A 240,640-nucleotide genomic window follows, 5' to 3' on the forward strand; every position below is an offset into this window, starting at 1 on the left:
GCATCTTACTTGGGAAACCCAAGAGGAATCAGTGGAGGGGAATGGACTTTTGGGGGCAGATTTTCAACTGGTGTATATTGTCAGAGCTTCACTGGCTCCAGTGGAGCGATGACAATTTACACCAACTGAGAATGTGCCCCATGGATCACAAGAGAATTTTTTCCCTGGGTTTCCTGACTCCAAAACATTAAAAATCTAATGCAGCTTTATTCTCCATCCTCCTTTAAGTCTTAAATGTCTGTCTTTGGGGCATGGTCTGTAATAGACTAGGGCTTTAGAACCAGTTTTTCTGAGAAGCTGGCAGTGTTCAAGAAGGGCCCTTGACACCGTTCTGACTTAATGCTAGGCACATCTGCAGCTACTTGGACAAAATTGACATTGTCTAGAGAGCAAAGCAATCACCTACTGTAGCATTACAGAGCATTTACACTTGAGCCGTGTTACCAGACAGTAAATCTTGACCTTTAGGAGTTCAGAGATTAGATTTCTTTGCCGCAGGCATTCAAGATATTGTTAGGAATTTGTTGCTATTCAAAGCAGATTTCAGGGGTTACCTCTGGGTTTAATTCATCGCATCAATCATTTTTGGAAGGCTTTTTTAAAGCCGAGATAGCTTCAAATAAAAACTAGGATTACTTTTACATTTATTGTTAGCAGTTGGTGAAAAAGCGAAAGCAAAAAAGTGTTTAACGACACTGCTATAAGTTTCATTATTTATTCCTAAATATCCGCTATTCTACAGCAGGCAGATGGAAATTGCTGCTTTTCTACTCCATGAACTAACTAATTTTATTCCAATGGGGATTTAAGCTAAAAAACAATATTTAGGATTTGAGTCACAATCAGGCATGGTTTAACCCAAACTCAGTATAAAACTCTTTCCAATTATTCTAGACATTAATTCATATATTGATGCAATACTAATAACCTGTTAATTACACTGACTTTATACATCCTAAAATGTTGCTTGGCACCTAATTCTTTCAGATAGTGCTTGACTTCTATATAAATCAAGCATAGATCTACCAAGTTGGGTGGAGATATCAGCTGGGTGCCATCAGGTTCATACTTCCTACCTCCCTGTTAAAGATGTATATTTATATATTAAATGTATACATGCACATGCGCGCACACACACGTCTGCTCTCTCCCAGAGGGAGAAGGACTAGCAGCATTAGATCGATTTAACCCTGCAACCTTCCACACAACAAAGCCATTTTTGTCAACTTAAAGGGCTCTAAAAATTGATTTCTGTATTCCTCCCCGACGAGGGGATTAGCACTGAAATAGACAGTGGCAGGTTGAATTTGAGGTAGTGTGGATGCAATTTGATGGTATTGGCCTCCGGGAGCTATCCCAGAGTGCTCCATTGTGACTGCTCTGGACAGCACTTTCAACTCAGATGCACTAGTAGACAGGAAAAGCCCCGGGAACTTTTTAATTTCATTTCCTGTTTGGCCAGCATGGCAAGCTGATCAGCACAGGTGACTATGCAGTTCCAGAATCGCAAAAGAGCGATTTAGCATGGACCAAACGGGAGGTACTGGATCTGATTGCTGTATGGGGAGACAAATCTGTGCTATCAGAACTCCATTCCAAAAGATGAAATGCCAAAATATTTGAAAAAATCTCCAAGGGCACGATGGACAGAGGCTATAACAGGGCCCCACAGCAGTGCTGCATGAAAATTAAGGAGCTCAGGCAAGCCTACCAAAAAATCAGAGAGGCAAATGGCCACTCCGGGTCAGAGTCCCAGACATGCCTCTTCTATGATGAGCTGCATGCAATTCTAGGGGGTGCCCCTACCACTACCCCACCCCTGTCCATGGACACCTGCAACGGGGAGGGGGGTCTCACGCAACAGGGATGTGGATTTTGGGGAGGAGGAAGATGAGGAGGAGGATAGTGCACAACAGGCAAGCGGAGAAACCATTCTCTCTGACAGCCAAGAACTGTTTATCACCCTGGAGCCAATACCCTCCCAAGGCGGGCTGCCGGACCATGAAGCCGGAGAAGGCACCTCTGGTGAGTGTACCTTAGTAAATATAATACATGTTTTAAAAGCAAGTGTTTTTAATGATTGATTTGCCCTGAAGACTTGAGATGCATTCGCGGCCAGTACGGCTACTGGAAAAGTCCGTTAACGTGTCTGGGGATGGAGCGGAAATCCTACAGGAACATTATTAAGGGGACACTCACAGGTGGCCATTCCTGCTAGGCTGTTTGCCTGTGGCTGAAAAGAAATCATCCCCACTTTTAGACATGCGGGGTGGGGAGGGGGGCGTTCACGCTGAACTGTTCGGGTTTGGCTGGCAGGGATCTTCCCTGATACTAGTCACGTGGTAGGAAGAGGGGTGAAGCAATCATCCCAGACAATTGGGTGCGGGGGCGGGTTAGTTAAACCACAGCCCCTCCTTTTAAATGGCCAACCCAACAGGTGCTTGGTATGGGAAAGGAGGGCACTGCTGTTTGAAACCATTCCCACTTGTTATGAAAGTTGAAGAAGCCAAAAGACTGTGGCTTACCATGGCTGCCTGCAAGCTGAATTCTGTTGCCCAGCCCTGCGTGTGTGATCTCTCACACCAAACCGGCAGGTCCTCAATATAAGAGGCAAAATGTGACCTTGTACCGAAAGAACATGTGCTATATAATGTTAACCGCTTGTTTCATCGTGAAAGAGTCTACCCATTATTCTCTAAAATGTATCTTTTGAAATACTACTCTCCCTTTTTTCCTCCCACAGTTGCAAATGTTTCAACGCTCCCCCTATCATCTCCATCCCAGAGGCTAGCGCAGATAAGAAGGCAAAAAAACCGCACTTGCGATGAAAAGTTCTCTGAGCTCATGCAGTCCTCCCACTCTGAAAGAGCTCAGCAGAATGCGTGGAGACAAACAATGGCAGAGTCTAGGAAAGCAGAAAATGAACGCAAGGACAGGAGGGATGAGCAAGATGAGTGTGCGGGAACAAGAGGAGAGGTGGTGGCAGTGTGATAAGAGGAGGCAGGATCCAATGCTGAGGCTACTGGGGGTTCAAACTGATATGCTCCGGCGTCTGATGGAGCTGCAGGAAAGGCAGCAGGAGTACCCCAGAGGTACCTTTACTCCAGAGGACTGTCCAAGCAACAGAAGGCTGGCATTCAATAAGTTTTGAAGTGCAGTGTGGCCTTGTCCTCCCCTCCTCTACCACCCCGCTCGTTGCTTCCCTCCTCCCCCACCCCTCCCGGGCTCTTGACAGTTATCCCCCTATTTGTGTGATGAATTAATAAAGAATGCATGAATTTGAAACAACAATGACTTTATTGCTTCTGCAAGCGGTGATTGAAAGCGAGAGGGGAGGGCGGTTGGTTTACAGGGAAGTAGAGTGAACCAAGGAGCGGGTTTTCATCAAGGAGAAACAAACAGAACTGTCACACCGTAGCCTGGCCAGTCATGAAACTGGTTTTCAAAGCTTCTCTGATGCGCAGCGCACCCTGCTGTGCTCTTCTCATTGCCCTGGTGTCTGGCTATGCGTAATCAGTGGCCAGGCAATTTGCCTCAACCCCCCACCCCGCCATAAACGTCTCCCCCTTACTCTCTCGGATATTGTGGAGCACACGGCAAGCAGCAATAACAAGGGGGATATTGGTTTCGCTGAGGTCTAACTGAGTCAGTAAACTGCACCAGGGTGCTTTTAAACGTCCAAAAGCCTGCCCCATTGCCACCAGGATGGCCAAATTGCCGGGGCCCGTGCTTTGAAAGAAGTCTGTGTTCATGTCCTCATCACTCTCCTCACCGAGCTGCCGTCGCATCCTCGTCTGCTTTTGCAGGTTCTGATTCTGCACATACTGCAGGATAATGCACTAGGTGTTTACAATGCTCATAACTGCTGCAGTGATCTGAGTGGGCTGCATGCTTGCAATGGTATGGCATCTGCAGGAGAGCAGAGTTGCAGCGGAAGCAGTGGCTGACGATGGATGCCATGAGAATAGATATTTATTGAGAACGATGAGAGGACCTGCAAGGTGGATTCATGAGAGCAGAGTTGCAGCAGAAGTGGTGGAGGACGACAATTAGCACTGTGCTTGTTTCCTGAGGAAGAACACACGTACCTGGGAGCCCATGACAGACAACATGGAGAAATTCACTACTGAGAAAATAGCTGCAGAGCAGAGTTGCAGCGGAAGCAGTGGATGATGACAGTTAGCAGTCCTACTGCACTGTCTGCTGAAAGCAGTATGGCGTCCGCATGAAAAAAAGGTGCGAAACGATTGTCTGCTGTTGCTTTCATGGAGGGAGGGGCGACTGACAACGTACCCAAAACCATCCGCGACAATATTTTTGCCCTATCAGGTATTGGGAGCTTAACCCAGAATTCCAATGGGTGGCGGAGACTGTGGGAACTGTGGGATAGCTACCCACAGTGCATCGTTCCGTAAGTCGATGCTAGCCACGGTAGTGAGGACACACTCCACTGACTTAATGAGCTTAGTGTGGACATATGCAATAGACTGTATAAAATCGATTTCTAAAAATCAACTTCTATAATATTGACCTAATTTTTTTAGTGTAGACATACTCTTACAGATGGTTACCTTGTATTTCCCTTTCCTCCAAGCAGTTGTATAGGTCCAGATGTTGGAGCAGACTTCTTTCTACCCGTCCCAAAGGTCAGTCTAGATTTCACATGGTGAGCATTCACAGTACTAAGGGGCTTTCATGAACCCTATAGCCATGAAACATACCCAAGATTTGGTCCAGTGTTAACCAAGATAAGTGTAAAAATAATCCAGTTAGGAAGTTTGAAATGAAAAATATAAATACAAAATGGAAAACCAGTGGTTGGTCAGTAGTTAAACAGAAAGGATCTGTGCATAGTTGTTTATGAAGGCTTATTCAGTATGGTGCTGTTGTTAAAATGGCAATTGCAGTCTTGGAATGTACACAGAAGAGTATCAAATATAACAACCAGGAGACAATTCTTGCTCTTTACACAGCACTGGTCAGATCACAGCTGGTGCATATGAAAATGACTCCATAGCTGGGCACTGTACTAGAGACCTCATAGAGAGACGTTTACTGATGGGATGGAGGAAAGATTAACGTGATTAAGTACTACAAAATTGAGTAATTTTCATATGCCTAAGTCTCCCAGCTTCTAGGGTTCGACTTCCCTTTTGTTTTAATCCTGTAAAATAAACAATAATGGTGCACTTCTCTGAAGAAGAAAGGGGGCTAGTGGGAAAAACAGGAGGTGATCTTAGCGGAGCAAAATCTCTTGCTTTTCGTTTGCCTGTAATAGTTAGATTTGATCAGGATCTCTTCCTATTCCAGGTCCTCATTAATAAGATATTGGCACTGTCTGGTTTTAAGAGCACTCTCTTCTCAAATACCCGGTCAGGTTCCCCATTCACTTAGTGCCCAAACCTGCTCCCTTTGCAGTCCTGTTGTCAATACAAGTTTTGCAATACAAGTGGGAGCAGATTTCTGCCCAATGAAATCAATGGCAAAACTCGCATTGAGTTCAGTGGAGGTAGGAAGGGGGCCTTTGGCTGCTTTAATGGTGGTGACTGACATACTTGAGGGCAATAGATGTATTTTACTATTAGCCCATTTCTGTTTACATTTTTCATTTTACTGGAGGCGTAAGGCCTGATTTGGAACTCTGACGGTTTTATATCAGCCTAACCCCATGTGTATGACAGTTAAAACAATCAATAATAAAGAAACTACAGTCCTTCATGTTATGGTGTGTTAGAAGATTTCTGAAAATATCATGGGGGGACCACACTGCCAAAGAAAAAGGATTGGAGATTATTGGAACTCTGCAAATGCTAGACAGAGATCTGATGAAAAGACAGGCGAAGGGCACACTCTAAGGCAGGGATGGGCAAACTTTTTGGCCCGAGGACCACATCAGAGTGGGGAAATTGCATGCAGGGCCATGAATATAGGGCTGGGGAAGGGGGTTGGGGTGCAGGAGGGAGTGTGGGGTGTTGGAGGGGGTGTGGTGTGCAGGAAGGGGCTCGGCAAGGGGTTGTGACACAGGAGGGGTGCAGAGTGTGGGAGGGGGCTCAGGGCAAGGGGTTGTGGCACAGGGAGAGGTATGGGAGAGGGCTCAGGGCAGGGGGTTGGGGGCTGAGGGCAGGGAGTTGAGGTGCAAGAGGGATGTGAGGTGCAGCTTAGGGGGCTCAGGGCAGAGGGTTGGGGTGCCGTATGCAGCAGGGGGCTCAAGGCAGGGGTGGAGGGTGTAGGAGGGGTTCAGGGTGTGGGCTCCAACCCGACGCCACTTACCTTGAGTGGCTCCAGGGTGGCAGCAGGGCTAAGGCAGGCTCCCTGCCTGCCTTGGCCCCATGCCGTTCCCGGAAGCAGCCGGCACCATGTCCCTGCAGCCCCTTGGGGAGGGGAGAGCAGAGAGCCTGCAGGTACCTTCCCTGAAGCTCTCATTAGTTGCAGTTCCCAGCCAATGGGAGCTACAGGGGCTGTAGTTTGCCCACCCCTGCTCTAAGACATAGGCACTGAGTTTCTAATCTGCTGGGGGGTGCTGCCCTCCGGCTCTGCCTAGGCCCTTCCCCCACTCCAATCCTTCCCCCAAAGCTCTGCAGATCAGCGCCTCTCTCTCCCTCCCTCTGCCTCCTGATGCTCTGAAACAGCTGATCTGCAGCTGGCGGTAGGTGCTGCGGGGTGGGGGGGATGGACGCTAATCTGTGGGGCCCGCTGACGGGCAGGAGTTGTTGGGGGGAGGGGGAGGTTCTGGTAGGCGGGCTGCCAGTGGGTGATTCAGCCCCGGAGCACTTAGAGTTGGCACCTATGCTCTAAGGGCTCAGTGGGAGATGCATGTTTACAGGCACTGGAAGGGAAAATTGATGGCAGAAGAATACAAAAGGCTTAAAAAGAAGGTCTTGGATGGGATGATGTGGTGTCCTAGGTGGATCCAAAGGGCTATATAGCCACAGAAAAATTAGCGGAGGATTGTACAGAATGGGCTGCCATGGTTGCTACTCTCCAGTAATGGAGATGATGCATAAGGAAAAGAAATTCCATTAACTTCAATGAAGTTACTTCTGATTTTCTGTCTATATCCTAGGTACTTTTGGCTCCTATTACTGTAGTATTGGAGCACCTCACAATCTCTAATGTATTTATCGTTACAATACCCTCGTGAGGTGGGGAAGTGCTATTATCTGCATTCTACAGATGTGAAACTGAGGCACAGGGAGGCTAAATAACTTCTCCAAGTTCACACACACAGTCTGTGGCAGAGTAGGGAATTGGTCCTGGGTTCCTCAAGTCACAAGCTAGCACCTTGATCACTGGAACATCCTCTCTCTCGGAGGAGATCAGAAGCAGGTCCTTTGATCTTTAAAGGACATATTTTCAGTAGACATACTGGTACTGGTGGAGGGACCTGTGATCTGTTTGATACTAACCTTCCTCTTCACATTGCTTTGTACCTACACTTTATGAAATGCCCAGTTCATCTTCAGAAACAATACACAGAGTGTGTAAAAAAAAGTTATTTTTGATGTAAACAAAAGAAAACTCAGGAGAATATATTTTAATTTTAACTGAACATGCCACATTAAATGTTTATAATAGGAGTTTGCATTTAGTTTGGTGCTGTTTTCCCTCCGGAAAGTGCATTGTGGTTCACAGTAGCATGGTTTGCAATGGTTACTATGGTAATTATTTCTTATAATGAATAAGTGTTATAAATGGCCAGAACTTAATGAAGAATTCCCGCAGGAATATCTCTTTATCAACTCAGATTGCTCTTTCCTGGCTTTGCACCCCCTTTGAGATGTGGTGGGGTATTATACATTCATACAATGCAGCCGGCATAGAACAGCTGTGGCATTTCATCACTTCGGGTATTTCCTACACTTTTTGCAAGTTAATTCTGCAGAAAACCCAAGTAAATGATGCAGAACTTTCTAATGAATCAGACCTTAAATTTGCATGTTTCTATTTTCTTGTACTTTGGAGCTGCTATTCACCGAAAGCTTTTATGCAAAATGGGATAAAAATCCATATCATAGCAATATAGTTTTAAGGGTTATGTAAAAAAAAAAAGTTTGAATCATTCTTTTCAAAGAATTGAGAGATACGAGCTTCTTTTTAAAGCTGCATTATAAAGTTTCTTACTGTATACAATATACAGCCAAATTAATGTGAAACAGGCAATCTACCTATTAAATGTATTAAATCTGGTCAATATTAAAAAAAAATGGTGGAAATGTCATTGGAAAACCCCCCAAAGATTTTACAGTTTTTTCCTGTTCTATCTACCAACCCTGATAAATATTGTTTTATTTATAGAATTAAGTTGCTTGTGGAACTGATAACAATACTCTTTTTTTTTTTTTTCCCCCCCCTAAACAATCTATATTGTGGAACATTTTGTAAAGGCTGTTAAGACAGGAGAATGATAAAAATGGACTAAAATCCAATGATCATGTTGGCCATTGTATGGCTGACTGACATGTTTGATTGGCTTCAATAGGATCACTTGTGTGAATAAAGGTTATTAGAAGGATTGGTGGCTTTATTGAGTGGCTCCATACATCTGGCTCCATACATCTGCATGGATAGAATTATGTGATAGAACTAAAAGTGGTTTGTGTGCAGCATGCAGGACCGGCTCTAGGCACCAGTAAAGCAAGCACGTGCTTGGGGAGGTACAATTCCAGGGGCGGCATTCCAGCCATCCCTTTTTTTTTTTTTTTTTTGGCTTGGGCGGCATTTTTGCCTAGGCAGTTGTGCTCTTGGAGCAGCAAATTTTTTGCTTGGGGCAGCAAAAAACCTAGACCGGCCCTGGCAGCATGGCTTCCAGACCCCGTACTATTGGCATGGTCAACAGCACATAAAATCTAGTCGGGTTGGAGGAAGCAGCACTTAGCCATAGAATACGGGGCATACAGCATTATAGGGGAGAACTGGTAACTATCCCACACCTTCAGTTTGTTTTTCTGTTTTGAAAGCCCTTGAGCAAAGCTGTGAAATTGCACAGCTCACAAATAGTCATATGTGAGTGGAAAAAAAACCAGTTCTTTAAAAAATATTTTTTAGGATGAACATCCCTTTGTGTAGGATGAAAACACACAGGTTAGAAATTTGACATGTTTTTTAAAGTGAAAAATTGGCAACTGGTAGAAATGAGATGAAAAACCTGGTTCTGCTTTGCAAAATAACTACTTTGAGTAAAATTTCACAGATGTAGGTTTTATAAGGCTTTCACAGAATGTGCTTCATTCAAGTTTCCCAAGATTTGTCACCTCTTCATTTTTAAAACTTTTTTGCCCACTCTCCTGAATTAAAAGATCCAAATTTTCTGCACATTTCCACCCACCAATATACATACTTTTACTCTGATACTTTTGCGTCTGTTCATCTTTAGCTGATGTGCAGCTTGACACTGAGCAAGGATAGAAGTGAATAGTTTGAGTTATCAGTGTAAAGAATGTAAAGCCCTGAAAGAGTGGAGAGCTGTATTACAGTGCACCTTCATTTAGCCAAATGATATGTGCACACAAACAGTTTGGATAAACTGGGTAATCCAGGGGATTGTTTCTATAAGCTTTCTACCTACAAATTGAGCTTGTGTCCCCCAATGGGTATTAAAGGATAAACAGAATTTTCCTGCGAGATAGTGTTGATATCCTGATCAAACCATTCATAAAATTACAAAGTAGATAAGCTATGTTCTCTTAAAGTTTTGGAGCAGAGCACTTGTCAACTCTCCATTTTAGTCTAGTTTAGTAGTAGTTTTAGGGTCTTTCCGGCAGACATGGCATATGGGAATTACATACATCTTTTCCCCCCGAAAGTATTATGCAAGGAGCAGACTCTGCTAAGCATATGCTTTCCTCACACCTTATAAATGCACCTTATAAGTAGAGGTTGGTTCAAACCAAAACCGTGGATCCAACAGTCAATACCTTCCTGCTTCCTGCACACATGCCAAACTTTGGGTATTTGGTCAGGATTTCAACTCTGTGGCTGGGCCCTGTTTGTATAAAGCATTGAATCAAAATCTCAGATCACCTTTGAACTAGGCAGGAGTTGTGTTCTGGACTTTGCAGCTTTGGGCCCATGTTCAATACTAGTGAGAGATGCTGTTGTGTCTTGTATGATGATACAAAATGGTGAAAAATCTGGGCACAGGTTTCAAAACTGAGCCCAAGGGCTTAAATGTGAATATTCTGTGGAAGAAAACAATAACATGAGATGCTCAATGTGGTGTTTGTTAATTTTACATTAAATAAAAAGCCTGGTTATAATTAATACATTTGTGGCTAATATTGCAATTCTGGATGTCAGATTTACTACTTGAGCTGAATAATTAGACAAGGTTTTTTTTTTCCCCAGGCTTGCCAAACCTTTTCAGAAGTGATCTATTTTATAGAAAGTTTTAAAACTGACTTGTCTTGACAGACAGATTTACATTTCAAGTATTTCAAAGCAACTCCATCAGAATTGCTTGAATTCTTCATCCATCTATCATTCAGCTAATCTCTTTGCTTTTCCCCTTTTACTGAATGTACTTAGTGTTCTTTTGTTGAGAGCATTGTTTTTCAGACTGTGCTAACGCATCTTTAATCATACCTCACCTCTTTCTTATGCATTTGCCTTATAGTTCTAGGTGGAATTGCCTCTTCAGATTTTTTCCTCTTTCAGTGGCACATTCAGACTCAAATTGTTGTGCTCAGTAGTGCCATTGTCACATTATAACAGGGAAAATGCTTCATCATGTGTTGCTGAACGAGATGAAATCTTCACTAAGGAGCTGAGGGCTCATGTTTGAGGAAAACATTCATTTTTATGCACCAAGTTATTACAGTGGGAAAGGAGACATTAAGGGTGTCATCGTATTTTCAACCTCTTAATACTAGTGGAGTTTGTTGAAAGATTGTGGTTCCTGAGATTTTAGTATTTAATGTATTTGGCTGCAGGATGTTGAAAGAGCTGTTGAAATGGCCACTTTGTATCCAGCATGTTGTTTATCCCTCATCGAATATACTGGCCAACAATCATTGTCTTTAAAACGTTAATAAATTGGATAATGTACTTTTGTATATGCTGATTAACAAAGACAATCCAACTACAGAGGATAATTTTTAAAAATTGCTACTAATTTAAGTATGATCTGGAGCAGGCTGAGTGTTCGGATAATTGCATAAGATGTAGCTAAGATGTGTATGTACTGTCGGCTTGTTAATCAGCAGCCCAATATTTTATTTATATGCCGACTGGAAAAAGAAAAGGGGGTTTAACTGAAAGATGCACTTCACAGCAGGGCAAGGAGACTATATAGGGATATGTGGAGAAAAAAAAATCTAACTTCAAATAAAAAATGAATTAGGAAGGGTTTTACAATTTACCTTGTCAAGATATCTTTTAACAGCCTTTACAAAATGCTCTTTATCATATTTTTCGCTTTCGAAAGCTGTTTACGTTGAAGATTTGCTCCTTCACAGCCCATCTGTGTCTTCATGTGGAACAAAAGCTGAATTTGTGATACCACAATCGTTTGTATGATGTCATGAGCATGTGACTGATGACTTCATTATGGGATCAATAAGATGATGAAGGTCAGAGGTAGAAAATGCCTGTTAAGGGCCTTATATGGTGGTGGAGGGGTTGGTTTGCCCTCTTGCAGAAAGTGGCATGGAGGTTCAGCACCCAAACCAAAGGCTTTGAGAATCTATTAGAGGGAAGGGCCATCTGCTCAGAAACACTGTGATTCCATCTGATCTGACCTTCTATCTCTTACACATACTCTGCAGTCCAAAGGAGCTGTGCTTCTGGGGGCTCCCCAGCTAGCTACTGCCTACAGAGCCCTCCTCTACCAGGGGCTGGCTTACAGCACACAGTGGCATCCTGTGCAAAACAAAGCTCAGAACAGTAACAGCATTGCCTTGTTTCACTGTAATGGGCTGGCAGGAAGAGAGGAAACAGTGATGCTATGGAAGGAGGCCATCCGTCTTCCTGTCCTCCCTCCTCCCAGCCAGATATCTGGATCATCACAGGGGTGCATTTTCAAATGTCGGGCATGGGGTGGGCCTGCCATAGAACCATCTGCCCCATTCTGTGCCCTGCTAAGACATTATCCACTGACTGCTCCCCTCCATCCACAGAAGTGAAAAGGAATGTTTGATCCTGACATACAATTGGATTCGATAAATACAAAGGGGAACACACAATAAGACTGGACAAGTGAATGTCGTTTGGTATAAATCTCCTTCCTGTTTCTCCAAAAGTTATCTCCAGTAGATAAGCCCCCTTTAAAGAAGACATTTCTGTAAGGGATATTCATAATCTAAAAAAGAAGTAGTAGCAAATCTATTGATGTAGAGAATACATCTGTGAACCGATGGCGTGTTACTAAAAAACACAAAACAAAATCAAATCTGGAAATTCATCACCGAGTAAATCAGTGGACCTAAAGCTCCATCGTTCCTGCACAGCTAATAAGACATGAATTACCTTTCAGGTTATCTGCCAGTTTAACCATAATAAAGTAATAATGAAATATATTCTGATTATGGGCAAGATTTGAAGAGCCTTTTATAAGTCTTTTATTTGGAAATTCATTTAATTTGGAGAATGCTTTTCTCCATTTTAGGACGCACAGCACTGGTTAGATTTTATTTGCCTGGTCGACTGGCGGGGCATTTTAACAGGAGTCTAAACCTTTTATGTAGATCTTGCAAAAGAAATATTCAGCTTGAGTTCATCTGTTCTGTACTCCTCCCTTTGGTGTATAGGGCAGCAAATTTTACAAAGTCTCTGTACAGCTTCTAAAATCCTTTTGAATTTCTGGAGACTGAGATTCTCTGTTTAGCTGCAGAACGGGTATCAGACATGGAATGGAATGTTGATAGGTGAGAAAGAAAGTTTTGCAGATGATGTAAGCAAAGAAGCAAGATGTCTAACCAAGACCTATCATGTAAGACTCCTGTGGATACTCTCTCCCTTCTTCCATTAGACCATTTTGAATCTGTACAATGTACAATAGCTTATACTTTAGACCTGCTTTTCCTGTTTGGTTTTCATGGCTTTGGTATGGAGGCAACAGAGGAGAGGAGAATTCATCTGCTAAGTTTTAAACTTGAGGTCATTTCCAATACTTGCTGTATATTTCTGATCTGTTGAAGGTGAGTCAGAAAAGACAATGGTTTGTAAGATGACACGTCCCTTTTTGAATTGTGGCAGAAGTAGAAAGCAAGAGCACAGAAAGGACTAAACCAAACTGAGTCAGTACTATAGACACCTGCTGGGCACAGAAGGCTCTAGCTCAGTGGTGAGCAACCTGTGGCCCATCAGGGTAAGCTGACTGCGGGCCATGAGACATTTTGCAGATATTGACCATCCACAGGCACAACCCCCTGCTGCTCCCAGTGGTTTGCTGTTCCCGGCCAATGGGAGCTCCCGCAGCTCCCATTGGCTGGGAACAGCGAACCACTGACATTGGGAGCTGCGGCGGGCCGTACCTGCAGACGGTAAATGTCCACAAAATGTCTCGCAACCTGCAATCAACTTGCCAACCACTGCTCTAGCTTCATGCCTTGATAAAATACAGTAGAACCTCAGCTACGAACATCTCGGGAATGGAGGTTGTTCATAACTCTGAACAAAAGGTTATGGTTGTTCTTTCAAAAGTTTACAGTTGAACATTGACTTATTACACCTTTACTATGCAGAAGAAAAATGCTACTTTCCTTTAATATTTTTAACACAGGACTTGTACTGTATTTGCTTATTTATTTATTTTTTTGTCATCTCTGCTGCTGCCTGATTGTGTACCTCCAGTTCCAAACGAGGTATGTGGTTGACTGGTCAGTTCATAACTCTGGAGTTCATAACTCTGAGGTTCTATTGTACCTTGATAAAAATTCACTGGTTCATTCCTGCCTCATTAATACTTACTGGCATGCTCAACTGCAGCTGGCAATAAATATGTAACATTGGCAAAAGGGTCAGTTGGGATTTTAATGACTGATCATAGGCAGCAACTCTAGCCATCTGGAACTGTGTGATTCAATAGGAGACAAGTCCTGTGCACATGGATGAAAATTGCTTTATCATCAAATCATTGTACACCAGATTGACTTCACCTGCCCTCTCTCACCCCATGAATTGGTATTGAAATGGGCAGAGCCTACTAAAGGAAAAGATGTACCAGGGATCAAGTGTGGGAAAGCAAAAGTGAAATATCCTTGAACAGCTGGCTAAGTGCTTGGCCCTGAAAGGTGTAGTCAATGGGAATTAAAGGGTACTCCACACCTCCCAAAATCAGGCCCTTCGTGACCTGAGGTTAAAGAATGGAGAGTGCATGTTTTCTCTTTTAAATCCTTAAGCAATATGCATGCAGTGTCTTAGTCATCTCCAAATTAACTCATTGCAGATGTCATCTGCAAAGATTACAGTTTAATGTTATGTCCATTTGGTCCATGTAATTACAAGATACGAAAGTCTAGATTTTTGTTCTTGGCAAAACATATTTTCCCAATGGTGAAAGCAAATGTCCAAAGCTGTGGAAATTTTCCATAATAGTTTCAACTCAAGTTCTTTTCTGCTGTTGAAATACTTTGGAGGGTGGTAAAACAATTCCATGATTGCTCCCTAAATTACAAGTTGGAAACTAAAGCCTTCAGCTGAGATCTCAACTAGTGATCTGGCATAGGTATAGATATTTTTATTTTTGGTAAAATCCAAAAATAAAGTTCACACACTTATTTATAGATTCATAGATACTAAGGTCAGAAGGGACCATTCTGATCATCTAGTCTGACCTCCTGCACAGTGCAGGCCACAGAATCTCACCCACCCACTCCTATGAAAAACCTCACCCATGTCTGAGCTACTGAAGTCCTTAAATCATGGTTTAAAGACTTCAAGGAGCAGAGAAGCCTCCCTCAAGTCAACCATGCCCCATGCTACAGAGGAAGGCGAAAAACCTCCAGGGCCTCTCCAATCTGCCCTGGAGGAAAATTCCTTCCCGACCCCAAATATGGCAATCAGCTAAACCCTGAGCATATGGGCAAGATTCACCAGCCACATACTACAGAAAATTCTTTCCTGGGTAACTCAGATCCCATCCATCTAATATCCCATCTCAGGGGATTTGGCCTATTTACCCTGAATATTTAAAGATCAATTACTTACCAAAATCCCATTATCCCATCATACCATCTCCTCCATAAACTTATCAAGTAGAATCTTAAAATCAGATCTTTTGCCCCCACTGCTTCCCTTGGAAGGCTATTCCAAAACTTCACTCCTCTGATGGTTAAAAACCTTCGTCTGATTTCAAGTCTAAACTTCCTGGTGGCCAGTTTATACCCATTTGTTCTTGTGTCCACATTGGTGCTGAGCTTAAATAATTCCTCTCCCTCTCCTGTATTTATCCCTCTGATATATTTATAGAGAGCAATCATATCTCCCCTCAACCTTCTTTTAGTTAGGCTAAACAAGCCAAGCTCCTTAAGTCTCCTTTCATAAGACAAATTTTCCATTCCTCGGATCATCCTAGTAGCCCTTCTCTGTACCTGCTCCAGTTTGAATTCATCCTTTTTAAACATGGGAGACCAGAACTGCACACAGTATTCTAGGTGAGGTCTCACCAGTGCCCTACGGGCTCCTATGTCACTTGGGCCTAGATTCCAATGGGAGTTAGGCACCTAAAATCATTTGAGGATCTGGGACTTAGGCACTTATGAAAATTTTACCCTGTGGCTCTTTCATTTAGCAAAAAAACTTAAATAAAAATAAAAATGAAGCAAATCACAAAACTGAGAATTTCTCCCATTCTGTTTCTCATCTTAGGAATGGAAAACTTGGAAAGGAAGTACTCACTCTGGACTCTTACTTACTCTGATCTTTTTTTTATATCACACAAATCCAGTCTTTATGTCATGCTCTTCAGTAAAGGTCCCAAACTATTGTTGTTCAGAAATGGAGGAATTTTTGAAGGGCCCTTTGCTCCTTCCATCTGTTTGTTTTAGTCACCTGTTGTCTTATACTTAGATTGCATGCTCTTTGGTGCATCGACCATCTCTTTGCTATGTGTGTGTACAGGGCCTAGTAACTGATGCTGGGGTTTCTAGAAGCTACAATGATACAAATAACTAATAAAAAGATAGCAGAAATAAAATTTAGCTAATATCAAACTCATCTGTTTTCATTAATATTTTGAAAGAGTGAAGATTTCATCTGTGTATTTTGTCTTTATGGCAAATAATTAATATCTGAGTGATGGGCTGTTTAATCCACTCCAACTTTGAAAGGGATAAAGTGGCTCAAAAGGGCCAATTAACCTGATAGGTTGCACCTGGGGGAGACTCAGGCTAGATTGACAAACCCTAGTTGCAGATGAAGCCCAGAAGGGAAGGAGCTGGGAGAGGATTATAAAGAGAAGAAGTTGGTAGGAGAAGGAGGCTGCATGGAGGGAGTCTGTAGTCACTCCGTGGGTACAGAGTTGGGTAGGTAGAAACTTAGTGGGGAGCAAAAGGCCTGAGATCTTCCTGATGGAAGAGATTACCCAGAGACGTTATGGGGAAGAAAGCCTGTGGAAAAGTAGAGGAAGAAGAAGCCCAGGGAAAGAGCAGTGAGAGTTGAGACTGTGTAGGCCAGTGGTTCTCAAACTGGGGGTCAGGACCACTCAAGGGCTCACAAGGCTATTACATGGGGGGGGCGTGAGCTGTCAGCCTCTACCCCAAACCCCGCTTTGCCTCCAGCATTTATAATGGTGTTAAATATATAAAAATGTGTTTTTAATTTATAAGGGAGGGGGCGCACTCAGAAGCTTTCTATATGAAAGGGGTTACCGGTAAAAAAGTTTGAGAACCACTGGTGTAGACCTTGGCTGCTGATTATGGTCTCTGGGCTGGAACCTAGAGCAGTAGGTGGGTGGGCCCGGATTTCTCTACTAGCCACTAGGCAGTGGTGCAGGACTGGTGAGGACTGCATCCAGAAGGTTGGTCTGGTGAGACAGTGATACTCCAGAAGGGGAGGGCTATATAATCTATGCAGTTCTTCATCCTCAGCCGGTGTAAATTGTAATAGTTCTGCGGAAGTTGATGCAATTGAGCCTATGTTTACCAAATAAGGACCTGTCTCTCTCTGACTTTTGCAAGTAATCTTTTTTTTAAATTTCCCTTTCTAGAAAATAATCTAATCTGAGGCATACAGCACACTTAAGTAGCCCCCAGTAATAAACCAGTATTTATAAGCAAGTGAGATGGTGAGGAGAGGAGTTGAAATTCTGTCAGGAAACAGATTTCAGTTCACTCTTGCAATAGTTTATAATGCAAACAACTGTGAGGAAAAAATGATTTAAAAAAAACCTCAACCAATTCCGAAACATACCCTGAGAATGTCATTTTTATCTTAAGAAAAGCAACAAAGTTGATGTAACAATTTGCATGTGCTCATCATAACAATAGATTCATAGATACTAAGGTCAGAAGGGACCATTCTGATCATCTAGTCCGACCTCCTGCACAGCGCAGGCCACAGAATCTCACCCACCCACTCCTATGAAAAACCTCACCTATGTCTGAGCTATTGAAGTCCTTAAATCATGGTTCAAAGACTTCAAGGAGCAGAGAAGCCTCCCTCAAGTCAACCATGCCCTATGCTACAGAGGAAGGCGAAAAACCTCCAGGGCCTCTCCAATCTGCCCTGGAGGAAAATTCCTTCCCGACCCCAAATATGGCAATCAGCTAAACCCTGAGCATATGGGCAAGATTCACCAGTCAGATACCCAGGAAAGAATTTTCTATAGTAACTCAGATCCCATCCATCTACTATCCCATCTCAGGGGATTTGGCCTATTTACCCTGAATATTTAAAGATCAATTACTTACCCAAATCCCATTATCCCATCATACCATCTCCTCCATAAACTTATCCATAAACTTATCGAGTAGAATCTTAAAGCCAGATAGATCTTTTGCCCCCACTGCTTCCCTTGGAAGGCTATTCCAAAACTTCACTCCTCTGATGGTTAAAAACCTTAAAAAATTTAACAAGCTAGATGAAATCCATTTGGGTATACATGTACTCTCCTTATTAATGGATACTCAGACAGCTCCAGATGACACAGATTCAGCTGTTCATATCTGCCCTGCCAGATGTTGGTACTTTGCTTGACATGTTCCCATGTGATGTATTGGGAGCGGTGACTGAGCAATTGCAGAACTGATGTAATAAGGGGCAGAGTCAGCATATGTAATTAGCAACTGATGAACACCCATTTGAAAATTGGGGTATTTCCAGCTGAAGTAGAATGCCTAATGGCTTTTTCCTTCCAAAAGGCTTGGGAGCCAACTGTATATCTAGAAGACTTAGTCAATAGTCTCATTCTTTTCTTTCTTTGGCACATCCCATGGGGCAGTATTGGACATTGCTCTTCTCTTGTGTGGGGTTTTATGGAATTCAGTCTAGTTGATTGCTTAGTAAGGAGAAAAGGAGTACTTGTGGCACCTTAGAGACTAACAAATTTATTAGAGCATAAGCTTTCGTGAGCTACAGCTCACTTCATCGGATGCATCCGATGAAGTGAGCTGTAGCTCACGAAAGCTTATGCTCTAATAAATTTTAGTCTCTAAGGTGCCACAAGTACTCCTTTTCTTTTTACGAATACAGACTAACACGGCTGCTACTCTGAAACCTGCTTAGTAAGGGTTAGTAAGGGTTAGTGGGAAGATATGGGCTGTGATGTCTTCAATGTACAGGTGACCCCTTGCTTTAGATCTTCCTCTCATTCAACCTGCCCATTGCAGCATAATGACTTCTCTGGTGCCTAATAAAGATGGATACGGGGTCCAGATAAGATGGAGGTCGTGTTAGACGGATGGCCCATGCAAAAGAATAATGAAGACATGGAATGGAATGTTGACAGGTGAGAGAGAGAGAGAGAGAGAGATATTTTGCAGATGATGTAAGCAAAGAAGCAAGATATCTAACCAAGACTCTCAGCAAAGAGTGGAAAAAAGGAAGGGGAAGGAGAAGTTTAGCTGGGATTTAAAACCCAAGAGCAGCACATGGGGATGGCAGATGAGGGAGGAGATGAGGGAAGAGAAGTCGAGTTGCTTGTCCAGGAACTAGGGTTACCAGTTAGCAAGTGTGAAAAATCGTGACAGGAGGTGTGTGTGTGGGGGGGGGTAATAGGTGTCTCTATCAGACAAAGCCCAGAATACTGGGACTGTCCCTATAAAATTGGGACATCTGGTCACCCTACTGGGAACAAATAGAAGAGTTGACATGGAAGGATGAATGTACAGAGGAGGAAGTTGGAATAGCCATGGGACTTCATCCCGGGGCAATGAGTGGAGCGAGAGCAGTAACAGAGTGGAAGGAAGGGGTGATAGGGCAGTTAAGCTGCAGAGTGAAGAGTTAGTGAGCAGCACAGATATTGGAAGGAGCATGGGGAATAGTGATAGCATTGTCAGGGTGTTGCAATGAGAGCCTGAGCCAGAGGCTGCAGGAGACTGAAGACTCTTTTGGGAGAGCAGGTTCATATATAAGTCCCCTCCAGAAGAGAGCTGCAGGTGCCAGCGACCAGGCTGGTGAGTTTGATGTCCCAGGGTGGCTCTTTAGTGGTGGGAAGGGGAATGGATTAGGGCAGAGCAGGCACTCCAAGCGCACTCCAATGCTGCCTGGTTAGTTAGCTGGAGACCGAAGGCTGTTCTAGGCAGGGTCTCTTTGCATCTGCACCTGAAAGAACTGCAGCATGGAGCCGCATGGGCCGTGAGGGAGGAGGATGCTGAAACGCACCGTATCCAGAGTGATTCTTGGGAGAGGGGGACAGAGGAGGGAATGCAAGGAGGCCTAGCTTACCCACTTAATGCCCTGTGTAGAGGAGACTGGAATGCTATGCCCAGTGGCCATTTTGGGATGAGTTCACTTTGCGTGATTGAAGCTCCCCTGCTCTTTCAGCTGGGTAAGGCACCCTTTAGCTTGTTTGGGAATCAGGATTAGAATATACAGGCTATTAGCCACTTATTTCTAACTCAGACAGTACCACATCAGCATGTCTTCTCCTCTCAGAAGGCATCAATCAGTAAGCAGAAAGCCCTGCTTGATAGCAAACTAGGCCATAAATAATGCCCTCTACCAAAGCACAGAAAGCCCTCAAACTGATGAGAACAAAACAATACAAAACTATTAATTGCCTCTTTAAGAATATAAAACCAGTCTGCTGCTCGGAGCAATGTTAACTATTTAGGATCTTTCATTGCTAATGACCACTGGATTCTGAGGGGCTGGAGTTGCCTTCCCAATTATTTAAGAACCTGAAGCAGTCTCTGAGTGGTGATTATTAAAAAGAAAATCAAAGCAATGCGCTATATTGTACATTAAAATGATTGTTTTATGGCACTGTGTTTTTATGTAATTTAACATTTAGGAAACTAAAGACAAATTAGAAAAATTCTATTTCCCCGCCTATTTCCAAGGTTATCTTCCTAAATCAAAAATATGTTGGTTACCATTTTGTGCAGATCTTGAAGGAGATTTTCCCCAGGGGAAAAAAGGGAATGTAATTTTCCCTTATTCCTCTTTAGGGGCCATATTAAAATTTTAAGTAGAGTTTGGCCTACCACAAAGCCTACCTAATGCTGAGGAACCCGTACAGGTGGACAAATAAACAAAACACTTGCTGAGGAGCACAACTACTAGTGCTATTTAGCTGGTTGAATATCAACCAAGGAATACCTGGCTGTTGAATATTCACCTATCCCTAGTTCCTGGCAGTTGCTGCCCCACTTAGATAGGTTCATCTCACTACTGGAGACCTCGAGCTCCTCGCATCACTTCCCTAGAGCTACCTCCTGCAGAAGGGAGGTAGACAGTGGCCTTGAGCCCACTCTTTCCCTTTAAAGGTGGGAGCTAGCTAGCCCTCTCATTCCCATTTTTTTTCTCTATAGGACAGTGTGATGGTTCTCAGGGGTACCCAGAGTTGTGAGGCATCTCACTACCACCTGTGATTAGTATGAGGAGGCCTCGCCTATGCCTGCCATGGGTCAGCTCCCAAACACCACGTGCAACACAAGTACTCCCTTCTCTGCCTCGTGGGCCCTGCGGTCTCTCTAGAGGTTAGCAATTGGCACACTCCAACCCTCAAGCTCTCCGAGCAACCCCCTGGAGTGACCAGTCTAGATCCACTGAACACTCTCAGATCCACAGATTCACTGCTTCCAAAGATGCAGAACATGCCAGCTTACTAGTTCCACCTCAGACCACCGCTCCACTTAACTCTCAGTACCTAGATATGTCTCAAGTGAAATTACATACAAGTTTATTTAATATGCTTAGAGATTCAAGTAATGGCAAGTAGAAGTACTGGAAACAAATGGTTACCTATAAAATCCTAACACATGTTCTAGAGCTGAGGCTTAATTAACAAGATACTCTCATGCCTAACCAAATATTGCTTACCCAAAATCTTTGCAGCACTTTACAGCCAGATTGGCAGTGACCTCCTTTCATGAGACAAACTCCCAGGTTGCCTTGTATGTGAAGGACTCCATATGTTTCCTTGCACCCTGAGATATATCATAATAGTCGTTTGTCTTTATTCATAAACAAAACCTCTGCTCTTTGCTTCATCCTGTAGGTTTAATCTTGTAGATTCCTTAGCGTCTTATTTCACTTGTGGTTCAGTATGCAAATAGGCCTACACTGTGAGGCATACAGTACACACATGGCTGGGTAGGGAGATAGGCAGGGGTGAAAGTAAGTTGAGTGACTTACCGGTATGCTGGGGCCAGCCCTGGCCCCCAGAAGGGGCAGGGCTGAGGGGGTCGGAGCCAGCCCCAGCCCATCCTGTAAGTTAAGTACCCCTCGCCACTGGGTAGCAGCAGCAGCCCGGGGCTCCCCTGCTTCTACCGCCCCGGTCCTTTAATTAGCCCCCGGAGGCCTGGAGTAGCGGCTGTGGGGCTCCGGCGGCTATTTAAAGGGCCGGGGCTGTAGAAGTAGGGGAGCCCCGGGCCCTTTACATTGCCCCCTGGGGAAGCCGGGCTGCCCCAGTATAGTACACCAGCTTTTGCTTACTTTCATATCTGGAGATAGGTGTCTGTTACCTCCTGCCTAAAAGGAACATTTTGGAGGTATGGCACCTCCAGGTGACCTGCCTTAACTCCAATATCTTAAGAACCCTATTTTCTGTATAGATACATAACTCCTTAAATATTATCCTTACTTACATTTCACAATGATTATAATGACTCTACTGGCTCTTGGTAAAAACATCACCCTTCAGTGAACTATTGTGCATATATCTGACTCAGGGATCCCTGCTCCCCGCCCATGCCCTCTGCCACTTGGCATTAGGGGTCCCTGAGTCACAGAGGGGCAACAAGAAAGGCCTGCACACCTTCTCATCCATAGAAAGGTCTTGAGAAGAATGGCTGCCTGCCTTCTCCCTGATTTTTCATAGCTGCAAGTTTGGAGGAAGGTGACTCCGTTGTATTAATTTAGATGGAATATATGGGCCCAAAGAGTCAAAGGTGTTAGCGTGACCCTAACTGTCCAACATTTAAACAATTTTAAGAAAGGTTTGTAGTTTAATATACAGAGACCTCAACCTGCTCAGTACCATGGCAAAGACATTACGAACTTCCTGCCAAAGGGTTGAAATCTATTGACTGAACACACAAAAGGAAAAGCCTCAAAATCTGGCAAAGAGAATTGAAACTGAAATGGAGTGATTATCCAAAACAAATTTAATCAAAACCTATCAAAATCATTTTCTAGAGACAGTGAATATTTCTTAAACTCTCTGATTTAGCCAAACAGGCTTCCTGAGTGTGGAAGAAAGCGTTAGTTCTGTTGTCAATTCTGAGTTGGAAAGACTGTCACTTTCCTGCTTCAGACAGAAGGGAGAGAGGATAGGATAGTAAAGATGGGAGTAATACGGCTTTTGTTGATGCTCTCAGGATAGAGGGCAACTGGTCAGTCAGACAGGCAATTTGGTCTGGCAGATCAGCCACGACAGCTGTTGCTTACTACCTGGGTGAGGAACATCATCTGGTTGGTCTGGTTAGGTTCCTCTCCATCACTGGTCCTTCTCAGGTGGGACAGAGCTGAACAGGCCATCTCATCTCACCATGCTGGTGCTCTGCAGTGCAGTTCATTTCAGGATCAAGTAAAAAGCTGAAAGAGAGAGAGAGATAGGACAGGAGGAAGATGTGGGGCAGAAAGGAGTATCAGAGGGAGAAGACAAAGCAGGCTCTCCGATGTATTAGGCTGGGGTCCTTGTTGGTGCAGCAATCATGGTCAAGTGTCTCTACTGGAGTACGAAGGTCTTGTATCACAGCAACAATCCTTCCCATAGTGATGGTAAACATTTTTTTATTTTTCCTCCCCTACTGTCTTTTTTTAAGGACTTCAAAAAAGGGGTGGAATGGTCCATCTTCTGATTATTTTGCCCACCAGTTAGGACTAACTTTGGTCCATTAATTTCTGGTCCTCTACCCCTTTTGTTTATCAGTCATGCTCTTGAGACAGTCCTTGAGTGGTATCAGTAAATCTTTCTTTTTTGTTTAAATTAACTTGGTCTTTCTGTCTTCTTCATACAACTTTATTTTTACAATTTTATGTAACAGATCATTGTGACAATTCATAAACTTTTATCCATGTTTCACAGGTTAGGCTGACAATTAAAGCGGGCCTGCTAGGCCCCAGTTATTACAAGAGCTCTTGTTCCCACCGTAGCTGTCACTGTACTGAACCTGGAGCCTGAGAGACTGCAGATGAACTGAGTGTTATGACATCTGGGGAAACTATTACCCTACTTATGATGTGTATTCAGACACTTAACTGGGGTCTTATTTCACCCATATGATGTCGGTCAGGTCTGATGTCATAGCTGGAAGATCTGGCTACTTGTATCTAAAAACCATTCTCCCCAATTCATTTCCAAAAAATGATTTTCTCTAGCGTGTATTTGTCAGTTTCTGCTGTGAGGGCCTGATCCTGAAATCAGTGGAATAACTCAGCCTGATCCTACAAATATTTAAGCACATGAGCAGGGGACATTGGCTTCAGTGGGATAACTCAAACAAAGCTATTCACTGGTGTAAGAGTTTTCAGGATCAGGCCCTTAGTAATTAGAGTTTGGCACACAGACAATAGACACAGTTGGTAAATGAACAGGGAAGTATTAATCTTTATATTTTAATTCATGCTTTCAACCTTTTATTTGACATTGAAAGATAGTGTCCTTTATTCTAATCTCCACGGTGGAGTCCCTACACAGCATTAAACAATGACAAGCTTCAGTCCTTAAGTCTGCTAGGAAACACAGGCTGACTGGATGTGGAACTGGATTTTTCTGAATTTATCATCAGACACCCCGTCATCACTGCAACAGAGCAGAAAAATCCATCATCACCGTAACAGAGCAGAAATGTCCAGTGAGCACACTGAGCATCTGATGAAAAACTTTTTGTTTAAAAAAAAAAATCAAAAGATTCTTGTATGAGAATAAAAGTGGGACACATCTCTGAGATTGCTGGGGCAGCCTCTTGGCTGGTGTGAAAGTTTTATAGTTACAGCACCACTTCCACAGTTCTCCAGTTTGTTTCAGGTTTCATGTACATTGGGGCGGGGGGCGGGGAGGAAGGAGGAGAAAGCCCAGAGTCGTTACTCCATACTACTCTCTTGTGGACACTCTTACTCCACATGGACAGTACCTTTCTGTGCTTTAGTTTAATACGCTGCGAAAGCACCCAAAGGCACTCTTTGTGTGGAATAAGAGCATCCACAGGGATGTTGGTGGGGAGTGCACTTGAAATCCAAGCTTACAGTGCACTAACTTCTCTGTGCAGATTAACCCTTAGAGATCTTAGTTCTGAATCTACTGAAATCTGGCTGTTTAGTTCCTGTAGATTCCATCCTCTTGTAGTAATGGACTTTCTAGATGCAGGGGTTCTCAACCTGCCTTTTCCAAATAGGTATCAGAGGTGCAACCACCAATGTTTTGAACAGGTGGGACCTGAGTGCAAAAAGTCCAGTGTTTAATTAAAATGTAGTTAAACATCTGGTTGGTTAGTATATAATGTTATATAGGAAGGTGATCTTGGCTTGAGAGGAGTCTTCCCTGGGGTAGTTGGGGGATGGAAAATAATGAGAACAATTGGTCTGGATAAACATTTGCAACTGAAAGATATTGCTTTAACTAAGGCTGTGCAAAGTGAGCTGTGTGGGACTTTAAAACTAGGTACCAAAACTTTAACTGTAACCACTTAGCCAGGCTGCTTCATTGCAGTGTGGATCATAAGCTGCATGAGTTCATCTCTACAAAGATGGGGAGTGGATAGAACAGCAACTTTCCTGCTCTGTTTGTGAAGCATCAGCTAGAATAAAAGTGGCTGGCATTGCACCTGAAGGAGCACTGGTAATCATCCCACATCCAAATGAATAATTAGCTGGAATAATTACCAGCCTGAAGATGAATTCACACACTGTTTTGCCCGTGATGGTATCAAGGATAACAGGTGTTGAGAGTGCCTTGCAGGGACAAAGATTAAAGATTATTTCATTATCTGGATTCCTTTAGGCAGAAAAGTCTTGTGTTTTATCCTGTCATGCACAGAAAGGTCTAGGCAGCGGTTCGTTCTCCTCGTGCTCTGGCAGTTTTGAAGCTGAGTTTCTGACAGAGAGTGAATATTGTTTAATCTGGCAGAATGGTCTGTCCTTGAGAATTCAGCAATGCTCTCTCTCTGTCTGTGCACAGCCTGATGCCTTTCCAGAGGCCCATGTAAAAGTGCATTTAGGGACACCACAAGAGATAGTCTGCAACAAGTCTTCCTTTTATTGAGGTTTAGATTAATTAGGAAGGAGGTATTTGAACAGTTACTTCACTTAGAGACCTGCTGATGGAATACTGAGCATGTTTCAGACTCATTATTTCAATATTTGCAAAGAAATATTGTAATGAATTTTAATGGGAGTACTTCATATTCTACTGTTTCCTGGTGGCTGCTATTATACTTTTTGTTTTGTATAACAGTAATGCCATGAGGCCAGGGCCGCCTCATGCTAGGCACCTATACAAACATATAATAGAGAGACAGTCCCTGCCCTGAGTAGCTTAGAATTATTTCCTTGTGCATATACTGTAGTACAGAGGGCTGTTTCAGAGACACTGAACCCTATGCACAGACTTTGGGATATAACCCATTCTCAGCTGGAACTACTGCTGGCCCAAATATCATGGAACCATTTTAATCATTATCTAACTAATTGCCATCTCCAAACCAGGGAGCTGTGGACACAAAACCTCCCAGGGCTCCTGCTGGACTTGAGTGTATGCACGTTGCTGGTCACAGTACAGGTCAGTGTCTGTATAAGCTACAGTTGATCCTATAACTAAGATTAGGTGAACTTTTTGAAGCTTGGGGAAACCTCTGAAACTATTCTTTGGGGTTTGTGATTTGTGTGCTTGAACCTTTTCCCTATTCAGCTTTTCCGACCACTCCCATCAAAGGATGTTCAGACTTAGCTAGAGAAATGGTTTTCTTTTTAAGTGAAAACTTGTGCTGTATATTAATGACGGAAGAGCCTTCTTCCTCCCTTGAAAACCTAGATTAGTCCAAGTGGATGTTCTCCATTCAATACCTATATAATTTCCCTCCCCACCCCCTGGTCCTTCATATTTGTTTTTCACTCTATCCATTCTGCTCTATTTTTCAATTGATTAGTTTCTTTTCCCCGTTTTCTTTCAGGATCTTCTTAGCCACTTGCAAACGTAAGAAAACTTCTGAATTCACAACATTCAAGTGGGTTTGAAATTGGGCAGTTCACCCCTCCATAATTCTTAAGTATGGTAGTAAATTAGCTGGTATTGAATTATTCTTCTCAATCACAGACCTCCTAACATCCCCAGATTCAAAGCTATCTTTATTTTTCTAGGTGTTTATGCCTCTAATACTGTTAAACAAACAAAACCCACAGCGTAATATTATGTGAGGCACAATGTACACTGGAAAGATTGTGGTTGGTGCTGATGGTATGACTGAATGGTGGTCATACATATGGTGTTTTTGTTTCCAGTACTATATACTACACATTCTGAACCCAGCCAATACATGTTTTAGGAGTGTTGCTAGAATAGGCAAACATTGAGAAGAGGTCCTTGCTAATACTAAAATTTGTAGTTCCACCTGGCCACGATTAGCAAACCTTGAAGCAGAGATTGGAAATTTGCATTGCACCTACCTGTAATGCAAAGGCCTTGTGGATATTTCACTTTCCTGTACTATCAATCATTCTGCATTTTGTATCAATGCTTCCATACAGATAGTAAGACATGGTGCTCTTCAATTCCCATTGGCAAGGCATCAGTTTTCTGAAGCTGTCTAAGCCTCTTCTCTTTACCTTCCAGCAACACCCCTATAGCTTTTATCATAATTTTTTATACTAATATAGGGCCAAAATCTGCCACTGGATATTCACATGCCACTCCCATTGACATCAGAAAGAGTCATGCACATGTGTCCAAAGGCAGAATCTGTCCTGCAAACAAAGGAGGATACTCAGAGCCTCTTAGAAGTACAAAATTGGGCTTAAATATCTCTCAACAAAACACTTGCGTAGGGTCTAATTGATTGCCAGATATGGGGTAGGGAAGAAATTTCCCCCCAGCTCAGATTGGCAGCAAGCTTAGGAACTTTGCCTTCCTCTGCAGTGTGTGGGTGTGAGTCAATTGCCAGAATTATCTGAGTGTATCTCATTTAATCAGTTCCCTGTCATTGTGGGGGCCTTGAGCACTGGTGCACCTTGGTCCCTTGTTTCTCTCCTGTGAGTTGTAATACTTTGGTCTCATTTTGGTTGCTGAGTTTAGTATGCAGGTGCTGAGTGCTGTAGGTGGTCTGTGATATATAGGAGGTCAGACTAGATAATCTAGTGGTCTCTTCTGGCCATAGACTCCATAATTATGACTTTCTGATGAGACTTCCAGTATTTCTTCTCATCCAAGCTGAAACTAGAAAAGGAACTGAACTAGAAAAGGCCATAGACTCCATAATTATGACTTTCTGATGAGACTTCCAGTATTTCTTCTCATCCAAGCTGAAACTAGAAAAGGAACTGAACTAGAAAAGGAAGACAACGGTGACAAGTCAAGATTAGTTGGACACTTCCAAACACCAGAAATGGTCTGGCTGAGGTTTAATTTGAGCATTGTGAAGAAGTTCATATTGGCTTTTATTTTCTAGTCAAACCAATTTTCCCTAATTATGTTCCCTTTTGTATTTCGTGTCGTACGGCTGTTCTGCTTCTGACGATGCCTATTTTTTTCCAGTGATTACTTTAAAAACCTGACATACTTCATACAGGCTATACATATTCAGCATGCCATTTATCTTTGAAGTATGGATATGCAATACATTTGCAAAGAAAAGATAGACTAGAAAAGGGGGACTAGAACTGAATTTGAGAATTAAAATAAATATCAAGGTGAATCTAGAATCAAGTGTCAAGTATTTCCAGGCAAGTGCTGTACTCTGCCAAGCAGTGACTTAAATGAATGTGGAAAAGACTGCTTACATTCTATTACCTACCATTCGTTGTATGGTCTTCTGCTGGCCACTTGCTAACTGCATTTTAGATGTAGACAATGACTAATAATGTCTTATAAATTAGCACAGGTGGTTCAAATGGCACAAAACTCCAATCCAGGAGATACAGATGGGCAGTGGGATACTATTTGAGCTCAAAATCTTGAATAGCAACCACATCAGAGTTTGCTGCAGTCCCATGTCTGCCAGGTTGCCAATTTTAGTTGGACGTATTCCTGGAGGTTTCACTACGTGACATAATCTTTAATTAAAGATTAATCTTTAATTCCTGGAGGCTCCAGGATAATCCTGGAGGGTTGGTAACCATAGTCTTCCCAGAGGTAGGGTGGGGCTGTAGAATATTATCCTTTCCCTTCCACCAGCACCACCTGGAATTCCCCATACATAACAAGACTGTTTGGGTTTTATGTCAGGATGTGGGTGAATTTCCCCCCAAGAATAACAAGTCCAAAATCAACAAACCATTGAAATGTGTGTCTATCTTCATACTAGAAGGTAATAGTGGATCAGAGCCTCAAAACTGCCCCTTATTGTCTTTGACACATCCCCCCTCCCCCCCCGGTTGCAGCAGCCAAGTGGCAATTTAGATGTGGAAAGGCCATTGGTTGGCACAGCATAACCTTCAGGCCAAATGAAAAAAATCCAGTAAGAATTATTGCTAAACTTCCAGAGCCACCTGCTTCCTTTGCTGACCCCAGCCCTTGTTTCCCTTTCCCCAGATAGTCTGACCCAAAGGCAATCTGGAAGTTCCACTGGATGCGGAACATTACAGAGACACAATTCTTGCCCCTTGGTGGTTCCATATGCATGCACACAACATACAAGATAGAGAAACTCCTATGCCTTAGATTCTCCTATGTACTGCTGGTATAAGCCTCTGGGGAAAAAAAGTCATTTTACCGAGAGACATATTTGGTATCCAATTATATTTAAAGCCTGATATTTGAGCCGAAAAATGAGTACTTTTGCCTCATCCCAGCAACAAGAAAAAAGTTAAAATTTCACATTTCAACATAACCTCCCTATACACTAGTCTGTGAGAGTGACAAGTAAATAGAATTATGTTAATTATGATATACTGTAGTTGTCTTCATTCTACTGTCAATTATGCATAAGGAAGAGAAATTCAAGAATTTCAACTTATTAAGAGACGGTTATAAACAGTTCTGTGTATAAAGAATTAAATGGATTGCTAGAGCTGCCATCAGGCTGGTGGGTGTTTGTGCAGTTTTTACCAGTCAATGCCAACCTGATGAGTAAAGTGTTTGTTCCTAGTCCTGGTTATTTAAGATCTTTGGTGATCTGCAAAAAATGTAAAAGGTATATTTACAGGCATTATTTATATTTGTATATTGATGCATACCTGATGGTAGAATAAAGTAAATGACTGAATGCTATCAGATTTCAGAGTAGCAGCCGTGTTAGTCTGTATTCGCAAAAAGAAAAGGAGTACTTGTGGCACCTTAGAGACTAACACATTTATTTGAGCATAAGCTTTCGTGAGCTACAGCTCACTTCATCGGATGCATCAAATGCATCCGATGCTTCTCCTTTTCTTTTTGTGAATGCTATCAGTTATAGAATTCTACTCTTGTTAGTTTCACAGAGTAGTAATGAAGAAGAGTTCCCCCCTCTTTATTTTTTTTGGTCTCTCCTCACTCCCCTGCCCCCCCCCCCCCCGCAATTAGGACAGAGTTACTACTATCATGAGTTACACGATACATAACAATATTGGTTATGTATTTTCTTTTTGATGGGGAAAAATAACCTTGTCTACTTTATTTTAATGTTTTCAGTATCTGTGTATTGATTTACCCAGGGCCAGTGATGGATTCAATGACTTTTAGATGTCTTTCTGGGAGATATGCTCTAGTCAAACCCACATGATTGGGCTTGATATAGGTGTAACTGGATAAAATTCTCTAGCCTGTGTTATACAGACTAGGTGATCTAATGGTCCCTTCTAGTCTTAAAATCTATAAATCTGTTAATGGTTTAGCTACAGTTCATTAGGTGAACTAGATGTACCACACATAAACTTGGACCATAGTCCCTTCTGAGAGGATTTACCCAAAATGGTTCTCTGCTGGGCAGTACTGACTCTTTGGTGGCAGAAAGGAGCCCTCAAGGTGACAGGTCTCTCGTGTCCCAAGTTTCCTTGGGAAAGTTGGCCCAAGTAGGGGGAAGCCTAAGTCTCATATGCATCACTCCCTCAGATGTGCAAGGTATAGGAGGCTGGAGCAGCTGGACACAGTTACTAGGAGCAGTTACAAAGAGGCAAAATCAGCAGAAGGAAGTTGCTGCTCTAAAGAGAAGCAGTGCTGTCCTCCTTGACTATGAGGGTTTTCTAACTGCACGTGTTTTCTATTGAGTCTTATGTTTTAGGTAAGCAAGAGTATTGACAACCGCAAACATCCATAAATGATGAGTCAGGCCCCAAAAAATCATGAGATTAAAAAAAATTATTTTACGTATCTCTGAGGTGCTTCTTCTTTGTCTTCTGGTTTTTGAGCCTTTCAGAGATCCCATTTTGGAGGTTTTTTTCTGCCACCAGCAAGGCTAGAAATGTATTTGAAGGAAAGCCGAAATTCTCAGTAGTTATAATGTTCCAGGAGAAGCACCAAAGATATTGAGACTCATGGTAAAAATCCTGAGAGCTGTCAACATTTGAGCCCAAAGGGTTGAAGGACATGGCTGAATAAATGTTAATGTGTGCAGGCTCTCCGAGTATAAACAGGCTTATTTTTCTCAGAGCGGGTTTCCTCCCCGCAAATGGACTGTTCCCTGGTGGTTGCGATGGTACTTCTGAGACTTTGCCTTACACAGTATGTCTTCAATCTGAATGTTTCAAATACTGTGATTTCATTAGTGAGATGAGGATTTGCCCTCTGTAATGGAAAACTCAAATGGACTGGTTACAATGAAATACAAAAACTCATGGCTTGTTTTAATCAGACTGATTCCAGTTCCATTTTACTTTGCCTTTACTATGTATGCCAAAGTTACCATTGAGATGTGTGCATGCCTGGAAAAACAGCCAAGATGTTGTAATGATCATCTGATAAATTAATTCTCTACCAGTTTGGGTGACCCTTGGTTTACAGGTCATTTCGCTGTATAGTTATTATATTATTGCCGGTTTTCATGACTCTGATACAAGATTTGAGGATTATCTGTTGGCAACTAATTTGACAATAGATTGATTTTCTGAATCCTTCTGAATGAGTATTACACAATTAGTGTGTAATTAGATGGAATGACGTACTAAATAAACATGGGTTAAAACACTTCAGGAATACCTTGCAGCACAGACATGGGCTATGAGGCTGTTACAAAGTCTAGTGATGGCCGGGTTCAGATGGCGTCAAAGAAAAAGTCTGAAGTCAGGTCAATGTTATTCCTCTTGTAATAGAGGTGGGAAGTGGAGAGCTGTCTGGGGATCAGGAAGGTGAAATCTTCCCGAACCCTCAGCCTCAGTGGTGGAGGTCTACTCATAAGCCATGTGCTTGAACTATGCTTAGGGACCAGGATGTGGCCTTATGACAGTAATCTGACTGAACGCAGAATCCAGCACAGGAGTTCACAAGATTTGGTTTCATAACAAGTCTGTAGCTATTTAGGGTATAAAACCCAAAAGACCTACCTCCCATTCTTAGATATTTTTTTAAGGCCAGAAGGGACCATTATGATCATCTACTGTGACCTCCTATATAAGGCTTGCTAAAGAACCGCACCAAGAAATCTCTTCCTCAAGCCTATGACATCTCTCCATTAATCACCAGGCTATCCTTGGGGAAAAAAAGGAGTGTAAAAAATATCTGAAACAGCTGAACCTCCTTTCCCTCCTATTACTTAGAAATGACTGAACTGATCTCCATTAAAAATAATTATTATTCCTGGATTAACTCCTTGAGGGATCTTGATTGAATGAGCTTTGGATCAAGCCCTAACTAGCCATACAAATTTCTCAGCTACCTTGCAACTAGTCCCACAGGCCAGATTTTTAACAGTACCGGCAAATGTTGAAAGGTCTAGATTTGTTCAATTTAGGAGTTACTTTGTATCTGATATTATGTATAATAACAAAATACCTCGCAAAACAATCCTGGGTTATTTATTTAATGCAATTTTATTTATTTAGCACAATACACACTCCATTTCCAAACTTGCTTCCACATGGTTTTGTAAGTGCTGTTTAAGAAATGAAACTTTTATGTACCTGTGATTTATGTGTTTGCCTTTAAAAGTGTGCGGAGAATTTTTGTTATGGTAAACATCACCAGTATTTTTCATCCTGATCACTAATAAGAGATTTACGCTTCTAGTAACAGAATATGACATGGTTAATAATTTAGACTTGTTGACAGCTCTTCAAGGAAGAAAGCATTTTCTTTGGTTAACAGCCCTATTTGGATGTTAATAAGTTTACTTAATGTCCCTTATCTTTTTATATATGAATATGTCACGTAAAGAATATGTGTTGACTTCCACGCTTTCGAAAATGCAACATACAAAGAGAAAGTATTCTGTTTAATTCTACATGCATACAATTAATATGAAAAATTAGCATGCTGATGGAGGATAGTACATCATAAAGTATTTATACATAATTTATTAGTTCATTAGAAGATGTACCTCTACCTGCTTTTTTAAAGCTTGCAGAAGATACTGTAGAGTTCTTTGGATGTCCCGTAACAATGATATTATACCAAATATGGTGCTAGCCCCCAGATCAATTCAACTTTACATGGAAAGATATAAAATCCAGATAGAGTTGGCAGAAGTAAGAATGAATCTTTTAGAATTAAATAGGTTTTTAAAAAATCTACCTCTTGAATAAACTATATAGTATAAACAGAGCTCTGCTGCTGACAAAGCCATGTCCACACTGTCCCTTATGTCGGCAAAACTTTTTCTTTCGTGGGGGGCTTTTTTAAGTACCCGTGAAAGACAAAAGTTTTGTTAATAACTTCGCAATATAGACAAGCCCTCAGGCTCAGCCAAATTCAGCTTAGATTTAGGCTATGTCTATACCAACACTTTTGTCGGTAAGACTTTTGTCAGAAAGGGGTGTGAAAAAAACCACATCCCTGACATAAATTCCACCGACAAGAGCACCAATGTAGACTGAGCTATGTCTGTGGGAGATGCTCTTTCCCATCTGCATAGAGTAGCTACACTGGAGACCTTATAGCAGCGCAGCTGCAGCGGTACAGCTGTGCCATGGTAAGCTCTGTGGTGTAGACATAGACTTACTTTGTGTCAGCATTTTGGCAATCTGAGTGTTACACTGATCAACAGCTCATCATAGCTCCTGCACAGATGTGCAAATAAAACAAAATAAAAACCTTCAGCTCCTAGCTATCACCCTTTTACCTAGGTTCTTGCAGGATAACACAATAACAAAAGGTAGTATCTATGGAAATAGAATTTAAGTGAGAGTGGATTGGCATTTCAAGTGCTGGAACACAATTTCCAAAAGTGCCTTCAGGAGACAGGTTCCCAAGAATTAGCACTACAGATTAGGAAGGCAAATGGCATTTCCCAGGCAGGTAGTGACAGCAGTCACATTAGTAGCAGAGGAGCTGAACAGATCTCCCTGATATTTAGAGGTGACCTTTCAAGAGCAACTCATGAATACTCTTCTCTGAATACCCTAACTTCATATCAAAATGTTTATCCTCATGAAGCATGAAACTTTTCATCCCAAGCCAGCTGCTGAAATATATGGAGTTGATGCAAAGGAAAATAACCTGAGTGTTTTGTGCTCTTTTGGTTCTTTCTGATGTATAAAGGAGGGTAGAGGGTTTAAGAGTATTAAAGGGAGTGATAGCTCAGTAGTTTGAGCATTAGCCTGCTAAACCCAGAGTTGTGAGTTCCATCCTTGAGGGGGCCATTTAGGGATCTGGGCCAAAAATTGGGGATTGGCCATGCTTTGAGCAGGGGGTTGGACTAGATGACCTCCTGAGGTCCCTTCCAACCCTGATATTCTATTCTATGACCTGCTGCTGTTTCTTCTTTTTCTTTTTTCCATTAGCAAAAATCAGGAAGTGAAATCTAGGTCTGATCTGACATAGCCATAACATTTTTCAGTGGGTATGAATTATGTAGCTCCATCAAAGTAAATGGAGCTATGATGATTTACATCAGCTGAGGATTTGACTTGGGGCATTTCCAGAGGGGATGATGAAGCTAGGGGTAAACTCCCCAGGAACATTTTTCTCCCAAGCTTTTTGACAGGCATTTTGAGTTAACTAGATGTTACCAAATGAGCTTTAATAGTGGCTAAAAAGCCCTCCCTCCTCAACTGTTCAAGTTTCTATCCCTTACAAGGTCCTAATCCCACTAGTTCTCCAGTCCTCCAAAGCACCCTCTAGCAAAAATGGAGCTATCGATCCCTGGCACTGCTAATGTATGAAACAAGCAGCAAAAGTCCCCTAACCCCTCTTTGTAATCCTCGGAAAGCAACCAACAAAGAAGTTGGGGGAGAAACTCCAATTTTTCTCCTTTGCAGTTGATCTTTGGAAAGTAGGAGTAAGGCTCAGATGTGGGTTTATAAAGTTATCTCCACTATTGAAAACTAGGACTGGTCAAAACTGGAATCTCTGTCCCTCAGGTAATACTTGTGTTTCAAAACGATTTTCTCCCCAAACTGGGACAAAAAGCCAAAATATCAAAAAATTTCATATGAATGGAAAGCCCTGAAAAATGTTGATTTGTAATGTGGAAATGGCATTTTCAGTCAACCCACCCACTCCCCCAAACATTTTAATGTAAAACTCCCAACTGGCTCTACTTAAAACCTGTTACATCAGAAACTGTTGCGGTGTCTTTTTAAAAGCCTATCCCTAATCTATAGGAATGTCCCTGATTCATCTGAAAGCAGTAGCAGTAGTGCTGATTGAGTTCTCTCTTTTTGTTCCTTTCCATTATCTTCCCCCTCCCCTCTTTTGCCCTCTGTATCCCTCAAGTTGTGCTCTACACACAAACCACTTGCTATTTCTCATTTAAATAGGTAAGAAGAGTTGGATCTAAACTGCTGCTCATGTAACAATCTTGTGGACAGACTGCGGCAAGACTCAGCTGAAGCAGAGGTCTGATTAGAACTGGTTGAAAAATTTTAACTAACCCCAAAATTGAGTTTAATTAAAAATGAAAATGTAATTTTCAACTGCACTTTTTAAATTTTCTTCCAAGGGAAATTTTGAAAAGAAACAACAAAAATTAATTTTGAACTCAAATTTTATTTTGGCTGTCAAAACCTGTTTTTATTTTGGCATTGTGATGCCTGCAGATCAGGTGCCAGCTCATGCCAGGGTGCCAATGGAACGCTGACAAATACATAGCTGGAATCAGTCTGGCTCACTTGTGTGTTAGTAATGTTAAAATAGGTGTTAGAATTATAAGAATGTGTTTAATGCATGCAGTGACTCACCAGCATTCATTACATTCTCATCTCACTTTTACTATCTGTATCCCATATTGTAAGGTAATATTTGAGTATCATAGACTGTACGGTTAGAAGGGACCATTATGATCGTCTAGTCTGACCTCCTGCACAATGCAGGCCACAGAATCTCACCCACTCCTGAAACTAACCCCTAACCAATGTCTGAGCTATGAAGTCCTCAAATTGTGGTTTTAAGACTTTGAGGTGCAGAGAATCCTGCAACAAGTGACCCACGCTGCAGAGGAAGGAGAGAAACCCCAGGGCCTCTGCCAATCTGCCCTGGAGGAAAATTCCTTCCTGACCCCATATATGGCAATCAGCTACACCCTGAGCATGTGGCCAAGACTCACCAGCCAGACACCCAGGAAAGAATTCTCTGTAGTAACTCAGATCCCACTGCATCTAACATCCCATCACAGGCCATTGGGCATATCTACTGCTAATAGTTGAAAATCAATTAATTGTCAAAATTAGGCTATCCCATGTCATCCCTTCCGTAAACTTATCAAGCTTAGTCTTGAAGCCAGATATGTCTTCCCCCCGCCCCCCCCCCGCTTCCCTTGGAAGGCTGTTCCAGAACTTCATTCCTCTGATGGTTAGAAACTTTCGTCTAATTTCAAGTCTAAACTTCCTGATGGCTAGTTTAGATTCATTTGTTCTTGTGTCCACATTGGTACTGAGCTTAAATAATTCTTCTCCCTCTGTGATATTTATCCTTCTGATATATTTATAGAGAGCAATCATATCTCCTCTCATCCTTCTTTTGGTTAGGCTAAATAAGCCAAGCTCTTTGAGTCTCTTTTCATAAGACAGGTTTTTCATTCCTTGGATCATCCTAGTATCCCTTCTCTGTACCTGTTCCAGTTTGAATTCATCCTTCTTAAACATAGGAGACCAGAACTGCACACAATATTCCAGATGAGGTCTCACTAGTGCCTTGTATAATACTAATACTTCCTTATCTCTATTGGAAATACCTCGCCTGATGCATCCCAAGACCTCATTAGCTTTATTCATGGCCATATCACATTGGCAGCTTGTAGGCATCCTGTGATCAACCAATACTCCTAGGTCCTTCTCTTCCTCTGTTACTTCCAAGTGATGTGTCCCCAGTTTATAACAAAAATTCTTGTTATTAATCCCTAAATGCATGACCGTACACTTTTCACTATTAAATTTCATCCTGTTACTGTTACTCCAGTTTACAAGGTCATCCAGATCTTCCTGTATGATATCCCGGTACTTCTCTGTATTGGCAATACCTCCCAGCTTTGTGTCCTCTGCAAACTTTATTAGCACATTCCCAATTTTTGTGCCAAGGTCAGTAATAAAAAGATTAAATAAGATTGGTCCCAAAACCAATCCCTGAAGAACTTCACTAGTAACCTCCTCCCAGCCTGACAGTTCACCTTTCAGTGTGACCCGCTGTAGTCTCCCCTTTAACCAGTTCCTTATCCACCTTTCAATTTTCGTATTGATCCGCATCTTTTCCAATTTAGCTAATAATTCCCCATGTGGAACCGTATCAAATGCCTTACTGAAATCCAAGGTAAATTAGATCCACTATGTTTTAGTCTAAAAAATCTGTTACCTTCTCAAAGAAGGAGATCAGGTTGGTTTGACACGATCTACCTTTTGTAAAACCATGTTGTATTTTATGCCAATTACCATTGACCTCAATGTCCTTAACTACTTTCTCCTTCAAAATTTTTTCGAAGACCTTGCATACTACAGATGTCAAACTAACAGGTCTGTCATTATCTGGATCATTTCCCCCCCCCTTTAAAAGTAGTAGTAGTTGTATTGTGAGCGTCTCTGTATAAATCACCAGACAGAAGAAAGGTATCAGCTAATATGAAGTGCTGATCTCCAACAGAAAGGTTTATGTCCTGCCCAAAAGAAGGGCCCATCTAAACCAGATGGACTATTGTGGGCTGTTAAAGAGGACAAAACACATTTGTTGTTCTCCCTCTCCATGAAGATGAGTCATGCAAGTGGGTTCCTCTCATCTGCTGAGCTTCCAGCTCAAAGCACAAGGGAGAAGGGGAATAAATCTCTCTAATAAGAAGGAACTGGATCGCTGTGCTGTTTGGACTCTTGGGGGCAAGGTTTGCTAGGCATAAACGAGATCCCCAGTGCTTAGCCTGGGTTAGTCCTAAATGACATGTAGAGCTTGTTTATTATGAGAATTTCTATTACTTTGAAACTTAATATTATAACTCATTTGTGTATATATGTTTACCTGCTTTAGGTAATAACTCTCATTTCCTTTTCCTACTTAATAAATCATATGTAGTTTATTATAGGAGAGGCTACAAGCTTTGTCTCTAGTATTAAATCTAAGGTGCAACTAACCTAGAGTAAGTGATTGGTCCTTTGGGACTGGAAGTAACCTGAATATTGCTGTGATTGTTGATGTAAGGGACCATCTATCACAAAAATGCACTCACCTGGGTGACAAGATGTACTGGAGTATCCCAGGGGACTGTCTGTGACTCTATGTTTAGGCTGTTATAGTGCCTGAGGAGTTTCCACTTGATACTTGGTTGGTGAAATCTACAATAGAACTCAAAGCCAATTTGGGGTTTGTGGCCTACTTCCTAACAGTCTGCACTGGGGGTGGTACTCATGCTTTTGAATCACTGCATTCAGCTTCACAGACGTTTCAGATTTTTTATTTTTTTTCCTTTCTCTTTTTTGCCACCTGGGGAATAATGTCTATTCAAACTTTTCAAAACTTTGTCAATTTAGGAAAAGTTATAGTGACAAAAGGGAAAAAGGATAAAGGTGGGTAGAGAGGGGAAATTCTGGACATTAGTTCATTTTATTACAATTAAGAGCAAGAAGATGAGAATGGGAGGAAATACAGGCTTTTTACTTATTTATTAGAGATGGACCCAAGTAATAAAGTTGCATTGTGGATCCAAAATTAACTGTGTAGAAGTCTAGAGAGAGACCATGGTCAGCTGCGGAATATGGAGCAGAATGCTCTCAAAGTCTGAGAGGTGGCATTTGAATCTGTGTGAATGTGTAGTGTTTTGCTTTGGTTTTTTCCCTTTTTTCATATGGTATATTAAGATATGGAAAGTGGTTCAAAAGGCTTTGAAAGAGGTATGTATTGTTCACTCCACCTCTTGAGCCAATCATGTAGGGCATGATGGCTCCATCGATTTGGGCCAGTGATCTAGGGATGCCTACATCTGTAATTGACAGGTAAATCCCACTCATCACTTTGTTTCTCGTAATTCATCCTTTTTTTGATTCTCACAGTAAAGTACCTTGGCTTCCCTTAAAAAGGGTCCATGGAAACACCAAATAGTTGGCAAAAATATTTTTGTAATAAAAAATTAAAGTTATTTTGTGCAATGCATCCATACATGGACATTTTAGTGAGGTCTGATTGTTTTGATGAAAGGAAATGTGGTAGGAAATTCTGATTAATAGTTAATCTATTGAAACAGGAACCAGAAATATTAATATTTGTTACCACGGTGAGAAGAGATATATAAAACCGTTTTGTATTTGGTTGGTTAGTTGGTTAGAACACAGCTTCAAACAGTCCACAAAAAGAAATGAGTACTCCTTTATCTCAAATATAATTAGCCATTTAAGTGTCGTGGGTCAATTTATTAACACTTTATTCATCGGGGTATAACTTTTATTAGGCTTTATTACTATCAGAAATTATATCCTACACAAATACAATAGAGATTCAAATGTTCTGTAGAATGAGCTGATGCTTCCTGACTTTATTGCACAGTATTGTAATGAACCTTGACCGGTTGTAGATTTGATAACTGTAAAATATTACTGCTGGCTGCTAATTTTGTTCCTTTTTAATGACTGATAATCCATGTCGATTTAGTGTGATAGTCACAACCCAATACTGTTTTTTCTGTTGCAAATGTGATTGTAACAGGAGCTATTAAGTGTGTCTGCCTAATAAAATTAGTCAGGGAAGCTATGTATATTGTTTCAAGGTCTTTGGATTTTCATTATAGTAGTGGAACTTGTTAGACTGTAAAGCCTGATGGTTGCTAGCTAAGATGACCTCTTTGCTACTTCACTGACAGCAAAGGGGTAATGATGCTGCACTTAAAATTCTGTTCTTACTGTTCTGGAAAATTCATCATACATAAATATTGTGTGTGATTTTTCTTTTAGGTGGGGTGTGCTGCAGGGCTTGGGCCAAAAACTGTGGTCACTGATTTGTGTAACGTAGCATTACAATGCTTTAAAGTTTAATACAGAAACTACTTTTCGATTTCAGATTTGAATGGGGAAAAGTAGCTTCTTTTGCTTGTAATGATGCAGCAATACTGAGAATGATGACTTCCAAAATCTGATATTGCTTATGTTTCTAAACATATTGAACATCATGTTCAGAACTATTTTCACAAAGAGTTTGTATGTGCAGATATTATGCATTAGGGAATGAAATTAGCATGTCTGAATGCTGAAAAGAGCTATATACTTTATAATAGCACACTTTGCTCAAGAAGCTCCATTCAGTTCTTCTTGGCTTGAATGCTGCTGACCTTTGATATTCAGGGCCTTGAAAGTTGAAGAGGTGTTGATCTGGATGCGGTGTAATTTTGCTGGAGATCTTTCACATATGGTTGTTTTGTGGTCTTTATTGATAATTTGGTTCAAAGATAGACATGGAAGGCTTTAATTCTGTGTCCAGTGGTAGGGTGGTTCACTGAGAGTGTGTCACAATAAATCAAGTACACTGATGCCTGGACTCCAGTCATTTTACATTTTTACTTTATAGAAACAGGGGTCATTTTAACCACGCATGATCTATCTGATCAGACCAGTCTGGCACATGCTGGGAGAATTTGTTGTGACAAACTTATAAACAAACTTGGAAATCACATGCTGAATAACATTTTGGGGATTTGAGTTTGGTTTGGCTCTGAGAAACTAAAATCCCTGAACTGCTGCAATTTCCAAAAAGTGCTATGCTATGGTAGACCTAGAAATCCCTTGGCATGGAAAGGCCAGTTGATTCCATTGGAATCCCAGCAGATCTGTTGCTGATTTCTATTGACCTCCTACATGGTGAAATCCTGACTCCATTGAAGTCAATGGGAGTTTTCCCATGGTGATTTCAGCTGAGGAACCAATATTCCCAGTACCCAGTAAATTTGTTATGCTGTTCTACGTGTTCCATGCTAGTTGTTAAATGGACCAGTTTGAAAACTTTCAGCTGTAAAGTCGTTTTGAGTAGGACAAGAATTACTTTCACACAAGAATCTTTATTCTTCGCTGAGCACAGGCTTCCATTTAGTTAGAAATGCCTGGTTCTTTAACTTTACTCTGAAAAATAATAGTTCAAAGTATTCGATTCCAAGCAGCGCTAAGCCTAAGGATTCACAACCCTCTCTGTTAGTTATTTCCAAGATTTTCTCCACCACTGTAAAGTTTTTTTTCAAGACAGCAGAAAACAAGGTTGATAAATCTGGGCAGAGATCACTACTTTAGCCTAAGGATTGATGCAGCACCTTTGCATTTGGGTGGCACTATGAAAACTATAAAAATTGTTGAGCTTCTATTACTTTCAATTTATGCTGAAGGGGATGTTTAAATGTTATAACCCAGCCTCTAAATTATTGATTACAGCTATATTTGAACTATACTAGTGAGCATACAAATGTTCTCCCTGAATCCATGCAACTCTTATTAATGCTTTTAATTCTTGGTACGGGGGAACAAAACACTACCAGTGAGGAAATTATAGGACTGGTCTTTCTCCAGGAGGCACTGTTCATGCCGTCATCATGCTAGCACCATAGGATGAAATTCACTCAAGTGCGGAGGCCCTCCATGAGTGGCCCCAGGGGTCAAGTGGCCTCTGCCCGCTGGACAGCACAGCACCTGCAGGCACCAAGCTTCCAAAGGGTCGACTGGGCTACCTCTGCAGTGCAGGGGGGAAAGCTATATGTTAATCAAGTTTCTCAGTGTGATTTTTCAGGTGTACTGAGCATTCACAGCTCCCACTTACTTCAGCTAGAGGCCTGGGTGCTCAGGGCCTCTGAAAATTAGCCCATCGTCTGCAGCAACAGCCGCTCTGACCACATTTCCTGTTGGCTTTGGAGGAGAATCCACGGAGGCCCAGTTGACACCCCTCCAGCTCCATGGAGGAGCCTCCTGCAGGGCTGTGTTGGGGGAAGAGGGTCATGGTGCAATGGCAGAACTCCTCCCTTCTCTGGGCACTGGCTCCCCTCTCCCTACGTATGCAAAAGCAAAGATGGGACCCCACATCCTTAATTGATTATCTGTAATCCAAGTTATTGGCCTAAATTCCATCTTCTCTTCTTGATGCTTTGCCAAACCAATATGTCCAGTATCTCTTTGGTCTTTTGCTCCAACTCCGTGAGAGTACGAATACCAAAGGCACTCCTTACAAATAAACACTGTGCAGTTACAAAGAAATTTTGTGCAAAGCCAAGACATGCAAGCAGCTTCAGAAAGAGCAGATCCACAGATGTACTGACTGAAGTTGAAGAGGCAGCTTAACAGATGTACAAAGCCGCAGATCAGAGAGGATATAAAACAGTTAAACTTGCTTAAAGGCACAATGTGTCACTATCTAACAATTACATGCATTCTAAGCCCAACAGAAGAAGGAACATACGCTCAGCTATGTGCTCTGTGCTGCAGGCATGCCAGGAAGATTATAAAAATGCCATGCTGTGATATGTTGCCCTCCTGCCTGAAAGGCTACCATTAAGCTGCTTATTTACTGCACCTACTCAGGCAGCAGTGCAGTTCAGAGTGCTACCTGTCTTCTTCTTGGATAAATTAGTTGTGGGTATCACAGGATTATTGCTGCCTATTGTTCTGTCTGCTGAAGGTGGGAAGAAATGTAAGCCACTGATCTGACCTTGCAATGTTTTGTGTAAAATGTGAGATGCTTTTTCTTCATAGTTAGTGTCAAAATGGCTCTTGGTAGTATTGATTGCGTCAGTTAGTTTGGGGCCAAATTAAAAAGGGTTATACTAATGAAGGCAAAAAATCATTTCACATGAAGATGAAAGATATAAAAGAAACTGGGGAAAAAAGCATATGGCACTAGAGGTTTGTTCGCGCTCTCTCCTGCTTTGTAAATCAGCACTGTATTTTGAACTGAAATTTTCAAGAGCCCATGTAGAAAGGCTTTGCCATCTCTTCAACTCAAAATATTTTTTATATAAATTGTTTTGCCCTCATATTTTTCTGATATATGGAGCTGTGAACTTTAAATTAGTGATAACAGAAATTGACAAGTACAGCATTAAAAAATAAACCATGCAGCCCTACAGGCTTAATTATGAAGTGAGCAGGGAGATAGACACAAAAATCCTGTTTCGAAATTTTACCTCACACAATATAAATAAAAGATTATATCTTCCACTGGTAGCCTATAGATCAAAAGGATAATATAAAAATGACTACACTGGTATTTATAATTATTTATTTTGCCTTTACACTCTGTGTGTGTGTGTGTGTGTGCACACAGTGTAAAGGCAAAATAAATAATTATAATACTTATAGTTACACATCTATATGTAGATATATGTATATATTTATTCAGCTACATTGGGTTTTTTTTGTTAGGGAAAATGTATGTGTAATAAATCTACTTTTTAAAAAGAGTCCCAATAAAGGAAGACATGACTAAATAAGAACACTATGCAGAAGCAACAATAGTAATTGTTCACTAGCACTTTAATAAAGAAAAATAGGTATTTTGGGAAATGAAACAACTTTATTTTAAGTATCCAAGACACTAGAATGCTATCCTATGCCTTTGTCTTCAGCATAGTTGTGTCTCCATGTTTAGACACACACAACATCAGTACAATTTCAAAGAATAAAATGAACAAATATTTTTCCATCAGCACATCTTAGGATGAGCTGAATTTATTATTTTGGTTGCTTCTTCAGAATATTTCTATTTCTTAAACTGGAATAAACCACCACAAAGCATTTAATCCTTCACCCTGAATCTTTGGTCACCTCATGCAACTGTATGGGGCTCAGGTGCGGTAAATCCATTGGCAAATGTTGACTCTTTAATAGCAACCATTGTACATAGTTTTGGGGATGGTTAAATAAAAATACATGCTTAAACCGCATAAGGTTAATCAGAGCTAAGATGGAACACTGAAAATTACTGGATGTATTTTTACCACTGGCAAAGAGAGCAGAAGGAAAGAGGCTGAAAGAAACAGGTGCAGTTCACTCTTTTCTTCCTCGGGCCCCGTGTTTGATCTTTGGAATGCCAGTATAAATACTGCGAGAGTGATAATCAATATTCAGCCAATAAAATACTGTCACTTTAAAAGAAGCTGTCTTGTCACAAGGAATCAAGGCTAACAGGAAGGATCAAGAAATACTAGCACCTTTTAATAAGGGCTTGCTAAAAATAAACCTCAGTATTTTTCCCTGTTACATCTTGGAGTGTACGGTGCCCTCAATAACGGGATCATCAAAAAAATGTCAAGATGTAATATAGATGAGTGCTCCGCTGAAGTAATTCGGTTTCCATACTTGTTCAATACTGATTTAGGGCTCTATCCTGCAAAACACTCACTCCCAGCAGTAGTTCCATTAACATCAATGAGAATAATGACTAAAGTAAAGCTCTACTGATGTCATGGCTTGCAGCATCCAACCCTCTTAGTGTAAATATTTTGACTGGCAATGATTGTTTTTGATTATAATCAGATGGAAACTGATCTGACCTCTTAATGTTTGGGCACTTTATAGCAGCTTTAGTGCATGATTTCCCCTTTCCGTGTTCTCTTGTTATTGGATTTACGTTAAAGTTCCAGATACAGTTTTACTGGGTTCTCTGCTAAGATTATGTTTCCTGCAAGGGTAAAAGAAGCACTGTTAGGGAGCGAACCCACCCAAATTGGATTTGATGTAGATGATTTTACAAATTCTAATAATAGATTTTTAAGAACTTAAAACACTGGTTTGGATTTAATCCTCTTTCAACATTGTCTGCCAGCCAAACTTGGCTTCGTTGTGCTAATACATGAGAGTCAGAAACTGCAATGGACTAAATCTGGCTGTGCTTTGGTGTAGTACAGAACCAATTTTAGAAGAGCAGTGCAGATGCCAGTCTACGCTCCCGACTCCCCTCCAGATCATGACAATGGTTTGCCCTCTGTGGTATCTCTTACCTTGCCTCTCCTCTCCATAACTGGTAGAGGGTGGTGATGGGGAAGAGACACCCTTGAATGGCACATTACTAGGAGATCCAGATATATATCTGCCCCTCATGAGAATTTGAATCCACAGCTAAGCAACAACTAAAACAACCAAATTCTAAAAATTGTGGATTCCTCATGTGGGCTGATATAACCATGCCTTGATTAGATTATGAGACTCTATATAAGGCTTCACTGAAAAATAAGTATAGACTAAACACATTACAGATGATGTACCTCTGAAAATCTGTATCATGCCAGTAAAGCAGTCCGTAAGAAAATCTTTCTCTATGAACTGTTCTGATAAACAGAAAGAAAAGGAGTACTTGTGGCACCTTAGAGACTAACAAATTTATTTGAGTATAAGCTTTCGTGAGCTACAGCTCATTTCATTGGATGCATCCGATGAAGTGAGCTGTAGCTCACGAAAGTTTATGCTCAAATAAATTTGTTAGTCTCTAAATGTGCCACAAGTACTCCTTTTCTTTTTGCGAATACAGACTAACACGGCTGCTACTCTGAAACCTCTTATTAACAGAGTTGACTATCTTAAACAGTTCTTGTCACTCTCTTGTATAGCTGCTTCAAGTGGAAGGCACCTAAGAAATATAGAATATTTATAATAAAGTGTAGGAGATTTTAAAAAAATTTATTTACTCTGTAGCAAGATATCAGACTCTAATGCAGCAAATCAGCAAGCTGTTTAACTGTATTACCAATTCCAGCTATATGTAAACCAGGCCCCCAAACTTCATAAGAATGGCTTAAAAAAGCATGAGAGGTTAAAAATAATAAATGTTGGATTTTTAAAAAATTGCTGTCTGCATTGTGGGCCTTTATGGTTCATGTGTTCAAGCTTTTTTCTGAAACTGTGTGAGTTAAGAAACAGAAAGGTCTCATGCATTCACATGATTGCAGGAGCAGGATTCCAAATATTCTGAGACTTGCAATAAAATCATAAGAGATGGCAATGCTAGTTTATGTACCTAATTTTAAGTATGTGAGTGGTCCTTTTGAAGCTAATGGAACTATTCACATGTTTAAAGCTAGGTATGTGTTAAGGTACCTCACTGGTGCCTCATGGGAATGCATGACTCTTCTATTGAGTCACCCTAGGCTCAGGAGAGTCATGCTCACAGGTTGCTTTAATGAGTTTCAACTCTGATATGAAGACTGGGTAGGAGTGTGCCCCTGGGCCTCAGGGAACCATGGGTACGTCTACACAGCAAACAGGATCCTGTGGTAGCGAGTCTCAGAGCCTGAGTTTACAGACTTTGGCTCAAGCTATAGTGCTAACGCTAGCTGCATAGATGTTTGGGCTCAGGCTCTGAAGCCTACGCAGGGAAGTGGGCTTCAGAGCCCAAGCTCCAGCCCAAGCACCAATATCTGTGCAATTATTTTTAGCTTCATGGCGTGAGCTCAAGTCGGTGGATGAGGGCTTTGAAACTTACTGCCAAGGGATCCTGCTTGCTGTGTAGATGTACCCAAAAGGGTTAGTGAAGAGTGAATCCTCTAGGCAAATCCTAGGAGCAACCAAGCCTATGGAGCAAGGTCAGGCTGTTGTGCCATTGTTTTCTGAGTTACCAAGAAAGCCAAATTCCAGGAAGGGAGAAAATTGTGACATTAACTCAAGCTCCAGGAGTTCAGCCTAGGATGAGGAAGAGTCTCTGCTCATACATTTATCAAACGCACATGGCATGGAATGGCCTTGTTTAAAAATATTGGGGGGATGGGTGGAAACTCACTAGGTTGTTTAAAAAAGGAGAACGGGTTGGAAAGGAGACTTCAAATATTGTACTCCTGTATTGGGTTTAAGTAAACTTCTGTTATTTTCAGTTGCTGAAATGTTAGCCAATTGCACATGCCAAAAATGGGATAATCCCAGAACTGTATGGAATGGGGAGAATTTAGAATTTAACATTGTGACAAATTCAGGTTGACAGGCAGCTGAGAAGCATTTAGTTATAAAAAAGAAAATGGTCTGGAAATTGGCACAGTATTCATATTAGCAACTCTTTGCAACAAAGTTTTTTTTATTGTTACTGCTGCTTTAATTTAAACCTGATGATAATTTGAAAGAGCATAGAAATTAGCATTGTTCACTCGTTACTGTATGAAAGAAATGTTTTCAGGAAGAAGAATAGACTAATTGCTAAGAACTAGTGGGGTGGTGGGAAATAATGTTTGTCAGAAAATTAATACCTGATTAAAAATTGGAGTTCTGTGTAGTTTTGATATGTGATAATCCTACAACATTCTGTGCCTAATTCTGCTAACACTATCATGGCTAATTAAAACATAAGGGTATTGTTTTGTTAATGTATGTGACACTTAGCCTCAGGAATATTTCTGTAGTTAATTATACACTTTAATAAACTTGATTTTCTGTATAAATTTACAAATAAAATTCCCATACTTTTTGTGATATAAACATACAAATTTATGTTGATCTTCAGTTAAATTAGTTATCACTATTTGATACTTCAAAAAGCATTATCATTAAAGTTCTCTGAATGATTACTAATTCTGATACAGTGCAAAAAAAAAAGAAAAGAAAAAAAGAAAAAGAAAAACTCCTCAGCCAGGGGTAATGTAATGTACATTTTTAAAGGTTCTGTGATGGGGCATGCATGCCCCACACTGGGACTGCAGGGGTTAATTCCATTCTTTGGGCCAAGGAGGCCACATCCCCTTGACCCTGCTGGGCATGCTCTGGCTGGAGGCCAGGTATAAAAGGGAGCAGCCCAGTTCATTTGGGGGCTGACTGCCAGAGAGGAAGGAGGTGTGCTGCAGGCTCCTGCTGATAGACGGCCAACACTCCATGATGCAGAGGCCAGCCAGACAGCAGCGACCAACAGACCCCAGGCTCCGGACACCACAGAGGGAGAGGAGACCGGGGGAACCACGAGACCACAAGCTGCAGAGAAGCAGGTAGGGAGTAACCTACGGAGGCTTTTCAAGGAGGTGTTTGGAGACCCAGAGACTAGCTTGGCATGTTTTGGTCAGATCCCGGCTGAGCTGGTGGTGCGCAACCCCACCACTGACAGGGTCTTGGGTTAGGGCCTGGTGGAAAGGGAGGGCCCGGGTCCCCCTACCCTGGCCACTGCCCACCCTACCAGCCCTACTGCCTTTGGCTGGTAGGCTGTACAGCCCTGATTGTGAGGGCTGCTCTACTGACTCTGGCCACTAGGCTGTGCAGCCCTGATAGAAAGGGCAGGTAGATTGACTTTGGCTGTTAGGCCACATTACTTTGAGACCCAGAAGGGTCACGCAGACTTGCCTGTGGACCTATAATGACCAGTGTCCCATCCCAAAAAGGACACAGGGGCGTGCATGACCAACAGTGTCCAAGAAAAGCTAAGATGCTGAACCAAAGAATATTTATAGATTAGGCTTCCTCTAAAGGGGAATTATTAGGCTATGGCACACACTCTTTCTGCTAATTTTAGTACAAGTTTTCCACATGTTGAGAAGGATAGGACCTAACTTTTAGTTATGTCAGAGTTGGCAGCAACAAGTGCTGGGTTCAGTATCTAGGGGTTCCTTTTCAACAATACAACACAAAAACTGGCTTGAGCCCCCACTCAGTGACCTGGGACAATTACACACCACCCCTTGGGTGCCTAAGAGGCAATACTTCCCCTGTTGTAAGCACAGAGTCGGAGTGTAGCAAAAAACTTTTAATAAAAGGAGGGAAATAATGCAGCATTAATTTGGGGAAACAGCGTTGAGCAAAAGTCCCATTGCCAAGAAAATTGGGTAGTGTCCTTTTCCCCTCAGGTTCTTAAGTCCAGCAACCCAAAAGTCCCTTTAATGTACCCATCCCTTCTTTGCACCCCACTCACAGTTGCAGTCCTTGGACAGTGCAGACCCAGAGTTCAGAGATGCATCTGCAGAGTTCACCTCCCATCCTAGGTGGAGGGGCAGGGTAAGGAGGCACCTTACTCATGCCACTGCTTGGGCACTCACTCACCTCCCCCTTTGAGGGGTTCTGCTCTGGCACTCTTCACCTGCTGCCCTGCTGGCCGCTCCTCTCCACCAGCCACCCTGCTGTCTGCACCTCTCTGCCTGCTGCCCACTCGCCAACCCTCTCCACTAGCCACCCTGCTGGCTGCTCACCACACCTCTCCACCAGCCGCCCTGCTGGCAGTGCCAAGTTGTGTTCAGCCCCCCCCCCCCACACACACACACACCCACTTAACACAGCTCTGTGATTTCAGCTGTTACGGGTGGAGCCTCACTGCTAGTGCACACGGGGCAGCCTCTTGCATCAGAGACACTGTCCCAAAGCAGGTCTAATACTTAGACCTAGGTATCAGTGATTTCAGCTCTTCAGCCTGTAACAAGACTAATTGAGTCTAAAGTAGCTCTGTTATTACACAGTGCAGAGAGGAAGAATCAAATGTGTCTGAGACCCTTAGGCAAGGCCCACACCACCAGGATACAAGTACCTGTCCCTATACTCCCTCAACTCACTGGCCTTTGGAACCCAGGTCCCCTGCCAAGTGAGTGCTGTTTAGTTGAGGGTGAGTCCCTCAATCAGGAAATGCCAAGTACAGTTCTGCTGCCCTTGATTCACACAACAAGGATAACAAATGTTTATTACTCCTGCCCCAATAACAAGGAGACTGGGGATCCCAAAAGTGACCATTTGGGCAAGCAATCCCATCATGCTGAGCACCCAGGCAGGGGGTGTGTGCCCATGCAAATGAGATCAGCTCCTGAAGTCCTTTTCCACAGCTCACCACTACACATCAGGGGAGAGTTCATTCAGATTCTGCTTACAGTTATCGTTTCTTTTATTTGCGAATAGCTGCAGATATGGTCCATAGAGTCCATAAAAGACATTCAAAATATTGGGATTCTCATTTCTCCTAGGTTCTGTAACATGAGTAGACAAGTGTGTAACAGAAAAAATAGATGAGTTAGAACAGTGGCAGTTATTTACAGTAGGCCCTGCTTTATACTTTAAATGTATGAAATATTAAAATCCAATATTTAAAAAGTTACTCTCCTTTTTTCATCATTAATTGGTAATTCAATGAGCTGGTCTAGTCTGTTATTGAATGTAGTACAGTTTTAATACAACCCAGTGTAGGGCATAACCTTACTAATATTTACTTGGGTAACACCTCCATGGAGTTCATTGAGAGATTTGCCTATGAGTGTCGATTTAGTGGGTCTAGTGAAGACCCACTAAACTGACAGCAGAGTGCTCTCCAGTCGACTCTGGTACTCCAGCTCTGCAAGAAGAGTAAGGTAAAGTCAACCAGAGAGCATCTCTCATCGCTGCAACGCAGTGAAGACACCGGGGTAAGTCAACCTAAGCTATGTCAACCTCTTCTATGATTATTCACGTAGCTGGAGTAGTGTAACTTAGGTCAACTTACCCCAGTAGTGAAGACAAGCCCAATGTGGGGATGTAGGATCAGACTCTTAGACATATCATCTACATTTTATGCAGTTGTTCAGGCTAAATGGAGGGGCTTTCTCAAGGCTGTGATGTTGACACTGCAGAAAGAAAAACGATGACATGAGGTCATTTTGGCACCAGCCCAGTGATGTTTTTCCATATTGTATTGGCAATCCAGTTATGGTGAGTAATAAGGACCTCATTTTAGCTGTTAAGAGTTGGCAAATAAACTGTGTATTATGCTGCTTATCAGTCAGTATACAGCATAAACTCAGGAGCGGGCTGGCTGATGAAATTTCTCACAGAATCCCCAAACATCTCTGTTTAATATTTTACGTTTGATTGATATGAAATTAGCAGTAAATTAAGGCATTTTAATGTGAAATAATTTAGTGGAACATTAAGATGTTTTAAAAGCACCCATTGTTTTAATTATCATGGCAATTAAAAAGATGAATACACAGAAAAGTATTGACATAGGAAAGTCACAGTAAACAATTCTGAATTTAGCTTGAAGTGGAAATTGCTGATACAAACTAACACGACTTCTTTGAGAGAGGATTTATCAGTGTTAAGATCCAATAATAACAGAACCTTTTTAATGAATTTTCCTTTTTTCTGTTTGCAGAATATCTGCAAACCAAATGTGACTTTTTTTTGAGAGTTTTCCACAGATTTCACTTGCTCTTTCCTGTTTGAAATCCAGAATTTGAGCTGTGTTGCCAAGTTGCAAATTGTTGTGCAACTCACGTGGTATTGTTTCAATTCCTTGATGAAAAAACTCCTTTCAAATAAGGTTTCTAACATGAATGCTCATGGCAAGTGAATCTAGCATTCATGCTGGTTAAAACTTAATTCCATGAACATTTACAAAAATTAATACAAAAAGTGTGCATACAGCCAAAGTATATTGTTTTTAAAAAAGAATTACAGTACCTACTATAGCTGAATATATAGAGCAATGCACAGAGTAAATTGCTAACCAAGTACCTGGAATAAACTAGTAACATTTTCTTAATGTTCTCTGTGAATGATTTGAAGTCTGAATACGTGCCTTAAAGTGGGAGACTATAGACTAAAGAAGTTCAATCTATTTAATCTAACCAAGAAAAGGTTAAGAGATGACTTATTCATGGTCTACAAGTACCTACAGGATGAAGAGACTGCTGATAGTAGAGGGCTCTTTAATGTAGCAGAAAAGGCATAACAAGATCCAATAGTTGCAAGATGAAGCTAGATAAATTCAGATTAGAAATAAGGTGCAGATTTTGAACAATGAGGGTAATGTACCATTCAAACAACTTTCCTAGAGATATGATAGATTCTCTATCAGTTGGAGTCTTTAAATCAAGACCATCTAAAACACTGGTTTTCAACCTTTCCAGACTATTGTACCCCTTTCAGGAGTCTGATTTGTCTTGCACACCCCCTAAGTTTCACCTCTCTTAAAACTACTTACAAAAAACAAAAATACAAGTGTCCCAGCTCACTATTACTGAAAAATTGCTTACTTTCTCTTTTATTTATTTATATATAATTATATATAATTGAAATAGAAATATCATACTTACATTTCAGTGTATAGAGCAGTAGAAACAAGTCATGAAATTTTAGTTTGTACTGACTTTGCTGGTGCTTTTTATGTAGCCTGTTGTAAAACTAGGCAAATACCTAAATAAGTTGATGTATCCCTTGGAAAGCCTCTGCATACCCCTGTGGGTACATGAACCCCTGGTTGAGAACCACTGGTCTAAAAGATAAGCTAATAAGCTATAGCTTAAACGGAAGTTATGGGCTTGATGCAGAAATTGTTGGGTGATGTTTCATGCCCTAGGTTATGTAGGTGGTTAGACTAAAATCATAATGGTCCTAGTGGCCTTAACATTTATGGAAAGCCTTCCACTGACTTAAATGAGCTTTGGATCAGGATCATTGTATGTACATTTGTTGATCAGAACATAAGCCCCAATTAATGCATGTTTTGTCCATTAACTTGTTCAGATCTGGCCCTTACAACATATTAGATGCCTGTGTATTTATGGTGTTTCACTGACATTGGTCTGACATCACTTTCACCTGACACAGAAGTTGCCTTTGATGACAGTTCCTAAAGTCACTACATAAAAATAACTGAAAATACAGATGTATGAAAAGTCTCCATTTTTTTCCTATGTGTTTAACTAACATTTTCTTCCCTGCCCCCCCCTTTTTTGGGTTAATTGGTTTTGGGGTTTTTTTGGTTGCAACTCCAAGAAGGAAAGATCTAAATTAAAAAGGATGAACTAGTGCTGGTCCTTCCTCCCTCCCTCCCCCGCCCCCCCCAAGATAAAACTAAACTTGCTTTCTTTGGAGCCAGGATTTCACCTATTAAGTTTTTAGTGCTAGAGGGGAAGCACTGAAATACCTCACAAAAATGGCAGTCCTTGACTGGAAAACATGCCTAATGTAGTAGAGGGTGGGACTAGGAATCAGAAATAGAGATGGTCAAAAAGACAACATTTTAATGATTTTTTTAACCGAAATTTTTATCCCACTTTTCTGTCAAAATTTCAATGAGATTGAGAATTTTACCAATTCACAAACAGCTCTATTCAGAACCCCTGGGGTCTATTCTTGACTCTGCACTGGTTTGCCTGGCAGCTGTGGGTAAACCACTTAATCTCTCTCCCGCCACCCCTGATTTCCTTATAATTTCACACCTTTTCCAAACTGTTTTGAAACCCGGGATAAAAGTTACTATGTACAATAAGTGCAGCATATTTGTTTTCTTCCTGAATGAATCAATTCAGTTAAGTTTCATGCCAGGTACACTTTGAGATCTATTTCAGAGTAGCAGCCATGTTAGTCTGTATTCGCAAAAAGAAAAGGAGTACTTGTGGCACCTTATAGACTAACATTTATTAGAGCATAAGCTTTCGTGAGCTACAGCTCACTTCATCGGATGCATTTGGTGGAAAAAACAGAGGAGATTGATAAACCCATTGTTTCATGTTCTCTGTGTGTGTGTGTGTGTGTGTGTGTGTGTGTGTGTGTGTGTGTGTGTGTATATATATATATATATATATATATATATATATATATATATATATATATATATATATATATATCATACACACTGTAAGGAGAAGTGATCACTTAAGATGAGCCATCACCAGCAGCAGGGGGGGGGAAAGGAGGAAAACCTTTCATGGTGACAAGCAAGGTAGGCTAATTCCAGCAGTTAACAAGAATATCTGAGGAACAGTGGGGGGTGGGGAGGGAGAAATACCATGGGGAAATAGTTTTACTTTGTGTAATGACTCATTCATTCCCAGTCTCTCTTCAAGCCTAAGTTAATTGTATCCAGTTTGCAAATTAATTCCAATTCAGCAGTCTCTCGTTGGAGTCTGTTTTTGAAGCTTTTTTGTTGAAGTATAGCCACTCTTAGGTCTGTGATCGAGTGACCAGAGAGATTGAAGTGTTCTCCAACTGGTTTTTGAATGTTATAATTCTTGACGTCTGATTTGTGTCCATTCATTCTTTTACGTAGAGACTGTCCAGTTTGGCCAATGTACATGGCAGAGGGGCATTGCTGGCACATGATGGCATCTATCACATTGGTAGATGCGCAGGTGAACAAGCCTCTGATAGTGTGGCTGATGTGATTAGGCCCTATGATGGTATCCCCTGAATAGATATGTGGACAGAGTTGGCAACGGGCTTTGTTGCAAGGATAGGTTCCTGGGTTAGTGGTTCTGTTGTGTGGTGTGTGGTTGCTGGTGAGTATTTGCTTCAGATTGGGGGGCTGTCTGTAAGCAAGGACTGGCCTGTCTCTCAAGATCTGTGAGAGTGATGGGTCGTCCTTCAGGATAGGTTGTAGATCCTTGATGATGCGTTGGAGAGGTTTTAGTTGGGGGGATGAAGGTGATGGCTAGTGGCGTTCTTTTCTTTTCTTTGTTGGGCCTGTCCTGTAGTAGGTGACTTCTGGGTACTCTTCTGGCTCTGTCAATCTGTTTCTTCACTTCAGCAGGTGGGTATTGTAGTTGTAGGAATGCATGATAGAGATCTTGTAGGTGTTTGTCTCTGTCTGAGGGGTTGGAGCAAATGCGGTTATATCGTAGAGCTTGGCTGTAGACAATGGATCGAGTGGTATGATCTGGATGAAAGTTAGAGGCATGTAGGTAGGAATAGTGGTCAGTAGGTTTCCAATATAGGGTGGTGTTTGTGACCATTGCTTATTAGCACCGTAGTGTCCAGGAAGTGGATCTCTTGTGTGGACTGGTCCAGGCTGAGGTTGATGGTGGGATGGAAATTGGTGAAATCTCTACACCAACATTCCACACAAAGATGGACTACAAGCCGTCAGGAACCGTATCCCCGATACTGTCACGGCTAACCTGGTGGCTGAATTTTGTGACTGTCCTCACCCATAACTATTTCACATTTGGGGACAATGTATACCTTCAAATCAGCGGCACAGCGATGGGTACCCACATGGCCCCACAGTATGCCAACATTTTTTATGGCTGACTTAGAACAACGCTTCCTCAGCTCTCGTCCCCTAATGCCCCTACTCTACTTGCGCTACATTGATGACATCTTCATCATCTGGACCCATGGAAAAGAAGCCCTTGAGGAATTCCACCATGATTTCAACCATTTCCATCCCACCATCAACCTCAGCCTGGACCAGTCCACACAAGAGATCCACTTCCTGGACACTACGGTGCTAATAAGCGATGGTCACATAAACACCACCTTATATCGGAAACCTACTGACCGCTATTCCTACCTACATGCCTCTAACTTTCATCCAGATCATACCACTCGATCCATTGTCTACAGCCAAGCTCTACGATATAACCGCATTTGCTCCAACCCCTCAGACAGAGACAAACACCTACAAGATCTCTATCATGCATTCCTACAACCACAATACCCACCTGCTGAAGTGAAGAAACAGATGGACAGAGCCAGAAGAGTACCCAGAAGTCACCTGCTACAGGACAGGCCCAACAAAGAAAACAGAACGCCACTAGCCATCACCTTCAGCCCCCAACTAAAACCTCTCCAACGCATCATCAAGGATCTACAACTTATCCTGAAGGACGACCCATCACTCACAGATCTTGGGAGACAGGCCAGTCCTTGCTTACAGACAGCCCCCCAATCTGAAGCAAATACTCACCAGCAACCACACACCACACAACAGAACCACTAACCCAGGAACCTATCCTTGCAACAAAGCCCGTTGCCAACTCTGTCCACATACCTATTCAGGGGATACCATCATAGGGCCTAATCACATCAGCCACACTATCAGAGGCTCGTTCACCTGCACATCTACCAATGTGATATATGCCATCATGTGCCAGCAATGCCCCTCTGCCATGTACATTGGCCAAACTGGACAGTCTCTACGTAAAAGAATCCAATGGACACAAATCAGACGTCAAGAATTATAACATTCAAAAACCAGTTGGAGAACACTTCAATCTCTCCGGTCACTCGATTACAGACCTGAGCGTGGCTATCCTTCAACAAAAAAGCTTCAAAAACAGACTCCAACGAGAGACTGCTGAATTGGAATTAATTTGCAAACTGGATACAATTAACTTAGGCTTGAATAGAGACTGGGAATGAATGAGTCATTACACAAAGTAAAACTATTTCCCCATGGTATTTCTCCCTCCTCACCCCCCACTGTTCCTCAGATATTCTTGTTAACTGCTGGAATTAGCCTACCTTGCTTGTCACCATGAAAGGTTTTCCTCCTTTTTCCCCCCCCTGCTGCTGGTGATGGCTTATCTTAAGTGATCACTCTCCTTACAGTGTGTATGATAAACCCATTGTTTCATGTTCTCTGTGTGTGTATATCAATCTCCCCTCTGTTTTTTCCACCAAATGCATCTGATGAAGGGAGCTGTAGCTCACGAAAGCTTATACTCTAATAAATTTGTTAGTCTCTAAGGTGCCACAAGTACTCTTTCTTTTTGAGATTTATGAGTCTATCTGAAAAATGGACCCCTCTTCCTTAGTCTTTATTTAACAGACCTGCATATTTAAGAGGTCAGTCAAATAAATCTGCATCTCTGTGGAATCATCTGCTTTTCTCCATGATTTTATAATGAAATCACCATTAATGCAGTTTGACTTAATTACTAAAAATAGAAATTTCTATTGTTTTGTGCATTATCTTTATACTGAGCGTATATCAACAACGTCAATATATTGGAATGGGTGGCCAAGTAGCACAGGTTATTAAAATAGGCAGGTCAGGAAAACCTAGCAATTGAACATTTATCTCCAGAATGACTCCCTGTGGTGGCTCCAACTTCTATGCTGCCAATATTCACAACTGTAGCATGCAGAGAGGGGGAAGCAGGGCAAACCCCAAGCAAACCAGCTATGTGGGGTTGGAGTAGCAGTGAGAAGTGGGGCAGGGGAAGAGTCATAGTGCTCAAGATTTAGGAATCTAAGATTTGCAACAGTGCATGTGGGCAAGAGCTATACAAACCCTTCCTGTGTGCTGCTACTTCAGTGCCAATTCAAAAGTGTTCTTCAAACTACTTCACTTGGAAATGGGCATGAAAGATACCTTGTGTGGCGTGGCAAGTGCTTCTATGCTCTAAAGATATCCATACTTCTCTGAACACGTCCCTAATTGGTATTCAATCTTAAAAAATGTCTTTCATTAAAAATATAATTTGAAGAACTGGGTAATTGACTCACATTTGATTAAGGCAGATTCTATTGGATTAACATGATTAATAGATATTATAACCAAACAGAAAGCAGTACAAAAGGTGACTTAAGTCGTGGATCATATTAAGATACTAAATTCATAAAAAGATTGATACTCTAGGAATATTCATTTCACAGTAGGAATCACACTGTTCTGTTGCAGCTGGTGATGTAATTCCAATGAAGTTTGTAGTCAGGAGCAAGGACCTGATCTAAAGCCTGCTGGTGTCAGTCTTTCCAATGATTTCAATGAACTTTGGACCAGGCCTGGGAGTACTTGGGTGGTGGCTTGGCACAGCCCTAGGAAAACCTCAGTTGTCCTGGTTTTGATAGCACCAAATGATTTTAGTACAACCAGGAATATTGATTTCCTAAATCAATAAACAAAATGTGCCACAACAGAAGGAGATTGTCCTCAGACTAAAAAGTAATTTGCCATTTACATAAACCTCCACAGAATAGCAGTCTGCTGCAAAATCTTGGTGTAATACGTGTTCTAATACAATATCTTGTTTCAAATTCTTTCCAAAATTGCTAAGGCAAGATGAAACTGCACAAGAGATGTGACATCGTACAGTCTTACAATGACTTGCTCAACATAATCTTATGTACCTAAAAATGCCAATGTTTTAAATGACGTATTAAAGAATAGGAGAAGTCCAGGGTCAATAGCCTTATTTTAAAATAGCTACAATGATGGCTGTGAGTCATAAAAGCCAAGATATTCCAGAAGTGGGTGTTCCCCAGCTTTGTCTTATATTCCTGGTTAATGCTTCACTTTGAAATGAAGAAGTCAATGAATGTGAAAGCTACTTTTTTGGGGGGTGGGGGGGGTCATCTCTGAGAATGGTTTCCCCCTCAGTGTGACAAGCCAACGGTGTGGTCAGGTCCCTGTATGATCAGCATCAGTGATCATCAGGCCTTCATAAAGTGTCATTGGAAGCCATTCTATAGGCAACCAATCATTCCTCCTGTTTTAGATTTTAGGTATAGAGTATTTGCAGCTTCCACTGACTTTAACAAGAATCACAAATGCAAAGCACCTCTCAGGATGGTCCTTAATTTTCAGACTAGACTATAGGTACTATCCAACTGTGATTTTATGGTTTCTAGTGATGTGACTGTTACCACCTCTTTCAAAAGCTGGTTCCATTCTCTTTACGATCTTACTAATTATATGCTGTGCTGATATTTAATTCAATGTCTCTTGTTTCAAACTAAATCTATTATTTGAATGCTTATTATTAATCAGTGAATACCTCTTATTAGCATCTTTTAGTGGCATGATGATGTCAGACCTCTCTCTACAAATTCACTATCTACAAACTATCAATATCTTCACTAACTCTCTTAAAACAGTAACTCCAGGGAGGGACTCACTTGGACCAACCAACAATATGATAGGAACCCAACTGTCTTATCATTTTCAATATCCGCATGGGCCTCAGAAGTCTGTCTCATTCTCTGGCTACTTTTCTCTCATGGCCTTCTGTCAAGGTTCCTTCCCCACCCTGAACTCTAGGGTACAGATGTGGGGACCTGCATGAAAGTCTCCCTAAGCTTATTCTTGCCAGCTTAGGTTAAAAACTGCCCCAAGTACAAACTTTGCCTTGTCCTTGAACTGTATGCTGCCACCACCAAGCGTTTTTTAAACAAAACAGGGAAAGAGACCACTTGGAGACATCTTCCCCCAAAATATCCCCCCAAGCCCTACACCCCCTTTCCTGGGGAAGGCTTGATAAGAATCCTCACCAATTGGTACAGATGAGCACAGACCCAAACCCCTGGATCTTAAGAACAATGAAAAAGCAATCAGGTTCTTAAAAGAAGAATTTTAATTAAAGAAAGGGTAAAAGAATCACCTCTGTAGCAATCAGGATGGTAAATACCTTACAGGGTAATCTGATTCAAAACAGAGACAAACATAGGCAAAACCTTAAGTTACAAAAAGATTCAAAAACAGGAATATACACTCCCTCCCAGCACAGTTTATTTTACCAGCCATTAAACAAAAGAAAATCTAACACATTTTCTAGCTAGCTTACTTACTAACTTAACAGGAGTTGGAAGGCTTGCATTTCTGATCTGTTCTCGGCAAAAGCATCACATAGACAGACAGAACCCTTTGTCTATGTGATGTTCGACTCCTCCTGTGTCTGACCGGGAGTTGGGAGGATTTGGGGGGAATCCAGGACCGCCCTCTACTCCGGGTTCCAGCCCAGGGCCCTGTGGAATGCAGTTGTCTAGAGTGCCTTCTGGAACAGCTGTGCGACAGCTGCAACTCGCTGGGCTACTTCCCCATGGCCTCCTCCCAACACCTTCTTTATCCTCACCATAGGACCTTCCTCCTGGTGTCTGCTAATGCTTGTACACCTCAGTCCTCCAACAGTCTGCGTTCTCACTCTCAGCTCCTAGTGCCTCTTGCTCCCAGCTCCTCACACGCACACCACAAACTGAAGTGAGCTCCTTTTTAAAACCCAGGTACCCTGATTAGCCTGCCTTAATTGATTCTAGCAGCTTCTTGATTGGCTGCAGGTGTTCTAATCAGCCTGTCTTAATTGTCTCTAGAAGGTTCCTGATTGTTCTGGAACCTTCCCTGTTATCTTACCCAGGGAAAAGGGACCTACTTAGCCTGAGGCTAGTATATCTGCCTTCTATTACTCTCCTATAGCCATCTGGCCCAACCCTGTCACAAGACATTGTTTAAATGCCATTGCCTAGGGCACCTTCATAATAATGAAAGAATAGTGATGAGACTGAACAAACACCAGTTGAAACTAAATGAGCCCGGTTAGAACATGGTTGTGTCAGACGTACTATTCATTGCACACTTACCAGGAGCCAAAGCAGTAGGGAAGATGCAAATAACCTACCAACTGTTCATTAATAAAAACTAAATGCAGCAGCTGATAGAGCAAACTTGTGAGAATGCAAAAAAGTCTGAGTCGTTAAAAGGATGTTAAGCAGAATAGCCAGAGCTAGAGATAAGTCCAATCCCTTGCTTATCATTACTGCTGTGCAAATGGTGAATTAATGGTGCCAAACAGCATAAGGAAAGAAAATACTATCCCATTCATGAAGTTCAACTGGGTATGGAAATATGCCCCCCTCCCCCCCAAAAAGCAGCTAGAAAAATTACTATGTAGCCTCATATGTGTCAAACTGTCCTGCAGTGGCTCAAGAGAGACTACCAACCTCAGGGCAGACTATAAAGAAGCTGGGCACAAACTCCAAATTGGCTGGGAGTTCTCTATTCAGATTTCACCAACCAAGTGTAAACTCTTCAGGCACTATAACAGCCTAAGCATGGAGTCCCAGGCAGTCCCCTTGGGTACTCCAGTAAACCTTGTCATCCAGGTGAGCATATTTTTGTGATAGATGGTCCCTTACACCCAAAAATCACAATAATATTCAGGTTACTCCCAGTCCCAAAGGACCAGTCACTTGCCCCAGGTCAATTGCACCTTAGATCTCATACCAAAGACAACCGCTCATAGCCAATCCTATAATAAACTACCTAAAGATTTATTAACTAGGAAAAAATGGGAGTTATTTACAAGGTTAAAGCAGGTAAACATACATACACAAATTAGTCTTAAATTTAAAAAGGTAATAGAAGTTTGTATAATAAGCATGCTCTGTATGTCCCTTAGGGCTAACCTAGGCTAATCACCTGGGGATCCCTTGCTTATGTCTAGAAATCTTGCCTTCAAGAGTCCAAGCAGCACAGAGAGACAGTTTCTTCCTGTCAGGGATTTTTATTCCATTTCCCCCTTCTCTGATCTGCTAGCTCAGCTGATGGGAGGAATTCACTTGCAGTTTCCTTTTCATGGGGAGGAGGAGGAGGAGAAAAATGCAATCAAAGTTTTTCTCCTTTTTGATGTTCCACAATAGTTTCTGGTGTTGATGGGCCTTCTCTGTGGGCAGGACATAACACCTTTTTGTTTTAGGTCAGCATTTCACGCAAATTAATGTTTCTCCTCTGTCTGGTGATTTACACAGCTACAGAGACTTACAAAGCAAACGCTCAAATATTACCTTACAATATGGTATACAGATGCTCCCCAGGTTATGCAAGACATGACTTACGCAAATCTGCAGTTACAGAAAGTTCTGTAAGCTAGAAATAGGAGGGTTTTTGTTTTTTGCGTAATGGTCGAGTATACATTTCCGACTTAAGCAAAATTCGAGTTATGCAAGGCGTTCTGGAATGGAACAATTGCGTAAATTGGGGAGCGTCTGTACAGAGGTACTGATATTAATTAATGCAGTGAGATTAATGCAGGCAGCGACTTACAAGCATTCAATGATGCCTAAACACTAAGCACATTTGTATAACTCTAATACCTGTTGTAACAATACTAGCAGACAGGTGAACCAGACTAATTCTAGCTATGCATTTGTCAATATTTAGTTGAGATGTGGGCTTTTGTATGAGCTGGCACTAGGTTTGCTAGCATCGCAGTATGAACACAAGGATTGCTGATATAGTTCTGAAATGTTCAATGTGTCCACAGCATTCATCAGTACCAGAAGGCCCCTGATAAAGTATATTCAATTACCTCTCTGGCTTGGAAAGCAAAGACCATTGACAGGTTTGAAGTTTAATTTGCAAACCAAGCTGCTTTGAGTTGAAGCTTCTATGAGATAAGAAGAACTGAATGAAACAAAGGCTTTATATGAAAAATTTGTCTGCACAAGACACAGAAGTCCTGCTCAAGATGTTTTAGATAATGGTTCACAATACATTAAAACAAAATGGAAAGTTCTTGCAAAGCATAGGGTTTAAGCACAGTTACAGAGGACAATTGGGCTAGGTAGGACAAACTGTCAAGTAGACTCAAACCAAACAAATGAGGATAATTGGAATCCTTATTAGATTATACTTACATGCACCCTCAGAAGCCAATCTGGAATTCCATGCCCAGTTACTAATGGATTGATATTTTAAGAACTAGTTGACTTTAACCAGTCACCACAATTTTTAAGAACTCCTAAACAATGCAGAGAAACTATTACCATAGGAGAGCAAAGATGATTCCCCTCTTTGAAAATTGGCAACCGTATGAAAGCGTGATTAGGAGACAAATGGGAATCTGCTGAAATGTTGCCCACAGAAAATGTTCCCGTGCTCTACATAGTACAACTACCTAATATATATGAGTTCAAAAGGACTTCAAAAGACCTCTTGAAGGTTCCAGTAGACCTTGAAAGATGTATAACTGATATATCTCTGTTCACAATACTCTCACTACTACTCCACAAGGAAAAAGAGGCCGTATATGAGGTGACATGATATGTCAGACACTCTGCAGGAGACCAGATAGGCTGTTGTATCTGTCCATAGAGATCAACCAGAAGAATCCAGGTCTGTCGAGAAGGTCAAGAAAGCACCCCATTCAGGACAAAACTTAAGAATGGGTTTTAAGTGCTGTCCTGAATAGAGATGGCCTTAAAACACTTGCTTAATTACTTTTCAGAACCAAGACCATAGTAGTTAATGAAATAAATGGCTGCTACTTTCAAAGGGGGAGAAGTTATCGAAAACAATGCTCTGGTACTTCAGTATTAAGTGTCCCTCTAGTGGCAACAGTGTTGCTTTAAGTGCTTCCAGATCTCGAGTTGAAAAGTGCTACAGAAAAGGTAGGAATGGTTACTCATGTAATGAACAAGGGTGAATAATAAAGAATAACCCAGAATAGTTTACTCTTGAATATAATGAGCCAGTTGCACTTACTCCTAATTAGTTCACTAAATCACTGCAAGTACCTTGGTATATAGATACTTGTGTTTTTGGTGTGCCAAAGATAATGGATTTTCTTCCTGTTATTGCATACATGTGGCTGGCTGGTAGCAAGGGTGGAGTTGGGGGCTATTTCTGCACTGCAGACACCAAGTGTTAGAACTGAAGAAAGGAGTATATAAAAAAATCAGGAAATATGAATATTTGGAGGCAAATGCATGATTCTTTTGTGGAGAATGTGCATTTCAGGCTTACCACTGCAAACTGTTCTTCAGCAGTTAAGGATTGTATGTGTAAAGCAAGCTCTACATTGTGGAAGAGACAGTATGTGTGAGAGAGTTAGAGCGCACAAGGTATAGTGAGGAAATCTATACTTCATAAAATAGCTCAGGTTTTATGGTTTTACAGTTGTTGTCTTGCTATTGCTTGATTAACTTACTGCAGACAGTGTTGTGTATCACTGACTCCAGCAGCGCTTGTGAAAAGATTTCTATTTTTTTTAATTTTGAGAATAAAGTCAAATGTAGATGGATGGGCATCTTTAGAACACTGTTGCTTCGTCTTTATCTCTAATTGAGACACTACCAAGGATTGTAAGGCTCTAGAGTATAATGACTTGTCAGCACAGGACACAGAGTGGACCAATTTAATACTTGCTTGGGGGTTTAGATTTTCAACAGCGTTTGATCAAATGTTTTTTAGGTCAGTAACATTTAGAGGTGTAAAAAAAAAAATCAAGTAATTGGAGAGAAACCAGATGGTTTGTGGCTAAGTGGAAAAGCGCAGATTATATTGTTGTTCAGTATCTTATTCTTTAAATAAAAGTCTTATGATTTTATAGGAGGTAGATTAATATTGATATCCTGTTATGATTCACACTGTTTAGTGTGCAAACATCAGCCATCTTTATATTTTTTCTGCACATGCTCAATATAACCACATCATTAGAACCATAAGATCAGCAATTACTGCTGAGAGCCAGCAGATGACAGCATTACATATAAACTCCTATTTTAAAATCTCTTGTGAAAAATAGTTTTGGATTATTCATTAAAATCTGAATTAGAATATTACAAAAGTAATCAAGTTTAAGTTATCAAAATATCATCTGAGTAAAGCATCATAAACCTCAGGAGACCTAGCCCAGATAATGCATTCCCTATTGTCATTCAGACCTCCTTATTTTGTGTCCCCCTGCTCCCGTTTACACCTAATATACCTAAACACACACCCACTGATTTTCAAGGTTCTTCCTCTTATACTTTGGGTGCATATAGTCACTTACTGTGTTGTTAGCTGGTCGCTAGACAAGGTGACTGAACTGTAAGTGATTAAGATGAAATATTGTAGCTCTAACTGCATAAATATTTTTTAATTATTGCATTGACTCAAAGGTGTAGCCAATTGTTGGACTGCACTTCCGGTTCATTCTTTAAAATGTTCAAGAGATCAAAATAACTGAACTTAGCCAAATGTATTGTTTTGTCTTTGGACAATACAACATGAAAAGGAGACGTATGTACCCTCCTTCTGGCTATAACATGTTCACCTTACACAGAAGGTGTGCTTCAAAAATATGCAGTTCATCTAGTAGAATTTATAGAATGATTTTACAAGTTGCAGAACGCATTACATCCAACACACCAGTTTGTCCTCAGCTCCTTTAGTAGTTGTTGTTCTGTACCTTCCTTACCTTTGTTTTGGGTCCTAGCATTCCAGGTACCTTCCTATACTTTCCCATTTCTTGTTTTGAATATTACATTCCAACTACTGATGAACCATGAAAGTACTCCCTAATTGTACTTGGTACAAGGTATTCATGCATCTCTACTTTGGAAAGTTTCCTATTTTGCTAATGTCAAAGCTGACTTCAGCTTTGCAAAGTTTTGAGAGGTGCATAGGTGAACAGAATTGTGGGAAGAGTACAATACATTCAGTTAACATAACTTCCCAACACTTCATATATATTGTATTAATAACATGCACATAATACCCATTCATGTGGTATCTACTTACTACAGTAGTGTCTAGAGCAGGGGCGGGCAAACTTTTTTTAGCCTGAGGGCCACATCTGGATATGGAAATTGTATGGTGGACCATGAATGCTCACCAAATTAATTCATGTTCAAACAGGGACAACACTAATTTGTTTCAAAATCAACACTATTAAAATTCTGCTGAACAATATGTTAGAAAATTACATGACTGAGCTGTTTGTTGATTTGATCACACAATAATCATCCAGGCCCACCCCATCACTTGCCCCACTCCACCACCAGTTGCTCCAGCTGGGGAGCAGGGTCAGGGGCATTTTCCCTTTCCCCCTGCCAGCCTGGTGCTCCTGCTGGGGCTCGGGATCAAGGCGCAGGGGCTTGCAAGCCCCCAACTCCATTCTCTGGTGGGAGTGCTGGAGCGGGACAAGCCCCTGACCCTGCTCCCTGGCTGGCACCCCAGGTGGGCAGAGTGGGGCAAGCCTCTGACCCCACTCCCTGGCCAGAGTGCCAGAGCGGAGCAATGGAGCTCAAGGGCCAGATTAAAAGCGGTCTGCAGTTTGCCCACCCTTGGTCTAAAGGCTCCAATTGAGATTGCAGCCCCATTTTGCTCGATGTTGCATAGACAGTTCTTGCCCCAAATAGACAAGACTGAAAAATGGCAAGAGGGGAAACAGAGGCACAGAGCAATGAAGTGATTTGCCCACGGTCACCCAGCAGGCCAGTGTCAGAGCTGGGAATGGAAACCAGGCCACTCTGACTAGAGCCAAGTGCACTAACCATTATATCTCCCTGTCCCCCAATAGGAATATGCTACATTTTTCTCCCCCTTTTTTATGACTATCTGACTTCAGGATCTCATTCACAAATTGCCATTTCACTAATGCAGTGCAATCTATAGTTTTTACCAGCTAAATACTAGTGGGAGTTAAATCAGTCTATTTAACATAATTTTCCAAGTTTAAATTAACCGCCTATCATAGCAAGAAAGTGGTACTGCTCTACACCTTTTCCAGCACCCCCTCACTTGGTGATGTTGAATATTAGAGCATCTCCTTTTCAATAGGATTTTGGGAAATTGTCTTCTGAATGACAGAAGTGTTTGGATATAACCTCCAGGAACCAAATGCCATTGGGCTGAATTGTCAGCGCCGAAGGGGCTCCTTGAATGAAAGAACCATAGAAAGGGACCACTGACAAATAGGCAACGTTTTTCAGAGAGACTCTCAGAAGAAGATTGACTTGTTAAATTAATACACATCTGTAAAATAACAGTTTAAAAGACTCCCCACTGTTTCACTCTAAGCATCTTCTAGTTTTCACATCTCCAGTGCAGTATCTGCAGTAGGAGACTATTAATATGGTTTCCATTCCAGAAAAATATCAGTGCCCAGTATTTGCCAAGGACAGGGAGGTATTTCATGGATAATTAGTTTCCTTTTGATTGGGATGGTTATGCTGCAGGCAAGTCCCACAGCTGGATATGGTATCAGATATGAGTTGATGCACCTATGCCTAACCAAACAATAACATCATAAGCTTTTCTTCTGCTCTATTTTATTCCCCAGTGTACCCCAAAATAATTTGACAGCATAGTATGCCTTCATATGATTGCATAAACATGTAAGTGATGCCTTATGGATATCATGCTATTGTCAAGGCCATTGTCACTGATTTTCTTTCAATACACCATGTATCTTTGCAGACTTCATCTGCCAGTCTGAAGTTTAATAGTAATATTACTGCCAGTGTTTAATGATTATCTTGGTTTGCATTGATATGATACTGCCCACTGTTGCAGCATCTGTAACAAAAGCCAGAAATTCTGCCCCACACAGAGCAAATGACAGGGTGGGGCAGGCAGGATTACATAACTACAATTACCCTAATAGTCTGCCAAGGGTGGTGTTTGCTATCAAGGAGCCAGTGATTCTGTCTCTGATATTGGGGCCAGTTTTATGTCCGCCTCAGTGAAGTTCAGAGCAGGCTGAGGGATGCTTTAAAGTCATCCAGCTGATAACAGCTCCCAAGAGACTGGCAACCAACCGGTAATAAGAATGCACTCCATCCACACTCCCTCCCATCCCAATCCATCTTTCACTAGTTACACCTGCTCCACACTTGCCGGTGATTCCCCCAGCACAGGAAGGTGAGAATGGGCAGTTTTCACCCCCTTTGCACTGTGAGAGCAGTGTAAAGGGAGCAGAATAATGGCCAAGATCTGGCATGAGAAGTTTGTCAGTAGACAACTTGAGATTCTAAGCATAGAAGAAGTAGGTGACTTGTCTACATTATCAAGTGTTGCCAGGTTGGAACAAAGTTGTTGGAGTTGGCTGATACATTACATATTATTTGAGGGTAGCCATGATAAATCTTGACCATCATTGTGTGGCTCACTCAATTATTCACAATCATATCAAAATAAGGAGTTTGTTTTAAAAGTGTACTATAGGCAATGCTAGAGAGATGGATCATCTAATTTAAGACACTTGGTTTCTGTCCTCCTCAAAAAAGACCTTTGCTAAAATGCAACCAAGGTTGCTACAGTAACATAACCCATATACATAATGCACTACTGTAATAAACATGGTAATTAATGCATGTACAAAGAATTCAGGAGGTGTTTTGAGCACCAGGTCCTCATCTCACCATCATTACCTTCTGTACAAGTTGAAACAATTTGCTTTTCTGAATCAAGTGATGAAGTTAACTAAAATATTGATCTTAGTAGAAGAGATCCTCTTAAAATACATCTCATTCTAATGCTGATTACCTGAGGCTTGATCCTCATTACTTATTTGCATAAGTAATCCTTACTCATGTGAGTAGTCTTATTGATTTCAGTGGAGCTAGTTGTGTGAACAGAGACTATTTGGAGGATCAGGCTCCATTCAGTATACTTCCCTAAACCACCATATCACCAGGATGCACTAGTTGATGGGGAGGGCTAACAGGAGGAATGCCTCTTTAAATATGAGATTTCAAAAACAATTATAATTCAAAATGCTTTTTTGTCTGATGTTCCTTAGGAAAGACATATATATAGCCTTGAGCTAGAAGTCCAACTTTGCTTTTAAATGCAAATATTTTAACAAGTATAACACACAGAAGCGTGAACTATCAATTATTCCTACTAGGCATTTGTAAAACATCTTGTTTACCACAAAGAAACCAAATTAGACTAAAATGTAAAATGAAAATTTGTAATTGAAATGTTGCATTTTCTTCTTGAAACCTACTCATTGTACCTTATCCTAAGTAGCTTTCTCTCAGCATCTCTCAATAGATCTGACTGGGTCTTTCAACAAGAAAAGATGGGGAATTGCCAGTATGTGCCCATTACATGGCAGCTTGTGGCAACTGTACAAAACCTTGCATTAAGTACGTAGTTAGAACAGTGAGTTAATCACAAACAGCCTGTCAAGTGGGAATATGAACACTACAGTTACTTCCTTCATTCATATATTTTAAAGTTGTTACCTAACAATACAGATTTATATGAGGAAAATAACTTAGATCACTAAGCACAGTGGATGACTGCAGTATTTAAGGGTCCAATCAGAAGTCAATGGGAATCCTGAAGTCATTGACTTCAATAGGCTTTTGATTGTGCCCCATATTCTTTAATTAAGCCATCTTTATGCTGTGAAAGTATTTTTTTCACAGCAGCATTACATATCTGGAAATTATAACCCACTGACCTGACAATGGAACACTGAAAAATGACCTTCTGACAACTTGTCATATTTGGTTTTTTAATTACATTTTTAAAAACCATTTTGATTCAGCTTGAAGGAGAGTAATCTGTATGGTTTGTTTTCCTTCCCCTCCGCCAGCCTTAGAAAATTGAATAAATTGTTTTGAGACAATAACTTCATATTGGTTTTTTCCAAGCCCCAAGTAGCTCTAAGAACTTTGAACTCTGAGGTTTCTCTGGGGAGGTCTACCACATTAGCTAGCTTCTGCCAGACTGAGGTGAAATCAGTAGGTGAGTTTTTTCAGATTTTGTACCTTTTTACATTGTGCTTCCTTCCCTGTTGCAGAACAATTTGCGTTGCTCTTAGTCTGGACTCCAGCTCTATGATGGATTTGTCTTTCTATGAACATGGTGGCCATTTTACTCACAATTTCCCTTTCTCCAGAGGAAGGTGGCAGTTTGAGTAGTACATTATGGCCTTCATCAAGTCAAGTTCCTTATATGTATATGCCTAGAGGATTAGCTCCTAATATTAACCATGCATTAAGTATGGCACAATCCTACAACTCCTATATGCTCTAAAACTGTGCCCTGGTGATATAATTAATCGGTACTCATTAATTGTAGTACAGTATACTCCCAATTATCTGAATAGCCTGGGAGACATGGATTTGTTGGGATAATCAAGAAGCAGGAGCCATTCAATAGCAAGGTAGCTTTCCCCGCTGAAAGGAGTGGGGAGAGACCCTTATGGCCCTTCTAACTGGGAATGCTTGTCCAGCTAGGGTGAGCACCGCAAGTGCCAAAAAGTTGTTATTTACACTCTGATTGTATGTGTAACGGTATCCCCTCACCATTCTGCTGCCTCCTGCCAGCTGTCATGGGAATTAGCTCTGCATGTTAGTGCACCCTCTTCGGGTGCTGCCTTGCCACCATCACTCCTGCTCTAGGATCCACGTCTCTCCAAGGACCACAGCATCCTCTTCAGTGACAGTCCTCCAGCCATGCCAGACACTGTGCTCCCCCCTTTCCAGGGGACTTGAAGTCTGCTGTTAAGACACTTCCCTTAGTGGCTACTGCAGTGAATTGTCTGGCCACTTCCTTGTGACCCTAGCATCCTCTTTGCCCTTACCTCAGGGCCTCAGCCTGCAAACCCCAGCAGCCAGCCAGGAGCTGTCTCACTCCCCTGGTCACTGCTAACAGTACTGCTCTGTCCAGGGTACAGGCAGTTCTCTCAGCCCTCCAGAGACTGACTGACTGAGTCAGTCCGTCCGTCCGTCCTGGGCTCCCAGCAAAGAACTGCCTTCCTCTGTCCTGAAGATCTCTTTTTATATGAGCCTGCTTGGCCCTGTTTGGCTGCTCCCTTCAGCCTTCTCTAATTGGCTGCCTCCTGCTCAGTCTCCCTGGGCCTCTATTAACCCCTTAGAGCCCAGGGTAGGGCAGGCACCTTCTCACAGAATGTAACTTAATAATGTAGCTGCCCAGGTGTGTATTAAATAGTACATAACAAAAATGCTGCTCTTGTAGTAACTGCTTCTTATTTCTGGTCATTTAAGTGGCCTTATCTTTAGGAGATATGTCTTGGAAGAGGCTACATTATATTCTCCAAGATGCCTGAGCCTTCCAAGCATGAAACCAACTTCTCTCAGCAGACAGCATATTTCTTGTGGTGTTTCCTGGCCAAATTCAGTTTCTGGGACAGTCAATAAGGTCTAGCAATGTGGCTCAAATCAACGCTAGTGGGTCACCTAGACTTTAAAAGGAAGTGAATCAGCTTATCAGTCTTTGCCTCCCTGATTGAATTCCTGCTTGCACTTGTGTTTGTAGTTCCTTGCATTGGCACAGCAGGACAGTAGTTGGGCTAATCAGCTGGTTCTTAGCATTTTACTGTCTGATTTTTAATAAGTTTGGCCACTAAATCTTGCCGTTGGCTACTAAAAACAGCTGAGTTTTGTATCAAATGTGGCAGGTAAAGGGGAACAAAACCAGTTCCTTGCTGCCTTCTCTAGTGGCTGGAGTTTAAAAGCTGCTGTCACACAGTACCACGGTGGAATTATTGTTTGCAAATAAAGCAAATTAAAATAAACACCTTTTAGCACAAGAAAGTAATTAGAGTTGATTCGTAGCTTCATTTGGTTTTTCTTTCCTGACCTTGACTGTATTGTGATGGTTTTGTGCTTCCTTGGACAGTTTCTACTTGCATCTGCATCGATTAAACCTTGATCTCATTTATTATCTCAGGAAATGGTCTCAAGGTCACAGGGCTGGAAATTTAATTATGGTGGCAGTATATTAAGTGGCACATTTAAAGATGCTGAATCGTAGTAATTAATTTTTTGGATGGTGGTCTCTAGGGAACAGGTTTTCTCCACGCTGGGTGTTTAGACATCCATCATGGCCATTCAGCTTGGCAGCTGTCTTTTAGCTTTAAACTGCATCATTATTCATCTTTTATGACTGCCTTTAAAAACACTAGACAACCATATCCTTTTCTATTGTAATATATATCTGCTGCTTGTATTGAGCTATACTTCACCTTTGCTATAAAACATTAACTTAGGTTGCTAGTAGCTACCTGGGCTGGCCTCTAAATTGAGACAACAATTACCCTTCGCTGACATCTAGTGTCAAGACATGAGATATAGCTGGAGTGCTGAATCCACTGGCCTGGAAATCCTGCACTTCCCCAGCGATTCAGCTTGTCTCACCCAAGAAGCTGCAGCAGTGGCCATAATTAGTGAGCACGAGGGATTAGCTTTGCACTCACTGTTGACTTTGTAGCGGCACTAGGTTATTGAATGAAATGCGGCACTGCCAAGGTCTTAAAAAGCTTGTAATGTTTAATGAAGGAATGGCCATTAAACTTGCTGGTTCAAATATTAGGCAAGATGGGACTGGGAAGTATTTAATAAAGAGGTATGAAAATATGAACTAAATTACATATATTCATTTAAAAAGCTGGCGGAAGTCCAGCCTAGCTGGAAACTGGCCATTGCTCTTGCTTTAGTGAGTCTATATTATGTGGGGGTAGTAGAATTTTAAGCAGCTTTCAGGTTTTAGCCATCTGTAGAACATCTCAGAAAGTTTTAAATGTTCAGGATAAGAAAAATAACTCCACAATGGGGAAAAAGTTCATAAGAAATCACTGGGACCGCAACAAAATGTTTTCTAAGTAGTACAGGCTGCTGTACCTCCTGTGGTATAAAAAATAAATACAGATCTTGAAAAGGGGAAACTTGCCCATCCTTTATTTGGCTGAATCTTCCAGGATCAAAATCAAAGTACTTATCACTCAGTGTTTTCAAAGCTTTGATCCTCCTATTAGCTGCTCAGGTAGTAAGTATTAATATCATTTTTACAGCTGGGAGAACTGAGATCAAGAGAAGTGAAATGATTTGCCCAAGGCCACATAGGAACTAAGTCAGGAAAAAGAACTCTGGAGCTCTAAGTTCTGGGCACAGTCCACTGAATCTTGCTTCTCTTGAGATTTTCCAGACAGGGTCCTTAGCCATGGGACTTTCTCACCAGAGTTCCTCTTTCAGCTTCCAGTATCTGATCTTCCTTAAAACTGTGCCCACAGTTCTGTCTGGTTCCAGATCTTCCTATAAGGGAAATAAACCCTCCTAGAAGGAGATAAGGTAGGCCTCTCTTATACCAAGAGCTGTATACCAGTCGTTCTCCAACTTATATACTGGTGACCCCTTTCACATAGGAAGCCTCTGTGTGTGATGACCCTTTTAAATTAAAAACATATCTTTACATATTTTACACCATTATAAATGCTGGAGGCAAAGTGGGGTTTTGGGTGGAGGCTGACAGTTCGCAACCCCCCCACATAATAACCTTGTGACCCCCTGAAGGGGCCCAACCCCCAGTTTGAGAACCCCTGCTGTACACTTAGAACCAGCTGAAGGGGACATTTAACAATGGGGCATTGCGCTAGTCCTCCATCTAACACAGTTACCAACTTGAGCTGTTTAGCTTACTCAGTAGCAGATCTTGAAAGCTCTTACTAAGTTTATATAAATACCTCAGTTAATATCAAAGTATTAGAAATATTAATCATTCTAATCCTCCAAATATACCTTTCCATGGTTTTAGAAAGGAAAACAGCAAAACACACCAGCAAGCATGTTGTAGCTGGCTTTGGGTCTTTAAAATCAAATGAACATTCCATGCCCACTCTTGGCTTATATGGGTGCATCTGGATCCTTATAACTGTTTAAGTCTAGCCTGTAGAGTCTGAATGCATTTGTGTAGTATTTCTGTGGCCTGTAAGGTAGGTGTGTGTGTGTGTGGATAAGAGAGCCCTATTTATCTCACTTCAACCTGTAGGGGTTGTGTGGTAGGAAAGGGGAGTTAACCAGTATGGTGGGTGTGTCTGGGGAAAAGGAATACAGTTTTATCTAGCTCTAGTTAGATGTTTTGTATTTGTAGATATGATCTAGCATCTCTCTGGCTGGTTTTAACCTACAAGGGAGCTCTTAAGATTTTTATTTCCAATTATAGCATTTCCATTTGCTTATGAATTAACTTTCTCTTGCTTTCATCTATTATCTTAACATAAAGATGTGAAGAAAATGCCCTGACCACTGTGGCTGGTTGTGGTCATCATCTTCCAACCAGCACATACCCTTTTGAATTAGGTAGATTGACCACCGAGCCATTCAATTTATATCAATATAGCCTTTGGGAAATGTCAGAGTGTTGGCCCCTCACTGTGGAACAACCTTCCAATTACTGCACACATAGCATTCACCAATACAGGAGAATGGCAAAAGTAGTCAAAATGCTTGACTCTTCCCATAAACCTCTGAAGAACACAGTTTTGTTTGGTCTGAAACCTATTAAAGAACAAATTCATAAAATTATGTAGGAGAAATAACTGAGGGGTCATGATTAGAGCTGAGTTAAAAAAAACTCTTTTAAAGTGTTCATGGATATCCATGCAATAAAATCTGATGATTTGCTTCATCTGTACTTGCAATCCATTTAATTTACCTAGTCATGGACATTTGGATGGGTGAGTTCTTATTCTCGATGATATTAATGGAACCAAAAGTACCATGAATGCTCACATAAATATGACAAGCAAATACTCCCATCAGAATGTATGTACTTGGGGTAGCAGACATACTGAAAGTTCTTATTAAGTTTGGGGACCATACAATCAGGGATCAGAGAAAATATCATGTTGCTTAGTTGATCACAGCCTAAATAGCAAATTGCCTGCTGTGAATATTTGCAGTGACTGGCTGACAAATAATCCATAGGGCAAAATTTGTTTATGCAAATGCTTTGTGGAACAATTGTGCACAGTGAATGAATGAATAAAATTGCTATCTAATAATTTGCCAGCAGAAAGAGGCTCTGTTTGCCAAATGAATTATTGATCGTGAATTGTTTGCCCAGATGTAGTCATGATACATGTTCTCGTTTGTGATTTCTGTTGCCGTCAGAATAATTAATCTGAAGCATTTTTGACTAAACAAATATGGTAAATGTTACCTTAATGATTAAACTCGTCAATGACAAAATAGTGACAAAAAGAAAAGGAGTACTTGTGGCACCTTAGAGACTAACAAATTTATTAGAGCATAAGCTTTCGTGAGCTACAGCTCACTAGCTCACGAAAGCTTATGCTCTAATTAATTTGTTAGTCTCTAAGGTGCCACAAGTACTCCTTTTCTTTTTGTGAATACAGACTATGAAAATAGTGACAGGCCTCTTTCCTCTTCTGACTTTTTGTACCATGACTCTGTCCTTGATTCACTCCTCACAACAAACCGCAACCCAAACCACGGCTGGTTCAGATCTGGAGGCTAGTTTGTCCAAATTACTAGTAAAGGAGTGGGCGTTGGATAAAATGTTCATGGTTTGTCCCATCTCTGTAATAGGCAGACTAATGTGTATTTGGTCCTTCAGAACTTCCTCCATTAAATTTTGGGCTTACAGAACGAAGCCAGGGGAGGTCTAGATCCATGTTTGTTCTGGGCCACGGTGCTCGAAGCACCACAGGTCTGGCAGGAGTACTCTGAGAAAAACAAGGCTTACACACAGCTGTGAGTTATTGGCTTTACTGAAGATTAGTGACCCACCCGCAACGGGGACTCGAAGCGTTGCAGTCACGAAGGCGGAGAACCCAGCACACTGGAGCTCTGCCTGGGACGGAGTCCGATGGAGGGGCAGACAGTCAGCGTTAATAAGCACTACACAAAAACAGCTAATGGATATAAAGTTAGGTGCTTCTTGAAGGGGGGCTTTCTACTACCTGGCGAAGGGCCATGCAAAGCAGCTGTGTCCTTCAAAAACTAACTCTATCCCAAAATAATGAAGCAGCTATCTATGTCCCACAGTAACCTCTCGGCTCGAGAAAGCGGAAGTTCCCTGGCTAGGCCGTAACAAAGTCTTCTGCAGTCCCTTACGCTCCTCCCCTCGCTTTCTCGAGCGACGCTAAGGACCATGAGGATGCAGTGCGGAGGAAAATCCGCACACAGCACTGGGAGACTAGGCCATGACCACAAAGGCAGCAAAAAATACAAGCCAAGAAGATAGAACGAATACATAGACGTGTCTACATTGTATTGGGCGGGACCCAAAGCATACAAATCCGTATATGTAATAGTCTTATCAATTGTCTTCAGTAAGGAATAGTGCTGGATGAGGGTCAGGTCTGTGCAGACACCGATGAAACAGGTCTCCATCACAGCACCCATGGCATACGTACGCGGTAATCAAAATGACGTCGCATTAACAGCACTTTGGGCTAACACCAACCAGGTATTCACGGAGGAGGTGGTAGCTCCTGCAGCTGTGATTCTCATAAGAGCACTGCAACAAACAAGAGAGCGAGACCATGCGGGGATAGTCTTTCCCCCTCCGGGAGTATGTATGCCTATCCTTCCCCAGTGGTAAGGACTACGGCGGCTTGCAATTCCCGCTGCGGTACCATCCACCACATGTTAGTCAATACTGCCACTTGATCTCGCTCAGGTTGCTGGTTTCTAGACCTACGGGAGGTAAAGGGAACAGATTACACAGGGCCTCCCCTCGCTCCCATTGCATCGGCCTCTGCATTCCAGTGGGCCTCGGAGGTTTTAGCCTTTGTGTGGGCGTCTACATGTCGCACGGCCAGAGGGGCTCGTCGGGCATAGTGCAGGAGTTGCTGCCAGAGTACCACTCCCCACAGGGGCTGGCCTGCGAGTTCCCAACCCTTCGCCTCCCACACAGTTAGCCAGGTCCGGAGGCCCTTGTATAATACCCAGCGGGCTAGATCTATCAACGCCAACACATGTTGGACTCCTTCCCTCAGCCAGCGAATCGCTAGGGGTACATAGGGGCGTCTGTCCCCACGCCTCCCTCCCGTGTGTGGCCGCTGCGACACACGGAATGGAGGATCTGCCACGCCCTCAATATGGGCGCAGCAGTTTCCACTCGGCTGGCAGAGCAGAGGGCTCCGCTGGCTTGGTTCGCTTCACACTCTCTTCTCCCCTTTTCCTCCGGCACTACATTTGGTAGGGGGCAGCTGCATCCATCGCTTATATAAGTCCACCGTTGGCTTTCCATTGATTTCCTCGCGAGAGACACCAGCCTGTAAGAGATCTAGCCTCAAGGTCTTCCGGGGCACCCGCAACTCCCCTTTGTCCTGTCCCCCACCTTGCTGTCCCTTCGCAGCCCATATGGCTCCTGGCCTCGCACCCGCCAAGGCAACCTCCAATTGCATAAGGGTGGCTGCCAAGTCTCCCACACGCCCATTCTCTGCCATGACGATGGCGAGGAGGGAAGATTTTAACTCATCGGGGCCAGGCGTAACACTGTGGCTTTAATCGATTTTGTCACCGATACATCGTCCAGCCCCATCTCCCTGCCCGTGAAGACAGCCCAGGCCATTCCCAATTGATGGAGGGCTTGCACCCTTCCGGAACGGTCTTCCAGGGGCGCGCCTATGCCTCAACTCCCCCACCGAGGGGTAGGCCACCTCCACTGCAACAGCCAGACAGCAGTACAACGAGGGGCTTTCAATTTCTTGCCCCATGGCCTGCAGCCATGGCGGGTTTGCCAATTGTGCACGTACCTGAGAGTCTTGCGATAGGACCCCCAACCGTTGAAATTCATAAGAAAAACAAAACCGTGTTACCTGTATTGTCCCAGACCCTCACGAGCCACTGCAGGACGCTCTCCCCAGGCTCCTGTCGGAACGTCTTCACAATTTCCTGCAACTCACTCGTTTTAAACGTGCAGACAACTTCTGGTTGTAGGGCGCCTCCTTGCACCTGCAACTCCTGGACTGGGTGCGCCAGAGCCATGGCAGGGGACTCCTCCTCCCCCTCGTCCGAGGATGAGGAGTTCCAAATGTTCTCATCCCAAGTCTCGGGGTCCCAGGAGGGGGCAGCGGTCACTGCACGCACCTGGGCGGTGTGACCGGCTGCCGCCCGTGCCTGAGGCGCCTTTTATTCGCTATTCAGGCAACCAACACTTTGCAGCGTCGTGTCAGCTCCTGGGCGCGCTCCACCTGGGAGGTGACAACTTCTTGAGCCACAGCCTGGGCCTCCGCCTGCACCGTGCATTCCTGAGTCTTCCCTTCCAGTGCCCGCTGTAAGCAGAGCACCTGCTCCTCCTGGGCCCGGACGGCGGTCAGCAGGAGCCACCCTAGCTCCCCCATTGCCCGCCTCGCTGCCCCAGAGCACTGGTTCGCTTGTAACCGTTGTAACCCCTCTACCAGCTGCACGGGCATAACCCCCGCAGCCTGTTGAAACTCCGGCCAGTCTGCTGGGGCAGCCCACCCGGCCATAACCCGCGCTACCGGCTCCCAGCACGCCGTCAGGGGCCATCCTGGTATGCGCTGTAGGGACAGCGACGGCTTTCCCACTTCCCCTACCTTCAGCCAAAGCGGCATCGCTTCTCAGAGTACCCTGCTCGCTGCGCCAAATGTTCTGGGCCACAGTGCTCGAAGCACCACAGGTCCGGCAGGAGTACTCTGAGAAAAACGAGGCTTACACACAGCTGTGAGTTATTAGCTTTACTGAAGGTTAGTGACCCACCCGCAACGGGGACTCCAAGCGTTGCAGTCACGAAGGCAGGGAACCCAGCACACTGGAGCTCTGCCTGGGACGGAGTCCGATGGAGGGGCAGACAGTCAGCGTTAATAAGCACTACACAAAAACAGCTCATGAATATAAAGTTAGGTGCTTCTTAAAGGGGGGCTTTCTACTACCTGGCAAAGGGCCATGCAAAGCAGCTGTGTCCTTCAAGAACTATCTCCTCCAGTAACAAAGCAGCTGTGTCCTTCAAAAACTAACTCTATCCCAAAATAACGAAGCAGCTATCTATGTCCCACAGTAACCTCTTGGCTCGAGAAAGTGGAAGTTCCCTGGCTAGGCCGTAACAAAGTCTTCCGCAGTCCCTTACAATGTTCTACTTTGTCAGAACACTCAGACTTTGTATTTTGGGTGAGTTTCCATTTTTGGTTACACTTTTGTAAGAGTAAAGTGTTGTTTGAAAACTTAAAATCTCACAGGAGTGTAAATTACCTAAAACTGTGATCTAAAATCATGTTATTCAGTATCTACACTTCATTTTTTCTTCGTTTTGAGTGACATTGGAGATAAACTACAAAACAATTTGAACACTTACATTTTGAAAAGTGCTTTTTCAGATGTAGTGTGCAATAATTATATTTCATGTGGATTTTTGCATACCAGAACTGGCTTTCAAAGCTGTTTCAATGCGTACTCATATGACTGATATCCTCATAACCATCCACCCTGAACTACACTCAACTTTCCTAAATGAGATTTTATTGGAACTGATTATGATTAGATAAATGGGTGACTTCACTAATGTATAATACACTTTTCAATTACAGAGTATGTACAAAATTTACATTTCTTATTTGATGGTATGATATTTATGTGACACTTTGTGGATGAGATCTGCTGCTGTTTACATAATGGCCTTACTTTTCTCTTGGATGAGGTGTGGTTTCCAGTTCTTTTAATATGTTTTCAGATGGTATAGTACCTAGGATAAACATGGAGGTTCAAATTCAGCCCAAATTTACTCTTCAGTGGAATTAAACCAGAGATAATTTTTGGCCCTGTAAGTCCAATTCTGCCTTCATTCAGAGCATTTTAGGATGAAAAGCTCTGTTCTGAATCAGGCAGAGGAGTAGGGACTTGCACTGGGTTTCCCATTTCCCAGGCCAATTCTCTGCCACCAGGATGGACAGACAGATGGACACGCCTGCATGAGCACACAGGTTTTATCCAAAAATGTACAATTCCATTTTTGTGAAAATGTTAGGTTTTGTGTTCATTGTAGTGTGGAACAAAAACAAATTTTGAAATCCCCAAAGTTGCTATGAAACAGATCGTCTTCCTCTGACCAGCTCTCTCTGTCACCTGCCAACCCTCCCTCGCTCCAAGCAGGCCTGAGAGCAGTGGAGGATATGTAAACCATCATACAGAGAGTGCACTAAATTAGACCCCAGGTCAAGGAGTCAGAAGACATGGGTTCTGTTCTCTGTTGTTGCTTGTATGACCTTATGCAAGTCATATAACTTCTCTGGGCCTCAGTTTCTTCATCTGTAAAAGAGAGAGGAGGAGGATTGTCACAGTTCAAGATAACTACACCTGTATTTGCCCCTCTCTGGTCCACCAAGGGCATCCATTCTAGTCTCCCAACGCCTCAGCCATCACCTCTCTTGGGTAGAGACCTGCATCTGTCTCTCCCTCCTGACCAGGGTTTTTCCCAGGCTGCACAGTTCCCTGCTTATACTGTGATATTCCCAGCAAAACAGACTGCCTAAAGAGGCCAGCATCTACATTTCGCTTTCTCTTCGGAAACAACAGTTAAAAGTTCCCAAGCTCTTTCTAAGCAAACACATTTATACTTAAGGTGAAAGTATCATAGAGAGAACTTATTAACAACAATAAAAGAACCTACATGCATGCTAAAAAGCTCACCAGAGCTCACCCCAACTCCAAACTTGGGCTCTGGTAGGTGTCAGTCCTTCAAAACCCACGAATGGGTTTTCCCTATGATTATAAATTCATAGCTGAGTGCTTCAGATTTAGAACCAGAACAACATGAATAGTTCAGTCTTTCCTTCATACAGCACTGGGCTTTGATCTTGGTCTCATGTCGCAGGTGACCAGCAGACAAGGGCTCACTCCTCAGAGAGTAGCTTTGAAAGGCTGGGTTTTTACATTACTGGAGGTGGTGCATTTGCATTCACCGGCTCCCAAATATTCCCCTGGAAAACCAATTAGCTCTTTTTTGTTCCAAAAGTCCATTCTTGTCTGGTACGTTGTTCAATACAAGTCTTTGAACCCCTAGGACTGACATCTGCTACATCTTCCGCATATACAACCCTGGTCCACAATAATACATAAATCACTCATTTAATATAATGGATCCTAAAATACTTAAACTTAATTCAATACAGTCTCCCAGGGATATTGCAGAAACTGTCAATGATGATGATCACATTTGGAAAGCACTTTGAGATCTTCCAGTGAGTAAGTGCTATATATGAGGGCAAAGTCCTAAATAGCATCTGCCAGAATGTCCAATTTTTCTCTGTCAACTTCTACAATGAGTTTATGCTTTTGATACAAAACTGTGCCATACTGAAAATTTATGGGGCAGAGTCAAATAAATTAAATTTAAAATGAAAATAACTTACATAAGTGATACTATCCTGCTTGTATTCTTTTTCTTACATTTCATCCAGTAAAAATAATTCCTCCATTTCTGAATTTACCTGAAACTGCTGCAGAAACCGGTGTGCTTTGTAAAGGATTTAGGTCTATCTCGCTGTAAAGTACACATGGCATTGATTATAAATGATTTTCAAAGAAATCTGTGAAGCATTTTTGCTCTTTTGCCTCCCCCCACCCTGCCCCATTTTTGCATCCAAACTGGAGTTTGGTCATATTTTGCTGCATATTCCAAATTGGCTGCTGTTTTGGATGTCTTTCCACTCCAATTATTCTTGGAGTAATTCCAGTGAAGTTTTATACCAGAATGAATCTGGCTTTTGTTTCATATGCATTAGCATTTAGTATCTGGATGTTAAAGTGGAGGACAAGGAGTTTGTTAATTTAAAGCAATTCTGTGGTGGTTGGGGCATCTAGTAAAAAAACATTTACAAAAGGACCATTTTAGCTCACTTAATATTTTTGTTGTGAAGAGATTGCTGCACTGGGTCTGCAGCCAATAAAAAATATGTAAGTTGGTGAGCAACTTGCATGGTCTGTGCCAAGTTGGCTGGCTAAATTAATAGCTGGGACAGCCTGATGTTTTATTAGGACAGTATTTCTACCCTATTGACAGATATATTAATGAATATGGCGCATGTATAAATTGGCAGCTTTAGAATGAGAAGCATTTTTTCTTTTTATAGGAAATTCACTTTTCCGCAGCACTCCACAGAAAAGTATTATTAGCTCAAGATTTAACCATGATCAATTTAAAAGGAGACATCTCTGTGTTGCCTTTTCTTCCTTTAGGGATAAGAGTTACTTTGGCTCTTTTCCCATTGTTAGTCCATTCACTTGATTGGCACAGCTGTGAACTATGATAAGCAAAGACATCTTCCATCCCCATTAGGATAGGAAGTCTGCCTATCATGCAGCTCCATTGTGTTAGATAGAGGGGAGAAAAGGAAGAGTAATTCTCCCCTAAAGCCCCCAAAATGTTGAAGGGGTGGGCGTGGCACTGAAGCTTCACTGCAGAAGCTCCTCTCAAAGGAATCCAAACAGTTGGGGATCTGTGGATTTGTGTGGGGGGGGAGGGGGGAATGACCGGGGAAGGAGGGAGGGGACAATTGTATGTTAAGCTAGAAGGGAGAGAATGTAGAGAGGGAGGACAGCATGTAACGTATATCATTGGCAAGTCTGTGAAATGTCTAGCAGAAATCCGGGGCAATGAATGCTGCTAGCTGTAGCATGATCTCTGGTTCTGTGCCTTCTAGTCTCCTTGATGGGGAGAGGACACAGTTGAGAGCATAACTCAGATGGCAGTAAGGTTCCTTGAGTTAGATCCAGTGCCTGGGGGGACACACCTTGTGCATCTTGAGATTTATGGCATAGGTCTGATTTTTCTAAGCCACTTCCCTGCTTTATAGTAGCAAACTGAAAATGCAGGTAACATGATGATGAATAATCAACTGCTGTGGAAGAAGAGGATAGTCAACCACCTGTCTCATTATACAGCTCCAAAGTATCACAAGGTGTACTGAGCACAACTGTGCTCCACCTTTAATAGGAACCACTTCCTGTTAAGTCAGTCCTCATTTGATCACTTAAGACTGATTTAACTATATGGATTTTATGTGATTCAGTAGCTCAGAACATGCTCATTGCACCATGACACCATCACAGCTCAATGTGAGAAAATGCATAATGTGATCCGTGTTATATTCCAAGGCCTGATTTGACTCTTGCCCAGATGTAAATCAGGAGTAACTTTATTGAAGTCAATGGGATTACACCGGCATACAATTGGAGCAAGAGAGAGGAGAATCAAGTTCTCAGTTTACAATATTCATAATATACTGGTATACACATTCGTCTGGATGCACAGAGTATTATGTAAATAATTCCCTGAGTTTCAAGATGATAGCTCACAAAGTAATTACAGAGCACATTTCATACAGAAGCCTCTGCTCAAGTAGGTCATCCATTGGCTCTGTGATAAGGGGGCTGTTTTTTTTTTTTAAAGTCATGATTCATTCATTTAGACAAAAGACATCTGATCTTAACTTTGACAAAAAATCCACAAACTAGCAATTTGCCAAATCCTCACTGGAGCTATAATGTCAATAATTATTGACAACTGTTTTTTTGCCATTCTTATCTAAACTGGTTTGAAATAAACAGAAGGAAAGGAAATGTCACAGGCAAAGGTTGAAGCCTTTTCTGTCTCTTTAGATTTCCCTTCTGAAATTTCAAAGCAGAATAGTTTCCGATTGTCACCATTTTTCCCCCCCGTTCTTGTTTAAGCTGCAATTGCTTCTCCAAAACGTATTTTTATGCTATATTTGACTCTACAAGTACTTCCCAAGGAGCAGCCATAAGGAAATTTGCTTCAAATTGGAATTCTTTCGCTCGGGTACGATCATGCAAACAACCAGGCAGAATTTAGTTAACCTTCAGCTAACTGCTCAACCAACTTGAAATTATTGATAGCCCATCAGTAATGATCAAGATGGAGAGGCTAAGTGAAGAGGTGCTGCTTTTTTTTTAAACAAGAGAACCATTGAGCTGGTAACAGGACTTGAAATGCCATGTCAGCTCAGCTAGCATGGTCAAGAAGCTCAGCTGCAGGAGGGAAATAAAACTGTTAAGTTATGGCTGCCCTCCAATCAGTCACAGGGGTAATGAGGTTTGGCTTTAGTCAGGTTATATGTCAGCAAATATACATCTCTCAGACAGCCTCTAAGAGAGCCTTAAGATCATGCTTATTGTTTTATATAGATAGGGGTCGATGCTGATATATGGTGGTCATAGGCCACTGAAATAAATTTCACCATGTTCAGCAGGTAAAGTTAATCTCAATACAGGAGAATGTGAGGGCAATTTTGATAGAATATTCATTCTATTGACAGTGATGGCACATTTTTTCTCCATTATGTTTTGTGCAAATCACTTGAAGACAGACAATTTTTTCCATCCATTGATCCTAAATTTATCACTACCTGCATGGAGTGTGTATTGAACCCAGCCTTCGGAATGCAGCCACCAGGAGCTAGAAGTTCAAATTATGGCTTATAAACACCACTGGGCTCATGACCCCAGAGCTATTCACTACTGAACTCATGGTGACGGGTAAATCAGAATTCCAGACATCCACATTTCATATTGCTCCAGAGAAGGAAATCCTGGGTGTCACGATCTCTCTTTTGTGAATGTTTTATTTGGGGTAATGGGGTTGTGTATACGGTAGCTCGGGAGTTAGTTACAAGGCAAGATTGCACCAATGGATATGCTCCAGAATTACACCCTCATGAAGAATTAGAATCTGTCTCACAGTAAAGAAGCAGAATGGATTGAGCCCCAAGAATTTAACATTTTTTTCATTGTATTATCTTGAACTTCTGTTGAATCTTGTATCTAAGGATCTCAAATCCATTTGTAAGTATTACATCAGATCTTCAGGTGGCAAAATCAGACTAGCTCCACTGAAATCAAATAAGCCCAACTAAATCTTTCAACAGCATTTCAGAGGTAAAATGAGCCACCAAAACTCTTTTAAAGCCTTACAATTAGTTAATGGAAAAACCAAGGGTACAACCCAGTAGTCCTTATACCCAGTCCTCTGATCTAATCAACAGATATTACCATAGAGAGAGACTTACAAAATGTAAAGAGAGGCAACCTTGGTCATTTCTCTTTTGATCTAACTGAACCTGAATCCTTCCCACACCATCAGACATTGCTGACCACTTGAATAAGGCTCTGCTATCCCTGTATATCATGCTCTTTCCTGAAATGCTACCTTGTTGTGTTTCTATAACTTAACCTCTTTAGAAGGATAGGTTGTTGACCTATTGCTTTACCCCCAAATTGGAGAACCAGTAGACCATTATTTGCCTGGTTCCTTACGCTTTGGTACGGCTCAGTTGGCCCCACTAGGCGTTCCTGCCTGAATAGGTCTCCGGGTCACTGGACCACATGAGCCTTTTAAAGAGAATAGGCTTAATTCTGAGGTTCTTATTCACTTTTTGCTAGCCAAACTCCAACTGACGTCAAAGGGAATGCGCCCGAGTAAAGACCAAGAGGGGGGAAAATGAGCACCAAAGGAGAAAAACAACAAGCCATGTCCAGGGTTGTGTGGCAAGATTGTGAGTATTTGATATTCAGACTTCAAGCTGATTTGTTTGTTTGTTCAATTTATTCTTACCATTTTTATTGAGATGCCACTTTAATTCATAAGCCCTCACCTCCCATCCTGTATGGTGGGAATCCTGACAAAATAACCATTTTTATCTTTACTTTGAACGTTGCATCAAAAGCAAATGAACAGTGAACTTCAAAATGCTCAAATACGAGATTTAAAACTCCACACTCAATAGGACCCTGCTGGAAACGTACAACTTTTGTCAGCACACAAGCAATTGTGACATTCAGGGTCTACCCAGACTGGTGAGGGATTCTGTCATTGCCCACCCTGTAACCTTGGGGGCCTCTGTGCTGTGCAGCTATGGTTCAATTCCCCAACCCCAGAAGCCTGCCCACAAGTATAAGGTCTCACCAACCTAGTTACTCTTTTGCAACAACTCTTCCAGTGGGGGGTCTCCCCAAATACATCCTCCCTGAGTTCATATTTACCAGACACTTGGATGGTTCCCCTCTAGTTTGTCACCCCTGAAGGCATGAAACCAGCCTTCAAGTTCTCAGCTCACTTTAACATCTGCACACCACTCAGCTTAGGCATCAGAGATGTGGTTAGGATAAAAATTAAAAAGCTTATTTAAGAGAAGAACTACCAATTCAAAGATGACATAGTAAGGAGGCAGCAAACATATATACAATTGACACAGAAAATAAACATGAAGATGCAACCGCAGGCTTTATACTTTGATAAATCAGATAAAATTCCATTTCTAATAAGAGTTACTTGTTGCCCTAAAACAGTTTCCCAGGGCACCCTGAGCTACAGGAGAGATCCCACATTCACAAACTGCCTCCCATTTCAAGACTCTCCCCCAAATTCAGGAGGCTCTTCAGTTCAAACCTCTTCCATTTTAAAAGGGTTTGCAGGTTTTTTTTTCTGTCAGTGTAGATATTTAAAGTGGGGAAAACTCCCTCCTTTCTCAGATTCTGAAGACTAGGGTTTTCTTTTAAATTTCAAGCAGTTCATGTTTTGTTTGATGGTTCCTCATTGTCGTTTTTTGGGGGGTTTTCCCCCCCTGGGTTGGGCAATGGCTAGGTGCTTGATGCCAGTTCTGTTTGTTTGGGGAGGTAGCCCCTCCCTCCCCACACCTGATTGCTTCACTGCCCAGTTGTAAAGTGATGCTGAAGTCACACAACAATTACAATTAGTTTTACACACACACACACATACACACACACACCCCTTCATAGCCATAACCTTTATACATAACTCATAATGACAATTACATTCACTGTGTTTCAAGCTTTCATACAAGATCTTTACCCTAGATGCTTTTATGGTAAAATAACAGCTATGCAGTCAGTTGATTTAACTGCTTATTTGGGGGGTAAAGGGAAGGGTGTTAAACCTTCTGTTCTCCCCTTGGAGTGTCTGGACCCAGAGTGTCAAAACTATAGAAATCATATGCTTAAAATGTATTAAAAACCTGTCCACCCCACAATTTTACCCATGCCTTTGGCATCTGATTGGTGTACCATAAAGCACTATAGCAGGCCCATGGGGGCTATTCAAAATCATTAGCTAGTGTATGCAAAATACTGCAGGCTGGGTGTTCTCGGTGGAAAGTCCTTGCCAGTGAATAGGCTCCCTCAGATAGTCCACCTGAGCCCAATTTTCTGATCTTCAAAGCATGGTTCAAGCATTGTAGGTGTAGTTAGGATTGATTTAAGTGTATGTAGGGGTGCCACTGTGGATTTAATTTAATGTGATGCTGCATTTAATCTGCGTAATGCATCCAGATGCTATGACGATAGGCACACACACATCAATCACTACATTAATTAAGTAAACAAGTGGCAAAATGTCGTTCATTTTCTATGACTGTTAAATTACTAGATTATATCCCTAAAAACCCAGTCCTGTAGTCCTTGCTCCTGCTGACTTCACTGTGAGACTTGCCTGCAGAGAGGATGCAGAATCTAGCCTAAACTGTAATACTGAAACATACCAACTTCATAAGGACGACATTCTCCTCTGACCTGCCCAGGGAATCTCTGATTCACAGTGCCAGTTTCTGTGGCATATTTGGTACTCCTTCACTGCACAGCCTGAAAGTTGCCTGCTTAGAATTAGCATAAAATATGCAACAGCCCCACTGTGAGGGGTAAGAGGTGGGAGGCAGATCAGAGAGGAGAAACTTACCCTCAGCTTTTTTACTATTTACCACAGGCTTCAACGGGAGTTTGCCTGAGAAAAAATGAGTAAAGAATTCAGGATTATGCTCCACATGCACAAAAATCTCTTGGGTGACTTTTTTCTTTCCAATCATAAGGAAGAGTTTCTGTTGGCGTTGTCTTGTCAAACAATCCCACCTGCATTGCCTAGCACCAAGGCTTTCAATCTTTCAGTTAGTTTTCTGCAATCACATAAGAATGAATACAATAGTGACAATAGATCTTACCTGTAAAACACCCTTGGGACCAAGAGACTGGTCCTGACTTGATAGAAAGATGCATCAATTACGTGGACTTGACTTAATGCTTCTTCAAGCATAACTAGAGCCCCACTGAAATGTCTATGTAAAATGAAAGCAAGCTACAAGATTTCATGAAGAGTAATTACCTTCTCTTCTGTGTGTCATCTTCTCTTTATGGCATATGAATTGAACAAAAAGTTTTTGACTGTTAGCTTTGGACTGATTTAAAGTGGACTATCAAATTCATCTACTCAGTAAATCCAAATGTCGTGGTACAGGATGAACATCTCATTATCACTTCAACTAGAGGACAAAGACTAGAAATATCACAAAATATCTGTTAGTTGCTTGTAGGTCAGTGTGTCTGACAACATCTAGTTCTTCAATTTAAAAAAAACCCAACTTTTAAAATCTTCAATATAGAGACGTTCTGTAAGACCCACATATTTGATCATCTCACTCTATAAAAGCATAACCTCACAAAGCCCAGGGCCAATTTCTGTATGCATCACAGTGGATCAAGGATTTAAGGAACTTACTCCTTTAGTTGACAGTAGTGGACACTAAACTAACGATGTACTGATCAACTTCTGATACTTTTGAGGATGTGACTGTGCTTGCTGCTCCCTAGATTATTTGTCATTACCATGTCATGTTCCTGAGAAATGGCCATTATAATAACCCAATATAATAAATATCACAATTCTCCAGAAATATTTGAGTGTACAGACTGATGTGTTGGTTTCTTGATGTTGTGGAAACAGGCTTGCCTTTACATACAATGATCTGTGTCTATATGTGTTTATCATAGAAAGTGGCATGTTTAAATTTATTCAGTATCATATTAATATTTTTTAAATTTAAATGTAAAGATACAATATCCATATCTCGAGCACAACTATTGCTCTTTCAGTGGTACATAAAGCATGTTTGTCAGCATATCTCAAAATGCAGTACTCTAAAATCTTGCTGTACATTGACTTTATCAGTACTGACAGATGAAATAAGCTCATTTGTTGGCCTAGCCTTTTAAAAAAAAAAAGACTTTTAATCACACCAGGAAAATAAGCTCCTTCAACAGGCTCGCAGGAGTAGATTTTCAGTTGTGATCTAATTTGCAGACACAGCGCTCAAAAATATGTATAGGGTCTGACCCTACAAGATGCTCACTATGCACAGCCGCTAGTGCCTGCACAGACCAGCTTGCAGGACCAGGGCTTTAACTATTTCTATTTATGATATATACATGCAAGAACAAAAACGCCATAGGTTAACATTTTCAAAAGCAGTGACTTAAAGCCATATTTTTAAAGGTATGTAGGCCCCTAAAGATGCAGACTGGCACCTGGATAGAAGTCCCTGGGTATCTAACTCTCCTTGATGGATCCCCTCACCCATTTCTGCTGCCTCAAGTTGGCTCCAAATTCCCTATTCTCCATGCACCAACAGCAGCCTCAAGGGACTGGGGTCTCCTGAGAGTAGGAACCGCTACAGAGCAGCCTGTAAAGGAGGCTATAGTTGAAGAGCTGTTAAAGTTAAAAGCAGAGGTACCTGTCCTGGAAGAAGTAGAAACTTTGCAGGGTAGATACATCCCCAGAAGAGGTGTCTGGACTTCAGAGCTCCTATGGTGTGGACCAGCTGAAGGCCAGCCCTGGTTACAGGACATGCCACACCGGGGTTGAATTGGGTCATCCCAGGGTGAAAGTGCAGTGAGGGATCTGCAGAGTAAAGCTGCAGGGAAAGAGGGTCTCCTGCAGTGGTTTACAAGGAAGGGACACTTGCTCAGGAAGGAGGGGGGCTGTGCCCAGCTAAAGCCTGGGTGGAAAATTATTTTTGTTTGTTTGAGAACTTGGTTATCTTAATAAACATAAGAAGAGCTGTGACTGAAAGGGAGGCTGTAGCTTGTTGAAGGAGCCCTGATGAAGGGGAAACAGGGGCTGGGCATCGCAGGCACACCTCTGGCTATGCAGGGCTGCCTGTGTGACAGATGGTCCTGTTCCAACTGGCATAGTTGGCAGGATCGTGCAGACCCCTTCCCATCAAGGAAGGAAGCTGAATGCATGGGTTTGAGAAAGCTAATAGTGTGCTGGCTAAGCAGCAACCGGGAACTCAGACAGTCCTTCTACAGATTCTGCAGGAGCAGAAGACACAGTGGCCCCAGCTCTGATGGGGAAATTATAGATGGAGTCAGTGAGACAGGGAAAACTAGACTCAAAAAAGACAGTCACCAGACCTTCAAATTACTGTAAGGTGTATTGGTGTCTGAACTGGGAAGGGAGGAAAGACCAGCCCTTTCCCAGGTTAGAAAGAGTGAGGAAGGCTTCTGCAGAGAAGACCCTGATACCAAGGAAATTTGGAAGTTCCTTTGGCAAACCCTGACTGGGGGAAGGATTGAGGCCTGGAAGTCAGAGCTGGAGCTAGAAGTGGCTGAGAGAGCCACAGTTGTCCCTATGGCTATCCAATAGGGTAATTCACCAGGTCAAGGAGGAGAAAACCAAGCTCATAGTCTTGGATAAAGAACATTAAGTTGAAGAGAGGACCAATCCTGGAAATGCATGACCAGTGCATGGAAATACCGAGGGGGTGGCAGGACAGAGGTACTGGGTATGAAAAGGGTGTAAATACCCTACATGTTAATGGTTTGTTCTCCTCCTAGGAGAAGTATGTGAAGGAACTGGCTTCTTTGGAAAAAGCAGCCGGGCAGCTGGTCCTGAAAGAAAGGGATAAGCTTGCTGAGGAGCATCAGGCCATTTTAGAAGAAAGATCTGCTCACCATGATTAGTTAGCTGAAGAGAGAACTAGAGGGCTCGTGGTCTGAGAAGGAGACTTGCAAGGGCTAAAGAAAAAATAAATAAAGACTGTAGAACTTGCCTTGAGGTGGGTAAGATTCTAAAGAAGGGAGCAGGGTATGTAACAGGGTAGCTTCCCCTGGGCTGGAGAAGTTAGGGCTAAGCCACACCTGATTATGAGATGAGCCACACCTGGGTTGAACCAGGTGCTCCTAGTGTAAGGGGCAGCAGGAAGCTGCTCTGAGGGGTCTGCAAAGTGAAGCTACAGGGAAAGAGGGTCTCCGGCAGTGGTTCCCAAGGAAGGGACAGTCCCTCAAGAAGGAGGGGCTGTGCCCAGTTTAAGCTTGGTTGGTAGATTGTTGTATTTGTTTGAGAATTTTCATAATAAAAATCACAGACCTTAAGAAGGGCTGTGACTGAAAGAGGCTGTGAAGTTTGCTGAAAGAGCCTCAGTGAAAGGGAAAACAAGGGAAGGCACAACAGAGGCATTCGTGACCATGAGGGGGTACTTGGGTGTCTGTCAGCCCAAGGTTTAAATGATTGGTTTAAATGACAGAAACCTCTTAACTCTGATAAACTGCCTTTCATGTAGCATTTATACAAATAAGTGTGTAATCAGGAAGCCCAACTCTGAGGATTAATAATTAGTCAGGTTTTAAGAGGTGTTTAAAACTATTCAGTGCTCATCTATCTGTTTGATAAGGATTTTTTCCCCCAGAACATTATTCAGAGGCTCTTCAAGGGTTGAGAACTACAGTATATAGATGATACCAATTTGTAAAACCAAGACTGAGCTGGATTTGCTTCATACTTCAGGGCACAGGAAGCATACAAACAACTACAACTTTTGTGATCTACAGCTAAATTTTTTCCTCATAATGTGCCACAGACTATTTAATTTATATAGTACCACATTTTCATTTTTAAGATTTACAGTAAGGCCCAGAAACTGTAATTTTCATAGTACAGCTGTTATATTAACTAAATGCTGATCCAAGTCCTAAGAAACAATTATTATATCATCAATATAAACACAGCAGATTTTACCTTTTAAATCTGCCAGAAGAATTTTTGAGTCTCTGAAATGAAGAAGCTTTTTTAGCCCAAATGGCATGATCCAGTGTATATTCATGACAAAAGGATTTTTAATCTAATTTTCCAATATCCAGTTTCTATTTAACAATGAGAATTACAGTGTCAATTCTCTGAACTTCTACAGTACTTTTCATATTGGAAACTCAAAGGATTCCCAAACGTATAATGAATTAGGTGTTGTAATCCCTGTGATGTAGGCAGTTGTTGTTAGTCATGCTATCTGGCACAATCTCTCCCACATAAACAGGACTCCTGAGAAAATGTTCACTATTTGAGCAGTCCTTCTAAATCCAGGCTGCTCTTGCAGATCTTCAATGAAATTACCCCTGTAGCTAGGTGTTGAGTCTTGATCTGCCCCTGTGTGCATGCTGATATTCCAGACCGCTTGACCTTCTCATTTTTACCCCTGAGTGCCTCCATATATTCTTGGTTGGATGCTCGGATGGTTCTCTACAATGATGGTTAATTGTTTTTGATCTGTGACCTCTATGGAATTATTTTGTTGGCTTGTCTGTCATGTATTACTTGACACCATATGGATGGGTCCCTTAGATGTACCCTTAGATATGCCCACACTGCTTCCCACAGCTCCCGCATTGGCTGGGAGTGGTGAACCGCAGCCACTGGGAGCTGCGGGCAGCCGTGCCTGCAGATGGTCAATGTAAAACTGTCTTGCGGCCTGCCAGCGGATTACGCTGTTGGGCCAGAGGTTGCCCACCACTGGTTTAGAAGTCACCCCTGGTGTCCACTGGTTTATTTCCCTACTTTCCTTAAGTGACTGTATCTAAACGTTTATACACAGCCCAATTAGAGTCTTTTAAAAGTTAGTGCTTTTTGCTATTGACTTCAATGAGAGCAGGGCTAGGCCAATAGTTTGGAAGGTACTTTGGCATGAAAGGAGCTATATGAGAGTTTCTCATCAAGATATTTCAAAATAAATAATAATTTAGTTGCTAGATAAATATAGAAACTAATCAAATCAGAGCTGGTCTTTGTTTCACCAGCCTTCCTGGAATGTTATCTGCTGGGTTCCAAATGTAGTCAATTCCTGTCCAACATTATCCCACAACTATGAATACTGTGGGCCTGGGACCCTAAGAAACCGTGAATGCCAACTGGCAAAGAGTTCACCATTCTGTAAAAGCAACTCCTAACAGAGCCAAAGAATTGTGAGACAGGTTAATGAGATGATTCACTGGGACACAGCCCAAATTTAACTGTATTTATTTTACATATGTATAAACTGTTCATGTCCGTGTCCATGTCCAACCTCATCAGCTATCCGCTACAGAAGTGGAGACTTTTTTCTGGTTCCTTTCAACCCTAGCAATCCTTGAATATTTTCTAGGCTATTTTTGTAAGGTAAAGGACTAGACACCTACTCAGTTTAAAAATGAAAGCTGAGATTCTCTTTTGCATTTCTAGTTCCCTCAAAGGAGGCAGTGTCGTAGCCGTGGGCTCATAGGCTGGCTTTGATGAAACAATACCTATTGTGGTCTTACATGAAGCTTCAGACTAAATTATCCTGAAGTGTGTGTGTGTGTGTGTGTGTATACACATGGGTGTAAATGGGTCCAAATATAGGCTGCAACGCTAACCCCCTTGAGTACCAATATGCAGATAAGTGATCCTTTTGAATTTGGTGGGGCTACTCACACGAGTAAGGATTTGTGGGACTGAGCTCTATTTTTCTTACACTGAGCTGTAGAATTTTAGAGGGATGTTTGTTAATTAAGATGAATTATTCTGATATTTTCCATAAGCAAAATTTCGCAAAGCAGGTATAACATTATCTTGCATGGTGTTTGTCTTGCCTTATAAAAGGCATTCCATCAATGTCAGAAAATCTCCCTCTGTGGGTCCCAATGAAACCTCACAAACATTTAAATCTCATTAGTGACTCCCCTACTGGAGAGGAAGTAGATTTAATTGGGAGTCAATACACATTTTAAACCTCGCTACAAAAAAAAATCATCTCAGGATCTGAGTATGATTAACAGAAAAATCTTTCTACAGCACTACAAGGAATAATTAAGCTGTAAATTTAGTCTTTGTTTGCCAAATGAGAAACAATATTTTAACTGTAGGCTTCCCCCCCCTGCCCCCAACTTTATCTGTCTGGATAAATATAATTAGATAATGGATGATGGTTTGTTAGCATTTTATTATATGTATTTGCAAGGGCATTAAGAGTAATCATAAAATGCACAACAAATATTGTAGGTGTTCAGATTTTCAGCAGTCAAGAACGTGACTTTTTCAAATCAGATGGGGCTGTGACATGTATTCTTACAAATTAACTCTTCCTCTATTCAGAACAGGAACTGAGATACTTCTGGCTCAGCTGATTTACATACACTAATTGCTAGTTCCCATTAAGCACTGGGTGGTCACCTACTCAATAAAATTCAAAAATTAATATTTTTACAGTGCTATTATTCACGGCAGAAAACAATCATAATAACTTTACACTTGATTTTTAGCAATGGAATTGAATTATCCTTTCATTTATCAGGCTGTTCAATGCTTTGCTATTCAAACAACTTGATCCAGTTAAGCTGTGTAAAATCTGGAAATGAGAGTATATGTATACCTACATTTATGTATATGTTAGAGTAAAAGTTTCATGTAGACAGTGATGAGAATATTTAACTTCATGTGAGCTATTCAAAATATGAAGTTTTCTTAGCTAATTGTTTCCCAAACAGATAAGTGAGTCACTTTGTTTATTTTTTGCTGCTGAATCTTTAAAGCAGATTGAATTATCCATATATAGAACCTACAGGAATAATTCATATTTATGGATAATGCAGTTCAAAGGAAGATCTGAAACCAGCAATATTTGTAAAATTCCTGCAGCTGAACTTCTCTAAGTAGTCATGTAAGAGCCTACTTCACTAACAGATGGCTTATTTGTATCTGAATCAATGCACAGCTGACAAACAAGGGCAAGATATCAGAGGCATAATATGCCATGCGAGCCTGTGGCAACTGAAAGACATTTATTTCACAAAAAGAAAAGATGATTAGAAATGAAAGTCATAGCACAATTGACATGATGTGCATACATATTATACCATAAGGTTAGATGTATATTCACATCACTGCTTTGGCCCAAACTCAGCAAGGTCTTTAAGTACTAATCTTTAAGCAAGTGAATATTCCTATTTGCTCTAATGGAATTGCTCACTTGCTTAAGTTCTGTGGTGAACAGGGGCCTTTATGCAGGACTATTCTATGCCCTCTCTCTCCTGTCATAATAGACTTTATGGTGTGCTTGTGCACAGCAGAGGTGAAAACAAAACCTTTTACACTAAAAGGACTCTGTTCTCACTCACTCTTTTTTTCTCAAAAGACACTTCTGGCTCATGAAAAGTGAAAACTTGACAGCCCTCGCGACTGAATAGGGTCAGTGGCTGGGCAAACTTCCTGTGCCCTACTAAAATAGACAGTGCCCTACTAAAGTATTTCAACTTTTCTTTGGAGGGATTATTTCTAGGAGTGAGAGGGCAGTTAATGCTCCAGAGCCAATTCTATTGTTGGTCTCTGTTAAGATTGTTAACAAGTTTGTGAGGTGATGCAGTGGCATTTTTTGTTATGTGGACACTTGTCCATTAAGAACCTGCTTGAAACCACTAGTTGATTTCACATAGGCCACTGATTAGGCATTACAGGTAACAACTCTGTTATTACTGATGTGGGCTGGATTTGAAATGGCCACCTAGAGGTGAAAAGCTCCATCTCCCATTAGCAATATCCCTGAGATCTAGTTCCCTTTCTCTAACTTCCTGCCATGTCAAGACTAAAAAAATCTGCTGTTTTCCCAGTCTCTCTTGATTCTTTATGATCTAATTTTTTAGAAATGGAAAAACTAACAAGTTTGTTTTGCACTTCTGCTTGTCCTTGTGGGGAGGACTGTATTAATCATCTCCTCTTGTGGAAGGAAGGTTGTATGTTCACGTGCAGATATATTAGAGAAAGAAAGCATGATTATATGTCCTGCCCTGGAAGACTGATATGCCAATCTTGGAAAAGTATGTCAATTGTACATATGTAAAGTAAAGCCATATTTCTGATCGATGAATCACAAAGTGCTGTATCTAGAATTCTAAAGGAGACCTTAGTTTAACCTTGCACCTAAAAACTGTAAAATTCAGAAACCCACCTACAAACTAAGGTCCCAGTCCTGATTCCATAGAAGCCAATGGCAAAACTTGCATTGACTTCAATGAGAGTGAAACTCAGCCCAAGCGATAAGTAAGTAGAAAGAAAACATAAAAGTAAACAAGCTTGTGGAAGATAATTTGTAGCCTTTGAATAAGCCTGAATTTTAGAGCATGGTTGTGGAGAATTTCTGTACTTTTTGTGGTGATGACAGTTTTATAGGGAGTCACACATTGACAGTGATCACTCAAGCTAAAGAACTGATGCAGTTACTCCTCTTTCACTTGAGGAGTATAAATATATGGCTACTTGTTTTGTTACCCTGATGCTTGTGGGGTTAAGATTAATGCATGCAAACTGCAGCACTATCCTTTTATTTCTAGATCTGAGTTACAGAAAGTGTTATTGTCTGGATAAGTACAAGCCTGAACAGCTCTTTATTCTGAAGAGTCACATACAAGTTTACATCATCCTGCAGCCTATCCAACCTGGAAGTATTGATGCAAAAAGGCTCTGAGAGTAGCTCTCTCCCTCCCCAGCATTTCAATGCTTTTAAATGACTTCACATTCTGAAATAAAGAGATTCTTTCATCTTATCACTCAATTCTTGGCTATCATTTAGTATCTCAGTGTTACTTAGGCTTTGTCTACACTACCCCCCCCCAACTGACATAAGTTTCACCAACAAAAGTGCTGGTGTGGACAGCGCTATGTGGCAGGAGAGGCTCTCCTGCCAACATAGCTAACACTGCTCGTTGGGTGTGGTTTACTTATGCCGGCAGGAGTGCTCTCTCCTGCCAGCAAAGAGCATCTACATGGGAGACCTTACAATGGCACAGCTGTACTGGTACAACTGTGCCACTGTAAGGTACATAGTGTAGACATAGTCTAATCTATTGGGTTATTAATAAAGTCTTTATGAAATGTTGATAGTGAAACCTGAAACCACACAAACTCCCAAGAGAACCTGGGTGTTCACCTCAAAATCATGGAGTTTGATTGGATAAGTTTCTGACTGACAACTGCTGAAATTCTTCCATTTCAGTGGGGTTTCATTTTGAGTTTGTTCAAATCTGAATCTCCAAACAAAAATTGCCATGAGAGAATTCATATGGGCCAAACCTTGAAAGGCAACCTTCATGAAAACCATTTCTATTTAATCTCATCTGTCTGGATCCCAGTAAGTTTCATACAGCTCTATTAAAGTATCATCATCATTGTTACAGTTAATGGACCCTCAGTATTTTTTTAACAAAGTGACCATGAACATATTTTTTTAAATGACTACTGAATTTAGGTGCCTTGACTTCTGAGACACCTTTGGATGATTTTCAGATCTGTTGAACAGTAGTGTCTTTTCTTGATTATGAGTAGAGCTGATTGGAAACGTTTGGAATACACTGTCAATTTTGACCAAATTTTGTTTAAAATGAAGCACTTTTACACTATTGAGATGTCTCATTTCAACATTTTCAGAGTGGAATATTTTGATTCTTCAGTTCAAGATGTCTCTTTGAAGTTAAATTGTTTTTTATGTAAATTTTAAGGTTTTTTTAATAGGTCAAACATCAGAAAAAAAAGTTTCAATTTTATCAAAATAAAATACTTTCCCTGACTCCAAACTCATTTTTTCTGAGTTTTGTTTTGCAGGAAATTTCAAAATGTTTTGTGTTCATTACATTTCAGAATAGGAAACAATTTTGAAATCTCTTAATTTCCTGGCAAATGGATTCTGAGTATTGGAGTGTCCTCAGTGGCTTTGAATGTTGCAGGTAGAAAGTTGACTACGGCCGAGCGCTTCCCAATGGGGCTCTCTCCTGCCATCCTTTTGATCCGTAATCCCTTTAGGATCCCCTGACAAGAGAGCAGGGTTAATTTAGGGAGAACAAGGGGTTTAAAAAGATAGTCCTAAGTGACCAAAGGAGCTAGTGAACAGGGGAGTTTTGTAAGGGAGCATGAGAGCCAGATGCACCAAACAAACATTCCCTAAATTAAGGCCACTAACACCTTCCCCCCCACACCCTTACTCCCAAATAACACACACACAATAATTAAACAAAAAAACCTGCAAGAATAAAAATCATGCAGGCAGAAGTCCAGCAGCAGAAAGCAGGAAAGTGGCAAGTGGCTAACGTTACTTTTATTCATCATGAATAGAGCTACGAAATCTTATGAAAATTAACATGGCATTATAACTTGAAACTTGAAACCTCTGGGAAGAACAAAACAGGTGCTGTTTTCTTTTAAATGTTTTACAACAGCCTGGATCCAATCAAGCAGTCTGCCTGTCTGCTCAGATTCCAATAGTACTGACTGCTCTCCATAGTACCTGAGCTCCTTCTATGGAAGTTGTACTCATGTAGGAACTGCAGGATCAGACCCTGTGTTTGCAGAAAATATAACAGAATGGAAAGTGCTTATCCTGAATGTGAGGCAGGGATTTTTTTTGTGGCAGATGCCTGGCATGTCTGTGGAGAAGATATGTCATATTAATGCCCTCCAGCTCCCTACCCTGGGCTGACAATAAGTATTGCCCTTTTTTAGTGCTATCCTTTTGTAAAAAGAGTTTTAGCTTTTTATAATTGTCCTTCCAGCTAATTTGGCTCATAATTGTTTTCAGCTTTGTGAAATTGGCCCTTTGAAAATATTTATATCTATACATATCAGTGGTTTGGATTTCATTCTATTTGCACATTATAAATGTGATCTAGTCATGATCATTGGTACCTATGTTATCATTATTTTTTTGTTCTGTGATCAGTTCCTCTTGTGTGGCAACTTGAGGTCTAATACAGAATTCTTCCATGTTGGATATAACACTAATTGTCAAAAAGGAGAGATTAGTTTAAATGAACAATATGTTTATGGAATAAACACTAACAAAAGCCAGACTGCTCTACATAGCATAATGGAGTTTTAATGCATTCCTCCTGTCAGCATGGTGTATTTGTGTGATAATTTTATGTGACAATGTAATTAAATTGGAAAACAATTCCCATTTCCTATGTATTTTATCTATTCATCATCATTTATTTCTTTACTTTCTTGCTCTGCAATAAATATTATTGTAAGGAGAGTTAAATAAGTTAAACCAATGCAATTACTTTTACAGATTGAAATTAACTTCATGTATCAATTTATACTAGTTTGTATAGAGCACCTACTATTTGCCCTGTACAAATAAATGCATTTGTGGCAGTATATTTATGGTGTCACTATGGTTTCCATGTTTGCATTCCTTTTGAGTAATGATCTGTGTGTTAAAACTTGACATTTTAACAGTATTTTCAAACAATTTCATTCATTATCAAATAACCATTTATTACAGGGTGGCAATTTCAAACCATTTACTGGATCCGTTAGACATTGCTAAACAATGATTTATCAACCAGTGTGCAAATTTTAATGCTTATCACAGCAAATATAGAAAATAACATTAAACAGTGACTTGACAACAGCTCTGACTAAATTAACTTTTTTTTTAATCTTGATGAGTCATATTCAGTAATAGCTAGTTTGCCAGTTTATAAATGCACTGGAAATTGAGGGCAGTAGACTACATTGCTTCCTTCTGACAGGCGGGGTTTTTTAAAAAAAGTGAATTATAAAGTCTGTGTAGCACAATCCGCACATCTTGGTAAGTATTATTTCATTTTCTAATAGTGTTACACTGGATGGCCCAATGCTGACATGGTTTGTGTTTTCCTAATGCTGATCCTTAATGCTTTTCAGGCTAGATTTAATCCCAGGTTATAACATCTGCTTTTCCCAGCAGTAGATAGTCTACCCTGAGTGAGCTGCAGTGGCACAAAGGATCTGCAATCTCTGTACTGCTAAGAGCCCCACAGGCAATAAGCACAGCCTAGGTGAGTTCAAGCACACATGTGGCCCTCTGGCTGCAAGATTTGGTGCACAAATTTCCATCCCTCACCTTTCCTAAACTCCTGGGCAACTTCAGATCCTTGAGGTTCAGGGAGAGAAGGGTATGTATCCAGAACTGATAGGTGAGTTTGTGGAGGGCTTTAGGGGAATATTAGATAGAGGGCTCTCTATAACCAGGAGGAGGGGAAACTCTGTTATGTAACTCATCCTGGGTAGCAAACAAGAGGAATCTGAATTACTCATTTATGAGCATAAATTTGATCTAGTTAGTATTAGTGAAACCTGGTGGGATGATTTGCACAGTTGGAATGTTAAAAATCCTATTTAGGAAGGACCAAATAGGCAAAAAGGGAGGAGGAGTGGCACTTGGTCAAAAATGGCATTACCTGTTTCGCAGTCACGGATAACTCAGAAGAAAATTATCTTGAATGCTTATGGATCAGTGTCTTAACAGATAAAGCACAAGACTGGGTTGCTGCAGACCACCAAATCACACTAGGAAACAGGATAACGGACTCCTTCTGTGCCTATCTGTAATATGTACGGAAAAAAATGCTACAATATCCTGGGGGATTCTAATTTGAGTGACACAAGCTGGAGGTCTCATGCTGCCAGTACAAAAACATCCTTGGGATTTCTAAATATTATAGATGACAGTTTCCTAACTCAAAGTGTTACATCTAACATGGAAGAATTCTGTATTAGACCTCAAGTTGCCACACACAGAGAAACTGATCACAGAAGAAAAAATTAATGATAACATAAGTACCAATAAGAAAAGGAGTACTTGTGGCACCTTAGAGACTAACAAATTTATTTGAGCATAAGCTTTCGTGAGCTACAGCTCCCTTCATTGGATGCATGTACCAATGATAATGACTAGATCACATTTATAATATGCAAATAGAATAAATCCAAACCAGTGATATAGATAGATAGATATAAATATTTTCAAAGGGCCAATTTCACAAGCTGAAAACAATTATGAGCCAAATTAGCTGGAAGGAAGAATTTAATCAGAAAAATGTGAATGATAATTAGTAATTGTTGAAGAACTCTGTACAAGATATCCCAAAAGCCACAATCAAGGAAAAAGGTTATATGGGTTAAAAAAACAACTTGATTTAGAGGGGAAGGGAAGTCAGGTATAAAAAATAAAAATATAATATAATATGAAAATAATATAAAAAAATATAATAAAAATATAAAAAACAAATGGAAGACAGGGAAAGTTGATAGTAATTAATAAATCAGAAGATAGGAATTGTAGAAAATTAGTAAGAAAAGCAAAGGGACACAAGGAGAAATTTATGGCCAGCAGAATTAAGGATAATAAGGAGGAGTTTTTTAAAGTATATTAGGAACCAAAAGGATCCTAACAATGGCATTGGTCCATTATTAGATGGAAACGGTAGCATTATCATTCATCATGCAGAAAACAGAAAAGTTCATGAAATATTTCTGTTCTGTATTTGGGGAAAAATAGGTTATATAGTCATGTCATATATGTGATGAAACACTTTCCGTTCCAACAGTAACTCAAGCTACTACTATCAGACATTTTAAAATCAGCGGGTCCATATAACTTGCATCCAAGAGTTTGAAAAGATCTGGCTGACTAGCTTGCTGGACCATTAATGTTGATTTTCAATAAGTCTTGGAACACTGGTGAAGTTCCAGAAGACTGGAAGAAAGCTAAAGTTGTGTCAATATGTAAAAAAGATAAATGAGATGACCCAGGTAATTACAGGCTTGTTAGCTTGAAATCAGTCCCGGGCAAGATAATGGAGTGGCTGATATAGGATTTGATTAATAATTAAAAGATGGTAATATAATTAATGCCAATAACCATAGGTTTATGGAAAACTAACTTGATATCTTTTTTTGATGAGATTACAAGTTTGGTTGATAAAGGTAACAGCGTTGCTGGAATACACTGGGAATTTTGTAAGGCATTTGACTTGGTACCATATCACATTTTTATTTAAAAAAGTAGAACAATATACAATTGACATGGCACACTTTAAATGGATTAGAAACCGTCTGATAGGTCTCAAAATGTAATTGTAAACATGGTACTGGTGTGTTTCTAGTGAAGGATTAGTTCTTGGCCCTATTCTACAGTTTTTAACATTTTTATTAATCACCAGGACGAAAACATAAAATCATCACTGAAAGTTTGCAGTGAGGGAGTGATGAATAGTGAAGACAGGTCACTGGTTCAGAGCAAACTGAATTGCTTGGTAAACTAGGTTCAGGCAAACAGTATACATTTTAATATGGCTAAATGTACATGTATATTTCTAGGAACAAAGAACATGGACCTTACTTATAAGATGAGGGACTCTATCCTGGGAAGCAGTGACTCTAAAAATAGATTTGGCAGTTGTCGTGGATAATCAGCAGAACATGAGCTTCAAGCGCAAGTCTGTGGCCAAAGGGCTAATGTGGTCCTTGGACACATAAACTGAGGAGTCTCAGGAAGGAAGGAATAGAGAGGTTATATTACCGCTGTATTTGACACTGGTGCGACTGCTGCTGGAATACTGTTACTAGTTCTGGTGTCCACAATTTCAAGGATACTGATAAATTGGAGACGGTTCAGAGAAGAGCCACAAGAATGATTAAAGGATTAGAATACATGCCTTTTAATGATTAACTCAAGGAGAAAAAATATTTAGCCTAAAGAGAAAGAAAGGGGTGACTTGATTACAGTCTATAAGTACCTACATGGGGAATAATGGGATCTTCAATGTGGCAGAGAAAGGTATAACGTAACCCAATAGCTAGAAGTTGAAGCTAGACCAATTCAAACTGGAAATATGGTGAATATTTTTAACCGTGAGCATAATTAACCACTGAAACAATATATGAAGGGTCATGGTGGATTCTCTGTCACTGATCATTTCAAAATCAAGATTGGATGTTTTTCAAAAAGATATGATCTAGGAATTATTTTTGGGAAGTTCTCTGGCCTATGTTATACATTAGGTCAGTTTAGATGATCACAATAGTCCCTTCTAGCCTTGGAGTCTATGAATCTATAAGTAAAGTAGGGAGACAGCCCATTTCCTCAGAGAGTTCAAGTATTATCACCACAAAGTACTTGGGCCCAACCTAACACCAACTGCAGTCAATGGAAGGGTTCAAAGAGTGAATATTAAAGGATACTGTAGAGCACATTCTCAGCATGAGTTTTCCAATAAATATTTGTTCAAAACTTTGTGTCACTTGCAAGATTTGTGAATGTTTTCATGCATAGATTGTGGTCCCCAAAATACTCAAACAATGAATGAATAATATGATCCCATCCATTACTTATTTTATTTGTATAATACCACTTACAGGCTTTAATTGTGACAGTAAGAAATAACCTGTGCCCTAAAGATCTTGCAGTCTAGATAGGCAAAACAAAGAGTGTGGGGGGGGGGGGAGTACTATAATTTTACATATGGGGAACTAGGTCACAGATAGACCGTGACCTCTCTTGCCCAGTGTCTCACATGCTGAGAGGGCTGAGAATCAAACCCAGATCTCCTGAGTCCTAGTCCAATGCCTTAAACCCTAGCCATAAAATTTCCACCTAATTAACATTTTCAAAAGTGATTTAGGCACTCAGGAGGTCTAAGTCCCATTGATTTTTCAAAGAAATTTAGACTTCTAAGATCCTAAATTGCTTTGAAAATAGGACTTAGGCTTCTAAGACACTTAGGTGCTTTTGAAAATTTTACTCATGCCCATCGTTCTAAACACATACTTCCAAAGTAGATGCTTTTATTTGTGAAAATATTCATGAATCAGGTTTGTTTTTTTCAAAAAAGCCCTACCAAATCTAACTGCAGCCTGTGGGAATTTTGCTATGGTTGGAGTGCAGAATCAGGCCCAAAGTATTTACAAAATGTTGTTGTATTAAAGAGGTTACACACACACACACACACACACACACAGGTGTTTTGACAAAACCGCAACTGAAACCAGTAAAAAATGAATAATGAGTAAAGTGAATTAAACTAGAAATGCCAAAACTGATTTTTTTTTTAAACAAAATATCATCCCAAGAAACTCTTCATATAATCCTTTAGTAGGCTGATTGCATAATCCCAATTCAGATAGAGCTGCCATTGAATTCAGGATCAGGCGTTAAAAAGGGGTATAACTAAAACAATTACTTAGCCTTAATTTAGGTGTTAGTACCAAGTGCCAGAGTAAATGAACCATGTCTATGCTAAGAAAATGTATTTTGTTATAAAATGAATTAACTACATGTCAATTGAACACATCTTAGCTCCTAATGTGGACAAGTCATGTTTAAAAACGTTAGCTAGTTGTGGTTAACCACAGGCTCTACAAGTGGAAAAATGGTGTTTAACATCATCCTAGGTTAACAATGCTTTTCTCGAGTATGGAGAGAGCCAAAGAAAGCTTTGTTTTAAATCCTTCAGTAGCCCCAATAATACAGGATATTGTTTTAACCTGGTGAGATGGGTAGAAGCAGGGGGAAGGTTGGCAGGAAGGTGAGTTCTCTGTTCGCTTAAGAAGATATTATACAAAACATTACACCCAATGAGAGTATCTGTCAAAATGTAACTACCTCTGTATCTCTGCCATTATCTACCTCCCATAATGGATTAATTTGACACTAATTGCAAAAATGATTTAATTTAGCCAATCTTCACAGACTACTGTTTGAAAATTAAAATTAATAGATAGAATAAAAACTGAATATTCCTACAAGATAAAGATTTCGAGATTAAAGACCCTGAGCTGCTGGAGAGGGCAACAGAAGTCTCTTTCCCCAAGCAAACTTACTAAGAGTGAGGTTTGGGGAGCACCGTTTATAGATTTTGGTGCAAGAGGAAAAAGTCCTGCTCAGGCTGCAACCCAGCTCTCCAGCAGTTGAGTATTAGGCTTTGTCCCAGTCAAAAAGGGCAGCATAGGAGAAAGCCCAGAGATACTGGGTGTGCAGTGTAATGGGAAGCCAGTTAATTGGCTTAGAGGATGTGTGAGAGACATGGTCAGATTAGTAAAGATGATTTTTATACTGGGCCAGTTCCTCTGCTTTGCCATGTCTCCACTGGACTTGTGAAGCAGAGGTGAGATTTGCGCCAAGGAACTAGTGCAAGTTCCCTCATACTTTGACTGGTCCCTTATTCTTCCAGAGGTTGAAATGGTCTAAGGGCTGCTTCCATCTGCACCAGCTGGTAAGAATCCCTAAGGTACCATCTACCAACTGAACCCATTCCTCCCACTTTTACACTATGCACCCTGTACTGAATGGTTCACTGGGGACAGCTATAGTAACTGTAAGCCCATTAGAGACCCAAAATAGCACAAAGAAAGTGAAATGGGCCAGAGAATCTACCCGTATATTTATACATATATAAGTGTAAGGCCTGATCTACACTAGGAAATTAGGTCAATATAAGTACATTGCTCCGGGGTGTGAAAAATACACATCCCTGAATGACCCAAGTAAACCGACCTAACCTCCAGTGTAGACAGCAGTCGGCCAATGTAAAAATTCTCCTTTTGACCGAGCTACCACCTCTCAAAGAGGTGAGAAGCCCTCTTATTGGAGTAGGTAGTGTCTTCACTGAAGCAGTGCAGTTGCACAGCTGCAGTATTTTAAGGATAGACAAGCCCTGAAAGATACAATGTTGCTGTAGCTGCAAAATGTCTTTCCAATGGTCTTATTTTACCAAAAAATGAGCATGCCAAAACTACCTGCTTTGTGAAAAGTGAACACTTTGTCCTTTGATGCAGGAGATAGGAAGGGCAGGACTCAATCAGATAGAGTTGTGGGGTTTTTCCCTTATCATTATATTTGCATTAAATTAAAAGATGCCAATTCCACAACATCAACCCATAGCCATCAGAGACTTGCTTTGCTAAATACTACAGTGGGAATCCTAATTGCTCCACCACTGCACTTTTGCCAGCTTCCCTTGTGTTCTTTTGTGCACCAAGCTAATGTAATTAGCCATGTGTTAGGCTTGCAAAGGAGGATGGAGCTGATACTAACACATGGCTAATTATGATATTACAATTGGTTATTTGGTAGGCTGACTTAAGGGACTTGTAATATGACACAGAATCTTTCATCTTAAATTCAGCAGATCTCAGCCCCCAAATTCCAAAGCAGGAATCAGTAATTCCTCATTAACTGTGGCACAAAATGAATCAGATTCCACTCAGCCAGGTAGATGAGATTTGCCCACAATTCTGTCATCATGGATATTGATATTGATATTTAAATTGTCACTGATATTTAAATTTCAAAGGGCAGACCCCACTGCTAAGAATGAACAGAGCTGATGCTTCCCTGGGGCATTGCTTTTGTCTTCCCCACCCCCTTCCAAACCCAACAAGCAATCACGTATCAGCAGATACAGTTTTAGACTTTCAAGGCTATTGTTTGAATGGGGCCCGTCGATGCTATTGCAATACAAATAATAATAATGCTGTCAGAATGGCTGGAAAAATTAAAGGTTCTTTTAAATGAAAGCTAAATTGTAATGTTTCAGAGTAGCAGCCGTGTTAGTCTGTATTCGCAAAAAGAAAAGGAGTACTTGTGTCACAAGTGTGTGTACTTTTCTTTTTGCTAAATTGTAATGGATCTCCAAGAGGACCCTACCTTTGTTGCAAAGAGTCATTTCTTCTAGATGTCATGCTTTTGCCAAAGGGCAATCACCTCCTCTGGATGCTCTGCCTTAATCATGAGAAGTTGTATGCCATAAATTTGCATTTCTCTCATGGAAGCACAATGTGTTGCTAGCCACCTGAGAAGCCCGATCAAAATAATTTCCTAATGTATGTGTATATGGGCTTTGGCATCTGTGCTGCTTTCACACTGGCTGTTCCCCAAAACAGGGCTGACTCCCCTCTTTAAAAAATGTGTTTTGGGAGGGGATGAACAGAGAAGGAATCAGGGTAGTTTAAATCCTCGTTACAAAAGGAGTTCCAGACTGATGCACAACTGCAACTCAGCTACAGAAATGAAAACCTATGCAAAAAATGTGACCACTCCTGTTCCTCTGGGACATGCATGTTGTGGTTTGCGGGTGAGGTGTGTGTGTGTAATGAGTGGCTGCTGCCCCCTCAACTCTCTGGGATGACGGGGGATGACAGACTCTCCAAGGAACAAATCCTTTGACTGCTTCATTGAGGAAAGGAAACTTGTCACAATGCCAAGAACAAAACTGCTGCTGGGCTTAGTTTTGAATTTTATAAAGTGAATAAGTGAAAAACGTATACACACTCACTTCAGACTCGCGCTATGAATAATTAAAAGAATATGTAATTTTATCCAGTTTTCCCCCTCAAGCTCAACCAGCAAAGATATCTTCTGTCCAAGTAACAGGGTGCTTCATGTTTTTTTCAAAAAACTGTCAGAAGTTAACTGAACCAAAAATCACTGAATTTATATGCATGCAAGTGGAAATAACAGCCTGACTGTTAGAACAGACAAGAAAGAAGCACTCAATAGTTTTATTGGATGGAGGTGTAAATTTTTAATTTGACTATGCACAAGGATTTTTCCAATGCTGCAGGTCCTCCCTTCATGCTGGATTCTGATCAGAGATGTGTAAGTGGGGTATAATTGTTTTTCTTGAAGAATTTTTTCCACACAATGTACAGTCAATCTGTGGAATTCCTTGCCAGAGGATGTTGTGAAGGCCAAGACTATAACAGTGTTCAAAAATAAATAAATTGATAAATTAATGGAGAATAGGTCAATCAATGGTTATTAGCCAGGATGGGCAGGGATGGTGTCCCTAGCCTCTGTTTGCCAGAAGCTGGGAATGGGCGACAGTGGATGAATCACTTGATTACCTGTTCTGTTCATTCCCTCTGGGGCACCTGGCATTGGTCACTGTAGGAAGACAGGATACTGGGCTAGATGGACCTTTGGTCTAACCGAGCATGGCTGTTCTTATGTTCTTAATACGCCACTGTACTTGTCCATGTAAGCAAAGCAGCTGACTTCAAAGATCACGGAAAGATGCAGTCATATACGTCAGAGTTGAATTTAGGCTTCTTGGGTATTTTATCACCATTAATACTTGGTCGTACACAGACTTTGCAATTGGCAGAGATCAGACATCTTTACTATGTAATGTAAGATAAAAGAAGGGTGTTTACCAAGTCGTGAATTGCTATGCAGAAATATTTTCAAAGAACAGAGAAAAAATTTCCTTTTTTGAGAAGGGAACAAGCACTGGTATATATTTAAAAAGTGTAATATAACAGCAATGAGCCAAATTTTGCCTTATATGATACTGATTAAGCCCAATTGCCCAGTGATTTTATCTGGAAGGGGCACAAGCAAGAGATCTTCTTTATCTTTCATTTTCCCCATACTCCTCAGAGAGTTCTACCAACATGCTGTACTCCTTAATTTTACTCAGGCAAAAATTAGAGTCAATAGCAGTTTTGCCTGAGGAAGGAGTGGTGAAAAAATTATTAAGAAGAATGCACTTAGCACCTTTCACTTGAGGATCTCAAAGTACTTTACAAATAATAAGGCTTGCAATAACTTTTGTGAAATAGGTAAGTATTTCACAAATGGATAAGCAAAAGTTAAGTGGCCTGCTTAAGTCATGCAGCTGGAAGTGGCAGAGGCTGGATATAGGAAACAGGTCTCCTGACTTCCAGTTGCTTACTGTAACCACATGCCCCAGTCTGGCTCACACTACTCTTGCTGTTTGCAGCCAGCAAATTGTTACCTTCTCTAGTAGGGAAAATCTGTTACAGTGGCTACAAATCCTCCTACAGAACAGGTTGAATAGTTTCTCTACTGAATGTGAATAACAGACATTTCCTTGACAGGGTAAGGTTCAATTATTTTCTCTCATCATTTTTATATAGTATATATAATATTTAATATTCTCATTTCTCTAGTGTCAAGCATGAGATCCTGTCAATCATTGATGAGGATGCTGTTCCTTACTTAGGCTGATTCCTGCCTGTCCTTCCTCTCTGCAGGTATGTACCAAAAGGTGGAACAGGTGCAAGCCTACTGCATGGGAAGGGGCAAAATTGTGGTGAGGAGGTCCAATGTTCAAATACTACAGAGATGGGTGCAGTATAAAGGCCTGCAGAGAACAGAATATGTTCACAACCCATGCATGCCATGCTCCTCAGTGATTCCATCTAAAATAGCTCAGCTAGCTTTGGAACAAGGTTAGGATATGTAGAAACATAGCAAGGGCTAGTGACTAGGCACTGCCCTCCCCCCGTCTACACAAAAAGTGGATGCAACTCAAAGCAATCTGCTGTCTGTCTGGGAGGATGGAGGTCCTTCACCCCCTGCAGAGAAGGTCTATGTAGCAGGAGACAAATGAGGAAGGAGAAACTAGTGATACTCTCCCAAGGTTTGCTCATCACAAGAGCTCCATCCATAACTCAACCTCTGCCACGATACAGTTCCCACTCATGATGCCATAATGTGTACCCCAACTTGCCTGGGCTGCTGTATTCCATAACCCACGTCTCAAAGTCTTGTACTCCAAATCCTGGCCCCAATTTTCAATCTCCTCTTAAACCCTGCACTTCATAATCCTCTACCCCAGATGGGAAAAAATGGTTCCAAGTATTAAAAAATGTAAGTGTCAGCTCGGACACTGTCTGCAGTATGAGCTAATCTGATCCCTGCTGCACAATGCTCATTTTCTTCAATATTGTGCAGGGAAGGATGATTTAACCCCATTCAGAAATGGCAGATGTTGGATTTGTGTTTTCTATTCCAATACAAGTACGACTAAATCGATATGTTTAGGAAATGGATATTGGGTGAAATTTCTCTTTAATATAAAATGCAATGAAACTCTGATTATGTAGCAGAAATGCAGGGCTTCAATAAGGCTTCTGTGCCCTATAGGAATACTACAAGTGGTTCAGATTAGATAAACCCTATCCAGCTCTTACACACCTGAAAATTATTGTATGGTATGTTACACATTAATTCCATATCACAATAGCACCTAAAATTGGAGCCCGTTTACGCTAGGTGCTCTATGTACATAGATTAAGAGGCAATCTGTGCCCCAAAAGAACTGACAGTCTAAACAGACAAGGTACAAGAAAGGCAGCAATAGTATCCTCACTTCACAGATGGGGAACTGAGTCATAGAGAGATGCAAAGTGACTTGCCCAAGATCACACAAGAAGTTTGTGGCAGAGGCAGGAATTGAACACAAATTCCCTGAATACCAGTTCAGTGCCTCGAACACCAGGCCATTCTTCAGTGTTTTAAACTGAAATACTCATCCTATTCCTGTTCAGATAAGAACTCTGGAACAAACAAGAGTATTTCTCCGTATCCAGCCCAGCAAGCATAGACCTTCAACTGAATACTCCTAAATTCCTAGGTTACTGAGCTATTTACACTAACCATCTCACAGAGGCAGTTTTTATCTTCTTTTCTTTGTAACAAAGTATTTAAAAAACAGATTACTGCCATGTTTAAAAGAAGAACACACACAAATGTACATATTGTCTTTAATTGTTGCTTTCAATGGCAATTATCAGTCTAAAGATTAATCATAAATTACCCCACGTCCAAACTTGTATAACAGTTGTTTTTGCAAACATGCAGGATAAATTTGTCACACAGCATTATTCTTACAAACCAGTTCTTTTTGGTACACTTTTCATGTAAGTATATGCTTGTATTTACAACTTTCTGATGTTTAAAAATAGAGGTATTCAACATTTGTTATGCAGTTGGTTCTGACCCCTTCTTTGCTTCTTTTCTAGGTTACATTTGAACACCCTGATTGATTTCCAGCTATCTTTTGCCACCTTGTGGAGAAGGTGAAACACTGCATGACATAAATGGCAAACTCTAGAGCTTGTCAGAAAACAAAACTTTTTCCCCTGTGGGGAAAAAAAAAATTCATCAAAACTTTCCACTTAAAATTTTGACTTTTCATCAAAAAATTAAAAGTTTTGGCCCAAAAAAGAAAAGTTTTCAATGGAGACTCAAATTTATGCAGAAAGCAGACACTTTTCATGAAAATACTTGTTTAGAAATCACTCAAACTTCAATTGAAACACCGTTTTGATAGAAAAGTTTTGACTAGTCTTAATGAAGTCCCCAAATGGTATCACCATGTGGTCATTTATAGGTAGGGCCCTAGCAAATTCATAGCCATGAAAAACACATCATGGACCGTGAAATCTGATCTCCCCTCATGAAATCTGGTATTTTGTGTGCTTTTACCCTATATTATACAGATTTCAGAGGGGAGACCAGTGTTTCTCAAATTGGGGGTCTTGACCCAAAAGGGAGTTGCTGGGGGGGGGGGTAAGGTTATTTTAGGAGAGGTCACGGTATTGCCACCCTTACTTCTGCACTGCCTTTAGAGCTGGGCGGCCAGAGAGCAGCAGCTATTGGCCAGGCACCCAGCTCTGAAGGCAGCGCCCCGCCAGCAACAGTGCAGAAGTAAGGGTGGCAATACCATACCTTGCCACCCTTAGTTCTGCACTGCTGCCTTCAGAGGGGGCGGCCGGAGAATAGTGGGTGCTGACTGAGGGCCCAGTTCTGCAGGCAGCAGCTCTGACTTCAGAGCTGGGCTCCCGGTCTGCAGCCGCTGCTTTCCAGCTGCCAAGTTCTGAAGGCAGGGCCGCTGCTAGCAGCAGCACTGAGGTAAGGGTAGCAGCACCATAACTCACCCCCGAATAGGCTTGTGACTCCCCACACAACCCCTTTTGGGTCAGGACACCTACAATTACAGCACTGTGAAATTTTAGATTTAAATAGCTGAAATCATGAAATTTACGATTTTTTAAATCTTATGACTGTGAAATTGACCCAAATGGCCTGTGAATTTGGTAGGGCCCTATTTATAGGGGTAGAAAACCCAACTTTGTATGTTGCCACATCCATCCATGAAAGTGCAGGGAACAATCTCCATGAGAGAATGTATCAGTTATTAATCTGATCTTATACCTTACCTAAGATAAACATGGTAGAAGAATAGTGACATGGAAACCTGTTAACAGATTTGGGTTTGATTTTTATATTTGCCCACAAGTCAAGATTTTCAAACATAAAAACTACTAGACCTATAAGTAGGTCTTGAGCAGTGTTGGAATTTAACAGCCTGAATGACGTATCTCCACTTTCGTTCAGTATAATGTCCCAGCATAAGAGGTAGGGAGCTCTTTGAACTACAGGGCTCAGCCCCAGGAGATTGGCATAATTCCAACAGTACTCATGGATATTCTACTATAGCAGAGTATATAGTGCTATTCAGGACTCTAACCTTCCACAAATGGTAATGAGTGTTCCAACTAAGCTCACAGTGCCCCAAGCTGGCTGTCTTCAATACCTGGAAAAGTGACTCATTGGAAAATCAGCCTACAGGCAATCTTTTTTTCCCCAGTTCTGAAGATGCTTCATGCATTGGGCCAATAGGAACTGATCAAATAACTAAGATGACCAGATCTTCAGTGTGGAACATTGGAATGATATGGATGGGAGGATATTTCGAAGTGAGGTGCACAAGCAATGGTGTGACTGACATTCAAGGAGGTGTATAAAGGACATGGGGGCAGAGAAAGAAAAAAGGTATCCCAGTGCACTTTTCAATCAAGCAATGCCCATCCAACTTGTTCTTTGATGTCCTCACCTTCCCAGAATAAAAATGGGGATGTACAATCAAGGTAGGAGGTGAGTATTTACCATCTGTGTCCCTTTTGCTATTTTTTTTTCAAGCCTCAGCCTTTTCTTGCATTTTCCAACCTGTATCTGTACACCCAGTTCTTCCTTATTTAAACCATCTCTTGCCCTGAGTTATAATTATTATTTGATTACTAAACATATATATGATGGTAGTGCCTGTAGGCCCCAATATATATTAGGGCCCATGGTGCTAACCTCTGTACAAACACGTAAGATAATATGGTCACCACCCTCAGGACCTTACCTTATTAATTGCTCTTCTTTTGTCTATGTGCTCTGTCATATTTTTCTTCATCTTTGCCTTCTTTTTCCTTTTCTCACTTTTCTCTGCTCATTCCTCCTCTTTTCCTCCACATCTTTAAATCCATTCCCCCCCTTCCTCCATCTCTCCCCCTCATTCTTACTTGTTTATTCCCAGTTCTATATTGACCCTCCTCCTTGCCCTGAAACAGACTTCATTTTTTTGCACCCTTCCACCCTTGCCTTGGCAACCTAGGGTGGGGGAAGTGAAGAGAAACTGGCTGAGTTAGCAGCTGCTGCAATATGATGGCAATGTGCTGAGTTCTTTATAAATCTAACCACTCAGAGTATAATAGTCGGAGAGAGTGATAGTGTGTTGATCTGAATCTTCGGTTGCATCTGCACTAGAAAAGTTTGTACCCATTTTTAGCAATAATGCAGCTGCACTGTTAGACATGATATAAGCGTAAGTGTAAACAGTCCTCAGGAGTTTTTACCCAACATTATGAAAACCTGCTTATGTGAAAGAAAGCGAGCTCATCAGGTTTTCATGACATGGTGGTAAAAATGCCTGAGCCCATTTACACTAGCATTTTTATCCAGTTGAGAGCAATGCTGCAGTTGCATCTGTGCTGAAATAGACTACAGACAAAAATGATTTTCTTGCATAAAGACCTGTGTGAGAGGACTACCTCAAAGTCTCTAGTGGGAAAGGAACATGACTTCACTGGGAAGATTTTGAAAGGGTGGAGGATAATGTGGTAATAGGTCAGTGTCCTAGTTGGAACTATGTGCGTGGTCAGAAAAATGTAACTTCTGTAAAGGTTTATGATTAATATAGCAGTGGCATAAGTGTTTTAGTTAGCCATCTAAAATGGCTGAAGTCCAAAGATCTCAAAGCACTTTTTAAATGTGAGTTAATTTTAAGTTAAATTAGCTATGACTTGGTGCTGAGTCCTCCATGTTCCTTTGACTTCAAAAGTATACCTTGAGACTCTGCAGTTTTAAAAAATTAGGCCACTTATTTACCGACAGGATTTAGGTGCCTAACTTTTGGGACCCAAATTTGATAATTTTGTCACAAGTGTCACATATCATCTCTGATGTAGGTATTCTCTCAATTTTACAAATGGGAAAGCTGAACTGACTTGCCCAAGAACACAGAGTCAGCACCAGAAGTGGAACAGAATACAGATATCCTGATTTTCAGAACCAATTCTAGCCATCAGCCAATTCAGCACAGTTTTCCTTTTCCTCGACCCTGGTCTCCCCCATCCCCCACCATAAGAAAGGAATGTGATAATAATGAAGACGACCTTTTGGCTAACCACCTATACTTATATTTCTCCTTTCCTCAAAATGCAATAGCGTAACATTATTTCATGCAGTAGGAGGACATTCTGGATGCAACTCCTGACCCACTGAAACATCTTAATTTTTTATTTTCCAAATGTGTGGCTATTTTAAAAATTATAACCTTGATACATATCAATATGTAGAAACTTTTCCTTTCTATGGAAAAGAGCCCATCCTCTTTTGAGAATAATTACACACATTTCTAAAGCACCCATCAAAATGCTTTGTGGATGCATTTATTTAGATTTGTCTGACTGGAGCATCGACCACTACTCTTTTTTCCAGTGGTTTGTTTGTTTGTTTGTTTTTTTGGCCGGGTGAGGCAGGGACACTTCATCCTCTGGAAAATACTTTTGTGAAGAAGTGGGTCTTGCCCCACGCCTTTAAGGTAGACAGCGCTAGCCTCATATGAACCTCCAGCTTCTAGAGGTACAAGACTGACACCCTTTTTTTATTGTTTTGGTAAATGTTTATAATTTTACTATTAAATTGCTGTGCAGTATAGGGAATAATTTCTCACTTGCATAAGCACGGAGACTTGTTACTGCTTTTAGTCACAAAGTCCCCTGGGGCTTGGGTAGGTTCTGAGAGTAGAGCACCAAGACCCAGATCCTCTGAAGTATTTAGGTGCTTCATTCTCCCTGATTTCGATGGGAGAGAAGCGGCTTCATCCCTGTGAGGACTGGAGCCAGCCTGACTCCTAGCTACCTGCCCTTGGCACTGATATGCCCCCTCACCATGCATAGGTGCTGGAACGAGGGGTGCTGCTGCACCCCCTGGTTTGAAGTGGTTTCCAGTTTGGTTCAAGGGCTCTCCGCACCCCCTCTATACACCCTGGTTCCAGCACCCCCGCCCCCAGGGTACCTGAGCCCCTCCCTCCCCTCCGTGTGACGCGGGGCCCTTTTCACAGAGACCCCAGTTGGTGCCTAACTCCCACTGCCGCCCACTGGGGCGTTCGCTGCCTCAAGCCCTGTCAAACGGGGCCCTGTGGGGCGCGCCCAGGAAGGCTGGGGCGGAGCAGCGCCCTGACCGTGGCGGGCTCGCAGCCAGCCTTCCTCCTCCGGCAGCTGCCCGGCTAGGGGGACACACAGCGCCGGCCGCGCATGGGCCCCATCCCGTAGGTAGGCGGCCGATCCCCCTTCACGCCCAGGGACTGCACTCGGCGCCGCGCTTCACAGCAGCGTCTGTCTCGCCCCCCCCAGCGGCCCGAGGTGGGTCGGTCGGAACTCACTACGCATGCGCTCAATGCGCAACGCCTCGGGCCGCCCCTCGCGGGGTCGTATGACCCGCCGCGCTCCGGCCTCTGCTTCCTCCCATCCGCTTCCGGGTCAGGGCGGTGGTGGGGGCGGGAGGCGTTGGGGTCTCTCCGCTGCCCTGGGCGCCTCGGGGCCGCCGCCGCCTGGAAGGGTTTATTCCCCGCTCGGTACGTCCCGCGCCCGCGGGGGGGGCTGCGGCTGCGGCTGCCTGGGCGGCGGGGGTGGGGGCCGTGGGGCGGGAGAGGCCAGTTGCACTTGCTGGCTCTCCGTGGGGGGGGGGGCGAGGACTGGAGGAGAGAGGCGCCCCCGGCGGGGGGTGACTGGGTCGAGGGGCGCCGGTGGCGGCTGGACAGTCCCTTGCTCGTTGTTCGAGGGCGGCCGCGTTCTTGGGTCATCCCCCGAGCAGGGGCCGGGCGGCGGGGGGGGGGGTGTTGCTCTGTCTCTGGCCGGCAGCTCAGTAGCCTGCGGAGCGTGGCTTCGGACTTGGTAAATGTAACTAGCCCTGGCCACGGTTCAGTTGGGCTGCCCGGGCTCTTTGTTGGGCGCCCTCTCCGTAAGTTTGGAGGTAGGAGCTGGCCTTTGATGTGCTTTTACAGTAACGTATACGTTAAACTACTGTATGAAACTGCAGTAATAACGTATCTAACATCAAAACTCAAAAGCAAAGCTGTTGTTTGTACGAGATCGTTGGTTAGGGTTAGCAGCTGTGTTTGGCTTTCGAAGTAGCCGCCGTGTTAGTCTGTAGCCGCAAAAAGAAAAGTATTCGAGCATAAGCTTTCGTGGGCTACAGCCCATGTCATCGGATGCATAGAATGAAACATGTAGTAAGATATACACAGGCAGGTAAATTGGAAGTTACCTTACAAACTGTGAAAGGCTAATTAGTTTCAGAGTAAAAAGAAAAGGAGTACCCGTGGCACCTTAGAGACTAACAAGTTTATTAGAGCATAAGCTTTCGTGAGCTACAGCTCACTTCATCGGATGCATTTGGTGGAACGAAAGCTTATGCTCTAATAAATTTGTTAGTTTCTAGTTTCAGAGTAGCAGCCGTGTTAGTCTGTATCCGCAAAAAGAAAAGGAGTACTTGTGGCACCTTAGAGACTAACAAATTTATTAGCGCATAAGCAAGTTGCATCCGATGAAGTGAGCTGTAGCTCACGAAAGCTTATGCTCTAATAAATTTGTTAGTCTCTAAGGTGCCACAAGTACTCCTTTTCTTTTTCTTAATTAGTTAAGATGAGCTATTATCAGTAGGAGAAAAAAACTTTTGTAGTGATGATCAAGATGGCCCATTTAGACAGTTGACAAGATGGGTGAGAGGTTACTTAACTTATGGAAATAGATTCAGTATGTGTAATGACCTAGCCACTCCCAGTCTCTATTCAAACCCAAGTTAATGGTATCTAGTTTGCATATTAATTCAAGCTCAGCAGTTTCTCGTCTGTTTTTGAAGCTTTTCTGTTGCAAAATTGCCATGCTTAAATCTTTTACTGAGTGGCCAAAGAGGTTGAAGTTTTCTCCTACCGATTTTTGAATGTTATGATTCCTGATGTCAGATTTGTGTCCATTTATTCTTTTGCATAAGGACTCTCCGGTTTGGCCAATGTACATGGCAGAGGGGCATTGCAGGTGCATGATGGCATATGTCACATAGGTAGATGTGCAGATGAATGAGCCCCTGATGGCATGGCTAATGTGATTAGGTCCTAAGATGGTGTCACTTGAATAAATATGTGGACAGAGTTGGCGTCGGGCTTTGTTGCAAGGATAGGTTCCTGGGTTAGTATTTTTGTTGTGTGGTTGCTGGAGAGTATTTGCTTCAGGTTGGGGGGCTGTCTGTAAGCAAGGACTGGCCTGTCTCCCAAGATCTGTGAGAGTGAGGGATCATTTTTCAGGGTAGGTTGTAAATCTTTGATGATGCGCTGCAGAGGTTTTAGTTGGGGGCTGAAGGTGACAGCTAGTGGCATTCTGTTATTTTCTTTGTTGGGCCTGTCCTGTAGTAGGTGACTTCTGGGTACTCTTCTGGCTCTGTTTTTTCACTTCAGCTGGTGGGTATTGTAGTTTTAAGAATGCTTGATAGAGATCTTGTAGGTGTTTGTCTCTGTCTGAGGGATTGGAGCAAATGTGGTTGTATCTTAGAGCTTGGCTGTAGACAATGGATGGTGTGGTGTTTCCTGGATGGAAGCTAGAGGCATGTAGGTAAGTAGGCTTCTGGTATAGGGTGGTGTTTATGTGACCATTGCTTATTAGCACAGTGGTGTCCAGGAAATGGACCGCTTGTGTGGATTGGTCTAGGCTGAGGTTGATGGTGGGATGAAAATTGTTGAAATCATGGTGGAATTCCTTAAGGGCTTCTTTTCCATGGGTCCAGATGATGAAGATGTCATCAGTGTAGCACAAGTAGAGTAGGGGCGTTAGGGGACAAGAGCTAAGGAAATGTTGTTCTAAGTCAGCCATAAAAATGTTGGCATACTGTGGGGCCATGCGGGTACCCATAGTAGTGCCGCCGATTTGAAGGTATACATTGTCCTCACCCACAACTATTTCACATTTGGGGCAAAGTCGCAAAGGTCAGCCACCAGCTTTGCCGTGACATTATCAGAAATACTGTTCCTGACAGCTTGTAGTCCATCTTTGTGTGGAACGTTGGTGTAGAGGGCTTCCACGTCCATAGTGGCCAGGAGAGTGTTTTCTGGAAGATCACCAATGGATTGTAGTTTCCTCAGGAAGTCAGTGGTGTCTCAAAGATAGCTGGGAGTGCTGGTAGCTTAGGGCCTGAGGAGAGAGTCTACATAGCCAAACAGTCCTGCTGTCAGGGTGCCAATGCCTGAGATGATGGGGCATCCAGGATTCCCAGGTTTATGGATCTTGGGAAGCAGATAGAATACCCCTGGTCGGGGTTCTAGGCATGTGTCTGAACAGATCTGTTCCTGTGCTTTTTCAGGGAGTTTCTGGAACAGATGTTGTAGTTTCTTTTGGTAATCCTCCGTGGGATCAGAGGATAATGGCCTGTAGAATGTGGACTTAGAGAGCTGCCTAGCAGCCTCTTGTTCATATTCCAACTTATTCATGATGACAACAGCACCTCCTTTGTCAGCCTTCTTGATTATGATGTCAGAGTTGTTCCTCCCACTCAGTCTTACTCTGTTCTTGTGAGTAGGTTTGATTGAAACATACAAAAATCATACTCTGAAATGGTGTCGAGTGTGTTCTTTAATACACGGTCAATTCAACAGATAGCATCAGGCAGAACAGAACGATATCACAAAGTTCAGAGCTTGGTCAGTGCTTTACTATGAACAGACAACTCCCTATTCCCAAAATCTAGCTGTTGAGAGTAGGAACAGCTTCTAGTGGTTACCCTGCAGAAAAGATGAAATTTGTTAATCTTGAGCTTCCTTTTTTGTCAAAACTCGCACAAAAAAAAGTAAAATAAAACCCAGGGTTGATTGCTAGATTAAAATAGATAAATGTTGGCTGTCTCAATTTTTATAGTAACAGGTTCTGAATATTTAGATGGAATACCACATTAAATTACAGGAAATAGTGAGCTGGGTTCAATCTGTTGGCCCCTGGAATACTAAATTCATTAAAATTTTTTCAAACTTCAGCTGAATGCTTACATTCATGCTCTCTACGCAGCACAGCAATAGAAGTTGCTCAAAACTTCACTGGCCTTGTATTAATGTAGGTTTCCCAAATTTTTTCAGAGACTAGTCTCATGGACCACCTTCTCTTCCCTCATGATTTAATGGATTACCCCTGCCATTGAAGATTAAATAACTGTATCCCAACTAGAACAGTTGCATACATCAAAAAGTAATATGAGGAAAGAAATTAGTGTTAACGTCTAGTGTATTTTAATAGTTGGAAACAAGGAGGAGCCAGCACCGTGTATGAATCAAGTCTTGGTGGATCACAGTTGTGGAACTGCTGGCTGAACTCTAAATCTTCCTTTAAATGATGATTGTGTTCAGTTAGGCTATAGGTACAGAGTGGCTGCATTATCACATGTATTTTACAACTGAAACAGACACTTAAGATATTTTTCAGTTATGCCCAAGTTTCTTCAGGGGAAACTACCAGGGTAGGTGAGTACATATAACTTGCAACTCTCTCTTCTGTTTTCCAAGTAAAAGTTCTTTGCGCTAATGATCATTATGGTTGATCTAAAGTGATTATTACTAATCTTCTAACAGTATTTTCAGCATAAAATTCATAAACAACTCCATCTCTTCCAGCATATCTGTGCTTAATCTGGTGCCAAGTCTGTTAATTGCACAGCTGTGTTCTTGTTAGCCACCTTAAATGACTGGTTTATTAAGCAATAACACATGCTAGGTGGTGAGCTTCAAGATGATTATAATGCCTTGGGCTGTATTCTGAGGCACAAAGCCAAAGTGGCTTTAACCAACTTAAAGCAATAACTGCCGTACAGTGCATTACCTAGAGTTCAGTATTGCTATTATGAAATTGAATTTAAGGCAATTTCCTCATCACTGAAAAGCTATTTTTAGAGTTGCAAGATGCTTATGAAGCAAGACATTTTTATTATTTTCTGAAGGGTGGGAAGGACTTGAAACTTAATAAGTAGTTAGTACTTAATAAAGATTAATGGTTGTGTTTTGTTTTGTTTTGTTTTTTTACCTCATGTCACCAACTTACAAGCAATTCAGACAGGGATTTGCTCAGGTGCAGTAAAACATATAATGGTGTTTTAATTTGGGTAACTCTCTGCCACTTGGTTGAATTTGGAAATGCTATTTTTCTAGTCACAGTTCTTCTGAAAGTGTTACCAAAGCTGAAAATGGTGTCATTGTCATTACAAAATGTTTATATATATTTTTAAAGGCAACTTGAATTGAAATTTCATGCTTAGCTGGTAAGATAACTAACTTAATGTTCTCACTTACATGCTGTGGAAAAATGTAGAGCAGTGTTTTCTAGATAGTATTTAATGATCAAAAGAGACTGGAACTAAAAGTTAACAATTTTTCTAAACTGAGAATAGAACTTTTTATCTGATCATTGGTCCAGGGTCAGTACTTAGAAAAACTTAGTACACCTGAAGCCACTACTGTTAATCCACCACACATTCTGTCTTGCTGTGAAGTCACTTTAAAATCACTGCTAGTGTTAGAATGGAAAGGATTTACTGTATCTGAAAGATTGAACTCCATCTCACATAATACATAATCCTTTAGCATCAAGTTTTTGACAAGGTAGTGACTAAGTTCATTAGAGCCTGCTAGGGCTAGAAATGAATGCTCTATACATGTGGAAGGATAAGACTGTCTAGTTTCTGTTATACAGTATTTAGTTCTAGCCATATTGGTTCAGAAGATGTACTTTAAAGCTACCACTACTTCCAAGTGATCCTATGCTGATCCAGGACTGAATGTATAAAGTCCTCTTCCTTGTACCACACTCTTAATTTTGTACAAACATCTGCTGTTTGCTTGTGAATCTTATGATTTCTGATGGTCTCTAGTTTTAACTATAGAATCAATTGTGGTATAGATTCCAAAGAGAGGAAGGACACAATCTCTGTACCAAGGCTTTTTTGTTTTTTAGTACTTGGATAAGTGTCCAATCTCTAGTTCTATTGATTTGAGCTACTTAATCACACACCAGGTTAAGCAAGGGCAGTAGGAAGGCGAACTTTACTATTTTGGTTTGCTAGTTTATTTGAACCCTGATCTAAAGGACCTGCCTCAAACAATGAGATGGTAATTGATAGGGTGTGAAGACTCAATCTATAGCTGATTTACTGATACTCCAAACTATGAAACAAACTGATAGATTGTTACCGTGTCAGTGGCCAAGTGTTTTTGTACGTAGATTCTAGAAATGGACCTTCAAATAACAATTGTATGTTTAATTATGAAACATTAATGCTGCTAGTACCTCTATCAAAAGAGTAAGAATTGGATTTTAATGATACTTTCCTGTGCAGAAAATCTGGTTTTGACATCCAAATTTGTGTGCTTTGAGACATCTGGAATATGGAAGTCACTGAAAAGCTAAACTTTCCCTCTTGTAAGGGAGCAGAACTGCACACCGGCCATGTGATGTGAATTTCATCTCTTGGAAATTGTCTGACTTTCATTACTGTAGCTATCTATATAGCAAACTTAGCTTCTAAGGGATCAAGCTTCAGTTAATTATACACGTAAAGTGATGGAGAGGTACTGAGAGAAAACAAAGCTCACTGTTCCAAGAAGAAAAGGAGTACTTGTGGCTGCTTGTGAGGAGGAGTGGGTGAGAACCAGAGAAAAATTGTTATTGGTTTTTTCTCCCCAGTCTTTTCTCAGAACTTTGACTGAGAGATAATGCCCTGCATTATCAGGGCATGCTAAGCATAGCTAAGTTTAATTTTAATTTGTTCTTCTATTACTGAAATAAAAATATAGGTTGAGGTGCTTTGTTAAAGAAGTATGTTAGGAGATAAAATAACATAGTGGGTCCAACACTGTTAGAGCAGCAGGTTGGGGATCATGTACTGAAGATTTTTGTTTAAAAACTGCATAAGCAGAAATTGTAGTAGTGGTCTCTCTTCTTCTGCTTTGTAAGCATTTGTGAGCAAAATGTGTCAAATTATTCTATAGCTAATTTGCAAGTCAGCAATATTCTGGCTTTCTTCAAACTGATGCTGCTTATTACTCCTGTTGTTAGTTTCATGTTCTTGTAGCTTGTAGATGATAGTGCTTTCATGCATGAAGCTTCACTTAGACTGTTTTGTCTATCTTGACTATTTAATCTGATTGAATGTTTAAAGAGATCCTGAAGTTGACCCAAAATTTGATCTTCCCTTTAATCAGCATGTATTTTGCAGACGATATCTTATGCAGGGCTTGAAATTCTTCTTGTAAATGACTTAGTTTTGTTACACAATCCTTAAAAATATCTGCTTCTTAAATATAGCTACATGTTCATTAGTGAATAGAATATTGCTGATAAGAATCCAGTTGCAATCATCTCTCTCCTCCTGCCTAGTTAATAGATCTGGGAAGTTCTTTTATAGAATAACTTCTAAACTTTATTGCATCTTGAGCAAATACTCAAACCCTGTTAATGTTATATAATTAAATAATATCTTTTAAGTTTATCCAAATGTCTCATAAAATGTGTATACGCAGGGATTGCTTGCCCATTGAAATGCAGCAACCTCTGAGGTTAAGAACAGTTGTCAGCTGATACACAGCATATTCCAGGCATGTAGTGAGAGGAAAACTTGCTCATGGTATTTGGGATTTTAAATGTCAATGCAGTGTATACAATCTCTTAAGAGCATCCTCTGAAAGTACCATGTTATGAACTGCATGGACGTGAGTTTCTCATTTCTTAATCTCCCCTATTCTTTTTAATTTCTAATTATCTTTTTATTTTCACGTTAAAGCAGGCTCTTCCCAGTTTTCTCTCTTTAACCTTGATTGTTCTTAGCTTTTACTCCAAACAAAGTATTCCCTGCTGGTTTCAGAGTAGCAGCCGTGTTAGTCTGTATTTGCAAAAAGAAAAGGAGTACTTGTGGCACCTTAGAGACTAACAAATTTATTTGAGCATAAGCTTAATGCATCCGATGAAGTGAGCTGTAGCTCACGAAAGCTTATGCTTAGATAAATATGTTAGTCTCTAAGGTGCCACAAGTACTCCTTTTCTCCCTGCTGGTTGTTACTCTTACACAACTTTCCCTTTGTATATAGTCTTCTGTTCTGCAGTCTATATTGAGAAATATTTTGACTGAGTTAGGTTCTCCAGAAGGGAGATACTCTACGGAAAAGGCCGTGCTCAAAATGTACCTGCCCTTATTGATAGGAAGGTCTAGTTCCAATCATGTAACTTTCTTCAAAACGTTTGACATTTACTGTCTATTAGAAACATTGATCACTTAATTAATTAGGAGACACTGTAACCCTCTGGAGTACATGTTTAAGAACCTAGTGTTTCAGATGTAACTGAACTGTGGTAGTAAAGTTGTAGCCAACACAGCTGAATTTTCAGGTGAAAGTGGACTACTTTCTTCAAGGGGTAGCTATTGAGAGTTTGCTCATTGGCTAAATGAATCATATTAATAATCTTTTGGTCTCACTCTTCAGTTTTGTCTACTTGACATTGTTGTGCTACATAAAATCAGTAACCCTTAAAAATAATTGTAGCGAATGTAGAAATTGGTTTTATGTCATGGGGATTGTTTGTGATTCAAACAGAGCAGAAAATTTTTGCATCTACCAATGGTTGTAAGCCATTCAGGAATGAAGACTGTACATTTTGTACATTGATGGTTCTTGTTATCAGTGTAGGAGGGCCATCACTTCTTGTGTGCCTTTTAATAAGAATTAACAAAACAGTTTTCTGGCAGTTTAGCCCTTTATATTAGTCTGGCTGCTTTAGCTGCATGATCAGACTTAAAGTTTATTCTCCATTGTGGTGGTATGTAACTCAAAGTGCAGTCCAATGGCACCTTCTTAATCAATAAATTTGACTCTGTGCATCTCATGCTTTCTTCAGTACTGCAGCAAACTCCTGTCAATCCTGTAAAATCAACATAGCTATGAGATTCTGAGCTGGATTCTGTTTATGTGCATCACCAGGATTAAGTTTAAGTCCCAAATATTTCAGACTCCTTGTTACTGGTGATGTGTGAGCCTGAAAGAACAACACAGCTTCATTTGAATGTCCCAGAGTGAATTTGCTTTTAAAAAAATTAATTATCTGAAAAAATGTTCTAATTTTGAGATAAACGTGGAATTCCAATAAACCTTTAAGGCACTCTTCAAAATCGAACTATACCATAAGACTTTGCTTAATTTTGTCTGAGACAGAGGAGAATAACTTCATTACCATTTCCAGAATTACTGGGAGATTTCTATTGTTTGATGGTTTGTGGCAATAATGGATTGATGTGATCCAGTTTTCTAAAAGCTATTAATATCTTACAATAATACTTGACATTTTTTCAAAACCTAAATGGTGCACAGTTTCCTCATAAGTATTAACCAATTATCAGCAGAATAATAGGGAGACAGCTAGCAAGGTGAAACTTATTTGAGATAATAATCTTCACAGTTACTAATACTAATCATTCTCAGTTCATATTTTCATTCTCAGATGAATCACTTCAGTACTGTCTGCCATAAAAGTATTTGGCTGGACACTGTGGGTTGACTTGTGACACTTAGCAAAGTGTCTCCCTACAAGGGTTAGCCTGCTAGAGCATCTCTCAGGGGTTTGTAACCAAACATGTTGGTACTTGTTAGTAAATTAACTATGTAATATCCAACATCTGGGTCAGATAGAAGGAATAGATGCCATATAGATATGTGGCAAAGCAGTAGATGATTGAAACTCTTTGCAAGTGGAAACATTATAGAGATGCTGATCTGACCCTTTCACACTTTTAGATGTTGCAGAGCTTATTTTTTTTTAAAGCACCTCTTGTGCAGGTGCTTTACCTTTGTATTGATAGGTTTCAGAGTAGCAGCCGTGTTAGTCTGTATTCTCAAAAAGAAAAGGAGTACTTGTGGCACCTTAGAGACTAACAAATTTATTAGAGCATAAGCTTTCGTGAGCTACAGCATCCGATGAAGTGAGCTGTAGCTCACGAAAGCTTATGCTCTAATAAATTTGTTAGTCTCTAAGGTGCCACAAGTACTCCTTTTCTTTTTGTATTGATAGTATTCTATCTCTCTGGCCTAAATTGCGGAATGACTTTTGTCCAAATAGGGCACCTGATCTGGATTGCTCCTACAAAAATGCTAGGAGCTTGTGGAAGCTTCAATGAGCAGATATTAATTTAAAAATATACAGGTGATATTTTCGCACATTGAAGCAATGTTTGCGTTCTTGTTGTGGCTTACAAAACAAGATCAGTTAACATGAAAAAGGAGACATAGTTATAAAGATGCCAGTAAAATATTCTGAATCAGATATGTTAAATTATTCCTAACCCTGGCTATAGTCCTGCAGTTCATCAGCATAGTCGTATAACATTTATAAAGTTATAATAAATGGTGTATTAGATATAAAGGTTAAAGGCTTCACCAGTCAGTGTCATATATATGTAAGTCACCTTTGACAAAGTCACAGACATCAAAGGTGAGCACAAATCCTAGAAATAAAGATAATCATTTAGTTCCTTTCTCTCTCTTCAGCATGAGAGGAGCTGATAAGCTTAATGTGCTTTAGTATTGATATCTCCTTTTCTTGTTAACTATCAAGAATAAAATCTCTTGAAAGTTTACTTCCTAACAAATAAAAATTAGTAGTTTTTTTCAGGTAAGACTGAATCCTCTACTGTTTTGATTCACTTAGGAACTCTTCCTTTATGAAATCAGAATGACAAGAAATCCTTAGATCAGCTATACAAGAACCTCTTGTCTTTCTTAACTAGTTTTGACATTAAATTATACAACAATCAGCTTACTAACATCTGGAAAGAAGTACACAACATTAAAAATGTTGCCCTTGGTTTTCTAAATATGACTTATGATTTATTTACAATCAGTTGTAGAGTCTAAAGAAACAGTAGAAAAATCATTAAGAGGATCTAATGGGGGTAAATAAAAAGCTTTGAAGCATTACCAAGAGGACTGAAATTAGTACATTAATTCACTGGGCCAGAACCTTTAGTTCAGTTTGATCTATATCATCAGGAAGGTCCAAAACACATTGTATGGCTTTGCAAAATTATCAGTATTAAGTTTTCAATGTAACATTTTCCCTCAATTCTCATTTTAGCAATTATCCCTTAAGCTGTCAGCTCATCACTAAACTCTGAGGTGTATCAGCTTAATATTTGCATCAGTAATTTTTGATAATATCACGTGATTCAAGTTTACATGCTAAGTAAATGCTGTTTTCAGAGATGGAATTGTGGTAAAGATTCTAGAGAAGTCTTAAAGCCATCAGTTGTTACAGATTTTCAGTTGATTGTACCACTTCTAACAGAGATGAAATGAAAGGCACTGCAAAGACTGAAAAAAATCATATCTTCTGTTCTTTGTTTTCCATATTTGAATAAGTAGTTTTAAAATCTTCTATATAATGCTTCCTTCCTTGACACCATTGCTGCTATTTAGGGGGGCATCATAGGGGAAAGGGTGGTGAAAGTTCATTGTGGAAAGTAAGATGCTGAGATAAAACTGCAATGATGGCAGTAAGGGTGGGGGGTGGGGAAGGAACAAAGAAAGCAATATTAAAACTTTCAATGGGCTGTGCTGAGCTAATTCCAAGAAATCATCAACATTACAGGAGATTACGTATTCAATATCAGTTTTCATTTTGCTGAATTAAACCAATGGAATTTCAAAAAAAGGTGTGGGGGGGGGGGGGGAGCAGCAAGGGGACTGACATAAAATTAAGCAAATTGTGCCTCCAGATTTCCCATGTAGTGCTAGTGTCAGGCATCTTCCCCAGGAGCATTTCATGTGACTAATTGCAAGTAGTCCATTCTTTCATATCCCTTTTAATTCCTTCATTCTGCAGTTCTGTAGGCTAAACTCTGCTCTCCCATCTGTGAGGCAGGTCTGTGTAGGGATGACAAGGTGTGATTTGAAAGCTGGATTGTGGCTGTGTGAGCAGAATTTTTACTATTATTGAAGACTAGGATAACTTCCAAAATCCAGCAGATAGGATCTTATTTAGAACACCAGAAACTGACACACACAGCCCAACAGTGCTTCAGAAGGCTAATTTCTTGCTTTATTTTACAACTGGATACTAAAATGGACAGGCCAAAAAAAATACTGAAGTATGTTCTTCAGATATACTATTTACTTTTCAGGAATGGGAGATACCATCATGGCAGGGACATTGAAGAGAACTGGTTTTATCTATCAAAATCATAATTGTCCCCTGATCAAATATCCCCCTCTTCATATCATTCTTCTCTGGCTTTCCTTCATTTAGCAAATCAGGCTTGATGCTCTCATCCTTTCTTTAGTTTTCTGCATAATGTTGCCCCAGTTTGTGTATCTGCTGATATCTCTTTTCCCATTGTTCCCCTTACACTCTTGCTATTTATGCCGTTCTCATTGTTTCCTTCATTTCTTATAATGTTGCCCACAATGTTAGGAACAGTGTGCTAGGATCTCTGTTTTCAATCAACTGATTCCTGAAAACTGAAGGCCCACAAAACTAACCCATGACAACATCTCAATATCCCAATTTAAAAAAAAAAAAAAAATTGTAAGTAATCTCCATTTTGATCTTTGTAGGTACTTATACTATACCATTCCTCTCTGAGTATCTCCTAAAACATCAGATCCTCACAACATCCCTGTGAGATAGACAAGTTTATCTCTATTTTAAAAATGGGACACTGAGGCAGAGTAGGTTCTTATCCAACATCACACAGGAAATTTGTGGCGAAACTGAACGCAGAACTCGTGAACTGTAGTCCAGTGTTTTAACCATAAGGATGTTCTCCCTCCTAGTGCCTTTCTGTCCTTTTACTATCTTACTCTTCTAGGATAGACTGCTCTTCATTTGTCATTTGAGTGTCTAGTGCACTGTCACTACTTAAATGCTGTTTTTGGAGGGGGTGGGTAGGAATTGAGAGAATGTGGCAGTGTTAAACATTTTAAAATGTCTTGTCCACAGCTCTTCTCATCTAACTCCCTATATCTAAGACAAGAGGTTCTGGCTCACCAGGAGTCTGTATTAGCTACTGAGGCCAGGCTGAGGATGGAAGGTGTTGAATTTAAGGAAGAGTGGCAAGATGAAGATTTTCCAAGGTGAGAGATTTTCTTTTTTATTTGTAAAACTTTTCCAATAATCTGTTAAACTGAAATCGCGCCTCTTTAGAACAAAGGCTATCAACTGCAGTCTAGTTAGCACTTCAACCTGGGCCGGCTAGGCATTCATCCTGCCTCTACAGCATATTTGTGTTTGTATGCTCCTTGAGCAGTATGGGCCACTTGCCCCTATGCCTGATGTTAATATGATCTCATGTGAACTATTCACTAGCAACATGTTCTTTTAAAACTAATTCTACTAATATTGTACTGCTTAAAGGGTCTCAGAACTTAATGGATGAACTTGCCTTTTAATGAGTAGGGAAGGGCTCTTATTGTTAGCAACACGTAAGCAAGGATGAATATTAGTCTGTGAACTTCCCACATTCCTGCAATGAGAACTATACCTTAAAGCTTTAAGGTAACTTTGCATAATTCTGAAGTGCTACATATTCTTACTAATGCTTTCAAAGACTAAAAAGTATCATGTGCTCAAATGCATTGGGTGGAAATTAAGTTGAAAATCAAAATCAATTCTGGGCTGTCTACATTTTCAAGCTTTTTGAAAATTCATTAAAACTCTTCCAAAACACCCCAGAAAAATTACATAAACTGTGCAAATAGGGAAAAAGACTTAAATATAAATCAGGTCAGATTTTGAGCTTGATCTTTGATATGGTGGTAGAACTTCAAATTGGAGCTTTTAGGTGTGCTTTAGAATAGGACAGTAATTTTTTCCTGAAACGTGCACTGTGGATAGTTTAAACTGTTAAGAAGGAAAAATTTACATACTGTTTTTTATAAATTGTCATCTAAAACTTCATCCAGCCTTGCTCTTTTTCCTTTTATTGCTTCATAACGAGCTTGGCCCAAGACTTGAAGAAACCTTTTTTCACTTTAGCCTCCAATTTTGTGTGGCATGTTGTTTTTTAATAGTTGTAATTAAACTATTCAGTTAAAATATTTTTATTTTTATAAAAATATAATACATCTTTACACCTTTTTGCTTCATCTTAGTGTATAGGTATCTTTTTAAGATTGCCTAGATGGAAACTAGGACATTGTGCATTTTTAGCAGAACATAGGGTTTCTAAAGCACCATCTAACTAAATTATTTGCCTCTAAGGCACCTTTTGTGCTTCACAAGTTAAGTACTTTTCTGGTCTTGCTTAACTTCTAAAACATCACATTTTTAATAAGAACATAGAACAATCCAGTTCTTGGAATAATAACTGGCAGAAACTACTGGTTTGGGTTTTTGTTACATCAGCAGGTAAGGCTCACTTGAAAACTGCAAATCACTGTGCAGCCATGGTAATGCTCTGCTTGGCTGACGTTTGTGGTCTAAACCAAGCTGTTGTTTAATCTGATTCCAAACCCACAATATCATTTTATATGTGTTGGTCTAAAGATTAATATCAGATTTTTCACTAAATAATTTGCAAGTGTTTCCTGCAACAAGTGTCTTTCTTTTTCTGGACCAGGCCCCTACCAGAGGATGATAATGTTGAAGCAGATATACTTGCAGCAGTTGGTCGACAAGGCCCACATGGTAAGAACCTCTTAACATAGTAGAAAGTTTTGGGTAAGCAGTGTTCAAATCAGTATATTTGTGTTTGAATACCATCAAAGTTTGTAGTAGAGACAAAATGGGTTTACTATAATACAGATTGGGCCTAGAAGGTGTTGTCTTCACTTCCGCTGTAAACTCGGAGCTCAATTAATACCCATTGAAAATGAACTATTCCATTAGATTTTCATGATGGCCGGTCTTAAACTCGTAGAAGCCAAATAAAGATGAACCATTCTGTCAATTTTAAGACCGTATCAGGTTCTATTGCATAATTTAGATATTTCTTCGTAGCTTCATTTTAATATTGACTTCTCTGGATGCTAAATTTGAAAGGTGATGTCAAAGGAGGGAGAGAATACAGCTTTTTTTAAAAATCACACGTTGGCTTATGTAGTTTATTTCTTAACGTATTCCTGCTTTTAACTTGGGGTTTCCTGGACACTGACAATCTGCTTTCGTTTTGGCATTTCCGGTGCTGGATCAGTTGCTTTATTTCATTCCCTGCTTTCAACTGATTTGTTATTTATGCAGGTATCTGCGTTGACCTTTTAAAGCATGTTAAGCATACACCTGCTTAATATCTAACCTTCCATCTTACTGTAGTTTGTCAGCCATTACTCATTAAATCATGGACTACTTTTGGCACCTTAGAGACGAACAAATTTATTTGGGCAAAAAACCCTCTTCATCAGATGCACAAGTACTCCTCGTTGTTTTTGCTGATACAGACTAACAAGGCCACCACTCTGAAATCTGTCGTCATATCATGTTCATATGAAGCCTTTTCAAAGGCAATAACTTGTATAACTCTTAACTATAGTAACAATTGTATCTAATCTGTAATAGAAGAAAATAGCAGGAACTAGTTAACACAGTAGGTTACATTAAACTAGTCTTTCACACGTACCCAACTTCATTACTGTTGTATGCTTATGTCGTGTATTGTGTAAACACAGTTTACCATATACGTTGTTACAAGTATCCTGGACTCCCTCGCCAGTTAAGTTTGTTGAGTACTGTATATTTTTCTGTCTGTGGTTGTGTTTAAAAAAAAAAAATAGGTATTGTGATATTTGAGAAGTACTCTGATTATATAATCAGACTAGGTGAGGTAATACCTTTTATTGGAGCAACTCCTGTTGGTAGAAGGTACAAGTTTTTGAGTTACACAGAGCTCTTCAGGTCTGCTTCCTTCCCGAGACCTAAAGAAGAGCTCTGTGTAGCTCAAAAGCTTATACCTTCAATCAACAGGAGTTGCTCCAATAAGATATTACCTCACCTACGTTATCTCTCTCATATCCTGGGACCAACACAGCTACAGCAGCACTGCATATAATGTAAGACTATCGTGTGTACACCAGTCTATAACTTTAACTTGAAAATTCTGGACTCTCAAGCGCTGATTCTTGCAACCTTAAAATTCTATTGATGTATTCTGGGGGAGGTGTTTGGAATATTGTTGTTTGTGAGGTGATGAGCATTAATGAGACTTTTTTTGTTCTAAGCACTGGACTGTTTTTTTTTTTTTTTCCCCTGATTTGTTATAAACATTTCTACATACATTGTATTCTACAAATTAAGTAACCTGCCTTTTCTTTTACTCCCAAACCCATTAGAAGTGAATGGAAACAAAGTTAGGAAGAAACTAATGGCTCCAGATATTAGTTTAACACTGGATCACAGCGAGGAATCGGTATTATCTGATGACTTAGATGAGAGTGGGGCGGTCGATTTGGATGATTTAGATACTCCATCTGAGAACAGTAATGAGTTTGAATGGGAAGGTAAGGGTTCATTGCTTCTGTCTGGTATTTAAGTAGATGTTTTCTGATGGTTATGCTCAGGTACACAGTATTCCATGTGGGTAAGAGCTAGAAGATTCAAAGAATCAGATGTACAGGATAAGAGCTAGCAGGTTCCAAGAATCAGAAGTTTAGGGATAGAAAGCAAACTATTAAGAATCATTAGACACCTTGAGGAAAACTCAATCATGAAAAATAGGCAACGTGGATTTATGAAGACTATTGGCAAAATAGAAAACAAGGGACAAAGTTTATTTAGCGTGATTGTATGAAATTAAAACTAATACTTTTTTAGGCTGAATATCAGAAGAAGCTATGTGAAAGTCATATTAAGTTACAGAATTGTCACTGGAGACTTTGTATTTCTAAAACTGGACTGAACAGAACACTAGAAAATGAACTGTAGGGCACACTTCTGAATTGGCTAGGAGATGGACATATACTTTTAATAGGTGTTGTTTTTCAAAGGATAGAAATTAGTTTTATGGAATGGTAATTGCTACTATACTTTCTTTCTTTGAGTCTTCAGTTGGCCATAGTTTTTTTTAAAAAATAAAAATCAATCACTAGTTCATATAAAACAAAAAAGGAGCAGTTACTTTTCCCTTTTTGCAAAAAATTGCTGAAAAGATGTAAACTACCATTTAAAAAATGTTTCCCAAATATTTCAAAATTGATTAACGTAACACAAGATCACTTGGTTCACTAATAAGCAAGACAAATGGTCAATAGCTTTTACAGAACTTAATTAACAGTTCGCTTTTCAGTTTCAGAATAGTTCTCGTGGAAGGGGTACGCATGCAGCCTTTGCATTTAAAATCTTTAAGATAACAATAGAAAATTCATTTCCTGTTGGACTTCTAAAGCTCTATTTAACTGGATATGGTTGCTGTAAAATTGGGAAGTAAGTCCCTGATCCCACAGTCAGATTCCTAGAAGTGAACCTTATGTCTGTACCAAATCTCCGTTAATTCAATGGGGCTCCGCACAGGTGCAGAAATCCACATGTAAGGATCAGACTGCAGAATTGGGAACTAAATTAAAGTGCATTTTATGTTATCAAAATAAGGTTACATTAAAGGGCATCTTTCAAGAATCCTTCTGTCTGGCATTGGGACTCTTAAGAATTGATACAAAAGTTGACAATTATCTATATTTCAGCATTCTGATTTCTCTTCTTGCTTTAAGAATGTATCTATTAAAATGTCAAGTGAAATTTTAAATCCACAATTCTTTAACATTGCTAAAAGCTTGTTCCTATTAGATACATCTATTGTACAGTAAGATATTAATTCATTCTTGCATAAATAGGAATGCTGCTGCATTTAAAATAGCAGGACAGAGGAGAAAAAATCCTTTGGAAGGGAAGGAAAGAGTAATGTGAACTAGGAAACCATTTTAAAAAAAGCTTAATTTTTTTTTAAGCATTTTAGATTAAGTTAAATGCGTTGGAAGTGAGAGTAGGGAATATATGGGTGTAAGTATGTGGTGGGCTGGCCATATTTTACTGCCTTAGGGAATATGGTTTGGTGTTTATGGATAACTTTAACATGATTCAGGAAATATTCCAGTTCATTTGTTACAAAAAGTTGCTGAAAAGGGTTTCTGTCTTTTCTTCCTTTAATGCTGCTGTCTTCATTTTCCTGGAAGGATAGTTTCCATTAACAGCTTTGTCTTGGAAACAGACAACTAACATGCAGTAGGTTTTTCTCACTTTTGGTAAGGTCTGTGCAACTAAAATTCAAAGAATCATGATTTTATTAGAAAAATCTTTTCTGAAGATTCTCTTTTTAGCATAAATTTCAATTATTTTCAACATATGTATTAGTTAGCTTTAATTTGAGATTTATTTGCATGTCTGCTTACCAGCTATTATCAATATAGTAAATTATGCTTTATCATGTAAATCTCTGATCAAACAAAACATAATTGAAGTTAACCACTTCGTATCTAATTTGGCAGCATTTATGGTAATGAATGTTTAAAAGCATATGTACTTTCCCTAAAAGGCCTTCTACATATAAAATTCAGCCAAGAGGACTAGTTTCTTCATGTAAATGCTAAGCCCAATATTTATCGGCAGATACTGTGTTAGATGTCTATCTTCTAGTGATGGAACTAAGTCAGGTATTTCTGGCTGGTGGTATTAAAAAGTTATAATAATCCAAACAGGGTGAAGTGGTTAACTTGCAATGTGATTGGTACTGTCATGTTAAAGATCATTGTGCATAATAGGTGTATTTTAATGTTGACAGATGATCTTCCAAAACCAAAAACTACTGAAGTAATTAGAAAAGGATCACTTCCTGAATACACTGCTGCAGAGGAAAAAGATGATGGGCGACGCTGGCGTATGTTCAGGATTGGAGAACAGGATCACAGGGTGGACATGAAGGCAATTGAACCCTATAAAAAGGTTATCAGCCACGGAGGTAAGGATTAATGACATGGGCTGAGGGGTAGCCCCTATAAATTACGACCCCCAGCAGAGTTAGAGTTCGTGGGGAGGGACAGACGTAAGTGGTAGTAAGGCATAGGATCTTCAGCTCTTCCATATCCTGAGCTGCAGTAGCAAGGCATATGGGTATATTAGGGATGTTGGTTTAAAAGAAAGCTACCCCAGTCTTGACGAAGATAGTATTGTATCTTTTTAACTAGTGAAAACCGAAAAGGGTCAAAAAATGAGAGGTGACTTAAAATAAATTAAAAGAACGTCAGAACGTGTGGAGTATGCTTAACTCTTCCAAACTGAACTCTTGCTGTAGTGACAGACTAGTTACCAAGATTTAAATATGTGGATTGCCAATTTAACCAGTTTTTAAAAAAGGAAATATAGGTTTGGGCGCTATTGCAGCCTTTGTAGACCCCGAAACAGCTTTTATGGTTTTATAGTCACTGTCCAGTTTAATGTCTGTCTTCCCCTGCTGTGTATGTAAAAATCCATTCAGAAGGGAAATTGACTACATGCAAAATGCTATAAAATACATAACCTAAACATGCTATAGAAATTAGAGAGCATTTTTCATTTATAGTAAACTGTAGCTATCTGAGTAACAGTAAGTGCGGGGGGGAAACTCAAACTTCTAAAAAATTGATGGTGTCTTTTTAGCCTTTTTGTGCCTTCATTATTTCATCTGTAAAGCACTTTGAAATAGGTGAAAAAGCACAAGTGTAGTGCTTACTACTGTAGAATTTGATCAGTGTAGTCAGACTTCTCCATTACTTTCTACTTTTGTTTTTTACTTTATTGCTATTAATTTTTTTCCCCCTTCTAGGTTATTATGGCGATGGGTTAAATGCGATTGTTGTATTTGCTGTTTGCTTTATGCCTGAAAGCAGTCAGCCTAACTACAGATATCTAATGGATAATCTATTTAAGTAAGTAGTCTTTTTGCCATTAAGAATTGTCCACAAATGAAGTAAATGATCTCTTACTAAAGTTCCATCAATGCAAAAAGGGCTACTAGCCTCTTCTGCTTTTTACATGCAATTTTATGTTTGGGAAATTGTGAGTTTTTTCTGTAGCCTTTGAGCCTTTATCAAAATATAAATTATTTCATTTGCACATTAACTGTCACTCAGTTTTTCATTTGAAAGCTTTCTCCTTACTTGTTGTTACAGATATGTTATTGGCACTTTAGAACTGTTAGTAGCAGAGAACTATATGATAGTTTACTTAAATGGTGCTACAACACGGAGAAAAATGCCAAGTTTAGGCTGGCTCAGGAAATGTTACCAGCAAATTGATAGAAGGTAAGATGCATTCTATTGCAATAATATCTAGAAATCTCTTTATCACTTTTCTTTCATTATCTGTAATTTGTGAAAATGGTTAATTAGGATATTGTGAATTTAAGTTTGCGAGGCTTTGGAGAATGCTGAACCCTGCAACAATTGTCCTGTTTCACACTTGCATGATTTAGGCACTGAAGCCCCAGGGCAGAAATACTGCTGGAGAATTTCATTTAATTTCAAATGAAAATGCTTAACACTATCTTTCCCTCAATTGTACAATTGCCTTGTGAACTACTACTGAATAAAGGTTTCACCATGTATTGTATGGTCTTATTTAAAGTGAGCTTCCTGAATAATCTTGCAGGAAAGTTGTTACACAGTTGAACAGGTCAGTGTCAACTGTAAAAGGAAAGACTAGTTAGAATGAAAAGCTACTTGTAACCTCTTGCATAGCTGTAATAAAATGCAGCAAAAAATGCTTCTTTCCAGCTGAACTCTTCCCGTGAATGTTTAGAGAAAGTCTAAGCAGACCCCATTTGCTGAGCTTGCAGTTAGATTATATTTATTCTGTGGGAGTTTTATACACCAAATCTGGATTTGAAATTTCTTATTGGCTGACGAGTCTACTTAACTTCAACTTATCTGACAAGTGGATACACAACTCTGCAACGTTAGATGGGGTGTAAGATGCCAAAATACTGAGGAAGCTGCTGTTAGCAGTCCATTTTCCCCCCCCCCCCCAAACACATTGCTGTTGGTCTCACATATCATCGTTAAAGCAGCCCTTTTCCACTTCCTTTTACTTATTGCCCTTTATCTCATTCATCATACAGAGACCCATTTTCCAAGTGAACCTCACTCTTTTCTCTCGTGTGTGGAAACATGAGTTAGCTATATTGGTCCTTGACACATGCCACTAACATTTGGTCAAAAAAACTCTTCATTGGCTAATGTTTTCTTAGTTCTTTCTCATCACAATCTGATACTCCAACTGTCTGTCTATTCATGACAAATTCAACATAACCTGGTTTTGCTAGTTTTTATTCAACTTTGGTAGATAGAATATGACAGTGGAGACTCTGTTCACTAGGAGTTTACTCATTAGATTACATACGACACAGAGAAGTGGCAATTATACAATAACTGGACACTTATACTTTTTATATTAAAAATGCATTGCTTTTTTGACTCATTTTGTTCCTTAACACTGGTGTTCAATACTTGAATTCTTTAGGTTAAGGAAAAACCTGAAATCGTTAATAATAGTTCATCCTTCTTGGTTTATCAGAACACTTCTGGCCATCACAAAACCTTTTATTAGGTAATATTCTGGAAATTACTTCATTTAAAGAAAGTACAAATGTATTCGTACTTAAATTTCAGAAAGTAATTCTTAATATTTAAAGATGTACTCAACATTTTAGTAATTGTTCTTTACATTTGTTCTTCCACAGCTCAAAATTCAGCCAAAAAATTAGATATGTCTTTACCCTGGCAGAGCTAGCTGAACTCATCCCCATGGAATACGTTGGCATACCAGAATGCATAAAACAGTATGTTTTATTATTCAAACATGCAAAGGGGTGCTTGGTGTAGAGCACAAATGTGAAAACTTGTATGTGGATTTTCAATTACTGCCGATTTATAGACATGTTATCTAGAAGAGTGGTACCCTTGCCATCAAGAGGCAAAGTCAGTCTCTCTCTCTCTCTCTCTCTCTCTCTCTCTCTCTCTGCTAGAGTTGTGATGGTGTTAAATTTCTACTTTGCATGCAGCAACATAATGGTATCCAGAGCATGGCAATGAAATAATACTTAGCTCTATGGTTTATATAATTGCTACATTATACTGAGTATGAACTAGTCTTGTGGAATCATAAAATCATAATGCACAAAAGACCTCTATGAAACTCTTCTTTTCCTTCGGTATTTGACTTGCTAGTGAGAAATGCTGGTCTTGCAAGTGCTTATATTATAAGCCCCTTTTATGTCGTACTGAGCCAAAGCATTTGAGGTGTTGTACAGCAGAATAAAAGCAAAACAGGCTAAGTCAAGGGTCTCAAACGTGCGGCCCGCGGGGTTCTTTCGTTTGGCCTGCCAACCTCCCGGCACACCCCCTCTCCTCTGCCTACCTCCAGGCCAGGGGTGGGCAAACTACAGCCTGCGGGCCAGATCCGACTTGCAGGATTGGCCCTGTGGTGCCGCAAGCCCCTCGTCGTTCCCTGAAGCCGCTGGCACTGTGGCCCTGGGGCGGGGCAGGCAGAGGGCTCTGTGCGTTGCCCTTGCTTCCAGGCACCGCCCCCTGCAGCTCCCATTGGCTGGGAATGGGGAAGTGGCCAATGGGAGTTTCGGGGGAGGTACCTGGAGGAGTGGCAAGTTTAGTGCATGGAACCTTGTGCCCCCCCCACTCCCCCCCCCGGGGCTGCAGGGATGTGGTTCCAGCCGCTTTCCGGAGTGGCGCAGGGCCAGGGCAGGCAGGGAGCAGTGCCTGGGTAAGCAGGAAGCTGCTCTAGGTAACCAGTGCCGGGCTGGAGCCCGAACCCCTCCTGCAGCCCCAACCCCATGTTCTGAGCCCCCTGCCACACCCTGCACCCTTACTCCCTGCCCTGAGCCCCTGCTGCACCCCTCCTGCACCCCTTGGAAAGGGGTGGAATGGGGGCGGGGCCAGGGGCAGCAAGGGGGGCGGTGTCAGTGATTCGGCCCTTGGGCCAGTGCAGTAGTCCTCATGTGGCCCTCATGGTCATTTGAGTTTGAGACCCCTGGGCTAAGCAATCAAGTATATAACAAACAAATAAGGAATCCATTTGACAATGAGATAGGAGATGGAAAAGACTACAAACATAAGTCTAACAATAGTGATTCTAAAAATCCTTGGAGAGAGGGGAAGCTTTTAAGGCCTTTTTTGAAGTGGGTATCAATGAAATAAGAGCTGTCAAAGGGGTGCATTCCAAACCAATTGGCCCACCACAGAAAAAACACATCTGCCTTCCAGCTTCAGGTATGATGATGAAAATTTTTTTAGCACTGGGCTTTGTGTGGGTACTCAGTAGTACAAGGCTCACAAAGTAGAGCTGATGCATCCAGAGCAACAGTTAAGGATCCTAAGAACCTATAGTGACAATTTGAAGTTGAGCTTTTACTTCATAGGCAATTGGCCTAAAGAATCTAGGGTAGTGCGCCTTTTCTTTTAGCTCACTCAAAATGTAATGGCAATGTTGCTTATTACTTTGAACTGAAACCCACATAAGGAAGGCATTAGAATAATCGCACCTCATGGTCACAAGGCATGTGTTTGCTGTTGAAAGGCTGGCACGGGCGATGTCTACACTACAGCCGGATCCGTGCTCTGGCGATTTGATGCACTGGGGGTTGATTTTTAGCGGGTCTAGTGAAGACCCACCAGATCAATCGCAGATCTCTCTCTGGTTGACCCCGAACAAGAAGAATAAGGTCTCCTGTCAGCCCATTGCGATGTAGACACCACAGTAAGTTGACCTAAGCTACGTCGACTCATGTAGCTGGAGTAGCGTAATTTAGGTCGACATAACGCGGTAGCGTAGACATAGGCAGGAATAAATATCTAGCTGGTACAAATTGCAAAACTAAACATTTTGTAACACATGCAGAATGTGGCTTTCTGTGGGAAAGGCAGAAATTAAATTAACATAAACTTGTAAATCTGACACTCTGCCTGGAACTAATTCTCTTCAAAAGCACAGGATTTGAAGGAGGACGCTTCTCTAAATAGAGATTGTTTACGAAATGAAGAGACTTATGTCCTCCTAAGGTTTACAAGACAGCCTTGATGCAATCAGCTGCAATAATGATCAAGCGCTGATCTTCCGCAGAGACCAAGCTTGCTGGTCCACAGGGCAAGGTATATACTAGAACGTTTTGCCATACTTCTATTTTGTAGAATATGGCACTTCAAAGTACAGCTCAAAATTAGGTCATAAGGTCTCTGGATTTTGAGGTAGATACTGCAATCAGAATGGACTAAATAGTGTACGTTACTACTGTTACCACACAACAACATATAAATATATAAATCTCTGCTAGTTTTGCATTTTATTTAAAGCGAGTATATATTAATGATTTTATGCTCTAAATAACTATGCTAGTTTCAAGACTTGATATTCTGTTTCCATGAGGAACATTTAACACTTGTTGTTTTGAGTTTGGTTGGCCTTCATATCTTGTACTTTTTCCCCACTAAGGTATGAAGAAGAAAAGTTTAGAAAGAAACACAAAAGGTATATGTGTGTGTGTGTGTGTGTGTATATATATATATATGCACACGTTACTTAGGGATGCATCTAGACAAGATCATTTGCACTGCACAAACTAACTCTTTCCCAATTGGTTGGCTTGCAGACATGAATAAGCATTTGTAAATATAAACATGCACTAATGACTAAGCTTGTTTTGAAATAGTTACAGTAAATATAACTTGTAAGAGAGCTCCATGTAGAAGTGTAAACCATCGATGGGTTTGTAATCTGTCAATATTTTATCACTTCGGAGATGCTTTTATTAAGGGGATGTGTTGACTTTGAGCTGCATCTTCAAAAAGGCAAAAAGTCATGTGCATTTTTGAACCTGCTTGAACAAACTAAGTTTGTTATTGTTAAGAATAACAATTAACTGTTTGAATGCTTAGTTAATTTCTAGATGCCAAACTACTACAATTGTAGAATTACTTGGAAAACAGCTTCTTACAAATTTCAGGATTAGAATTTCTATCTTGCTTTATTCAGTATTCACTAATTTTAATTATTTTCAAGATATCTAACTTGCACAGGCCCTAAATTAGTTTATATTTTGCTCAGTGCTGTTTGTATTTGCAATGCCTAGATTCCTTGCTAATTAAGATTGGATTTTCTGTATGCTGTAATTTAAGTGGCCTGCTAACAATTCAAGCAATTCTTGCATCTGATAAAATACTTAAAACAAATGAGTAATTGCCATTCAGTGTGTCTACCAATAACCTCACTAAAATGCTCTGCTTCTAACGTTAAACTTTTAATCTGAGCACTCTTGCTGCTATGTGCAAAACAATAAACTCTTTAGGGACAAGTCACTTTCTGTAAACATGTCATTGTAAGTAGGAAGATGGAAAAGAGAAAGGGTATTAAGAATTAAACCTGTCAGAAATAACTTTTCCCTATGGATTTTACTAGCTTTCATAAAAAAAAAAAAAAAAAAACCAAAGTAAAAAGCTAGTGGAAAAGCATAAAACTGTCAGTCTGTATGAAAAACTGTAAGCTTTAATTCTGCAATATTATAGCCGAGATTGTAAAGGTACCAACTACAGAAAATTCATTTCTCACAGCAACTCTAACTTGCTTCACCTTGTTAATGCCTGGTATTTTGACTGTCTCTAGACCCAATCCTGCTGCATGGGAAGGTTTGCCATGGACTGCAGTAGGTATTGAATTGAGCCCTTAGAAGGGATATCAACTTTAAATTTCAGGTCTCAGGTTCAACACACACTGAGTCCCTCCCCTCAATAATCCCCCTACAATCACTTTTTCTCAAATGTTTGTTTTACGTTGCTGTGTGAAAATCTGATTATAGCAGAGTAAAAATGGAACTAACTTGATAGTGTTTACTTGGTGTATTTGACAACACACAAGTACTTTTTCCCCCATAGTCTGTTATAATAATCATGGGAGTTAACTGTAATAACAGTAATGAAAAATTCTTCAGACATCATTGTGGATTCTTTTGGTTTAAAGTTGCCAGTATCCTGTTACACTGGATGTACATCATTTCCTTTGGGAATTAGTTAACTCGCTTTTAAAAGAAACAATCAGAGATCACATAAATACATGATCTACTCTGCTTCTGGATTGAGAAGTGTTGCAGAGTAACATACTGTGCAAGTAAAGAGCAACACTTTCAGGTACAGCTGTGCAGTTTCTAAACCCTATTTCTTCAGATTTTAGTGTTTTATTTACTATCCAAAACAGCCAAATGAAAGTCCCCCCTCCCCCTCCCCAGTCGCTTTTGGTGCAGAATATTCATCCCAAACAATAACATATTAAATACATGAAAATATGGCTGCCTTGGCTATTGCGAGTATTACTACCATAGCATTGGAGCTGTGGATCCTTTTTTACTGCATTCACCAAAGACTATATCAACATCAGAGAACAGTCTTAGTCAGTTAAACCATTTATTTGTTGCAAAAGCAAAAGAGCAAATTTCTAGGGGAGAGAGGACTCTTCCCTCCCCCCCCCCCATCAGATTATGCTATAAATGCAGTAAGCATGTACAATAAAAGCTCTTGTGAAAAAGTAATTGCTTTAAGTAAAATTTGAAGCAGTTGAGCCATTAGAATAACTCTTCTGGCTTAATCTATGACAAAAGTACAATCATAGTGTTAAATGAAGTCACTGGGTGTTTCAGGCAATGCATTATATTCAACATTTTCTTTATGTTGGCTTATTTATGGAACCTCTACCCTTATTGCATTGATTTTAGAATGCAGTTTAGTACATGTAAATGAACTTTGGAGAGGTGATTTTTTTGGAAACTTCCATCGCAACAATGTGTTGAGTACTATGTAGCTAGTAGTATGCAGAGATGAAAAACACAAATCTCAGAAGCGTTAGGTGACCATCTTTCTGCACACAAATATTGATTTGAGTTTTTGAAATGCAGAGTTGGCTTTAACAGATTCCCTGTTTGTCATTTGTTAACATCCTGCTAAATGTTGCCTGGTTGACAGTTTGAGTCCCAGAATTGGCTACATGCCAGGGATACTACAGATTGGATTGCAGTCCTGCAAAAAAATAATTTTATGTACAGAAGTGGGTCTCACTGAAGAATTGACTGCTGATTATGTAAAGTTAAGCATGTAAGTGTTTGCAGTATTTGGATCTAGAATTCTAAATCCATTGATAGGTTCCTCTAAAGCGAGCCAGGAATGTTGTAAAATGCACTCATAAATACTAACACAAATCAGATATATCCAAAAACTAAACTGGAAGGGAAAAATATTTGATCATAGTATGTGACTTAATTCTGCCTGTAATAATTGTAATTGACACTTTTAGTGCTTACATAGCACTTTTATTTCATAAAGCTCAAAGGAAAGCTCTGTCTGGGCATGAAAAACTTATTAAGTATTTACTAGCCAGAGAACTAAGTGAACTAGGCTTAGGCAGCATGAAAGATGAATGCCCCCACACACCAGACGTGTCAGTGGACAATGGCCAGGTGAGAAGCCAATAACTCTGCCCCAGTTGTTGGGAACAGAGAGGGCACTGGGATTCATAAAAGAAGATGGCACCTTGTTCTTTTTTTTTTGGTCTCTGGCTGATGGATTTAAAAACTGTTGTCCCTTTCTAGCTGCTTGGAAGGAGCTTTTTCTCATCCTCCAACTTCAGAGCCTCTTGGCTGATGGAGAGTAAGAAGGGTGTTTGCTACTCTATTCTTTCCCAAGCCTTTTTTAGTCATTTTCCTGTAAGTACTTTCACTGTTCATATCTTTCCCTAGTTGCAGCATAGTGAAACTGGCAGTGTTCTTGTCTGTTTCACAATTGTTGTTCGGAATCCTGTAGGCAGAAACTTGCCTGAGTCTTGTTAACCTCATTCCGCTTTTTGGGAATGTCAGGAGAAACAGTAGACTGAAGCTGGCTGCACACTCAGCAGGACAGAATATGTCAGTTCATGCTTCAGAGATTCTCCTAGCAGCCATAAGAGCCAGAAACTTCACTAAAAAGAAATCTTAAAATACGCAGAAATTGTTGATTTAGATTCCTTCACTCACCAGTTGATTAAGGAAGAGGATGCATAATAGGCCTGGAGGCTTCCTCCCCTGAAAAACAACAAACAAAAAACCCCCATAACCAATCAGTATCCTCATCTTGCACAGGAAAAAGCTAAGAGGAATGAATATTAAATTACTTCCCCAAAGAGTCAGTGCTCGGGGCCAGGACTAGAATTAAGGTATACACAGTACCATGTGCTGTGCGCTAGACCACACTGCATTCTAGCTGAATACCACATATTTTACCCGAGTGACTCTAAAGTTGCTATCTGCTATCCTGCATACACACAGACTAGATACAAAGAATGCATTCCATACTTGTAATAAATCTAACTATATATAGGAACTAATTGAATACAACTTATTTCAGAATAGCAGGGATCAATACAATGCATGTTATTTGTACTAATTGTTTAGAAAACAATTCTGTGAAACTTTAAAAATGTAAACAGTGTTGGCACAACCACACTGTTCTTTCAGCTTAATATTTAATATAACTGTTCTAAAAACCACCACCAAACCCGTTGTTTACGGTTTTGATAGGCTCATGTTCTACAATATAAACTGCATTCTGTTCTTAAAACCATCTTTCATTTTATTGCATGTCTTATAGGCTTACATCCTAGTCGCACTTTAATAAATGGAAGAGTAACTTGCTTCTCTTGCAACATGGCCAAATTTGATATTTCATTTTCCTAATATTTTTCTTCCAAATACCATATCAGTTGTTGCTTGAAAACACTTCTTGACCATCTTTAAAATCTATAATTTTAGGGGGCAATAACAAAGTGGATCTTTTAACATTTTGCTGTAACTGAACCTACTTTACTGATGTTTGTTTTTAACAGTTGAATGATATTTACTAAAAACCTTTTCTATATAAAAACTTCAATTCTCCTATTAAGATCAGCTTTTTTGCCTAATATAGAAAGTAACACACTACTGAATTTGTAATTTATATTCTAACATTTTTTATTAATAGAATTGACCAAGAGCTTGATGGGAAACAAGAACAGAGAAGTGAACAGTAAGTTTGGTGTCCAGACAAGACTGAAGACTGTGCAGGTGGAATGATGCTCTTTTTTGCAGTTACAATGCATTCATTAGCCTTTATTTTGTAACCTGTTATAAAAGGTGCCTTGATATATCTCTGGACTTGTACACAAGGGTCTGTTCTCTACAGTATTGGTTTGCAAATCTTGGGTTTAATTCTTGACTTTAATAGCTACTTTACCATGTAATCATTTCATACTGCTAAATGTCAAAGAACGATATGTTTATAGGAGGCATTCTTGCATTTATCTAAATGATGCATGTTCTTCAGTAAAATATTTATATACCTAAATGTTAAAGGAAAGAGATAATATATTTTTATGACTTTTTGAGCAATATTTTATAATGTTTACCTGCAGAATGAATTCTTTTGCAGGTAGACAAGGCCATAAATGAGTGCCGTCGATATTTTGTAAAGTGCATGATGAATGTTTTTTGCTGTAAATAGTTAATACATTTCCTGAGTGATTTAGAAATTTAATGATTTTTAGATGCTAGTGTTCACATAGTGCAGTTCTGTCTCATAAATGTGAAGATGAACAAAAATGATTATGTATCTAACACAAGTAGAACTCATTTACATTCCCAGAATGAGTTTGAGCTTTGGTTTGTCTTTGTTTTTCTTCAACATGCAGATTTGTAGCTCTGTGAATTTCAGCTTATTGGCTACCACCTTTTAGCCTAGTTAAACCATACTGGGGACTAAATAGTTCAAATGACTAATAGTATAATGAGCTCTTCACCATTAGGTCACTAGTTTAAATTCTGCTCAGGTGTTTAGTAGATAAAAGCTGTCTAGTCAGTGATCAGTGTGAAATGAGCTCAGTCCTGTTACTCTTGGATGAGTGTCAGTTGGCATTAACTGAAACTCTGTTCAGTCTCCGCAGACACACAAAGAATTGCATGGGCGTGGAGCTGAACTGTCCTTTCAACCATAAAAGTTATCCATTCAGGCCAAGATTGAAGTACCCTGGAGAGGAGGGGTGGAAAATCTTGCACTGCCTTTACTTTGTAGATGGAGATCTTCCATCTCCAGTGTTATCTGGCACTTCTCACAAGCACTAAATTCACTTTAAAGAATGAAATGAGTCTGGTTTTTTTGCTGTGGTTATTCAAGATGTATCCACAAGTTTTCACTTGGTGTTCTTGGGCACATAAATTGACTTTCTATTAGCATAGCTAAATTATACTATGTTCTGGGTGAATCATGTAATGAAAATATATCAGACTTTTAAAATCTTCTATTTGGTAATCTTGCCTATTGGTGTATGCAAATAAATCTATTCAGAAGTTAAACATTTAAGTGACATTGAAACAAGCATTAAATATTTTCATTTGTTTTTACTGCAGAGCTCACTACTTTTGTCTTAATAATAAAATCAAAAATCCCCATCTGATATTATTCCACACTTCTAAACAGTATATTCTTAGAAATAGTAGTATCACAGTTCTTACACACAATCAAAATAAATCCGGTATACTTACAAAAGTAAGGTAGGTTTCAACTAGATGGTTACTTATCAGTGAAGTATAACACTCGTAGGCTAATCGTGCAACTGAGACTTACTAACCTTTGGATCATTGCAGACTCCTCGCCATCTCTAATCAACTATGCATAGGTGCAGTACTAGCTAATTCTGATGCCAGGTCAGGCCAGTAGTCTGCATCTGAACTTAACAGAGATCTGTTTAACACGCATGATTCAGGGGAACCTATCTCCAGGCATACATATTTTGGTTAGGTCAGCATCTGTCTCCATCAGCAGTTTGTGCAGATTAATCTGCTATGTTGTTTGCCTAAATAGGCGACTTTATTTTGAAGTTGCCCTATATGCATTTTTGTAAGGCTTCTTCTATTTTGGTCTGAAAGCAAAGAACCTAAATGAAGATACTTTCTTTTGGAGCTAGGGCCTGATGGACAACCGTGAGCAAGTCACTTCATCATCTTATACCTCCATTTCCTCACTTGTAAAATGGATATAATGATACTCACCTTTTTTTCTAAAGCATTTTGAGATCTACAAATAAAAAGTGCTACATAAGTGCTAGATGCTATCACTTCTATTCCTTGTTCTATTTTTCAAGTTATATCAACTCCAGCTTATTGACTGAAACCTTCCCCAGCCTGGAAAATAAAATTCCAAGTGCAAGGTGTATGCATGCATGCAAATTGGGAATCTTCGATTTCATTTTTCAGGCCGTAAAGCTGAATAGATTTAGATCTCTCAAAAAAGCCTGGAGAATAAGAAAGGATCACCATCTCATTTCTGATTTTTTTTTTTTCTTCAGATAAAGATGACTTCTACCAAAAGCAGTTCTTCTAGAAGTAGGGTATGACAGTTGACTTGCAGTGATATAGTGTGATACAGTTAAATCAGTCTCTCAGATTATTGAAAGATGTCATTTGTTGTATGTAAGCGGAGAACAAAATAGCTAAAGATGTTTCAAATAGAAAAACGTTGGTAGAATTTCTACTGGCTATAGACGTTCTTTCTCCATCTTCCTCGTTGCTTCCTTTAACCCCATGCTTGCTTCTCCTTTCCTCTTACCTCTACAAAAGTTGAATGCAAAGAATCTTAAACAGTTCAAACAGTACATATGTTATGTAGAAAACTAGTTTATACTGTATTTTGTACTTGACCAAATGTTCAGTAATTTTAAAGGTGACTTCCAAAGGGTGGGAAGGTTTATACCTTCTGCTTTATTGTGTGATTAAAGGAAGTCTGAACGTGGTTTGTTTTTTTTCTGCCTGCTTTTTCATGTGTAAAAAAGTCAAGTTTTGCCTATGCTATTTTTCTGACTGATTCTCTAAACTGGACCATTAATTGGTTTATGATAGCAGAGATGCAAAGGAAGTAAAATGTGATTAGGTGTTGAAAAACGAGTTCTATGCAACCCAAATAAAATTTTCTCCTCAATTAAACTCAAATGCCTAACAAATTGCAGGAGAAAGTTTTAAGACTCAGACCTCCCTCACCCCAACACACTGAAGATTTAGTATTCTGGGACTTCTCCGAGAATCCCATCAAAAACCGGGAAGCAAAGACTAGATACAGATCTATTTTTTTTTTTTTTAAATCTGCTGCTTGTTAAACTTCATGCACCAGGAACTAGTGAAGGATAATAAACACACTTTTCTGAAAGCTGCATTTTAGACTTCAATTATAGCTGCATGAGGTACCTAACAAGGTTGAATTTTCAACTTCAGTATTACCTGACGAATGAGTACTTGATTCTCAATCTTAATGTTGCATTAATACTTACTATAAAATGTATGCACACACTGATCCATAATCACTTGCTATTTCTCTATAAGCTTGTGTATAAATAGAAATGTTCATTTTCATAATTCTGCTGCCTTCTAAAGCAACATAGCTTGGGACCCAAGTTGGCAATTGCTGTGAAGAATCTTTCCTCCCACCCAATCCCTCACTTTTAATGGTGAAGTATTCAAGTGCATGTTTTTAAAAAGCTATTTTAAATGAATTCTGGGGCTTTCTCAAACATTGTACATGGGGTATTATACTCAGAACCAAATCCTGCTGTTTTGCAATGAGATTCCAAAGGCTACATGTACAAACAGCTAACTATTTTAAAAAAAAAATTACTTCACATAGTAAATGCTCTAAAGCTACCATTATGATTGTTAGATGTGGAGAAAATGCAGCTCACCATTGGAACACAAAGGCAGTTTCAAAATAACTTCTGTTTAATTTCAATTGCCAAATTTATTTTAAAATCCAAAGACTTTGCCGATCAGAAGTTCAAATAAAAAAAAAAAAACTTTATCATGCATTTCAGTGGTAAGCTGTAAATACTAGTCTCAACTCATTTCCCAGCAGCTGGATCAGTCTGAAGTATCAACAAAATGCCAATACTTGCTGAAACAGCAGCATCAATAACAGCAGGCAGATGTCAAACAATTCTGATGGTCTAAAACTTTTATATATTCTTAATGACATCTCTGCGATGGAATTAAAATATAATAATGACAAACTTTATTGGAAAGTCATAATCTCTATTTAAAAACAGGAAAGATTTATAGCTAAGACTTCAACTTCCATTTTGAACCAGTATTCCCACCCACTTGCTTTACACTGTCCCATGATTTACTGACAGGAGACTTGGATTTGTATTGTCTTGTAATGTGAATTTTCCTTTCAGCAGGAGATGCAGGAATACTTTTCTATGGTGTGGATTCTGAGTTCTGTCAAGAGGCAAATAAAGAGGCATTTTAGTCATCATATAACTTGGGCTGACCTGCTCAGTGTGTTTCTGGAATATAAAGTATGTGGTAGCAAAATGTCAGCAACTTTATTTTGCTGCCAATATGGTTGAAGTGGAGGTGATCTTATTTGGGCTGATGGCCCATGGTGATGGATATAAGATGTTTTTAGATTTGTGTTTACAATAGGTAAAATTTTCAAAAGTGACTTAAGAATTTAGGTGTTTGAGTGTTGTTGAAAATCAATGGGATTTTGGCTCCTATCTCATCTGGGCCCTTTGAAAAATTTACCCAGTATGGTAAGCAAGGATTTGTAGCGAATATTCCATTGGAAGTACAGTAGTAATATTGCATGATGGCTAGGTGTAAAGATGTTGGCTAGACTAAGAAATAGCACTGAGACACAGCCAAAGTTGGTCGATTTGAAACCCTGATCCTGAAGCACCAGGGTTTTTAAAATGTTCCTTTTTAAATTTGGAATTTACTGGCTTCCAAACACATAACTATAGTGTTACTTTAAAACTTTTGTAATTTGTATTCACAGCCTTAAACCCCTTCTTGATATATTTTTTTGGTCTGTGACTTGCCTTTGTTTTCAGTGATCAAGGGAAAGATGGTATTTTCTGTGGAATTATGTATTGCAGACTACATTCTAGACAGTAAATTAGTAAAACACTGTCTGTTGCTTGCTGCAGTGGAACAAATGACAGCGAAGTTTTGTGGCAACTGAGCATCACAGACTTTATAAGGATTAGTGATGCGTTGACAAAGTTTGAAATTTTTTGCTTCAGACTTTTAAAACTTTTGTAAAAGGTTAGTTTTCATTAAGACTAGGTGAGTAAGACCGATTTGGAGTTAATAGAGCCTTTTTGAGATGATTATCCAAAAAAACTACCTCCACAAAGTATAAAAGCTCTCATTTTGCCAAGTTTTGGCCAGTTAATCTCCAATTTGCTGGAAAATTCTCTAGTGAGAAATAGCATAAGAGGTAAATATAAATAGCATATATTTAAATAGGATTTCTAGGAAGCAAAAAGGAGGTGGGGAAGTGATTTAAACCGGGTCAATTTAAGCTTTATGGAGTCAAAACAGCAGATTCATGCTCAAGGATACAACTTTTCTTCAATTTCAGATTAACATCTCTACATTCCTTGTGGATGGAGCTTCAGCATTTATATTCTGCTGTTAGAAAATGGCTTAACTATAGCCTGTCAGGAACACAAATTGTTTGTAAAATGCTTTGAAGATTAAAAGTATATGATTTAATCTCCTTTATAGAGGTGGCCAATAAGTAGTTGGCAGCTAGTATGTTTTTACTGATGTTTTATAAAGTTCCCATTAGAACTCTAGTACTGAATTATCCATGTGGATGCAGGTTATTTTCTGGAGGTTTTTAGTTCTATGAGCAGATCCTAGGAGCTTTCTGAAGAACTATGCTTCCATCTGTTATACTGCACTTTTTAAAAGATACTGAACCCATTTTCCTCAGAGGAGCACTCAAATTTAAGGATTAATTTCTCTCAGCATGAATAACAACATAGGAATTTTGCCCCTTTTTAAAACTTAAGAATTCTAGATTGTGCTAAAAGGTTTCCATTGATATGAATCCTCAGTGCAACATAAGCAAATACAGCAATACATTTGCTCGAGCTGAGCAAAATTTTCGGTCAACCCAAACATTTTACAAATTTGAGTTGAATTTACCAAAGTGCTTTGGCCAGGAAACAAAAAAATAAAATAAAAATTGTGAAAGTCAATGTGTTTTTGTTTTGTTTTTTTACTAAAAACTGTTCTGAAATTTCCTTCAAGTTTATTTAAAAAAGAACAACCTTAACTGAATCAAAACAAAAAAATTTGTGTTGAGTTGCATGAAACATTTTGTTCTACGCAGAATGTTTTTTTCAGAACTACCAGTGAGCTGAAAAATCAATTAGCACAGCTCTAGAAATTGCACCTAGAAAATAGGAGTGCAGTATTTTGTAGTATATACTCTTTCAAATTGCTTTCTTTTCTCTCATTGTTGAGAGACAGCATTATGACCAAAACAGGAATAGCTTCCACTCCAATGAAATAAAACCGTCTTCAAAATTTCACAATTCAGTTAGAGTACTGATGGATTTTTGTGCATCAGTATTATGAGTCATCCTGATTATTCAGTACTGAAACTATTGGTGTGCATTAAGACAGCATTAATGTTGTCTTGTTAGACAGCCTTTATACATACTGTGTGGTTGGCTTTTATTGTCTATAAAATTTTGGGTAAATATCCAGAGTAAACATTCATAGAAGAAATTTTGATGTTTCAGTCAATGTTCTGCAGCTAATTGGGGAAGGGAATGACTGAGGAGCTTCTACTGTATTCTAAATTCACAATTCTAAAGCACCTTTTTGAATGAAGAAGCCCAAGAAGTGGGGTTAAACTGGTCTGAACATTAGATGCGTTCAAGCGTGGAGTCATTTCACATTTGAGATCCATTTTGTTAAAGGATGGAACATCTGGTGCATCTGAGCCTTTATGCTTTTCACGGCAGAGACCATGTGTCTGTACAATGCTTAGCAAAATGAGGGTACTCGTTGGGGCCTCTGGGCACTACTGCAATATAATCTTTAAATAACTTTCACCTCTCCAAAACCATATGTGGAAAGCATCTGACATTTGAAAGTTTATGCATTGCTCGGATGCTGTAACATTGCCTGGAGTACTGAGTCCCCAATATTTAATCCTAACTTTCCAGATTCTGAATTAGTTACAAAGGCAACACCTTTATCTGGAGTACAAGTCTTAAATGACCACCACTGCTCCTCACAGAAGTAACTACTATTTCTCTTCTGCCCCTTTAATTTCAACTGGTTTGAGGAAAGTACTTTTTTCACCTACATCTGATGACTGTACTAAGCTCCTTCCTTTTCAAATGAACCAATGTTCTTCCCTATTTTCTTAACTTTACAAGTTGTCATTGTCATGGAGTAATGTGAGGAATGCTTGTATTTCTGAACACGTCACCTAGCACTTGTTGGAAACTATGTGAGTCTTGTATTTTTAATTAGCTAAAATAACAAGTTAAATGTGGAAAATTCAATAAATACTTTTTTGAAAATACTTGTCTAAAAGTTCTCCTTATTTAAGCTCCTGATTGAATAACAACAAACAGTGTTAGCCTGGTGTCTTCACATCTATCTGCAAAGCAAAAGTCTCTCCACCAGAAAGCCACTATCTAAAGCACTGAGACTGAGGCTCCTGAGCCGCAAGTAGCTCTTCAATGTGTCTTGTGCAGCTCTCTGCAGCACTGATAATTAAATTATACAATGTTTTACTATTAAACAATCAGGATACTTTTACTCCAGTAACCAATTGTATTTGATAAAATAATACTTGGTCCATCATTTTGCTGTGTGTATGTGTATGTGTGTTATGTTTTCACTCTACATATTTTCCCCATCATACTATTTAAATATGAATGTATAGTAAATGAAACAATGAATTCACACTACTGTGGCTCTTACAGGTAATGTTAATTGCTAATTTGGCTCCTGAACCTCTGAGGTCTGAATATCACTAATCAAAGCCAGTATATAGAGGGTGGAGATCAACATTCACTTGGGCTGCTTTTTATTGTTTTGACGGCATCTCGTTAGTATCACTGTAATCGGATTATAACCTGAGGATTTTCAGCCTGGCCTTTTTGGGAGAAGTGCGTTTTCAAAAGGTATTTGGAGGAAAGGGATAGAAATATGATGGAATGGGTTGCTTAAGGTTACATCAGAAGAGGCCTGAAGATGGGAATAAAACTAAGAATTTGGGTAGTCTTGGGCAGAGCAAAAGTGGTGAAAGAAGATACGAGAGAGAAAGAGAGAGAGGTGGGTGCAAAGCTCTGCAGAGCCTTAAAGCCCAGACAAGGAGTTTAACTTTGTTGTAGAGTTGGAGACAGTAGCAGACAAGGCACAGTGTGCATGTTTTTGGCAGCATTTTAGCCTAACTGAAGAGCGCGTAAGCCTAGAGCAAAAGGTTGCCACTATCAAAAATATTTAACCTTTAAAAGTTGATTCCTTTTATCACTGAAATTTTTACTGTAGTGTAAAAAATTGTCCCAAAGCCTCCCATGGCCCTGGGCCTACCATTGGCCACCTTCTCTATTACTTATTTTTAGAGGACAGGTCTGTCTCATAAGCTCTTAGACCTATGGAACTATGTTCCTCCTTCCCACCCACTAAACTTCAAGACTCACTTGTACCCTGTTCAAGTTTGAAAGTGGGACGCTGGCGGGAGGGCAAAACCCTGGTACCAAAATTTACAGTTCGCCGCCGCACTGTCCATTCTTTCCCTGCGAGCTTCAGCTGGGTTCTGCTTCTCGTGCTCCTCCCTTCCCTCTCCCATTAGTCCGGCAGGCTCCATAGGAGGAGCACTGGGTCCCCGCTGTCCGGTGTAGTGTAGTAAAGTGTTCTCTGTAGTAACGTGCTACTTACTGTGTACTAAAACCACTGCCCTTCACCCTGCCTTTATTAGCCGAGGATTCTGCAGACTGCTTTTGATGGGGGTTAAAAAGTGGCAAAGGGGGAGAATCGGAGCAGGGGGTGGAAATTTACTGGTCAGGGGGATCAAGCAGCTGGAGGCAGCATTAGGAGAGGGGCTAAAGGGCAAAATCAGGAATGAGGTGGAGTTAAGCCCAGGAGTGAGGCGCTGGCAGAGGGAGTCAGAGGGAAAACCTGGCACAGACGGGGCATGGGGTAGCAGTTACCCCAGTGGGACTGAGACACCAGTACTTTGCAAAATTGTTTGTTGGGGGGGGGAGGATTTTTTTATTTGAGCAAAGTGGCTTTTTTGTATGGTCACATGAACTGAGCATGCTCGGTAACATCTGCTGAAGTCACTGCCCTTCACCTTGCCCTTATTAGACAAAAAATTCTGCTGACTGCTATTTACAAGGATTAAAAAGGGGCAAAGGGGGCGAATCGGAGCAGGGGGGTGGCCAGGGTCTGAGCAGGGGGTGGAAATTGACTGCTCAGGGGGGTCAAGCACCTGGAGGCAGGATTAGGAGAGGGGCTAAAGGGCAAAATCAGGGCTGGCAGGAGGAGCAGAAGTTAAGCTCTGTGTGAGGTGCTGACAGAGGGCAAAACCTGGCACAGGGGCTAAGACACCAGTGTTTGCAAAAATGGTGGGGGGCACAGGGGCTTTTTTTAACTTCCTCTCTCACGGACAGCATCTCTAAGCATCATCTTCCCAGGGCAGGGTTCTTAAAGGCACAGGCATCCCAATGCCTAGTCAATGCAGCTCCTCTTTGTCTTGTCTTAACCGACTGAGGCTATGTCTACACTACAAAGTTCAAAGCACTGCTGAGGGTGCCCGTGCTCCTGATAATCCACCTCGACAAAGGGATTAGCTCTGAGCACTGGGAGCCAAGCCTGTCCACGCTAGCGTTTTAAAGTGTTCAAACTTGCTGCGCTGGGGGCGGGGGAGGGGTGATTTTTCACACCCCTGAGCCAGCAAGTTAGAGCGCTTTAACTTGCCGGTGTAGATAATCCCTGAGACTTAATTCAGTGAAACATTTTACACATAGCCCCTCAGAAACAAAGAATCCCTTATCACTGTATCTGATTGCATAGAGTCTCCTCGCAGTTTCCCAAGTTGTCTTATCTGCTGCTGGGATTCCTTGAATTCCCTGAATTTTTAAATTTAATTTTTTTTTCTTCTCATTTTAGAGCTCACTGAATTTCTGGCCTAGAACTTTGTTTTGAGCCAATCCACCACTGGGGATTGCATTTTTGCAACTGTTATTTTGCCTCTCAGTCTAGCTCTTAGTGTTTTTCCACATGCCATTGTGTACAACTTGATTCTCAAATATTCAATAAAGGCAGTATACTATCTCCTATAACATCTGTCTCCCTGGAAAAAAAAATCTATTCTAATTTTTGCAGAAAATTAGAACTGCCATCATGGGTCAGACCAACAGTCAGCCTAATCTAGTATCCTATCTTGTGACAGAGACCAATGCCAGCTGCTTCAGAGGGAATGATCAGACCAGGAATGACTCAGTGAACCATCCCATTGTCCACTCCCAGCATCTGGCACTCAAAGAACAGTTTAGGGACGTGCAGAGCATGGGCCTGCATCCCTGATTATCTTGGCTAATAGCCAATGTACTTAACGTGAGAGATTGATCTAATTCCTTGTTCAACCCATTCATGGTTTTGCCTTTCAAAATATATCTACAACCCAAGATACCTTTACAACCACAAGAATTCTAAAATCATGAGTTACATACCTTCCAGTCAAGAAATTTTAATAAATAAATAATTTTTTTTATGTGCCTCTTTGTTCCTGAGGCTGTAGGGGGCAGTAAGGCCAGTTCCAATGCCTTGAGCCTAAACACCTGAATGAATCCTTGTCTACCCTCATAGTGTTCCTGTTACCTCTCCCAAATGTTTAATATATCTTAGACCATATCCAAACTTCAAGTGTGTGTTAACTCAAGTTATGTCAGCATAGAGTCGCTACGATTACTATGTCTACCCCCAACCCTCTAAACCCACCTGGCCTCAGTGGCTACTGCCAGTCATCATCTAGCCCCTATTCACTGGGGCAGACTGCAGTCTGTCATGGCTACTTATCATTGGCAAGGGGTTAGGACCTGCTGCCTTTGCCTATCCCTAGGCTGCCCCTCTGCAGCCCCAGTACCTTTTCATAGGCCTTCATCAAGGCCTGCAGCCTGGGGGTTTACCAGGCTGGAGCTCCCCAGCTCCCCTTGTCCCTCCCCAGCACTGCTCTACTCCAGGGCTAGAGTGAGACTTCTCCAGCTTCTGGCCCACAGCCCTTATCCGGGCCAGCTGGGCCCTAATTGAGCTGGCCACAGCTGTGGCTGCTTTTAACCCCCTGCTTATCGGAGTGGGGAAGCCACCCCACTACAGGCACAGACACAACTTTTTTTGTATAGTGATGTGCCCAGTGAGGGTTAATGTGTATTCATTAGGTATGTTAGCAACAAGAAGTCAAGAAAATGTGGGCCCCTTACTGAATGAGGGAGGCAACCTAGTGACAGAGGATGTGGAAAAAGCTAATGTACTCAATGCTTTTTTTTGCCCGTCTTCACGAACGAGGTCAGCTCCCAGACTGCTGCACTGGGCAGCACAGCAGGGGGAGGAGGTGACCAGCCCTCTGTGAAGAAAGAGGTGGTTCGGGACTATTTAGAAAAGCTGGATGAGTACAAGTCCCTGGGGCCAGATGTACTGCACCCGAGAGTGCTAAAGGAGTTGGCGGATGTGATTGCAGAGCCGTTGGCCATTATCTTTGAAAACTCATGGTGACTGGGGGAGGTCCCGGATGACTGGAAAAAGGCTAATGTAGTGCCCATCTTTAAAAAAGGGAAGAAGGAGAATCTGGGGAACTACAGGCCAGTCAGCCTCACCTCAGTACCTGGAAAAATCATGGAGCAGGTCCTCAAGGAATCAATTCTGAAGCACTTAGAGGAGAGGAAAGGGATCAGGAACAGTCAGCATGGATTCACCAAGGGCAAGTCATGCCTGACTACCTAATTGCCTTCTGTGACGAGACACTGGCTCTGTGGATGATGGAAAAGCAGTGAACGTGTTATTCCTTGACTTTAGCAAAGCTTTTGACACGGTCTCCCACAGTATTCTTGCCAGCAATTTAAAGAAGTATGGGCTGGATGAATGGACTATAAGGTGGATAGAAAGCTGGCTAGATTGTCAGGCTCAAGGGGTAGTGATCAATGGCTCCATGTCTAGTTGGCAGCCGGTATCAAGCGTCCCAAGGGTCGGTCTTGGGGCCAGTTTTGTTCAGTATCTTAATTAATGATCTGGAGGATGGCTTGGACTGCACCCTCAGCAAGTTTGCAGATGACACAAAACTAGAAGGAGGAGTAGATACGCTGGAGGGTACGGATAGGATACAGAGGGACCTAGACAAATTACAGGATTGGGCCAAAAGAAATCTAATGAGGTTCAAGAGAGTCTTCCACTTAGGACAGAAGAATCCCATGCACTGCTACAGACTAGGGACTGAATGGCTAGGCAGCAGTTCTGCAGAAAAGGACCTAGGAGTTACAGTGGACGAGAAGCTGGATATGAGTCAACAGTGTGCCCTTGTTGCCAAGAAGGCTAACGGCATTTTGGGCTGTATAAGTAGGGGCATTGCCAGCAGACCGAGGGACGTGATCATTCCCCTCTATTAGACATTGGTGAGGCCTCATCTGGAGTACTGTGTCCAGTTTTGGGCCCCACGCTACAAGAAGGATGTGGAAAAATTGGAAAGAATCCAGCGGAGGGCAACAAAAATGATTACAGAGCTGGAGCACATGACTTATGAGGAGAGGCTGAGGGAAGTGGGATTGTTTAGTCTGCGGAAGAGAAGACTGAGGGGGGATTTGATAGCTGCTTTCAACTACCTGAAAGGGGATTCCAAAGAGGATGGATCTAGACTGTTCTCAGTGGTAGCAGATGACAGAACGAGGAGAATGGTCTCAAGTTGCTGTGGGGGAGGTTTAGGTTGGATATTAGGAAAAACTTTTTTACTAGGTGGGTGGTGAAGCACTGGATTGCTTTTTCACTAGCGAGCTGGTGGAATCTCCTTCCTTAGAGGTTTTTAAGGTCAGTCTTGACAAAGCCCTGGCTGGGATGATTTAGTTGGGGATTGGTCCTGCTTTGGACAGGTGGTTGGAATAGATAACCTCCTCAGGTCCCTTCCAACCCTGATATTCTGATTCTATGATTAGATTCCAGGGCCTTGTACCATCCAGAAACATATGCAGCAGCGACAGGTCCTACTTTGCTTAAAAAAAAAAAAAGACATCTGATGAAGCTAATTGCTACGGCTAGCAGTCTCACATACCTATGGTGTGAGAAACTATCTGTAGGAATTAGCTTAATCAGTTTGCAGTGGTACAGGTAGCACATCCCTACAGCTTGCAGTTTCTTACGTGTGTGTGTAAAAGTACTATCTGTAGGACCAGGCTACCTGCAGCAGTGACAGGTCCTACTTTGCTAAAAAAAAGGGCATCTGATGTAACTAATTCAAGCAGTCTCGCATGTAAAACCAACTGATAGTGTTCTTGAACAGTGTAACAAGCTTTGTGGATGGGGGGAAGTGGCTGACATGGTCTATCTTGCCTTTAGAAAGTTTGTTGATACTGTCTCCCATGACTTCTCATAAACAAACTATGGCAATGCAACCTCCATGGAGCTAAAATAAGATGGGCGCAAAACTAGTCGGAAAACAGTTCTGAGAGTAGTTATCAGTGATTCACAGGCTGAAAGGGCATAACAAGTGGGGTTCTCCAGGGATCAGTTCTGGATCAGTTTCTATTCAAACTCTTAATCAATGATTGAGATAATGGCATAGAGAGTACCCTTATAAAGTTTGTGAATGATAAGCTGCACGCATACAAAATGGGAAGTGACTTCCTGGGAAGGAGTACTGCGGAAAGGGATCAGGGGTCATAGTGGACCACAAGTTGAATGTGAGTGACCAGCGTAACGCTGCTGCAAAAGAAAATCACTCTCCTCTGCGCTGATTAGGCCTCACCTGGAGCATTGTGTCCAGTTCTGGTCACCACATTTCAGGAAAGACGCGGACAAGCTGGAGAGAGGCCAGAGAAAAGAGAAAAAAAAATTACGGTCTAGAAAACATGCCCTCGGAGGGAAGTAGAACCTCTTTACAAAAGTGGGTTCTTACACTCTACACCTCCAAATAACTGCTCCCGGTCGCACATTTCTACACGCAGCAATTTCACATACGCTAGAGCGTAAGAAACCGCTACCCGCGTCAGGTGGCCGTTTAGGGCGGGGGCGGGTTTTACAAGCCGGGACGTGTCAGTAGCCGCTACCGGCAGCGCCTTCCGCCGCGGAGCCGTTTAACACGCTACACCGGCAGCGGCGGGCACGAGCTAACGGGGGCGCTGATGTCACAGAGGGCGCGGCCCGGACCGTTGAAGCCCCGCCCCCGCCCCCGCCCCGGGAAGGGAACCGGCCCTGCCCGCAGACTCAGGCTGGCCACACGCTCGGTCACCCCTGGGCCGGGCGCGGGGTCACGCACGTCCCTCTGCGCTGGCGCTGGCGCTGGCGCTGAGGCCAAGCCCCGCCTCCTAGGACCCTCCCTGCGCCCCAGGGACACGGCCCATCCCCCTAGCGCTGCCCAGCACACCCGCCCCGCGGCTTTCTCAAGCTTCCGCTTCCGGGTCGCTCCCGCTGTTTCCGGGTTCGAGGCGTGAGGCCCTTCCGCGGCTGGGGCCGGTTGGAGCGGGAGAGGCCGGAAGCCGCCGTCGCTCGGGGAGGGATTTACCCCCCGCAGGTGAAGGGGAGGGTCTGTGAGACGGGGCTGGGCAGAGCCCCGCGGCCAGTTGTTGAGGCCTCCGCGGGCGGCGGCGGGGGCCTGCGATGCCGAGTCTGGTCCCCTGGGCGCGAGCAGCCGTTTCCCGGGTCCTGGCTGAGTCCCGGGCTGGGCACCGTGCTCCTGGAGAGATGCGGCCAAGCTGGAGAGTCCAGGGGGGAGCAAGGAAAATGAGACGCGTTTTAAAAATGTGGTCTCGGGGGAGAGGCTAACGGCGGGGTTTGGCTAGACTTGGGACGAGAAGACTCCGTGGGGAATGAGGGGGCTCATGACGGTCTCCGGATCCGTTAGGATGGGGATCAATTCCTCTCCATGTCGGCTGAAAGGAGGACAAGAAGTAACGGGCGCAATGCGGAGCAAGGGAGACTGATGTTAAATATTAGGGGAACTCTTTGTCGCTCTAAGAGCGTTTAAGGTCTAGAACAGGCATCCAAGGGAAGTTCTGGAATCCCCATCACTGGGGAACAGGTTGGACAAACACCTGTCAGGATGGTCTAGGTTTGCTTGATCCTGCCTCAACACAGGGGCTGCATGATCTGGCCTCTCAAAGACCCCTCTGGTCCCAAATTTTGATGACCTAAGTGCAGTGATTCTTGTCAAGAGGAAGGAATGTGCCTCCAACACCGCAACAGTCCCTTGACATTAGTCCCTTTTGTCAGATTTTCTCTTCTCTTTTGTCCTGTGTAGTGTCCTGTGTGCTGGTCCCTGAGCTTTGCCTAATGAGAAAAATGAAATATACATGATATGTTAAGGTTGTAGCAAGTGTTCCTTGTTACCTTTGTAACCTACATTAATGCTGTTAAAAAAACTAGCTGTTTATAAGGCTAAAAATGGGAAGAACATAACCCAACAGCTAACTATTTGCTGTTAGGAAGCATTTTGACTGTCATGGTTGGTATTGGGGTGCTAAATTTTCCTTTGAAGAATCTGGTCCAGGCCAGTACTCTTTCCATGGATAACAGGTATAAGATTTCAGTGTGTCTGATGCTGTTCACCGATTCTGTAAGACAATTGTTTTTGTTTTTTGAGTAGAGTCTTCTGTATTAAAAATACCCATCGTTAATTCTAACAGTAAGCAAATAAAGTATTCCTTCAAATAAAAAAGCAGCATCTTGATATCCTTTGTAGGTAACTAATAAATTTTTCTCAAAGCTGGGCTGGTGATCATGGATGAGGCAAGGTGCTCAAGAACTTTTGTTATGTGAAATCAGCCCTATCGATTCTGTTGCAAATTTGAAGGTGGTGGTGAGAATTGTATGTCTGAGCGAACAGGTATTGGAAAAAATCTGCATAAAGGAACTGGTGAAATGCAATTAAATACTTATTTACCCAAAGTAAGACTTAATAATATTGAAAAACATTGTGAAAGAAAGATATAGAGTAGCATTCAATTCCTTATTTGTCTATTCAGTCAAATTCTTTTTTCTTCCATCGTGTAATGCAAAATTTGACAACTTAGAGATAATATTTTTTAAATAGCAAAGAATTAAGCTATATCCAATTTGACATCAAAGGCATTCTGCTTGGTATTAATTGTCTGGTCATTTTTTTCCCCTATGTTGCTGCTTTTGATTATTTTTTCTGTTCAGAATTCCTCTATGTAGCTCAGTAATTGTCCTATTGGATTTTCTAGGCCGTCAATGAAAGTGTGAAACCTACTGGCTGTTTCATAGCTGTGGATGATCAGTAACACTTCTCTCATCTTTATAAACCATGGCGTATCAACTGTATAGAAACACCACATTGGGGAACAGCCTTCAGGAGAGTTTGGATGAGCTCATACAGGTGGGAGACAAGTAGCTTAATGTGAAGTATGATTGAGCAGCGAGCTAATAGTTTAATTAAATTGCCAAACTACTCAGCTAGACCATGTTAAGAACTAAAAGCACTGCACTTCAAATGCAGGTATGTTACTCATTTCTCTGTAGTTGATTACTTGAAAAATCAAACTGTCATATGAAATTAAAAGTAAAAATTAAAACTGATATTTAGCATTTTATTGAAATATGAAAGCAAGTTTCTCACTTAAGTACTTGGGTTGAAGAAAAGCATCTTATGCAAATGAAATGGCCAACTTTTGTGTATCCTAGTAAATGAAAGTCTGATCTATAACCGGAAACTACCTATTTGATGTTGCTATTCCAGTCATCCATAATGAATATTTAGCACATGTGGTTTTCCCCAGTATCTTGGATGTAACAAAAACCTCTCAAATAGCAAACTTGTTCCTTTTCCATGAGTAAAGAAACCTTTGTCTATAACTTTCACATAAAGAGTATAAAACCTAGTTGGGGTGACAAACAATTTCAGGATGCCTCTTTTTTTATGCTTCCTCATGAATGCCAGCTAACTACCAAAAAACTCTTTTTCCTTCTCTTTTGTATTTTAATTATTGGACTCCGAGACTCATCTGTCTCATCAAATCTCGGATTTCCAGTCTTTGCAATTGATTTTGCTAAGTAACTGTGCTATGCAGCAGGCTGGCGCTGTCTCTGTCAGGTTTGGCTTGATGAGTCACTAATCAGGAGATCCTGGGTCTAGAGTGAACTGACAATTCTGATGTGTTGAAATCTGATGTTAATTCCTAGTCTTGTATGTCTGTAGAGGAGGCCATGGATGCAAAGACCATTCAAATGTGGCAATTACTGCATGTTTAATGGAAAATACTCTCTCTCTCTGCATGTTGGTCACGTTTGTCTCCTCCACAAAGTTACAAAAACTAACAAATTTCACTTTACTCCATTTCCTCACTTAAATATAAAGTCATAAATATATATTTCCAATAAAGCTACTGGAAAAACTAGTCTACATCTTGAGGTTTGTTACATGAAAGCTTTGCGTTGATAATCCATTTTCATGCATTTTTGAGTCAGTTATAAAGTCAAGGGTTTTTTTTGTTGTTGTTGTTGTTGTTGTTTCAAACCATAGTCTCAGCAGATCACCCCTCAGCTTGCCCTTCAAGTGCTACTTCAGTTTGACAAGGCTATAAATTCAGCATTGGCACAACGGGTCAGGAACAGAGTCAATTTCAGGGTAAGTGCACTAAATACTAAAGTCCCCATCTAACTAGTATTCTCCATCAGTGTTCAGACACTGCACTGAGAACTATAAGGCTTGTTATCTCTGTGTGCTATGGATGGAAACAAGTCTTTTTATGGGTCCACTTTATTTCTATAAATAATACTGTTGTGTTACTCCACGTGATTTAGTTGGGGATGGGCCCTGCTTTGAGCAGGGGGATGGACTAGATGACCTCCTGAGGTCCCTTCCAACCCTGATAATTTATGATTCTATGTGCTATCTGTAGCATGTTGAACTAAATTCCTGGTTGTTTATGTGATTATAATATGTTGCCTGCCTGCCTGCAGGCTGTTTGAGTTTCATGTAGTTGTCACAATTCTGCCATGGAATTGTCCAAGAAATACAGAAGCCAGAAAGTTGACAGGGATTTAGAGGAAAGGTAATGGAAAGTAAGATCCTGCCAGCTCTACATGAAATTAGTTGCTGGTATTCCAAAATGCTCTAAAGATGATAATTCATGCTTTCTAAATCACTAGTGCATAATGGGATAGGTGACTAAAATGTTATGTAATCATTTAAACACTTCAGAGAGGAGTGCTCAGTCACCCTCTTCTCTGCACCCCTTCTTGATTAGCTTAATTGTTTTGCACGTATGGCTTGAACAGCTAGCTAATGTTGCCTATAATGGTAAGGCATTCAGCTGCAAGGTCTGAATTATGAATGCCAAATAGATTTTTTTGGTTTCGATTGTGGGCATTTTCATTTCTGGTTGAGCTCAATATTTGGGAGGCAGGCAGTTTGTAACTTCCTTGGACACAATGTACAGAAATGAGGTGAAATAAAGTAGTTTATTAACCATGTGTGTGATTCAGTGAATACACCCCCATCCCCTTCCCGCAGAATTACTTTGACAGGGAAGCCACAAGAGCAATCATGTGACCCTCCCCAGCAGTATGTTTTGTCTGCCTAGGGCAGCCGGCAGAGAGGTAAATCACTGTGGGGCCGGGGGCGGGACTGGGGAAGACACAGCTGGTGGTTGCTACCCTGCACTGGGCTCAGCTGCTAATCCTAGCTGGGCTGGGGTGGACGGGACTTCCTCTTCCCCTGCACGACATCTGGGGCCGGGTCAGACCTACATCCAGATTTCTCCCCCAGACCCTCCCACCGAGCCTCATCCCCCCTCCCCCCCTGCACTGAGAACCCTCTGATAAGCTCCACTCCCCCTGCACCTGGATCATCCGGATGAGCAACCCGGATTCCCTCCCCACTGAGTGCCAACCGGCAGCACCTGGATCCCCACTCACTGAGCCCCATTCCTCCAACATCTGGATCCCTCGACACCCAAACTCCCCTGCTGTGCTCTATCACAGCCAGAGACCCCCCCCTTCACTCTCCCCCGCTGAGCCCCAACCACCTTTACCTGGACCCCCTGCAGAGTCCCATTACCAACAAGCCCCTGTGCATCCATCCTTGGAATAAGGGTAACAGTTAATGTTTGATAATACTATAACATGACTCCTACTCTCAAGTGCAGAAAACTGTAAATTCATAAATATCCAACCACTGTACTTTATCATTTTGATTAGGTCATGTTAAACTCATAGTACAAATTTTCTATCATCTGCCAAAGTAATAAAACTTCCTAATTTTCATAATCTGCCTTTGAGATATTTTTGATATTCATTCTTCTTCTGTTTTGAATACTCTGGAGCAAAGAAATGTTCGTGTTTACTGAAATAGACTTTAGAAGTGAAACAAACCCTTTCTCAAATGTCAGTCTGAATTTGATTTTGAGAGAAAGTCCAGCATCATAAATGAACCTGTTTAAGTCCAGAAACACTGGTTGAATTAACAGGTGTATAGCATGCGTTTTAAATGAAGAATGAAAATAAAAATCTTTCACACTGGGTCTAAATCAGCAAGTAGCCTCAAGTGAAAATCATCTGAGATGAGCTGTACATGAATTATGTGTTTTTGACTTTGTAAATGATATAAAATATATAGGAATGTACAAAAAGTAACAAACCCCTGTCATTTATTCAGAAAACAAAAATAATCATCAATTTCCATCTCGGATCACGTAGCTCTACTTCTCTTCGTGTGATTTTTTTTTTTCCCCCCTCCCATCATTCATCCTATCAGTGTTAACACTTTCACCAGTGGTTCTCAGCCTTTCCAGACTACTGTTCTCCTTTCAGGAGTCTGATTTGTCTTGCGTACCTCAAGTTTCACCTCACTTAACTACTTGCTTACAAAATCAGACACACAAATACAAAAGGGTCACAGCACGCTATTATTGAAAAATTGCTTACTTTCTCATTTCTACCATATAATTATAAAATAAATCAATTGGAATGTAAATATTGTACTTACATTTCAGTGTATAGTATATAGAGCAGTAGAAACAAGTCATTGTATGAAATTTTAGTTTGCACTGACTTTGCTAGTGCTTTTTATGTAGCCTGTTGTAAAACTAGGCAAATATCTAGACGAGTTATTCTACCTGCTGGAAGACCTCTGCGTACTCCCAGGGATACGTATACCCCTGGTAGAAACCACGAACTTGTACGACTGTGGTATTCAGAAAGCCAAAGGGAGAATAGTGTGACTGTTCTTATCACACAGAAATTTTATCCTATTTGAAGGAATCAATAAGTGAAAGGCTTATAAATGACCCATAATCTCCTCTTTATATAAATCTTGCTGATGAAGCCTGTGACTTTATTCTTCGTGTACTTTGAAAAACTCATAACCGTTTCAGAAGATTGGCTGTTTTGTATGATGATCTTCCTTACTTGCATAATGTTCTTATATGAACCTAAGAATTTCTACCACTTGGGGGCACTCAAACTAAACAATTTTCCTCAGATTTGCTTAAATCTGTGTTTCTTAGATTTTAGGATTGCATGTTCTGGCTCACAGTTATCTTAATAAAAGCAGCACATCCAATGTGGTTGTAAATATAAATGCACCTACTTTAATGAATATCAGTAAACTTCTTAACTATTTTTAGAAGCAGATAAGAGGACAATTTTTCAAATGTTAAGAATTTTTTAGCTGTAGCTACAAGAATAATTTTATTTCTGTTACTGTACTGGAGATCTTTTGAAAATAGTTTTTTTTATGTTACATCTTTCTTTTAAAGGGCTCTCTGAATACATACAGATTCTGTGATAATGTGTGGACTTTTGTACTGAACGATGTTGAATTTAGAGAGGTAACTGAACTCGTGAAAGTGGATAAAGTGAAAATTGTTGCATGTGATGGAAAAAGTAAGTATAGTTCTGAACCGCAGTATAAATATTAGGTTAGCAGAGAAGACTTGAAAGATATTATGAAATACACTTTGTGCAGCCAGAGTTCTTAAATAGCTCCAATCACAGACTATCTTCTACCTCTAGTTATATCCTACATAACTTGGACTAAAACAGGAGTGCACAACCCTCCTGCACACGTGCAGAAATTAGATGATTAATTCAGATGAGCAAGTTACGAGTGTGTTCTGCATTGCATCATTGTCTTGTTTAAAGCTATTTTAGTTAAAGCTGTCTGGGGACTGGATTTTAGTGGTGTACGAATAAGCATAAATATGCTCGTGACAAGCCAAAGTATTACCAAAGATAAATGTGACTAGCCTTAATGGTCGCTAGTTACTAAATTATATAAAACAATTAAATAACAAGATAGGAATTACTTCTACTGAAGAAATTGCTCTCTGAAGTACTTAAATTTCTCCGAAGTTCATTTACCTTCTGGTTATCAGAATGCCACTATGAAATAGGAAGCAAAGAAAAGTGTCACTGTTTGTTTGTTCAGCACCAATAAGTAACTAACAAGGGCGTTTTTGGAAGCCTTTGGTGAAACATTAGTTCTGTTCTTAAGAGACTGAGGGATCCCAGGGTTTGAGAAATGTTGTCTTTAGTATTACAGACCAAGTCCTGTAATTTGTGCACTCTGTCTTGACTGACACATATGTACTGTCCATGGAAAGTCATTAGCTCATACGTTCTCTCTACTAGTCTGGCTTGTTTATCCAAATGTTGTATTGAAATGCTTTACCGAAGAATAACTTTTATAGTTTCTAGCTGGTGGATTTCAGTTGCTTAAGATTCCTTTCTTAATACGTTAAAAGGAGGAAGTGAGAACAGAAAACCCTTTATAGTACATCTTTTTAAAAAAAAAAAAAAAAAAAAGTCTTGACGCATGGAACTGATCCTTTAGGGCTGTCTGGCCTTGACACGATTGTAGTGATGTTTTTAGACTAATTGATTCTCAACGACTGATAAGTTATTCCTTACAAATACCTTGTCTTTAATATTGGGCATGCATGTCCATTGATTCACCTCTTTATTTCTGAAGATGTATTTATTGTAGCAGCTAAAGGAAAATGTAATTTTCCATATCTGAATAAGTTCCATTTATAATATCACAGTATAAGTACCGGATTTGAAGACCACAGTACCATAAAGTTGCTGACAATATCTTCAGTATTTTTCAGCAAGTAGTTAGCTTCTTAAAATAAGGACTCTCCTATCCATTGTTATCTTGTCTTGGTGTTAATAACTAGACTACTCATTTGTCCCATGCCACCAGGAACAAGAGAGAGGTAATAGTTGTCAATATAAGAAACAGCAATATCAGCTGGCTGCCTCTCTCTTACAGAATACACTGTTGCTTTTGTGTTTAAGTAATTCAGCTTTATAAAGAACTCTTATGTCTATAAATCTGTTAAATACACTATTGCCCAGACTCTACAAAAGCCTGTACGTTGTCACTATCGGACATCTGATAAGCCATCTCTTGAACAGACTACGTGGCTTTCTAGCACTTGCATGCCCCAAGAGCATATCTTGTAAGCTGGCTAGAATCAAGTGTTTAAGTGTATTACTCTAATTTAGAGCAAACTTACTTCATTTTTAAAAATGGGGACTTATTAGCAAACCCTGTATGGGGACAGCAAATTTTTGTGTTCAAAGTTTTCATTACTGCTAACCAAGTAAAATAACACAATTATGCCACGCTTTCTGCCTGGCAATGAAGGACGATACATATGGAAACAAAATTATCCAGGTGTGGCATTGTTTCAGCTTTTATAATACAGATACTAAATCATTGTATTTTGAGGTCAGCAGGGAAACATTTACCAACATACAGAATGTTCATTTTTTGTTAAGACATTGCAAAGTTGAATATAAATTCTGTTTTATTTATACGCTTTCTCTTTCTTTTCTAGATACTGGTTCCAATACTGCAGAATGACTAGAAATGTGGGGTTTTTTTGTGCAACATTTTCTGTTAAAATGCAGCACTTTCTGGAGAAAAGCATGGAAAAAAGGACTGTTCCTAATTTATTCTAGTGATGCAGACATGCGTTAATCCATGCTAGAATGCATCGCAGAAAGGCAGTGAAAAGAAATATCTTTCTGTAGCATTTCTTCAATTCACCTAATAGGGCATGAAGAAAACAATGTTACTTTTCTAAATGACAAAACAAATATTGTTGCCTTTTTTTGTTCAAAGTAATTTCTCGAATAAACTTTTATTTAAAATTTCTAGAGAAGTGAGTGATAATTAGAAAGGTGTTGTTTAGTTAAAGCAACCTTCTCACAAAATTACCTTTAAGCTTTAGGCAAATTACTCTTGAAGTAGTGATGAGAAACAGGATGTAGAGGCATACAGCTCTAGCTCACTAATACGAATGTGGCCCACATAACTGAAACAAATGGGAACACTTGTTGGCAGTTAGTGACTAAATAGCCTTGGAGTCTGACGTATTGTCACCACTAGAAATGATTCCTATAAATGGGATGGAGGCACATTAGCAATGTGTTGTGCACTTGCACTGCCAGGGCATGTGCTGTGCCTGTTTCTGGAGTAAAATCTTCCCATTTGTAGCATTGTCGGTTTTACACCCTTTAGAAACCCTGCATTAACTCACATATTAGAAAATGAGTGTCGTGGGCTTAACCAGTGAAGTGAAAATGATTAAGTCCAGTCCCGTGAGAACGTTCTAAATTCTCAAATGTTAGGCCTGTATAGAATTTATCTCACTTATTTTATTCAAGCTCTGGTCTTACATATTTGACCGCTTATCAGACTTCAGTACAGTGCTCTACTGAAATTCTGTTTAATGTTCAGCTGTGAATCTTAAAAAAAAAAAAAAAAAAAAATCCTGTTTAATACTCCATCACATGCTTTAAAATTACTCTTCCTGTGATCTTGATATGACAAACATAGGGATTTTTTTTATGCATGAGGCAAGTCCTTTTGGAATCTGAAGTGTCACAGCTGAAAAAGCTCTGGCAATAGTTGTGTAAGTTTATTCCCTCTACTAACTAACTCTGCTGGATCTGTCGGAAAATATTTTTAGAATGGGTAATTATGCCTTGTTTAGAGGCATTAAAACTTCCAGAGAACACATCTCCCATTAAACCAACTATTTAAAAAAAAATTCTTGGTTGAATTTTGAACCAAATATACTTTTATGCCTAAACTTAGTAGTATATACTTTTTGTATTTATAATTCAATTACTATCCCTCCTTATTTACCACTTGTGATCAGCTGTAGCTTTTTGGAGTAGGCCATATAACAAAAGGACATGGAAAGATACTTATAAAAAGTGAAAAGAAAAGGAGTACTTGTGGCACCTTAGAGACTAACAAATTTATTAGAGCATAAGCTTTCGTGAGCTACAGCTCACAATGAATTGTAATAGTGATCATAGTAAAAATTACATACCATGCTGATTGCCAGAGCAATGTAATTTCTACTAACTTGTGTAAAGGCTTATTTGGGGTTACAACAGAAAAACCAACTTTGTGGTTATATATTTATGGTTGTACCACAAGCCAATTTTCAGCAGATAGCACTAATCCTTCTAGCTCCTTGCCTGGAAACCTAAGCCTCAAACTGATGCTGTAGGTACAGGCATGTGTAGGGCTTATACAAAACGGACATATGTAGACACACCTGTTGTGTCTTATGGCAAAACTCTTAAACTGGAAATTTTTGGTGACAGATTCATGTTTATCATTTAACTTACAAAGGAACTATGTCCATTAGTGGTCAATCAAGCCTCTTCAGCATCAAGACACAAGTTGAAGCCTTACAATAGCAAAAGGACATCTCTGTCAGGTAGGCCTACAAATGTTTTGTATTGATCCAAGGTAAAATGTGCATTGCCTTTTAACATCTCCCTTTTCAGGTGATATAGATCTATGGGGTCTCTTCCTTGTTAACCAATAATTTGCACATCTTTAATGTGATATCCCTCATGCATATGTTTAGCATGTCTGTCTTATCCTGTAGGTATTAAAATTGGGGGGAAATATCGAGTGGGTTTGGGAGACCTTCCAGCTTTCAGTGTTTTAATATTTTGTATGTCAAAAGTTGTTGAAGTTCTGTTCATATGCTCCTATTACCCCAGCACAAGATAAATACACATTTGCATAAAGGTGTTACCTTCATTCCTTTATTTGTCCCTTGGTGAGTTAAAACCAGCTAAAAACATATTGATCTATTTCTCTTCATGGTGGGTGGAATTCAGGCTCCCGATTGGCTGTAATTGGGAGGGACCATCCTTTTCCCCATTTTGTAGAAGACCATCCTTGCCCAGTTCTGACTGTGGCCTTCAGGAACTACTGTAATACAAATAATCGTATAATAATTAACTCTAGTTTGGATTCAGGGCAGAGTTGCTATTTGCATCTGTTGGATACCAACCATATGCTATCTCTTTCTATACTTCCTTCTTCCCTTGCTCAGCCCTACTTTGGGCTGTTAATCAAAAGAAAACAATGTCTGGGTGGAGAAGCAAATTATCCTGAATGCCAATTCCTATCCTCTTTAGCAGAAGTTTCAAACTGAGAATGTAAAAGAGGCTTCATTGCCAAAGTGGTTTACTTCCTTGCATGCGGTGAATTCATGTCAAAGATCAAGAAACCAAAATGTACACATTTGCGTATCTGCAGTACTTTTGTTGGTAATTCACTTTTCAAAAGATCCATCCAGGAAACAGTTTCAAATGCAGAACATCAAATACATCACTTTTCCCTTCTAAATCCATAAAACATGGTAATTCACGGCAGAGTTAAACATTTTAGATCCATTTAATTAACATACACCATCATTCCTGCATTGTCTAGTTGTTGAGGTAATAATTAGAATCTCTCTATCAAATAACTGGGCTTTATTTTTTTAAGTGGGCATTCTGAATTGGATTTAAACCTACACTTTTTACAATCCAAACCTGGCAGTGCTGTGACTGGTGCATTAGAAATCAACATTTTCACTTAAGTTCCAAAATGTGCTTGCTTAGTTAATTATCCAGAGTGAATTAAGTGGAAAAGGATCACACATGGTGCACTGTAAACTTAGATTGTAGAAATGCTTTCAGTTTGAATAATCTGATGTGTTAGTAAGAGGGGGGGGGGAAATACATAAAAATTTTAGAAATAACTAACCTGACTGTGTCCTTTAAGAGTACACAATGGTATTAACAATTTGGAAGCGAAAGTAAAGAATACTGTATCTAACTGACAATGTAAGCGGAAAACTGTGGGCAGAATGTAATTACACAAATAAGAATTTGGCCAGTTTTGGGGGTTAACATCTAAGAGTTCTGTGGAATTTTATTAGCAATGCACCAGTCACTTGATTTGGAGAGGCCGAAAATGGCCTCAAGCAAAAGGAAAAGCTGTGTTTTTAATTTTTTTTTTTAATATTTGAATGATATTTCAACCCAGAGTTGGATTACCAATGTCACATAGCATTAATGGCTGGCTGCGTGACCTCCTCGTTGACAGCTGGTTGGACTGTGTCAACTGGCAATATTGTTCACATTTGCCACAATCACAAGGAGATAAGAGCAAAACCAAAATTGAATGTTCTTGCTCTTGTGACTTTCTTCTGTTTTTTAAATTCACAAGGATGAGTTCGTTTCTGTTTTGGGAAACCAGCTGTGTAGCATTCAGACAGTGTTAATTTTATTCTAAAACGCACCCTCTCCCTGTGCACGTCCCCACCACTCCTTTGTCTCCCTCTTGCACTTTGTTACCCTTTGTATTCTACTAATGTGCATAATTCTTGTATAAGTAGAAAATCCTGGCCCTAGATTCTGCCTGATGTTTCCTTTGCTGGGCATGCCTTCTGGAGCTTACTGTTGGTGTTGAGGCTTAGACTGTAGCTTGTCAATGGTATTGCAGAGTCCTTGATACAAGTTCACTATGATTTGCACTTGTATGTATCTGAGCATCTTGTAATCCTTTATAAACCAAGCCTCACAATATACCAAAGAAGTGGGTTGGCATCCTAATGTTACAGCTGGAAAAACACAGGCAGAGCAATTAAGTAATTTTTCCAAGGTCATAGAGGAAGGCTGTGGCAGAGCTAATTATAGAACCCAGGGCCTAAACTTGTGCAATACTTGCACAATGGCAGCAACTTCATGCACAGTTGTATGTATGCAACTTTTGAAATTTCAAGTCCAGATCTCATTTCCTATCCCATTCTTCAACAATAAGGTATCCTTCCGCACTCTCTGACAGATGCTTCACATTTCTTAACCCCTGTCAGTAACCAGTTGAGTTATTACACTGCAATAGGCCATCTTTTATGATGCTTTGAATCATTGATACTGTGAAATTGATGTAAGAATGTCCAGAGCAAGTAAATCAACAAGTTAATGCTCATTGCATGTCTGAACGTGGGCTGTGGAGATAATGGTGCTTTGGGGGAAGCACGGCGTGCAATTGAGTGAGAAAGAAGGGCACTCGGAAAGACAATGTTAGCTTTCCCAATGGAGATGTAGCTGAATTTCTGTCTAATATTGGTTTTCATGCCACATGTATCAAATAAGAGAGACCATTCATCTGTTTGTCAAGTAGAAGTCACCAAGCAAAAATAAGAACTGTATTTCAAAAAAACTAAAGGTAAGACCTGAGCTTCCTTATGTTGCTGCTCCCTGGCTTATGGTTGAGGATGATTTAAAACAGTTGTTTCCAACCTTTTTTTCATTTGGGGCCCCCTAAAAAATTTCACAGGGAGATGCAGACCCCTTTGGAAATTCAGCCTGTGGTCCGCAGACCCCTACCATAGAAGTCTTGGATTGAAAACTGACTGAACAGAATTCAACTGTAAATGGTGCACATGCTCAGCATGGCATTTGACACAGCATGAGAAAAGGCGCTAAACTGTGGGCTTCTATGGTAACAGTTGTCAGAGGGGCAGTCGTGTTAGTCTGTATCCGCAAAAAGAATAGGAGGACTTGTGGCACCTTAGAGACTAACACATTTATTTGAGCTTAAGCTTTTGTGAGCTACAGCTCACTTCATGGGATGCAATGATACGGCAACAACAACACTTACGGGTTTTGACTGGAGGTGGGGGTAGTCCCATACTTTTGATCAGAAGAACAGAATGCATTTTCTGGGATCTGAAACTTTATTTTCATGGTCACCTTTTGTGGACCCCTTAGACATAGTTTGCAGGCCACAAGCGGTCTGCGGACCACAGGTTGCAAACCACTGTTTTAAAATAAATAGGCTCAGATTGAATTTATTATCTTGGGTTCTTGATTGAAACTTTCCTACCGATATACTTTTATCTCTAGATTCCCTAGGATTCTCTGTTTGACTTAAAGGAGTCACTATTCTGAAACCCATCATTTTGGACATTTCACATATAGACATGGCAGGTAGAGTCCCTCCTACATTTCTTCAACATATTATAAGTGTATCTTGTGAAATAAGTGTTTTGTTTTAAGCTTGACTATTTTAGACTTATTTGCATTACTGTACAGTGTTTTCTGACCAGGATATTGAGGTTGCAACACACTTGCCAAGACACATTATTACACTTCCCAGTCACCTAGAGGATACATATTATGTATTTATTTGCTATTGTTATGCCATAGTATCCAGTTACAAATGAATGATCGATTGTTTAGAATGGCAAGCACACATCTGTACTACAAGAACTCTCCTTTCTGATCTGCAATGTGGTTCTTGATTGCATAGTCTGTTCTTGCTGAAGCCAATGGGAATCTTAAGAGATGCTTGTACTAATTCTCTACTAGAATTGCTGTGATGTATTTATAGTATTCAGAAGCATCCTAAAATATCAATTCTGCTTCTTGCATTCAAGAGGATTTATTAAATGAGTGCCACAGTACATCAGTGACGCTTTGACATAGTGTGTGTTAACAATGTGAATGCACAGCTTGTCACTATTTAAAACAAACAGTATGAATGAACTTCATGAATGAAGTGTATTAAATTGGAATTGCTCCTGGAAACATCCTCTGGTTCAACCCTCTTCTCAAGCATTTTATTCCAGATGCTAACTGTCCTTTGTCTTAAACATTTATGCCTGAGTTTCCTCAATATTTTTCGTTCTTAATTTTTAAATGATGTTCCTCCATTTTTAAATCAGTATGAACATTTTCCTTTGTTAATTTTATCACCTCATTTAAAATATCTGACTAAAGCCTCTCAAAGTCTGTGATTCCTTGAACTTTGTTCCCTGATTTAAATCTTTGAGTGCTGAAATTATCCTTGGGTTCATATGAACCCTCTCCAGGAAATGAGCTTTCCAACTTCCTGCTGACTAATACTGATCAAATAGGAGAATAAATTCTAATGTATGTGACAATTCTTTGCTATTTCCCCTGCTGTTTGTGAATTATTTATGATCAGCTTGAGAAACTCTTAAAAAATCACTTGTGAATGTTTCAAATAATTTTTAGGCTGGAGACCCTTTGTGAATTCCAAATAGTGGCAGTTGTATTGTGTTAGTTAATTGCTATATGGCATTGTTTCCATTTCTAGATTTAAATGCCACAACTCATCAAGCTGGAGCAATTTTACAATCAAACATGCACTATTCATAATCCACTTTGGGCAATGTCTTGAGCACTCAAGCTTAAAATATGCTACGTGCATAATACGTATGTGTGTAAGGCATTTTCCCAGCTGATAAGATAAGACGCATCCTTGCCAAGAAGAGCTTGCAATCTAAGTGGACAACATACAGACAAAACTCTCACATTCACTGTGTGAAAATGAAAATATTTTAGTTTTTAAAACAAGAAAATTGAAAACTACAAATTACAAATGGTGTATCAGTAATTTTTTAAAAAGCCAAACACCTATACAGGAGGAGATGTGTAAATATTCAGGTAAGGTTCCCTAATCACTATCTTAAGACTTTTATTTACAAATCCCAATAACCTCTCTGCTGTCATCATGCAAATGATTTTTTGGTAAGATTTTTATATTGCACTTGTCCATTGACATTCCTAAGCTAATGAAGAGACCCTTTTTTTTTTATGTATCCAGCTAAGATATGCCTCAGCGTTGACCCAAAATTAGTGTTTCTAGTTGCCTTTGTGTGTTTGGGACATACTAGTTATGCACCAGACTGAAAACGTTTTAAACATCTGTAGTGTAGAATATTGTAGGCCAGGCCAAAGTACTTAAGTCATTTCAAATAAATGAAAGATGATTGAAGTTCTTAAATGACTTGACATTTGGTAAATTGAAATGGCCGCCGTGTCTTCATTTTCCCTGAATACAATATACAAGACAAACTTCTATTGCGATGTGGACCTCAGCAGTAGGGGCCATAGAGTAAATTTCACAGGCAAACAGTTTCTTTAGCTGGGAACTCAAAGACCCAATAACAGCATGTTAAGGAGATAGTATTGATTTACAGGGTAATAAGGATTTTTTCATATCTGTGTACTAACTGGTTTTATCAATAATTTTCTGTGTACAGGTTAAATGGAGGACTTCACCCCTCTGTAAGAATGTCACACTAACTTTGTGTTCTAAGATTTCATGAAGACAAAACATTTTTCATTCTCAACTCCCACCCAACTGAAAATAAAAGAAATCAATTTATGAGAACAGCCTGGACTGAAATGTCGTCATTCTCATCTAATCTTTTGTTTGCTTATTTCTTTAATCAGAAATGCATTAATCAGTCTATATATATACTGAGGGCAGAAAGCAAATATACTGGGAAATATTCTCTTAGTGGCAGAATTGGTAGGGCCACAAGAACTGGCCATAGGCTTTTTCCAAAACCACCTTCAGTAGGCCAAATTTTCAGCCCTGGCCTTTGATTTTTTTTCAGACTCATTTGTGAATAAAAAACAGCCTTTCCTGTATTTTAAATGGATATATACGCCCATTTTTTGCAAATGCAAGCAGTTGCACACACCTTTTGGGTATGTAAAATCAGACACTGTTTGAGAACTTTGGCCCCATTCCTAGGGCCCCTTCAAAGAACACATCCGGCATGCTGAAGTGGTAGGAAAATGCCATCTCATAAATCACGGGACATGGGGGAAAACAGCACAATGGAGACATGTTTTAAAACAATCTCTACATCGTGCACTATCTGGTTGTATGAGGTGCTGCGAGATGAGGGTTTGACATGAATATACTAATCCTACCATCTCCCACATGGGCAAGAGTATGAATCAAACATGGTTTTAGATAATATGTGGTGGTAAACATGCTAAAATACATGTTTCAGAGTAGCAGCCGTGTTAGTCTGTATTCGCAAAAAGAAAAGGAGTACTGGTGGCACCTTAGAGACTAACAAATTTATTAGAGCATAAGCTTTCGTGAGCTACAGCATCCGATGAAGTGAGCTGTAGCTCACGAAAGCTTATGCTCTAATAAATTTGTTAGTCTCTAAGGTGCCACCAGTACTCCTTTTCTTTATGCTAAAATACATGTTTGTTAATAAACTAGGAAACAGTTTACTATCACATTTTTTAATGTACTACTTGATTTAGCCATCCTAATATTCTGATTATTATGGCAAAACAACCAACCCCACCAGTCCCATCCATCTTCAGTGTGACTTGAGCCACTTTACCATTCACTGTCATGACATAAGTTATTTCCTTTGTAAACATGTCAGGCCATCCCTGTTCCTACAACATCAGGTGTAATGGGAGCTGCCTCGTGGCTTCTCTGTGGCAGTAACATGGTGGCTTTTTGGAGGGCCATTCCTGCAGCTCCTATGGCATCAGCCCAACCAGTAGTGGCGGGAAGTCAAAAGGCACAAGTTGCCCAGATCATGCACTCCAGGGGCCTGTGCATTTAGAAAGAAGCAAGAAAAAAATAAAAAGGAAGTGAAGAAAGCAAGAGAAAGACTAACCCAATAAAAGGGTTCTGACAGCCTGTGTCTAGACCCTGCCTGGTTTTTAATATTTCCAATAACTGTGAACTAAAGGGATTATATAGCTTGCTTAACACAGCAGAAGGGTGCACAATCCAAGCTGTTTATCCAGCCTGGAGAATTCATGGTAACTAACTAATTTTAAGTAATACCAAAACAGATAATTTGGGGGATAAGACAGAAGGAACAAGGGAAAAGCTGTTTGATAAGCTACTCACTTGATCAGGCTGTGCCAAAGTGCAGGGAGTCAGTAGGAGAGCTTGTGCTCTGATCAAATGGAGGCTAATTAGCACCCCAGGAGAAGCTGGTTAGGGGATAATGATCCATTCAGGCTAGTGGGCTGGGTGGGGGTAAGAACTCAATTGGCCACATCAGCGCTGGGCTGATAAAGGAGGCACAGGAAGGTAGCCCAAAGCGGGAAGAAGAGAGGAATATGGCTAGTCACACAGAGGGCTCAGAGTAGGGAGATTTCTGCTTCCCCCTCAGGTCCTGCTAAGAGGACCTAAAGCTTGGCAAAGAGGTAGGAGTATGGGGAACTGTGGTGATATTGGTGGAGGGAAACAGAAATAAACTGTCACTGAGAGCACACTTAGTAGAGTCTCTGTGGTTTCTCCAGGGAAGAGAATGGGTGTGGTGGTGGGCATAGGTGGCGAGTTACATGGGCCCATGGTGCCCTTGCTTTGCAAATGTTTGAGTTTATATTTTTATCAGAGCTATCCTATCCATAGGATCGATGGGGCAATCCCCCCGGACCCTGTGCTTTGGGAGGGTCCCATGCTTGAGGGGGATGCAGGGTCCAGGGCAGCCTGGGGGATTAGCAGGGGACCTGGCACCAGCAGCAGCAAGCAACCAGACCCCAGCCTACCCCCCCCAGCTCTTCCCCCATTCTGCCCCTTCTCCTAAGCTCCTACCCCTGCCTCACCTCTTTCTGGCTTTTGCCCCCCTCCCCCAAGCAATGCCAGGAGCTGGCAGGGTGAAGCGGTGTGGACTGGGGTGGGTCACTTGTGGGTCACTTGTTGTTGCCAGCACCAGGCCCCCCACTAACTCCCAAGACTGCCTGGGACCCCCCAAAGCATGGGGCCTGGATCCTGACTTAGGGATGGGATGGCTCTGCTTGGACCCATTCTGGGCACCACCAAAAATTATACAAACCTGGTGCCCATGGCAGTGGGCCCCTGTTACACAGGCCCTTGATTTGCTCGTGTATATTCAAAGAAAGAAGGCAGTGACTACTGCTAAGTGCACTTTTTTCACTTATGGGATGATCACCTGGGAATGCATGATATGTCCTTCTGTGTATGTAAAATGGACATATACCCCTTTCAGGAGCATTTCCCTTTGCCATGGCTCACGGCGGGTGGGTCAGAGGCATTTCTTATAAGAGCAGATAATTTCATAGGCAATCAGATACTGATTCAGCCATGGAGCCCAAGGCCTTCATGACCTCTTCTCTATTGATTTTCCAGGTCCAAAAGAGAAAAATCCAGTGAGTTTTAGCATTTGCAATGTATAGAACCAAAAATAGTACAGGGGTACATTAATAATTAAATTAGATCCATCTGTTAAATTATATTAGTAATTAAATTATATCAAGGAAGTGCCTGTAAAAGCGCCATGAAATGAAATCAAGTGGAGATTGAATAAAACCACTATTACTTTACTGGAGTTGGACCTGTTACTCTATCAAGTCTCATTTATTTAACTGGGTATTTAAAAACACAAAATTCTCGTACTAGTTCTGAATGAGGAGAACAAGAGCAAGTGAGCACTTTCCTGCCTTGTTTTTCGCTCAGTCTATTCCAAAGCAGCTCAGCCAAAATCATCAATTTTGAAAGAAATTAATGGCTAAAAAAATAACTAGCAGAAACCAAAAGAGCAAGTTTCAAGTTACAGGTGGTTCTGAAATATCAACTCCCCACCCCGAATCTTTATTGGTTGTGGTAGCAAATTCTGGAGGGGGTGGGGAGAAGTATTCGTGAGCATCTATTAGAATAAAAATCATGAATTCACCTCCACATTCTCTACCTGCTTACCTATCTGTTTGTTTCCCATGAATACTCTTATGAGTGCACTTTTGCATATGGAAGTGTGACTCCTCACGTGGATAACTGTACATAAATGTTCACAATGCCACCTTTGCAGTTCTTTGTGGGTATAGCAGGATATGCTGGAGATGACCGGTGACACTGTGTGACTAGCAAATGCCAACTCGTTAAGGAAGTAGTAGTGACAAGAAATCCACAGGCTGAAATATGTTTGCAAGTCATTCCTACAATAATTTTTTTCCAGTAAATATCAAAGTTTGTTTGCAGATCGTTTGGGAATTGGAAAAGGGGTTAAATTTTGTTGATTACATTGTTTGTTGCAAATGGAGACTCTATTCCTCTTAACTTACTTCCATTCAAGGGCAGGTTGTCGCCTGCCCACAGCTCTTTGTGGGATCAGGACCTTAGATTTTGACCTTTATGGTGGCCAAAAAACCCTATTTCATTATTAGACTCTGTTCTGCTTTGTTTCACATTTAGAGCTTACACAAAAGCAATAGATGTTAACAGTTTCTGGGTCTGTTCCCAGGCCAAACAAGGAAGTGTTCCACTACCCAACTAACATAAAAGATGTTAAACTTGGCTACTTTTGCCTGGCTTTTTTGCCAACATGGGAAGGCAAGTAACTGGTTCTAATTGGCTAAGGCTGGCAGTTCACTTTCATCCCCCTCAGATGATCTATTGCTTATTGTGTTTCCACCAGCTGCCAAACATTCTCTCGCTGTTATTTGGGGTTTTGTTTTTTTTAAAAGATTTATTCTCACAGTACTTTTAATCCTTAGGGAAACTGGCTAATCCCCATGTGAATGGTACCTGGGGAAGAATAGTTCTCATGGGGACTGAGTGGCCTCTTAGGCACCTTGTACTGAGGAAGGTGGGGGAGTAGTTCTGGCCTCTGGGAATTGAAGCGGGGGCCAGACTCTAGCATAAAACTGGTACTGAAACTTTCTGCCTGCCTCTTTCTGGGAACTCTCCTCCCCGCCTCCTCCAGATCATAACCTGCCTCTCTTCTCTACCCATTCCCAGCCACTCCCTCAGGCTAGGAACTTGCCTGAGGTGGTAGGAGCTGAGTCCAGGACAGAGAAGAACTGTCATAGAGCATAGACTAAGGGTCCAGTTGTGATCAGAGGTATGATACAGACAATGAATTGATATACTGAATACTCATCCTCAGCGTCCTAGCGCTTTAAAAACGGACACACGGCAGCTAAAGTTGAACAAAGAGAAGACTGCTGCGTGCTGTAGTAAAATAAACTAGTTCAACCTTTGAACTCTTTGCCAACACAGACGAAACTTTATATGTGATTACATGGTTAAAATACAGTGGTAGTACTTTAAAACTCAGCTAGTCCAGCGTATTTTGTGAAACCCATGAAATCACATGCACATGCCACCTGAGGATGAAGTTTCCCACTCTCCTTTTAAAGCTAATTTGACTTTTAATGGAAGGTCATTCAGGAGAAGGTATCCAGTACTGGCAAAGGTTTGTTGGTCCCTGCACGCTCTGCCGTGTTTCCTGGGAAAGCCATACTCTCTTCAGGTGTCTGCAAATGCTAACCCTTTCTAGCTCCTGAGTCGCCCATGTGCTCTAATAGGCTCTGCCACCTGGATTATTTTTCAGACATAAGCTATGAGATACTGTCAATATCATAATGTTTATGGCATATACCATTCCACTGCATTGCTCAAATGGGGACAGAGCTGTCTATCACATAACACTTCCGCTGAACATATATATTGTACCAAGTCGTAACAAACAGGACTGCAATTGCAGACTTGCCTGTCATAGGAAGTGGTTTGCAGTGGCATGGACTTACATAGCATTCATTTTGCTGCCAGATGCAATGTGTCACAGCAAAAGAAACTGTAAGGGTGATGTCTCGGTGCCCTCTGGGGAAGAGGGAGTGGTTTGTGTAGTCATTTGCTCTTGTGCTAAGAATTTGTAAAATGCTACAAGCATTGTGCCCAAGATACTGAAATTTGAAAAGGGGGTTTTCTTTACATTTCTTTGTTACCTTGATTGTGAATGAAATCTGTTAAGATGTTCTAATGCGCTTCGGCACACCCCCAACTTCCCTGGAATGGCTTGGCTATGCTTAGGTGATCCATCTCCTAGTAACATTCTCCATCCCACTGAGGACATGCCACTTGCTGCTCGTTAGATTTTTCTCTGCAAAATGAGTTTGCAAATGACAATATACTACATTATTGAACCCTCACCTAATAATAGCTGCTGATACAGCCCGCATGGCTTAATGGGTCCTCATGCTTCTAGCAGGGCATACTCATGAAATTTCTCCTCCAGATAAGTGAATTCAGGTGTTCAGCACATATGAGAGAGTTTTTCCCCCAAAGCTCTAGTATTAGTAGAGTCCCATAGGAGGTTTCCCCTTATGCTGCTGAAAGAAGCTAATGATTTCTGCAAAGCCCAGGTAGAAGGGCTATGAGTATTTTAGAAATTTATATCTGGTCAATTATGTGATTGATAGGGTTGGTGTGACAGAGTAAAAGTCCACACAAAGGTTCTGGTGAGGAAAGGGTTAAAATTCCCCTGTTTGAAGAGTTAAGCACCTCTGCAGTCTGCTAATGTTGATGGGTGGCTGTGTAGGTGTTCCTTGTAAGAAGGCTAGCCAGTCTTGTTAGCAGCAGGCACCTGTTTCCCTGGAGAGATGTGGGGTATATAAGCCTGCAGGAAGGGTACATGCTGGCTTGAAGTGAAATAGTACTTAGGTGGTTTGTTGTGGTGGGGTAAGTATCTTCTTCCCTTATTTTGGGACTGTAGCAGAAATTAGTTTTCTCTTTATGGCAGGGCCTTGAAAGGGTAAGATATTTTATGCTTTCTCTTCTTTTTCTCAAAGCATCTGTATCCTACAAATGTTTAAAGGAAGTGTGTGGTATTCTGCTATGATCCTAGCTTGCTTGAGCTCTCTCCAGGGCCGTCCTCTCACAGCTAGGAAATGCTGCCATAGTCCAATGAGAAAAGAGATGATCCCCCACACTTGCCTCAATGATAACTCTGCAGATTTTCCTAGTGGTCTATTGTATTTCTTGCCCGTGGTTCTATTTGTGATTTATTACTTAATTTAGTTTCCTCTTAATATATTTTAATTTAATCCCCCTTTTCTGTTGTATTTCTCACTTGCACCTACACATGGAAAAGTAAGATCTTGGAAAACAAAGACACCTGTGGCAACCAATCTCTGAGTAGAGAAAGAAGGGATGACTGTGGAAGCTTTGCTAGCATTCCCTGCAGGTGTCTGTTGTTACTGTTCATTACACTGACTACAGTTCACATCAAGTACCTTTTGTGAAGATAAATGAGAACTTGACCTAAAACATGACACTAAAGCCAGCTGAGTTGTGTCTCAATGGTCCGAATCAGAATTGGCCAATAAATGTCAGTCTTGTCTAAAAGATTATTGGTAAATGTCTAATGTACTCCTATCCAGAACAACAGCTGGGCTAAGGCCCTGACCTCTGCAAGGACAAATCACTGTATGAAACCTCATTGGCTTTAGTGGGGCTCTCGGAGGGTGTAGGGCAGCATGGTGCTCCAAGCAGGACTGGGTCCTAAGTCAGTATTTCCTGGGGAGGGCTGGAGGAACCTACAGAACAGTATCAAGACTACCTCCTTAAGTAAGCCAAATGTTGGAATCTGGTCAGTTCACTGATGCTAGCTCCTTGATTCTTGCAGAATGCCAGGGGATCTTCCGTAACTGAATAGTCAAGACCTCTGTTTTGCTTGTCTTAGCTAGATCCAGGTGAACAATCATGAATCCTTTTATTATCAGCTTTTTGTCTTTTTCAGTTTGAGAACAAACTGGCTTCCTCAGATTTGTTTCACATTATTGACCAGATAGTTAATTTATATCATTCTTGGGCAATAGATTTTGTAAGCAGTTGATTGCTAGCCATGTGGTATTCAAAAGCGAAGTGCGTGTTTGTGGATATCGGTCATAATTTATGTTGGTTCGTTGATTGGATGAGTAACTGACAAGGTTTCTGATGTGGATACTTCTATATAGAAACTATTTAACTTCCATCAGTAATGTTCTGGACAGTCTGAGGTTTGAACCCATTTATGGAGGTATGGCTAGGTTACATATGTGAGCTCGTGGGTGAAGTACTGGACTGGGACTCGGGAGACCTGGTTCCTAGTCCTGGCATTGCCACTGGCCTGCTGGGTGACCTAGGGCAAGTCACAGTATGTCTTTGTGCCTCACTTTCCCTAAGTGTAAAAAGATATAATGATTCTGACCTTCTGTGGATCTAGATAAGAGCTGAATATTTCCTAATTATAATAGCTGTCCCTTAACTAATCTAGAGTGGAACTGCTGGTTTGGTATGTATGCCTTGGTTCACAACTCTGATCATTCTCCTGTTTTTTGAATGGAACTCTTAAGAACATTGCTTCGTCAGAATATTTGTCTTTGCTCATCTCTAGGGTTAACTCTTGCCCTCTTTTCAGAATTGAGTTAATTTTTTTTTTTATTTATTAAACTCAGACACGTCCTTCCGTAAAAAACTATCAGCAAGATACAGTACTCTTTTGGACTCAAATATTTTTGAATTAAGTGGTGAATAATGGCCAAACATGAACTAGATACTTTCCTCCTGTATCTCCATTAGAACTTGGATATGGGAGTGCCAAACTGTTCTTCTCCAAATGACAGACATTAGATTTCATAGAAGTTACCATAGAAGCCAGTGGGGCAAAGGACAGTATGCTATCTAATTAAATAAGGCATTCATGTGATAAGCTCAGATGTAGTTATAGCAATGACTGCTTAAGTTATTTCTCCGAGACACCCTGGCGTAAACAGATTTCCTATTTCAACAGCTCAGGGTCTAAGTTCTGATCCAAAGCCCGTTGAAGCTAAGTGGTGTGCGCTGCTTATGCTGTCATGTAATATGATGTAATTGATATAAAGCTCTTAAAGGCCTGAGATTGGGGTGGCTGAATTAGTTACAAGAGAGGAAGCTACATGACTGAGTTATGTAGGTTATTCAGTGTGAATCTCTATATTATTGTCCTACTACCACACATGCTAAAAAATAAGATGACATTTGTATGCCACATAAATTATGGGAATCCTAGCTTAGAAATGAGTAAAATCTTAATTTTTATCATGCCTGATGACTAGGGTGAATTTTCAGAGGAGTAAAAATACTGCCAGGCTGAAGACTCCTCAGAGTACATCTATGCTGCAAAAATAAACCCCTGTGGCAGCGAGTCTCAGAGCTCAGGTCAACTGACTTGGGCTCACACTGTAGAGCTAAAAAAGTAGCATAGTGCTACCTGGACTGGGCTCTGAAACCCAGCAATGGGGGTGTCTTGGATCCTGGGCTCCAGCCCAATCCCAAACATCTATGCTACTATTTTTAACCCCATAGTGTGAGCCCAAGTCAGCTGACCCAGGATCTGAGACTTGCTGCAGCAGTATGTATTTTGGTCCTTGCAGTGTAAATGTACCTTTTTGGAGGCCACAAGGCCTAGAAGGAGAGTCCTGAGCTCTGTTTCCACCTCTGCTACTGACTGACCAGTATACTTTGCACAAAGGGCTGATCCAGAGCCCACTGCAGTAATGCTAGGTTTTGTACAGGCAGGGTCAGTTGTAATTTTAGGAAGAGTTCAGTTTATCACAAGTGTCTAGCCCTGAGGTTTAGGCCTGTGTCTATTCTGCTTCCATGCAGTTAAAACTGGGGCATTAACCAAGCTGACTTAATTCTCAATGTTTCCTTAGGTTTATAATTAAATATTCCAATCCTAGTGGTTTGAGCATTGGCCTGCTAAACCCAGAGTTGTGAGTTCAACCCTTGAGGGGGCCATTTAGGGATCTGGAGCAAAAATTGGGGATTGGTCCTGCTTTGAGCAGGGGGTTGGACTAGATGATCTCCTGGGGTCCCTTCCAATCCTGAGATTCTATGCTCAATGATAATACAGCATACCCGATTGCTACATTTCATGGTTTAGCTCCTTGGTAAGACTAAGGCTAATCACCATGTCACTGAGTTAACGTGGAAGGTCTATTTATCAGTTTCCTCAGGGTGGATTAAGCTAAACCTCTTCCTCAGTTTTTGGCAGTGTTATAAGGGCATAGAAAGGGGTGAGGAAGAAAAAACTGCATCTACCAAGTCACTCTAGACCAGCTGAAGCTCAAAAGAAAGCAGGGGCAATGTTGTATGGGCCTGTGGTGCCCAGCCTCCAGGAATATTCAAGGCCCAGGGGCCCAGCTCCACCAATGTTCGGAGCCAGGTCTCTTCCCCAGCCCTGCCTGCTGCCCCCGGGCACCTCCCCTTGGTCCCAGAGTGTCCCTGCCTACAACACGAGCGGCACTGGCAGCAGGTTGAGGTGACTGCTGCACCTGTGGAAGGGAATAAGCGCGCACATGACTGGCAGCCTGTCCCTCCCTCAGCACCCACCAGGAGGTGACACTGAGGGGTTTCTGGGAGACAGTCTAGACCTCACCTGAGCAGCTGCTGGGGCTTGGGTGAGTGTCCGACCGTGTGATATATATTTTTCCCCCCACCCCGCCCGCAGCCACCACTCCTGCCCCATGCTGGGCAAAGAGCAACCGCATCCCCCATGAGGCTATGGTGAGGGGCAGCAGGCTGCAGTGGGAGAGGTGGCCATATGTGATGGCTGTCCCCTTCTCTCCCCAGCCCCCGGCATCCACCACAGGGGAGGTGAGGGGGCTTCCTGGATCTGAGGGACCTGGCCCCTAGGAGTACATGGAGTGACTGTGCTGGTGAGTATGCTGCCAGGGGAAGGGGGGACCCTCTTCCTCAGTACTCCCCTCGGGGAGAGGGCTGGAGGGACTGTGGAGTCCTCCTCTCTGGCCCCAACCCTGGGGCAGCCTGCCTGCACCCCAAACTCCTCATCCCCAGGCCCACCCCAGAGCATGCACCCCCAGCCAGAGCCCTCACTGCCTGCACCCCAACCTTCTGCCCCAGCCCTGAGCCCCCCCAAGGCCCTCCTCCCCCCACACCCCAACCCTCTGCCCTACCTGAGCCCCCTCCCACACCTCAAACCCCTAATCTCCAGCTTCACCCCAGAGCCTTCACCCCCAGCCAGAGCCCTCATCCTCCCCCGTCCCCGCCACACACACACATTGTGCAATATAGGGAAACTGTTAAATGCTTGCTATTTCCAGTCCACTTTTACATTATTTAAAAAAAAATTGGCTTACAAGGCAGGTGTGGGGAGGCAGGACTTGGACCTGTTCTGGGCACCACAGAAAATTACACAAACCTGCTGCCCCTGAAAGAAAGTGCATGGGTTCAAGCAAGATTGCACTGTAAATAGTTTTGCCATCCATAAAACAGAAAATTATTACATTTTTTTATCTGTGTCAGTTGGGCAGCATATCTGAACTTCTGTGGGCTAAAAGAGCGAGAGAGTGCACATGATGTTTAGCAGTTCCTGATACTAATCAGAACAGACATGACACAAAAGCAACTTTACAGTATTTTAGTGTTTCTGCCTCCAGATGAAACCAACAATGGCAAGGAGCACAGGCAGAGATTTTGGTGGGGAGTGGCAATGGACAAGAGAAAAAGCAAATTCAGTCTTTCCCAAACTTTGAATCTGGGACAAAAGTTTGTGTTCTTAGTTTCCCCAAACCAGCATGCTTATTTCTGCTAACTACTTCATAAAATTCTGGTCTGCAATAAGTCTAACATATGCCTTTCCAAGTGTCTTAAACAATAAAAATTAACGTTCTCTGGGGACAATATAGATAACTTTTACGGGGGGAGGCAAAAGTGACTGGAGAAATGTGTATAGAATGATTACAAAGGGATTATAAATTACTCTAACAGATCTAGAAGTGTATGGGACACTTGAATGCTATAGAATCATGGAATACTCAAAGCCTATTTTATTGAGATGTGACAGTCACTAGGGAATATTCAGACTATCGTGTTAATATGTTTCTTTATGGGCTTGCTAGCTGTTGTATTCTGGCTAACGGGGTAAAGTATGGAATGCTTCCTGTGGATAAAGCACAATACTAAAATGATGCAGATAACGAGTCTCTTGAAGCTTCACCCTCAGGAATCAGAGTACAGACTGGTCTAACCTGGATCAAAGGACCTGAGTCTGCATAAAGTTATTCTAGACCGGCCTGCATAACTGTCAGAGAACACACATGGCTCGCTTGTGGCTCCAGTTTGTAGAATAAATGAACCCTAGATTTTCCACTCTTCCCAAAGCCAGAAGGACAGATGCTCATTTCCAGCATATTCTTTGGATAGGGTTGAGGTGACAATTTAATTAGCAAATACCTTGGCAACTGAATAATCATAGTTTCTAGTGCAGATTGATCAATGACATACTAGTGGTCAGTTTTGGAGGAGTCAGGCTATCTGCAGGAAAGCAGAGGGAGGTGTCCAACAAATAAATGTTAATTTGGCAGCAAAAACAGTTGGGGGGGCGGGAGGAGATAAATAGTCCCATTTGAAAGGACATAACTCAGGGTAGTTGCACTGGCATATAAAGTGAATAAAACTATTTTTTAAAAATTTTATTTAGATTGACTTTTTAAAATTTAAATTCAGATTTTTAAAATGTTTTTCTAGCTTTTTACTTATTTTACAGTCTCATCCAGTTCAGCTGTTTGTCTTGTGTTTAGCGCTAGCTTCCTAATTGTTAGTATATTTTATGTAGAGATGTTTTCTCCAAAATAAATAAATCAGATTTAAAATGGTCATATGTCTTGAAAAAAGAGTCCAGGGTCTCATTAACTTCCTTCGGTGAGAGCACCACCAGCTCTCATACAAAATTGATAAGGAAATAGTCCCTGCTATATTTGCAACCAGTACCACCCTCAGATACAGTGAACCTTCACAAATTAAGAAACCTGAAATGCTTTGACCAGGCTATGCATGTCTGGCAAAGTTTGCACTCTGACGTCAATGGGCACGTGCACCATAGTCATTCTAGATGCTTTTTAAAATCTTGATCTTGGGCTTCTAATTCAGATTTAGGCACTTAACTTTAAGATTCTTATTTTGAAAAGTTGCTCTGTGAACATGAAAAATTCACAATACACTTTCTAACCCACTGAAAATATCCATAACTTTTTGTATGCAAGTGACCAATTTTATGCCACTAAAGTTCTTAATAGAAATAGTTTTAGCCACTGATGCAGCAAACATTTTATGCCCATGCCGAACTTGAAGCACATGAGTGGTCCCATTGAAATGAATGGGTTTAGTTGTATGAGTAAAGTCACCTACTTGATTAGGTGTTTGTGGGATCAGGGCCCTAATTGTTAATATTTGCTATTGCTTAGAGCAGTTTTGTAACATTCAGATTCCCTACCAATTGTGGCATTTTAAAAAACAGCATTTATAATGGCATTCATGATTCAGTTTAATCTGAAGTTGCAATTGCATACATTTTTCAATTTAGTTTTATGTAACTGCAACCTGATTTAAATCAATTATTTAAAAAGAAAATCAAATCGCTGAAATCATGATTTCAGTCACCCTCATTTTTATCCCTCCAGCCAGCTGCCATGGAGTTGCCTCAGACATCAGTAGGGTAATAGTGGCCATCTGCCAGCAGCCACAGTATTATTCACTAGTGCTGCACTAGTGAAATGTATACGTATAGGGTAATAGCACAGAGAGGAATGAGCTAAGGCTCAAGGTGAAACGCGAGGAAAAGCAGATGGGCCCATGGAAGCCGGCTAGATTAACTAGCAAAGCTCTTGAGGTGGGTTCAATATAAACACTCATGAGTGTTTCCCCCTCCAGCCCCCATCCATTATAAGAGAAGTTGTAGAGAAGGAAGGGATGAGTTGAGTAATGTTTGATTTGATAAGATTTGGGGGCAAATTCCCTGCTTTCCATGGAAATCTTGGCGGTCTTAATTCTGACTGGGTCTCAGGGTTCTCTTTGTAACAATAATTTATGGCACCTTTTATCGAAGAATCTCACCGAATTTAGCCTCACAATACCACTATAGTTATTGTCCCAGTTTCTCAGATGAAGAAACTGAGGCACAGAAGTTAAAGGGCTTTGGTCATGCAGCAGGTCAGTGAAACCTGGATCTCTGGTCTTCCAGTCCTATTGAAGTCTCAACAGTTAAGACAAAAAGGCTACAAAATACCCAAAGAGCTGGGGGTTTATATTTTCATTTTTTTTAACTCTAAGGGACAAAATTAAATATACAAAACATAGCTTCTGATTAGCTTTTTGTTAGTGGCATGTTTAAAACCAACCAAGCCAAACTGGTTGAGATAGTAAAAGACAGTCGGGTCAATCGGAGTTAGGTAGTAGAAAGGATGGTATCTGGAAAGCCACCTCTGGCACATAGGCACAGCATTGGGCAAAGAAAGTAAACTATACAAAGTTGTTTGTGCTCTTGTATGAACTGATCTGAACCTTTAATCCTGCATCCCACTCTGGGTTTCTTTCTACTCTACAAAGGAGAAAACTTTCTCAGTGTTTTCAAGAGTCATTTGCCCACCCTTATTTTTAAATATAATCAACTGACCAGGCAGAACCAGGAAAAGAGGCTAGAAAACTAATTTACATAATCTCACAAGGTGGCTATGTGTGGTTAACCATACAAAAGGAAATGCAAGGACACCAAGTAATCTCTGTCTTTGGAGTGTGTATGTGAAAGATTAGTAAAACATAGAATGAAAAAAGGGAAACAAAGCAGAAAGAAAAGGGAAGCGGGAATAAAAGAAATGTTGATTCATAGTAAAACTACTGCCTGCTTTTTAACCAAAACACACATGCTATGCTCAAACAATGTTAAGGTTTATAATATTCCTTAAAATATTTATATCTTTAAGATTGCTATTGTGTGCTAATGTACCAGGAAATCATGTCTACAGATAAAGTAGTTCTTCCAAACTTTTGCCACAAAGCAGAAAAAATTTATGGGGCAATTTTTTTATTATTGTGACTTCCCCCCAAAAAATGGGGGTTCTTTCCCCAAGACCAGTGGGGATGAAATGTGCTGCTTATATACAACTTCTAGACCAATCACTTTATCACAGAAACAGAGGACTGTACTAGCACTCCACATCTGAATACTCTTGAATTGCAGTTCACATTATATACACTTAAAGCATCATTTAAATCCATCGATCTCTATAGTTGGGATTTTCTGTAGAAAATCCTTACTCTAGATAGCATATCCGGGTACTGAGTGCTAACTACGTGCAGACTGGATCTGAGAATAAACAGGTCCTGAATATTACTCTCCCAAGCCACATCCTGAGAATAATACAGTTCCCACAGAAGAGACACTTGAATAGCAAAATGACTGCGGCTGATAACCAGGTTAAATCTTATTTCCCCCTCTACAGTAGGAGTCTCCTTAGTTTATATCATAAACTACAAAAGCACAATTACTTTAGAATGCAACCTCAGCAGTGGAATGGAGGAAGCAAATTAAACAGACATTCTAAGTGATTAGCAAATTCCTTTTTGTTTCCTTCGTGTGAAAAAGCTTTTATTCGAACTGAAATACAGTGAAATCCGTCCTGAGCAACCACGCCAAGGACAGGGCAATCACTTACTGGAGGTTTTCTGTTCAAGGTGGAGCAGAATCTGACTCGGTACTGACAACATGAGGCTGTCTAGAATCTCCTGGAGAGGTTTCACTGTAATTCGCACAGCATGTATTAAGATTTTTACCATAGGAAAAATACTGTCGATCGTCTCAGGTCTGTGAATTCAGTGACCAGTACTGTATGCAGAGCAAAATCCCCCGCTTGCTGAGAATGCGAGCTAAAACCAAGTGCTGTGTGAATATAGCATTTTTTTTTGGTGAAGTTCTTTACAGGTCGCTCTCAAGATTTGTGTTTTCACCTTGCCAGGCCCGACAGGCTCTCAGAGATTTTTCCCGTACACCGACTTGTACCGTAAATATTCCTCCAGACACTGGATTGCGTTTTCATCTACCTTTGGGTCAAACTTGTTGGCTAGCAGATGGTGGTTTTGGAGCATCCAGTGAAGATCACCTACCCCGTACACACAGACCGCCCGTTGGTGGGCACCCGTACAAGGAGGGTAGGGTGCGCCTTTGCTGACATCGCCCTCCAGGTAGTGCCACTTCACCAATCTAGCAACAGCATTGACATCGGAGACCTCATACTTATTGTTATAAGGCACCGATCCTGGCATGCCTGGCATCCGGTGGAGGGTGGCCCAGATATGTTCATCTGGGCTGTAAGTATCTTTTGACCACTCCAGCAGCTGCTGCGCCATCGCATTTTCAAAGAGGGCTTGAACAAAGTCCCTTGTGACCACAACATAGGCATTGCCTGTGAACATGGGTGAGGCCTGGGGCGGGAGGCTCTTCTCCGTGGTGGTTCGGATCACGGAGTTCTCCACGTGGTGGTGGTACTTCCAGCGAGCCTCCTTGATCGAAGAGGGTTTCTCGGATTCCATATTGTTTCTCCCGTTTAGAAACTTCAGGGTTCGGACAATCTCGGCGTTGGTCTTGATGGGGAAATCGGTGCCGCAGGTGTTTAAGAGATACCTCCAAGGCACGTTGCTCTTGAGTAGGTCCTCCATGCAGTTCAGGTCCGCCTGGACCCGGGACCAGGATGCGTACACTACTCTCTCCAGTTTAGTGGCCACAAAGACATTTTCGAAGCACGAGGCGATCCCTCGGACTGCGTCCTTGAATTCGTCCGGGGATTTTAGATCTACGTGGACACAGTATATATTCTGCGGCGTGTAGATGGACCTTAACAATCTTTCGAACATCTCAATCTTCTCATGCACTACCATGGAATATGCAATCGGAAAATCCTCCTCCTCTTTGCTCAGTGGGAATTCGACAAACCTCCTGAGCTCTTTAAAGTGAGCGCAGTCCTTAGTTAAATTCACGTAATCTTTTGGGGTTAAAGGCTCAGATTTAGTTTTCGTCTGTAGCCTGCTCAAAAGAGCCTCCTCTACGGCTTCCACATCCCCTCTGATGATGCGAGAGCAGTTGATCTGGCCCCTGGGAGACAACTTTAGAGACTGGTAGAGATGAGCCTTGCAACCCTCGCTCTTCAGATGCACGGTCTCTTTCCCGAGATCGCTGAAGTTGCATTCCCAGGAGGAGTATTTCAGTACCACCGTGGCAAACAGCATCAGAAATCCGATGAACAACAGGCGCTGAATCTGGCACAGACACTTTCTTTCCCGAAACATCTTGGGGGAGGAAAAATTCGCAACTGACTCGAAAAGTTTCTTTCCAGTGATAAATCCACTTCCTAAATCAAGACCCTCTTAATCAGCAGGATTTGGGGATACAAAATCTGCCTCCTGGTTGATGATCGGACAAGTCGATCTCGGCGAGAGATCCAATGCATCCGATGAAGTGAGCTGTAGCTCACGAAAGCTTATGCTCTAATAAATTTGTTAGTCTCTAAGGTGCCACAAGTACTCCTTTTCTTTCGGCGAGAGTGTGTATCTTGGGTAGCAGGCGCATTAAGAGCCGCGGTTCCACACCCTGCTCTTCCTTTCGTGTACTATTTCCTGAGCTCGGCTCAGCCAGGAAGGGGCAGAGGCTTAGTCACCAGCTTGGTTTCTCCCTCCCCCCATCCTGAGGTGTGGAAATACTTAGCATTGAAGTCAAAGTACAATAGGTGACCTAAAAATCGGAAGAGTCTCCCCTCCCTCTTCCCCTTACGTGGCTTTATCTTTAATAGGTACTGGAATTTCTGGTATATCCAGTAGTTGGACTGGCTGCGTTGTTTGTCTCCTGCGGAAAAAAAAATCTGAAGAATACACAACCTTTACCCTTCATTGTTGGCTCCCTGCGGAGGTACGACCAGCAGCCCCATGAGCCACAAGATGCCCACTTCCTACACAAAAAGAAAAGGAGGACTTGTGGCACCTTAGAGACTAACAACTCAAGTAAATGTGTTAGTCTAAACACATTTATTTGAGTTGTTAGTCTCTAAGGTGCCACAAGTCCTCCTTTTCTTTTTGCGAATACGGACTAACACGGCTGCTACTCTGAAACCTGTCACTGCCTACACAGTTCAAGGTAATACAGCCTATAAACCCCTGGGCTATAGGAAGCGTTGCAAATACACAATGAAGACGCCTTTGAGCTCTGGTCCCTCACCGTCTCTGCCTGACTTCCTAGGAAGGGAAATCAATCCACAGACAAGGGTATCCTCCACTCATTCAGTTTCTAGGTAATCTTATGGCGATCTAAGATGCTAGCTTCGTTAAAATAATGCAAGTAATAGACCCTCGCAAAGTAACTCTGCCCTGTGGAGCTGACAAGAGCAGCGAAGAGAGGCTGATTTTAAAGCCCTTTGAGCGGCATGCGCACTACTTCAGACGAAAACCTTGACACCCTCCAGCATGGCGAAGCATGAATGTGGCTTTCCTAACTTCGCTCTCCTGGGGTCACCTGTATCTGGATCAAGAGCGAGGCAACAGATAGATTCGCTTCTCCCACTGTCTCCCTACTTCCCGCTCCCTCCCTGTTTCCCTACCCGACTTTCCTCCTCTCGCTGCTCCCTTCAGTATGACCCCTGACTCTTAAAACGGGGGCAAAGGGTGGGGGCGTGCTCCACTTCCCGGGCGTCTTCTCTTCCCATGTCCCTCTCTTCTGGCTTGGTTTGAGTGATGAGACCATCTGTGACTGCCAAGTTGCCCTCACTTACAAATATTTGCACCCTGGGAGCCAGATCCTGGTCCTATTGAAGCCAATGACCGGAGCTCCCACTGACTTTAATGGGACCAGGATTTGGCCTGCAGGGTGCCAATTGCATTTCACCTATTTAAATAAAAGAGGGGTGACTCCATGACTCGCTACAAATAGCAGTTCATTTTAGCATCTCCTAGCTCCCAGCTCTGCTGTTGCAGAAAAGACAGCCTCTCCTTGGGGAAGGCAGGAGCTCCTTTGTTTCTTTAGTGTCTTTCAGAACTCTACTGTTTTTGTCTTCAATTGGACCTTTAATTTTGATTGCTAAAATAAAGCCAACTCATCTTTGGGGATTTGGTATGATGTTTGCACAAAGCCTTAACTTAGAGCAGAATTTGCCCCCATATCTGAAAAGCAGTGCCAGTTTCCATGATTTCAGGGGTGATTTAACCTCTAAATTTGAATGTACATGGAACAGGAAAGAACTGGACCCTTTCAATAGTAAAGCTACTTGGAAAAGGTAAGTAAACAGTTTGCATTTCTCCTTCCATTAATCAATGACCAATCTTAAAGTGGTAGAATATAAATGAGCTATTTCCTAGCATAATCTTGGCTGCATTTTAACGTTTTCTTTGTCCCCAAACCTGCAAAAGGAACCAGGCAAGCAGCACTTCACACCCAACTTCACTTAATTTTGTATGGGCACTCTGGGGTCTGCTTGCCCAGTTCTTTTTGAAGGAGCTGGGCCTTTGTTAGGAGAAGATAGTAACTTTTTAAAATATTAAAATCCCCTTATTCTGATGTCCGCTTATTCTCTGGGAGTGATAAATAAGTGGCCATAATTCTTTGACACCAGGCCTAAAATGCAGTCTGGCACTGCAGAAAGCACTGGTATGCTGCAAATATCTTCTCCAGGCGATCCTCCCCAACTATCACCAATTCAATTGTGATAAATTCCCAGAGTGAACGTTCTTGGGGAGAAGAAAGACAGGGACAGGGAAATGTTTGTTTTCTCACTTGAGCAAAAATGATTTCCCATGCCAAGGAAGGAGATACTAGGCAAATAGACTTGTACAAGGAATACTTGTTCAGAAATACTTGTGTCTTGTTCCTGATAAATACTTAGACTGCAGGAAAGCATTCAGCTTCTGTATTTCAAGGGAGGATGAAGAAATATAGGCCTAGCATTCTCCTACTTGAAAATATATCTGTTGCTGGGCACAAGAAGATAGGAGATTTCATGCTCCCAGGAGGTAAGTTGTTTCTGGTGGAGATGGTTTAGTTGTAATTGGAGAGAATATGAGCTCCACTAGAGACAACCACTCTGCTTTCAGTTTGCTGGCATATAATTTTTGCTAATAGCTCCTGGGAGCTCTCTGCAGTGCTGCTGTTCTGGAGTATCATATGGAGATGCTAGAAGTCTTCTTCCACACCTTGATCCTCTAACTTAAATTACAGCATCCAAAGGCTTGAATATGCATTCTTTTCCATATGGACTTCCCTTGTGCATTAGGCAAATAAGATTGCAATTGCACAGTTTTGGTCCTTTCTAGTTCAGGTTGCAAACTGCATTGTAGGTGCCACACCTGGATATGTTTTGGAAAATCATAAAGCACTCTTGCATTTAACAGCAATAATATATACAAAATAATAGCCCTACAATAGCTCCTGCATGCATAAAATGTAGAAGAAATTAATGGTCTGCACAGTAGCTTTTCAAAGTGCAAAGCTTTCAAGATTTGTCTTCTAAGAACTAGAGCATTATAATATTGCAAATGCCAGGGATATAAATGCCCCCAAACAGCCAAGTACTCCCTAAGGAGGGTTTGATCAGTAATCTGGACCAGGTGGGAACAGAATTGGATCAACTTGGAAAATGTTCATAGCCCCATCATCAACCCATGCTCCCTGGCTGGCAAGAGAGGCTACAGCCTGATGGCTTTTGTGTACATAGTGATTCTGGCATGTAGACTTTCTATATGAGATGCCTGACATCAGTTCCCAGCTGCTTGTGTGCACCTCATACAAGAAGTTGGGGGGATAGTAGGGGGAAGAGGGAGTAGAAACCATTTCCCTCCTGGTCACAGGTTCATTCGTTCTTGTAGCTTCCTGCAACCTTGTTGCTGAAACTTTGCTGTCTGAGAATCACCATCCCCTGACTTTCCCTGCTTACATGGTGGTAGTGCTACCATTCTGTGAGCATGATCCAGCTTTATCCACTTGTAGACAGTTGTGCTCTTAGGACTAGAGGAATCCATTTTTAGAATAACAGTCTGACCCTCTGGCAGGGCTGTTCACTCGTAGGTTTTCATCTAAGCCTGTTCTGTGTTTTTGTAATAGACTGCCGTCTCCCCATACAAGAGACAAGATGAGTAAGGTGATATCTTTTAATGGACCAACTTTTCGTGGTAAGAAGCAAACTTTTGGAGTTCCAGTGAGCTCTCTTCAGGTCTGTGAAAAGTATTGAGTGTCAGCCAAATACAAGCAAGTATTTTAAGGTGAGTGCCAGCTATTTGTTTGTTCTTGCACTTAGCTGACACTCTCAGTACCCTTCCCAGAGCTGAAGAAGCTGTGTATGCTTGAAAGCGCCTTTTTCTCACCAACAGAAGTTGGTCCAATAACATATTACCTCAGCTGCCTTCTCTCTCATATCCTGGGACCAACATGGCTACAGTAACACTGAATACAACAATGGAAGTTTCCTTATGCACTTGTTGGCTCTAGGTGGTGTTTTTGTGTATTTCAGCCCCATTACTAGCTATCTCATTACCAATGCCTTTAGCAGACTGCATATCCGTTTTAATTCTTCTATTGCTTTAACCATATTAAGAAGCTAAACACTTCAGCCTATCAAAGTAGATAGATAGAAGGCCTGATTCTTCACTTCCTTAGGAGTTGTGTAGCCATTTTGACCTGTGGAAAACATTTTTTTTTTTTTTTTGTGAAAAGTTACCCTTTGAAAGAATATTAACACTTGTCATTGTCATCCTTGCTATAGAAAAATCTCTGGAGGACCTCTCTCCCAGATCCTAGAAAGAATTGGGAGCAACATGCAAATTTTCTATTTTTTTTTCCCTGTCCTCCATGATTCACCTTTTGAAAAAACATGCCTGAATCCCTTAGAAGTTGGTACCAACCATATTAGTAATTATCCCTTTTAATTTAAATTTGCTTATTGTTGCTATGCCAGCTGCCAATTAACTTTTCTAGATGGTATTGTGACTTTTTAAGCCATGTTCTGCTAGAAACTGCTCAACTCTTGCATATCTTGGTATGTCTTGATGGAGAAGTTTAGAATTATCAAGTGTTTCCCATTATTTTCAATAAGAAAAGCAACTTGCTTACTGCTGAAATAAGCAAGTCTACCTAATTTACTCACTATCTCTTTAAGACAACATCTTATTTTACCTTTCAACAGTACACTACACTGACAAATATTTGAAACCACATCTGATTATTGCTACTGTGTTCCATTGACTTCAGACTGGAAGGTGAGTAAAGGCCAATGAACCCTATGAAATCACATTGACAGCAGGAACAATCTGTTACTTATCCATGCAATTTGACATTGTGCCAGATATCAAACCGACTACGGATCAGCTAAATGAACTGGGTGTGCTTGCAGGTTATTTCATAATGAATATAGCTCAATGCCTTTTTTTGGGCCTCTGATATGAAACTCCTAAACTTATCTATCTATGGGCCCAGAAATACATCAATAGTAAGCAAATATTTTGAAATGCAAATCAAGCAATTTATATAAAAACCTTCCTTGTGACCAAAAAAATCAGTTCTTCTCTGGCCAGTTTTCCCACTGAGCTGCTTCACTCTGTCTTTGAGTCCCACCACCCAGCTTACTCAAAGAGGAAACTAGCAGATTGTTTGGGACAGCAAAAGGCTGCATGTACACTTGCACATTTGTCCCCAGCACATAGTAGTGATGCAAAGCAGTAGTACAGACAAAGTTGTGTATCCAGCATTGTGTCCCAACACTTCACTTGCCCCAAGCAGATGTAGGTCAGACACACTGGAAAATGTATTGCGTACTCCTGCAGCCACCAGTGGCAGCAGTTGAAATGTCTGAAATGCAAATTGTCTGAACCGGGGGAAAAAAAGCCATGCATTTAAATCTTAAAGCAAGATCTGCAATGCAGTGCACACGTATGTACACAGAGACCTTTTTAAAGGGGCCTCCAAACCTGCACTCCCAAATTTTGACACGCCTATTGGTATGTATAAATTTTCATAATTACATGAACACAACTGGTAAGTGGACATATTTTGCACGTGCAAACCACTGATAGCACCCATAAATGTTTCTCTGCAAATAGATGTCCACTCAAGCTGAATGCATTCAATTTTAGTAAATATTAAATGTTTATAGTTTGTAAAATAAAAGCACACGTGAAATATATAGCTATATTTGTCTGACGAGAGAATGTAATTCTCCTGCATGGGACAATACAATAATATACACATTGTCCATCAGTATTCTAACTCAGGGGAGCCAAAACATCCCATAATATGGGGTACCAGACAACTAGAGCTGCACATGCTTTCTACATACCTTCACATACAGAACGCTCCACAAAAGGTAATGTGCTATTAGACACAGACAGGTCAGTTACAGTAAATGAGGAAAATTCAGAGATAAAGGAATATTAATGTTTGGATGAAACTTGGGGTTTAATATCATTGCTACAAACTCCAAAGAGAAATATAGACAAACTGTCTATGAACTGCTTGAATGGTTAATTGATTGCATTCATTAATATAAGGTAGTTTATGGTGTGTACCTAGAAAACGGAGTTACTTCAAAGCAACAATGTATCTTACCTATTCTTCATCTGAGGAATACCTGCTGTTGTTGTTTGACACAAGCTTTATCCACTTGCTAGAGAACTATAAAGGAAGCTTCTGGCCTGATCCTGTTTATCTCAGATCTGCTTAAACTTTGTCAGGCAAAATTCAAGACTCAAAACTGAGGTCTCCAGGCTCATGCTGGAATATCCCTGTAAAGTCTCATGGAAGAACTGGAACAAACTCTACATATGGACTGCCTATTGGACTATAACTTTTTAAATTGATTCCAGAAGGACTTTTATAAATCTGCATCCTCACCATCTCTACTATGAAATTGATCTAAACATTATTCATATCTGTACTCATGATCATTTTAACCACAGTAACAGTTTTCTCTTAAAGTAAATATTAGATTGGCTATAAGTGTGTATTAGGGTAAAATCTAAAATATTAATTGATGTGGTGGGTAACATCTGATCTCTTGGGACTGGTAAAACTTTATATATGGTGAGTAAGATTTTAAGTCATTATCACTATATTTGACTTGGCTGTCTGGGTAGGAGCCCAAGGCTGGATTGCTTAAGGGGAACTGTATATCGGGTGCTCGGTAACCAGTAAGGCATTACAGAACTGTTTTGCTACTGTCTAGGCAAATCTAATTATAAGGATAAATCACCAGTTTTGGGAATAGTCTGCCCCATTCTTTGCAGTTTGCCCTGATTGAGCATGCTCAGTAAGGCCCCTCCAGCAACCATGGTCACACAAGTGTACTATTTTTGACAGTAGGTGTCCAGTCTGCTCAATGTGAATCAAACTCCTGAAGGGAAAAATATAGAAACCTGGAGGTTTTATGCAAATAAGTCAATACACAAATAGGCCTATTTGATAACTAGGCTGTATAACTGACAGCAACTGTCCAGAATACTTGGATTCAAATGTGTCACCCTGAAACTTCTAGTTTTTGTTGTTGCATATTGATAATGGAAAAAATACTTGCCTACCCCTTCCTGCCTTGGCCAGGTTTCCTCCTCCTCTTCCTACCCTCATATCCTTGTCTTGGTTCCCCCACTCTGTCTGCCTCTGTAGTGGGGGAAGGGAGTTACTCCCTCTGTCCAGTTGCCCCCATTTTTGTCTCCCCTTCTCTAAGGACTTGTGCCTTGGTGGAGGTTCCATTCCAGCCAGGATGGACTTCCAGCAATGTAGAAGGCCAGGCCCAGCCCAGAGCACCAGTTAGCTGCAGCTTTCCTTCAATCACACAGCTGAGGCCTACCGTGCTATGCCCAGATACTGAGTATACCTAGACTGGCACTCTAACCATAACTCTTACTGTATGTGGGGTGGCATTTCACATCATGTCTTTGGTTGGAGTCCTCCACTGATATTTGAGAAACCCATTGGTTAGGTGATATTATTCACCAAGTTCAAATTAAACTTATTCACAAATTGTTCAGTACTAAAAATGCCAAAAGTCTCAATTCTATTTGGACAAATGGGAAAATATTTCACAAATTGTCATTCCCTTTTCACTTGCATCAATATGTCATCAAATTGCTTGTTTAAAATTTGAAATTCTGGTCAGTTCCACAGTTGTCTGAACAATGTGAGGGGAGGGGAAGTGAGATTAGCAGAACTTTCTTTCTTTTAAACAAAATGTGGGATATTTTGACAAGCTCTTCATTTGCAACGAGTTTACTTACCAGATCTAGGTATGATGCTCAGTAATAAGGGATCACCTAAATTTCCCAATGCTAATTCAAAGGCAACTCTTGAACTTCTATGGTCTTTAGACTAGATCTAAGGGACTTATTTCCACTGGAAATGGAACCTTTACGGGACTAAAGAACCTGGGGAAACATACAGTTCTGGAGCTGCAGGTACAAACCAAAGACTTTTTCTTGTCAGAATTTCAAACAACTTACACCTTACTTAAGATATAAAGTTTAAAATCAGGTGTGGCTATATGGCAAATTGGGGTTATAGATATGTGAAATACAACATTTTAATTTCCATCTTGCCATAATTTTATTCAGTTCCATGTTCTCATCAAGTCAAAACACTTTTATGATTTGTGTGAAATATATCACTTTGATTATTCTTTCTATAATCTGTGGTGTTGCAGCCTACATGATTTTATAAAATCATGTAAATGAGTGTGAATATAATGTAACTGGAATATGCTTCATGCAAAAGGTCTCTTGTAAGACCTTTACATTACAAAGTTTATAATCAGAGTGTGTTCATCCTATTTGTATGAATGTATCATTCTTGTACCTGAAACTAGAAATATGAAATATAATTGAGCCTATTGTAATTTCGCAAAGTGTAGGCCAATAATGGTGGTTTTGGAATCTTGATGGCTCCCATTAACCAGGACAATTGACTGACTGTAGATGGCTCTGTTTTACTTGTAAGTCTTCCTGTATACTTGTGTGCTAGCAAGTGAGTAATGGAAATCTTAGTGACATGTGATCAAGTCACCTGAACTAGAATCTGTCTTTAACCTGGTCCTTTTCCATTGAGAAGGAGGGTGGGAACCACTGTTCCTTCTAAGCTGTGCCTGCACACACAGATCCTAACCCCGTGCACACGACGAAACACCGCGCACACAAAAAATGAAATATTACATTGGAGTCAGGCTGAAATATCCTTTACAGGCAACTTTTTTGACATTGGTCATCCACCATCTATCAACACAGCCAGATTCTCCTAGCTGGCAGGGTCGGGGGTAGGGGAGGGAAAGGAGGTTAAACTTCCTTTTTCTAAGTATTTAAAAATGACATTTATAAAATAACATGGTGTAAAACTATATCACAAATTGCAAATTCAAATTTTTTTAAATGTATAAGCATTTTACTTGGGTGCATTTGCCTCATGGCACACACATTTGAACTCTGCTTCAAAAATTTGCACAGAAGAAATTTTTTGCACACATGGCCTCTCAAAAATTAGAGGGAACGTTGGTGGGAACCCACAGGGACAAAGGATTCCTGCCTTATGCAAAAGATATACAAGTGGGTGGATTAGGAAAAAAAAAAAAAAAGAGGGGAGCCATCATGAGAGATCTTCTAGCTACCACTTGAGCTGGAACAAGCGCTGTACCAGGGGAAAGGAATGAGCCCAGATTAGGAAGGCATCCAGTCTGTGAAAGAAACTTATGGAAACAGCTCTGAGGGTGAGGATTTTATCTGTATTTAGTTTTATTACTGTACTAGATTTAGTCTTGTGTGTATTTTATTTTTCTTGGTAATTCACTTTGTTCTGTCTGTTACTACTTGGAACCACTTAAATCCTACTTTCTGTATTTAATAAAATCACCTTTTACTTATTAATTAACCCAGTGTATGTATTAATACCTGGAGGAAGAGAGGGCAAAGAGCTGTGCATATCTGTCAGTGTTATAGAGGGTGAACAATATATCTTGTATAAGCGGAGTGTCAAGGACAGGAACACTTCCTAAGCTGCTTTCAATGAAGCCTACAGCTGTTAGGGGACCTGGTTCAGAGCTGGGTCTGGGTTTGCAGCAGGCTAGCGGTTCTGGCTCAAACCAGGCAGGGCACTGAAGTCCTAAGCTGACCGGTAGGAAAGCAGGAGCAGAAGTAATCTTGGCACATTAGTTAGCAGCTCCCAGGGGGTTTCTGTGATCCAACCCATCACACGATATTTCTGTGAAAGGGCCAAATCCTACAACACCTACAGTTATATCACATTGACGTAAGTCTGTCTTCGGTGAGTTATTTCAGCATGAGTTCTCCTCCGGATGCCTCTTCCAAAGAACATGGTGTCATCTTTGGCTCCCTGTGTGGCATCAACAGGCTATATAATACTAGCCACGCTTGGGGCAGAGTTGACCCTCCACTGAACAATAATGGAAAGACTCTCAATGAGTATTGAATGGGCTATCTAACTTGTGAAACTGATGAGGCTTGTAACTTATTCCTTCTCATCCTGGAGTCCAAGAGTTTCATATATGCATTTTGCAATGTGCTCATCAGGACTGCCAAATTTGATTTCTTTATGTGGAAACCCATCCACTGGGAATTGTAATGAGACTTATTTAATATGGGTCATTTTTAAAAGCTATCAGAGAAAAATGAGCTAGATGCTACTTGTGTGGACCAGATTCAATATCACTGGCCTAGAGATAAAACCTTCGAGCTCTGTTACCAGTCCTGAGCCCCCATTCAATTTCTACTTCATCATTTTTATTCTTCCCTAATAAAATTTTAAGTATTCTAAAATATTTATTTAAAATGTTTTAAAGTATTATGACTGCTAAAAGGATTTGATCTATAGCCAAAATACACATTAGAGTGAGCCTAAATCATGGATCTCAAACTCAAATCACCATGAGGGCCACATGAGGACTAATATATTGGCCCGAGGGCCACATCACTGAAACCTCTTCATACAACGATACAAAAATTATTGTCAAAAATGAAGAGTAATATAGTATGCTATTAAGTCAATGTATTAACTTTTTAAAAACTGTAATGCGAAGAGGGGGTTTTAATAAAATATAAACACTCAGTAATGCACTTCACTCAAATGATAAAACACGCTTTTACTTTTAGAATTATTTTGGCTAAAGCCTACTCTACCTCCACTCCACCTCTGCCATGAGGCCCTGCCCCAGTCCAACACCTTCCCCAAAGTCCCCACCCCAGCTCCACCTCCTCCCCCCCTCCCTCCTGGAAAGTCCTAAGCACGGTCAAACAGCTGTTTGGTGGCAGGAAGCCCTGGGAGATAGGTGGAGGAGCAGGAGGGGAGCTTGGCTGCAGGTGGAATTGGCGCCTATGGCGGGCCACGTGTTTGAGACCCCTGGCCTAACTAAGAAATGCAACTGGGGCATGACTCCAAGAGGAAAAACACAAGAGACATTTCTGCTTTTGAACTGCAATGAAACTGATCCACCAGCTCAAGGCTGTAATTGTTGTGTTTTTTTTTTAAATAAATCAGGAAGGGAGAAATCACTACAATTGTCAACTCCATAAGAAAATTCCTTGTAAAAATATTACAAACTTCCTATAGAAAATAAATACAAACCTATTGAAGGTGTGACCTAATCATGATTTCATCAGTATGAATGGCTACAACTTGCTACTCTTTTTTAAAAGAAAGCACATAATAAGATGATGCAAGATGTCTCTCTAATCTGCATGTGCTTCAATCAGTACCACTCCCTTAGTTTTCTTTGCCCGTTCCTGACTCCATCCTGCATTCCTAGATGCTCCCCATGGTTCAAGTCTCACAATTAATATTCACCTCCCTCAGATTCTCCTTCAAACTACACAGGACCAGATCCAAATTCCAGTTTGGGTGAAACTAAATAGTACTTATTTAGTTGAGTGGAAAGGATATTGGCCATTGTGATTAGGGAAAGTAGTATCTCGTCCTCTGGAAAAACTGCCCCTTTCCTGCAAGGTCTGTGCATGAATGTACAATGCTAATCCCAGAGACTGTTGCTTGGATGGTACCTGGGCACGCCATTAGATGGTAAGCAACTGTGTTCTTTCCTGCCACTGACCTCCCAGTTTTATTTGCTTAACTCAGACCAAAGGAAAATCCTGACTTAAAAGTGTGATATTTACACAAGGCCTTAAGAGAAAGACCGCAAAGTACTTTCTGAGGAGATCAGGCATTGCTAACTTCTTTTCTTACCTGAGCAATATTTACAAACTTGTCAAATTAAGCCTATCACTAACTTTGAAATAAATTAATCAGATGGTGTCTTCTGACTCCAAGGCTCTAGCTGAGAGTCTTAAAAATGTTTTTTCCTAGAGCTGGCCCAGAGACAATGCCATTTTTTACAGCAGCTTTCAAGGTTTCAAAATTTGTTCTCTATTGGCTTCAACAAAACAGCATACTTTTGTTCTGAGCACATGTTTCCTCTTCTCACAGTATCTAATGAACAAAGGTTGCCTACTTGCTTTGTAGGGTTATCATTTTAGAAAAATTCTGGGGGAGCAAAGTTGTCAGCAAATAGAACATTAACCTGCAAATGATCAAAGATATAATGGAGCATATAGACATGTAAACTTGGAGGGAGGAAGCCAAGGTCAGAGGGGCAACTGCCCCCTTGCCTTGACTTCCAGCACCATCCAGGAATCCTTAAAGAGGCATAGGGGAGGAATGCATCTTCCCCATCAGTGGAAGGCAACCAGACCCACAACAAGCAAGTGTGCAATTAACAGGCAAACAAAACAGCACCTAGAAACAGATCCAACAGGTAGCATGGAGGGACTCGGACCACTAGGAAAGCTAGATTTCCAAACAAAATCCTTGCACAAGCATGTAAGCAGTGGAAGCCAGAACTGAGTCTGTATAAAGAGCTGATCATGGAGAATAAAGATGAGGATTTATTTTTTTAAAAAGCTCTATCTTCATCTTTTATGGTGGGAGGAGAAGAGGACAAGAAGTGAGACAGACACTAGTGTCAGAAATAACACAATATTGGAACAGCTGCTAATGCTGTTTGAGCACTGTGTCCTAAGACAATATGCAAATCTAGAGAGCATCTTTTTTTTAACCTGAAAAAAAGCAGCAGAAGGGGCAATAGATGCTTGAATTTACAGAGCTGAGAACTCTGGAACCACATGTCACTTTAGGGACATTTAAAGATTCCCTAATTAAAGGCAGGATCATTTGTAGAACATACGATTCCAGTTCTCAAGGGAGTGTAAGAGAAATGGATCTAACCCTAAAGAAAGGCCTGCAAGAGCAGCTGAACTGTGTAAGGAAAGGATCAAAACAGTGATTGCCTTTCATGCAGAACATATACCTGGGCTCAAACTAAAGAAACCCAGGAAACGGGACAGACTGACTAAGAATGTAGGTATTGTCCAGTGTTTGTATTATGGAAAGCAAAATGAAAGGCAGAAAGAAAACCCCCTAGCCTATGGGCAAGGTATGTGAGAAACATGAAGTGGTTATATCCCAATGCTGCAGCCACCCCAGGAATAAAAAAGCAGCAGTACACGGTGACTGGGGATGTAGACTTCTAATGAAGAGAGGGATTTCTGCAGTGTGATTCTAACAGCTCCAAAGTTTCTCACTGTACAAGGACTGCAGAAGAAAACTGCTAGCATCTATGCTATTCAATCAGCTGGATTATGCAGCAAGCTGCAGTATAATCAGGGACTCTGACAAGCAGCAATATGAGATGGAAGAAATGTACATCTCCAGTTCTTGATGACAATAAAACCATTCTGAGGCCAGTGGGCAAACACAGGCTGTCAATAAGAAACCTGTTAAACAAGAGAGTATTGCTCAGTTATAGTAGTTTACACATAGGAGTACCACCCATTGCTGAGCAGCAGGGCATGCAAAGCCCTGGATTTAATCACAATACAACAGCAGAATATCTTCAATATGACAGAAGAGAGAACATTCCTGGAGGCAGTGTCCAGCACTCCAACAGAATAAAAGGACATGGATACCTAGAGGGCAAGCTGAAGTTAGAAAAACCTCCTCCACCTGCAGCTGTGTTATGACAGTCTCACAAGGGTTCCATTAGCCTTGGTGGAGCCCCTGAAGAAAGGAACTGGCAAGCCTGAAAAGAGGCATCACTACACCCACTGAAACTAGTGCAGAGTGGATCAGCAGCCTAGTAGTGGTGGGAGAATCATCAGGTAAACTAAGAATCTGGATTGACCCAAAACCCTTGAACAGAGCAATGAAAAGAAGTCAGTAACCATTACCAGCAATTGAGCACTTACTGCCCGATTTATCCAAGGCAAAAGTGTTCACTGTTTGTGAAATCAAGAATAGGTTCCTTGAGGTAGGTGAGCCGCCTGATAAACTTTCCCACACCTTTTGGAAGGTACTGTTTGATACCAGTGCTTATGGGGATTAGAATGGCCCAGGAGGTGATCCAGTATAAATGGAGTCAGTGATTAGCGGAAGCTCCTGGCAGCAAGATGGCAGCCTTATTGTAGGAGGAGGAGATCTCAAGGAAGAGGCAATTCAGGGTCATGATACCAGATTGCAACAATTCCTAAACAGGTGCTAGAAGTGGAATATTAGGCTGAATACAAACCAGATGAAGCTAATGAGAACTGAGGTTCCTTTACATTGGACATCTGACCTCCTGAGGGACTCTGGCTAGCCCTTGAGAAACTGAGATTCATTAAGGAAATAGCCAGACCAAAGGATGTGAAGGGAGGCCACTGACTTATAGGGATGGCCAACTAGCTTTCCAGCTTCTGCACACACCTATCAGAATCCTGTGAGACAGTAATGCAGCAAGATTGCTGTTACTAGGTTTTCTGACTATTTCCATGGTGCATTTGAGTAAATAGAACCATGTGAGGCACCAGTCCTAAAGTATTACAACTCTGTGGAGCAGCTACAGGTATAGTGTGATTCTTCACAAGGAGGCCTGCAAGCAATACAGATGCAAACTTTGCAGCCCAATATATTTCCTAGTAGAGCACTGACACAGAAATGTAAATGCTCAGATAGAAAAGGAGCTGCTGACTGTGCTCTTTGGCATGGAACAGTTCACCTTTGGGCACAAGGTGGACGTGTAGTCTGATCTTAAGCCATTAGAAAGCATCATGAAGAAGTCAGTGAGTGCACCCAAACAACTATAATGCATGTTATTGAGACTGCAGTGCTATGATATGAGGATAAGGTACTGCCTGGGGAAACTGGTACTGGTGGGAGGTATACTGAGCAGGACATACCTCCCACAGTATAATGCAGATGGCTATGTAGAACAAGAGAGATTGTAGCATGCTGATAGCCTACCTTTACTTGTATAATGGAGGGTTTTGGGCGATCCCATAAAGCATTGAATAGGATGGGAAGTTAGAAGCAGAAAATTATCCGTATTCTAGGGCTGGTCAGATTGCTAGGAGCAAATGCGACAGGAGGTTATCCCCAACTATCAAGTGAGAGATGAGCCATGTTTGCAAAATGAGATTTTTATTTAAAGGAAATGAAGCAGTAATTCCAGCTGATTTAAGAGTTGAAATCATGAGATGGATAGGTGCTTCATACCTGGAGATACAGACATGCCTGAGATGAGTCAGAAGTGTATCTACTGGCCAGGCATGAATGCCATCTGAGAGCAAACATGGAACAGTATCAGGTGTGCAAAGAGTAAAATGATCAAGAGAAGGAGACTCTACAGCCTTATGAAATCCTCACCCTGATGAAAGCTTGGAACAGACCTCTTTGCTTTGAATGACAGGAACTACATGGTCACAGTAGAATACTGCTCCACTTTCTGGGAGATGGACTATCTGAAGGATCCAAGCAAGAACTGAGATCAAGAAACTGAAGGTGCATTTTGCAAGGCCTGGCATACCTGACATGCTGTGTTCAGACAATAGGCCACAGCACACTGCAGCAGAAATCAAACAATGCAGTGACAAGTGTGTATTTGAACATGTCTGTCCCTGGCTACCCACAAAACAAAAGAAAGGCAGTGCTAGAAATAGACAGCAAAGAGATTAATGGAAAACCCAAAACAGATGGGAAGGAACCTCTACCTGGCAAGGTTGGACCATTGCAATACACTCCCTAGAGACTAGAGAGAAGCTCAGCATAGGGGCTTAAGATTGGGAAAATCAAAATTCTGCTTCCCATGAAGGATAGTCTGCTGAAACCCAATGGAGGAAAAATGGACAGCACATAAACAGTTAAGAAAATACCCAAGCAAAGCAAGCAGAAGCTACAACAAAGGAGCAGAGAACCTGAGGCCACTATGAATAGGTGAGCTGGTCTGGGTCCAGCCATCCAATAGACAATAGCAATAAAGTAATAGCACAAGGCAAAAGTCCAAGCTGCAGTGGATGCAGACTCTATGAGCTAGCTATAGACTCAGAACACCAGTGGAGACAAAACCGAAGACTACTGCGGAGTAGTGCAGACAGCATGTTCAGACTGAAGGAGTCAAGGTGAGGACCAGGAGCACATAGGGCCTCAGCCATTGTCTTGCCTGATGAAGTCAGCAGAAATGAGATATAGGAACAATATAGCAAACTAAAAGGGTAGCACCCAGCAGAATGTGGCCGGCTGGAAGCAAGTCCCTCCCAAACAGCAGCAGCACAAACAAGAAGTGGGGGCCTATTCAAAGATTGGCATATTTGAAGGATTGAGGCCTCACAGGTCACAGTGGGATGGAAGTAGAGGTTCTGTTCCTAGTATGGGCCATGTACTAGTAACCTCTGGCCCCAGCAGAAGCCTGCACAAAAGACATAATTCTTACAAGGGAATATGTAGAAGCCTGCTTGGAACTGGAGAGAGCAGCACAGGTTACGGCAGGGAAGAGCTTGGGAGTAGCACCAGGAAATCATTCTGCAGTTGCAGCATTTCTGTAAATAGGTGTCTTTATGAAGAGCCAGTTTAGTTTTACATCTGTGGAGTCTTATGTTGTTACCCAGCATGTGGTACATGAATGATTGTGGGACTATGAGCAAAGGTACCCTTGAAACAGGTGACCATGCTGATATTGCTAGTTTGTTCAGCTGCTAATCATAAAATGGTGGTGGTTTGCCTGGAAACTAACTCTAACTCAGACATGTGAGCCTTCAATTTAAAGCAGAGGGAGCTGTTGGCAGGATGTTCTTCAGAAGGAGCATTCAGATTTAGATTTCCCCTTGGCCCAAAATAGCTCAAATCTGTTGACCTTAAGCAATGCTGTAAAGACGTTTGTTTTTTGCCTTGGCTTTGTGCAGGGAGGGCTGTGGTGAGTGTGGGGACTTGCTTGGGGGCATGGCTTTGTTTGGTGGTTTTTCTCCAGCTGGTTCTGTCTGTTCTGGGGAAGCTGATGGAGTTTATTCTTGTCATTGGGCATGTGAGTATGATTCTATGCTTAAGGTACTGAAGGCACCCAGACCCTTTAACAGGCACTTTGATACATATTCTAAATCAAATAAAAATTATGGGGAACTCCCAAGAATCACCTCCCTGACTCTCCCCAAAATGCTGAGGTCTGCTCCAGGAATAGTGGTTTGATGGGAAATAGAAGCTGTTTATACTGGTGGGTGAAACCAGAAGAATCATTTTGCAGCCCACCCAAAAAGGCTAAAACTGGTTCTGCTCTTAGCTAGGATTCTAACCATAGAGGTGTCATGGAGCCACATGATCTGTGCTATGTGCCAGTTTTTAAACAGTCCCTTGGAGGAACCCCTTCAGTGTGCCACACCCCCAAAGGGGCCCACTCTTCCTTAATGGTAGGTCACATGGTCACAATGCCTCAGAGACTGGGCCCCTGGGCTCCAGTACTCCTGCTTCAAACCATGAGCTCTGTCATAGATTCATAGATACCAAGGTCAGAAGGGACCACTCCGATCATGTAGTCCGACCTCCTGCACAGCGCAGGCCACAGAATCTCACCCACCCACTCCTATGAAAAACCTCACCTATGTCTGAGCTATTGAAGTCCTTAAATCATGGTTTAAAGATTTCACGGAGCAGAGAAGCCTCCCTCAAGTCAACCATGCCCCAGCAAGTCCAACTGAGATAGACTCTCTTCAGGGACCAGTGCACCTCCACAAGTATTTGCAGTAACACCAGGCAGTCTTTTCAAAACAGAGTAAGGGTTTAGTTCAGTTGGATCGCAGCATCGGGAAGTCCTGAGGTTAGTATAGTTCATCCTGGCCAAGCCAGCTTTCTGCCCAGCCAAGCTGTCATGGATTCCATTTTTGGCCCCCTCCCTCTGTCTTGGTCAGTCCCAGGTGAGAGCTGCTCAGTCTCTCAAAAGTCAACTCATACCCCTCCTGTCACCTCTCGGTTCACTCTCTTCCCACAGCCATGCTGAGTTCACATGCTCCGCCTGCCAGAGTTTCCTGTTAGATGTTAATTGTTCAGTCCCTGGGTCTGCTATTGTCCTTCTGGATCCTCCATTGATATGGTTTGGCTTTAGCCAGTCCTTTAAGGACCTATTTATTCCCAGGTGGTTAGGTGACCCAAAACTTCATGTCTCCTGCTCTGCCAATGCAGCTTTAACCCTTCTGCAGCCACTTAGTAGCAAAGAAAAGTATGGAGGAAAACTGAGGCACAAAGAGGAATCCTAAAAATATTACAGAAAATTCCTGCTTTGTCACATTATTACTTTTTTACCGAACATTTAGTTAACCAGAGTTTCTTTTAATATAGCTTACACATAAGAATACTTTATGTATTTATCACTTATTCAAATATGGTAAATTGTTTGCTGTTTTATATTTTTTATATTTTTATTACTTAGACAAGTTAGATGTCTTCAAATCACTAGGGCCCGATGAAATGCATCCTAGAATATTCAAGGTGCTGACTGAGGAGGTATCTGAGCCATTAACAATTACCGTTGAAAAGTCATGGAAGATGGGAGACATTCCAGAAGACTGGAAAGGGGCAAATATAGTGCCCATCTATAAAAAAGGAAATAAGGACAACCCGGGGAATTACAGAGTAGTCAGCTTAACTTCTATACCCAGAAAGATAATGGAGCAAATACTTTAGCAATCACCTAAAAGGATAATAAGGTGATAAATAACAGTCAGCATAGATTTGTCCAGAACAAATCATGTCAAACCAACCTGATAGCTTTCTTTGACAGGGTAACAAGCCTTGTAGATAGGAAGAAGCAGTAGATGTGGTATATCTTGACTTTAGTAAGGCTTTTGATATGGTCTCGCATGACCTTCTCATACACAAACTAGGGAAATACAACCTAGATGGAGCTACTATAAGGTGGGTGCATAACTGTTTCGAAAATCGTTCCCAGAGAGTAGTTATCAGTGGTTCACAGTCATACTGGAAGGGCATAATGAGTGGGGTCCTGCAGGGATCAGTTCTGGGTCCGGTTCTGTTCAATATCTTCATCAATGATTTAGATAATGGCATAGAGAGTACACTTATAAAGTTTGTGGACAATATCAAGCTGGGAGGGGTTGCAAGTGCTTTGAAGGATAGGATTAAAATTCAAAATGAACTGGACAAACTGGAGAAATGGTCTGAAGTAAATAGGATGAAATTCAATAAGGACAAATGCAAAGTATTCCACTTAGGAAGGAACAATCAGTTGCACACGTACAAAATGGTAAATGACTGCCTAGGAAGGAGTACTATGGAAAGGGATCTGGGGGTCATAGTGGATCACAAGCTAAATATGAGTCAACAGTGTAATGCTGTTGCCAAAAAAGCAAACATCATTCTGGGATTTATTAGCAGGAATATTGTAAGTCAGACACAAGAAGTAATTCTTCTGCTCTATTCTGCTCTGATTACGCCTCCACTGCAGTATTGTGCCTAGTTCTGGGTGCCACATTTCAGGAAAGATGTGGACAAATTGGAGAAAGTCCAGAGAAGAGCAACAAAAATGATTAAAGGTCTAAAAAGCATGACCTATGAGGGAAGATTGAAAAAACTGGGTTTGTTTAGTCTGGAGAAGAGAAGACTGAGGGGGGACATAACAGTTTTCAAGTATATTAAAGCTGGTTACAAGGAGGAGGGAGAGAACTTGTTCTGAACCTCTGAGGATAGGAAAAAAAAGCAATGGGCTTAAATTGCAGGAAGGGCAGTTTAGGTTGGACATTAGGAAAAATTTTCTAACTGTCAGAGTGGTTAAGCACTGGAATAAATTGTCTAGGGAGGTTGTGGAATCTCCATCATTAGGGATTTTTAAGAGCAGGTTGAACAAAACACCTGTCAGGGATGGTCTAGATAATAATCAGTCCTGCCTTGAGTGCAGGGGACTGGACTAGATGACCTCTCGAGGTCCCTTCCAGTTCTGTGATTCTATGCGTATGTTTCCATAACAAGATTATTTTAGCAGTAGCTAAATGAGTACAATAGAAATGGCTATTTTCTTCCTACTTTTAAAAAAAATTGCTTACCTTTGTGGTTTTCATTCTGCTTTCTTGTGTCAGATGCAACAAGTCTCCAGAAAAATGTTTCTTCTTCCTTGTTTGATCATTTTATTATTAGTGAGAGAGCCTGTGTGAAGAGTTCCATCTGTGTATTGGTTATAAAACACTGGAGCTTTTTTCCCAATTTGCTTCCACCTGCATTAATATTCAGAGAACAAATATTTACTTTTGTTTTTGTGAACCATTTCCCATCTGCTGTAAATGGAAGTGTTCTTTTGCACAAAGAGAGCACCTGGATCGCATTTTCCCCAGGTTGGCACCCTGGGATGAACTCTTGAAGTTCACTGTGTGAATTCTGCTAGGTTGTGGCTATGTTCCCAATATAAAATGGCATCAAGGCTCAGAGTGCAATACCTCCCAGCCTGCGAAATAGGAGGTACAATGAGCCTCAACAAGGAACTTAAACTTAAGTGGGAATTATAAAGGTGCAGTATTTGTTTCTTTAAGAGTGTCTTCCCATCATGACTGAGCACTGTTAATGTCAGTTGCTTCACAATGCAGGCCCAGTGCTCATTATTCAAGTCCTTTTTTAACTCCAGTGGGAGTCTTGTTAGATGGACAAGAGGACTTCAGAACTGAGTGCAAAGCGAGTGAGTGCCTGGTTTGTGTAGCATGACCATAAATGGGGGTTTGGAATAGAGCAAACCGTGTACTTAATGGATATAACCTCTCTTTTCAAGCAGATCCACTGTCCTCAAATGTATTCAAAATCTAAGTTTACACAAAAATTTATTAGGTTCTTTAATACTGTGTGTCAACCAAGACAGCTTGCATGAAGTATTTGATACTTTATGTAAAACACAACAGTGGTGGTAATGCATACTTAGCCTTGTTAGTCATAGGGCCTACTTTCCATTTCCTGAGCTGATCGCTGTTATAGTGATAGATTCTGTTGCACAGTTAGGGAATAGGGCACAAGGAGCCTTATTCTCCTTATGCTGCTCACATAAGGACTAGATGGAATTGCAGAGAAGGACAGACAGAAGGTGGAGCTATTGCTTGACCACCACTTACATGCTAGCAACAGTCTGTGAAGCCTTCCTGGGTGTGAAGGCCTCCTCCCTCCCCAAATCAGTAACCGGCTGAGGGGGGCAAGAGGTAGCATACATCCAGCCACACAATGCATAGATTGCTGGGCATGAAGCTCCCGCCAGCAGAGAGTGGAGGCGTCCAGGGACTGCTTACAATTAATTCACAGGCTGAGCTAATTCACTCTTCTCTACCTTTACTTCAAACCCAGTCCCTTGGGGAGAGACCCTGCACCCTCGTAATGGGAGCTCCATTGTTCAATAAAGAACATGATCCCTGCCATTTTGTCTTGTAGGAGGAGGGCTGGGGTGGGGGATAATTGCTATTGGCAGAATGTTGCAGGGAGTGGTAAAAGCATCATTACCTGATTACCACCCTCTCGATACTTGTCTGTCTGAATCCCAGGCCAAAAGGGAGAGGTGAAAGCAGCCTCTCGCCAGCTACACTACACAACATTCCCCCAAGACTCAGTTGGTCCCACATTAGTTGTGGTGGGCCCCTTGTGCAATTTCCCTTGTAAACCAAACACCCATGAGGAGTGCATTTCTTATCAGGCTCAGGCAGGGACAGTACCTCTCCCCTTTTCCTCCATCTGTTCCCCAGAGCCCTGAAGCTGTTCAGGGTGCTTGTGGCTCTGAGTGGATGGCATGATCACTGGAGACTGCTGTTGAGGGCTTCAGCTCCTTCTCAAGTTTGTATCATCCTCAGTTGGCCATTCGAGAACACTTCCTGGGGCCCTTGAGCTGTCTAGGGTGAAGTGGGGATCCTTACTTGTGTTGCTGGCAAGCACCCAATGGAGTTCTTCATAGAAGGGAAATGTATGCTGGGCATGATTGGATTGGGAGTTCTTATCATTTGCCTAGCTTCTGAGCTTTCATCTTCTCCCAGCGCTGGTGACCAATCCCCTCTGTAACAAGATTCTGTGAGACCTTGTTGCAAGCCTTCTGGTTTTGGGTCTTAGAACTGAAATCATAAATGCGGTTGACATCACACTACAACTAAGTGAGCAGTCTGGTACCAGTTGCAGGCCAGGGCAGCCGCACAATAGGAAGGTCTTCCCCGCTTGCCATCTGACCAAACACAAGTATAATAGCAACACAGGCAGAGAGGTATGCGCAAGACAGCGTTCAATAGTTTAGGTGTACTGGGCAGGGGGAAAAGTTCCTGGTGCCAGGAAGGAGGAGGAAGGCACAAGTGCTCCAGGATGGGAATTTTGGCCACATGCTTGGGGGAGACTTCGCACTCAAATTAACTTGAGCAGAGTTCTCACTGCATTACTAGCTCAAGTTTCCCTCCCCGCTAGCTTGAGCTTAAAGGGCTACTTAACTTGAGCTAACTGTGCTGTGAAGACCCCCTCAGTCATAATTTGGTCATCCTTCCCCCTTGTTCCAGGAGGAAGTAAGCTCTGCCAGCCCTGGTGCACATTACTTCCCTCTCTGGGGGTTCAGCTGTGCTGACTGGCACATTGAGACGGCAGAGCCAAGACTCCATCCACTCTGCTACTCTCCCCCTCTGGCTCAATTGTGTGGGTGGGCAGGAATCTAGTACCTAATGCCAACTGTACATTGAGCCCTGAGTGAATGCTCTTGGAAGTTGTTCTTTGTGAAATCTACCCAGTGCTAGACTGCAAGAAGGGGCAGACAAGATGCACAATAAGTTGGGAAAGACATTTTTGTTAAGCTTATTGTGGCTCATTGGTGGTTCACTGCTCTGTGTCAGCAACTCTTGTCAGCCTGATAACACAATGGTCCTGAAAAATCATTGTGTGGTGTAAGTATAGGCTGTATACATAGTTATAAATGTATTAGAATTATATCCTTAATGTGTTTTGGCAAGTAATGAATAAACCCAATCTGCCTTAAATAAAGAATGTGTTTTTGCTTGTCTGACGAACCTTGTTTTTTTTTTGTTTTGTTTTGTTTATTTTAATCAAACTGAAGTTTATTAGTAGTCTAGATGGCCCAACAGGAATTTATGATTATGGTCTCTCTTTCTTGCAGTTGTACAAGGCTAAGGGAGAAACATTGGCTAATTTGACAACCTTGAAGTAGACCTTGTTATCAGGCAGACAATAAAAGAATATTGACAAGCAAGGTAAACACACCAATCAGGAGAGAAAGTAGGGAAAAGATGACTTTTAACCATCTCCTTATGGCATGAAGACTGGATCCCCAGAAAACTTTCCTGCCACTGAAGCAGGGTCAATGAACTCTGGGAAGATATTGGGGTGGGGGGGGGGGGTGGGAAGAGATAGTTTGGCATCTTTCACCCAAAGAGACAAAGGCACAGAGCACTCAATCTGTGAATGGCCCTGGCCAGAATGCCTAGTCATCCATGCTCAAAAAGAGATTTGGTGAGGTACACTTGTTTGGACAAGACTCAAATCCAATCTAACAACTTACTCTTTAGAAGAATATTTTTTACTTCTGTTTGCTTTCTATCTTTATTCCTCATACGTGGTATCTCTAATCCTATGACCTTTTGTTAAATGTTTGTTTTACTGTAAATCAAGTCAGGCCCCATATTGAAGGGAAGGGTGTGAGAAGCCCACATGAGATAGCAGGCTGCAGTGTATTATCTCTTTAAAGGAGCAACAAACTTAATTCCTGTAAGTGTTCAAGGAGAGGGCTAGATACTACAGGGCAAATGGTTTTGCAGAAACTTGGGACTGGGAGTGTTGGAGGTCACTCTGCAAAAAGTAACTGGGCAATGGAAGCCACAGTGTGACCTGCATGCTTGTCTGCTGGGTGTTGTTGCCACAGCAGCATAGCATTTAAGGCACACGCAGTTGCAGGGCAAGTTGGTGACACAACGCTTTACTGGTCTGCCTTGAACCCCAGAGCATCATGCTTACAACAATGGAAATTTTTAACTACAAAATTAACTTAACCATATTCTTTTAAATGTCTTGTAGCATGTGAATATACTGGAACAGTTGAGCCCCAGGCCAGAAAAATCGTGGCGCATCCCCTGAAAATTATAAAATTGCTAAAAGTTTAGGCTTTCTGGTCCAGAAACAAGCAAATAACCAGTATTGATGCTTTTTACTCAGTGTGAGCTTGGAGCAGTGACTTGTCACCTTTGCTGACATTTGAAACTCCTTTGCTTAAAGCACCACTGCTCTGAGCAACTTCCACGGGCACGCTTTCTCCTTCCACTTGAGTGCCCATTGTATCTTTGAAACCCGGTCAGTATATGGAGAAAACTAAACAGTGTAAATTACAGGCTGTGGTGGTGTGCTGCATGAGGCACAGTTTAGACCTTATACAACCATCTCAGTGTTTAGCGTGGTGATGAATGTGTAGGGTAGCACCAGGGGCACAATAATAATTCTTTTGAACTGTGCACATAATTCTCTCAAGCCATTCTTAAACTGGTACTGTGTGTGATTGAAATGTCCAACATTGACAGTGTGACTAGACCTTGGGGAAAGTCCTGTCTTTATTTATTTTTTTTAAAAAAGGTACTGCTCAAAGAAACCAAATACTGTAATAGTAGACTTAAGTACACAAGGTTGTGGCTTCTTTTCACTGGAAAAGTAACATGATATAGCCATGAAATTTGAAGAAAAGTTCACAGCCATAAACACAGACAACCAGCAAGAGTGAATTTGATCTTCCCAGACTGTTTTCATAACCAGAGTACTGCAGTTAATCTATTGAAAGGACTTTTAAAGAACCAGGGGTTACTAAAGCACAAAGCAATCCTTGCTGTGTGTGACTGCCTTTGAACAACAACAACAAAAAAGCATAAGAAATGAGGAACAAGGCTGCTGTGCAAAGGGGTATTTTCAGCTTTAAGGATTTTTTTTTGAGGGAGAGCGATAGTAACCTATCAATTATCTGTCCAGTCTGTCTATTGCAGGTGTGTGTGAAGTGTCTGTCAGCATGATATCAAAACACAGAACAGTTAGAATAGCAAAACTGAGCCCAAATATCCTTCCCTGCCATTCAGCCTTCCAGGACAGGAGTTTCCTGGTTTCCTATTATATCTCCTCTTTGCCTGGATTTCTATGGCAGGCCTAGTTGGTCAAGTCTGAACATGCACCTGGTCAGGGTAGTCTGAGATCTTTCTATGAAGTTCTATAGCTGGGGTGCTGCTACTAAGAATACCCTGTCCATGAGGTCTACCTAAATGATGAGCTGTCTCTTATTCTCAGGCCCTGCGTGCTTTGCCAACGACTTTGTTCATCAGAGCAGGTCACCTTGTTTGAATGTGCTTAGGACTTCAGAAATTTCATGAGATTTTTACAAACAGGAATGAATCTGCCAATCCTTCTTGCTTAAGGCATCAATGGAGAGTGGGGGTTAGCACACGAGGGCTGCTGACTCAAGCCACTAAACCCCAAGCTGAAAATGCTGAATTCCTGCCATTGAAGTACCAGTGCTTCCTGTTTTATGTCAGTGGTACTACTCTGCAAGATATCTTCATCACAGGATGGCCGAGGGCACATATGGGTGCCACTGCACTGTTGCTACCAAATCTGTCTTTACTTTCGTCTTTGTGCAAAAGAATATTTGATGCTTTTATATTATGGTCCTTATTTTGACCATCCATTTCCCCTCTTTCAACAGGTTCAGTTTTCTTTTATATCTGCTGTTTAAATTTTTTTTCCCTCACTGTTCTCTTTCTCTCACAGGAAGATAAAGTGAAAATCCTCTGTAATCACTTTGATGTCTGGTACCTCTGGTCAATCTGTTGCTTTGTCCCCTCTCTGTACCCATAAGAATCTCACTAGCATCTCTTGTGAGGACTTTTCTGTACCCACAACCAGGAGGTTCCTGTCATAAAAACTGCAGGGAGGTGGGGCGAGAAGGGAAGTTGTTAGCATATACAGAACATCATATATGATATTCTGCACAATAGGGGGTTGGGAGGGGGGGAATTGGAGCATATAAACATGAAAAGTCAGGGGCAAATGTTGGTGGGGGGCAACTACCTCCAACAAGAAGACAGGTGTAATGTTCCCTTAAGAAACAACTGAGGAGACTTCCACAAGAACCCCACTGATTTTTAGGCTTGCTCTGTATACTATATCACAAAGTTCTTATCTTCCTGAATCAAATTAATTACCCATGTCATTGTTTTACTTCCCATATCACTCTGGAGCCATTACCCATTTGTGCTATCTCTTGAGTCTTCAGGAGCGGTTAGCTAGGCCTTGGGTAGGACTCCTTGTGCATTACTCTTGGGAGTAATTAGCATTCCAATCTCCCAACACTTACATTTTGTGCATGTCAGAGCTGTACTCAGAGGATTTACAATAGTTAGTAAATCCTGCTCTCTGTAATTCTGTATGGATAAATCAGTTGGTAACCATGCCAGTTATCTGCACCCAGTGACATAAATTAAGGAATTAGGGAGAAAGGGTTTTTATCTATACCTGCTTAATTTTTTCTTCTTTTGATCTCTCTCATGCCTATAAGGCAATGCTATTTGTTTGTAACAATGGGCTCTGGCAGTTAACATTCAGAATTAGCACCAAGATTAATACAAAACCCAAAACCAGGTAAAAAGGATTAATTCCAATCCTGCAACATGGGTCTAATTCTGAAGTCCATGAACCTTTTGGGCTGATCCTGAGCCACTTTCTGATTTTACTAGAAGCCATAGGAAACTCTGGTTTTGGATGGTTTTGAACCCAAATGTGGCAAAACTCTCAGTGATTTAGACTGAGGGCTTGTCTTCACTACAAGAAAAGTTGCATTTGTTTACCTTAGGGCAGGTAACTATCCTGATATCCTGAGGTAAAAATACAGGGCAAACCAGGCAGTTTTGTTTTACCATGAGGTAAACAGCCCTATCAGAGGGTGACCTAGGCAAGTTTACCTCATGGTAAAACTAAACTGCCTGGTCTTCCCTGTATTTTTACCTCAGGAGAGCTCTCACTCATTATCCTGAGAGAAGCACTACATCTTTCTTGCCTCAAAGATGAGGCCAAGGTTTCACTTTTAGTTTTGAGCTTCATTCAAACTGAAATTCACTAACAAACCCATACGTTTACAATAAAATCTGTATAGCTCACTTATCAGAGGCAGAGTTTCATAGGGTGCTAACTGCTAGCCAGTCATGCATCCTGAGATCATTTTGTTGTTACCTCATGCTAGTTCTGAACTACTATTTTCAGGTCATGTCAGGTTTCAGAGTAGCAGCCGTGTTAGTCTGTATTCGCAAAAAGAAAAGGAGTACTTGTGGCACCTTAGAGACTAACAAATTTATTAGAGCATAAGCTTTCGTGAGCTACAGCTCACTTTATCGGATGCATTTGGTGGAAAATACAGAGGGGAGATTGATATACACACACAGAGAACATGAAACAATGGGTTTATCATACACACTAAGGAGAGTGATCACTTAAGATAAGCCATCAGCAGCAGCAGGGGGGGGAAAGGAGGAAAACCTTTCAGGGTGACAAGCAAGGTAGGCTATTTCCAGCAGTTAACAAGAATATCTGAGGAACAGTGGGGGGTGGGGTGGGAGGGAGAAATAACATGGGGAAATAGTTTTACTTTGTGTAATGACTCATCCATTCCCAGTCTCTATTCAAGCCTAAGTTAATTGTATCCAGTTTGCAAATTAATTCCAATTCAGCAGTCTCTCGTTGCAGTCTGTTTTTGAAGCTTTTTTGTTGAAGGATAGCCACTCTTAGGTAAGTAATCGAGTGACCGGAGAGATTGAAGTGTTCTCCAACTGGTTTTTGAATGTTATAATTCTTGACGTCTGATTTGTGTCCATTCATTCTTTTACGTAGAGACTGTCCAGTTTGACCAATGTATATGGCAGAGGGGCATTGCTGGCACTTGATGGCATATATCACATTGGTAGATGCGCAGGTGAACGAGCCTCTGATAGTGTGGCTGATGTGATTAGGTCCTATGATGGTGTCCCCTGAATAGATATGTGGACAGAGTTGGCAACGGGCTTTGTTGCAAGGATAGGTTCCTGGGTTAGTGGTTCTGTTGTGTGGTGTGTGGTTGCTGGTGAGTATTTGCTTCAGGTTGGCGGGCTGTCTGTAAGCAAGGACTGGCCTGTCTCCCAAGATCTGTGAGAGTGATGGGTAGTCCTTCAGGATAGGTTGTAGATCCTTGATGATCTTGATGATTGGGGGGAGGGATAGCTCAGTGGTTTGAGCATTGGCCTTCTAAACCCAGGGTTGTGAGTTCAATCCTTGAGGGGACCATTTAGGGATCTGGGGCAAAAATTGGGGATTGGTCCTGCTTCAAGCAGGGGGTTGGACTAGATGACCTCCTGAGGTCCCTTCCAACCCTAACCTTCTATGATGCGTTGGAGAGGTTTTAGTTGGGGGCTGAAGGTGATGGCTAGTGGCGTTCTGTTGTTTTCTTTGTTGGGCCTGTCCTGTAGTAGGTGACTTCTGGTTACTCTTCTGGCTCTGTCAATCTGTTTCTTCACTTCAGCAGGTGGGTATTGTAGTTGTAGGAACCATCATAGGGCCTAATCACATCAGCCACACTATCAGAGGCTCGTTCACCTGCGCATCTACCAATGTGATATATGCCATCAAGTGCCAGCAATGCCCCTCTGCCATGTACATTGGTCAAACTGGACAGTCTCTACGTAAAAGAATGAATGGACACAAATCAGACGTCAAGAATTATAACATTCAAAAACCAGTTGGAGAACACTTCAATCTCTCCGGTCACTCGATTACTTACCTAAGAGTGGCTATCCTTCAACAAAAAAGCTTCAAAAACAGACTCCAACGAGAGACTACTGAATTGGAATTAATTTGCAAACTGGATACAATTAACTTAGGCTTGAATAGAGACTGGGAATGGATGAGTCATTACACAAAGTAAAACTATTTCCCCATGTTATTTCTCCTTCCCACCCCACCCCCCACTGTTCTTCAGATATTCTTGTTAACTGCTGGAAATAGCCTACCTTGCTTGTCACCCTGAAAGGTTTTCCTCCTTCCCCCCCCCCCCCCCGCTGCTGCTGATGGCTTATCTTAAGTGATCACTCTCCTTACAGTGTGTATGATAAACCCATTGTTTCATGTTCTCTGTGTGTGTATATCAATCTCCCCTCTGTATTTTCCACCAAATGCATGCGATGAAGTGAGCTGTAGCTCACGAAAGCTTATGCTCTAATAAATTTGTTAGTCTCTAAGGTGCCACAAGTACTCCTTCTCCAGGTCATGTCAGTAATCTGTTTCAAACAATTGTGTTCTTGTCATGTCAGTAGTGAATCAGTTTATTGTTGGATTGTGTCATTGTAAACAACAGACAGAGCTGAGCCAAAATTCTCTAGGTTATAGAACATGCATAAGCACACAGCTCAAATGGGATAAATAGAAAACAATCAATCATTTTAATCATGGTTACCAGATGCCTGGCACTGCAAAATGTGAAATTCTCCTGTAAATTGTATCTTAAATTGAAATCAGTTTTAAGCATTCATAGTGGTAGATTAGCACCTTAACTCCACTGAGATGTACAGATTCAGGTTGAGATTGAGAGTAAAGCTATCAAAACAGTCAGTAATATGCACATCCTTTCTTTTGTATGAGGATATGAATGAAGAGCTTATGGCCTATGTAGTCTGAACTCAGAAGGCCAGGGCAGAGGGAACCATCTCATATTGTATAAGTACCTCAAAGGAGATCATACACCTTCTGAGAAATATCTATTTGAATTAATCAGCAATGGGAAATCTTATGGGTGCTCTTGGCAAAACTGAAGAATCAAGCACAGAGTTTGGGTTGAAGGCATTTGGAAACTTGCCCTTGTAATTTTACCATGGCTGCAATTACAAAATGCTGGGTTCAGTAGCTTGAACTGCTAACTGCAGAGATATAATTTTTATGAACAACTGACTAAGGTGTTGAAGCAACAGTATTACTGAAGAATCAGAGTATGAAGGTGTTCCTCTGTTCTAGAAGCCTTGAATAGCCATAAAAACTGCTGGTACCTACCTACTTCATTGTGTCAGAAATAACGATGCTAAAAGGGACTGGTGTACTGCATTTAAAATGGCAGACTCCTAGAAGGGTTGCTAACTTTGGTTGGATGAATTCCTGGAGGTTTCATAACATGACATCTTTAATTAAAGATTAATTTGTAATTCCTGGATACTCCAGGACAATCTTGGAGGGTTGGCAACTATAACTCCTAGTAGTATCACACTAGCACTCTAAGGTTCTATGGGTCTAGAACAGGTTCTCAACCCATGGCCCAATTAGCACACAGCTGTGGCCCAGCTCAGCTAAAGGCTAAAGTGCTAAAGGCTGCCAGCATTCTGGGGTCGCCAGGTTCCCGGCTGCCTGATGCGAAGGGGTTTGGGCTGCTGGCCCGCCCCATGTGATGGGAATCCGGGATCGAGGCTGCCAGCCGGCCCTGTGGGGTGGGGGGCCTGGGATCTTGGACAGTTGCCCAGTCCCGTGGGGTCTGGGGCAGCTGCACGGTGGGGGTTCAGGTAAGCTGGCTACCCCCACAAGCTCTGGGGCCATGCAACGAGGCCATGCAATGGGGGTCTGGAGTAGGAATGGCGGGGGTCCAGTATCAGGGCAGCTGGAGATCTGGGGGAACATGGTGGGGGTTGGCCCACAATCTGCAATAAGTTGAGAACCACTGGCTAGAACCAAGGCCTGCAGAGCTACCACGCAGCTGACAGTTTATGTTCCACTTCCCGTGACCTGCTGTGGACCCACACTATGGGAAGCTCCAAGGGGCATTCCAGGAATTGTCCATGCAACAGTGTGGATCTTCTGTAGCTGCTATGACTGTTTCCTAGCTTGATCTTGGCTTGATTTGGACTTTGCCTCCTCACTTCAGCTCTGACCACCCTTGTTGTGATCCTGACATTCCCTCATGGCTGTAGCATGGATCTTCTAAATTGCTGGTGTTCCTCTTGCCCAATATTAGCTCCACAGCATGGATGAAGTTAATGTTAGTAGTGTGATGTGGACGCAGAGGTGGGAAGCACCTACTGTGATGTTATCTGATTAAATTATGACCATGTAGATCATTGTTGCTACCACTGTTATATAATTGCAACAAATCTTGTACAAAATGTGACATGTAAGATATCTATGGAAAGGTTATGATTATGCAGTTTGTATGCAAGTATCATTTTTGTATTTGAAGTTCTTAGTATTGGTTCTATACCTGTATTTCAAATATGTTTGCTCCTGTGGTGACAGTGACAAGGTAGTTAGCCTGCACATCTCGAAGCAACTATTCAAGTTAAGTGGCCCATCAAGGGACACTTAACACACAATGGACCATGGAAGACCCCCCGTTCACGGCTGACGGACTTTCATGTGAACAACTAGAGTACAGGTAATGGCCTCTGCTGTGTTTAAGTGAAATCATGCGTGGACATGTGACATGCCCATGTGACTCCAAACACCATCTTGTCCCCTGTGTTCCCAGTATGCAGGGGAGGTGAGCAGCCCTCAGTGGTAAAAGAACAGGTTAAGGACTATGTCCAGAAAAGCTGGACATACATAAATCCATGGGGCCGGATGCAATGCATCCAAGGGTGCTGAGGGACTTGGCTGATGTGATTGCAGAGCCATTGGCCATTATCTTTGAAAACTTGTGGCGATCGGGGAAGGTCCCAGATGATAGGAAAAAGGCCTCAAAAAGGTCTAGCAGAATCAGAAATGTTCATGTGAGAGGGAAGTGGAGCTGGTGTCTTAGCATGTTTCAAAGTGACCATTTTCCCCAGTTTATCTTAGCGAAGCAAAATTTCAGGAAGCAGGGGGAATATATTGCTTGAAACAAAATGAAGAAAATGTCTGAGCAAAATCTTGCAAAAAATAGTCATAACATCCAGTTCTAATTGTCTTCTGAATGGGATTTACCTTCATGTTCCTTTTCTCAATTGTGTGTTTATAATGTCTGTAAGGAGGGAAAAAAAGTTAATGGTAAATAAATATGTATATATCTCATCCAAGAGAGTGAAATGAATCTTATGGTCCCTTCCCATCTTTCAGTTCAGTAAATTCATTTTAAAAATGAGATTGGGATAACATTTTCAAAAACACCTGAGTGATTTAGTAGCCTAGATCCCATTTTTCAAAGGTGACTTTGAATTTAGGGTCCTAATTAGATTTGGATCATATTTTTAAAGATATTTAGGCATTTCTGCCCTCAGCATTGCAATGCCTAAGTGATTTAGGAGCCAAATTCTGCTACATGTTGCAACACTGAGCACAGCAACGCCTAAATACCATTTAAAAAATCTGGTTCCTAAGGGCCTTAAATCACTTTTCAAAATGAGATTAGGATCCTGAACATTTTACCCAAGAATGGCTTTGTTCTGTACATACTTGAATTTTTTATGTGAAATGTAACCCGCAAAAGAGAAAAGTTTCCTCCTCTTTGTAATATATAAGGAAAACTGGAAAATTGAGGGGCTAAATGGGAGAAGAGTACATTGTTCGGCTTGTTTTCTCTCTGAGAAATCTTAGGTATAGTATGTCCGGTTTGTGCTGAGAATTAAAGAACTGGAGTTCAGAAATATATTACAACAACTCTGGGAGCAAGAAAAAGTCTTGATGGCTTGTGCGAAGGGAAGGCATATGGTTGCAGAAAAGGAGATAGCAAAGAGGGTATGAGGTGAAAATGAGAAATGGAAGATGGACAAGAAGTTGTAATTTATATAACTTGTGCTTGACAATCCACTTTTTTTTTCTTTTTTCATTTAGGTTTTGAAAACTTTAATTTCAAATGTTTGTAAAAATGATGTGAAGTGTTTTCCACTACCTTGTTGACATCTGAATCCTGCGGCCTCAGAGTATGATCAATTCATTGACAACAAAGTTATTGCCTCATAAACAGGAAGCACCTTTGAATTATTAAAATATTTCCTCACTGGCTTTCAGGTCTTAGGTGAATTGGACAAGTCTGCATACCTCATATCCACATAGGCAGGGAAGAGGTTTAAAAATTTGCAGTTTGGAAGGACGGAGAGAAAGAGGACTTGTTCCACCCTGTTATAACTGCCAAAGCTGTCGGATCAAGGTGGAGCCCTCCAGTTAGAGCTAAGGAATTAGAGAAGGTAGTGCTGGCCCCAGTGGCCCCCTGTGTAGTGGAGACAGAAACAGTCTTCCTCCAGGCTTATGGAGCTAAATGCAAGAGTGAAGCAAGTGAGAAGTGTCGGTTTTTTCTTTTTCTTTTTTTGTCTTGGCTGTCAGGATCTGTGCTACGTGGATCAGTCAGTGAGTTTATCATTTTAGTAGAAGTCCTGGCTGAAGGAAGCTGTATCCATGTGCAAAACCTTGATTTTGGGTTGTGGCTGAGGAAAGCCCTCTTGAATGTGACAGCAAAACAATACAAGTCATCATGCCTTATGACACTAGCAGTTGGCCGCATATGTATATGTAAGCTCCCTGCTCCACAATGTCAAAAGTTGCTTTAAAAAAAGTTAGATCAATTTTGGCTATAAAGCCAAATAAGGAATAATAGTATTTCTGTCTTGAAGTGTCACTTCCAAGCAGAATGGGTGTTCAGTGGTGATGATTCACAAAGTAGTAATTGGCTAATGTACAGAGAAGACATTAATTCTTTAGAAATGATCTTATCTAAGAACTGAACTTCATCACTTCCAAGAGAATAAATCCATAGGCCTATATCAGGGGTGGGCAAACATTTTGGCCCGAGGGCCACATCAGGATTGCACAACTGTATGGAGGGCCAGGTAGGGAAGGCTGTGCCTCCCCAAACAGCCTGGCCCCCACCCCCCTCAGAACCCCTGACCCATCCAACCCACCCGGCTCCTTGACCCCCCACCCCTAACTACCCCCTGGCACCCCACCCCCTATCCAACCCCCCCCTCACTCCCTGTCCCCTGACTGCCATGACCGCTATCCACACTCCCACCCCCCGGGACCCCACCCCCATCCAACTCCCCCTGCTCCCCATCCCCTGACTGCCCCCCCCCGAACCTCCACTCCATCCAACCACCCCCTTACCATACCTGAGCCAGCCACGCCGCTGCGCTGCCCAGCAGGAGCGGCAGGCCAGAGCGCTGGTGGTGCAGCGTGCTGAGGCAGCGGGGGAGGAGCTGGGAGCTCACGGGCCGGGCAGGACAGTCCCGTGGGCCAGTGGTCCGCGGGCCATAGTTTGCCCACCTTTGGCCTATATGCTATTTTCTTCCATTTCCAGTTTATAGCAGTAACACCTTAGGAAAAGTCTCATGCTCGTATTATTAATGGCTGTCTTTCTCTCTCAGGAGACAGCAAAATATAGTTGTATACGGAACATGGCACTAGGATTCAGGGGCTCTTGAGTTCTAACTCTGGCTATTCAGCTGAATTTCCCTGTGGCCTTTGGTGTCTCACCCAGAGGTAAACCCAGACCCCATCTCCACAGCCATGGAGGTCCCCTAGGCAGAAGAACCAGTGCAGTACTGGGCTGTGCATGAGTAGGATCTAGATTCCAGGGTGCCATAAAGGGGAAGGAAGGACGCATCCCACATATGGTGAAGAGTTCAGTTCTTTGACACCTACATGCAGTCTCCGAGGCCATGTTAACGGTGTACAGGACTAATTCAACCCAAGTTAGCCACTGTGAAATGACCCCGCACCCCACCCACAGCCACACTGGGGACTTCAGGGGTGGATTTAGAGTTAGTGGGGCCCTGTGGGCAGCATCATTTTTGGGAGCCCCACCCCAGAACCCAGCCAAGAAAAAGAACATTCCCTCATCTTCCCCCCCACCCCAGTTTTTCATTCTTTTTTTCTTCCTCCTCCTCCTATATTATAAATAATGGGAAGTAAATGAAAATAAAGTGAGAGGCCTTGATTGGGGCAGGGGGTTGGGGTGTGGGAGGGGGTGGAGGTGCAGGTTCTCGGAGGAAGTTTAGGTGCAGGCTCTGGGCTGGGGTTGGGGTGTGGGAGGAGGTCAGCGGGGCGGCGCTTACCTCGGGTGGTGTGTCTCTCAAAGCGACCGGCACCCCGCCCTTCCCCCCCCCCCCCGCAGCAGCAGCTCCTGGGCAGGGGGGTCTCTGTGTGCTGCTGCCCGCAGGTACCGCCCCCACAGCTCCCATTGGTCTCAGTTCCCGGCCAATGGGAGCTGCAGAGTCAGCGCTTGGGGTTGGGGCAGTGTGCGGAGACACACACCCGTCCTGGGGCTGCAGGGACAAGCCGGCCACTTCTGGGAGTGGTGTGGAGGGAAGGGGGAAGGGAGCCGTCTTAGCCCTGCTGCTGGCATGTCTCTGCGTGTCCCTTGGGAGGGAGGGGACAGCACACAGAGCTGTCTCCCCCACCCCCACCAGGGGTGCGCAGAGACATGCCAGCAGCCAGCCACTTTCGGGAGTGGCGTGGGGCCACCAGCCACAGCATGCGGGCAGCCTGCCTACCTGAGCCCTGCTGCGACACTGGCCCGGACTCGGTTGTCAGATGAGATTTGTCCTGCATTTTGGGGGCTCCCTGTCATTGGGGGGCCCTATGCCACTGCACAGTTTATTTCATGATAAAACTGCTCCTGGTGGACTTAATGGGAAAATGTATCTCTTTGGCCCAGCTAGTGGGGCTGGACACTGGTTCGACCATTTGCCCCTTAATCTCTGTGTGTCCTAGATAAGCACTTCCCAAACATTGGTGAATTAAGCTTCTCGAAACACCTGTTATTCTCTGTCTCCATTGCCTTGTGGAGAAACCAAGGTATGGAAAGGCTAAGTGTTACACAGGAAATGTCTGGCTGAGAAGCTTTTACCTAGCTGCCTGGAGCTGTGTTGCAAGTGAGTCCCACATCTTGCAAATGAAAAATAAATGACCTGCCTAGTCTCTCCCCTGTTATCCTGGCTTAAAGTACATGCCTAGTTATGAAGTAAACCTAATGATAGGAATATACTGTGCTATCACAGCTAATGCTATGGTGGCAATTTTTGGGAAATGCTGACTTTTTCAATAGCAACATTACACCCCCTGTGCTGTACTGGCTTCCTGTTTGCATCTGAGGGCAGTTCAAACACCTAATGTATACAGCTCTATGTACTTGGGATCCTGGCTACCTTAGAGACAGACTCTTTCCCTGAGGTCAGCTAGGATGCACTGGCTGATAATCCTGAGGTAAACTGTACTCTTGGGCGCTCACTAATAGGAGTGGGGAGTCACTGAATCTAGAACTTCTTGGTCAGCCAAATCCTCAGATTTTTTACCTTGAGGATGACACAAGGCAAGGCCCATGTTTTACCCTCTGCCTTTGCCTGTGCCTGCATAATGGTTTTCAGGGGAGTTACTTGTCCAAATGATTTGGTTTAGAATGATGTACTGACATTCCATGAATTTATGGTGGTTGATCTGGGATCGTCTACTTGTTACCAATTGGCTGTTTGTCGCTAATTTTTGGTGGTTTTAAAGTTGTAGATGCACCCAAAGTCTTGTATGAGTGCATGTTATGAATGGAAATGTAAATAACATCTCTCTAGAACGTTTGTCTCACACATCAAAATAACGTATAGAAATAATTTAATTGCAAGTTTTATAAAATCAAGGAAAATGCACATACCATATGTAAGCAGTTCGAAAGCCCAGTGAATTAAGAGAGGTTAGAACACAGGTATTTATACCTGGTAGCGTGGGCTATTTCTGAGGGCCCCAAACACCACTTTGATCCTTTTTCTTTCCACTGTGCAAGAACACGGCTAATTTAGACTCAAGTAAGAGTCTTGTTACATGCTGAAGAGCTGAAATTACTGATACCTAGGTCTAAGCATTAGACCTACTTTGGGATAGTGGTTCTGATGCAAAAAGACTATGCAGGTGCACCAGCAGTGAGGCTCCCTACGAACAGCTGAAATCACTAAGAGCTGTGTTAAGTGGGGGACAGAACTTGTGACTGGGGTAACTTTTAGGTTGCTGGACTTAAGAACCCAAAGGGAAAGGACACGGCCCAATCTACCTGGGGAGTGAGTCTTCTGGTTCATGGTTTGTGTTTATTATATGCATCACAGACCATGAAATCTAGTTTCCCCCGTGAAATGTGGTCTTTTGTGTGTGTTTACCCTATTCTATACAAATTTTACAGGGGAGACCAGCATTTCTCAAATTGGGGGTCCTGACCCAAAAGAGAGTTGCAGGGGAGTCGCAAGGTTACTTTAGAGGGGCCACAGTATTGCCACCCTTACTTCTGCACTGCTGCCTTCACAGCTGGGTGGCCTGAGTGGCGGCTGCTGACTGAGGGCCCAGTTCTGAAGGTAGCAGTGCAGAAGTAAGGGTGGCAATACCATACCATGCCATCCTTACTTCTGCACTGCAGCTGGCAGCGGCTCTGCCTTCAGAGCTGGTCTTCTGGCCTGCAGCTGCCACTCTCCAGCCACCCAGTTCTGACAGCAGTGCCGCCGCCAGCAGCAGCACAGAAGTAAGAGTAATCTTGCGACCTCCCCACAAATCCTTTTTGGATCAGGACTTCTACAATTACAACACCATGAAATTTCAGATTTAAACAGATGCAATCATGAAATTTTTAAGATCCAATGACTGTGAAATTGACCAAAATGGACCATGAATTTGGTAGGGCCCTACTCATACTGTGGTGCCCTGAATTGTATACAGTGTTCTAGATGTGGTCCCACCTTCTCTGGTACATGATGTGCTTCTGAGCAAGCAGTCTGGAATCACAATGTTAGCCATTTAATTTGCTGTCCTTTATCATGTCCTGGGTGTGTATTTCCTATCTAAGTATCTCTTCTTATGGAATAATTTAATTTCTGATTTTTACTTTTTGCCCAGCTTAGCTTGTATTTGTCTATGTTGCATCATGTTGTTTTTTGCCCATATATAGTACCATGTATAACCTCCCTAGATCTCTTTGTATCATAGTTCTTTCATGACTGGTGTTCACAACACCCGATCATGGTTTAAATTATTTTTGACGGAAGCTTGTCAGCTACGTGTACTGTGTATCTGATTAACTTTCTTCACTCACTCTCTGAATCAGCCTTTGTCACACTACAGAACTGCAAGTCATTGCACAGTATAGATTAAGTGATTGTAATGGTCTTGACAGGTGCCAGGCTGACAGCGCCATAAGAATTTTAATTCTTGTTTATCTAATGAACAGGTATGGCTAGCAGTATACCTACCTCTGTTGTACCCATCTGCCTCAGCCCTGTATGAAAGAGGCCCATTTGTGGGGTTAAGAAGGTAAATAGGTCTCCTTAATTAATTTAGTCCTTGGTCTGTCATCTATGGCTAGCAACAAGGCCAATTGCAATGATTATGGTCTACTAGGACAGGTGCTAAGATACCTGCTCATGATGTAATCTAACAAATAGCCACTAATATTAATATCATCATTACTGCTCTGCATCTACTTCTCTTCAATGACTGAGAACTCACTCAGTAAACATTTTTTGAGTCATAGAATTCACCCATTTTACAAATGCTTTCTTATATGTGCAATTACTGAGCATTACAGAGAGCAACAATTCGGGAGCCTTTTTCTTTACGCAGTGTTCAGGGTTGCACGTATGGTCAGTCAAAATTATTGTTTTAACTTTTGATATAAAACTGGATTTTCAACTAAACAAAAATTTCCATGGAAAGTGCCTGTTTACTTCAAACTTCTGATGTTTTTTTCTTTAAAAAATAAAATAAAAACAAACACCTTTTTCGTTTTGGGGGGTTGTCCATTCTTGGCTGAAAAATTGTTTTGAGGGGATTGGATTTTGAATGCAAAGCTGAAATTTTCCACAGGGAAAAACCTGTTTTCTGTCCAGCTTTACTCACATCTGTTTAAGTACTATTTATACACTATGGTGATTGTTACAATATAAATGCACAGATAGCAGTCATGCTAACTTTCTGAAACTCATTCAGAATCAGTCTGGAAGTTAAAATATTTTAAGAGATTTTCTCCCATGTAATATTCATGTTTAAATTGGGGAAAAAAATTTGTTTTGTTTATCAAGCGATGTTGCTTAATTTTATTCTGACTAATGAATGATTTTGGGCTAAAATCTTTTTATAATAATGTAAATTTGGAATAATTTCCACTGCCTCTACCACAGATCTCCATTCATAATTAGATCTTTAAATTAGGCTAATATTTTGAGATCATGTTGTAAATAAACACACAGATTCGATCCAAACCAATTTGATTCCCTTTGTACCTTCTCTAAAAGTGGTAATGAAATGGTGGAAGCAAAAAGAAGATAGGACTAGTGACTTCAGCCTTAGAGAGGAAGGACGGCTCAGTGATTAGGGTGTTCGCCTGGAGACCTGGGGTTCATGTCTTTCCTTCGCCACACATGTTCCTGTGTGGCATTGGGCAAGTCACTTAGGGTATGTCTGTAGGGCATTTTAAAACCTACAACAGTGAGTCACAGATTTGGGCTCAAGGGGTTCGTGCTACAATGCTAAACAGCAGTGTAGACACTTGGAAGACCAGGGACCATGTGTGCTTCAAAGTCCAAGCTCTAGCCTGAGCTATGATGTCTATGCTGCTATTTTTAGCACCATAGCATGAGCCCAAGTCTGTAGACTGGGGCTCTTGGACTCACTGCCACAGTTTTTAAAATGCAGTGTAGACGTACCTTTAATCTCTCTGTGCCTTAGTTCAGTAAATGGGGATAATGACACTTCCCTACCTCAAGGTGTGTTGTGAGGATAAATTAAATCAAGGATTGTGAGATGCTCTGATGCTATGGTGACGGGTCATGTATGTACCAAAGCCTTTACTACCAGGCCATCTCCTGTTTGTTAAGATTCAGGATTTTAGTCCAGATTAAACTGTAGGAAAATGCATGTTTTTGTGAACATAGGATAAAGTCCCCAAATGTGGGAAGCCGGCTGAAAAAATATTCAGTGATGATTTAGGCCCATGTTTCACTTTCCAGCTGAGCAGCACATGGGGAGGGGCTCCACTGTAGTTTTCTGCCTGGAGCTCTGTGGAAGGGGAAGTGGCTAAGCAGGATACAAACTACATTTAGCTCTGCCAAATACCCATGCAGCATGCTGTTTCACCCAAACAGGAGCAAGCCAATGGTGAAATCAGGGGTGAATTAATTTTTCTGTCCAGTGTTGTGAACAAGTGCAGACGTCTGTGGTGGGCATAAATCAGGAATAGATTACCACTGATAATTAGGCTACTATTTTCTAAAACCAAAACTGATGTGGAAAAACCTCTAGAGCCAAGCATGACCCTGAAGTCTATTAACAGTGAGATCAAATGAGTCAGGATTAGACTCTGTGGCAAGATACTTTCTGATGAATAAAGATAATCTCTGTAAACATAGTAATTTTGAAAATTTTCTTTTATAAATCGATTGTGTGAAGGTAACTTTATATAAAATGGCACATGTCTATTTTGTATGTTTGTTTAGTCTGCTCTGTATCGCATGGAGTGGCTTATGTGTGTTTAATTTCCAAAGGCAACAATTAGTCGATTTGTCCATGCATCACAGCACTTTATACACATACTTTCAATGGGGTTTCGGAGCACAATTCACGTTGCATGAAATAGTGATTTGGACCTGGACCAGAGCAGTGTCTGGATGAAGGATCACACAACCTGCATACCCCCTGCAGTGGAAAAGAAAATGGCAGAGAGTATACAATAACAGCTATTCGTTAGATATAACAAAAAGAAAGCAAGACCTGCTGTCCTAATCCAGGAGGCATAGGATCCAAAGGAGGTGAAAAGAGGGCCATAGAAAGCAATGTGAGAATGAACTAGGGCCTGCAGTGACAGTGCTCAGTTATAAACCTCTACTAGTGTTGTTTAATAGGATGCAGCTGTAGTTGTGTCTGTAACAGTGCTATCTTGTGCGCCATTGGAATGAGAAGTGACAACCATAGCAGCTTCTAAGGGTATGTCTACACTACCTGCCGGATCGGCGGGCAGCGATCGATTCAGCAGGGATCGATTTATTGCGTATAGTCTAAACGCGATAAATCGACCCCTGAGCGCTCTTCAATTCGTGCCCCCAGTGTAGACCAAGGCTAAGGGATCAGGTCTTCCAGCCTCCCAGCGGGGAGGGGGGGGGTCCCTGTGCTGAGCAATGCCAAGGACTGAGGAAAGAAGAGTGCAATCTCACAGCTGAGCAGCTATGGTTGTGTTAAGGGAAGAGCAGAGCTCTCCAAATAAATGACTTTTTGGTTCACAGGCTGTGCTAAAAAATTAGAAAGTTTTTTGTTTTGAGTAAAATTTCTGGCAAACTGAAAAGTAAAAAATCATGTTGGGTCAAAAATTTGTTTTGATTTTTGGGCTTTTAAAAATGTTTTATCAAACTTAAGGAAATTCTGAAACAGTCAGTTTGACTCTAATATTTTGACTTCAATTTTTTTCCCCCAGGAATTTTTAGGTTATTTTTTTTTACACAAACAGTTCAGTAAATTCAGCAAATTTGCAAAATGTTTGATCCAAATCTGCATTTTATTTTTTTGTCCACTGAGGAAAAAAAATTGGCCGGAAGATTTCACCCAGCTCTCAAGAGGAGGAGACTGTAGTGGTCTCTCATTTTGACAGTACAACAAGTCTTAAACTCAGAATCTGAAGAGTCTATCAGTATCTGGCCCAGTATAGACATTGAGATGGAATCCATCTGCCAGAAGTGGCTGAATTGCAGTGAGGCTGCATGGACGTAGTTTAGAAAGCAGGTTGGAATCCTTTGAGATGAAAGGCATTGAATGTGTAATTTTGGTTATATTGTGCCATGTTCTTCATGTCATTGATAATGGAAGAAAAGGGGTTGTCCCAGAACTATCATGGCCTGCTGGCCACATTAATTTTCCAGGTTTCAGAGTAGCAACCGTGTTAGTTTGTATCCGTAAAAAGAAAACAAGTACTTGTGGCACCTTAGAGACTAACAAACTTATTAGAGCAATACATGTGGTTTGTTCTCTCTCTCTCATGCTTTATTGTGTGGCCTTCACCACAGCAGTAGTGATGCAACCAATGAAGTGAGCTGTAGCTCACAAAAGCTTGCGCTCTAATAAATTTGTTAGTCTCTAAGGTGCCACAAGTACTCCTTTTCTTTTTATTAATTTTCCAAAGGCTTATTTTAATTCTTCTAGTATTTCTACTGCTTCCAAAATATACTTTTCCCCCCCTTTTGTTCATGCTTATGTGCTTCGTAATATTCTTCTGCATCCCTGTCTCTGTGTGCAACAGTATTTAATGGAATGGATTGGTGTATTGTTCTTTTTTTATTTACTGTCTATTGCACAAGGAAGTTTCCAATGTGGACCCCTGCCAGGTAACAGATATTAAAATACAAGTTTCCTTGTTTACACTAGGGTTCTAAGAAGTGTTGAATAACTTTTTTTCCCTGCTGTGAACACAGCCTAAAACTTCCCTTCCTCATTACCAGAGTCATTGTGTCACAGGGTAATATCACACTAGTTCTGCTTCTCATGAGCACAAGACACTCAAGCTAGATCTACACTGGAACTGGATGATGTAATTTCCAGTTTGGGTAGACATAGGCTAGCTTTGATGTGAGCAGTGTGCTAAAAATAGCAGCATAGCTGTAGTGGTGGGATGGCAGGACAGATTAGCCACTTGAGTCTGTAACTAGCGTCTTGAGTAGGATTTTACCTAGGACAGTTAGGCCATCCTACCACCCTGCCTCTGTGCCCACACTACTATTGGCACACTAGCTTGATCAAAGCTAGCACGTGCATGTCTACCCGGGCTGATATTATGCCTTCAGCTGCAGTATAGATTTTTCTGTGCATTAGGAGCCCAGGGAGTCATTACTTTTAGTTCAAGTGATGCCCAATAGAAAGCGTTAGGAGGTTTTTTGATAAATTTTAAGCGCCATGCTAAGAACCATAATAAATACAGCAGCCTCCCTTCAGATATCCCTTCCAGAACTGGATATCTCTAACAAGTAAATAAAAATTGAAACTATAACATGACATCCTCCCTGGAAAGCTTTCATCACATCCTGAAAAGCCTGGAACTAGGAAGGCATGGCCTAAAAGGGGAGCAGATTCAGATTATTTCAGACCAAAGGAGCCAAATTGAGAAGCCCAGATCTATTTCCCTATGGTACTCTTTATTTGTATAACTGGAATATCTAGTCATATATGGCCCCCATTACCATTGTATAGAAGCACCTCACAATCTTTAATGTCTTTATCCTCACAACACCCCAATGAGGTAGGGCAGTGAGATTAACCCCTGTTACAAATGGTATATGGAGGCACAGAATCCATGTGACTTGTCTGTTTAAGTCTGTGGCAGAGCAGGCTCCTGAACTTGCATCTTCTGAATGCAAGGTTAGCACCCTATCCTGTCGTGACAATCACTGGTCATCTCCCAGTAGCCAAGAAGGTCCAATTTCCGCTACCCCTGCTTCACAATCTGTGAGAAATTTAGTTGCTATCCATCCCTCTGGATTGGGGATTGTGGTTCTTGTCCTTCTGAGACATTTTATTTCATCCATTACTGGATTAATCCATGACTGTTGCCGCTAATGAAGCTAACTTGAGTTAGTAATCTTGGAAAATTAGGGTTTCAGGTGGGTTTTCTCACCCAGTGAATTCCCAAGCACTCTTCCCTCACCCACCGTTTCCTTCAGTAAATCACTTTTGCTAGGGAGAACTGGTCATTATTTAAGTTTTGACACCACCTAGTGGTAGAATAAAATGCATTTTGAGATTATCATACAGGCAGCTAGAGAGTGAAAATTAAATACATAACTTCTGTTTCATGTAGAATTAAAATAAATGACTCAGCCACATTCTCCCCAACACTGAACAGTAGAGAAGTGAATCTGATACAGAAACAGTACCTATTATTTTAGCATGTGGTTGAGACTCCAGGTATCTCAGTGATGCTCAAAAAAATAAAAATCAGCACATCTGGCTTTCTTGTTAGGACCTAGATCAGTCCCAGTTCACACCTCATGTGATGCTGAGCTTACTGTAACTATCCTTCCAAATGAGAAGTGTGTGAAATTTCCTCCTATAAGAAATCTTGTTGATGTACCTGGGAAATAAAAACCACAAGCCTACATAAAGTATAAAGGGCCTGATTCTTTTATCCTTATGCGTTTTGACTAGTATCCACAAGTAGCCCACGTGATACCACTCCTGCGCGCCGTGGAGCAGCAGAATTGAGCCCAGAGTAAATAAATATTTAGATATTTATATTAGAGAGTTGAAACAAATTCACTCCTACATTTACTAAATAGCATAGATAGGAAAAGCTAAATTTACTAGTAATGTGATAAGTCCAGGCTTTTCAGTTTGACTACTTTTATTTTAGCTTTTCTCCTGCTCCTCTATCTTATGTCTCTACTGTTAGTGAATACACTTGCTGAATGGCAGACAACACAACACCCACCTCAATCCTTATTTTTTGGGGTATAGTTCAGAAGCACCTGGCACTTCATGAGGTCCTAGGTGGGTTAATTGTTGGGCTTTCCACACACTGGCTATTTAATGGCTTCAAGTATTTGAACACTGGTCTAGCTTTTTCAAAATACTCCCTTCTTCCTCCCCACTTCCCGATTTCAATGCAATCATAGGCACGTCCTTCACAACTCCTCCCATACAGAAAAATGCACACTGAGCAAAAGAGTAAGAATGTATCATTTAGAGAGGGGTACTTTTTTGTTTGGTTATCTTCCACTTTGTATTTTGCTAACACCCTTCTCCAGGTAATGGTGTTCTTCACATGGCAGAACGCAGATAAATCATTTCAGAATGCTTCCCCAGTCACACAATAGGCAGTTTGTAGTGAAGAATCTGCAAAGGAAAAGCAATGTATACATGAGAACAGCATCTCTCTTCTAACATCATATGGTGAAATATTCCCTTCAAAAACAAAAACTGAATTTGACTCCCGAAGGCAGCTGGGTTAACAGCCTGAAGAGTTCCCCTGTTTATGTACACAAAAAAGAGAGCATGGAAAGTAGCAGTGCATGCTTCTCCATGCACCCTTGTCAATATGCCTCTGCTCTGCTCTGCGGGGCTTTCTGACAGGGGCAAATCTCGGGCTATGTTTACCCTGTGAGATAGAGGTGTGATTCCTTTGCTCAAGTACACATAGTAGCGCTAACCCTCATTGAACCTGCACAAATATAAATATCAGTGTAACCAGAGCAGCATTGCCGAGTATGTACATGCTCGGAACTGGTGGCTATGTACTTGGCACCGCTAAGCTGTGCTTCTGCTGCCATGGCTACACTGTTGTTCATACTTTCAGTAACTTGCTGAGAGCTACTATGAGTATTCAGAGTATGTGTATGCTATGAGTATGTGTATGCAAGCAGGGTAATCACACCCCACACTCTTAGCGTAGAAGTAGCCTCAGTTCTAGTTCCCATTCATTTCTTGTTATCTTTGATTATCTTTCCCCTGGAAAGGTTGTTCTTTCCCACCAGTGAAAAAGTTATCAAAACATTTAGCCAAACCAGCTGTTTGGCTGAACACTGCTAGAGGGGGTTTATAACCATAATATCTTGTCTTAGGTGATGAATTCAGGTGACTTGGAAAGACTACTGTAAATTTACAAAGTGATTCAGATTACTTACACCTTGCTGGATAATTTTGTTACATTTACAAATTTTGCTGCATGGATTACACTGTTTCCATATTTGATTCTCCTGGATAAACCACTCTGGGCTCTGTTCCGTGTGTGATTAGTTCCATTATTGGTGCTGTTGACCTGAGCATATTAGAAGGATGTTCCAGGGAAGCTTGAGAGCCTGGGCCATGCCAGTGCTGACATAAATGATTTTGTCTAGGGCTATTAAGCGATTAAAAAATTAATTGTGATTAATCGTATGATTAAAAACATTAATCGCACTGTTTAAATAAATGGTATTCTATTATTGTTTAATATTTTGGATGTTTTCTACATTTTCAAATATATTGATTTAAATTACAATACAGAATAAAAAGTGTGCAGTGCTCATTTTATATTTATTTTTATTACAAGTATTCACACTGTAAAAAAAAGAAGAAACAGTATTTTTCAATTCACCTAATACAAGTACTATAGTGCAATATCTTTATCATGAAAGTTGAACTTATAAATGTAGAATTAGGTACAAAAACTGCATTCAAAAAGAAAACAATATAAAATTTTAGAGCCTACAAGTCCACTCAGTCCTACTTCTTAATCAGCCAGTTGCCAAGACAAACAAGTTCCTTTAAATTTGTAGGACATAATGTTGCCTGCCTCTTGTTTACAGTGTCACCTGAAAGTGAGAACAGGGTTTGCATGGCACTGTTGTATCCAGCAGTGCAAGATATTTGTGCCAGATGCACTAAAGATTCATATGTCCCTTCATGCTTCAACCACCATTCCAGGGGACAAGCGGCCATGCTGTTGATGGGTTCTGCACAATAACAATCCAAAGCAGAGTGGAACAACACACATTCATTTTCATCATTTCAGTCAGATCCCACTGGCAGAAGGTTGATTTTCTTTTTTGGTGGTTTGGATTCTGTAGTTTCTGTAGCATCGGAATGTTGCTCTTTTAAGACTTCTGAAAGCATGCTCCACACCCTGTCCTGTTTAGATTTTGGAAGGCACTTCAGATTCTTAAACCTTGGGTTGGTTAGAAATCTCACATTGGTACCTTCTTTGTGTTTTGTGAAATCTACAGTGAAAGTATTCTTAAAATGAATATGTGCTAGGTCATCATCTGAGACTGCCATAACATGAAATATATGGCAGACTGTGGGTAAAACAGAGCAGGGGACATACAATTGTCCCCTAAGGAGTCCAGTCACAAATTTAATTAATGCATTTTTTTAACGAGCGTCATCAGCATGGAAGCATGTCCTCTGGAATGGTGGCTGAAGCATGAAGGGCCATACGATTGTTTAGCATATCTGGCACATAAATACCTTGCAATGCCAGTTACAAAAGTGCCATGCAAATACCTGTTCTCTTATTTCTAACCTTGTAAATAAGAAGAGGGCAGCATGATCTCCTGTAAATGTAAAAAGAAAAGGAGTATTTGTGGCACATTAGAGACTAACAAATTTATTTGAGCATAAGCTTTCGTGAGCTACAGCTCACTTCATCGGATGCATCTGATTTAAGCTTATGCTCAAATAAATTTGTTAGTCTCTAAGGTGCCACAAGTACTCCTTCTCTTTTTGCGAATACAGTCTAACATGGCTGCTACTTTGAAACCTGTAAATGTAAACAAACTTGTTTGTCTTAGTGATTGGCTGAACAAGAAGTAGGACTGAGTGGACTTGTAGGCTCTGAAGTTTTACATTGTTTTAGTTTTGAGTGCAGTTATGTAACAAACAAAAACCTACATTTGTAAGTTGCACTTTCACGACAGAGATTGCACTACAGTACATATAGGAGGTGAATTGAAAAATACTATTTCTTTTGTTTATCATTTTTACAGTGTAAATATTTGTAATAAAAATAATATACACTTTGATTTCAATCCAACACAAAATACAATATATATGAAAATGAAGAAAAACATTCAAAATATTTAATAAATTTCAATTGGTATTGTTTAACAGTGCAATTAAAACTGCGATTAATCACGATTAATTTTTTAATTGCTATGAATTTTTTTGAGTTAACCATGTGAGTTAACTGCAATTTAGTCAACAGCCCTAGTTTTATCGCATAGGTTATCCCCATTGTAATATCAAAAAAAGAACAGGAGTACTTGTGGCACCTTAGAAACTAACAAATTTATTTGAGCATAAGCTTTCGTGAGCTACAGCTCACTTCATCGGATGCATTCAATGGAAAATACAGTGGGGAGATTTATATATGGACACAGAGAACATGAAACAATGGGTTTTATCACACACACTGTAAGGAGAGTGATCACTTAAAATGAGCTATTACCAGCAGGTGGGGGGGGGGAGGAAGAAAACCTTTCATGGTGATAATCAAGGTGGGCCATTTCCAGCAAAAAAACTTCAAAAACAGACTCCAACGAGAGACTGCTGAATTGGAATTAATTTGCAAACTGGATACGATTACTTAGGCTTGAATAGAGACTGGGAGTGGATGGGTCATTACACAAAGTAAAACTATTTCCCCATGTTATTCCCACCCCCCACTGTTCCTCAGACATTCTTTTCTGGTAATAGCTCATCTTAAGTGATCACTCTCCTTACAGTGTGTATGATAAAACCCATTGTTTCATGTTCTCTGTGTGTGTATATAAATCTCCCCACTGTATTTTCCACCGAATGCATCCGATGAAGTGAGCTGTAGCTCACGAAAGCTTATGCTCAAATAAATTTGTTAATCTCTAAGGTGCTACAAGTACTCCTGTTCTTTTTGTGAATACAGACTAACACGGCTGCTACTCTGATACCTGTCATATTGTAATATCAATAATTGATAAAAGGATGTTACAACAATATCACTAGGTGAAATTACCACAGTTAGGTACTCGGTCTATACCCTGTCCAAAGATTTCCTATTAATATTTGCTCCATTAACATGCTGAAATGTCATTCATATCTTAGATTTCTATAGGATTTTCACAGGATCCAAATGCTTTACCGTTCTTTATGTACTCATAGCAATAGTGAAATGCAGTCACCTCTGAGCTAGAGGGAGGGAACCAACTGATGAGCAGGTTACAGCTCAATAGCATGGGAAACAGGTGGGGAAATGGTGGCCAACATAATGGAGTAGGAATTTGGTCTGCTACAAAAGTGGTTTCAAATACATAACTCTGAGAATTCCACCATAATTTTTAATCCCAAGGTAGATCAACCCACCTTTTTGTCAGTAAAAAAGAAAAGGAGTACTTGTGGCACTTTAGAGACTAACAAATTTATTTGAACATAAGCTTTTGTGAGCTACAGCTCACTGCTTATGCTCAAATAAATTTGTTAGTCTCTAAGGTGCCACAAGTACTCCTTTTTCTTTTTTGCGAATACAGACTAACACGGCTGCTACTCTGAAACCTTTTTGTCAGTGAAGCTCTCCATAGCAAGTTAAAAACTAGACTGTAGATTGTGAATCTAGCTGCAATAACTTTAAAGGAAAGACCCTGGAGAAGGAAAAATGGCTAAGACAGAAGTTAGGGGGTTAAAAATACAAGATCCATTTGAGGTTTTGGCAGTTTACATCCAATCTACTTTGCCATGTTTGAAAGCTTAACAGTCATGGAGGGAAACATTTTTCTGGCAGAAATAAACAGAGGTTTCTGCTCCAGATAAAAATTTGACTTAGCTGATCATGAAGATGGCAATACTATCTCCAAATCTGAATTGGAAAAAGGCCAGTGATGCCCATCACTTCATCTGGAAACTGCATTTAAAAAACCAGCATGCTAGATAGCTTTCCTGTGTATATAAATTCAGTGTTAACAAAGACAGATTATATCAGGGATCATGGCATTTAACTCACTGTTTGGTTTGACTAATGAAACTATTTTGCTTTGGTATTCTTGCATCAATATACTATACTGGAGAGTAGCTTCCCTTGGTTTGTTTTATGCCACTTCTTGGATTCAGTTTTTGTTCTCTGAGTTTTCCTTTTGTCCTCTCCTTTTGCATGCTATTTCCATCCGCTCTTGTTGCATTGAAGGTGGCCATACAAGAGCTACTATAATTTTGTCCTGAGGTTTGCTAACTACATTTGAATGCTAACCTATGATGAGGCTTCACTAATGGGTTTTTCTGGTTAGACATGTGTAAAGAGCTCTGCCAGATTTTTCTCTTTCCCCAGAGACTGATGTAGCTTTGATCAAATTTGCAGTGTGGCAGCTTACTAACTGGCACCTTGTGTTAATTATTTCTGAGTTTCTGCAATCATCAGTCTTTCTGTAATGGGGAGTGCTCCTCATACTGGCCCTGCCAGAGCTGAATTAGGTCAGGTGGGCCCAATCAGCTAATTACGCTGCAAATAGGGGAGCAAATAGGCTGAAGGCAGCTAATTAGAGACAGGTGGGGCTTCTACAAAAGACAGGAAATTAGAAGCACAGGAGGTAGCTGTAGGAAAGGACCCTGCAGTCATTGGAATTGCTAAAAACCCCTTCCTGGGAGCGAAGGGGCTGGCAAACCCAGAGGAGTGGAGAGGGTTAGGAGGTATGGAAGTGACTCAGAGAAAAACAGTAAGGTGCAGAGAGCAGACCTTGGCTACTGTGTAGAGGGTCCCTGAGCTGGGACCTGCGGTTGAGGGTGTGCCCAGTTCCCCTGCTAGTTGCTGCAGGAATGGCATGATAAAACAGAAAGAAAAGGAGTACTTGTGGCACCTTAGAGACTAACAAATTTATTAGAGCATAAGCTTTCGTGAGCTACAGCTCACTTCATGAAGTGAGCTGTAGCTCACGAAAGCTTATGCTCTAATAAATTTGTTAGTCTCTAAGGTGCCACAAG

General features: G+C 41.1%; 3 protein-coding genes and 3 long non-coding RNA genes across 17 annotated transcripts in view; 4 read left to right on the forward strand and 2 right to left on the reverse strand.

Annotated features, from left to right (window-relative positions):
* Positions 1-47,656: 47,656 nt before the first annotated feature.
* Positions 47,657-110,301, forward strand: LOC119862852. 2 transcript variants are annotated; one of them, XR_005295403.2, is made up of 4 exons: positions 47,657-48,152; positions 84,523-84,635; positions 107,936-108,019; positions 109,793-110,301. It is a non-coding gene; the product is annotated as an uncharacterized LOC119862852 (long non-coding RNA). The 2 variants fall into 2 exon arrangements; XR_005295402.2 differs by lacking the exons at positions 107,936-108,019; positions 109,793-110,301 and adding an exon at positions 95,536-95,742.
* A 3,936-nt stretch (positions 110,302-114,237) lies between these two features.
* Positions 114,238-146,838, forward strand: BNIP2 (BCL2 interacting protein 2). Of its 11 annotated transcripts, none has more exons than XM_043494464.1 (12): positions 114,626-114,741; positions 118,628-118,665; positions 127,175-127,308; positions 128,793-128,860; positions 130,498-130,665; positions 132,939-133,115; positions 133,959-134,061; positions 134,305-134,436; positions 135,653-135,739; positions 135,873-135,971; positions 138,635-138,670; positions 143,176-146,838. In XM_043494464.1, exons 3-12 carry the CDS (start codon positions 127,259-127,261, stop codon positions 143,222-143,224), a joined length of 969 nt encoding a protein of 322 aa, XP_043350399.1. In that variant the 5' UTR covers positions 114,626-114,741; positions 118,628-118,665; positions 127,175-127,258; the 3' UTR covers positions 143,225-146,838. The 11 variants fall into 11 exon arrangements, with proteins under 11 accessions (XP_038276186.1, XP_038276188.1, XP_038276185.1 ...); XM_043494465.1 differs by having other exon boundaries at positions 114,629-114,741; positions 118,442-118,665; XM_043494466.1 differs by having other exon boundaries at positions 114,639-114,741; positions 118,608-118,665.
* Positions 140,952-157,434, reverse strand: LOC119862851. Its single transcript, XR_006274916.1, has 3 exons — positions 157,307-157,434; positions 154,097-154,103; positions 140,952-142,241 (listed from the first exon to the last, which is right to left on the reverse strand). It is a non-coding gene; the product is annotated as an uncharacterized LOC119862851 (long non-coding RNA).
* Positions 157,435-157,614: 180 nt separating this feature from the next.
* GTF2A2 (general transcription factor IIA subunit 2) lies at positions 157,615-166,382 on the forward strand. Its single transcript, XM_038420262.2, has 5 exons — positions 157,615-157,770; positions 159,443-159,594; positions 160,738-160,842; positions 163,976-164,102; positions 166,064-166,382. Exons 2-5 carry the CDS (start codon positions 159,523-159,525, stop codon positions 166,087-166,089), a joined length of 330 nt encoding a protein of 109 aa, XP_038276190.1. The 5' UTR covers positions 157,615-157,770; positions 159,443-159,522; the 3' UTR covers positions 166,090-166,382.
* Positions 166,383-188,471: 22,089 nt separating this feature from the next.
* GCNT3 (glucosaminyl (N-acetyl) transferase 3, mucin type) lies at positions 188,472-190,262 on the reverse strand. Its single transcript, XM_038420255.2, has one exon. The coding sequence runs from the start codon at positions 190,237-190,239 to the stop codon at positions 188,926-188,928; it is 1,314 nt and encodes a 437-aa protein (XP_038276183.1). The 5' UTR covers positions 190,240-190,262; the 3' UTR covers positions 188,472-188,925.
* Positions 190,263-240,260: 49,998 nt separating this feature from the next.
* Positions 240,261-240,640, forward strand: part of LOC119862972 — an 11,768-nt gene continuing 11,388 nt past the window's right edge. Inside the window, exon 1 of the long non-coding RNA XR_005295442.2 lies at positions 240,261-240,349. This is a non-coding gene — a long non-coding RNA (uncharacterized LOC119862972). The remainder of the gene's footprint in view (positions 240,350-240,640) is intronic.

Source organism: Dermochelys coriacea, chromosome 10 (assembly GCF_009764565.3).
Source record: "Dermochelys coriacea isolate rDerCor1 chromosome 10, rDerCor1.pri.v4, whole genome shotgun sequence".
NCBI classification, from domain to species: domain Eukaryota; kingdom Metazoa; phylum Chordata; order Testudines; family Dermochelyidae; genus Dermochelys; species Dermochelys coriacea.

Coding starts and splice junctions, on each gene's coding strand:
- BNIP2 (XM_038420257.2), top strand. CDS start 127,259: ATGGAAGGTGTTGAATTTAAGGAAGAGTGGCAAGATGAAGATTTTCCA. Junction 130,666..132,938: donor TAATGAGTTTGAATGGGAAG/GTAAGGGTTCAT, acceptor TAATGTTGACAG/ATGATCTTCCAAAACCAAAA. Junction 133,116..133,958: donor AAAGGTTATCAGCCACGGAG/GTAAGGATTAAT, acceptor TCCCCCTTCTAG/GTTATTATGGCGATGGGTTA.
- GTF2A2 (XM_038420262.2), top strand. CDS start 159,523: ATGGCGTATCAACTGTATAGAAACACCACATTGGGGAACAGCCTTCAG. Junction 159,595..160,737: donor GTTTGGATGAGCTCATACAG/GTGGGAGACAAG, acceptor TTCAAACCATAG/TCTCAGCAGATCACCCCTCA. Junction 160,843..163,975: donor GGAACAGAGTCAATTTCAGG/GTAAGTGCACTA, acceptor TTTCTTTTAAAG/GGCTCTCTGAATACATACAG.
- GCNT3 (XM_038420255.2), bottom strand. CDS start 190,239: ATGTTTCGGGAAAGAAAGTGTCTGTGCCAGATTCAGCGCCTGTTGTTC.